Source organism: Trachypithecus francoisi, unplaced genomic scaffold, assembly GCF_009764315.1.
Source record: "Trachypithecus francoisi isolate TF-2019V2 unplaced genomic scaffold, Tfra_2.0 Lachesis_group0, whole genome shotgun sequence".
NCBI lineage: Eukaryota > Metazoa > Chordata > Mammalia > Primates > Cercopithecidae > Trachypithecus > Trachypithecus francoisi.
This window is the reverse complement of record NW_022681453.1, coordinates 136454596-136741272: the sequence shown is the minus strand read 5'-3', so window position 1 is coordinate 136741272 and position 286677 is coordinate 136454596. Positions and strand designations below refer to the sequence as shown.

General features: G+C 45.1%; 7 protein-coding genes, 1 long non-coding RNA gene and 1 pseudogene across 24 annotated transcripts; 6 read left to right on the top strand and 3 right to left on the bottom strand.

The window, feature by feature from the left end:
• The first annotated feature begins 32319 nt into the window (after positions 1-32319).
• On the top strand, positions 32320-48713 carry CX3CR1 (C-X3-C motif chemokine receptor 1). Of its 2 annotated transcripts, none has more exons than XM_033212102.1 (2): positions 32320-32481; positions 46584-48713. In XM_033212102.1, exon 2 carries the CDS (start codon positions 46593-46595, stop codon positions 47658-47660), a length of 1068 nt encoding a protein of 355 aa, XP_033067993.1. In that variant the 5' UTR covers positions 32320-32481; positions 46584-46592; the 3' UTR covers positions 47661-48713. The 2 variants fall into 2 exon arrangements, with proteins under 2 accessions (XP_033067993.1, XP_033067992.1); XM_033212101.1 differs by lacking the exon at positions 32320-32481 and adding an exon at positions 45177-45322.
• Positions 48714-58652: 9939 nt separating this feature from the next.
• LOC117083908 (keratin, type II cytoskeletal 7-like) lies at positions 58653-60269 on the top strand. The gene has a single exon (XM_033212100.1). It carries the CDS (start codon positions 58704-58706, stop codon positions 60111-60113), a length of 1410 nt encoding a protein of 469 aa, XP_033067991.1. The 5' UTR covers positions 58653-58703; the 3' UTR covers positions 60114-60269.
• A 38102-nt stretch (positions 60270-98371) lies between these two features.
• On the bottom strand, positions 98372-99006 carry LOC117083907 (annotated as a pseudogene).
• Positions 99007-100138: 1132 nt separating this feature from the next.
• Positions 100139-108587, top strand: LOC117077361. The gene is made up of 3 exons (XR_004434743.1): positions 100139-100645; positions 101250-101379; positions 107863-108587. It is a non-coding gene; the product is annotated as an uncharacterized LOC117077361 (long non-coding RNA).
• A 12327-nt stretch (positions 108588-120914) lies between these two features.
• XIRP1 (xin actin binding repeat containing 1) lies at positions 120915-130290 on the top strand. 7 transcript variants are annotated; one of them, XM_033212095.1, is made up of 3 exons: positions 120915-121090; positions 124048-127411; positions 127839-130290. In XM_033212095.1, exons 2-3 carry the CDS (start codon positions 124052-124054, stop codon positions 127845-127847), a joined length of 3369 nt encoding a protein of 1122 aa, XP_033067986.1. In that variant the 5' UTR covers positions 120915-121090; positions 124048-124051; the 3' UTR covers positions 127848-130290. The 7 variants fall into 7 exon arrangements, with proteins under 7 accessions (XP_033067986.1, XP_033067988.1, XP_033067985.1 ...); XM_033212097.1 differs by having other exon boundaries at positions 123972-127411; XM_033212094.1 differs by having other exon boundaries at positions 120917-121090; positions 123972-130290.
• Positions 130291-159115: 28825 nt separating this feature from the next.
• Positions 159116-171839, top strand: CSRNP1 (cysteine and serine rich nuclear protein 1). Of its 3 annotated transcripts, none has more exons than XM_033212087.1 (5): positions 159116-159255; positions 166957-167213; positions 168432-168691; positions 169241-169555; positions 169652-171839. In XM_033212087.1, exons 2-5 carry the CDS (start codon positions 166997-166999, stop codon positions 170639-170641), a joined length of 1782 nt encoding a protein of 593 aa, XP_033067978.1. In that variant the 5' UTR covers positions 159116-159255; positions 166957-166996; the 3' UTR covers positions 170642-171839. The 3 variants fall into 3 exon arrangements, with proteins under 3 accessions (XP_033067978.1, XP_033067976.1, XP_033067977.1); XM_033212085.1 differs by lacking the exon at positions 159116-159255 and adding an exon at positions 160151-160298; XM_033212086.1 differs by lacking the exon at positions 159116-159255 and adding an exon at positions 160166-160298 and having other exon boundaries at positions 166972-167213.
• Positions 171840-174807: 2968 nt separating this feature from the next.
• On the bottom strand, positions 174808-206183 carry TTC21A (tetratricopeptide repeat domain 21A). Of its 3 annotated transcripts, XM_033212078.1 has the most exons (29): positions 206000-206183; positions 204655-204784; positions 203720-203830; positions 202850-203016; positions 201286-201408; positions 199152-199309; positions 195416-195500; positions 193568-193666; positions 192386-192578; positions 188423-188520; positions 188052-188252; positions 187197-187326; positions 185182-185339; positions 184738-184953; positions 184360-184598; positions 183500-183572; positions 183293-183403; positions 182806-182944; positions 182550-182653; positions 180423-180611; positions 179339-179449; positions 178488-178569; positions 177179-177329; positions 176626-176787; positions 176299-176491; positions 175975-176199; positions 175316-175436; positions 175080-175147; positions 174808-174996 (listed from the first exon to the last, which is right to left on the bottom strand). In XM_033212078.1, the coding sequence occupies exons 1-29, from the start codon at positions 206024-206026 to the stop codon at positions 174919-174921; spliced, it is 3942 nt and encodes a 1313-aa protein (XP_033067969.1). In that variant the 5' UTR covers positions 206027-206183; the 3' UTR covers positions 174808-174918. The 3 variants fall into 3 exon arrangements, with proteins under 3 accessions (XP_033067969.1, XP_033067970.1, XP_033067971.1); XM_033212079.1 differs by lacking the exon at positions 176626-176787; XM_033212080.1 differs by lacking the exons at positions 202850-203016; positions 203720-203830; positions 204655-204784; positions 206000-206183 and having other exon boundaries at positions 201219-201329.
• A 16-nt stretch (positions 206184-206199) lies between these two features.
• GORASP1 (golgi reassembly stacking protein 1) lies at positions 206200-216934 on the top strand. 4 transcript variants are annotated; one of them, XM_033212089.1, is made up of 9 exons: positions 206200-206384; positions 209746-209826; positions 210409-210612; positions 212195-212281; positions 212420-212550; positions 212794-212992; positions 213781-213931; positions 214467-214541; positions 214793-216934. In XM_033212089.1, exons 1-9 carry the CDS (start codon positions 206301-206303, stop codon positions 215044-215046), a joined length of 1266 nt encoding a protein of 421 aa, XP_033067980.1. In that variant the 5' UTR covers positions 206200-206300; the 3' UTR covers positions 215047-216934. The 4 variants fall into 4 exon arrangements, with proteins under 4 accessions (XP_033067980.1, XP_033067979.1, XP_033067981.1 ...); XM_033212088.1 differs by having other exon boundaries at positions 214389-214541; XM_033212090.1 differs by lacking the exon at positions 214467-214541.
• Positions 216925-263985, bottom strand: WDR48 (WD repeat domain 48). 3 transcript variants are annotated; one of them, XM_033212081.1, is made up of 19 exons: positions 263887-263984; positions 251098-251238; positions 248433-248511; positions 247697-247779; positions 247452-247581; positions 245434-245522; positions 244556-244657; positions 238241-238465; positions 236009-236083; positions 234989-235091; positions 233727-233824; positions 228972-229079; positions 228486-228582; positions 227922-228017; positions 225315-225420; positions 224227-224314; positions 221878-221954; positions 219532-219724; positions 216925-218947 (listed from the first exon to the last, which is right to left on the bottom strand). In XM_033212081.1, the coding sequence occupies exons 1-19, from the start codon at positions 263932-263934 to the stop codon at positions 218852-218854; spliced, it is 2034 nt and encodes a 677-aa protein (XP_033067972.1). In that variant the 5' UTR covers positions 263935-263984; the 3' UTR covers positions 216925-218851. The 3 variants fall into 3 exon arrangements, with proteins under 3 accessions (XP_033067972.1, XP_033067974.1, XP_033067975.1); XM_033212083.1 differs by lacking the exon at positions 251098-251238 and having other exon boundaries at positions 263887-263949; XM_033212084.1 differs by lacking the exons at positions 216925-218947; positions 219532-219724; positions 221878-221954 and adding an exon at positions 223336-223590 and having other exon boundaries at positions 263887-263985.
• Positions 263986-286677: the final 22692 nt, after the last annotated feature.

Here is a 286677-nt window from a genome sequence, read left to right as displayed (position 1 = left end):
TTGAGGCAATAATTAATAGCCTACCAACCAAAAAAAGTCCAGGACCAGATGGATTCTCAGCCAAATTCTACCAGAGCTATAAAGAGGAACTGGTACCATTCCTTCTGAAACTATTCCAATCAATAGAAAAAGAGCGAACCTCCCTAACTCATTTTATGAGGCCAGCATCATCCTGATACCAAAACCTGGCAGAGACACAACAACAAAAAAAAGAGATTTTTAGATGAATATCCTTGATGAACATTGATGCAAAAATCCTCAATAAAATACTGGCAAACTGAATCCAGCAGCACATCAAAAAGCTTATCCACCACGATCAAGTTGGCTTCTTCCCTGGGATGCAAGGCTGGTTCAACATATGCAAATTAATAAACGTAATCCATCATATAAACAGAACCAAAGACAAAAACCACATGATTATCTCAATAGATGCAGAAAAGGCCTTTGACAAAATTCAACAGCCCTTCTTGCTAAAAACTCTCAATAAACTAGGTATTGATGGGACATATCTCAAAATAATAAGAGCTATTTATGACAAACCCACAGCCAATATCATACTGAATGGGCAGAAATTGGAAACATTCCTTTTGAGAACTGGCACAAGACAGTAATGCCCTCTCTCACCACTCCTATTCAACATAGTGTTGGAAGTTCTGGCCAGGGCAATCAGGCAGGAGAAAGAAATAAAGGGTATTCAATTAGGAAAAGAGGAAGTCAAATTGTCCCTGTTTGCAGATGATGTGATTGTATATTTAGAAAATCCCATCATCTCAGCCCAAAATCTCCTTAAGCTGATAAGCAACTTCAGCAAAGTCTCAGGATACAAAATCAATGTGAAAAAATCACAAGCATTCCCATACACCAATAACAGACAAACAGAGAGCCAAATCATGAGTGAACTCCCATTCACAATTGCTTCAAAGAGAATAAAATACCTAGGGATCCAACTTACAAAGGATGTGAAGGACCTCTTCAAGGAGAACTACAAACCACTGCTCAACGAAATTTTTATATGTTTAATAGGGACGGGGTTTCACTGTGTTGGCCAGTCTGGTCTCGAACTCCTGACCTCAGGTGATCCTTCTGCCTTGACATCCCAAAGTGCTGGGATTACAGGCGTGAACCACCACGCCTGGCCTCTGAAAGCAATTTGATAGGGCATATCAAATATCTTAGAAACACATACTTACTTTGATCCATTAAATTATTTTACAACCAGGAATTTCAAGAAATTGTTGAAACATATTCAAAAATACATATTCAACTGTATTTTTGCAATATTATTTACAATGCAAAAAAATTAAAATCAACCCAAATTCCAAAATAAGGAAGCAGTTCAATAAATTTAGAGACTTCTGTATGATAAGCTATCATGCATTAAAATGGCATGTATGAGAAAATTTCCAATGACATAAAAAATTCATAATGCAAAGTTAAGTTTTAAAATATCCTTAGCTATTTTTTAGAAGTCTAGATACAATATGTTGTGAACTTTGATTTAAAAATATGCACAGAAATGTGTTTAAGTTCTTTGCAGATTCTGGATATTAACCCTCTGTCAGATGGATAGATTGCAAAACTTTTCTCCCATTCTGTAGGTTGGCTGCTCACTCGGATGAACGTTTCTTTTATTGTGAAAAGCTCTTTAGTTTAATTAGATCCCATCTGTCAGTTTTGGCTTTTGTTGCCATTGCTTTTGGTGTTTTAGTCATGAAGTCTTTTTTTTTTTTTTTTTTTTTTTTGAGACGGAGTCTCGCTCTGTCGCCCAGGCTGGAGTGCTGTGGCCGGATCTCAGCTCACTGCAAGCTCCGCCTCCCGGTTTAGGCCATTCTCCTGCCTCAGCCTCCCGAGTAGCTGGGACTACAGGCGCCCGCCACCTCACCCGGCTAATTTTTTGTATTTTTAGTAGAGACGGGGTTTCACCGTGTTAGCCAGGATGGTCTCGATCTCCTGACCTCGTGATCCGCCCGTCTCGGCCTCCCAAAGTGCTGGGATTACAGGCTTGAGCCACCGCGCCCGGCCTAGTCATGAAGTCTTTACCCACGCCTATGTCCTGAATGGTATTGCCTAGGTTTTCTTCTAGAGTTTTTATGGTTTTAGATCTTACGTTTAAGTCTTTAATCCATCTTGAGTTAATTTTTGTATAAGGTGTAAGGAATATGTTCAGTTTCAGTTTCATGCATATGGCTAGCCAGTTTTCCCAACACCATTTATTAAATAGGGAATCCTTTCCCCATTGCTTGTTTTTGTCAAGTTTGTCAAAGATCAGATGGTTGTAGATGTGTGGTGTTATTTCTGAGGCCTCTGTTCTGTTCCATTGGTCTATATATCTGTTTTGGTGCCAGTACTGTACCGTTTTGGTTACTGTAGCCTTGTAGTATAGTTTGAGGTCAGGTTGTATGATGCCTCCAGCTTTGTTCTTTTTGCTTAGGATTGTCTTGGCTATATGGGCTCTTTTTTGGTTCCATATGAGATTTAAAGTAGTTTTTTCTAATTCTGTGATGAAAGTCAATGGTAACTTGATGGGAATAGCATTGAATCTATAAATTACTTTGGGCAGTATGGCCATTTTCGTGATATTGATTCTTCCTATCCATGAGCATGGAATGTTTTCCATTTGTTTGTATCCTCTCTTACTTCCTTGAGCAATGGTTTTTAGTTCTCCTTGAAGAGGTCCTTCACATCACTCGTAAGTTGTATTCTTAGGTATTTTATTCTCTTTGTAGCAATTGTGAATGGGAGTTCACTCATGATTTGACTCTGTTTAATATTGATGTGTAGGAATGCTTGTGATTTTTGCACATTGATTTTGTATTCTGAGACTTTGCTGAAGTTGCTTATCAGCTTAAGGAGATTTAGGGCTGAGATGATGGGGTTTTCTAAATATACAATCATGTCATCTGCAAACAGAGACAATTTGACTTCCTTTCTTCCTATTCACATACCCTTTATTTCTTTCTCCTGCCTGATTTCCCTTACCAGAACTTCCAATACTATTTGAATAGGAGTGATCAGAAAGAGCATCCTTGTCTTGTGCCAGTTTTCAAAGGAAATGCTTCCAGCTTTTGCTCATTCAGTATAATATTGGCTGTGGGTTTGTCATAAATAACTCTTATTATTTTGAGATAAGTTCCATCAAAATCTAGTTTATTGAAAGTTTTTAGCATGAACGAGTGTTGAATTTTATCAAAGGCCTTTTCTGCATCTATTGAGATAATCATGTGGTTTTTTTCATTGGTTCTGTTTATGTGATGGATTATGTTTATTGATTTGTGTGTGTTGAACAAGCCTTGCATCCCAGGGATGAAGCCAACTTGATTGTGGTGGATAAGCTTTTTGATGTGCTGCTGGATTCAGTTTGCCAGTATTTTATTGAGGATTTTCGCATCAATGTTTTTCAGGGATATTGGCCCGGAATTTTCTTTTTTTGTTTTGTCTCTGTCAGTTTGGGATCAGGATGATGCTGGCCTCATAAAATGAGTTAGGGAGGATTCCCTTTTTTTCTACTGATTGGAATCGTTTCAGAAGGAATAGTACCAGTTCCTCTTTGTAGCTCTGGTAGAATTTGGCTGAGAATCCATCTGGTCCTGGACTTTTTTTGGTTGGTAGGCTATTAATTACTGCCTCAATTTTAGAACTTGTTATTGATCTATTCAGGGATTTGACTTTTCCTGGTTTAGTATTGGGAGGGTGTATATGTCTACGAATTTTGCCATTTCTTCTAGCTTTTCTAGTTTATTTACGTAGAGGTGTTTATAGTATTCTCTGATGGTAGTATGTATTTCTGTTCTATCACTAGTGATCTCCCCTTAATCATTTTTTATTGTGTCTATTTGATTCTTCTTTCTTTTCTTCTTTATTAATCTGGCTAGCAGTCTATCTATTTTATTAATCTTTTCAAAAAAACAGCTCCAGGATTCATTGATTTTTTTGAAGGGTTTTTCACATCTCTATCTCCTTCAGTTCTGCTCTGATCTTAGTTACTTAGTCTTCTGCTAGCTTTTGAATTTGTTTGCTCTTGCTCCTCTAGTTCTTTTAATTGTGATGTTAGGATGTCAATTTTAGATCTTTCCTGCTTTCTCCTATGGGCATTTAGTGTTCTAAATTTCCCTCTAAACAGTGCTTTAGCTATGTCCCAGAGATTCTGGTATATTGTGTCTTTGTTCTCATTGGTTTCAAAGAACTTATTTATTTCTGCCTTATTATTTACCCAGTAATCATTCAGGAGCAGGTTGTTCAGTTTCCATGTGTGGTTTTGAGTGAATGTCTTAATCCTGAGTTCTAATTTGGTTGCACTGTGGTCTGAGAGACTGTTTGTCATGATTTCCTTTCTTTTGCATTTGCTGAGGTGTGTTTTACTTCCAATTATGTGGTCAATTTTAGAATAAGTGCAATGTGGTACTGAGAAGAATGTATATTCTATTGATTTGAGTTGGAGAGTTCTGTAGATATCTATTACATCTGCTTGGTCTAGAGCTCAGTTCAAGTCCTGAATATCCCTGTAAATTTTCTGTCTCATTGATCTGTCTAATATTGACAGTGGAGTGTTAAAGTCTCCCACTATTATTGTATGGGAGTCTAAGTCTCTTGTAGGTCTCTAACAACTTGCTTTATTAAACTGGATGCTCCTGTATTGGGTGCATATATATTTAGAATAGTTAGCTCTTCTTGTTGCATTGATCCCTTTATCATTGTGTAATGTCCTTTTTTGTCTTTTTTGATTTTTGTTCATTGAAAGTCTGTTTTATCAGAAACTAGAATTGCCACCCCTGCTTTTTTTTTTTTTTTTTTCTTGGTAAATCTTCCTCCAGCCCTTTATTTTGAGCCTATGTATGTCTTTGCACATGAGATGGGTCTCCTGAATACAGCATACCAATGGGTCTTTACTCTGTATCCAATTTGCCAGTCTGTGTCTTTTAATAGGGGTACTAACTCATTTACATTTATGATTAATATTGTTATGTGTGAATTCGATCCTGTCATTATGATGCTAGCTGATTATTTTGCCCTTTAGTTGATGCAGTTTCTTCACAGTGTCAATCGTCTTTACAATTTGGTATGTTTTTGCAGTGGCTGGTACTGATTTTTCCTTTCCATATTTAGTACTTCCTTCAGGAGCTCTTGTAAGGAAGGCCTGGTGGTGACAAAATCTCTCAGCATTTTCTTGTCTGTAAAGGTTTTTATTTCTCCTTCACTTATGAAGCTTAGTTTGGCTGGATATAAAATTCTTGGTTGAAAATTATTTTCTTTAAGAATGTTGAATATTGGCTCCCACTCTCTTCTGGCTTATAGGGTTTCTGCAGAGAGATTTGCTGTTAGTCTGATGGGCTTCCCTTTGTGGGTATCCCGACCTTTCTCTCTGGCTGCCTTTAACATTTTTTCCTTCATTTCAACCTTGGTGAATCTGACGATTGTGTGTCTTGGGGTTGCTTTTCTCAAGGAATATATTTGGATGTTCTCTATATTTCCTGAATTTGGATGTTGGCCTGTCTTGCTGGGTTGGGGAAGTTTTCCTGGATAATATCCCGAAGTGTGTTTTCCAACTTGCTTCCATTCTCCCTTTCACTTTGACGTACACCAATCAAACTTAGGTTTGGTCTTTTCACATAGTCCCATATTTCTTAGAGGCTTTGTTTGTTCCTTTTTCATTCTTTTTTCTCTAATACTGTCTTCACGCTTTATATCCTTTCTTCTGCTTGATTGATTTGGCTATGGATACTTGTGTATGCTTCATGAAGTTCTCCTGCTGTGTTTTTCAGCTCCATCAGGTCATTTATGGTCTTTTCTAAACTGATTATTCTATTTAGCAATTCCTCTAACCTTTTATCAAGGTTCTTAGCTTCCTTGCATTGAGTTAGAACATGCTCCTTTCGCTCGGAGGAGTTTGTTATTACCCACCTTCTGAAGCCTGCTTCTGTCAATTCATCAGACTCATTCTCTGTTCAGTTTTCTCCCTTGCTGGTGAGGAGTTGTGATCCTTTGGTGGAGAAGAGGCATTCTGGTTTTTGGAATTTTCAGTCTTTTTTGTGCTGATTTTTCCTCATCTTTGTGGATGTGTCTACCTTTGGTCTTTGATGTTAGTGACTTTTGGATGGGGTTGCTGTGTGGATATCCTTTTTGTTGATGTTAATGCTATTCTATTTTGTTTGTTAGTTTTCTCTCTACCAGTCAGGCCCCTCTGCTGCAGGTCTGCTGGAGTTTGCTGGAGGTTTGCCCCAGACTCTGCCTGGGTATCACCAGTGGAGATTGCAGTACAGCAAAGATTCCTGCCTGCTCCCTCCTCCAGAAGCTTCATCCCTGGGGGGCATCTGCCAGATGCCAGCCAGAGCTCTCCTGTATGAGGTGTCTGTTGACCCCAGCTGGGAGGTGTCTCCCAGTCAGGAGGTACGGGGGTCAGGGACCCACATGAGGAGCCAGTTTGTCCCTTAGCAGAGCTCGTGCACTGTGCTGGGAGATCCGCTGCTCTCTTCAAAACTGGCAGGCAGGAATGTTTATGTCTGCTGAAGCTTCACCCATAGTCACCACTTCCCCTAGATGCTCTGTCCCACAGAGATGGGAGTTTTGTCTATAAGCCCCTGACTGGGACTGCTGCCTTTCTTTCAGAGTTACCCTGTCCAGCGAGGAGGAATCTAGAGAGGCAGTCTGGCTGCAGAAGCTTTGCAGAGCTGCAGTGGGTTCTACCCACTCCAAACTTCCTGGAGGCTTTGTTTACACTGTGAGGGGAAAACCACCTACACAAACCTCAGTAATGGCGGACACCCCTCCCCAAAAGAAGTTGAAGTGGCCCAGGTTGACTTCAGACTGCTGTGCTGGCAGTGAGAATTTCAAGCCAGTGGATCTTAGCTTGCTGGGCTCCATGGGGGTGGAATCCACTGAGCTAGACCACTTGGCTCTCTGGCTTCAGCCCCCTTTCCAGGGGAGTGAAAAGTTCCGTCTTTCTGGCATTCCAGGCACCCCTGGGGTATGAAAAAAATCTCCTGCAGCTAGCTCAGTGTCTGTCCAAATGGCCGCCCAGTTTTGTGCTTGAAACCCAGGGCCCTGGTGGCGTAGGCATCTGAAGGAATCTCCTGGTCTGCAGGTTGAGAAGACCATGGGAAAAGTGTAGTATCTGGGCCAGAGTGCACTGTTCCTGAGGGCACAGTCCCTCACAGCTTCCCTTGGCTAGGGGAGGGAGTTCCCTGACCCCTTGCACTTACTGAGAGAGGTAACGCCGCACCCTGCTGTGGCTTGCCCTCCATGTGCTACACCCACTGTCTAACTAGTCCCAGTGAGATAAGCCGGGTACCTCAGTTGGAAATGCAGAAATCACCCACCTTCTGCATTGATCTTGATGGGAGCTGCAGACCATAGCTGTTCCTATTCAGCCCTCTTGCCAGCCACCTCCTTCCTACTTTTTTGATGTAAGTGTTTATTGCTGTAACCTTTCCTCTTAGCACTGCATTTGCTGTATCTAATAGGTTTTGGTATGTTGTGTTTTGATTTTCATTTGTTTCTTGAATTATTTTTTATTTCCTCCTTAATTTGTTTCTTGACCTAATGGTAATTCAAGATCACATTCTTTAATTTCCATATATTTGTACGGTTTCCAAAATTCCTCTTGTTATTGATTTCCAGTTTTATTCTGTTGTGGTCTGAGAAGATACTTGATGTGATTACAAGTTTTTAAAACTTTTTGAGTTTTGAGTGTATGTGTGTGTGTGTGTGTGTGTGTACTAACATATGGCCGATCCTGGAGAATGTTCCATGTGCTGTTGAGGAGACATATATTCTGTAGCTGTTGGGTGAAATGTTCTATAAACATCTGTTAGGTCCCTTTAGTCTAAAGTGTAGTTTAAATACAACATTTATTTGTTAATTTTCTATGTAGATAATCTGTCTAATGCTGAGAGTGGGATGTTGAATTTCCCCAACTATTATTGTATTGGGGTCTGTACCCTTTAGATACCCCTTTAGATCTAATAATATTTGCATTATATATCTGGGTTCTCCAGAGTGGGTGCATATATGTTTAGAATTATTATATCCTCTTGCTGAATTATTCCCTTTGTCATTATATAGTAACCGTCTTTTGTCCCTTTTTCCTGTTTTTGACTTAAAGTGTTGGTTTTTTTGTTTTGTTTTGTTTTGTTTTTTGAGACAGAGTCTTGATCTGTCACCTAGGCTGGAGTGCAGTGGTGCCATCTCGGCTCACTGCAAGCTCCACCTCCTGGGTTAATACCATTCTCCTGCCTCAGCCTCCCCAGTAACTGGGACTACAGGCACCCGCCACCATGCCCTGCTAATTTTTTGTATTTTTAGTAGAGACGGGGTTTCACCATGTTAGCCAAGATGGTCTCGATCTCCTGACCTCGTGATCCACCCACCTCAGCCTCCCAAAGTGCTGGGATTACAGGCGTGAGCCACCTTGCCCAGCCGACTTAAATTCCGTTTTATCTGTTGTAAGTATAGCTACTCTTGCTTGCTCTTGGTTTCTGTTCACATGGAATATCTTTTTTCCTCTCTTTACTTTCCATCCATACATGTCTTTACAGATGAGATTAGTTTGTTTTAGGCAGCACATAGTTTTATCTTTTTTTATCCATTCAGCCAATCTATTTTTTAATATATGTATATGTTTATTTGTAGAGACAGGGAATTGCTATGTTCTCAGGCTGGTCTTGAACTCTTGACCTGAAATGATGCTCCCACCTTAGCCTCCCAAAGTGCTGAGATTACAGTTGTGATCCACCACACCTGGCCAAGTCTCTATCTTTTAAGTGGAAAGCTTAATCCATTTACATCCAAGGTTTATTATTATTGATATGTGAAGGCTTATTTCTGTCATTTTATTAATCTATTTCTGGTTGTTTTGTACATCCTTTGTTCATGTCTTTCTCTCTGCTTATCATTGTAGTTTGCTAGTTTTCTGTAGTGGTAACATTTGCATTTTCTCTTCCTTATTTGCTTGTTTTCTCTAGCAGTATTTTATATTTTCATGGGTTTTCATCTTGGTAGATATCATCTTTTCTCTTCCCAGTATAGGATTCTGTTAAGTATTTCTCTTATTGGACCCATCTAGTGATCTAGTGGTGATAAATTTCCTCAGCTTTTTCTGGTCTGGGACTTTATTTCTCCTTCACTTATGAAGGATAACTTTCCTGAGTATAATATCCTTGGTTTTATTTATTTTTTCTTTTAGCTCTTTGAATATATCATCCCATTCTCTCCTGGCCTGTAAGGTTTCTGCTGAGAAATCCACAGTTAGTCTGATGGGGGTTCCCTAATAAGTGACCAGACACTTTTCTCTTGCATGTGTTTTCAGAATTCTCTCTTTGTCTTTGACTTTTGACAGTTTGACTATAATGTGCTCTGGAAAAGACCTTTTTGATTTGTTTCTATTTAGGAGACTGTATCTGGATGTTTGAATGTTTCTATTTGGGAAATTATCTGGGTGTCTAAATTTCTTGCTGGGTTTGAGTAGTGTTCAGCTATTAATTGATTAAATAAGTTTTCTACCCCTTTTATTTTCTCTTTGCCTTCTGGGACACCAAACATTTAAATATTTGGTTGCTTTATGGTGTCCCATATGTCATGTAGGTTTTGTTCATTCTTTTTTATTTTGATCTGACTGGATTATTTCAAAAAACCTGTCTTTAAATTCTGAAAGTCTTTTTAAAATTTGTTATTTTTTTTTTGACAGGGTCTTGCTCTTTCACCCAGGCTGGAGTGCAATGGCGCAATCTCAGCTTACTGCAACCTCTGCCTCTGGGCTCAAGAGATCCTCATGCCTCAGCCTTCCAAATAGCTGAGATTACAGGCATGCACCACCATGCTTGGCTAGTTTTTGTGTTTTTTTGTAGAGACAATGTTTCTCCATGCTTCCCAGGCTGGTCTTGAACTCCTGGGCTTAGTTGATCTGCCCACCTTGGCCTCCCAAAATGCTGGGATTGCAGGCATAAGTCATTGTGCCCAACCCAAAATTTTGTTTTTTAATTTCTGTGGGAACATAGTAGGCATATCTATGGGGGTACATGAGATATTTTGATGGAGGCTTGCAATGCATAATAATATTATGGAAAATAGGGTATCCATCTCCTCAAGCATTTATCCTTTGTGTTACAAACAATCCAATTATGCTCTTTTAGTTATTTTAAAATGTACAATTAATTTTGACTATAGCCACTCTATCAAATACCATGTATTATTCATTCTTTCTATTTTTTTGTGTGTACTCATTAACCATCCCCACCTTCCTCCACCCCCCGACACCCTTCCCACCCTCTGTTAACCATCCTCCTACTCTTTATCTCCATGAATTCAATTGTTTTGATTTTTAGATCACACAAATAAGTGAGAACAGGTGATGTTTTTCTTTCTGTGCCTGGCTTATTTCACTTAACATAATGACCTTCAGTTCCATCCATGTTTCTGCAAATGATAGGATCTCATTCTGTTTTATGGCTGAATAGTTCTCCACTGTGTATATGCATCACATTTTCCTTATTCATTCACCCATTAATGGACACTTAGGTTGCTTCCAAATCTTGGCTATTGTGAACAGTGCCACAATATGGGAGTGCAGATATCTCTTCTATATGCTGATTTCCTTTCTTTTGGGTATATACCCAGAAGTGGGATTACTGGATCATTTGGTAGCTCTATTTTCAGCTTTTTGAGGACTCTCCCAACTGTTCCCCATAGTAGTTATACTAATTTACATTCCAACCAAGAGTATACAAGAGTTCCCTTTTCCCTACATCCTCTTCAGCACTTATTGTTACCTGTTTTTTGAATAAAAGCCATTTCAACTGGGGTGAGATGACATCTCATTGTAGTTTTGATTTGCATTTCTCTGATAATCAGTGATGTTGAGTGCCTTTTCATGTATCTGTTTACCATTTTTTGTCTTATTTTAAGAAATGTGTATTCAAATCTTTTGCCCTTTTTTTTTTCTTTTTTTTTTGAGATGGAGTCTTGCTCTGTCACCCAGGCTGGAGTGCAGTGGTGCTATCTCAGCTCACTGCAAGCTCCGTCTCCCGGGTTTATGCCATTCTCCTGCCTCAGCCTCCTGAGTAGCTGGGACTACAGGCACCCGCCACCACGCCCGGCTAATTTTTTGTATTTTTAGTAGAGACAGGGTTTCACCGTGGTCTCGATCTCCTGACCTTGTGATCCGCCCGCCTCGGCCTCCCAAAGTGCTGGGATTACAGGCGTGAGCCACCGCGCCCAGCCCTTTTGCCCATTTTTAATTGGATTGTTAGATTTTTTTCCCATAGAGTTTTTTGAGTTTCTTACACATTTGTGTTATTAATCCCTTGTCAGATGGGTAGTTTGCAGATATTTTCTCCCATTTTGTAGGTTGTGTCTTCACTTTGTGGATTGTTTCCTTTGCTGTGCAGAAACTTTTTAACTTGATGTTGTTTTTTTTTTTTTTTTTTTTTTTTTTGCTCATTTGCCCATTTTTGCTTTGGTTGCATATGCTTGTGCGGTAGTATTACTCAAGAAATTTTTTGTCCAGGCCAATGCTCTGGAGAGTTTCTCCAATGTTTTCTTATAGTAGTTTCATAGTTTGAGGTATTAGACTTGGTCTTTAATCCATTTTGATTTGATTTTTGTATATGGTGAGAGATAGGGGTCTAGTTTTATTCCTTTGTATCTGTTTATCTAGTTTTCTCAGTACCATTTATTGAAGAGACTTTTCCCCAGTGTCTGTTCCTGGCATCTTTGTCAAAAACAAGTTCACTGTAGGTATGTGGATTTGTTTCTGGGTTCTCTATTCTGTTCCATTGGTCTATGTATCTGTTTTTATTCCAGTATCATGTTGTTTTGGTTTTCATTGCTCTGTAGTATAATCTGAAGTCAGATAATATGATTCCTCCAGTTTTGTTATTTTTGCTCAGGATACCTTTGGCTTTTCTAGGTCTTTTGTGGTTCCATATAAATGTCAGGATTCTCTTTTCTATTTCTGTGAAGCATGTCATTGGTATTTTGATAGGGATTGCATTGAATCTATAGATTGTTTGGGGTAGCATGGACATTTTAACAATATTGATTCTTCTAGTTTATGAACATGGAATATCTTTCCATTTTTTGGTGCCCTCTTCATTTTCTTTCATCGTGTTTTATAGTTTTTATTGTAGAGACTTTTCACTTCTTTGGCTGAGTTAATTCCCAGGTGTTTAATTTTATTTGTGATGTTGTAAATGGGATTTAAAAAATTTCTTTCTCAAGTTGTTTGCTGTTGGCATATAGAAATGCAGCTGATTTTTAATGTGGATTTTGTATCCTGCAACTTTACTGAATTTGTTTATTAGTTCTAATAGTTTTTTGGTGGAGTTTTTAGGTTTTTCCAAATATAAGATCATATCATCTGCAAATAAGGATAATTTGACTTCTTCCTTTCCAATCTAAATGCCCTTTATTATTTTCTCTTGCCTAATTGCTCTAGCTAGGTGAAATTCTTTCTTCTGCTTGATCTAGTGTACTGGTGAAGCTTTTGAATGTACTTTTTCATTCAATGAATTCTTTAGTTTCAGAATTTACATTTGGTTCTTTTTTATGTCATCTATCTTTTTGTCAAATTTCTCATTCATATTCTGAATTGTTTTCCTGATATCTTTGTATTGTTTATCTGTGTTCTCTTGCATCTCACTGAGTTTCTTTGATATTATCATTTTGAATTGTTTTCTGTGATTTCATAAATTTCTTTTACATTGGAATGTGTTGCCGAAGTATTGTGTTCCTTTGGAGGTGTCTTTTTTCCTTGCTTTTTCATGTTCCTTGTGTCCTTACATTGTTATTGATGCATGTGGTGTAGGAGTCACTTTCCTTAATTTTTTGAATTTCCTTTCATAGGGGAGAAATTTTTCCTGAAAATGTACCTATTGTGTTGGTTGGGTAAAGCACTTTGGCTTTGATTCTGAGTATGTGCAGTAGTGTAGTCACCTATGATTTCTTCAGCTGTAAACATCATCCGCGATGTCTGTGATTTCCTCAGTGGCTTAGGGTGCAGTTATTAGTGGAGGCTGTGGTGAAGTTTTCTTGGAGTTGGAGACACCAGGCGGGCCCTCAGGCCCTGGTGGGGGCAGTAGCAGGCTGAGTGTGCCTATCCTTGGGCCTCAGGGTGACATATACCAGCACTGTTTTTAGTGCGTCCAGGTGGGCTGATTCTTGGACTCCAGGTGGCTTGCTTAGGAGCCAGTAGCTGCAGTGGCAGGCTGGGCAGGTTGGCAGGTCTTCAGGCTCCTTGGCAGCAAGCATACTATAGGCCATTGCAGTAGCAGTGGTAGGACAACCCTCAGGCTCCCAAGCAATTTGCACTGGTGGTGGTGGTGGCCGAGATGGGTTGTCAGGAAAGTGTCCAGGCCAACAGGTGGTACGTGGGGTGGTATCAGCTGTGGTGATGATAGCAAGTTGGGATGGCCTGCCTTCTGCCTCCCAGGAGGCATGCTCAGGTGCCAGTGATGGTGGATGGTGCTGGATGATACCCAGACCCCCAGACAGCATGTTTGGGCACTGCAGGCATATGGAGCTGGTCCAGGCCGGTGGGTTCTCAGGCTCCTGACGGTGTTTGCAGGCACTGGCTGTGGTAGGCAGGGATGGGGTGATTCCAGATCCCTGGAGAAATGCTCAGATTGGGGCAGCAGTGGCTGAACTGTGGCCCTGCTAATAGGATGGACAGGGTTGCTTTCAGTGGCAGCAGCCATAGTCAGGTGGCTGGAGACTGCATGTTTCACCTCCAAGTGACAGCTGCAGTCAGGGTAGCCTGTCCTCCAGGTACCTGTAAATGCATAGCAGCTCCACTGCTGGGGGCAGTAGGGTCACTACCAGTGGCTTACACTTGGGTCCTGGCAGCAGCACCCAGCAGTGCCCTTTTGTCCTTTTAAGTCTGAAGGTGGCAACAGATTGTTCTGCTACTACCAGTGGCACAGGAGTAACACAGTTACTACTGTGAGGTTTAGGTTATTGCACTAGTCCTTGTGGTTCCTCGACTTGCTCATATCTTTAAAAATCGCCCTTTATAAATAAACCATCCCTGAATTTTCCTCAGTATGTTATGTATTTTTGCTGACATCCATACTAGACATAGCTATTGTGCTTCCCCAGGACTGCTCAACCCTGCTCGCCTTCTGAACCTTGTTTGCTTGTTTCCAGACGCAGAATTCCCAGGTGGCTTATGAAATCTCCAGGATTGTCAAGTCTAGGGCTCCACCTTCTTTGTCTCATTTCCCCAGGGATGATGGCTGGGCTTTTGCACAGCCTCCATCATGCCCACAGCACTGGGAGACACAACAACTCTGGTTTCTAGGCCTGATCTGCCTGGACCCATGGGGGCTCTGATTTCCCCAGTGGCTAACTAGAGAGCCTAGGTGACACAACCTGAAAGTTCAAGGAAGTTAATGCTCCATACAGAAAATGTTGACCTGGCCTGGAGCAGTGGCTCACAACTGTAATCCCAGCACTTTGGGAGGCTGAGGCGGGTGGATCACCTGAGGTCAGGAGTTGGAGACCAGTCTGGCCAACACGGTGAAACCGCATCTCTACTAAAAATACAAAAATTAGCCTGGTGTGGTGGCAGATGCCTGTAATCCCAGGCAGGAGAATCACTTGAACCTGGGAGGCAGAGGTTGCAGTGAGCCGAGATTGTGCCATTGCACTCTAGCCTGGGGGACAAGGGTGAGATTTTGTCTAAAAAAAAAAGAAGAAGAAGAAGAAGAAGAAGAAGAAGAAGAAGAAGAAGAAGAAAATGTTGACCAAAGAGACATAACAGAAGAGAAAGGGGCGAGGAATAAATTGTTGTCCTTTGTTTTCACAGCCAACAGTTCCAAGAAGCAGTGGTTCCATGGGCTTTTTAAGCTTCTTAGAGACAGGGTCTCACTCTGTCACCCAGGCTGGAGTACAATGGCACGATAATTGCTAACTGCAGCCTCGAACTCTTGGGCTCAAGTGATCCTCCCACCTCAGCCTCCTGAGTAGCTGGGGCTCCAGGTATGTGCCACCATACCCGGCTAATTTTTTAAATTTTTTGTAGAGATGGAGTCTCACTATGTTGTCTAGGCTGGTCTCAAACTCTTGATGTCAATTGATCCTCCCACCTCAGCCTCCCAAAGCACTGGGATTACAAGTGTGAGTTACTGCACTGGGCCATTCCATTCCTTTTGCAGAGAGCCTGCATAATCAGCTATGTTTCCTGCCGTAGCTATGGCCAGCTCAGGAATGCACCACTCTGTGTTTGCTTTCCCTCTTTCCCTGCCTCACTTCACTTCTTCCTTCACTTTGTTCCCGTTGAATTGCACATTCCAATATGGCATCACCATGCAGGCTTTGCCTGAGCCTCTGTTGCCTAGGGAAGGAACCAAGCAATCCCTGATGGAAATGGTGCTATTCCTTGAGGACCAGTTGTAAAGCACATTTCTCCAGAGGGGACTTGAGTTTACTTCACCCAGTGTTCTGGGATACTTCCAACCTGGGACCTCTGTGTTTGATTGGCTTTTTGGCCACGCAAGAAGTGTGAAATTCAGCCCCAATACGCATGAACACAGGTTTGTGGCTGAGAGTTCTGGAGATGACTTTTCTTTTTTTCTACTCACTGGGGCCAAAGCCAATACAGGCATCGTCATATAATTTCCCCTCTGTGTGGGAGTGAGACTGGGGTGGGGCTTTTACTTCACTTACAAAGGGAGCTCCCCTTTGGGGATACAGTTTTGTGTGGGCTTCAGATAGAATCTCACCCTTCCTAGCCCAGAACTTGTCTTTGTCTTCCACGTTGCAGGCACATGGCCCATGAAGACCAGGCTCCCGGCCTTAAGGGGCCGCAGAGGGCCCAGGGCGAATGTGAGCTCCAGCTTTTCCTTCTCCCACCAGATTTGCATTCTGGCATCTGAGGATTTTCTTTAGCTTTTTTCCAGATCAACCATTTATTTAAAAAGGTATTTTTGAGTAATTATCCAGCATCCTAGGTAATCTATACCAGGAGGGGGACCTCTAGACATTCTTGCACCTCTGTTTTCTGGAAATTGCTTATTTTCTCCTTTATTTCCCCTCTCTCCCTCTTTCTTTTCCACAGGCCTCAGTCTTCCATCCCTCCCAGGATATGACATTGGTGTGTCTCAGAGGCTTCCAGACTGACTCTCTGAATTCAAAGTTCTGCATCCCACCCTCAGCCTAGCTCTATACTTCATGCAGCACATCTATAAAAGAATGCCCTAAGTCTCCTAGAACTGGGTGATCTGGCAAACAGAGGGCATGCACACCAGCGATGTTGAGCTGGAGAGGTTCTAAGGGAGAACATGGTCACTTCCTCTTATTTTACACAGCAGGAAACTGAGGCACGGCATGTTAGGGCTCAGCACTGCAGTCAGCCAGAACTTGCTTTTCACATACAGCTATGAGAAGGGTTAAAACAATTACGAAAAAGCAGTTTTAAAAATAACTGTCAATTTCTACTCCCAGTCAATCCGTGCACAGCTCTTATTCACCATGAAGAGAAAACATATACAATGTACTATTCACTCAAAGTGAAACTCCAGATGAAGTCATACATTAAACCCCAGTATTGCCCATTGTTAGGAATCAATGACCCTGGGCAAATGGAGTTTCATTAAACCTCTGTGTGCCAGCTGTCCATGGGAGGGGCTTTCTGAAGGCCTTTCTGGCCGGTCCTGAAGCCTAGGTGTCACCTGAGTGGTATGCCTTTGTGGCCTGGTCACTTACAGTGCGGGATCTCCAAAGCCTACCAGCGGGACAGGAGTTTTATGTGCAAAGCTGAATTCAAGGAACCCTCAAGATGGTTCACGCAGTTTTTCCCTCTGGCCCTCCAGTGATAACTCCAGACAGCACAGGGTCAGGTGTTGCCCCCTGTGTCTGGCTGCCTTACCCCTTGCCCAGAACATAAGTAAGGCCCACAGACATTTCCCAGGACACTGAGGAGCCTGTCATGTGGACCTCCTGGCTTCATCCTTCCCCCGGCCAGGGCCTCTGACCTCTCCACTCCTGTGTCCTCCAGGAGAATCTCTGGCCCCCTCAGTATCTGGCAGATCCCTTATTATTCTTGTGCTTTTAGAACTTGTGCTGTTTTTGGACAACTTGAATCAACATTACTGTCTCCTCGAGCGTTTCTGTGCCAGGCAGGGGACTAGGAAAGCAAGACTGCAGGGCCTGCTCATTGGGTTCTAAGATGTGCGTGAATTCGGAGTGGGGCTGTGTAGGTCTCCCACTGAGAGGAGGGCAGGAGCCCCTTGTGAAGTGGTTAGCTCTTCTTGTCAGTAGGTCCTCAGAGCATCCCTTTCAGTCTCTTCTCAAAGAAGCCTTTTCAAGCCAGGCCCTTGCTCTTCTGCGATTGAGATGCTTGACTTTTTCTACTGTTGCTCACATCTGGCCTGTCAAGGTTGTTTTCTGCCAGCCTGGTCATCCATGCACCCCATACTCTTCTCATGGACTCATTCCCGTGAGGAATTGGAAGGTAAGGGCAAGCACCTCAGCACACTGTGTGGGGCCCCTAGGGTTGCACCTGGGAGGAGCAAGGCCACACAGACCTGCTGTCAGCTCCTACACTCCCATCTGGCTGGAACCAACCCCAAACTTGGGGTTCAGTGCCCCAGCCCATGCACTCAGTGTCTACACCCATCACCCACCTGGCCTCCTGGTCTTCTGACCCTGGGATCTCCCAAAAAACAGAGCAGAGCCAAGGCTGGCCAGGATAAGCGCAGTCTCTCTGAGATGGGACCTGAAAATGGGGACACCCTTGGCAAGAAGGGAAGCACACAGAGTGGGAAGCAGCCAGGCCTGGCGTTGAGTCCTGCCTGGGCACTACCCCACAAGGAGACTGTGGGCAAGTGGCTTCCCTTCCCAAGCCGCTGGGCTGCTCCACAGCAGGAGTGTGGCAGTGGCGTGCCCCTGAAGGTTGCCGTGGGGAGTGAGGATAAGGCAGGCAGAGTGCCTGGCTCAGACTGGACAACGATGACGGCCAGTGGCAACTTCTTTCCTAATTGTGCAAGCAAGCGGTCATGGACAAATCCTTGTGAGAGTGACTGTGTGAACACCAAGACACAGCTGCAGACACCATCCCTACCCTCATGATGCTCCAGTTTAGAGGGGGAGACAGACATTAAACACATCCACACACAAGAGAGTGGTGATGAAGTGTCATCAGTTTCACAAAGAAGAAATAATAGACTGAGAGAACTGACAGAGTGGGGGACCTAATATAGCTTAGGGGGTCACAGGAGGTCTCTATAGAACAGACTTGCTGCCTAAGGAGCTACGTAAGTAGTGAGGATGGAGGGGAAGGGGTCAAGGCCGGAGGAAGCTTAGGGCGTTTGAGAACTGAAATGAGTTCATAGTGGTTACATATGCCCGGCCCATGTAGGTAGTTTAAAATTTCCTAGTAGGGATTGGAAAAGCAAAGGGAAATAGGTAAAGTTAATTTTAATAAGATATTTTATTAAATGTAAGGCATATTATATAGTTTCATCATGTCATTAACATGAAAATTATTAATGAGATATTTTACATTTATTTTTAAACACTGAGTCTTTAAGAATCTGGCAAATATTTTACATTTATATCACATTTCAACTGAGACTAGCCATATCTCAAGGGCTCAATAGCCACATGTGGCCAGTGACTATCATATTGGACAGCACAGCTCTGGACATCATAATATTGCAACCACTACTCCCAGGAAAGATTGGTTCACTGGCACAGGCTTCAGACACCTGCCCGAGGTGCTTTAGAACAATATTCCAAGAAGCAGCTAGCATACACAGCAGCTTTATGTGAATTACAGCCAGGTTAGGTCATAGGCTTGGCCTAGAGCTTGACCTAGACCTTAGTTCACTCTCATAGTACAGCAAGTGCACACTGCCTCTTGGGGGCCCTGAGTCTGTCTGCCCTCATTAGTCCTTCCAACATTTTTACCCCAAAGAACTGACTGTAACTGGTCTTTTGTTTTGTTTTGTTTCTAGCTATATCATTACCTCCAGATATTGAAAGAGGACACCTGAATCTGTGTGATGTGATAGAAAGAAGATTGTCTAGGGAGTCAAAGCAGACAGATGCCAGTTTGTGCCCATCCTTTACCAGACTGGTGCCTAGAGTGAGTCACACTTGTAAGTACGGTGTGGTAAGTAAGAGTCCAGATTCCAGAGTCAGACTGCAGCTCCAGTTCCTGAACTGTGTAATTTGGGAAAGACACTCACCTTTTCTGAGCCTCCTTATCCTCATCTGTAAAATGAGGACAGTACTAGCATTGTTGGAGGATTAAACAAGATAATAAATAGAAGGCAGTTAGCACAGAGCCTGGCACATGGTAAGTATTTAATAAAGAGTGTCTAGTACTATGTTTTACCTGTTATTATCGCTGTGCCTCTGTTTTCTTGGTTTTCAAGTGGAAATAATCATCCTTAAAAAACCCTGCTTTACAGGATTCTGTGTGGCTTATGAGAGATGAGGAGTATGAAAACACCTTGTAGAACCGGGAGGCCCTTTACAAAGTCAGAAGCAGCTCCTCAGTGCTACAGTCTAGTTGAGGGTCTGACTTTAGGAAGTCACAAGGAACTTAGAAATGGGAAGGGGCTTCCGCCTGACAACAGCAGCTCTGCCACCGGACCGGGTCTACCAGCCTAGCTCCACCACTCTTTTCACGGGTAAACTCTGCCTTCATCTCTATTTTCTCATCTCTCACATAGGCTGAGAACACCTAGCTCTCAGGCTGGCAGGCTGAGGGTCAAGTGAGTCCCTGACCATCACGTGCACAGGCCCTGACCCAAGGCAGGTGCTCAATCCCTGGCACTTGCTCTTGTTGCCTTAGAGGGGACCTTGCTGCTCACACCTGTCTCAGCCCAGACCTGGAGCAGCAGTTCATGTGATTACCACAAGGGAGCGCCCCCAAGCTTTCCATTCATTGGAACCATTTCATTGGACCATTCAGCCTTCCCTTCCACACCCCTGTTGCTATCCTAGGGCCAGGAGGAAGCCCTTTGGAAAGGAGCTCTGCAGATCCTGAAGGCATCTGCTCTAGGTTCAGTGACTCTTAGAGAAACATCCCTGGTTTCCAAGGCCTTTAGCACTGCATGTAGGTAAATTTGTGACCTGCGGTGGCCCTCCCACCAAGCTATCAGCTGAGTGTCTTCAAGTTACTTCTCTAACTTTCTTGGGCCTCAGTTTCCTCACCTGAAAGGAAGAGTTGGAAATAATCACTCCTGGTGCCTGTGGGAGTGCTTTGTAAACCACGGCGTGAGCTGCACATGTGTTTCATACCTGTCCTTTTCGTTGTTCCTGTAAACCAAAGAGTATCTGAGACAGGTCTCAATAAATTTAGAGATTTATTTTGCCAAGGTTAAGGACGTGCCTCCCATAAAAGGAACACAAAATCCCAAGAACAACCTGTGATCTGTGCTTTTTTTCCAAAGAGGATTTTGAGGGCTTCAATATTTGAAGAGGACAAGTAGGCGGGAGGGGAAAGAGGAAGCGTATGGTCACATGTGTGGTCACACAACTGAATCCACATGTTGCACGTGAAAAAGGGGGAAATATCAAAATAGTCAATTATGGGCTGGGCACAGTGGCTTACAGCTGTAATCCCAGCACTTTGGGAGGCGGAGGCTGGTGGATCACTTGAGGTCAGGAGTTCGAGACCAGCCCAGCCAACATGATGAAACCCTATCTCTACTAAAAATACAAAAACTAGCCAGACGTGGTGGTGGGCCCCTGTAATCCCAGCTACTTGGGAGGCTGAGGCAGGGGAATCACTTGAACCCGGGAGGCAGAGGTTCCAGTGAGCTGAAATTGCCCCATTGCACTCCAGCCTGGGCAACAACAGTGAAACTTTGTCTCAAAAAATAGAAAAGAAAAGTCAATTATTTATTTGTCTGGCACTCAGCAAATGTTTACATAAGATAAAGAAAGCATGGGGCAGCTACCTGTGGAGACACCTGGCCTTCTCTCTGACCGTTTTTTTTGTTTGTTTATTTGTTTGTTTGAGTCAGAGTCTCGCAATGTCCCCCCAGGCTGGAGTGCAATGGCAGGATCTCAGCTCACTGCAACCTCCGCCTCCCAGGTTCAAGCAATTCTCCTGCCTCAGCCTCCTGAGTAGCTGGGATTACAGGTGCCCGCCACCATGCCCGGCTAATTTTTTGTATTTTTACTAGAGACGAGGTTTCACTATGTTGACCAGGCTGGTCTCAAACTCCTGACCTCGTGATCCGCCCACCTCAGCCTCCCAAAGTGCTGGGATTACAGGTATGAGCCATGGCGCCCGGCCCTATCTGACCTTTTATCTGTAGCTATCTGCTTAGGAACAAAAGAAAGGCAATTTCTTGTGTGACTCAGCTTCCAGCTTAATCTCTCCCTTTGGCATAGTGAATGAAGGTCCCGAAATTTTATTTTCGTTTTACATTCACATTTAGCAGAGTGTACCACGTGGGATTCCCTAATATGAAAAAAGAAAGTGAAAACTTGCCAGACTGTGATATTCCCACACACTGTGACCATGTTTGGAAAAGGCTCAAACAAGACCACTCCACAACCACAAAACTAAACATCCCCACCTCTGATCGGCATGAGGGATTACTGCTTCTTGTTATTATTATTTTTTTTTTTTTGAGACGGAGTCTGGCTCTGTCACCCAGGCTGGAGTGCAGTGGCCAGATCTCAGCTCACTGCAAGCTCTGCCTCCCAGGTTTACGCCATTCTCCTGCCTCAGCCTCCCCAGTAGCTGGGACTACAGGCGCCCGCCACCTCGCCAGGCTAGTTTTTTGTATTTTTTAAGTAGAGACAGGGTTTCACCATGTTAGCCAGGATGGTCTCCATCTCCTGACCTTGTGATCAGCCCGTCTCGGCCTCCCAAAGTGCTGGGATTACAGGCTTGAGCCACCGCGCCCGGCCGGATTGCTGCTTCTTTAGCAATGGTGACTCCAGCCCACTTCAATCCCCCCAGATAAAATCCACTAAGACACCCAGTCACTGAACTGCCCCTGCTTTTTGACAGTGCCTGGTCCAGAACCACCCCTGCTTCCTGAACCCTCCCTTAGATGTGTCCAGCACAAGCCCCAGCTCCCCATTAAGGACATGCTCCCTGGTTCCTTTGACATGTGTCTTCCCTTGCCGCAGTAAGCTAAACAAACCTAACTTTTAAGCTCTAGATGTTCCTCATAGTCTTCAGCCCACAAACTATGAGAAATAATTTCAGGCCGGGCGCGGTGGCTCAAGCCTGTAATCCCAGCACTTTGGGAGGCCGAGGCAGGCGGATCACGAGGTCAGGAGATCGAGACCCTCCTGGCTAACACGGTGAAACCCCGTCTCCACTAAAAATACAAAAAAAAAAACTAGCCGGGCGCGGTGGCGGGCGCCTGTAGTCCCAGCTACTCCGAGGCTGAGGCGGGAGAATGGCGGGAACCCGGGAGGCGGAGCTTGCAGTGAGCCGAGATCGCGCCACTGCACTCCAGCCTGGGCGACGCAGCGAGACTCCGTCTCAAAAAAAAAAAAAAAAAAAAAAAAAAAACGAGAGAGAAATAATTTCACCCTGATTAATTGACATTAAAGTTGGGGGTCAGCCTGGTTGGATTTTCATAACAAAATACCACAGACTGGGTGGCTTAAACAATAGAAATTTATTTCTCAGCTGGAAGTCTAAGATCAAGGTGTCAGCAGGCTTGGTTTCTCCTGAGGCCTTGCTCCTTGGCTTGCAAATGCCGCCTCTCACTGCGTCCTTTCTCTGTGCATGCACATCCCTGGTGTCTCTCTCTTCTGGTAAGGACACCAGTCCTATTGGATTAGGGTCCCACTCTTATAACCTCACTTAACCTTAATGACCTCCTTAGAGGCCTTATCCCCAAATATAGTCATATTGTGGGTTAGGGCTTCAAAATATGAATGGGACATAATTCAGTCCATATACTTGGATTTTAATTTTTTTCTAAGGATAGTAAAAAGGCATTCAGGAGAGGAGAGGGACAAGATTGCCCACCAGGTTCAAGTAGAAAAGGGAGCTGTCACTCAGAAATTCTTGCCAAGCAAGTGGAGTAAGAGGGAACCTGGACCAGAGACAGTGCAATGAGTTCTGAGGGGACAGCTGCACTTCAGCAAAGCAGCAGAGAGCCCAGAAGGAGGCTACTCTGAGCAGCTCCACTAATGAGTGAGGCTCTTTTACCCTCTTGGCCCTTTGTACAACTTGGTCCCTCTCCTGGCACGTCCTGCCCAGGTGAATGCATCCACCAAGATTCTTAGGAAGAGATTGCTCCTTCTTCTGTGTATCCCCGGAACACAGATTTCTATTACCCTCATTACCCTACTTGGAGCACCATATGAAGTGCTTTACATGTGTCATCATTAATCCTCATGCCAACTTTGCCATATAAGTTTACCCTGATTTTTTTTTTTTAGACCAAGTCTCACTCTTCTTGCCCAGGTTGGAGTGCAGTGGCGCGATCTCGGCTCACTGCAACCTCCACCTCTCGGATTCAAGCAATTCTCCTGCCTCAGCCTTCTGAGTAGCTGGGATTACAGGCGCATGCCACTATGCCCAACTAATTTTTGTACTTTTAGTAGAGATGTGTTGACCAGGCTGGTCTCAGGTGATCCGCCTGCCTCGTCCTCCCGAAGTGCTGGGATTACAGGCCTGAGCCACCGTGCCCGGCCTACTCTGACTTTAACAGTAAGGAAATTCAGGCTTAGAGAAATAGCTTGCCCTAAGCCACACAGCTTTAGAGTAGCAGGGTCAGGATTTGAACTGGGAGAGTGGGACTCCAGGTAATTGTGGGCGGGCTGGCTCATCACAAAACTGTAACTCAAAGGCTTGCCAGATTTGCCTGCACACACCACTTCCTCCGGGGAAATGCAGCTACCACAGATGTCTGTCAGCAAAGCCAAGTGCTTTGAGTAAAACCAATGAACCAGAGGGGAGCTCTGAAGCCAAAGGGCTGCCCACCAGGTGCGGCCATCTCTGCTGATTGGCTGCTCCGCCTGCTGCTCCTGGACCTCAGGGTTGCTGCTGAGAGCCAGAGATACCAGGAGGGGGAGACAGAGCTCAGGGGATAGAGGCCAGGCCGCTCACTCCTGTATCTTTCTAATTATAGATTACCTTAAGTTTCCTGAGCTACCTAGAAGAGTGGAAGCCAAAGAAAGACCATTAAGGAAAGACCTTGCCCTGTTCATCTTTGTATCCTCAACAAACAGCCCTGAGAAGAAGGTAGGCAGGCAACATGTGCTTTCTAAATACCTGGCAAGTGAGTGAGCAAGAGTCAGGCTGGTGATGCATGGCTTGTGTATGAAAGTGTGACACATAATAGTAGCAATTACCAATAACTATTAGACAGTTAATGGCGCACGTGATGGCTTGTTTCGGAATAAAGAGGCACTTTTGTTTTAGTCTGCAATGAGCCTTTTAGGACTTCTGCCTCAACATACTGAGGTTTAACAATAATTCAACCCAAGCTAGATTCCCAGAGAATGACAGACACATTTTCACATATGAATCACAGGTGGATTTCACTTACTTTAAAACACACACACACACATATTAAATCATCTCTCTCACACACACACACATACGTGAGCTTTTGAATATGACAACTGTTGCTTAATTCACGTCCTAAGTTGCTTCCTTTGGTGAAATGTCACCACCCAGGAATTATAGCCATGTTACTGAATGTGTGATTTCAGCAAACATCAGCTTCTTCCTGGAACCCAGACATACACTTAAGCTATAGAATATGTACTGGCTTCAAGGAAATATACCTCTCAGCCTCTTTTGCATGTGAAATTGCATTAACTCGAAATTGTAGATTTACAAAATCTTGATCATTGATCTAAAACACTTTTGAAAGGAGAATACGTGAACTGTCCATTTAACCCCTTCAAATTATTGAAATATATGCCTCTTTGTGCCCAATTCAGTTTCAAGGATATTCCAATTTTGTCAAAAATAAATGTACTGAAGACATTAAAATAATCTGAAGTCTGTTACCAAGCAGAGTGTCAGAAACTTTGGAGTGAGCATGGTATCTCCATGTGGCTCTTTCTAAACTGAAACGTTACTGCAGGTTTCATCACCAAGTGTATTGACTGAGTGAAATGACTCAGCACTGCTTGCTGGACACCAAGCACTCCCTCCTGGCCAAACAGTCACTTGAGGACCTATCACCTGCTCTACCAACTACATCTGCACGACAGTAAACAGCCAAATAAATACCTTCTACAGCCACATACAGACTTAGGTCTGCATTACCTTAAATATGGATAAAATGTGAGTGTGATTTACATAGAAAAGAGTCTTTTGGCAGCTACATCAAGCAGAAATAAATATTGATATTTTGTTCTAGAGTCGAGTAGATTAGAAGCTGGCTCTGAATAAAATACAGATTGTTTTACTTAGCACAGCCATTTGTTGTTGTTGTTGTTGTTGTTATAAAAGAATAGAGATCTATAAAAGTACCTAAGAAAGGGCTTCTTGCTATAACCACAGGCTGACTGCTGTCTAACACTCTCCAGTTCAGCTTCCCTGTATTTACTTGTAGCCACAGTTACAATTTCATACTGTTCAAGTTTTCATTGACAACAGCAGCCAAATATCTGCTTATTTCAAATATTCTGAATGCTAAGAAAGTAGATGGTCAAGTGTTTCTTTCACAGCCTTTGCTATGTTTGCATCTTGTAATGTACTTTTGAAAGAAGTTTCAGTTCAGGTAAAGGATTACTTAATCCTCTAAAGGATGAAAAAGTGTAGCTGAGGAGTCTAAAATTCTTGGTTCAAGTTTGTCCAACGGGGAGAGTTTATGAGGAGCCAATTTGGCTCACACTGGACCCAGAATGCCACCCCCCAACTTCATTTGTGGTCCAATTATAGTCTTATATTAAACAGTATCCACTACAGCTCCCAAATCCCCATAAGATCACCTGTTATTAGTCTCTTCGTGTCAGTGAACCTGCTGCATTTGTGTCAGCAAGTGCAAGGCTGCCTCTGGACCCGTTCCTCACCTCTGCACTATACTATAAGCCCCTTGGCTTTTGTTGTTGGAATGATCCTTTGAAATAAGTAAAATCCTGAAAGCAACAGTTTAGGAAATCTACCTGTCACTTCTGTAGTCACACGATGACACATGTAAGGTTATCTTGTAGGTGAACTTATACCCTGGCCAGCTGGCTAATCTGATAGCTTATTTTTCAATATCTGGCCAATGATTCAGACTCATGAGTTCTGATACTTTATTGTGCTAGTTATTTAACATGATATTATCTGTACAGTGAGGACAGAAAAAGCTGTTTTAAAGATGTTTGTGAGAGACAACTATTATTTTCCTTATTTTTTAAAGCAGACCCTCCAGAATATCAGCAAACAATATAAAGACATTTTAGCAATTAATTTGAATTACCTGTATATTTCAAAGAGCTAAGTTGGGCATATTTTAAAATTCAAGATTATAGTTCATTTATTCATTTTTCATTATTCTTCCATTGGTAAGTTCCACTCTAATGGAAACACATGCCATACTTGGTGAGAGAGCAGATTTTTTTAATTTTTAAATTTAAAAAAATGACATATACTGTCTGCAGACAGATATTTTTAAGTATTGCAAAGCAAAAGTTGAAGGATGCCTAAAACAAATTTATCCTAATTACTCCTGGAGTTCCTTGCCAGATCCTGTTTGCTATGGTTCCAAAGAGGAAGTGCTTTTAATCACCGTTAAGCAGAATCTATGAAACAAACCTGAAAATTGCAACAGATGATATTAAATGTAAACATTAGGACAGAGGAGGTAGTAAATAGCACTTACTTTGTCTAGATTTACTCCTCTCCAACTTTCCATTTTTCTTTTCTTTTCTTTTAAGAGTTGGAGTCATTCTTTCACCCAGGTTGGAGTACAGTGGCAGGATCACTGCTCACTGCACCCTTGAATCCCGGGCTCAAGCAATCCTCCCATCTCAGCCTCCCATAGCTGGGACTACAGGTCGGCACCACCATGCCCAGCTTTTTTTTTTTTTTTTTTCTGTACCAATGAGGTCTCCTTATGTTGCCCAGGCTGGTCTCGAACTCCTGGACTCATGTGATCTTTTTACTTTGGCCTCCCATGGTGCTAAAATTACAGGCATGAGCCACCTCCAATTTTCTATTGGCCTCCAATTTCTGAGTCTGATCTTTTCTCCTCTTAGAGGGAGAAGATCTTTTGTCCTCTTAGGGGAGAAGAGGAAAGAGATTTTTGGGTTTTTGTTTTGTGTTTGTTTGTTTGTTTTGAGACAGATTCTCACTCTGTTGCCCAGGCTGGAGTGCAGTGGCACGATCTCAGCTCACTGAAAGCTCTACCGGCCGGGTTCATGCCATTCTCCTGCGTCAGCCTCCCGAGTAGCTGGGACTACCGGTGCCCGCCACCTCGCCTGGCTAATGTTTTGTATTTTTAGTAGAGATGGGGTTTCACCGTGTTCGCCAGGATAGTCTCGATCTCCTGACCTCGTGATCCGCCCGTCTTGGCCTTCCAAAGTGCTGGGATTACAGACGTGAGCCACCGTGCCTGGCCCGGAAAGGGACTTTTTTTCTGCTTCTGAAATCTCCCAGCATACGGCTTTTGACTTGTCAATGGCAACACAGCCTCTGGATTCTCACTTGACCCTCAGCATGTCTGGTCCTTTACAATTCTATGCATTTTCCTTTAGTGAGATCCCTTCTCTGTCTTCCACCACCCACTGCTTTGGCTCCCCTCTTGCTGTTCCCTGCCTGAATTTGGGCAGGAAGTTCAAATCCTGACTTGACCCTTTTTCAGCTGTGTGGCCTAGGACTCATTGCTCTTTTCTCCCCATTTCATCATCTGAAAATGGAAAAAATAATACCTGACTAGAAGGTGAAAGTCCAAAAGAGATATAATAGACAATGTGCTTCGCACAGGGCCTGGCATGGAGAAGTCCTTGATGTACGTCTTTCCCTTCCTTCCCTTTTATCCAGCAGTTTCCCTCACACCCACCCATTGATTGATTTTTCTGAAGAGACTACTTTTGTCATGTTACCCTGTAATCCCCAGACTTTAAACTGGGAGGTAGCAGAGTGGTCTGATTAAGACCTTAGACAAGGGTTTCTTGTCCGGGTGCCGTGGCTCACGCCTGTAATCCCAGCACTTTGGGAGGCCAAGACAGGCGGATCACTTGAGGTCAGGAGTTGGCGACCAGCCTGGCCAACATGGTGAAACCCCACCTCCACTAAAAATACAAAAATTAGCCAGGTGTGGTGGCAGGCGCCTGTAATTCCAGCTACTTGGGAGGCTGAGGTGGAAGAATCACTTGAACCCAGGAGGCGGACCTCTGTACTTCTGCCTGGGTGATGGGAGTGAAATCCTGTCTCAAAAAAAAAAAAAAAAGTTGTAGACAATGGTTTCTCAGCTTTTTTTCTTTATCACTCTCCAACAAGTCCTTTTAGATATTATATTCTTCTCTGTGTGGCAGGGTACATAGCATGTGTATATGTTTGTGGGTTACATGAAATGTTTTGATACAAGCATGCAACTCGTAATAATCACATCAGGGGAAATGGGGTCTGCATCACCTCAAGCATTTATCCTTTCTGTTACAAACAATCCAATTATACTCTTTTTGTTATTTTTAAATGTAAATTAAAATTTTTTTGCTATAGTGCCCCTGTTGTGCTTACAAATGCTAGGTCTTATTTATTCTAAGTATTTTTTGTACCCATTAACGACATTATATTCTTTTTTTTTTTTTTTTTTTGATGGAGTTTTGCTCTTTCACCCAGGCTGGAGTGCAGTGATGCTATCTCGGCTCACTGCAACTTCCGCCTTCTGGTTTCAAGAGATTCTCCTGCCTCAGTGTCCCAAGTAATTGGGATTACAGGCACCGCCACCACGCCTGGCTAATTTTTGTATTTTTAGTAGAGACAGGGTTTCATCATTTTTGCCAGGCTGGTCTCAAACCCCTGACCTCATGATCCGCCCGCCTTGGCCTCCCAAAGTGCTGGAATTACAGGTGTGAGCCACCGTGCCTGGCCCACATTACATTCTTATTCACCTCCTCTTACCATGGAATTTTATTCCACAGATATGCTATTGGTTTAGCTACTATATGTATATCTGTATTTTATACATAAAGTACAAGAACCTTCCAGAACCAATTTTTGCTGCCTTGGAAGTAATACCACCTCCACTGAGAATGTACAGCATAGACCTTACAACCTCAATGCTAAGTTCAAATCTTGGCCCTACCGCACATGAGCTGTGTGGTCTTGTGCAAGTTACATAACTTCTCCTCCTTGTCTCAGACTCCTCACACGTAAGATGAGAATAGTAATAGTACCTGCAGCCAGACACAGTGGCTCACGCCTGTAATCCCAGCACTTTGGGAGGCTGGGGCAGAAGGATCACTCAAACTCAGGAGTTCAAGAGCAGCCTGGGTACATGGCGAAACTCTGTCTCTACCAAAAATACAAAAATTAGCTGGGTATGGTGACGTGTGCCTGTAGTTCCAGCTACTTAGGAGGCTGAGGTGAGAGGATTGTTCGAGTCCAGAAGGTCAAGGCTGTAGTGAGCTATGATCATGTGGCTGCACTCTAGCCTGAAAAACAGAGCCAGACCCTGTCTGAAAGAAAAAAGAAAAAAAAAATTAGCATCTGCATCATGGGGTCACTGGGGGCACTACATGAGTTCATGTACATGAAGGACTTAGGACATTGCCTCAGGCAGACCCAGTGCTGCACAATTGCTTATGTGATTATTCCCAAAGTTCTCCAGGGCCCACAGAAGAACATGGCAGTATCTTGGCTTGGCAGTTAAGGCCAATCACACTCTCACGCTCCTTTTCCTCATCTCTACCCCACATTCCCACAAAGCTTTACTCACACCAAGTCTCTGGTCCTTGCCTGCGTTGTGTGAGCCCATCACTGTCCAGGGTGTCCCCCGCCATCCTCACAGCCTCTCTGTCTGGCCTCCTGTCTTTGAGCCAGCCCACCATACTCTCATTTCTCTGCCCAGTAGAAATCAAACCGTCCTCTGCATTTACTGTCTCAACTGGAAGAGAAATGGAGAATGACAAAGAACTCGTGAACAAGGGTCAGCTCCAACAGAGAGTTAAGCCAAAGGGTCTGGGCAGAGAGAGGAAGACGGGGGTCTAAGGAATAAGGCTGCACCAGGGTGGGAGCATGGGGGAGGCGGTGAACAAGAGTTCAGGAAGGAGAGAGTTCCCAGCGCAGAGCCAGAGACTGCTTTACAGAGGTCCAAGGAGGCGTGGAGGGAGGGGGAAGGCTGCCACAGCTCTTTCCATATCCATGAGTGTGTCAAGAATGCAAAGCGCTAATGCTCTTCACTTGGTCCATTTTGCGGGGTTGAGTTTGCAGTGAGCAACCTTGAGGGGTGAGCTGACATCTCGCTCAGGGCCAAATAACCGACTTGCTTACTGCTTGCTATAAAATGGTACGTTCCCCAAGCTCAGAGTTCCCTTCTTATAACTTCCCCATCCCTCACACATGCACAGGTATCTATCTAAGCCATGGCATCGCTCTGTGGGGCTTGGGGGCAAGGCAACTGACACTGGACGCTGGTGCCCATGCTTGCCAAGCATGAAGCCCTGTGCTGCTAGCAGCTGTGGAACATATCTATTAGCTTTAAAAGCGGGTAAAGTCGCGTCCTGGACAGGATAGCCAGGTGAGTTGGGAAGGGAAGACAGCCCGCCATGGGCACAAGCGTGTTGGGGGAAGTGGAAGTGGTGAGAACACAGTAGGACGTGAGAAGGGGCAGGCAGTGCTTACCAGGCTGTAGACTTAAACTAGGAATGAGAGAACCCCTGGAGGCGTTTAAATTGGCAGACTTGGATTTCAGGAAGAGCTCTCTGGCTTCCGGGTGGAGAATGGCCAGTGGGGTAAATGGTGAGAGGAAAGACAGAGAACAGAGAAGGGTGGATGGGCTTGAGAAATTATCCAGGCCCCGGATGGAGGTAGAGATGTGGGCTCATGAACACAGAGGGGATTACTGATGTGGGGTGGATGAGACTGTCCTCAAGAGTGTGGGACCGGAAGAGAGGGAGAGTCTTGGCCAGGTCCAAGAAAGGAGCCCTCAGAAGAGGCGGGGAGTCAGAGGCAGGGAAGGGGCTGAGGCAGCCGGCCCTGCTGAGTGGACCCCAGGAGATGTATCATGCAGTGGGGTGGGGTGGGGAGAGGCCAGTGTCAGAAAGTGGGCGGGGAGCGGCCTGACTCTGCTTTTGTCCTTCGGCCTTCTGGCCAAAGGTAGGGAAAGGTGGCCAAACACTGAGATCAGGAACAAAGAAAGAAAACTGCTGGTGAACTTCCTCCACCATGAGAGGGCCACCAAGCCCGCAGCACTGCACTGCAGCCCCCAGCTCTGTCCTGGGGTTGGGGGAGGTGAGGAGGGGCAAGGTGGGGAGCGCACAGAGCACTCCCTGTCCTCAGAATACCACAGTGACTAGAGCTGAGGGAGCACCGGGTGCGACTGGGATGTGGGCAGCAAGGGGCCAGAGGGGCCTCGAAGGAGTCAAGGACCATTTAATGAAGGTGTATTGAAGGCCTACCGCGGGGCCAGACCCTGGCTAGGGATGGATTGGAATTATATAGTATGTGCCAGGAGTCAGGCAGGTAATGAAGTGATGGGAAGGTGGTGAGGCAGTAGCGGTTGAGATTCACGTTGTAGTCACCCCAAGCTGGCCAGGCCAGGGAGCAGAAGCACGACTGGATGCTGGAGCCCACCAGGTTCCCCACAGCAGGGCAGGAGTGGCAGGGGGAGAGACTGTGAAAGGAGCCTAGGCCAGGTCCTGGGTGAAAGCTGTGTCCTGAGGCTTGACTGATGGGTATAGGGAGCCACTAAATGCCTTGGGGCAGAGAGGTGAGGAAAAAAATATTTATTGAGCATCTACCAGTGCAAGGTACTCACTAGATGCCTTCTATACCAGAGCTTCTCAAACTCAGTGTGCGTATCAATCTTCTAAGAATTTCACTAAAATGCAGATTCTAATTCAGCAGATATAGGGCAGGGCTTAAGGTGCTGTCTTTAATAACCTCCCAGCACCTGGGACCACACTTTGAGGAGAAGAGCTGTGTGTGCCCCAATGTGGTCCAGTGAGTACTCTGGGGTCCCTCTCATGGGCAGGGAAGCTGAGGGCCCCATGAGCTCTCCCAGCTTCCTGAAGGCACCCCATTGATGAGAGCTGACTGTGCTGTGCTTTGCTGACCGCAGGGCCTGCTCCTTGCCCCCTATCTCCAGGTTGGGGTAAGTGGCACCTCTCTCCCTCCAGCTCCACAGTCTTCCCCGAGGTTTAGGTCTTCCAGGTTTAGAAAGTCAGGCCCTCCTGTCGGCAGCTGGCCTCCACCCTGGAGTGTCTGAGCTTGCCTGTTGCAGCATCTAAAGATAGTCTCCCTCACAGGAAACAAGATACTATTGGCTAACTCTGCAAATAAAATGCTCTTAGAGGGAAGGAAAGGGAAATACTCGTCTCTGGTAGAGTCTGCGCAGCACAGGGTGGCTGATTGGCAGATCCAGAGGTTCCCTTGGCAGTCCACGCCAGGTAGGTGCAGAGGACTAGTTGGGTACCTGTGGGTGGGGTGGAGCAGTGGACAGCTAACAGGTTAATAATGTTTGTTTGCCTTACATGCACACAATGGAAACCATTTTCCTGGGATGTTGTAGCCTAAATATGTCCAAGGGGATGGAAGAGTGGGGGAGACAAGGAGTGATCAGATCATTTATAATTACACTCAACCTGGTGGAATAAGATTAGAAACGTTAGTAATTATACTTTAGAGACGTAGAGAAAAGCTCATGATTTTATACTAACTGAAAAAAGCATGAAAAATTGCATCTGGATGCTGTTGAGGAATTATTGCTAATTTTTTGAGATGAGAAATTGCATTAAAGTCTTCTTTAAAAAAGAGTCCTTATCTTTTAGAGATGCACACAAGTGTTTATGGGTGAAATTAAATAATTCAGGAGAGACATTAAGTGGGGAATAGAGGAATATTGACCATGGGGTGCTAATTGTTGAAGCCAGGTGATGGGTACAAGGAGGTTCTCGCTGCTTTTTTTGAAAAGTTACTTTTTATTTGAAAATTTAATAATAAAGAGTTTTTAAAATGTTATCTGCATTTTAATATAAATATAAATGCACTTAATATAAATATAAAATACGTATAAAATGTAGATAGAGAAAAGCTAAAAGATTGCTGTAGTTGATTCTAGGAAACTGCATTACAGATACATTCATGGTTTTTTTTTTTCCTTTTTCTTCCACTTTTTGTGCCATCTACAGGTTTTTGGTTTTTTGTTTTTTTGGGTTTTGTTTGTTTGTTTTTTGTTTTTTGAGACGGAGTTTCGCTCTTGTTGCCTAAGCTGCAGTGCAATGGCACAATCTCGGCTCACTGCAACCTCTGCCTCCTGGGTTTAAGTGATTCTCCTGCCTCAGCCTCCCAAGTAGCTGGGATCACAGGCATGCACCACCACCCGGCTAACTTTGTATTTTTATTAGAGGTGGGGTTTCTCCATGTTGGTCAGGCTGGTCTCCAACTCCCGACCTTAGACGATCCGCTGGCCTCGGCCTCCCAAAGTGCTGGGATTACATGTGTGAACCACCGCGCCTGGCCCATATACAGTTTTTTAGAAAAGCTATTTTAATTAATAAATTCCTGGCACAAATTTAGTGTTCAATTTTGATATATGCTGTTACAAGCATTGTGAGGACACTCAGGCTCAGGTTTGTGTGGGTGGAAAACATGGTCTTCAGAAAGAAATTATGAGTGCAAAACAGGAGGAAATCCATCAGAGACCCCAGGTGAGGAATGGCCACGACTTGTTATTTCTCTTGCCTTGCCTCTGGCAATCACAGCCTCACAGAGCCTGCAATCCTTGCTTTGTGAGTTTATTGCTCAGTCCAGAGAAAGGCTAAGCAATTTTAGGATTCTTTCAATACCCCCCTCCCCCCTCCACACACACACAAAATTAATTTTTGAAATACTTGAGGTAGAAAACTTGAGGCAGAAAAAAACTGAGCCCAATAAAAGGAAAATTGAACCATGTGAAAGCAGGCAAGAAAGCGTGCATTGCTCGGGGCACAGTTCATCCCAGGCCCCGAGGGCGCTTTGGAGGGACCTGGGTTTCCTGAGAGGAGGCAGGGTGGGCAACAGACCTGTGCTGCAGAGCCGTGAGGACCGCTGTGGGTTGGGAATGGGGGCAGTGGATTGGGGTTCAAAACCCCTGAGAATGAGAAATGGGCTCAGGAAGGTTAGGGTGGATTCTTTCATCTTCCTCTTCACTTGGCTTTATTTTCACAAAGGAAGGCAGGGCAGGAAATAGTCTCAGCCCAAACTCAGTGTGGTTCTTCTTAGTGCTCAGGCTGACCTGGCACTTGCCACACCTTTGGGAAAGGAGCACCTACTATCCATCAGCCACGTGCCAGTCTCCACAAAGTCTGCCCCTGAGCCCTGCTCCTCAGCTGACCCCTCTTCACAGATGGGGACATAGGCAGCTTGGCTTTGGAATGAAGTCCTGGCTCTGCACTTGGTGACTGTGCACAGCGCTTGCTAAGTCTGTTGCCTGCTTTTAAAATGGAGATTGTCCATCAGCCTTTGAAGCCACATAATGGGTATGTGTCGACTTTCTACAAGGATTAAAGGCATGATATAGAAAGTCCCAAACACACTGCCAGACCCGTCTTTGGTGCTCAAGAAACAATATACGTTGTTGTCATGCGGAAACCGAGTCTCAGAAAGTTTGGATACCTGAAAAACACTGACTACTATTGAATGAGGTTGTGAAGAATCCAGAGCTGTAGGGGTAGGAGAACAAAGAACGTGTTAGAGCTGACCCAGTCCACCCCAGCCCAGGAGGAACACTACCCGGCCCCGGGCAGCTATGGCACAGTGGCAATGTCAGGTATGGTTCTCCCTAGCCAGAGACCCTAGCCTCAAAAAACCTCCTGCTTGGGATCCAGGCATCCAACTGCTCCTCCCCAGCCCCAGCCTCTGACCCAGTGTCCTGAGTCCAGAGACATTTGGAACCAGCACCTGTATTGGAGGAGATGAACAAGGAGGGGAACTTCTGCTGCTCCATAGCAGGTCGTGGTCGTAGGAGGGAGTGGAACCTGAATGGCAGAATCCAGATCTTGGCTGCCTTTCCCGAGGACATGTTCTGATTCCTAGCAGCGCAGCCCAGGCATTCTGAGAGGTCGGGCTTTCTGGCATCACTCACTCTGCCCAGAAGAGCCCGGGGAAAGTTGGGGCTTCTAGCTGAACCTTGATCCCACCTGCCCTCTTGAGGGGTTTAGAATCTGCTGGCTGCTACACAGGTGGGATTCTCACGGCACGCTGGCCACAGCTGATGCTTCAGCCCTCTCATCTTGTTTGGCCAAAGTGCAGCATTTTAGCTTGTGAGTAGGGAAGAAAAGCTGTATTATATGTCTTTAAACATCTTCCTAGACCACCTTTGTTTTCCCCTTAAAGTGTACTTAAGGAGAAAACGAAGTCTCCTTTCAGTGTGTTGTATTTTGTTTATTGCAAAATGCAACACACTGAAAGAACACTGTCTGGGTTAGCAAAGTATTAGATTTAATTTCCCACATTACCACCATCCAGGCTGAGAGAGAGAACCCCAGAAGCCTCTCTCATGTCCCTTCCTGACCACAGCCTCTTCCTCTCCCACAAAGAACCATAAGTCTGACGTTTATGGTGATTACTTCCTTGCTTTTCCCTATAGTTTGACTGAATCTAAATATCATCCCTAAACAATATAGTTTAGCTTTGCCTATTTCTGATCTTCATGTTTGGATTCATACTTTTTGGTTTGGCTCAAGACTAAACTTTTAAAATGCATCCATGTTGTAGGAGATGTACATGCACAAAAATTTTCATGGCAACATTGTCCAAACTAGCAACAAACTGAAAGCCACCTACGTGTGCATTAGCAGCAGAAACAGCAATAAATCACAGACTATTCATACAGTGGAATCCTATGCAGCAATGAGAATTAGCAGTCTACAGCCACACCAACAGCACGGGTGAGATGCTTTCAGAAATACTGAGATGAATTTAGAGATAAAGGTACAATTGGTCCATATCCACAGGGCACTTCATCCAGTGCATCTCCACCAGACACAATTTGTATTTCCATGAACAAGAGTCATTTGCACTGCTATCTGCTATAACCTACGGTGCTGTAAAATTAGCTCAGGCAGTAAAAAGGGGAGGTAGCCCCAAAGAGTATGCTAGAAAGGACTCCCAGTCCTTTCATCATTCAGTGTGTGTCTATTTTCAAAGTCTTTCATCATTTTTCCTTGTAGTTACTTAGTATGGAATTTGAGACCCCTCTCTTTGTCCCTCTTCTCCCTTTTTGGCCTTGGCTTTCTGTGCATCCTTCCCCGAAGCCCTGCACTCAGCCTAAACTGACTTTCCTGAATACTCCGGGAGCATGTGGGTCCCTCCCAGCTCCACCATCTTCACTGCCTTCTGTTTCTATTTCCCTCTGCCTGGCCTTGGCCCTGGGAAACCATCCTATGCTCAGACCCTCTGTGACTTTGTCTTCAAAGCCCACCCCCTATTCACTGCCACCTCCATCTTGGTCAACCTGGAAGACTTTCCCCATCCTGAAAACAGCTCAAATGGCAGCATTTTTTTTTTTTTTTGTAATATCCTCCTGATCACTCTCCCTCAGTTTTTTTTTTTTTTTTTTTGAGACGGAGTCTCGCTCTGCCGCCCAGGCTGGAGTGCAGTGGCCGGGTCTCAGCTCACTGCAAGCTCCGCCTCCTGGGTTTACGCCATTCTCCTGCCTCAGCCTCCCAAGCAGCTGGGACTACAGGCGCCCGCCATGTCACCCGGCTAGTTTTTTGTATTTTTTAGTAGAGACGGGGTTTCACCATGTTAGCCAGGATGGTCTCGATCTCCTGACCTCGTGATCCGCCCGTCTCGGCCTCCCAAAGTGCTGGGATTACAGGCTTGAGCCACCGCGCCCTGCCGGCTCTCCCTCAGTTTTTAAGGAGACAGATATAGAGGTTCAATCCTTGGGCTTCCCATAACTTTTCTTATATTCTGTTACTAAGCAATAATAAACACTTCTAGGAACTGTATCTTAAACACTTCTGCCTCTACAGAATTTAGTACAGTGCTTAGTATTGGTGAAATAGAATTAACAAAGTCTTCTTTCAACACAGAGATTCTCTCCACAAAAGGAGTAGAGAAAGAACCGTTTTATTATGGAATAAGCAGTAAACCAAAATGTGCAGAGCATTATAGGCCTTCTACTAAGAGATTGCAAGAACAGAAAGAAATCTCCCCCTTTTGTATAGCCAAATGGATACAATCTGTTACACCCATGTTATCAAGACAAACAATAACGTTCCTCAAGTAAAAGGTCTTGCCAGCACCGTTTGCCATACATGGTTCACTCTAAATTTACCTGGTAATTAGGCTAACCACTTGTGTTAGCTAACTGGCTCTACCCAGAGGAAAATCAAATTTATCTTTAAGACAAGGGATAATTTTGCAGCACAGAGCAAGGTTCTTCAGTTAGGCTCCTACCTTCACACAGAAACTAGGAGATAGAAGCACTATCTCCCTTAGGCTTGTTTACATTTCAAAGAGATGACGCCCAGGTCCTTGGGAAAGACTAGCCTAGCTCATAAAGCTGACAAAAAGCCTATCTACTTTCAAAAGGATTTACATACATTCAAAGAGAGGAGAAAATACATACAATTTTCCAGGCGGGCACAGTGGCTCATGCCTGTATTCCTAGCAATTTGAGAGCCTGTGGCGGGTGGATCACCTGAGTTCAGGAATTTGAGATCAGCCTGGCCAACATGGCTCTACTAAAAATATAAAAATTAGCTGGGCGTTGTGATGGGTGCCTGTAATCCCAGCTACTCAGGAGCCTGAGGCAGGAGCATCACTTGAATCCAGGAGGTGGAGGTTACAGTGATCGCACCATTGCACTCCAGCCTGGGCAACAAGAGTGAAACTCCGTGTCAAAAAAAAAAAAAAAAAAAAAGTTTTCTAAAGTCAATGCTCTGAGAAAAAAAGGAGGTGAGGAGATCTCTGTCCTCATTTTTAACCAGAAGAATTAAAGGTTTTTATTTTTAATTTTTACTTATCCTTAGACTAAAATATGGTACAGATGCTCAAAAATATTGAGTTAATTAATAATTAAACAATTAACAAGTCCATCTTTCTCAATTATTAAAAAAATTATGAAGTATTTGCCTTCAAAATTTTGCAGTTTACTTTGACATAAATAAATAAATACCATAAAGTATTCGAAAGAGGAAAGGGAAGGGTGGGGCTTCAAACACAAAATAATGGCAGGTTTTGTAAAGGGGCAATTCACCAAACCCAATAAGAATCTCCTGTTGCTGTTTTTTTTTTTTTTTTGGTTGTGGCTGGAGGGGGTGGTTGGGTGTGCATTTGGCCTGTGTGAAACCCTGGCGGGTAGACAATGCCATGCTGTTCTAGGTGGGCTTGTTGCTATGGGAATAGATAGTCACTGAATTTACTTGCATAGGGGATGGGGTTTAAAATGTTTCCTCATGGCTCCTTAACGTGGAACTCAGCACTCCTCTCCCCATCAGCCTTTGCTTTCTCTGCATCCCAAGGGATGTGTGTTATAAAAATAGCTGCCATCATAAATGAGAAAACCATCAGGACCTGGTAAAACTTGGCTTCCCAAACAGTCAGGGAATGGCATGGGCATGGCAGCCAACTGAGAACCTTTCTGTCTAGTGCAAGGTAAACAAGATTTGCCAAGACTTGACCAACTGATCCAGCTCCCTGTCTCCAAACAGAACCTCATCTGAATGCTCAGAGGCTTTGCCCCAGAAGTGTCATGTTCCCTGTGCAGGCTGCTGGGCAGCCTCTCTGTTGACAATAGACCACACTTTTGCTGACCTAGGACTCATGTTGCTCTTTAAGACTGCTTCCTTGGCCAGGCATAATGGTTCACACCTGCAATCCTGGCACTTTGAGAGGCCCAGACAGGAGGATCTCGAGGCCAGATGTTCAAAACCAGCCTGGTCAACATAGTAAGACCCCATATCTACCAAAAATAGCTGGGCATGGTGGTGCACACTTATACTCCCAGCTACTTGGGAGGCTGAGGTGGGAGGACTGCTAGATCCCAGGAGTTCAAGGCTGTAGTGAGCTATGATCACACTACTGCTCTCCAGCCTGGGGAACAGAGAGAGATCCTATCTCAAACAAATAAACAAACAAGCAGTTTCCTTCTGTTTGATTCTTGCTGAAAAATTGAGCATGCCAGAGCTAGCAAGGCTCTTTGAGGTGGTCTGGTCCAATGCTTTAATTTCATACATCAACAAACTGAAGCAGAGTGGAGTGACCTGCCCAGGGTCTCTCAGCCATTCATCTTTGGAAATGTGTGGGCTCCTGTGAAACACGTGGCTCTTAAAAGCACTATCATATATTTGAAGGCAGAAAATAGGCTAACCCTTCAGCCTTCAGACTTTTCCTCTCCAGAGAAAATGACCCCAGTTTCCTCACCATCGTTGATGGGAGCTAGATTCCTGGGGCTCTGGCAGTGTGGACAACCTAGTGGTGGCTAGAGGAGCAAATAATACCCCACTTTCCATTTTCCACTCACCAATCCCTGAGGGTCGGCCTGCTGGGTTATGAGCCTAGAGGGGAAAACCCCAATCAATTCAGAGATGCATCATGGACCAGTTTCTCTTAAGGGGCCTGGGTCTGCTATTTTCAGTTCTACTTTGAGAGAAGTGGCCTGCAATATCCTGCAGATTTCCCCTCCAGGGAGAAAAGCATTTGTGCAGTGCAAGGAGCACAGGCTTTGTGGAAAGAGGCATCTGGGGTTGAGATCCTGGCTCCTTTGCTTCCTTGAAAACAAGTTAACCAAATATCTGGGCCTCAGCTGGTTAATTTATACCGTGGGGATCATCACTTCTCAAGTGGGATTGTGAAGAGAATATGGTGGGATCTTGTATGTGGAGCATGACACTTAGCAGGCACCCAGGAATGGCAGCCTCCTATCCTTCTAAACTCGGACTTTCTGAGGGTAACTTCAGATTCTGCAACACCAACAGCACAATGACATCCTCATAAGGAAAGTTTGGGTTGGGGCTCCTCGAGCAATTCTCTACTCTCATTTGGTACTAAGAAAAAATTTAAGCCTCACAATTTTCTTGGCACCAGACTGAACCTCAAACCTAGTCTTCGCTTTTACTAAAAAGCCATAAACAGAGACCAGGAGAGTAAAAACTACCAGAAGATACACTGGATCTAGAAAACAGTAAGCTGGATGTGAAGCCAAAAGAGAAGGGGAAAGCAACATAAAAGGATGTCAGATAGAAGAAGAAATGGATTTGGGCCATCTAAAGAAGAAGGGAAGTATAGAAAAGGGAAGCTGATTGGAAACAATGGGTAATGATGAGCGTCCCTCCCCTAAAAAGTTAAAAAATAAATAAGCAGGCATGAGAAAAGGAAGTAGGCCAGAGGAAGTAGACCAGGATCAGCCACGGATGTGAGTGGGGAATTTTACAAATTTCTACTTGGGTGTGAAACGTGTACACTCAAAGCTCTGTCTAGGTTCACCGAAACTCTCAGCTCAAGGCCATTTAGTAAAACCTTGGCTTAACTGAATAGTGGGTAAGGAAGCCTGAGGATGGCCCAAAGAAGGTTTAAATTCTTACTGGCTACTGCACTAAGTTGTAAAGTGCAGCCTTAGTTGATGGTTCTTTTATTAGTGCAACATCCCAGGATGCATGTGTCTTATAACCCTTGTGGATATGAAACCCAGCTGGGTAGACATTGCAAAGTCTTACCTCATTTGATTCTTCCATTTGGTTTCTATTGTCCCTCAGGGACAAAGGAAAGCCATGGTCCAGCCTAAGATGAAAGCTATTTAGACCTCTGGCAGGCCTTTGACCACCCTGCGGGCCACCCCCAAGGCATGGCCACACTCCCATCTGCTGCCAGGAGGCCCTATCTTTAGGCTCAGCTCCCAAACCTTGAACATCTTGGAGAATCCACAAATAGGAGGTGCACTCAGCTCAGGCTCAGTATTCCTTAAAAAGCACCTTGCTAAAGCTATCAAGTTCACTGGAATAATTCTGTGAAGGACACATCTTCACTGATGTCAGCTTTCTGATGTAAATGGTGCCTTCACATGCTCTGGGGCATTTGGCTACCAAGGGTGGGTTTGAACTAGCTCCAGCACACAGAGTACAAGTCCCTTCAGAACCAGGCAAAACCCTATGTTGCCCCATGACTCATGCTGTTTCTTGAGATTTGCATAGAAAACAGAGCTGCTGTTACCCATGCTGATGTCTATTTTGTGACCACATATGTTCAAAAGCCACATGTGAGAGGTATGGTTGAAATGAGAGGTTGTGTTTTCCAAGTTGTTTTCTGACTGTGGAGCGCTGGTGAGCCTCTGCTCACCTCCTGGGGCTCTACATTATAGAGCTGACGAATCTCTTTTCTTGCTGCTTGAAGTCTTTCATTCACTTCTTTATTCATTCATTTAACACATCAGGCACCTACTAACTTCTCAGAGTTCAAGGCTTCCTAGCCTATGATCAGAAAGGACACCTGTGTGCTCATGAGCACCCCTGAGATCAGGGTGACTGATAGGGTGCTATCATCACTACTAGATGAAACTCTTCGGAACAAAGATCTAGGATATAATATTTATCCTTCTGCAAATGTTCATATGGCATTCACTGTGTACCAGGCCTTCTGTTGAACATTGGCCTACAGAGCTGAAGAGGACATAGGTCTTCTCTTAGGGACTCCTAGTCTTGGGAAAGAGGAATGGGGAAGGGGTGTAATGTGAAGTTAAAAAAAAGTGCTGAGGCTGAACACATCTGGGCCCTCACTGCAGCCCTATTGCACACACACTGCATCACCTTCAATAAGTTATTCACCCTCTCTGAGTTCATCTACTCGCCCATAAAATAGAGATGATTCTTTAATATGTTGGCACCACTTGTTAAGTATGTGCAGCATGATTGTTATTGTACTAAGTTACTTATTTTTCGTTTTTCATATAACTCATATTTTTGTTTATTTTTATTTTAAAATTCCAAATGAATTAATTAAACTATTTTCCAAAATAGGTAATATGTGTACATGGTAAAAAACATTTCCAAAAGTTTACCATAAAAACTGTCTCCTTTCCCACATCTTCAGTCCTTCAGAATCCCTCTCCAGGGATAATTACTATTACCAGCACCAGTGTATTCCTTCAGAGATATTTAAACCTTGTGCAAAATACGCACACATCACTATTTTCCACAAATGACAGAATACTATGTACATGGTACCTCACCTAGCTTTTTTCATTTACCAGTATATCTTAGAGATTGTTCCATAACAGAACATATAGATTTGCCTGTTTTTGTTGTTTTTCCCAAGTTTCCAAGAGCTAGAAACTGTGTTTTTAAGCAGTTGCTTGGTATTCCATTAATTGGACTTATCGTACTTTGATCTGTCCCTAGTGATGGACATTGGGGTTGTTTCCCTTCATTTATATTTGAAGCTTGCTGCGGTGACAGTGTACACACTTGCTTGAGCATCTGTGTGTCTATGAGACATCCCAATAAGCAATTTAAAGTAATTTAATTCTTACACTCTCAACAAACCTAAGAGGTTATTTTTTAGAGGAGAAAGCTAAGGCTGTTGTTTTGATGCCTTTTTACCACTGGATTTGGGACTCAACTGTTTGGTAGTCATTGTGTCCTTGACTCTTCTCCCCTGCCAGGATTTGAACCCTAAGCCCAGGGCCCGAGTCTCCTCCATCTTCAAGGGAGAGTGGGAAGAGCACAGGTCTTGGCCTCAGTCCCGCTCCCCGTGCTTCCAGCTGTGCCTCCTGTGAGGCATGATGTGTGCAAAATGGAAATGTGAACATGAAGGTCAACCATGTCCCTCAATGACCAGTACTGATCCTCAGAATCATGTGGGAACTCATAGAAAGCGGTATCTGTACCACTCTTTCCTCTGTAGCATGGTCCAGATGACTCGTAGCAGGGACCACAGTATGCTGGGTGAGCACCCACTGCATGCACTCACTGTGCCAGCACCAAGAGACTCCTGTGGGAGCCATGGCAATTCTAGGGTCTTCACTGGGGACTCTGAGACAGCAGGGAGCTAGGATGAGGGCTGCAGAGTATTCTTCTGCCTGCACTGAGCAGACCCTTTGGATGGCAGGGAGCAGTCCCAAGCCAAATGGGTGCCCATAACCAGCCATTTAGCTCTCAATACATAATACCACCACGTGTCAGGCAAAACCATCCTGCCCAGAGCATTACCTGAATTTGCATACCATCTTCAGAGGATACATTGACCCACTTCTTCCATTCTGCCTTAATCAAAGTTTTTATGTGAATTTTCCCCATTGAGAAGACAAGCTCCTTTCTGGCTTAGACTGTGCTTGACTGATCTTTTCATGAGCTTCCTGCCAAGCCAGGACCACCCAAGGCTTATACGGAGCCTTGGTGCAAATTAGAGATGTCCCTGTGCACCTGGCAGCCCTGAGCCCAGGCACCCAGTAAGGCAAAGGGCCTGATTGGGGGCCCCTCTGCCACTCAACCAGAAAGTCAGTTGCTTATTTCTTTTTTTTTTTTTTTTTGAGACGGAGTCTCGCTCTGTCGCCCAGGCTGAAGTGCAGTGGCCGGATCTCAGCTCACTGCAAGCTCCGCCTCCCGGGTTTACGCCATTCTCCTGCCTCAGCTTCCCGAGTAGCTGGGACTACAGGCGCCTGCCACCTCGCCGGCTAGATTTTTGTATTTTTTAGTAGAGACGGGGTTTCACCGGGTTAGCCAGGATGGTTTCCATCTCCTGACCTCGTGATCCGCCCGTCTCGGCCTCCCAAAGTGCTGGGATTACAGGCTTGAGCCACCGCGCCCGGCCCAGTTGCTTATTTCTAACTTCCCTGCCTCTCCACATTTGTCCCATTCCTTCCTCTCATCATGAATATCCCCAGAGCCATTCAGCAGGGCAGTGAATTAAACATAGAACTTTTTTTTTTCAGAATTGCAGAAAGGATTAGATTGATAATGATCCAAGTAGAGCAATAAGTCTGACAGTTTAGTAAAAGCTCAATAAAGGCGCTTACTTCCCCTCCCACAAAATAATCTGAAAAGAAAACATGTCTTATTTCAGGGGGGAAAAAAAATAAAGTGACCTTTAAAGATCAAATTCCCAGGATACCCAGGGTAGAGGTGGAACCTGGGAGTCCACAGGCAGCCTTGATGATTCCAAAGATCCAAAGGGCTTCTGCTTCCTCACATAATGCAGGAAACAAATTGAACGTGTATTAAGTTCTTGCTGTATGCGACACACATACACACACACTGTGCCAGGTGCTCCCCCTAAAACAGTTCTGTGTGCAGGCATGAGAATGAATCCTGATCTTACAGACAAAGAATGTTAGGCTCAGAAGTTTCAAGCTCACCCATCACTCAGCCAGAGAGGACAGATGCAGGATCCAATCTCGGGAGTGCCCGAGTCCACAGAAGTTCCTGGGCTAAAGGACCGACCACAGGCACGTGAAGAGATGCAGGACAATTTTTATTGGATTTGAGGTCAGCTTTGCCAGCTCTTCTCACTGGGGGAAGGGGAGGGAGGGGAAGGGGAGGGAGAAAGTAGCTAGCTCCAGGGTCCCTAACATAGAACCACCAAGGACTTGACTATTTTTACTCATGCAGCAGCGTGTCTGGGAAGATCATGCTCTGTGACAAGCTACAGGCACTAAGTAGCAATTTCTGTTTCCCCACATATAGCTTGAGTCATATGAAACTGACATGGATGTGGCTCAAAAATAGCTGCATGTCAGCCATTTTATACCATTCGACTTAAATATTATTAATTAATGTCACAACCAGAGATTATTCTCTGAGAAAAGGCCATTGCAGCCTGAAGCAGAGAAAGCATACACGTTCCCTGGGGTTGAGAACTCATCACAGCCTGAGACAGCTTGGGTCGTAAAGCCCCGGCCTACTTATCCCAGGAGATTCTGGGTGAGATGCAGGCCTCAAAGAAGAGGCTGGGAAGGGAGAAGTGACACCCTGGCTAGGTGGGCCTCATCTTGGTGAGACACCGCCTGGGTAAAACCATCGTGGAAAGGGTATAGTGGGGCGTGGAAACTCCCTCGGTTAAAGCGTGAGCTTTGCTGTAAGTTGTGGTAAAGAGGGAGGTGGTGACAACCAGGAGGCCTGTTTTGAGGGTTTCTGAGGGACCTATCTGCATCTGTGGTATCACGAGGAAGGGAGGAGGAGACACCCAGAGGAGCAGTATGAAGGGGCTGCCTCCCAGCCAGCTCTGGAGTGAATGACCAAGTCCTGGCTGCGAAAAGAAGGGGAGTGCAGCCTACAGAAGTGTCTTCTTTTTTCAATTCCTGCTCAGAAGGTAACAGGAGATAAGAATAGTGGGGAAGACCAGACCAAAGTGAAGTATAGGGCTGGTAATGGTAAGGGGAGCCTAGGCCAGTAGACATCGGAGCCCCATCCTCCATCTTGGATCAGCCAGCCCCTCTATGACTGCAGAGCCTTAAATGATGGCAACACCTCCTCTTCACTTAGGGTTGTAGGATGACCAACAGTCCTGATTTGCCTGGGAGTAGGGGGTTCCCAATAGGTGGGACTTTCAGGGCTAAAAACAGGAAAGTCCTGGGCAACCCAAAACAAGGTAGTCACTCTAGAGCGTATGACTGTCTGATACCTGCTAAGAAAGAGAAGGACTTGTTGGTTATAAGGAGAAGAGAAAGTGAAATGGTTCTCAAAAAACAAAGATGAGGGCTTCCCAGTGCTGTTCTGCCCAAGGCTCTGGGTCTGAAGCTTCTCTCTCCAGGCCTAGCTTCGTGGAAAAGTAAGGGGCCAGAGAGTGGAAAAGGTGGAAATAAAGGAAGAGGATGGAGAATTGCTTTGGGGAAGTTTGGACTGGAAGTGTGAATTACAGCTGCACCCCCAATTCACCCCATCTCACCCCTGCCTCCTGCTCATGGCTCTCCCTTTCTCATTCACACATTGGTCAAACTAGCTAGCTTTTGGAGAGACTTTGGACAGTCAAAGAAAAACAGATCTGTCTCAAGCTTCAAAAAGCCTAGAGCCGGCCAGGCGCTGTGGCTCACACCTGTAATCCTAGCATTTTGGGAGGCTGAGGCAGGTGAATCATCTGAGGTCAGGAGTTCGAGACCAGCCTGGCTAACATGATGAAACCCCATCTCTACTAAAAATAGAAAAATTAGCCAGGCATGGTAGTGCACGCCTGTAATCCCAGCTATTTGGGAGGCTGAGGCAGAAGAATTGCTTGAACCCCAGGGGGCAGAGGTTTCTGTGAGCTGAGATCGCACCACTGAGCTCCAGCCTGGGTGACACAGCGAGACTACATCTTTAAAAAAAGCCTAGAGCCAAATGCTCACAGAGCCATTTACTGCATGGCTCTGGGCAAGTCAAAGGAGTCTGCCTATCCTGTCAAAAGAGTCTGTTGCAGTCTTCATCACAAGACTGTTGTGGGGATTAAACAACACAGCAAATGGGAAGCTGGGAAATGTAGTGTGCACCCAACCAATATTTGTTTCTTCCTGCCTGCCTACATATGAGGCCACACAGAATTCCAACTTTGTTTTTCTGAGAACTAACGCAGTTACTTGTTTTTGTTTCTGATCCAGGCTGTCCCCATGGAGCCGTTCCCTGAATCAGTTACAGAAAACTTTGAGTACGATGATTCGGCTGAAGTCTGTTATATTGGAGACATCGTGGCCTTTGGGACTGTGTTCCTGTCCATATTCTACTCCGTTGTCTTTGCCATTGGCCTGGTGGGAAATTTGTTGGTAGTGTTTGCCCTCACCAACAGCAAGAAGCCCAAGAGTGTCACCGACATTTACCTCCTGAACCTGGCCTTGTCTGATCTGCTATTTGTAGCCACCTTGCCCTTCTGGACTCACTATGTGATAAATGAAGAGGGCCTCCAAAACGCCGTGTGCAAATTCACTACCGCCTTCTTCTTCATCGGCTTTTTTGGAAGCATATTCTTCATCACCATCATCAGCATTGATAGGTACCTGGCCATCGTCCTGGCCGCCAACTCCATGAACAACCGGACCGTGCAGCATGGCGTCACCATCAGCCTAGGCGTCTGGGCAGCAGCCATTTTGGTGGCAGCACCCCAGTTCATGTTCACAAAACAGAAAGAAAACGAATGCCTTGGTGACTACCCCGAGGTCCTGCAGGAAATCTGGCCTGTGCTCCGCAATGTGGAAGCAAATTTTCTTGGCTTCCTACTTCCCCTGCTCATTATGAGTTACTGCTACTTCAGAATCATCCAGACGCTGTTTTCCTGCAAGAACCACAAAAAAGCCAAAGCCATCAAACTGATCCTTCTGGTGGTCGTCGTGTTTTTCCTCTTCTGGACACCCTACAACGTTATGATTTTCCTGGAGACGCTTAAGCTCTACGACTTCTTTCCCAGTTGTGACATGAGGAGGGATCTGAGGCTGGCCCTCAGTGTGACCGAGACAGTTGCATTTAGCCATTGTTGCCTGAATCCTCTCATCTATGCATTTGCTGGGGAGAAGTTCAGAAGATACCTTTACCACTTGTACGGGAAATGCCTGGCTGTCCTGTGTGGGCGCTCAGTCCATGTTAATTTCTCCCCATCTGAATCACAAAGGAGCAGGCAGGGAAGTGTTCTAAGTAGCAATTTTACTTACCACACGAGTGATGGAGATGCGTCCCTCCTTCTCTGAAGGGACTCCCAAAGCCTGTGTCTACAGAGAACCTGGAGTTCCTGAACCTGATGCTGAATAGTGAGGAAAGATTTTTGTTGTTGTTTCTTACAGGCACAACGTGGTGGACCCAATGCACACAAAACCACCCCAGAGTGTTGTTGAGAATTGTGCTCAAAATTTGAACAATGAACAAATTGAACTCTTTGATTGACAAAGAGTAGACATTTCTCTTACTGTAAATGTCATCAGAAATTTTTGGTTTGCAGATGACAAAAATTCAACTCAGCTTAATTTAGTTAAAAGGGGGTGGTGAATATTGTTCATATTGTGGCAGAACAAAAGGGTGTCTGAGCCCTCAAAGTGAGGGGAAACCAGGGCCTGAGCCTAGCTAGAATTCCCTCTCTCTGACACTCAAATCTTTTAGTTATTATAGATCTCCCAGACTTACATGACACAGCTTTATCACCAGAGAGGGGCGGACACCCATGCTTCTCTGGTCCCAAGGGCAAAATTCCCAGGGAAGTGCTCTGATAGGCCAAGTTTGTATCAGGTGCCCATCGCTGGAAGGCGCTGTTATCCATGGGGAAGGGGTATGTAAGATGGAAGCTTCCAGTCCAATCTCACTGATAGATAAGCAGAAGTACATATTTCCAAGAAGTTGAATTTGTACTGTTCTGATTACACAGAACAAATGCCCCACACCACCCTTACCATGTGCCTGACCCAGCCTCTCCCCTGATTACACCAGCCTCATTTTCATTAAGCCCTCCTCCATCACATCCTCAAACCTATAAGGGCTCCCCACTGCCTACTGCATTGAGTCAAAACTCAAATGCTTGGCTTCTCATCATGGGATCCTACCAACAGATTCCCCGTTGCCTCCTCCTTCCCAAAGGGCTCCACCCATCCTATCAGCCTGTCTCTTCCATATGACCTAATGCATCTCCACCTGCTCCCAGGCCAGTAGGGGAAACAGAAAAACCCTGCCCCAAAATAAGAAGGGATGGATTCCAACCCCAATTCTGGTAGCTTGGGACTAATCAAGCTTCAGTTTCCTTGTCTATAGAAGAGGGATAAGCCAAGGCCGGGCGCGGTGGCTCAAGCCTGTAATCCCAGCACTTTGGGAGGCCGAGACGGGCGGATCACAAGGTCAGGAGATCGAGACCATCCTGGCTAACACGGTGAAACCCCGTCTCTACTAAAAATACAAAAACTAGCCGGGCGAGATGGCGGGCGCCTGTAGTCCCAGCTACTCGGGAGGCTGAGGCAGGAGAATGGCGTAAACCCGGGAGGCGGAGCTTGCAGTGAGCTGAGATCTGGCCACTGCACTCCAGCCCGGGCGACAGAGCGAGACTCCGTCTCAAAAAAAAAAAAAAAAAAAAAAAAGAAGAAGAGGGATAAGCCTTTCATATAGAGATCATCCTTTCCAGCAGAAGGAACTAGCCTCCAACTCTTGCAGGTCTCAACCCTTTTGTCTGCTTCCTAGACTTCTGCTTCCCCCACACCTGGCACTGCTGTGCTATGCTCAAGTTGTGGTGCTGACAAAACTTAGAGAAGACTGCAGGTGCTGCTGCGTGGCATAGCACAGACACAGAAGAGGCTGGTTCTTACGATGACACCCAGTGAGCACTCCCAAGTCTACAGAGTGATAGCCTTCCCTAACCCGACTCTCCTGGACTGACTTGAATATCCCCTCCCAATCATCTTGTGGCAAGCCCCTGCCCATCTGGAAAAATACCCTGTCATTCATGCCACTGCCAACCTGGGGAGCCAGGGTCATGGGAGTAGCTTTTTTTCCCCCCTAGAAACGTTTGAAGCAATCTAAAGCTTTAAAGCTTGAAAACCAATTGTAATAATGCTAAAGAAAATGTCATCCAATCTAACCACATCAATATTGTCATTCCTGTATTCACCCATCCAGACTTTGTTCACACTCTCACATGTTTAGAGTTGCAGTCGTCATGTACAGATGGTTTTATAATCTGATTTGTTTTCTTCTTCACATTACACCACAAATAGTGCTCGCTTTCTATGTAGTTTGGTAATTATCATTTTAGAAGACTCTACCAGACTGTGTATTCATTGAAGGCAGATGTGGTATCTGATAAATTGCTGTGTATCTGATAGTTCTTTGGCAGTGTTCATGTTTGTATAATGAATGAGAGAATAAGTCATGTTCCTTCAAGATCATGTACCCCAATTTACTTGCCATTACTCTATTGATAAACATTTAACTTGTTTCCAATGTTTAGCAAATACATATTTTATAGAACTTCCATCTGTATAACTTTCTTTTTCCCATTCAATTATTTCCTGTGGTTAAATTCATTGCCATGGGGAAAACTGAGTCAAAGGGCATGGGAACATGTTAGCTTTGGATACACACATATGAAAGTCAATATTACACAACCTTTACTGAGTTGTATTATATACAAAATGTGAATGCAGATCCAGAGCTATTCCAAAAACGATGAGACCAGGCCTCTTCCCTCAATAATTTAACATTTAAATGCAGAAGAGAAGTAGAGGAATAATCACACTTTGCATTAGGTGGTAGCACAGGAGTACTATGTGACTTCTGACCTGAGTCTTTAAGGGAAAGGGGTTCTCCAGGTAAAGAAAGAGGTGGCATTCAAGGCTGAGGAAACGGCATGTATAAAGGAAGTGTGTGAGAGCATGAGGATCTCACAATGTGAGAAAACTCTGTGTGAATATTAAAAGGTGGTGGAAGTGGAGTGGGTGGTAGGAACCTTCTGAGCTGAGCTGTTAGCTGTGGGCTGAGCTAAAATAACCAATGGAGGGGGTGCTGGTTCTCCTCGGGGTGTTCACGGAGTTTCTTCATTATTACCTGATCCTCATTCCAATTGTTGAACCATAAGACTTTTAATTAAAGTTTAAACTATTTCTGGACTTCCAAGAAGGAGGAAATAATTACTTTGGCTTGAGAAATAAAAGAAGAGAAACAAACACTTTCATTTCTAGAAGAAAATTAAATTTGTATCATTAGGAACCTATATTTATTCATTCATTCATTTTTCTTTTTTTTTTTTTGAGACGGAGTCTCGCTCTGTCGCCCAGGCTGGAGTGCGGTGGCCGGATCTCAGCTCACTGCAAGCTCCGCCTCCCGAGTTTACGCCATTCTTCTGCCTCAGCCTCCCCAGTAGCTGGGACTACAGGCGCCCGCCACCTCGCCCGGCTAGTTTTTTGTATTTTTTTATTAGAGACGGGGTTTCACCGTGTTAGCCAGGATGGTCTCCATCTCCTGACCTCGTGATCCACCCATCTTGGCCTCCCAAAGTGCTGAGGTTACAGGCTTGAGCCACCGTGCCCGGCCCATTCATTCATTTTTCTGAATAGAACAGAATAGGAAAAAAATAAGGAAGCTCATTGAAAAATCCAAAATAGCAAGGATGTTGGTGTCTAAATAAAGGAAGGCATTTTTGGAAAGGACAGTTGGCCCTCAGAGCACACCTGAATCAGACCCACTCCTGCTTCTGACCTCTGGGCTTCCCAAGAGCAGAGGGATCTGTCTGTGATGAATCCCAACATATTAACTCTCTGCTTTGGCAGGTTATTTAACATCTCTGAGGCTCAGTCTTCTCATCAGAAAAATAAAGGTAAAAGTAGTTCCCACCTGGTAGGGTTGGAGCAGAGGATTCAGTAAGATTACCCCTGCAAAGATCACAGTGCAGACCTGGCAAAGCAAGCTTGAATGAGTGGTGGTAATTATTTTTATACTTATTATTTTTATTATTAGACTGAGCTTTTCCCAGCAACTAAACACACGCTGTCTTGTCCTTTCCTTTTGCTTTTCTTAGTAGCAGAATCGCAGACTCTTGGGTGGTTGGAGATAACTGGGTCCAAATCCACATTTCGTGGGTAAGAAAACAGAGGCTCAGAGAAGGCCAGCAGGTGGCCCAAGGTAGCACAGTGAATTACTGGGAGAGGTAGATTCAGTCTACCATCTCCTTCCTCATCTTGATAAAAATACAGATCAATCTGGCCTCTAAGAGGAGAGAACACAGAAGGAAGGTCTGCAGGCAGATAATGAGGCAGGGAAGAGAAGCCCACAAGGTAGCTGCAGAGTTTAACAGAATCAATCTGCACGTGGACAGGTGTGTGCTGTGTGGCACAGCCTTTGGCAATTGCCGTTTGGAGACATCTGTATCTGCAATGACAGATGGTGTCAACTGAGACTCATCAGCAAAGGCTGCAGAATTCCCAGAGGCAAATGCTATCAGTGGCTTCTAAGAGGATCTGGGTGGGTGGGCCAAGCATTAGACAGACTGGCCATGGTGGAGGGACAGCCATACCCAGGGGCTGCCCAGTGCTTGCGTAAAATGCTGAATCCCTTCCACATAATTCCACTCACTTCATGCTTATTCTATGGTCACTTAATGACATTCTAAGAGAGTGTCTCCTTCCCAGGGACCGTGCCATCAAGAAAGATGGAGCATATTTGCTTTCATTACTAAGAAGAGCTATCAACCCTTGTAATCCATTGTACCTAGAGTGTGTACAGGGTCTCATGGTTTTTCCATTCATCTCTCTCTGAGATGCTGTCCCTGAGCATCCAGGGAGAGAGTTCACCTCTGGCCTCAAAGGTCAACAACTACACCTGGGAGCATAAGAGCCTGACTGAGAGGTCCACCTTGGGTAGTACTTGGGCCCAAGATGATGCCCATTTGTGCCTTCAAAATTGGAGCAGTTCGTCCTAACTCAGCAGCTAATTTTTTCTCCACTTGCACGGTACTCACTGGCCCATGGGGACCACTTCAGTTTCAACATGACTTGTAATATTGTTTGCTTAGCTTGCTGAGTTGGCAACAAAATTTTTGGCTACTCAAGAGTAGTGTGATCTGAGAACAAGTGAGAAAAGTGAATTTTAGCAAATTTAGAAATATCCGGTTTCTCTTCAATATACTCTCCATCCACAGGAGGGCCAAGGGCCAAGTCATTTTCTGAGGGATGTGAGGCATCATGTTTCTATTTCTGTTACATTACAGCAGTTGTTAGGCAACAGGGAGAGTTCCTCCAGACACACCCGGGGCGGCGGAGCAGCGCTAGCAACCGCAAAACATGCTTAGCAGGAAGATTACTCTTTTACTCCATATTTCCTTATTTACTGAGATAGAAACAAAAATAACATTTTAATTTGCATTTCTTTGAATACTAGGTAAGGTTGTTCATTTTTCAAGGCATTTGTTTTAAATTATTTGTATATTTTTCTGATTCTAAAAGAAAGATACTCGTTATAGAAAACATGAAAAATACACTTTTTAAAATTAAAAATGTTTTAATTACACAATATTCAACCTCCCAGAGACAACTGTGGTTTAACACTGAAGTTATTTTCTGCCATGAGCATACTTTTTTAAAAAAAATACATAAGAGTAGACATTTCTCAAAAGAAGACATACGAATGGCCAACAGGTAAGTGGAAAAATGTTCAACATTTCTAGTTATTAGGAAAATGCAAGTTAAAATCATAATGAGATACATCTCAGATTTGCCAGAATGGCTTTTATCAAAAAGACAAAGATAATAAATGTCAGCAAGAACGTGGCAAAAAGGGAATCATTGTGCACTATTGGTAGAAGTATGAATTAGTACAACCATTATGGACAACATTTTAGAGGTGTCTCCAAAACTAAAAATAGAATTACTATATGATCCAGCAATACCACTTCTGAGTATTTACCCAAAAGATGTGAAATCAGTTTGTTAAAGAGATGCCTGCATCCCCATGTTCATTGCAGCATTATTCATAATAGCCAAGTTACAGAATGTCCATCAACAGAGGAGTGAATAAGGGAAATGTGGCATATATACACAATAGAATACTATTCAGCGTTTAAGAAGAAGAAAACTCTGTTATCTGTGACAACATTGATGGAATTGGAGAACATGATGCTAAGTGAAATAAGACAGGCACAGAAAGACAAATACTGCATATTCTCACATATATGTGGAATCTAAAACAATCAAACTTGTAGAAGCAGAGAGTAGAATGGTGGTTACAGATGCTAGGGGGTGGGGAGAAAGGAGAGAGCTAATGGTTAGAGGGAACAAAATTTCAGTTAGATAGGAGGAATATGTTGCTTTTTTCTTTTTCGGAGTTTTATTACACAGTATGGTGAATCTATAGAGTATTGCACATTTCAAAATTGCTAAGAGAGTAAATGTCAAATGAACTCACCACAAAATATGTTAATTATTTGAGATGATGAGTATGTTAACTAGCTTGATTTAATTATTTCACATTGTATTCATAAATCATATCAGTGCTTTTTACCTCATAGTTCTATATAATTATAAATTGTCCATTTACAATTTTAAAAACTGAACAAAACCTAAAAGCACTTAAATTTCATCAATAAGAAAATGGTTCAATAAATTTCAATTCAGCCATACAATAAAATATTGTATAATTTAAAAGAATGACATAAAAAAGGATGAGTTCGTGTCCTTTGTAGGGACATGGATGGAGCTGGAAACCATCATTCTCAGTAAACTATCGCAAGAACAGAAAAGCAAATACCGCATGTTCTCACTCATAGGTGGGAATTGAACAATGAGATCACTTGGACACAGGAAGGGGAACATCACACACCGGGTCCTATTGTGGGGAAGGAGGAGGGGGTAATGATAGCATTAGGAGATATACCTAATGTAAATGATGAGTTAATGGGTGCAGCACACCAACATGGCACACGTATACATATGTAACAAACCTGCATATTGTGTACATGTACCCTAGAACTTAAAGTATAATAAAAAAAAATTTTAAAGAATGAGTCAATTCTGTAAATATGATCCTAAAAGGATGTCCATAATATAGCCTTAAGTTAAAAAGACAAATTTCAGAGTTAAACAGATTTTTATTTTTAAATATAAACATATATATATGTTTATATATATAAAAAACACATTTTTATTTTTAAAAAATTTGAGATCAGAACATATATACAGTTTTATATCTTCTTTTTTCAAGTAGCATTATAGTATGATCATTTTCTCATCTATTATAATCAAACATGATTTTGAATGATTGCATAGGACTCAATAATAGACTTTGTCCATCCACGCCCTACTGACAGGCATGGGTGCTACTCCCATGTTTTTCACTACCAGGAATGACACTATGATGAACATAAATCTTTGCACAGATCTTTGATTGTATGAAAGGAATTAGTAGACTAATAGATTTCAGCATTTATAAATCTCTTGCTAGCTACTGGAAATTTACTTTTCAGAGAGATGACAATGTGTTGCTTGCTCTCTAAGACTCCCAATCCCTGACCTTAGTACCACCTGCCTTTCTAGTCTTTGAGGTCAGGATATTGTGGACTTTTGTTATTGGGTAACAAACCAGCTACTGACTTTAAGAGGCAGAAAGAAAAGACTTCTGTTCTTAAAAGGAGATGGTAAGGCTGCCCTTCAGCAGAGAGAAAAGAAGAGGAATGAGGGGATTTTTAAAAAGGGACCAATAACATCACAAAACAGTTATTTTAAGGGAACAGAGGCCACTTAACACCTGGGCTAAGGGGACACAGGAGAGGCCATCAGAGCCATACAGCATCAGGCAAGAGCAGGAGGTGGAGAGACTTGTTCTAGGAATAGAGGGGTTTCCTAGCAGGAGAAGAAGAAATAGAGGTGAGCAGAGCAACCCTAAAGATGTTGTGCAGTTTGAATGTTTAAAACATCCACTTCTATACAAAACATAAACAACCTGCAAAAGGCAACAGAGAATTGATTCAAGATTTAGCACAGTTGATTGGACTTTCAATGTATCTACGGTCATTTTGGATACACTTGTACATAGCCATCTCAGCATAACGTAGAGCTCACACCTGCAAAATAAAAGAAAGAACGAAATCAAACATTAGCAACTTTATTTAAATATTTTGTAAATTATCTCTGGGTTCACAAATTATCTATACTTTATATGGAAGTAAAATTTATTAAAAGTTCAAACCATAGTGACTTTATGGATACTCTATACCTTGGGCTTTACTGGCAGCAGTGATGCTCCAATCAGCCAGGGAAGTCTATGAGTCCCAGCTGTAAGAACCCCTTGGCATATCCAGGTACTCTTGCTTTGGGGAGGAGGATGTCCAGCTGCCAGACTGGGAAGCCTAATAGCAAAAGGCTCATTTACACTTCCAGAACTACTATATGCCTTTCCCTTTGAAAGCACATTATTTTACTGAGGAAATAGAACCAGAAAAGAACTTCCACAGCCTTCCCCAACCACATCTTCCCATCTCCCTGCAGCTGTGCCAGTGCACTCTGCTGCCCCTCCTCGTATCATGGAAGAATCGTCCCTGTGCTTATCTAAAGCCAAACCTGCCACCTGAACGTTACATCCCAGCCCCTTCTACCTTCCGCTCCTGCATTTATCCCCTCTCTCCTGCATTATCTGTCTCTCCCCTCTGCTGGATAATTCTTACTTGGTATGCAAGCAGGCCAGAATACTTCTCATTTTTAGGAGCCTCCTCTTGACGCCACATCTCCCCCAGCTCCTGTCCAGGCAGAGGCACTCAAAAGAGTTCTCTCCAGACAGCTCCCTGTCTCCCATTCTCAAATTTTCTTCTCACCCCTCCCCCAGACACACTTTTGTCGAAGTCACCAGTGTTCTCTACGTTGCTAAATCCGATGGTCCACAATCAGGCCTCCCCTTACTTGACCCATTAGCAGAATTAGGCAAAGGTGGTTGCTCCTTCTTTCTTGAAGCACCTTTTCCTTTCAGCTTTGGAGATGCCACTCTGTGTTCTCCAACCACCTCACTGAGTGCTCCTCTGCAGTCTCCTTCCCTAGTTCCTTCTTGCCTCCCTAACCTCTACGTATCAAAGGCTTCAGGCTCAGTCTACAGACTTATCCGCTCCTCTTCCCTTCCAGCCTCCCTCTTCTTCTCCCCTCCCTTCTCTTCTGTCCTCTCTCAGCCAGTCTCTCCACACTGACAAGGTCCAAGCCTTTTCTCTAGTCCAGACTTCTCTGAGGTCCAGATGTGTATATTCAATTCCCTAACAACTTCCCTTGGATATAGAATCAGGGTCTCCTGGCACTCATGGCAAAACCCGCTCCCCTGCAGTCTGTGCTGTCTCAGTAAATGATAATTTTATTCTTCCAGTTGCTCTGGTCAAAAACCTCGGAGTCACCCTAGATGCTCCACTTTCACTGGCACTCCATGTAGGGCAAAACCCACAGTGGTTTCTTTTTTAAAATAGCTGTACCATGTAGAATGCAGATTCCTCCCCAATTCTCATAAGGTTGTTTCAGTCTTAGTCTGCGGCATTATTGAGCCTTTTCATCTTTTCCTATGTATTAATTAGCATTTCGATAAAATATTGGAAAGAGCTGCCCAGAAGCTGTTACCAGATGCCATTTAAACCTGAAAGTCAAGAAAATGACTTTTATTTACAACATAATTTATCATGGTCGTTAATGTAAACTGATCAGAGGCAGCAGAGACGACATCGCATTAATTCATCAGTACTCCAAGTGCAGGCAGATAGATATAGGCTGGAGAAAATAATAAGCAATTGATGCCCATGCCAACTCCTTGCAGTACTGACCGCACTCCATTTGGCTACTTCATAAGGGCATCCGGGTATTTTTACCTGTGGTGGCACGAACCGCTAAGACAGTACCAAAACCTTATACCAGGAAGCAGTTTTTTTAACGCTCAGTCTAGGGATGGTGTAATTGCAGCAATTAAGAGTTGAGAGTATCTCTGAAATCTCCTGCACATTTACTGGCAAAAAAAGAATTGAAAACACTATGTGTAAATCCTAAATACAGTGTCAGGGCAACCTTGAGAGAAGTAAGGAGCCCAGGTTATCAACCTTTAGCCTGGTCACTTTTGGCCGCTCCCAGGCTAAGGGAACCCCTGCCCCAGACTACTCTTTTCCTCCTACTATTACAGGTGCCATCTGTGGAGTCCAGCCTCTCCGACTGCACCGCCTTCGTGAGACCAACAGGGCCCCGAGGCCATTTTGCTACTTCCTTGCCTACCAGGATCCGCCCTGGCCCCTGCTCAGACCCTGTCTCTGAAGCTGATGAGCCTGAACTTGAAGATCAGACATGCACGCTCTGAGGGTGTTGCTCTTTGGAAATTATTTAACTGCCTTGTTACTCAGAAAAACGGGGTGGCAAGGCCTATATTCAGGCTTGAGGAGAAAATGAGAGAGTGCAGTGAAAGCATCTAGCGCAGTGTATCGCCCACAGCAGAGGCGTTGAATAGGCTCACTTCCCTTTTCTTCTGTTTTTTGCCCCAAAGGACACAGCCAGCTTCCCCAAAGTTAAGGGGCCCTTCCCGAGGCCCTACTGCTCCCTCTACCAGAGTCAACTGGACCAGCTTGTTTACATTCTTTCCTGATACACCACAAAGTCAACTTTGCTCTTGGTGATTTTACAGGAAGCTTTCCTTGCCCCATTTTTAACCCTTCTATAGCCTGCAACCCAATGTCCCTGGCCTGTCTTACCTTGAGGTGAGCTCATGCTCCTCCAGCCTTTGTCTCCCGTCTTTTGCACATGAAACAGCATGGTGGCCTTAACTGTAGTGTCTAGAAGCCTTCCCATGGACTCCTCACTTCTCTTCCCTCTTCAGGAGTAGAATGAGATGAAGATTTGTAGCCTGAGACCTCATGCACACAGGTATCCCCAGATATGCAGCCTAAGCTGCATGTGCAGATTTAAACCTGTCTTGGGGCTGAAGTAGGACCTAAAGTTATATGTACTTTTTCATAAACACAGTTTTGCACAGGAGCAGAATATGAAGGATGCAGAGTTGAGGAGGCAAGAGGTGTCATTCTGCTCTGTGATGAACCTGAGTGGTCCCTTCGAAATACATGACTCTGGCTTTAGTGGCATGTGCTGGGTAAATTCAGCTGCTGCTATTCAGATGGCACAAAATATTACTAAAGTACTAAAGGCTTGTTGGGGTGAAATTAATGCAGCAAGAAAAATAGTGATTAAGTTTTCACTGGTAAAATCTTGACATTGAGCGAGCGCGCGCTCCTCCTAGCCCGCTGCTAGGTCCATCCCGGCCCAGCCACCATGTCCATTCACTTCAGCTCCCCGGTATTCACCTCGCGCTCAGCCGCCTTTTCGGGCTGCGGCGCCCAGGTGCGCCTGAGCTCCGCGCGCCCCGGCGGCCTTGGCAGCAGCAGCCTCTACGGCTTGGGCGCCTCGCGGCCGCGCGTGGCCGTGCGCTCCGCCTATGGGGGCCCGGTGGGCGCCGGCATCCCCGAGGTCACCATCAACCAGAGCCTGCTGGCCCCGCTGCGGCTGGACGCCGACCCCTCCCTCCAGCGGGTGCGCCAGGAGGATCGCGAGCAGATCAAGACCCTCAACAACAAGTTTGCCTCCTTCATCGACAAGGTGCGGTTTCTGGAGCAGCAGAACAAGCTGCTGGAGACCAAGTGGACGCTGCTGCAGGAGCAGAAGTCGGCCAAGAGCAGCCGCCTCCCAGACGTCTTTGAGGCCCAGATCGCTGGCCTTAGGGGGCAGCTCGAGGCGCTGCAGGTGGATGGGGGCCGCCTGGAGGCGGAGCTGCGGAGCATGCAGGATGTGGTGGAGGACTTCAAGAATAAGTATGAAGATGAAGTTAACCGCCGCGCAGCTGCTGAGAATGAGTTTGTGGTGCTGAAGAAGGATGTGGATGCTGCCTACATGAGCAAGGTGGAGCTGGAGGCCAAGGTGGATGCCCTGAATGATGAGATCAACTTCCTCAGGACCCTCAATGAGATGGAGTTGACGGAGCTGCAGTCCCAGATCTCCGACACATCTGTGGTGCTGTCCATGGACAACAGTCCCTCTCTGGACCTGGACAGCATCATTGCTGAGGTCAAGGCGCAGTATGAGGAGATGGCCAAAGGCAGCCGGGCTGAGGCTGAGGCCTGGTACCAGACCAAGTTTGAGACCCTCCAGGCCCAAGCTGGGAAGCATGGGGACGACCCCCGGAATACCCGGAACGAGATTTCAGAGATGAACCGGGCCATCCAGAGGCTGCAGGCTGAGATCGACAACATCAAGAACCAGCGTGCCAAGTTGGAGGCCGCCATTGCCGAGGCTGAGGAGCGTGGGGAGCTGGCACTCAAGGATGCTCGTGCCAAGCAGGAGGAGCTGGAAGCCGCCCTGCAGCGGGCCAAGCAGGATATGGTGCGGCAGCTGCGTGAGTACCAGGAACTCATGAGCGTGAAGCTGGCCCTGGACATCGAGATCGCCACCTACCGCAAGCTGCTGGAGGGCGAGGAGAGCCGGTTGGCCGGAGATGGAGTGGGAGCCGTGAATATCTCTGTGGTGAATTCCACTGGTGGCAGTAGCAATGGTGGTGGCATCGGGCTGACCCTCGGGGGAACCATGGGCAGTAATGCCCTGAGCTTCTCCAGCAGTGCGGGTCCTGGGCCCCTGAAGGCTTACTCAATCCGGACCACATCCACCAGTCGAAGGAGTGCCCACAACTGAGCTGCCTCGCACCACTCCATTCCTCCAGCTACCGCCCACAGTCACAAGAAGATTCCCGTCCCTGCCTCCCATGCCCGGTCCCAAGACCATGAGACAGTCTGGAAAGTGATGTCAGAATAGCTTCCAATAAAGCACCCTCATTCTGAAAAAAAAAAATCGTGACATTTGGCTGAGTAGGAGATAACCTGAAGTTGTAGGAGTAGCTATAGTTAGCAGTGCACTGATATTTGTGGACTATATTTAAACACGTATAAAAAAGGATGCACTTCTTTGGTATTTATGACTCATCTTTATAGGATGAATCATTTGCATGAATTAAATTTATCTCTTAAATCTAAAACCACAATTTGCTATTTTTTTCCTAATAAAAGAATAGTTTCTTAGACCATTTGTGCTGCTATAACAGAACACCATAGACTGAAATATTTAAAAAGAGCAAAAATTTATTTCTCACAGTTCTGGAGGCTGAGAAGTCCAAGATCAAGGCACAAACGTTTGGTCTGATGAGGGCCTTCTTACCATGTCCTCACATGGCAGATGACAGAAAGACAAGCCACCAAGCTAGCCAAATGCTTTATGAAGCCTCCTAAGAGACTTAATCCCATTTACAAGGGAGAAGCCCTTATGGCATAATTACCCCTTAAAGACCCCCCACATCTTCATACCATCACATTGATAAGACCTGGATTTTAGAGTGGACACATTCAAACCATAGCAAATGGTAAAGAAAACAGGCCTAAGGTGCCTGGGTACCAGGTGGCAGTGTTATGGTGCTGCAACCGCTTTGGGCTGTCCACTCAGGACTTCCCAGCACAAGAGTCACAAAGCCTCCCACTTGTTCATACCACCTTCTATTGAGTTTTCTGCTCCTTGCAACCCCCTGCAATAAGCTGGTAACTACTCTTCCCTGAATCCCCTGCTTGCCACGCAGGTGTTCACCAGACATACACCTTCCCACCTATACCGCAGCCATTGAGCCACATAGGTGGTCCCCTGTTCCCGTCTGCCTTGGCCCTCAGGTCCAGCTACGGTGCCCACTTTCCCATGCCACACTGCAGGCCAGAGTCACTGCTGCACCCATGCCACACCACATCGTGGGCCTCTCCAAAACATTGGTTATGGCCATCTGCCTAGACCTATTCTCTCTCTAGGGTCTGCTCCTTCCCAAGACTCTGCCTAGGGAGCAGGGCACAGGCCCTGTTGCCACTGGATCTTACAGATGATCATGGGTGCTGCAGCGACTGCAGGGCTTTGCCCAAGAGGCAGAGAAGGGCTTGTTCTCTGTGACTCACCTGAGTCTATACATTCGTAGCTGCCCCGCCCACCCCCTGCCTCCTCCTGCCCAGGAAATCTGTTTACAGTCTAGAAAGAGAGGAAAGGGGAAATCTTCCTCTTTACCATTGCCTAAGGAATTTAGATCTTTAAAAGGTAGAACCAGAAAAAAATAGGTTAAAATTATCTGTGAATTGTCCTGCTCTACAGGGCATGGTAAAGAGTAGGTGTCAGATAAATGTGAATGAATTGGAAAGAAGGGATAAAAGAGATGGCCAGTGTGCCACAGGGCATGGCAGAGCCTCTGAACATTGGAGGTCAAAGAGGAAGGTTTCAGGTGGAAGAATTAGGTGATGCAGGTGCTGTGGTTGGAGCCTTAGAGACCAGGCAAGACTGGAAGAATCCCACAGATGCACTGTGCTAACTGGGGACGGGGCATGAAAGAAGAAATCACAGAGGCACAGGAAGCAGCAGGCAAAAGTAGCCCCCAAGTCCTCTTCAAACTCCACTTCACATAGTCAACCCTCAGAGTCAACCCCTCCCTGTTGTCCTTCAGCCAGACCCTCTGTCAATAGCCTCTCCCTGCCCTCACTCTGCACACTACTATCACCACTAACTCCACCGCCAGCACCAAGGCCGGTCTCCCCAGCACTGCCGGCACACCTGAGTCTCCTGCCCCAGCTTCTCACCATGCATCCTCCCAGTCATTCCTCCCCAGGCCTTCCACGTCCAAGGCCACAGCATGAGAGGAAATGGGATCACCTTTGCTGGAACTCCTTCCTATCTTGTCACCTCCTTAAAAGACTGTCAGCACTGGCTGGGGGTCTTCACCCCTCCATCACCATTGTGGCTCATCAGTCCTCCTGTGCTGGGGGCTGGCCAGCAGTCCATGGGCCTGGCTAGAAGAGTCCCTAGGTCTGTGTGCATGCACACACACACACACACACCCCTGCACACGCACATGTGCACACCTTCCTAGAAGCAAGAGAAGGGCCAGGTTTCATGGAGGGTGTGGCAGTTGGGCTTAACGATGTGGAAATGTTGAGAATAAGAAGGAAGCCCTGTGAGAACCCAGGAAGCTTTTGGAAGAAGCCTCAAGTCACTGGGTGGGTGAGACCAGGCTAAGAAGGTTGGTGACTGCTTCAAAGAGCAGTGATCCCAGGGATTTGGAAAGGTCCTGCTGACATGTGGGCAAAGCCCCCAGCTCTCAGACAGACCCTTCCCCAAACAGCCCTCACACAGCCAGACAAGTCGAATGCCCTCCTGGCCCATGGTCACCCACAGAACCATTTGTGAGGGGAGCCTGATGTTCCCAGAGATGCCCCCTCTCTCCGGTCTCCTTATCTCTCCTCGTGAAAGAGCATCACTGTCCCCACCTCCATTCATCACTTTGTGTCCTAACTCTGTGACTTCCCTCTCTTTCAGGTTTTTCCTCCTCTGCTATAAGGAAGAGCAGGGCCGTTACACACACAGGCAGACCCAGGCTTCAATCTCTGTCCAACACTTCCCAGCTGTGCAGTGTTTCATCTGAGCCCTCCTGAATCCAGGCAGCTGTCCCCTGGTTAGCAGAATGTAGTCTTCTTTTTTTTTTTTTTTTTTTTTTTTTTTTTTGAGACGGAGTCTCGCAGTCGCCCAGGCTGGAGTGCAGTGGCCGGATCTCAGCTCACTGCAAGCTCCGCCTCCCGGGTTTACGCCATTCTCCTGCCTCAGCCTCCCGAGTAGCTGGGACTACAGGCGCCCGCCAACTCGCCCGGCTAGTTTTTTCTATTTTTTAGTAGAGACGGGGTTTCGCCGTGTTAGCCAGGATGGTCTCGATCTCCTGACCTCGCGATCCACCCGTCTCGGCCTCCCAAAGTGCTGGGATTACAGGCTTGAGCCACCGCGCCCGGCCTTTTTTTTTTTTTTTTTGAGACGGAGTCTCGCTGTGTCGCCCAGGCTGGAGTGCAGTGGCCGGATCTCAGCTCACTGCAAGCTCTGCCTCCCAGGTTCACGCCATTCTCCTGCCTCAGCCTCCCGAGTAGCTGGGACTACAGGCGCCCGCCAACTTGCCCGGCTAGTTTTTTTTTGTTTTTTTTTTTTTTTTTTTTTTTTTTTTTTTTGTATTTTTTAGTGGAGACGGGGTTTCGCCGTGTTAGCCAGGGTGGTCTCGATCTCCTGACCTCGCGATCCACCCGTCTCGGCCTCCCAAAGTGCTGGGATTACAGGCTTGAGCCACCGCGCCCGGCCTGTAGTCTTCTTGGGGGCAACGGGAATGTAGCTAAGGAAGCCACTTCTGTGCAAAGGTATCTGGGATCAGCGATGTGAAAAGTGTGGAGAAAAAGAAGCAGCAGGTATTTGGCCCCAAACCTGCCCCAGAACTTTTCAGACCCTCTGAGAATTCCCTGGAACTGAGTGAAAGCCAACAAGGCTATGGCAATTTTGGAGTCTCAGGAACTCTGCAGTCACTGGAGTGTACCACAGACAGTTCTGCTGCGAGCCAGGAGGAGATGTGATAGCAGACAGGAGATGCTTGATGCCTGGCAGATGTGTAGGATGCCACTGGAGGGCCTGGACTTGTCCCTGAACACCTGTGAGCTGCCCTCTCACTCCAGAAAGGTGTGAGGAGATGCAGTCCTTACTCGGGAGACTGGATACTCAAGATGATGGAGGCTTGATGCTCATTGGGCCCCATCAGTATCCTGGGGCATTTGAGCCACAATAGCCTAGGGACAGTGCGTTTATTTCTGAACTTGTCTCAGCTTCTCCATGTGAAAAATGGTAGTAAGAGCAGCATGAGGCTTAAGCAGATGGGTTCAACTCCCAGCTCCACTATATATGTACTGACTACAAAACTTGAGGCAATTCATTTAATGTCTCTGTGCCTTGATTTTCCCTTCTGTAAAATAAACATAACAATGATGCCCAGTGTTGAGTTGTCTGCTGTTTTGGCTTCTCCAAGAAGCAGATGCTAAGATGGGAAGGAATTGCACGTATGAGAGGTGTTAGGGAGAACACCTGTAAGGGAAAAAGGGAGGCTGTGAGGGGCCGAGAAGCCTTCAGACCGCGACACAGATCTGCCCCCTGTGTTGAAGAGATGGAAGGAAAGTTTGGCAAGGCCACTGGGATGTCATGGAGCCCAGGTGATGTCTCCTGGGATTGGACCTGCCATACTGAGTCCCTCGATGGGGAGCAACTGCAGAGCACAGTGGTCAAGTTCTCTTCCGACAGTCAGAGCTCTGAGGGCACCTTCTTATGTCTGCCATTGGGCTGTCACAAAACTTAAGGATTTGCCTAATTCTGATAGAAGTGCCGAGAATAGAGCTAGTCTTATCTGTGTTGAGCCCCCATCATGTTCCTCCCAACATCCAGCCTGCTGGAACCATCTGTCTGCCCTCCACTCTCCCCTGCTCCTCCCTCCTTCAATAAGCCTCCTGTTTTTATTCTTTTACCCTCGTCTTCTTCCTGTTTTCTTTCTTTCTAGGTCTCCTCTCAGATCTGCCCTCCAGCCATAGTCCCCTTCCAGGAAGGGGAAAGGCCACAGAGGGGTAGGTGGGGGGAGAAATGGCACTGGGCAGGGGGTGTGGGTGATGGGTGGGGTGGGGCACGGTGTGCAGCCCTAAACATGAGTGAGGGAAGGCCCAAGACCGACGCCTTCTTATGCCTGTGCCTCCCCACACTGAACCTTCAGGAAGTGTGGGCCAAGCAGGAGTCTCCCTCAGAATCACAGCCACGCCCCCTACTTAGAGGACCTGTGTCTGAGCCTCCACCCTGGCTTACTTCCCACGGGAGGCTAGGAAGCCCTTGCTAATCAGCATCCAGCTTTCACCTGTCTGCTCCTAAAGGGAGAAGAGAGCTGAGAAGAGAGCAGCACTGGGAGCTTCCAACATTCATTCCTCCTGCCTGGCGCAACAAAGATCTATTTTAATTCCCTCTGCCGGCTAGTCACTAGAAGAGTGGAATGACGTTAATCTCCTTTGTCAGGGGGAAGCTGAGGAAGTCAATACTTCTCCTTTGAGGTTTGAGTTGCAAAACTCTTCCTCAATCTCCAGCATTATAAATCCTGTTTTTACTTTCACAGCTATGTGCAAAATCCAAATAGCACCTTTCTAAAAGTGAATAAAATAAGCTATGACTTATCCTGAAATTAAGTTTCCAAGGCTCTAAGAGGAGAGAACTAAGAGGGGTTATTCCAGTAGGGACACTGCTATCCTTGATGGGACACAAGAGGAGTCATGTACCCTGAAGAATGACCTGACTCCCTCCCTTCAATTTCTAATTCAAGGAACATGGCCCAGGGTGAGACAGTCTAGGAAATTATGCATACCAAAGAGAGTGGCATCGTCTGGGGAAATGTCAGCATCCCAGCACAAACTGACTCAAAGAAAGGAACTACCATCTGCGTGTGTCTGCTGAATACAGGCATTGTGCTAAAGTAAACTTAGCAAGTTGGTCTGCAGCCCTTTATGGCTTTTGGTGATAGGTACTCAACCACAGGGCAGTCCTGAAAGTCTGAGAAATTAGTCACAGCATCATTCGAGTCACACCATTGTGGTGGCTGTTACCTGAAAGAGGGAAACAAAGGTTACAGGGTATACTCGCAGGGTATGACTTCAGATTGACCAAGTCAAGTGCATGATCTTTCCTGAGTTCATTCCTGGAGAGTGTCTATGTGACTGGTTCCTGCCTCAGCCCTCCTGGCAGAGAGCCTGTCTGGCTGAGCTGTCCTGGTATCCACTCCGGGTGCTGTCTTCCTGCTCTCAGTGGAGGAGGGTGGCAGTTCATAACTGAGGTGTGAGTGAGCCTCAGATGTTTACTAGGAGGAGTTTCAGGCACATATACTCAAAGAATAGGGCTGGTCTTTTGGAACTTGCTAGCTGACCCACTTGCCACCCAGAACTAAATTCAATGAAACTTTATTTCATCCCTTATAAAGGATCTCTCATTTTGTGGATTGGGATTGATTTCTTCAAAAGTTGCCCTTACAGATACCATATCTGGAATGGTCCAATCATAAGGGTGACCACTCTTGGTAAACTATGTACATGCTCTGCTTGGGGGCATTAAAGATCAACATGTCCATGGACCGGCCTCTCCTCAAAACCCAACCACCAGCCAGTTGCCTTTACCATAACTCTTATCCTTAAAAGCCACATCTGATGGCATGGCCATGATGGCTAAGTTGGGTGCGTGATGAATCCAGACAGAAATTTAATAGTAGACCGAAGTTATGAGATTCCAGTTCTGGAAGGTCAGGCTACATCCATCTGAAAGAGCCTGTGGTGTAGTGGGGACAAGTGGGAGCTCCCAAGGACACTGCCTGGTGCAAATCCCAGTCATTCCACCTGCCAGCTGTGAGACATTGGGCAAGCTCTTCACACTTTTTGGTCTCAGTTTCTTCCTCTGCAGAATGAGAGTGATGATAATGGCTAACTTCACAGTGTAAGAATTAAATGAATTAGTATTTGAGAAGTTCTTAGACCTGGACCTGGCACATGGGCCAAATTCCGTGAACACTGTGGTAGTAGTGACGGTGATCATTATTCCATACATCCTAGCAGTAGAAAGTGGTCCAGCTTGGATTTGAACATAGTACCACATTACTACCCAGCCACACTCTTTCCATGAAGATGTTTTTAATTTGGAAATGTCCATTCCTGAAGATTCAAAACTAAAAATTAGGAACTGAAAGGTAGAGAATTCATCTTCACTGGGTATTACTGGGTGTTTTTACATCACGGCAGGCTTTCCTTTCAGCCTGTTGGGTGTTGCTGATGCCTCACATAGGCTGAAAGCACCCAGCACTCTTCCTCTTGAACAAGAACTATTGTTCTATCTATGGGAATAGAAGGATTGACTTTCAGATTTGGAAAAAATTAAACAAACCACTTTAAATAGCCTGAAAACTGACTGCTGGAATATTTAACTAGATTAAGAATTAAATTAGGAAAGTTTCTTTTACCGTTTTCCCCAACTGTTTATTTAAAAAAATGGTAAAGCTAAGAAGTTAAATGAGCACTACAACAAACACCATATAACCTTTATCTGGATTCTGCAACTTTAACATTCTACCACCTGTGTTTGATCTCTCTGTGTGAGAAGAGAAGGAGAAAGAAAGAGCAAGAAAAAGAGACAGAAAGAGATTTTTCTTTGACTAAACTATCAGAGAGTAAGTGACAGATATGATATTACTCCTAATTACATTAGCATATGTGTCCTAAGAACAATGACTCCTGCCACATAACCACAATATTATAATCACACCCAAGAAATGTTAACATTGATTCAGTAATATCACTTAATGTACAATCCAATTATACCCAAATTTTCCCCTATTGCTTTTTTAAAAAAATCTAGGATCCAATCAAGATTCAGCATTGCATTGACAATTGATCATCCTGTCTCTTTAGTCATCTCCAAGGCAGAAGTCAGGCAAAATTTTCTATGAAGAGTTAGATAGGCCTGTCTCTACTACTCAACTCTGCCATTGCAGTGTGAAAGCAGCCATAGACAATAAGTAAATGAAAGGATCTAGCTGTGTTCCAATAAAATTTTATTTACAAAAGTAGGTGGAGGGCCAGATTTGGCCCATAGACTATAGTTTGTCAACCCATGAACATTCATGGATTGACAATAAACGTAAGTCATTCCCCCAAGTCTTTTTTTGTCTTTAAGACATTTACATTTTTGATAAATCCAGGCCACACTATTTTGCAGAATATCCCATATATGTACTAGGTTTGTCTGATTGTTTTCTCCTTATTAGATCAGGTTAAAATATTAGGCAAAAATGAAAAATGAAGCATATATCAGGAGGTATATGAAGTTAGTTTGTCACATTATTGATAAGGTTAAGTTTCATCTCTTGGTTAAGATGGTATCTGTCAGATCTCTCCATTGTAAAGGCACTTTTCCCCTTTGTAATTAAAAAGTAACTAAAGTAATGAAACAGTGAGGAGATTGTACAGCATAGTGACTATACTTAGTAATAATGTATTAGATACTTGAAAATTACTAAAAGAGTAGATCTTAAATGTTCTCACAGCCAGATAATAAGTATGTGAAATGATGAATATGTTAATTCACTTGCTTTAACTATTTCACAATGTATACATACATATCGGAACATCACATTGCAAACCATAAATATACACAATTATTTGTCCACTGCACCTTATTAAAATAAATAATAAATAAAATTGAGGACTAATTTTGAGACCATATGAATACTTTGTTCCCATGAAACCTTTCACTTAATGATCTTAGCATCATTGGTGGTCCTTGCTTGAATCCATTATTAGGCTGGAATTGGAAAAATTGTGTTTTTCTAATTCTATCATTCCTTCTATGTGTATTATCTGGCATTGTAGTAGATGCTGTGGTTGCTTTCCCTATTCTTCTTCAGACCAGGGCACTCACTCCCCAGCTGCTCAGAGTGTTGTCTGCTGAGGGCTCTCAGCCAAGGCTGTCCCCAGGAATTATCCTCCATGGGAAGGAGCTGCCTTCTCCAATGATTACAGGCATCATGCATCATGCTAGACAATATGGAGGAGTGGGTAGGAAATAAAAAGACGTGGGTCCCTCACTCCAACTTGGAACAACTTTAATGGGCCATCCCAACTGACAATGGCTGGAGGCCATTATCCCTAGCAAACCAACGCAAGAACAGAAAAACCAAATACTGCATGTTCTCGCTTATAAGTGGGAGCTAAACATTGAGCACACATGGACACAAAAAGAGGAACAACAGACACTGGGGCTTACTTGAGGGTGGAGGTTGGGAGGAGGGTGAAGATAGAAAAGCTACCTATTAGGTACTATGCTCACTACCTAGGTGATGAAATCATTTGTACACCAAACCCCAGTGACACACAATTTACCCATGTAACAAACCAACATGTGTATCCTCTGAACCTAAAATAAAGTTGGAAGCAAAAAAGAACACTAACATCTGGAATAAGTGTCCTGCATGTTACTGGATGTCATTATTTCTTATCTCTTTCTATGGACAGAGTTAGGATACACACACACCGTTACACATTTATCTTTCTTTTTTTAAATTATGAGTCCATATTGATACTGATTTTAATCCAACAATAGAATGGAAATACCCCATTCTGTGTTTGTAGCTCTCTTCTCTCATAGTAAAAAAAATTTTTAATGCTGAATAAAATATCAAACTCTCGGCCAGGCATGGTGGCTCACACCGGTAATCTCAGGATTTTGGAAGGCTGAGGTGGGTGGATCACTTGAGGTCAGAAGTTCGAGACCAGCCCAGCCAACATGGTGAAGCCCCGTCTGTACCAAAAATACAAAAAATTAGCTGGGTGTGGGGGCGTGCACCTGTAAACCCAGCTACTCAGGAGGCTGAGGCAGGAGAATCACTTGAGCCCAGGAAGCGGAGGTTGCAGTGAACTGAGATCATGCCACTGCACTGCATCCTGGGCGACAGAGCGAGACTCTATCTCAAATAAATAAATAAATATATAAATAAAAATACAAAACCCACCTTCTTGAAAGCACATTTAATATGGGAAAATAGGAATGTTCCAGCAGGGACTAATTTAGTGTGTGTAAGCAGAACTCTGAAGCCAGCTTTAACCTTAACAGCATTTTTAAAACTTTGTGAAATTGAGTATGACTTTTTCTACTTCAAGGAGCCAAAGAGACAGAAAAAACTCATGGCTTGCTCAAGGCAGAGAGTCTAAGAGGATAATGCTCCAAACCTGGAACCCCAAAGGACTGCATCCATACTGTAACAATGAACTAAACAATGAACTCACCCTTCTCCTACCCACCACCCTCAAGTAGGCCCCAGTGTCTGTTGTTCCCTTCTTTGTGTCCATGTGTGCTCAATGTTTAGCTCCCACTTATAAGTGAGAACATGTGGAATATGGTTTTCTGTTCCTGTGTTAGTTTGCTAAGGATAACAATGAACTGCCTACATCCTAACCCAGGGAAGTAAAGGTCTTGATCCTTTGTGCTAAACAGAAGCAGGAAATATCTCCCCTGGCAATTGTAACCATGAGCCATTCCCTCACATATATTTGAAGCCTCAATTCACTCTTTCCCAGTGGTCAGAAAAGCTCACCTAATAAGTTAAGGTGGTCCTGGAATAGATAGCAACCCTAGTACCGGATAAAGGTAAATTCAAATCTCTGGAGGAAACTCCCCTATCCCAATTCTGAAAGAATATCCACAAATTTCAAAGGTAATGAAAGTTAAAAATAAATAAATAAAACATACAAGGAGAAAAAGCACCATGAGTAAAGGCTAGCAGGGAAAAAAACTGACAGAATTAGTCCTAAATAAATTCAGATATTGGAAATTAAAGAAATAGAAGATAATACAATATTTAATTTGTTCCAACAAGTAACAGAGAAGCTTGAAAATATTAGTTAAAGAGAAGCAGCTTCAGGAAAAACAAATATAACTCCTAGAAATAAAAATTATGATAGAACTAAAAGCTCAAAAGACAGACTTAGTAGTAGAATAAATACAGCTAAATAGAGAATTAGAAAACGGGGAAGACAGAATTTAAGACAGGCCAAAAGACACAAATGCCCACGGTTGGAGCCAGGATCAGTGGGGGAGGTTACTGGGAGTCAATTCTCCAACTGACATTAGGGAGAACTTGCCTTCTTCTGCACAGTGTTTGTTACATAAATAATAAAGGCTTGTTGAAGAAAATTTGGAACATTATGGAAAGCTATTTGAAAATTAGCTTTATCTCACTTCCCAGAGATAAATATTCTACATAGATTTCTCAATTATTATATTTCCTTTGTTATTTCACTTATTTATTCAACAAATATTTATTGAACACACTCTGTGTGTGAAGGAGTAGGGGAAGACACCAGAAAAACAGCATTGAACAAAATAAACTCATTTCTGTCATCACAGAGCTGACAAGGGAGAGGGGCAGAAAGAGGACACATGAGAATACAGAGACCCTTCACCTAGCCTTAGAGTAGAGAGAGGTCAGGATAGTCTTTCCAGGGGAAGACACACTTAACCCAGGAATTAAGAGTTAAGGAGAAACTAGTTTAGGGGAAGATGTAGCAGAAGAGGGTTACTGGCAAAAGAAAGAGTATGTATAAAGTTCTGGAAGAAAGAGAAAAGAAAGAAGAAAAGAAGATTAGTATGCCTGGATGGTAGGAGGTGGGAAAGGTCAGGGCAAAAGGGATGAACCTAGAGAGACTGGAAAGAAAAGTCTTGGTTCTTAACAGCCAGTTCTTGGAGGACTTTGTAAGTCATAGTGAAGGATTTGGACTTCGTCGTGCATCTAGAGTGGGACCATTAAAAGATATAAAGCATGTTTTCACTTAAGAATGAAAGCTAAATGATGAGAACACATGAATACATAGAGGATAGCAATACATGCTGGGGCCTGTCAGAGGATGGAGGGTGGGAAGAGGAAGAGGATCAGAAAAAATGACTAATGGGTACTAGGCTTAATACCTGGGTGATGAAATAACCTGTACAGCAAACCCCCATGATGCAAGTTTACCTGTGTAACAAACTGCACATGAACCCCTGAACTTAAAAGTTAAATTTAAAAATATATTAAGCAAGAGTTATGCAAGATTTAGAAAACTCTCTGACTGCAATGCAGAAGGATGGGGAACATGCAAGAAGAGGCATTTTTGGAAACAACAGTGATATCATGGACTCTGTTACTATTTCCCCAGCAATGATTCTTCCCCCGTCTCATCTTATAGTAGCCATGAAGTTTGGTAGGTTTGACCCCTCCCAGCTCATAGGGTAGATTCTGACAGACTCAGAGGAAACAAAATAATTTCTCTTTACAAAGAGACTAGTTAAAGAACGAGGTCTAAGCCAATCAGCTTATGGCATTTTTCTGTCTATGTGTGGCTTCAAGGATAACCCAAGCAATGTAAAGTGTATTGATTGGAATCTGGGGACACACATTCTGGACGGTGTGGTGTTGAGTCCATGAAATCTGAAGTTGCTGTAGTCTCTTCATCTCCATGAGAGCAGTCAGCCTCAGGAGGAGGTTGAATGTGGGGAGAAAGGAAGAAAGGAAATTTCAGAGAAATTGAACTAGAATTCTGATCAAACTATATCTGAGTCAGATTTTCTGTTACTTACTTCTGAGAGAATTCTACCTGATATAAATAAGGGGGTCTACCTTGCAAGCTGATTTTGAAGTACCTATGGGATATATAAGTGGTGCTGCCAATTGTTCATTTTCTTTTCTTTTTAAACTTTTATTTTAGGTTATGGGGTACATTGCAGGCTTGTTACATAGGTAAAAGTGTGTCATGGGGATTTGTTGTACAAATTGTATCACCTAGGTATTAAGCCCAGTATCCATTTGTTGTTTTTCCTGATCCTTTTCCTCCTCCCACCCTCCATCCTCCAATAGGCCCCAGTGTGTGTTGTTCCCCTCTATGTATCCACGTGTTCTCATCATTTAGCTCCCACTTATAAGTGAGAACACATGATATTTGGTTTTCTGTTCCTGTGTTAGTTTGCTGAGGATAATGGCCTCCAGCTCTATCCATGTCCCTGCATAGGACATGATCTCACTCATTTTTATGACTGCATAGTATTTCATGTTGTCTGGGTACCACATTTTCTTTATCCAGTCTATCATTGGTGGGCATTTAGGTTGACTTCGTGACTTTGCTATTGTGAATAGTGCTGCAATGAACATACACATGCATGAGCATTTTTCTAAGTCATAGATAGAGTCAGTATTTTTTAAATGAAGGTGTGTGCCATTTTTATATAAAGACTATTATAAAACTACTGTCCAATTTTCTGGTTTCTCTTTCGTATTGTTTATGATGGATGTTGACATACAAATGCTCTTAATTTTCAGTTAGACAAATCTACTAACTGCTTCCTTTATGAATTCTTTTATGTTAAAATCAGGGACTTTGATATGCTCTAAGCTGGCCAGAGCTTGAATGGATCCCAGTAGGGAGCCTATCATATTCCACACTTCTGACCACAGAGATTGGTCATGGTTAAGCACATGTACTGAGATGACCCAAAGAGAGTCAATTTCAACTTCAGGACATTTGTGGGAACTGTTGGGAAGCAGTCTCTCTCTCTCTCTCTCTCTCTCTCTCTGTCTACTGGAGTTCCTCAACTGGTGAGATAAAAATAAAATCTCATAAATATCTTGCTACCATTAGAGACAAAAGTAGAACCAAAAGATGGTGAAAGAGAAGCAATCCCAATGACCTAGCTCAAGGACCTGGATCCCAACACACCCAGGCTGTGGCCTGTTCATTATGCAAGCCAGTGAAGTCCCTTTTTTACTTACTTCAATTTGATCTGAGTTTTTATCACTTGCAACCTAAAGTGTTGGGCAATGAAGAACATGGAAGAGAATCTCACCCTGAGATAATTATTTTAGAGACTAGGACTTCCCTAAACATCTCTTACTGGAAGTAACTTTGTCTAAATTGCACACCCCCCCACCCACTAGAGAGGCTTTGCCTTTTCCTGCCTGAGACATTCTCATACCTACTTCATTTTGGCTCCCTGAAGGTCTCTGGTGACTGTCACTTGAAGGGGGATCAAGAAAAATAGCCAGACAGAGGAGAATAGAAAGACCCGAAAGAGTTGAAGAAGCCCATTTTTCCTATTCACACCTTGGTCTTATTTCATCTTCTGACTCAATGTGCTGACTCTCCATCCAGATACACCTGCCTTTAGGTATCTGTTTTTCTCACCTGAGAAATCTCTTAATATCTCTCTCAGTCCCTTTAGCACTCTCAAAAGCAAATGCACAGCAGAGCCAACAATAACTACTTCTGAAAGAATATTGTGAGCATTAAATAAGGTAAATTATGTTATGTAAAAACATACTTTAGCTTAGAACCTACGTTAGTCAGAGTTCTCCAAGATCCAATAGGACATATACTCTACTGGTGGTGGTAGTGGTGATGGTGGTGGTGGTGGTGGTGGTGGTGGTGTGTCTGTGTATAAGAGAGAGACAGAGAGACTTTAAGGAGTTGGCTCATGAGATTATGGGAAATGGCAAGTTCAAAATCTGCAGAGAGGCTGGCAGGCTGACGATCCAAGGAAGAGTTGACATTGCAGTCTTGAATTATAAGATGGCAGCAGCAGCACATCTCTGGGACACTGGCTTTCGGAGGCTCAGGACCTGTGTTTTAGAATCTCTTAACTTCTGAAAATAGGAATGTCAAAAGTGAAATCTCCTGATATTAATTGGCAACCAGTTCAAGGTGTTACTTAAAATACTCTGAGGGCTAATCTAATACCCAGCATCTATAAGTAAAAAACAAATTTAAAAGAAGAAAACAAACAACCCCATTAAAAAGTGGGCAAAGGACATGAATGGACACTTTTCAAAAGAAGATATACATGTGGCCCACAAATGTATGAAAAAAACCTCAATATCACTGATCATTAGAGAAATGCAAATCAAAACCACAATGAGATACCATCTCACACCAGTCAGAATGGCTATTCTATAAAGTCAAAAAAAATGGATGCTGGCAAGGTTGTACAGAAAAAGGAAGGCTTATATACTGTTGGTGGGAATATAAGTTAGTTCAACCATTGTGAAAAGCAATGTGGCGAGTCCTTGGAGCTAAAAATAGAAATGCCATTTGACCCAGCAATCCCATTACTGGGTATATACCCAAAGGAATATAAATCATTCTACCATGAAGACACATGCATGCGTATGTTCATTGTAGCACTATTCACAATAGCAAAGACATAGAATGAACCTAAATGTCTATCGAAGGTAGACTGGATAAAGAAAATGTGGCGCGTATATGCCATGGAATACTATGCAACTATAAAGAAAGCATGTCCTTTGCAGGAACATGGATGGAGCTGGAGACCGTTATCCCTAGCAAACCAACGCAGGAACAGAAAACCAAATACCACACATTCTCACTTATAAGTGGCAGCGAAATGATGAGAACGCATGGATACATAGAGGGGAACCACACACACTGGGGCCACCTGAGGATGAAGGGTGGGAGGAGGGCGTGGATCAGGAAAAATAGCTGATGGATACTGGGCTTAAAACCTGGGTGATGAAATAATCTGTACAACAAACCCCCATGACACATGTACCCCTGAACTTATACAACAAACCTGCACACATACCTCTGAACTTAAAATAAAAGTTAAATAAAAATAAATAAGTAAAGAAATAAAATATTATGAGAGCTAAAGAAAACCCACACATTTTCACATAATCCTGCCCAATGTTTGAGAGAAAATAAAACCTGCTTTCCATGATTAGCTTGACACATAGATGATCAATCCAACCAAAAATCAGGGAAACAAGAATTGCTACATTTGCCTATTCCTTGAGTACAAGATATGAGGATGATCATCTCTGGAAAACTCAGAGGCAGAAAAAATAGGGACCTGCTCACCGTCCCCATTAGATCTCCTGCTCTTCTACCCCAAACCACTCTGGGAACCCCTCACACCCCACCTGCCCTCATCCCTTGACTCATAAAAGCTCCTAGCAGCTGGGCAGTTAAGAGAGAGCTGAGAACTGGAGGACATACCATAGGACTCCAGCTATCTCTGCTCTCCATTTAAAACTTCAGCAGCTTATGTGAGCAGTTCCTTTGTTGAGATATCTATTCCTAGCAAACCAAGGAAAATAAATAAATAAACTCTCAAAGTAATATCAGAATCCCACACACTGGGGCCTATAGGAGGGAGAAAGGTAGGAAGAGGGAGAGAATCAAGAAAAATAACTAATGGGTACTAGGCTTAATACCCGGGTGATGAAATAATCTGTATAACAAACCCCCGTGACACACATCCTTTGCCAGAATAAGGCCCAGAGAGGTTAAGGGACTCACCCAAAGTCACACACAAGGTCTTCCTATAACCATCCCCAACCCCTAAAGATAGTGATGGAATGTTCCAGAAACAGTCCCTCAACTCTCCCCTTTCTAATGGGATATATGAGCTGACACCTAATGATATGATTTAACAAGCAAAATATAGGTTAATATTTTGAGATATTAATGTAGGCTTCTTCCTTCCTGTATTTTCTCCTTCTTCTCTCCCCATATGAGCAGGTAGCATGGACAGGAGAGAAAAGAAATATCCTAGAAGGCTGGCTGCTATAATAATATTCATAAATACTACTATTATTAGTCTATAGTCTAAGTCCTTAGGCGAAATGACTTGCAGCATCTTGACAAATGCAGGCAAAGAAAATGCTTTCATTGCCTCTAAGGAGACTTCCCAGGGTTGGACCTGATCTGACACATCTGCATGTGTTTCCATCTCCCCATCTGACTCTGAGCTCCATGAGACGACAGACTTGGTCTTTTCTGTCCACTGCTCTGCACCCAGAATAGTGCCTGATGCAAAACTGATAATAAATATTTGTTGAATGAATTAATATATGAGGGGGAGGCAAGAGAGAGGAAGGAGATTGAGAAAGGAGAGACTTCGGAGCCTTGGAGAAGGAGCCAAGAAGCTGTCATCCGGGATGAGCTGGTGGGTGAGTCTGACAAATGGCCACAGGAATGCTATTGGGGTGCTCAGTCACCTTCTGTGACTCTCGGGGTTCCATTGGGGGAAGGTCCTACTATCACCAACACCAGGGACTGCCAGCTGTTTCCTCCACCAGCCTTCACAAGGACTTCATTAGTGTCTGCCCCTTACAGATCACCCAACAGCATTGATGCCCAGCAAAGCCCCAGGGCTTCACTCAGTCCTGGTCTAAATTCACCACATGGACATTCCACACCACAGCACCTCAGGACAGCCCTAAACCCAAGAACAGAGGAGTAGGGCCCTGGAAAATGTCTTATCAAGCTCCTTAGGAGCAGAAGCTGAGACAGGGTTCAGGTGCAGGTGATTTGGGATCAGGGATGTTCTCAGGAGAAACTCCGGAGGGAGGGAGGGAAGCAGGATGGGGCAGGGGAAGAAGTTAAGCAAGGATGTGGGGCCAGCTGATGTCAAGGCTCAGCTGGATGCCTTGGAGAGCTCTGGGCTATAAAGAGCACTCAGTCTGTCTTCCTCCAGGCCAGAGGGCCAGAATGTCATTGGTTATGGGCACAGGGGACACACCTCCCAGGCACCAGTGGGGCAGTGCTCTATCCTCCAGAAAGCAAGCCTTCAGAGAAGGTCCCTGGTAGGAGCCTTTGGCAGCAGCTCTAGCTGCTAAAACGGAGATCAGGGGTCAGGGCAGGGTAGCCCCTGCTGCAGGAAGGAACCCTCCTTCAGGTACTGAGAGACGAGCACGGGAGTGGCTTTTGAGACCACCTTTATTGGTTTCTTACAGCTGCCATGACACAGTACCACAAACTGTAGGCTTAACACAACAGAACTTTACTCTCTCACAGTCCCGGAGGCTGGAAATCTGAAATCAAGATAACTGCAGGATTGGTTCCTTCTTGGAGCTCTGAGGGAGAGAGGATCTGTTCCACAACTCTCTCCTAGCATCTGGTGGATGCCGGCAACCCTTGGCATTTCTTTGCTGGCAGACACGTCACTCCAGTCTCTGCCTGCATTGTCACATGGTGTCGTCGCTCTGTGCCTGTGTTTCTGTGTCTTCACATGTGTCTTTATAAGGACATCAGTCATCAGATGCAGTGCCATGCTAATCCAGTGTGACCTCATTTAACTTAATTATATCTGGAAAGACTCTATTTCTACAGTCACATTCACAGGTACCAGGAGCTAGGACTTGAATATATTTTTGGGGGGGAGTGCAATTTAACCCTCAACACTCCTGAGCTGGGAGAGCCCTGAACAGAGCCAGTGGGTAGTGATGTGAAGTATGGCAGAGGCGGCCGATGGCCTCACACTTCTGAGTGTCATGCAGCAGGATCTCTCTGGGCTTCCCAACATTTCCACCATTCCCTCCAAGGCAGAAACCACCACAATGGTGCCTGCAGAAGGAAGGTATTCTGTTTACTGCAGGACTTAATCTCAGGTTGTGCCAGCCACCTCAGAGAGTCATGGTGGAGTCATAAAAGGTTCTTTTTCTGGATGAAGAAGACAAAAAATAAAAAAGTGACACACTTACTGAGCACCAACTATCTGCTCAAATGTTCACACATAGAATCTATGGCCAGACGACCAAGAAACTGGTTTCAGAGGGTACGTCTGGCAAGAGCACAGGGTGGCTGGGGACAGGGAGGGGAGGAGGATTAATTTTCAGCCTGGATTCTTTTTGTAGTTTTGGAATTTTTAATTATGAATATGTATTTTCTTTTCAATAAAGAAACAAATTAAGAAAACCATCTATTTATTTGAAATGGGGTTTAAAAATTTTCTATAACAGTAAGACTCTAAGTGTTAAACTTTCTTCTAGACTGAATATTATTATAATTATTTATTGGTGAACATTGAATCAAAATAACATATTTTGATAAATAGCAAACATGAAAAATAAAATTCCAATGAATGTGCATCTCATTGAGATGAAACTTGTGGTTTTTCCTAATTAGTTCGTGTTTCCATAGGTGAATGTAACTTATTGACAGCACAAGACAGAATTTGGCATCAATTCTATTTCTGTCTTTTTAACTATACAAATAAATAGATAGGAACAGAAGGATTTTCTTTTTTGTGTGTGATGGGGTCTCACTCTGTTGCCCAGGCTGGAGTGCAAATGGCACCATCACAGCTCACTGCAGCCTCAACCTCCCAGGCTCAAACAATTCTCCCGCTTCAGCTTCCCCAGTAGCTGGGACTATAGGTGTGTGCCACGACACTCAGTTGATTTTTTAAAATTTCTCTTTTTTTAAGAGACACGGTCTCCCTATGTTGCCCAGGTTGGTCTCGAACTCCTAGGTGAGGGAAATTCTCCTGCCTTGGCCTACCAAAGTGCTGGGATTATGGGTGTGAGCAACTGTATCCAGCTTGGTTATCTTTTAATAGCAATGACACTCAATTTTTTGAACCCTTTCCAAGGGAAATGCTAAAAACCATTTGGAAAATTTGCCATCATCACAGTGTATTTTATTTTATTTTATTTTATTTTTTTTTTTTTTGAGGCGGAGTCTCGCTCTGTCGCCCGGACTGGAGTGCAGTGGCCGGATCTCAGCTCACTGCAAGCTCCACCTCCTGGGTTTACGCCATTCTCCTGCCTCAGCCTCCCGAGTAGCTGGGACTACAGGCGCCCGCCACCTCGCCCGGCTAGTTTTTGTATTTTTAGTAGAGACGGGGTTTCACCGTGTTAGCCAGGATGGTCTCGATCTCCTGACCTCGTGATCCGCCCGTCTCGGCCTCCCAAAGTGCTGGGATTACAGGCTTGAGCCACCGCGCCCGGCCCACAGTGTATTTTAATTAATTATGTGTCAGTTGTAACTCTATTATCTTCCTTCATGTTTGCTGAAAACACAAACACACAAAAACACACTTCTGTTGAAAACACACAAAAGTTGATTCCCCTCTAAAGAGGGGAACAATTATATAAAATCTCTTTATACTCTTTCTTTTTTAAAAATGTGTTTTCTTTTTTAAAAAAATTATTAATAGAGATGAGGTCTCACTATGTTGCCCAGGCTGGTCTCGAACTCCTGGGCTCAAGCGATCTGTCCCCTTGGCCTCCCAAAGTGCTGGGATCACAGGCATTAGCCACCGCTCCTGGCCTCATACTCTTGCTTAACCCTTGAAGATAATTTTAGATTTTCTGTAAACATTTCCTTATCTTTCCTCCCAGGATCTATGACCATTTCAGCCACTTCCTCACCGTTCTAAGGTCTGCCCCACTTTCCCTATTGACAGCCACATGCTAATAGCAAGCTCATTAATTACATCACCATTTGGTGTTCACTATGACCCCGGCTCTCTCTTCTCGCCAGTTCTTAACTTCTTCCCTGGGGTAAGTGATGTTTTTAATGCTCCAAATTTAATGCCCTGAAGTCATCTATGGAGCTAATCCTTAAATGTCGACTTTCTCTAATTTATCAGTTACAATTAAAGCCTTTTCTCCTAGGTCATTTTTTCTAGACTTCCAGCTAGGAGTCTTTGCATCCAGAAGCAAGGACGCCTCACCCAGGTCGCCACACTAATGCAGGAGGGGAGGGGCAAACAGCAGCTCTCTGGGTGTGATCTTCTCACCTCTAAGCTGAAGGAGACACCCACTTGCTGCTGGGGTCTCAGCAGATCTGCTGCCGTTAGCAGGAAATAGAACCACTCCCTTTCTCAGCTCCTTTTCAAAGAAATGCAAACCTAGACACTTCGAGACAGAGGGCATTGCCATGTAGTACCATTGAGTTCTCTCTCAGTACCCCCTAAAGGTTGACAGTTTTTCTATTTATTTTTGCTCATTTTCTCCTGCATGAGAAGAGACTAGCAGGTATAGCAGCAAAGAGAAAATTATATTGGCTTGTGCACACGGGAGCTGGCACTAAGAAAGGTAAAGGAATAGGCTGCTCCCCAAGGGCAACATGTGGGTTAGTGTTACAGGGTCTTTCTATAGGGAAGGTTTACGTCAGGGCACATATAGGAGGGGTTTTTCTAGTGCTTGCACCGTGGCTCAACATGCTTCTTTGTACATCGTATGTAGCACTAGCATTTTAAATCTCCACCCCTGGGCATGATTTTTAGCATTAAAATGAGGAAGGGTAACTATAGGTTGGAGTTTAAGTCTAACTGCACACATGGGGCTCTGAGGAAGCAGCCAGCCCCCTGAAATAGAAACATGACACCTAACAGCTTCTTGAGTCTTCTGTTACTAATTGGTTAAACGTTAGATAAGCTAGAGCTTAAGCGAAGGGCTTTTATTCTTCGTCCCCACTGAAACCATCTTAAAATAGGGAACCAACCAGGTTGCCTGTCTCAGTAACACATGAAGGTCTGACGAGTGGGACCAGGAGAAATTAAATGAAGAGCACAATTCCCACTTTGTATGGTTTCCATTCCATCTCTGGAAATCCAAAATAAAAAATGCACAATGCTGTGCTTATTCTTTTGGCAGAAGCAGGAAAGCAGCCCATCCAAACACACCTCGCCATTCCTTGGCTCAAGCCTGCCGTCCAACATGAAGTCCACGTCTTTGCCCTCCAAGTCCATGCTCTTTCCACTGTACCTGCTCTAGCATCTTCTAGAGGTGAGCAACTTTTTTCTGTGGTAATCCATTGAAAGACAGTTTTAAAACACCTCCTCTGTGTCAGGCATGGTGCAAAGTGCTAAAGTTACCAAGATAAAACAGGTGTAGTCCCTGTCCTCAGAAGGCTTAATGGGAGAGACATTAGAAAGCTGGAAGAAGTTGATTGCAATACAGACAGAATCACCAGTGTAAATAATAGAGGTAAGCCAAATGGTCCACCTAGGAAGGTTGGCTAGGTAGGGGGAGGGGCAGAGTGGTCTAGCAGAGCTGCACAGAAGAGGAGGTCCTCTTTCTGTTTCTGGAACATGATAAACCCATTTCCAATTGACAGTCCCACCACATATTTACCTAGTTTACTCCTTGCTTCATACAGGTTTGTGATCAAAGATTATCTGCTCAGAGAAACCATCTGTGTAAAATAACTTCTATCACATTCTTTATTCTCTTTTCTTCTTTCATTTTTCTTCACTGAACTCAATTAATTGCATTCTCTGCCTTCACACACATTACTAGATGAATTGTCCATTCTTCTCCTTATAGCTAACAGTGTGCTTAATGTCACCCCTCTTGCCTCTTCCTCAAGGACATCTTACCAGCATTGCTCTCCTCCTTCCCTACATTATTATTTTTCCTACTGTTCCCATGAGCATGCAAACTTTATCTTTGCATTATCTTTATATAAATACTGGACATATAAAACAAGCATAAGAAGCTCTGGAAGTTGGAGAGAATAAGGCAGACTGGCTAGGAATCTCAGGACCCAAGGCAGGACATGGCAGTGAGTCCTCTGGCTTTTTCATTTTGCTTCATATATCCTGGCTCAGAGCGGAAAAAGCTGAAAATCCAAAAACACCAATGGGCACAGACAAAACAAAATTTTTTAAAGCCCAATAAAAGACTTTTGTCTCCAGCCAAAGGAACAGTAAAGAGGCGGCCTAGCAAGACAGAAAACTTTTAGACAACTGCTCTACTCCAGCCAAACACCACAGAAAACACAGAGATCTCACCCCAACTCATGCCAGCAAATGCAGAGTGGGGACTCCACACTTTGACCTTCCTGCAGCTGTAACAAGCCCTCCCCTCCAACTCCCACCCTGTATGGTGTTAGTAGAGACTCCTTGAGGCCCTGAACTTTCACTCATGCCAGGCAATAATGAGACACCCCTCCAACTCTCCACTGCGGTAACATCAGAGGAGGCCTGCTGAAGAGTCAGGACTTTTACCACTGCTTAGTGATAATGAAAGCCACATGGAGAGTAGTAACAAAGCACCCCTACCCCTTTCAGCCAAGGAGGTATCAGTGGAGGCCTAGTGGACAAGAACCCCCATTCCCAACCAACAGTAGTAAAGAGTTTCCCTCCTCAGATGTAAACAAAGGCCAAGTGGAGAACCTGGACTTCTACCTTCACCTGCAGTAATGAGGCAGCAGCACCCCTTCCTCTACTGGACTGGTGTCAAAAAAAGCCAGCTAAAACAGCAAGTTGAAATAAGACCAGAGTCTCATAATATAGCAGCCAAAATATACAGATTTCAATAGAAAATCATTCATTATACCAAGAACCAGGAAAATCTCAAACTGAATTTTAAAAGACTATCAACAGATGATAGCACTGAGATGTCAAAAATGTTAGAATTATCTGACAAAGATTTCAGAACAACCATCACAAAGATGTTTCAACAGCAATTACAAACATGCTCAAAACAAATGAAAAAATGGAAGGTCTTAGTAAGAAAATACAAAGTCTCATCAGATAGATAATAGATATTAAAAAGAATTAAAGGGAAATTTTAGAACTAAAAAATGTAATAACCAAAATTTTAAAACTCAGTGGATGGGCTCAACAGCAGAATGGAGGGGACAAAGGAAAGAATCAGTGAACTTGAAGATAGAATAACAGAGAGAAAATAGACTAGAAAAAAATCATAAACAGAATCTCAAGGATATCAGGATTATGATTAGAGAACCCGCATTAATGTCATTGGCACCCTGGAAGGAAAGAAGAAAAAAGGCAAGCCTGAAAAAGTACTCAAAGAAATAATGGTTGAAAACTTCTCAAATTTTGCAAAAGACATAAATCTACAGATTCAAGAAGCTGAGTAAAGCCGAAATCTAAAATTTCAGCAAAATTTACACCTGAATATATAACAGTAAAACTTCTGAAAACTAAAACGAAGAGAAAATCTCAAAAGCAGCAAAAGAGAAATCACAATATACATGCAAGGGAAAAATAATCCAAATAACAGTGGATTTCTCATCATAAACCAGAAAGGCCTGAAGGAAGTTCTTTCAGCATTTTTCAAGTGCTTTTTTCAGTTCTTTCAAGTGCAAAGAAAAACAGAAACTCTCATATCTAGAATCCTATATCCATTGAAAGTATCCTTCAGAAATGAAGGGGAAATCAAGACATTCTCAAATAAGGGTAACCTAAGGGAATATATTGCCTACAGACTTGCCTTGAAGAATGACTAAAGGAAGTTCTCTAAACAGAAAAGAAACAATAAAAGAAGGAATTTTGGAATGTCAGGATGGAAGAAAGAATATAGTGGGAAAAATATGGGTGAAAATAATACATTTTCCTTATCCTCTCAAGTTTTTAAAACTATGTTTGATAATTGAAATGAAATTATGACACTGTCTCATGTGATTCCACATGTATATAAAATATATATTTAAGAAAATTAAATTATAAATGAGGGAAGGCAAAAAGATGTAAAGGGAGCAAGTTCTCTATATTTCATTCAAACTCATAAAATGTCAACATCAGTAGATTGTGATGGTAGATATATTTAAGGTAACACCTACAGCAATCACTGAAAAATGCTATACAAAAAATAAGCTCAAAAACATTATGAATAAATCAAAACTGCTTTCTAAAAAATGTTCAAGTAACCCATAGGAGACAGCAAAAGAAAACAGATAAAGAAGAAAAGAAAAACAAAAGATAAAATAGCAGACTTAAGCCCTAATATATGTATAATTGCCTCAAATGTGATGGTCTAAATACATGAATTAAAATATGAAGCTTGGCAGAAGACATTTGAAAACATAACCAAATTATAAGCTCTCTACAAAAACCTCACTTTAAATATAACCTAAATCTCACACCTTACACAAACTTAAAATGATCACAAACCTAATTGTAAAATGTAAAACTATAAAACTTCTGGGGGAAAAAAAACATAAAAATAAATAAATAAATAAATAAGAGGAAAAAAGCCTAGTAAAATATCTTCATGACTAGAACTAGGCAAAGAGACTTGACATCAAAATTACAAACCATAAAATTAAAAAATTGATAAATTTGACATTACCAAAGTTAAAATGTTTTCCACGCAAAAGACTCTTTTAGGAGGATAAAAAGACAAGCTACAGAGTGAGAAAATATTTGCAAACCATGTATCCAACAAAAGAGTAATATCAAGAATATATTTCTTAAAACTCTCAAAACTAAACAGTTAAAAAAGCAAACAATCCAATTAGAAAATGGGTAAAAGACATGAAGAAATATTTAACCGAAGAGATGTATAGAAGGCAAATAAACACATGAAAAAATATTCGACATCGTTAGCCATTAGGAACATGCAGATTAAAACCATAGTGAGGTACCACAATAACTAAAAAGCTATAACCAAAACTATCTAAACTATAAACTAAAAAACTATCAATAACTTAAAAAAAATAGTGACATCACCAATGCTGGCGAGGATGTAGAGAAACTAGGTCATTGATACGTTACTGATGCTGCAGACACTCTGGAAAACAGTTTGCAGGTTCTTTAAAACTGAACCTGCAACTACCATATGGTTCAGTAAAATTGTACTTCAGGAAATTTGTCCCAGAAATGAAAGCTTATGTTCACACAAGAAAACCTGTACACAAATACTTACAGCAGCTTTATTTATAATAACCCAAAACTAAAAATGACTCAGATATTCTTCAACAAATGAATGGTCAAACTGCGGTATGTCAGCACCATGGAATACTGTTCATAAATAAAAAGAAATGAACTATTGATACATGGAGCAACCTGGATGAATCTCCAGAGAATTATGTTGAGTTTTTGTTTTTGTTTTTGTTTTGTTTTGTTTTGTTTTGTTTTTTGAAATGGAGTCTCGCTCTGTCACCCAGGCTGGAGTGTAGTGGCCGGATCTCGGCTCACTGCAAGCTCCGCCTCCCGGGTTTATGCCATTCTCCTGCCTCAGCCTCCCGAGTAGCTACAGGCGCCGGCCACCTCACCAGGCTAGTTTTTTGTGTTTTTTAGTAGAGACAGGGTTTCACCGTGTTAGCCAGGATGGTCTCCATCTCCTGACCCAGTGATTGGCCCGTCTCGGCCTCCCAAAGTGCTGGGATTACAGGCTTGAGCCACCGCGCCCGGCCTATGCTGAGTTTTCTTAAAGCCATCCCAAATGGTACATATTGTATGATTCTATTTATATAATATTCTTGAAATGACAAGATCATAGACATGAGTAAGAGGTTAGCAGTTGTTGGGGATTAGGGAGGGGGGTGTGTCTCTTAAAGGGCAATGTGAGAGATCCTTGCAGTGGTGAAAATATTTTGTATTTTGACACTGTCAATGTCAATATCCTGGTTGTGGTATTGTACCATGGTTTACAAGGTGTTACCATTTGGGGAAACAGGGTAAAAGGAACATGGAATGTCTTTGTGTTATTTCTCACAGTTGAATGTGAATCCACTATTACCTCCAAGTAAAAACTTTAATCCAAATAAAAACTTTAATTAAAAATAATAAAAAAGAAAACTTACACAAAAAATTATAAAGAATTAACTTTTAAAATGCCTCTCAACACCACTTCCCCTTTTATACCACAGCTCAATTTCTCTGTTCTCCTTCACAGAGCAAGTCTTTAAAAAATAAGTTTTCTCTGCTTACTGACTCCAATTCCTCTCCTTCCAGTCTTTCTTAAATGTGCTCCAATCAAACTTTTGTCCACTTCGTTTCACCATAATAGCTCTGGCCAAAGTCAGCTCTGGCCAAGGTCATTTATAACATTGCTAACTCATATAGTCAATCCTATTTCTCATCTTTCTTGAGTTATAAATAGCATTTTACACATTTGGCACAATTAGTCAATTCCCTCTTCCTCCTCTTTTGGTTTTCCTCTTACTTTGCTGGATCTCTTTCTCAGTCTTCCTTTCTGGTTCATCTCCCCACCTCTTAATGTTTTAGCATCAAGACTAACTTCTTTTTTTTTTTTTTTTTGAGACGGAGTCTCGCTCTGTCGCCCAGGCTGGAGTGCAGTGGTCAGATCTCAGCTCACTGCAAGCTCCGCCTCCCGGGTTCACGCCATTCTCCTGCCTCAGCCTCCCGAGTAGCTGGGACTGTAGGCGCCCGCCACCTCGCCCAGCTGGTTTTTTGTATTTTTTTTTTTTTTTTAGTAGAGACGGGGTTTCACCGTGTTAGCCAGGATGGTCTCGATCTCCTGACCTCGTGATCGGCCCGTCTCGGCCTCCCAAAGTGCTGGGATTACAGGCTTGAGCCACCGCGCCCGGCCATAAGACTCACTTCTTTATCCTTCCATTGTTCTGTCTATATTTGCTCCCTACATGCTCAGCCAGGCTCATGGATTTAAATAAAATCCATTTCTGATGACCCTGAAATTTATATTTCCCACCTGGGCACCTTCCCGAACTATAGATTGTACATCAAGTGGTTTCCCTAACATCTTCCTCTAGTTGTGTGTTAATAAATGTCTTAAAGTTACATAAGTCTGACCTACTGACTTCTACCCAAAACATCTCCTTCTCAGTGTTCCCTCTTGGATTATGGCATTTTGATATATTTAGTTGCCCAGATGTGTAATCTTGGATCATCCTGGACTCCTCTCCAACTCCTTACATTTAATCCATCAGCAAATCTTGCCCACTCTACCATCGAAATATGTCAAGAATCCAATACTATATCATGACCCTTAGCCAAGAGTAATTGAAAGCCTCAAAGGATTTGGTGTGAACCCAGTGGGCCTCCTTCCTCCTTGTGGGTAACTGGACTTCCATCCTCCTGGACATGGGTCTGTCTGAATCACAGGCAGATTCTCTTCTGGATTGCCTGTCATTCAACCTGGGCCAACTATGCAGCAAAGGGTCCTGTCTTCCCAAAGAAATGTACTCAGCTGCTAGAACTAAATCTAGAGCTGCCTGTGATTTTTTTGCTACAACTTGGGGAGATCTGGTCTGTGAATGAAGGTGATTTAGAAGAAAGCAGGGCAAAGGAATGAAGAGATAATTTTCTGATGACAGTGTTGGAATTTCTGGATCCAGCTGCATCTGAAGCCAGATAAAACCCTGAACTTTTCAGTTATGTGAGCCATTAACTCCTTCCTGTCCTTACAGTATGAATTTAGTTTCTGTATCTTGCAACCAAGAATCCTGACTAATCCACTCCCTCCCCACCTCTATGCCCAGGAACTTAGTCCTCTTCTTATTTGTATGGCATTTTCAGTAACTGATAAAACCAGGGTGCTTGTCTTGGGCCGTCAACACACAGACCTTCTCAACATGTGTGGCAGCTGGAAAATCTTAACATCAAAGGTCCAGGTTGTATAGATTTGGTGTCTATTTCCAAAATCCACATGCTGTTATCTCTTAAACTCAACAAATGTTTTTTAAAGCCTGCTATGTGCTTCTCTTGGGGCTGGGAATATAACTGTAAACAAAATAGACAAAGCTCCTGCATTTGTGGCACTTATGTCCTAATAGGGGAAGCTGATAATAAGCATAACAAGAAACTTATGTAATATAATACAAGTAGATCAGATGTTTATCAGGTGCTAGTCTGCCAGTCTAGTGGAAATATTTCTGTACCTCTGCCCTAAGGCCTTAGTGCCCCCTAGCTTCCTTGCCCCTTTCCAGGAACACCACCACCCTGATCTCTTTATGATCCAGTAACTACAGGGTTCATGCTCAGCCCAGCAGGGGTCTCTAGAATCCCTACCTTGTTTCGTACCCTATAGTTCTCTACCCTATTGGATGAACTGTTAAGTATTTTGACTATCACACCTGCTGAGATGATAAGTGCTATGGAAAAGAAAAATGGATCAAGGCAGTAGGGTCAGAACTACAATTTTAAATAGAATGGTCAGAGTCAATTAGTCGAGAAAGTGACATTTGAATAAAGAGTTGGAAGAAGGAAAGGTATGAGCCATGCAGTTATAAGGGAGGAAAGCAGTCCAGTTAGAGGGATAGCAAAGAGAAAGAGTGCAGGAATAGATGAGACCAGGAGGTAGTGATGAGGGTTCTGGATCCTGTGGGGCCTTGTAGGACATTAGGAGGACTTGGAAATTGCTCTTCTAAAGGAAAGGAGAGCTCTTGAAGGATGCTCAGGAGAGGCAAGATATGATCCAATTTGTATAGATACAGACAACTTTAATGAGATAGAATTTATATTCCATACAATACACTCATTTACAAAGTATAATATCATGCTTAATTGTACATTCGCAGAATTGTGCCACCATCACAACAGTGATTTTTTCTTTATTATTTTACTTTAGGTTCTGGGATATATGTGCAGAACGTGTAGGTTTGTTACATAGGTATACATGTGCCATGGTGGTTTGCTGCACCTATCAACCTGTCATCTAGGTTTTAAGCCCTGCTTGCATTAGGTATTTGTCCTAATACTCCTCCTCCCCTTGCTCCTCATCCCCCCCCCCGACAGGCCCCAGTGTGTGATGTTTCCCTCCCTGTTCCATGTGTTCTCATTGTTCAGCTCCCACTTATAAGTGGGAATATGCGGTGTTTCGTTTTCTGTTCCTGCGTTAGTTTGCTGATAATGATGTTTTCCAGCTTCATCCATGTCCCTGCAAAGGACATGAACTCATTCTTTTTTATGGTTGCATAGTATTCCATGGTGTATATGTGTCACATTTTCTTTATCCAGTCTATCGTTGATGGGCATTTGGGTTGGTTCCAAGTCTTTGCTATTGTGAATAGTGCTGCAGTAAACATACGTGAGCATGTGTCTTTATAGTAGAACGATTTATAATCCTTTGGGTATATACCCAGTAATGCGATTGCTGGGTCAAATGGTATTTCTGGTTCTAGATCCTTGAGGAATCGCCACACTGTCTTCCACAATGGTTGAACTAATTTACACTCCCACCAATAGTGTAAAAGCGTTCCTATTTCTCCACAGCCTTGGCCTCATCATCACAGTGAATTTTTAAATATTTTCGTCACCTCAAAAAGAAACACCCTACCCCTTAGCCAGCACCTCACAGTATTCTCATTAACCCCTTCCCCCTGCTAGGTCTAAGTAACTAGGAGTCTACTTTCTGTTTGTTTCTACATATTTGCCTATTCTTGACATTTCCTACAGGTGGAGTCATATCATATGTGGTCTTTTGCGACTGTCTGCTTTCACTTGGAATAATGTTTTCAAGGTTTATCCGTGTTGTAGCATGTATTAGTACTTCATTCCTTTTTATGGCCAAATAACATTTCATTGTATGAATATACTACATCTATCTATGTATCAGTTAATGGACTTTTGGGCTTTTATGAATGCTGTTATGATCATTTATGTAAAAATCTTTGAGTGGAAGCACGTTTTCATTTCTCTTGTGTATACACATAGGAGTGAATTGGTGGATCAAACAGTAACTATGTGTAAATTTTGCTGAACTGTCACTGTTTTCCAAAGTGGCTAAACCATTTTACACTTCTACCAGCAGTACTTGAAGGTTCTCTCTCCACATCCTTGCTAACACTTATCTGATTATTTTTACTGTAGTCCTCATGGTGGGTGTGAAGTATTATCTCACAGTGGTTTTGGTTTACATTTTCCTGATGACTACTGATGCTGAGCATCTTTTTATGTGCTTACGGGTCACTTGCGTGTCTTAGGAGAAATGGCTATTCAGATCCTTTGCCCAATAATTGGGTTGTGTATCCTTTTAAAATTGAGTTGTGTGTGGTCTTTATATCTTCTAGATTTACAAATCTTTTCTCCCATTCTATCAGTTGTCTTTTTGCTTTCTTGGTCGTATCCTTGGAAACACAAAAGTTTTTAATTTTTATGAACTCCAATTTTTTTTTCTTTTATTGCTTGTGCCTTTGGTGTCATATCTAAGAATCCATTGCCAAATTCAAGGTTATGAAAACTTATACCAGTATTTTCTTTTAAGAGTTTATAATTCTGGCTCTTACATTTTGGTTTTTGATGCACTTTGGTTTAATCTTTATACACAATGTAAGAGTCCAATTTCATCCTTTTGTATGAGGCTATACAGTTATCCCAACACCATTTGTTGAAAAGACTCATTTTTCCCCATCGAATAGTCTTGACTTCCTTGTCAAAATTCACCTAACTATAGATAAATGGGGTTATTTCTGAACTATGAATTCTGTTTTATTAATCTGTGTGTCTATCCTTAAGTAAATACCACATTGTCTTGATTATTGTTTTGCAATTAGGAAGTATGAGTCCTAATATTTTCTTCTTTTTTATGATTGTTTTTGGCTTTTCTGGTTCCTTGAGTTTCCATATAATTTTTAGGATCAGCTTGTCAGTTTCTATTAAAAATCCAGCTGGGATAGTGATAAGAACTGTATTGAATCTATAGATCAATTTGGGGAATATTGCTATTTCAATGCTTAATATTTATTAACTATTTGAGACAATATTTATTTTCTTCTGATTATGAACATGGGATGCCTTCCCATTTATTTAGTTTAATTTCTCTCAATACTGTTTTGTAGTTTTTAGAGTATGAGTTTTGCACTTCTTTTAACCTTATTCCTAAGTGTTTTATTCTAGTTGATGCTACTATAAATATTGCTTCCTTAATTTCATTTCTGGATTGTTCATTGCAAAGGTATAGAAATTGATTGTTACATATTGACTGCATATCCTACAACCTTGTTAAACTCATTAATTAATTCTGATAGTTTCTCAGTGGATTTAGTGGATACACATCATCATATAATCTGTGAATAGAGGTAGTTTTACTTCTTCCTTTCCAATATGAAAGCCTTTTATTTCATTTCCATTTTCTTGCCTAATCTGTACATTAGCAAACAGCTGCCTTGTTGAGCATACACCAAATCCGGGTGAGAGTGCAGCGGGAATCCAAGTGAGAACGGATTGCGCCTTGCACCAGGGCAGCAGCAGAAAAAGGGTCACAAAATGGTTCGGATGTTTCTCTTTTGTTCTTCTCTCCTTTATTATTTTTGACTATCTTGATGGTTTTTTGTTGTTGTTGTTGTTTTGTTTTGTTTTTAACCTCAACCAACAACAAAGCCAACATTTACTTTCTTAAAATCCTCCTGTGGTTAAATTCTTAGTAAGCAGTTCCACATGAAGGAAGCAGACACCAGACTGGAGGCTAGAAAAGCACAAACCCTACACATCCTGTCTATGTAACAACAGATCTAACAAGGCAGGTCTGGCTGGAGGGAAGGTCTATTTTTACGAGACGGGGAAAAAGAGAAGTGTCCATCACCAGGGCTGAGAAATGCTGCAACTCTCAGCAATCAGCTAAAGATAACCCAGGCCAGGAACTCTGCACCCAGACTGAAGGGGCCTCAGTGCTCTGTGCATGCAGGATAATTCAAGCTTCTCCAGTGAACAGCCATCCCAAGCTACTGGATCCTTCACTTTGGGGACACTAGCTTAACCAGCGTTCCTCAAGAACTTCCTTCTCCCTGAAGGTGGCAACACAGGAAAACTCCCCATCAGTCCCTCTTACCCATATACTTCAAGCCAGATGTGATATCTCTCCCTCCTGGCAAGCAGGACCCTAGAGTTCTAATCTGGGCTGGGCCTAGGGTGAGTCAAGGGAAGCTCCTAGGGCACTTGCATGACCCTGAGGGTGAGGGCTTCCTTATATTTTGCATCTTAGATGTTTCTCTTGCCTCACTGGATGGCCAGCCCTGGTTTTAATCCCAGATCTGCTGTTGACAGGCCATGTACATGAGGACAAGTCTCTTGTTCTCTCTGGGCCTCAGTTTACTTATCTGAGAAATTGAAGTGCTGGAGTTAGATCAGTGTTTCCCAGTAACTGATCCACGAACCCAAAATTATCCTTAATGTTCAGATTCACAGAACCTTTACCAAATGTCCTCACTTCTGAAAATCTAAAAACTTCTCTATAAGAACCTAATGTACGACTATAGAATGTGGCAAATGGAGTCAGGGTCCTCCACAGGACTCATTCCTCCCTAGAGAAACTGCACCATCTTCTCTACAGCCCAGTCAGGGCTGTCCCAGCCACTATTGTAACATCACTAACTGCCCTGACCAAAAGTGATTAGACTAGAGGTAGAACCCAAACCCAAGATTAACCAATCTATAGACTGGACAGAGACAAGCAGGTTATTGCTCTCACAGTTTGGGCATTTCAGACTCCATAGCCGATAATGGTGGGCAGTTCAGCGGTCAGGTCAGACTCAAGGCGGATGGGCACAGAGACCCACCTGCAGGCAAAGAAGCTGATTAAAAGAAGGAAGATGCAGACAGACGCAGTGATGAGTAAGTCTTGTGGCCTATGAAAGTTGAGAAATTACTTTGCTCTTGAGAGAGGGAGAGTGTCCCCAGCTCCTGACTTTCCCATCCTATGCCAACATGAGGCAGGAAGTCCCAGAAGCAATAAGCAACCAAGTACCTAGATTACAGTCTCCAAATATCATTCTCAACTTTAGCACTTTTGCAGAAATAAGTAATTCCAAGGCCCAGGCAGGGAAATTGCAAGATGAACCTGAAACATTTTCTTGTGCCAGCAAGTAAAGAATTACTCAAAGAACAATGGGGACATGTCTATAGCTCATGGGTACAAATGTCAAAGGTTATCATCTAGCCAAATCTGGAATAATTTGATATTAAAATAAATACTGATGATAATGGATTAAATCTGCTGAATAAAATAGGAATCCCTGAGCCTACATCAATAAAAATAAGTAGAGGATTGACTATGAGTAATTTTTTTTTAAAAGGAAAAAAGTAAGTGGAGGAAAAGGGAAATGTCTTCCTTATATATATATCAGCTGCTATATATATATAGCAGCTAATATATATCGTAGGAATGATGATAATAGATAAACCACCATTTACAACCGCCCTAACAGTGGTTAATTCAGGCAAAAGTAATCAATAGCTACTAAATCGAGTTAGTGGAGATTTAATGGGATACAGGATATTGGCATAGTTTGAGAATATCTTCCCACAAAATGTTCATCAATTACAAATAGAAAAATGATGAGTTCATGTGGAGAAACCTGACACAAATTGACCAGGTGCTAAAGATGGCCATCCCCAGTGTGGGGACGAGCCCACATTGTATGCCCCCTCGTGTGATGCAGTGAGAAGATGACAGCCTCCCTTCCACATAGCACTCCCAGAACATACATGTGAACCAGGAAACACTGGTGGAACCAGGCTGAGCTTCGGCACTCCCAGAACACAAGTGTGAATCCAGTCCTGAGGAAACATTGGTGGAACCAGGCTGAGCTTCGTCCTACAGACTGAAAGGTCTGCACTCTTTCAAACTATTGAGATCATGAAAAACAGGGAGAGACCAAGGAATTATTCCAGATTGAAAGAGACTAAAGAGACTTGAGTATGAAGTGCAAAGTGTGATCCTAGCCTGGACAGGAAAGAGACATTGTTAGGACAGCTGGCGAAATATGAATACATTCTTTGGATTAGATGTTAGTGTTAGAGCTGATTTCTTATTTCCTGACTGGAAGAGTTGTATGCTGGTTATGTAGAAGAGTGTCCTTGGTTTGGAAAGGTGCACACTGAAGATTTTGGGAATTTGGTGTATCATGTTGCAAATGTATTTTTTAATGTATGTATATATATGTCTTTATTTTATATATTTTTATCTTATATAATATATAACTATATCATATGCATATTACTTATGAATATATCATTAGTATCACAAGACAGAGCTTCTATAATTTTGTCTTTCAGGCCTACCATTGACTTTTTTCATTTTAACAAATATTTCTAATTTCCTAGAATTCTTTCTTGCAAGTTTTTCCATAGTAATCTATTTTTGTTTTACAAACAGAATATATTCTCGATACTCCATTCAATTTTGGACCTTGCCAGTTGAACATTCCACAGTACTGCAATATCAGCCTGATCAAAACTGAACTTCCCTTCTTTTCCTACAAGCCTGTGGATCCTATAGTCTTGTGGGCCACTGAAAGCAATAGCTTTATTTCTAAGTTGGGTAGGGAGCCATTGAAGGGTTTTGAACAGAGAAGTGACATAATAAAATTTGCATTTTAAAAGAATCACCCTAGCTGTATTGAAAATGGACTGTAAGAGGCAACAGAAGAAGAGAAGTTTCCAGTTATAAGTAGGATGGCAAATAATCCTGGTTTGTGCGGGGCTGAGGGATTTCCTGAGACTGGACTTTCAGTGCAAAAACTGTGAAAGTGCCGGGCAAACTGAGACAAGCTGGCTACTCTAGTTAGGAGACTATTTCAGAAGGTTCTGGTGTGAAATGATGATAGGTTGGACCTGTTAAATGGAGATAATCATAATCATTTATGATTATGATTATGTCTCATAATCATGAGATGTCAGATTCTGGATATATAATGTGTATGTTTTATATAATACATAATGCATGGGATGTGTCATGTGAGGAAAAGAGAAGATTCCTGTGTTCTCAGATTGAGTACTAGGAGACCTGAATTAGCATTTACTGAGGGATGAGGGGGACTGTGGAAGAAGCCATGTTGGAGGTGAGGGGTAGGTCAAAAGCTCAATTTTGGACTTTCTAAGCATGAGATGCCTATGATCCAAAAGGAGATGTTACAAGGCAGTGAAATACATGAGCCTTGAGATCAGAGGAAATAAGTCAGGATTGTAAATATTATACATAGATGGACTTTAAAAAGAAATTCGTAAAGTGTAGATAAAGAAGAGAAGAGGTTAAGAACTGAGTCCTGGAGATCCCCATATTAGAAGGGCGGACAATAGAGGGAGAACCACCAATAGAGAGTGAGAAGGAGCTGCCAGTGAGCTCAGAGGCAAACCAGGAGAGTGCAGGGGTCCTGGAAGCCAAGTAAAGACAGGTGCTTCAAGGTAGGTGGCATGATTCCCTGCATCCAGTGGAATCTGGGGCCTGCAAATTGACCTTTGGGTTTAGTTATAGGGAAATCATTGTTGAACTTGACAAGATTTGTTTGGGTAGAGTGGTGGGGACAAAATCTTGATTAAGGGAGAATGGAGGTGGGCGCTATGGCTCATGTGTGTAATCTCAGCACTCTAGGAGGCCAAGGCGGGCAGATCACTTGAGGTCAGGAGTTCAAGACCAGCCTGGCCAACATGGCGAAACTCTGTCTCTACTAAAAATACAAAAATTAACTGAGCATGGTGGCACATGCCTGTAGTCCCAACTACTTAGGAGGCTGAGGGAAGAGAATCGCTTGAACCCGGGGGGCAGAGATTACAGTGAGCCAAGGTCGCACCACTGCACTCCGGCCTGGGTGACAGTGGGTGACAGAGTGAGACTCGGTCTCAAAAAAAAAAAAAAAGAGAGAGAGAGAGAATGGAAGATGAAAGGCAGTAGCTGGAGTGGGAAGTGGAAATGCTCTTTGTTGTTTTTAAGATGTGAAAAATAACAGCATGTTTGCAGATGGGAATAATACAGTAGAGAGGGGAGAAATGGTGATTCAGGAGAGAAGGCAGAGAATGGTGAAGTCATGTCCTTAAGAAGCAGAGAGAGGGCCGGGCGCGGTGGCTCAAGCCTGTAATCCCAGCACTTTGGGAGGCCGAGACGGGTGGATCACGAGGTCAGGAGATCGAGACCATCCTGGCTACACGGTGAAACCCCGTCTCTACTAAAAATACAAAAACTAGCTGGGGAGGTGGCGGGCGCCTGTAGTCCCAGCTACTCGGGAGGCTGAGGCAGGAGATGGGGTAAAGGGAGGCGGAGCTGCAGTGAGCTGAGATCCGGCCACTGCACTCCAGTCCGGGAGACAGAGCGAGACTCCGCCTCAAAAAAAAAAAAAAAAAAAGAAGCAGAGAGAGGATAGGATCTAAGGCTTCAGGGAAGGAGACAGCCTACCTAAGAGTAGAGACAATTACTGCACACTAATAGGAAGGAAGACAAGGCATGTGAGTACTGTATCAGGAGACTGGGTGGATCTGGCAATGGGAGCTCATGAAAATTCTCTTCTGACACTTCTAATTCTCAAGAAAGTAAGGAGCAAGGTAATCAGCTGAGGTGGGATGGGGAGGCTGCACTGGAGGTCTGAAAGAGGTAAGCTATAAAGTCATCACCTAGGGAAGCGGATGGAATGGGGAAAAGAAGGACAGTTGCTGAGCAGCACTCTGAGCTACTTGAGGTTTCAGTGGTCATGGATTCAGAGAGAGAGACCAGTCAGCACTTTACAACTTTCAGTTCCCTGAATGCTATCTGGGTTTCTTTTTTTTTTTTCCTGTTTGTTCATCTTAGTCCTTCTCAATTTTACTGTTGGTTTTGCAGAAATGTCTGGTGGTCCATGGTGGCCCATTTATATTTGAAGTAAAGGGCTAGGTTAATTCATGTAGGTGACTGAAGACACTCAAAGTTCCCCTCCCCAGTTACTAAATAGGCTGAATGAAAAAAAGACCTACAACTAGACACATCATTGTCAAGTTTCAGAACACCAGAAATGAAGAGGCAATCTTAAAGTCTTCAGGTACACACACAAAAATGATAACAGCAGTAAAATTGTCACCTGCAAAAATAAAAATAATAAGGTATCAGAATGCCATCAGCAATCCTAGGGGCTAGAAGACAAAAAGCAAGCCTTCAAAGTTCTAGAATTCTAGACCTAGCTCAATCACCAATACAGCAAAATGGTAGAATAAACATACCTTTCATCGTACTTATGATGTGTTCCAACAAAATAAGGAAATCAAAGAAAGACAAGGGCAGGAAAGAGTGAATCCATCTCAGAAGAGCAATGAAGGGAAAGCCCAGGATGAAGGTTTACCTTTCATCACTCTTAGTTGCACGCCTTTCCTCAGGTTCAAATGTCTTTACGTTGTGCATCTATCACTTTCACAACTGTTTATTTTGAAATAGAGTCTTGCTCTGTCACCCAGGCTGGAGTGCAGTGATGGAATCTCTGCTCACTGCAAACTCTACCTCCCGCATTCAAGTGATTCTCATCCCTCAGCCACCTGAGTAGCTGGTATTATATGTACCACCATGTCTGGCTAATTTTTGTGTTTTCAGTAGAGGCGAGGTTTCGCCACGTTGGCCAGGGTGGTCTCGAACTCCTGATCTCAAGTGATCCTCCCACCTCAACCTCCCAAAGTGCTGGGATTACAGGCGTGAGCCACTGCGCCCAGCCTAACAACTATTTTTGTTTAAATAACTCTTCACTTTTTACCTCTCAGATCGTCAAAACTCTGGACACTGTAACTTCTCCCCTCATATGACTCAAAGTGTTGGAAAAATACATAAGCTTAATTCCTTACTAATTTTTCACATCAAACCTCTTTCTTTTTCATATTATCAGAAATATTTAGATTTAATTATTTATAACTGATTTCACTGTTATCAATAGTTACATAAAATGCCTCTTCACATAAAAATGCCTCTTTATTACAGAAGCTGTCTTCATTTTAATTTATTTTTAATTTATTTTATTTGAATTTAGTTTTCTTTTGGCTGAATCCTTTCAGCCATATTACCCTTTTCAGAAAAAGTTCCTGGGCAATATACTTTCCAAAATGTCTTTCTGTGACTTGTACACACTGATAATACACAAATGGGCATAATTTCTACGGTTACACATTTACTCCACAAACTCTAAGACAATGCTCAATTGGCTTCTATTATTTAATTAAAAGAGGGTATGTATCCTTGGCTGTTTAGTAGAATCCTGTTTAGCAAATGCACACACCAGGAAGTAAACATGATGCCCAGTACTGAATTCCATGAGCTACACATTCTATCTGAGCACTACTCTTGTTTTCTCTTCTTTAAAAACATATGGTTGCTTTATTTATTTAGCAAGTGGATAACATTAAACATGAAAGCTTTCCATTTGTGGCACTGAATGATGGCCTACACAGAGGATCCTTCAAAAGCTGCAATCAAGTACCCACCCATCTAACTTTTCAGCAGTACAAACCCAATTGAGCTCTTCTGGTTCATTTGCTTGAAATTTCTTTTTGATTCCATCCTTAGAGTTTGTGTAGATCATTTTACTTTTCAGAGGTGGTAGTTCTGGTGCCCACAAAAATAAACAAACAAACAAACAATACTCTTCTGAATTTCTTTGTTTCAAAGCTTGCATCCTATAAAGCATAGCAGCAATCATTTTCAGGAAGCATTCCCACGAAGTGCTTGAAAGGACCAGTTATGGTTACACCAGTATCTCCAGCCGAGATCTCTTTGCCCTCTTCTACAATGATGCACTTTTTGTCTGCACTGAGACAAAAAATGACAGTCTTCTTTGTTTTCTTGATTTCTTCTGGTGTGGAGCATTTATGAACTTTCATGTCATGAAAAATGTGACATACTTCATCAGCCACTTGCGCTCCTGAGTCCATCTTTGCTGCTGCGGTCACAGGGACACAGGGGAGGCCGCCGGCAGGCACAAGTCTGTGGAGTGTTCTTTTCACAGCTGCAGACCAACAGACCGCACTGCTCTTAACTAGAAACGTCTGAACACTGAGTATTAAACAATAAAGCCTAAACCCTGGCCACATCCCGACTCTAATCCTAGACCAAACAAAATACTAAAACTCACCTTAATCTTCAGCCCCTTGCCCTAACCTCAATGTTAACCTAAACCTTAATCCTGATGCTACAATTTTAAAGCATGAGCATTTGGTCTATGCATAAAGTGGTTTATCTAAGGCAGTGAGTAAAGAAGGCATCTCCTTCCACTCCCCTTTGCTCACTCTGCCCCAGGCCACAGCCCCTGGCCAGTCCCCTCATTTTCTTCTGGTCTTGACTCACACACCACCTTCTGCAAAGAGTTTAAGCCAATTGTGCAGTTAGAGAGAACAGTCCCCACAAGAGACCACCCTCGCTTCTGACACCAAATGCAATTTAGGGTGCACAACCACCTAAAACCACCCTCAGATTACATAACTTGCTAGCAGGGCTCACAGAACTCACAGAAAGCTGTTGTATTCATAGTTGTGTTTTATTACAGGGAAGCCATACAGATTAAAATCTGCCAAGGGGAGGGATGAGATCAGCCAAGGCAGAGTCCAGGAGAGTCTGTCTAAATATAACACTTCCATTTGTTCTCTGTGACATCATGGGCACCGCTTATCACCAGCGGGCATAAAATCCACTTTACCTATTTGTGTATTGTCTCTTTCTCCCATAGGAATGTGAGCTTTATGACGGCAGGGAATTTGGTCAGCTTTACTCACTGCTGTGTTACTTCTAGAACTGCACCATCCAATATTGTAGCTACTAGCCACGTGTGGGTAGTGAGCACTTGAAAAATGGCTGTCCCACCTCAAGATACACCATAAGTGTAAAATATACACGGGATTTTAAGGGTTTAGTATTAAAAGAAAAATGTAAAATAACTCACTGATAATTTATTGTACTGGTTATATGTTAAAATATTTGGTAGATATTGGGTTATATAAAATATATTATTAAAATGTATTTCTCTTTTTTATAAACTTAAATTGTAATCTGCAATGTGTGTGTGTGTCTGTGTGTATCAGGCAGCACTGATCTAAAAGAAATGTCAGTAAACTTTTTCTGTAAAAGATCAAGTAGTAAATATCTTAGGCTTTGGGGCTGTATGGCCTCTACTCAACTCTGTTGTTGTAACACAAAAGCAGCCATAGAAAAGACTTAAACAGATCGGTGTTGCTGTGTTCCAATAAAACTTTATTTACAAAAGCAGTCCCACAATTTAGCTTATGGTCCACAGTTCTAGCCCCAATCTAGAACATTGATCCATAGTCAATATTCAAAAAATACTTGTTGAGCAAATGGCAAGAGAGAAGGCTAATATAGCTGCAGCACATAAGCCAGGAGAAGAATGGTAAGATACTTCTGAAGTTAATCAGTGGCCAGAGTGTGTAGCATCTGTTACCCACGGATTTCATTTTAAGCCACTGGAGGAAGTTAAGGAGGATAGTGGTAAAATCTAATGTAACTTCTATCAAAGTTCACTGTGATAGATGCTACAGTTTGGCACTCAGACATGCTGCTCTCCCACCCCTTTTAGAACTCATCCTGAAGGTTGGCGGCCAAAAGCTCTCAGGTGAGTCCCTCTCCAAGGGTTGCTCATGGTTGAAGAGCACTGCCTTGTTCAAAGTAGCACTCCTGGTGAGGTGTGGTGGCTCACGCCTATAATCCCAGCACTTTGGGAGGCCAAGGTGGGTGGATCACCTGAGGTCAAAAGTTGGAGACCAGCCTGGCCAATATGGAGAAACCCCATCTCTACTAAATATACAAAAAATTAGCCAGGCACGGTGGTGTGCACCTGTAATCCCAGCTACATGGGAGGCTGAGGCAGGAGAATTGATTGAACCCGGGAGGCGGAGGTTGCATTGAATGGAGATTACACCACTGCACTCCAACCTGGGTGACAGAGCAAGACTCTGTCTCAAGAAAAAAACAACAACAAACAAACACAAAAAAAGTAGCATTCCTTTCTTGAAATTAACCCACATTCAATGACTCACTAATGTATGGCATAAAAGTCTGACCTTCTTGCACCCTGTGCAGACAGTTCCAAAGCACTCCTCCAGCTCCAGAGCTCCCTCTGGGATTGCGAGCAGTGCCCTTGGTTGTGGCTGCATGGCATTTCCACAGTCCACCTCACTCCCCACGGGAGTTCATCTGCTTCCATCCCTCTTCCACAGATGTTGATCTCATGAGCACTCCCCAAAAACCTGCCTGCATGCAAATCTGCATCTCAGAGTCAGAATCCAGAGAACCTGGCCTGCAACAGCTTATACCAGCAGTGGTCCAAGAAAGCAATGCTGATTGTAGGTAAAGTACAAGTAGCCCCAGCAAACTGAGTAGTGCAATTGTCAAAGCTGTCGCACATGGTGAACTAGGATGGCATATGGAGGGAAGGAATGCCCTGGTGAGTGGAATGTACCAGGCCTGTGTGAACTATCAAGTAGTCATCATAAAGACAATGGAATTGGATGGCCATTGCCTGGGAGCTACTGAAGCATTGGAGAAAGTGTCAGGTGTGAAAGCCAGAGGGCCTCCTAGGCAGCATATCGAGAGACTCAAATACTGCATCCAGGGAGCAGAAAAGGCTGGGTGGTCAGGGTAAACAAGGAGACCTGTATGCAGGCCATTGCAACAGCCTAGGCAAGGAATATAACTGGCTTGGCCCCAATGCTAACAGCAGCACTGGGGAAAAGTGGTCGGATCCTGGCTACATTTTGAAGATGAAGCCAATATAATTTGCTATGGCATTTGTATTGGTTTCCATTGCTGTCGTAACACATGATGCAAAGTTACTGGTTTAAAACAACATAAATTTATTCCTTTACCATTTTGGAGGTAGGAAATCTGAATAGTCTTATGGGGCTAAAAGCGAGCAGCAGGACTAGTTCCTTCTCGAGGCTCTGAGGGGAGAATTCCCCCAACTGTTCTAGCTTCTAGAGGCCACCTGCATTCCTTAGCATGTGCCCACTTTCTCCATTTTCAAAGTACATCTCTCCAACCCTGCTTCGATCCTCACATCTCCTTTTTCTGACTATCATGCTTCTGCCTCCCTGTGGTACAATTGGTCTGCCTGGATAATCCAGCCCTATCTCAAAATCCTTAATTTAACCATATCTGCAAAGTCCCTTTTGCTGTGTAAGATAACAAACATATTCACAGGTTTCAGGGCTTGGATGTAGACAGCTTTGGGGAGACATTATTTAGCCCATACATGGTTGGAGATGGGGGTGCAAGAAAGGGAGGAGCCAAGAATGACCTGAATGCTTCGGGGTCTGAGCAATTGGGGAATGTGTGGCCACTAACCTAGATGGGGGAGACACAGGGCTCAGAGATTCAGTCCGTTCTTCTTTGGAAGCCAAGTCCTGCCACTTCCCCCCAAAGGCTTTCCTGTGTTAAATGATAATTTTCAGAAAAAGGTAAAATCATGACTCTCATACAGATGTAAAAATTAGCACATGTTGAAGAATTTACTTCACTTATATGATCTAAGAAAAGCAGGCAGGTGTTACAATCAGTTTAAAGGAAAGCTCAAAACAGCACAAATTTATATGGAGTAAAGGAATGTTAAGATAAATTGCAAATGAGGTCAAAACTGAGTTTTCCACAGTGAGGAGAAAGTCATTTAAAATCACTACCAGACAGCACAGCATTTATATACCAGTTATAACTTACAAAGAGTTTCAAAATAGCTCAATGTACAGACCTAGAATCTTATAACGCAGGAAGGTGTGCTATAGATGGTGCATTGTTTTCTATTGAAATACAAAGATTTTTTCCTACGCTTGATTTTTCTGACAGAAGTACTCCATGTTTAAGTCCTGGCAAGGGCAGATTGAGTTTCTGGAAGGCAAGGAACAAGAAGGAGGGTTTGATGTCTCCAGGCAAGATCTAACAAAAGACTGGCAGAAAAACAACAACAACAACACATATTAACATGAACATTTGGTATTGTATTCATTACAATACTTTTTAACTAGTCTTTATTTATAGAGAAGGTGTTATGGACTCATAGTTTGTGACCGCCCAAAACTCATATGTTGAAACCCGAATGCCACCCTCCCCCCAGCCCCTCCAAGTGATGGTATTAGGAGGTAGAGCCCTTGGGAACTAATTAGGTTTAGATGAGGTCATGAAGGGTGGGGCCCCATGATGGGATTAGTGTCCTCATAAGAAGAGGAAGAGAGACCACAGCTCACTCTCTGCATGCACATAAAGACGAGGTTCTGTGAGCCCACAGTGAGATGGTGGTCACTGTTACCAGGACTAAATCTGTCAGCACCTTGATCTTGCACTTCCCAGCCTCTAGAACTGTGAGAACTAAATGTCTGCTGTTTTAGCCACCCAGTCTATGGGATTTTGTTATGACAACTCTAGCAGACTAATGCAGAAGCTATTAATCTGTTTTTGGTCCAATCAACGTATAATCAGCCACTTGGTGACATTTAACATTCTACTTAAGTGCGATTAAACCAGACTAAATGTAAACCAGCATAACTTATCTACCCTTCTGGCCATTATCACTTTGAAAACAAAAAAAGCATTCCTTTTGTTCAGCCATTCTACAGCATACACCAGCCCTTCGTTGTCTGTGGCTAAATTGGAAGTACAATGATTTATATAAATAAGGTAGGGGACAAAAAATAATTTTCCCTCTACCCTTCTTTTTCTTTTTTCTTTTCTTTTCTTTTTGAGATGGAGTCTTGCTCTGTCGCCCAGGCTGGAGTGAGTGAAGGGGGGTGATCTTGGCTCACTGCAACCTCCACCTCCCACGTTCAAACAATTCTCCTGCCTCAACCTCCTGAGTAGCTGCGATTACAGGCTCCCGCCACCACACCTGGCTAGTTTTTGTATTTTTAGTAGAGACAGGGTTTCACCATGTTGGTCAGGCTGGTCTCGAACTCTTGACCTCAGGTGATCCACCTGCCTCAGCCTCCCAAAGTGCTGGGATTACAGTCATGAGTTACCGTGCCTGACCCCCTCTAACCTTCCTAGTTGGTGTGGGACCCTCTGTAACAACAGACAGATTAACAAGAGAAAAACAAAGAGAAATGTATTAACATGTATATTTTATATATATATGGAAAATACTCAGGGAAAGATTAATTCTCAAACAAGTGGCTTAGAATTTCAATTATGTAGCATCTTCAACAAGGAACAATACATTCTTAGAGAAGTGTCAAGACAGAAGAAAAAGACCTTGAGTCTCCAGGTGGAGAAAATTGTGGGAAAGCAAACATATGGGAAATTTGTGGTAGATAAGGGCTAGTCAGTGAAGTCTGTTATGTCTACTCCTCTGGTGCCACCTTCAGGCTGATGAGGGCCTAAAGTTGTCGTCGGTCTTTGTTCTTCCTGATAGAGGAGGAAGAACTCCTTTGTAAAGTTATATCCTGTTTTTAGGCAAATGGGGAGGGCAAAGAACTTTTCTTGTGTCTGCCTTTTCTCAATTACCTTCAGTTTAAAACAATCCTTATGCCAGTGTAGCATATTTTAGGGTGGAGTATTCTGCTACCCTTTAGTAGTACATTTGGCAGTGCAGTCTCCTATATGGTCTCTTTCCCTCCATCTCTTCTAATCCAATTAACATGCATGAGAGACAGAAAGAGACAATAAGTAAACCCTCTGCTATTCAGCAACTTTGGCAGGGCAGGAAGATAAAATCCAGTACCAGATAGAAAATCTTTGCCAGTCTCCCGTACTCTTGTTGGCAAAAGGAAAGTGTGTTGGGAGAAAACACTTTTTCTTTACCTATTTATGTTCAAAGTCTACAGATTAACCAACCACAGACAGATTAAGGGAAAAAAGACGAAGTTTATTTATTCAAAGGAGTCTTCAGATAAATATGGCTGTCTAAACAGCCCAAAATAGGAGTTTATATACCCACTTAACAAGGAGAAAGGGAGGTGGAGAGAGGACTTTCATGGAAGAACAAATGGAAGGTAAGAAGTTTCAGATAACATTCGTTTAAGCAATTACTCATTATGGTGACAATGATTAGTGCCTTCCCTGGCTGTAAACTTCCTAGAGAGGGGATTTATGGCAGCAGTGTTTAGGAGGTCCTGCTTAAGTCAGCAAAGTTTAGGCACTTTTTGTTTATTTGTTTCTGCAGCTGCTGTTTGTTCAGATGTTTTTAGCTTAAAATAATCTTTATGCCACTGAAGTGCATTTTGGATCCCTGCAGGTGCAGAATAATTCTTCATGTAACGTGACTTTTCAGGGTCTCTTCCTGTCTCAGAGATTTTGGTCTAAGCTCCAGAAGTAAGAAAGATGCATTCAAGTGCCACACACTCTGAAATGAAGTGGCAATTGTAGAAAAATGGTGACTGAATTGGTTCTCACTTTTTAGTTCACCACCTGCCACCAGGCTATATTTGGGGAAGCTGGCATGGGCCCAGAGGCAGCCTGAGGTGGCTGATGGTCCATGATACCATCTCCAGAAGCCCTGCCCTAGCTCAGGTCATCACTTCTTATGTCTCACTATGACATCAATACCCCAACTCTTCCTCAAGCGTCTACTCTTTGTGTCTTCCCCCCAACACCCCCACCACCAAGTCGCAAAGCAGCAAAAGAGGTCTGTCTAAAATGCAGTCTGTTTACACTATTAACCTGTTTAAACCACTCCAAGACTTCCTACTACTCTGGGATAAGATCGAAGTATTTGCCGAGGCTCACAGAGCTCTGTGTGATGCACCTACCCCACCGGTCCACCTCCATCCCCTACTGAGACTGATAGCACTCTCTCCTTCCCTCCCTTTCCTGTCCCCAGAATGCACAATGTTCTCTCTCACTTCAGGGTCTTAGCACCTGCTGTTTCCTCTGCTGGGCTGCTGGGGACCTCTTAGCCTCCTCTCCTATCTCACCTATCTGTAACATTTACAGACAGAGGCAAGAGAATAAATGGATCCCTGGCCTCATCCCTCTTTTCCTCTCGTCCCTGGTTCAGTTCCGCACCATGAAGTGCATATATGTGAACATCCCAGACTGCAGATCCAAGGTACGTCCATAAACTCCCCTCTCTTTGGCCACCCTCCCAGGCCTAAAAGTGTATGGTTTAGCATAATAGTCTGCCCTCAGTGGATGAACCTAGAAAAGAGGACCACACAGGCCCTGGAAGTGAGGTGGAATGTTTGAGTTGAGAATACTTGGTCCCAGGTACGTTGAGATGGAGAGAGATGTCTTAAAAGGATTTGCTCATGGGCTGCCTGGAGGGCCAATAGGAGCCCAACTGATTTGCATAGATGTTCTCCTAGGACCAGGGGTTGAATGGGAGTTGTCACGAGAAGGCTGGAAAGTACATCACCTGTATCAGTAACTGCAGGGGGTATGGGGCATGGACATCCCCAAGGAACCTTCAAAACACCCATGATAGAAAGAGCCACCTGCTGACCAGGCACGGTGGCTCATGCCTGTAATCCCAGCACTTTGGGAGGCCGAGGCAGGTGGATCACAAGGTCAGGAGATCAAGACCATCCTGACTAACATGGTGAAACCCCGTCTCTACTAAAAATATAAAAAATTAACTGGGCGTGGTGGCGGTCGCCTGTAGTCCCTGCTACTCGGGAGACTGAGGCAGGAGAATGCCGTGAACCCGGGAGGTAGAGCGTGCAGTGAGCCAAGATTGCACCACTGCACTCCAGCCTGGGCGACAGAGCAAGACTCCACCTCAAAAAATAATAATAATAATAAAAAGAGCCACCTGCCAACTCCAGGAGCAATGTGTTAGGGAAGTCCCAGGCATTCAATCTCTTTCCTGCCCTTTACCTGTCTCCCTGCCCCATCCCTTGAGTTTTGACCTGGAGAGGTCAAAAAAGCTGGAGTACAAGCTGGGCAGGCTGGGGAGATGGACAAGGTGGGTACATGGAAGGCTACCCTGGCTCAGCTTGGAAACCTGGTGAGGAAAGGAAGTGTAGCTGGCTTCCTCACTATTTCTTCCCTTACTCCTCATTCCTCTTTACCTACTCATGATGCCACTCCTGACTCATCTAGAGTTGGGTAAGGAGAAAGAGGAGAGATAGAGTGGCAGAAAAGTGTTGCTGATGCCCTCTGGGTGGGTCAGATGTCCAAATGCTGGCTCTTTCTCTTGTGGGGTGCTCTGGTGGGTGCACTGGAGACACCATCCCACAGGTGCACCATTCCCTGATAAGAACACAACCTCCAGCCAATTGCTTATGATGGCTTCCCCACCCACACAGGTCCTTGCCCTGCCAGCATCCTCTCGAGTGGGTTCACAGGAGATCTTGGCAGTTCTCTTCACTCTTGCACCCCAGTCAGCTCAAGGGACTCAGGCCAAGCTCTGCCAATGGCTCTCTTGAAGACCCCTATCAGACTTGAGGGGAGGGGAAGAACAACGCTTTCCTTTAAGAAATCCTCTGTCTATCTTCACCCTTAGTCCCATGCTTCTCTTTGTGTGGTCTTAATAGCTATTATCCCATTGGAGAATCACAATGACTCTGAGGAAAGGGAGGGTATTTGTATATGCAACATATTGGAGATAACGTCAAAAAGGACAAGGGCCTGGAGCCTGGGAACCTTGTCACAGCCTCAAGTTTAGGTTAGCCAGCAAATTAGTTTACTTTGATGGCAATCCATTTTCCCACCCAGGCAGTAAATTCCATAATAGCACAGACTGTCTGTCCTGTTTACCATATATCCCCAGCTCTTAGCAAAGAGCCCAGCATAGAGTGGGCACTCATAAATGTTAATTAATGAATTATCTCTATCTATTGCAGCATAACAAACCACTCTAAAACTTAAATGGCTTAAAATAATGAAAATCATTTCTTTTGCTTACAGTTGGACGAACAGGAACAGCTCATTTCTGCTCAATGTGGTATCAGCTGGGACAATTCATCTTGAGACTGGAATATCTGCTTCCAAGAATATCCACAAGTTGATGCTGGCTGTTGGCTGGGAGCTCAGCCAATGCTGTGGCCTGGGGGCCTTGGTTCCCTTCCACATAATCTCTCCACAGGACACTTAGGCTTCCTCATAGCATGGTGGCTGGGTTCCAATGTCATCAGAGATGGAGGCCGTATTGACTTCTATGACCCAGCCTCAGAAGTCACAAAGTGTCCTGCCACTGAAGTGATAAGTCAGCCTGGATTCAAGGGGATGGCACAAAGACCTCTTTCTCTCAATTAAAAGAGTATCAAAGTCACATTATGCGCATAACATATGAGGTAGGAGATATTGCAGTGACCGTCTTCGGAAAATTCATCTAATCTGTCCCATGGATAGGCAAACACGATCACTTCCTGGTGGACCCAGTATTTGAACTCAAGTTCTGCTCAGTACATTTTGTTCTAGGAGCAGGGGATATATGTCACACATTCTAGAAGGACTTCTCTCTAACCTGGAGAAGATAAAGCCTTGGAGTTTGGAGAGTTAGTTGACAGTTATGAAGATAATTCACTTATTTGTGCTAACTGCCTCTTCAACTAAAATGTAGGCTTCCTAAGAAAGTTTTGTTATGTTATATAATTTTATACATATTTTATATTAATATATTAGATTTTCTATTAGGTATGTACATATACAATAATCTCCAGTGCTTAGCCCAGAGTCTAACACATAGCAGCTGTACAAAGAGTACAAAGAAATCTTGTAGAATAAATTAAATACCTGCTTAGTCCCGCTAGATGAAGTGTGGCTTGATGAGGTGCTGCCACCTTCTGGGAACTGAGGTATTGCTAGCCATTTCAAAGGCACCATGTCTTTGCAACTAACTATGCACTCCTTGCCCCAAGCCACTCTCAGTTTACAAGGCACTCTCCCAGTGGCTGATTTTTAATGTATGTATGTATTTATTTATTTAATTTGAAACAGGGTCTCGCTCTGTTGCCCAGGGTGCAGTGCAGTAGTGCAATCTCAGCTCACTGCAGCCTTGACCTCCCGGGCTCAAGCTATCCTCACGCTTCAGCCTCCAGAGTAGCTGGGACCACAGGCATGTGACACCAGGCCCAGCTAATTTTATTTATTTTGTAGAAATGGGGGTGTCGCTTTGTTGCCCAGGCTGGTCTCGAACTCCTGGGCTCAAGTGATCTTCAGTCTCCCAAAGCGCTGGGATTACGTGGGTGAGCCACCTTGCCCGGATCCCTAATGGCGGATTGATTTTTTTCTTTTTAACAGGAATTCCGACCCCTGTGTTGATTCCTATTTGACCAATGAGAGCTCTGAGGACCAGAGCTGCTGAACAGAAGCCTCCCTCCTGGTATCTCTACGGCCTCACCTGGCTATCCTCAGCCCCGCCGCCTGGCTGTGCCTCCTCACTGTCACTGCTCTGCCAAAGTGCTCAGGGGAGGCCTTGCTGAACCAGCAGCCCATCCTGCCTGCTTATCTTACCACAATTCTGTGTAGCCCCAGACAGTGGTGCTGTCCTCCCCACTCAAATATGGTCTTCCCTTAACCTCCTCCATGATCAACTCTTCTCCAGGTTTTCTCCCTCCCTCTCTGGCTGCTGCTTCTCTAAAGTCCGCCTTCTCCCACATCTGACCCTAAGCCCACTTCTCTTCACAGACCCCTGCGAATGCTGCTCCCGTCACAGCCTCAATCCCCATCTGCACACAAACACCTGCCAGCCCAGTCTTCTCTCTTGAGCTCCACATCTGATTGCCTGGTCCCCAGAAAGCTAGCTCTGACTGGGACAGCCTGACATTTAATGTGTACCTTGTCTAAAGTCAGCCTGTGGTCGCCCACACCCCCAACCACCCTGCCCCTTCTCCCACTCCCACTGCCCCCACTTATGCGTCCCCCCACTCACTTATCCAGACAACCAGGTATCAGCCCAGAGTTTTCCCTTCCTCACCTCCAGGGTCACTAAATGGTTTTCAGAAGTAACATCAAACAGTACACCAAGCAGTTTGGCATATTTTAGCTTTTAGGTTCTGTCGACTCTGACTCCTGGGCAGCCCTCAAATAGTCCCTCCTCTCCCTCATCGGCCACCATCAGATCCTCATCACATGGAACCTGGACTGCTGGGACAGATTCCGTGCCCTGTCTCCTCCCCTGTGGCCTGACTCTAACCAACTCTACACTCCAACTTGCCCCTGATTAAAACCCTTCAGGATGGGACCCAAACTCCATGCCTGCCATTCAGTTTTCACAACTTGGCTCCATGCTGTCCAAGACCATGCTCCACCTCTGCCCACACATCCTGCCTTCAAGGCACACTGCACATGTCACACCATCCAAGCCTCTGTGCCTTTGCCCACTCTCTTCCCTTTGCCCAGAACCTCCTTCCCTCATCTTCTCATGTCCAAAGTGTCTCATCCCCACTGTACAGACAAAGAAACAAATTCATTTTATTATTTTTATTTTTTTGAGACAGAGTCTTGCTCTTTCACCCAGGCTGGAGTGCACTGGTATGATCTCAGCTCACTGAAACCTCCACCTCCCCGGCTCAAGCAATTCTCCTGCCTTAGCCTCCCAAGTAGCTGGGATTACAGGTGCCTGCCACCATGCCCAGCTAATTTTTGTATTTTTCATAGAGATGGGGTTTCACCATGTTGACCAGGCTAGTCTCAAACTCCTGACCTCAGGTGATCCGCCCGCCTCTGCCTCTCAAAGTGCTGGGATTATAGGCATGAGCCACTGCACCTGGCCAGAAACACCTGGCCAGAAACATCTGGCCAGAAACAGGCTCAGAGAACTGACACAGTTGCCCAAGGTTGTACAGCTTGGGAAGTAGTGGAGCTGGGGTCCCAAAGGAAGACTGCCTGAAACCAGCTCTTTTCAATGCTCTGCAGGGTCCAGACTTTATTCCAAGCCTTGGCTTCCCCATGTGTAAAAGGGGGAAATAAAAAAACAAAGGGGTCTTCCTGTTCCCACTTTGCCTGATCAGGATTTCTTCATTCTGAGATGCTCTGAAGTTCCCTGGTGACCTGGGGGCACCGAGCACAGCTGCCTCAGGCCCCTAGCCAGCCACTGAGTGGACAGTGCTCAGGTCAGACCCTCCTTAGGGACCGCCTGCGTGACCTGTGAGTGCTTTCCACTAAGAACACTATGACCAGTGGGCGGCGTGGCCTTCTGCCTGCCCTCAAGTTTTCCAGTTTCCAGTCTGTGTTCCTTATCTATTGCTGTGTAGCAAAATATCACAAAATTATCAGTTTAAAAGGATGTTTCCACTCGCAGTTCTGAAGCTCAGAGGTCCTATAGACATGGCTGGGTTCTCTGCTCAAGGTTTCCAAGGCTGAACCTGGGCTGAGTTCTCATCTGGAAACTGAAGAGAAGTCTTCCAGGCTCATTCATGTTGGGGAAAGGATTCAATTCCCCGAGTTTCCAGGACTGAGGTTCCTGCTTTCTTGAGGCTGTTAGCCTTTCCTGGCTCCTTGCAGCCACCCACAGTCCTTCTCATGTGATCCCTACAAGTTCAAGTCAGCAAGGGTGCAGCAAATTCCCCTCATGCTTCAAATCTCTCTTCGCATTTCTCTTCTGCCATCAACTTGGGAAAACTTTTGAGGGGCCATCTTTAGAAGTCTGACTAGACCCTCATTCATCAGGCATTTGCTATCTGCTCCACACCTAACCTGTACTCAGCAGTGCTGGGGGGCAGAAATGAACAAAATTTGACTGCATGGCCTCTGGGACTCCTGTCTCAATACCCCTCTATTCATCCTGTGCTTAACCAGATTTTCCACCTACCTGTCCATACTTAGGCCATACCTGTTACCTAAATGCTGTTTCCCACTGTATTCATTGGCCAAAGCTGCTGTAACAAAATACCACAGACCGGATAGCTTTTAAACAGACATTTCTGTTCTCACAGTTCTGGAGGCTGAAAGTCCAAGATCAAGGTGTCAGCAGGGTTGGTTTCTGGTGAGGTCTCTCTCCCTGGCCTGCAGACAGCAGCCTTCTCACTGTGTTCCCACATTGCCCTCACTTTGTGCATGTACATCCCTGGTGTTTCTTCCTCTTCTTATAAGGACACCGATAGGGCAACAGTCACACTTTTATGACTTCATTTAATCTTAATTACCTCTTTAAAGGGTCTATCTCCAAATAAAGTCACATTTCAAGGTAGTGGGGCTTCCACATATGAATTGGGGGAGGGGAAGAGAATTTAGTCCACAATACCTACCATCTCCAGCCATCAAGTATCTCATCTGAGGGGCTCAGTTCGCAGGCTGCCTCTTGCATAGATGGAGTTTGTGTCTCACTGGGCTCCCCAACACCCAGTTCGTACTTCTGTTCCCACCATGTCAGTTTCCCACTATACTGGGAGGTTCTAGGGAAGGCTCCACAGCTGACAAGCTGGTGTGTCCTGGGAATCCTCCAGCAGAGGCCTGCTCCCAGTAGGGCATCAATAAGTGTTGGGGAGGAACAGAAGAGCAGGGGATGCTAACAAGATCAAGCAACAGGGCCTCCAACTCCAGGAGAACTGACGAAGGCTGCCAACCACACATCTTCCTCGCGAAAAGTGTTCTGGGTCCCCAAGACTGTGCGCTGCATGGCTGATGACAGTTCTGCAAGCCCAAGGACTAGGGGGCAGCCATCTCTCAGCCTTCTGCAGCCCCACCCAGGCAGAGTTGGACCAGGTCCTTAGAGAGACTTAGGCCTGTCTCATCCCCCATTACATCCCTCCTCACAACGTATCCCTGGGTGCTATAGAAGTATACGTGCCATCCTGATCAAGGGCTCGGGAAACCTGAGTTCTAGTCCTTGATGTGCCTCTCGCTTATTGTGTCACTTTAACATTTCAACGTAACTTCTCTGAGCCTTTGTTTCCTCACCTGTAAAATGGGCACACAAATAATTTTCTCATAGGGCTTCTGTGAGGATTGCATGAGGTCAAGCACATACAAAAGGAGCTCAGAACACTGGCTCAGAACACTAGAACTGGATATTAAAGGAGTGGGGGATTTGAACATTCGCAGTTCTGGAAAAGGTGTTCCAGAGGAGCCAAGGAAAGTGAACTAAATGTTAGTACTTTTACCTTCCCTGTGGCTGTTAACCATAAATAAATCCCTTTCCTTTGCTGGGCCTTAGGTTTTTCAATTGGAAAATAGGAATTTGGATTCAATCTTTCCCTGTCACTGAGATTTTTGACCTGGAGAGGACTTTGACTGTTAACTTATACATTTCACAGATGGGGAAAATCAAGAGGGGCTGTCAGGGCAGTAGTGGGGCTACGAGTGAGGACTTCTGACTTCCAGGCCAGCGCTTGCCCCAGCACCTTTCAGCCTCTCCCAGTGTGCAGAGCCAGCCAGACCTGATACAAGCTGACTACCTGCCTTGAACACCTTACTGGGATTAATCCTCTACATCTGTGCTGTCCAATATAGTCGCCACTCACCACATGTGGCTACTGAGCACTTGAATTATAACAAGGGTAACAAAATGCAACATGCACAAATGGCTTCTTTAGTTTTATTTAATTCACTCAAATTTTAAAACTGATAATTAAGTTACTAGAAAATTTTAAGTGTGCTTGAACAACTTGAGAATCTACTTTTCAGCAATACATTTTATTAAATATAGATCATGTGGTTTTTCTCATTGTTGTTATTGTTGTTTGAGACAGGGTCTCACTGTCACCCAGACTGGAGTACAGTGGTGCCATCTCGGCTCACTACAGCCTTGACCTCCCAGGCTCAAGTGATCCTCCCACCTCAGCCTCCCAAGGAGCTGGGATTACAAGTGTGTGCCACCACTCCTGGCTAATTTTTGTAGAGACAGATTTTGCCACATTGTCCAGGCTCGTCTCAAACTCTGTGCTCAAGAGATCCACCAACCTAGGCCTCACAAAGTGCTAGGATTACAAGCATGTACCACCATGCCTGGCCAGATAAAGTGTTTCTGATGAAAATTTAGTTTCTGAATTAAGATATACTACTATAAATGTAAAATATACACTGGATTTCAAAGATAATTCAAAATATCTTATTAATAATTTTATATTAATTTATGTGCAAATGATAATTTGGAAATCTAGGTCAAATAAAATATTAAAATTCATTTCATCTCTTTTTTTTTACTATTTTAAATGTGGTGACTAGAAGATTTTAAATGACTTATATGGCTCTCTCTCACACTATTTGGCTTATGTTATTTAGACAAATTGCATTATTTTTCTACCCAATAGCACTGGCCCAAATCTTCAAAGCAACTCCATGACATGGGTCTGTTATTATCACCCTCATCTCACAGACAGGGGTCCCTAACATAGCATATGCTGCCCATGCCCCATACTACCTTGCCCCACTTGGGGTCACCTGTAACTTCCATAGATAGTTCCTATAAGAGTTTCCTACTTCAAATACTTGCATCTTCTCTCTGCCTGAGGAGCAAGCAAGAAGTACAGGGGAAGAGAAAATAGATAGCACTTCCTGAAACAGCACCCAGTCAATGGGAGGTGAGGGTTGGTAGAAAATAACCGACTGTCTTAGTCCATTTTCTGTTGCTTATAACAGAATAACTGAAACTGGGTCATTTATGGAAAAAAGAAATTCATTTCTGGCCGGGCACGGTGGCTCACGCCTTTGGGAGGCCAAGATGGGAGGATCACAAGGTCAGGAGATCGAGACCATCTTGGCTAACACAGTGAAACCCCATCTCTACTGAAAATACAAAAAATTAGCCAGGCGTGGTGGCGAGTGCCTGTAGTCCCAGCTACTTGGGAGGCTGAGGCAGGAGAATGCTGTGAACCCAGGAGGCGGAGCTTGCAGTGAGCCAAGATTGCACCACTGCACTCCATTCAGCCTGAGCAATAGAGCGAGACTCTGTCTCAAACAAAAAAAAGAAGAAGAAAAAGAAAAAAAAATGCACTTCCTATAGTTATGGAAGCCGAGCAGTCAAAGGTTGAAGGATGGCATTTGGTGAGGACCTTCTTGCTGGTGGGGACTCTCTGCAGAATCCCAAGGCAGCTCAGGGCATCATGTGGCCAGCGAAGGCAACTCAGGGCATCATGTGGCCAGCGGGCTGAGAGTGCTTGCTTAGGCGTCTCTTGCCCTTCTCTTCTAATAAAGCCATCAGTCCCACTCCCATGATAACCCATTACTCCATTAATCTATTAATATAATCTATGAATCCATGAATGGCAGAACCCTTATGACCCAATCATCTCTTAAAGGCTGCCATGTGTCAGTACTGCCACATTAGGGCTTAAATTTCAACTTGAATTTTAGAGAGGACAAATATTCAAACCATAGCACTCACTTTCCTCACCCCAAGTGAGGCATGCACTATCCCCCATCTCTCAGAGGGTCTCCAGTGAGATTAAACTCAGTTTCATGACGAAGTGGAATCTATCCCTAGGATACAAGAATGGTTCAACACACAAAAATCAATTAATATTATATGCCACTTTAACATAATAAACGATAAAATCACATGATCATCTCATTTGACTTAGAAAATGCATTTGACAGCTGAGCCTGGTGGCTCACCCCTGTAATCCCAGTACTTTGGGAGGGGGAGGCTGGTGGATCACTTGAAGCCAGGAGTTTGAGACCAGCCTGGCCAGCATGGTAAAACCCCATCTCTACTGAAAAAAATAGAAAACTTAGCCAGGCATGATGGAGTGCACCTGTAATCCCAGCTACTTGGGAGGCTGAGGCAGGAGAATTGCTTGAACCTGGGAGGTGGAGGCTCAGAGGCTGCAGTGAGCCAAGATCATGCCACTGCACTCCAGCCGGGGTGACAGAGTGAGACTCGATAAAAGAAAACAAGAAAAGAAAAGAGGAAGAAAAGAAAAGGCATTTGACAAAATTTGACTGCTTAAGCTGTCAATAAACTAGGAATAGAAGGAAGGTACATCCTAACTAGGAATAGAAGGAAGGAACATCAACATACTAATAGCTGTATATGAAAAGCCCACAACTAACTTCATACTCATAAGTGAAAAACTGAAAACTTTTCCTCTAAATTCAGTAACAAGGCAGGTACGCTCCCTCTCACCACTTCTATATTGAGTAAACATAGTACCGAAGTCCTAGCCAGAACAATTAGGCAAGAAAAAGAATACAAGTTAATCAAATCAGAAAAGTAAAACTGTCCCTATTTGCAGATTCTTATATATAGAAAACTCTTAAAGACTCCATTTTAAAAACTGTTAGAACTAATGACAAAAACTCAGTAAAGTCGCGGGATACAAAATCAACATATGAAAATCAGTTGTGTTTCTATACTCTAATGATGAACTACCTGAAAAGGAAATTAGGAGATTAAGCCCCACTTGTTTACAGAGGCAACCCGCTTTCATCCCTTCCCTTACTCACTTCTCTACCCTCACTACATTCCTGGGATCCTCTCCCAGTTAAATCACTTGCACTCAAATGCTTGTCTCAGATTCCGCTCTTGGAAGAACCTAAATACAGACATTAAGGTACAGAGAGCTGAAAGACTCTCAGAGGTCAAATAAATACTAAGAGACAGACTGGCAATTTGATCTGAGGCCATCTGACACCAGCTCCCACTCTCTCAAACACCATGCTCTGTTTCCTCTCACACGGTAGCCATGATATTGCCATGGCAGGAGGGTGGAGACTCTTCCCTCAACTCTGCTGACCCCAGAGCAAAAAAATCCCTTCTCTAACTTCAGATGATTCTTCTCTGGTATCAAGAGGCTGAGCAGACCCCTCCCCTGTAGGCTTGGAATAGAGCCAGCCTGGCTGCCCAAGCTGTCCCCCTGGCACCAATGCCTGCTTCCAGCCAGCAGGAAGCCAGGACTGCCAGCCACTGCCAGCCACTGCCAGGGTAGCCAGGAGTTGCACAGCTATTAAGTGTCATGGGTAGGCTTCAGCCTCAAGCAGTCTGGCTCCTATCATTCTTGAATCCCATCTCTCCTGAAACTTGAAGTGAGTCAACTGCCAGCTACTTATCAGCTCCTTCATGATTTATGTGTGAATTTCTGCCCAAACCCAACTTCGATGGACCCCACTTGGAGGGAGGGGCTGGTAGGAGGTGATGCCTTGGACCCTAAGAACCAGTAGGCTCCGAAAGAGAGGACTGCGATAGCTGGAAGGGAACCACCCTTCCCTCACACACGCTCCGCGAGCACCTCTCTGCCTGTTGACAAAGATCAGCTGTTCAACCTCAGTATATTTATTTATTTCCAGCCTCATTCCCAAAATGATTTGAGAGAGCTTAAAGAAATAGAGGCACAGCATCTCCACTGTTAAAGTAAGTTAAAACGGAGCTCAGACCTGAAGTATCCCTGAGCAGGCAAAACAAGTTAGGTCTCGTAAGGGACCTTAACCTTGCTTGATTTGCAGACATAACGCAAAACTGGAGCCCTTCGTTCCTTCCTTCCTGCCTGCCTGCCTTCTTTCCTTCCTTCCTTCCTTCTTTTCTTTTCTTTTTTTTGGAGACAGGATCTCACTTTGCCACCTAGCCTGGAATGCAGTGGCACAATCACGGCTCACTGCAGCCTCCACCTCTCTGGCTTAAGCGATTCTCCCACTTCAGCCTCCCAAGTAACTGGGACAACAAGTGCACGCCACCACGCTCAGCTAATATTTTCTTTTACTTTTTGTAGAGCCGAGGTCTTGCTATGTTGCCCAAGCTGGTCTCCAGCTCCTGGGCTCAAGTGATCCTCCCACCTCAGCCTCCCAAAGTGCTCAGATAACAGGTGTGAGTCACCATGCCAGCCCTTGAGCTATTTCTTGTAAATGCGTCTATTAAAGAAAAATAAAACTGAAGTGCAACTAATGAGAAGCAGCTAGCACAAATAATTATATAACCAGGGACTTTCCAATGGGATAGACCAAATAAGACAACTGTATAACTGTAACCAATCAAATATTATCTTTGCTTTATTTCTGTATCTGTCTTATAAAAACCTCCCGTTTGTGTTCCCTCAGTAGAACTCCCAAGCCACTTTTGGTTTGGGACTGCCTGGTTCAAAAATTGTTGTTTGCACACATAAACTCTTAAAAAATGTATTATGCCTCAGTTTACCTTCTTAATCCCACTAAAGATACTCCAGTAAATAATGCCTAGTTTACTACCTTGACAGCCTCATAATTAATACCATGATGATGTGATATCATTAGATCATTACACATACAGTGACTAGCTTGTCCTGGCTTTGTTAGAACTCTTCCAGTTTTAAAACTGAAAGTTCCTTGTCTTGCAAAACTCCTCAGAGACAGACAACAAAAAGTTGATCACCCTCATTACACAGAATTTGGACCATAAAATCTACTTGCTAGTTTAAAAATTTAGCTCTGAGTTTCCTAGCAGCCAAGGCAAAGAGAAACACCATATGTTATAAAAATTGTTTATTTTATTGACAATTCTCCTTCCAGAAAAAATTATTTTCTTATTTATTTTAACATCTATAACAGCACTATCCGGTAGAACTTTCTGCAATAATGGAAACATTCTGCACTATTCAATATAATAGTTTCAGGTCGGGCACGGTGGCTCATGCCTGTAATCCCAGCACTTTGGGAGGCCAAGGCAGGCGAAACAGCTGAGGTCAGGAGTTTGAGACCAGCATGGGCAACATGATGAAACCCCATCTCTACTAAAAATACAAAAATTAGCTGGGCACAGTGGCACACACCTGTAATCCCAGCTACTCGGGTGGCTAAGGCAGGAGAATCACTTGAACCCGGGAGGCAGAGGGTGCAGTGAGCCGAGATCATACCACTGCACTCCAGCCTGGGTGACAGAGCGAAACTCCATCTCAAAAACAAACAAACAAAATCAATATAATAGTTGCTAGCCACTTGTCTCTATGGAGCACTTCAAATATGGCTAGTGTAGTGAAATAACTGAGTTTTTATTTTATTTCATTTTAATGTACTTAAATTTAAATAGCCTCATTTGGCTAGTGGCGACTGTATTGGACAGCACAGCTGTACTAGATACAAAGAAACCAAGTGGTCAGGAAGAGCCTCTTTCTTAATACTGAGGCCTGAGGAATTTCTCCCATGATTATCACAGGAGGTGAATACAAAAGTTAGTTCCACCTAGCGGCTTTTCTTTTTTGTATTATATACAGTATAATAGCTGGCTCTTCTAAAACATAGGCTATGTGCTAAGTGCTCTCAGGCACTTTTTTTTTTTTTTTTTTTTTGGAGACAGAGTCTCGCTCTATCACCCAGGCTGGAGTACAGGGGTGCAATCCCAGCTCACTGCATCTTCTGCCTCCCAGGTTCAATTTTCCTGCCTCAGCCTCCCAAGTAGTTGGGACTACAGGCGTGTGCCACCATGCCCAGCTAATTTTTTATATTTTTAGTGGAGACAGGGTTTCACCATGTTGGTCAGGCTGGTCTCGAACTCCTGACCTCAAGTGATCCACCAGCCTCAGCCTGCCAAACTGCGCTGAGATTACAGGTGTGAGCCACCGTGCCTGGCTGGAGGCACTCTTTTCATATAATAATTCCTTCAATTCTCAAAACTAACCTAGAAAGTAGGAACTTTCAGCATCCACAGGGAGAAAGCTCCTCCTGGGAGAAAACCTGAGAGACCTAAGGCTGCCCCTTCCCTGAAACACTGGTTCATTGGTCTCCCTGCCCTTCCTAGAGAGAGCCAGGAGCCTGGGGGACAGACAGAGGGCTAGAAAAGAGCAGGGGAAGAGACAAGAGGGAGGGAGACCAGGAAGAGGGGTTCCCAGATGTCCTCACCCCCATCCCAGCTGCCACTGCAGGACTGATGTTGACTACATGGAAAAAGTGAGCAATGTCTGGCATCATCCCCGATACCAGAGGGCATTTGGGGAGTCAGAAGGGAGACCTCATGTGCCAGGCCACAGAATGCACCTGCATACCCACAGGCATGGAGCCTGCCTGGGCCAGGCCCACCTAGGACAAAACACCTCTTTCAAGCTTTCTGTGGATGGTCCCCTGATATCCTTCACCACACTGGTCTGACTGCCAGGATCTCTTGGGCCTGCTGGGCCCCTCAGACCCTGGTAAGCAAAGGAGGAGGCAGGTGTGACCCCCCTCCCTGCTGCCACTCCATCTGTGACTGGGAAGCTGATGACTCCAGGATCAGAAATAACCCCACGGTCAGCTCCCTGCATGCCGCCCTTCTCCTCCCCTCCGTTCCCAGAAAGCCTGGGCCCTGAGTCAGAGGGAAGAGTCAAGAAGATAGAAAGGACTCAGATAATCTGGGATGAAAACCACGGAGTCCTGCTGTGGAATTCATTCATTGGGAGGCCGAGGCAGGCAGATCACCTGAGATCGGGAGTTCAAGACCAGCCTGGCCAACATGGTGAAACCCCATCTCTACTAAAAATACAAAAATTAACCGGGTGTGGTGTCGCAAAGGAGGAGCTGGACCTGGCCAACCTTGGCCCAGTGAAGAGCTGTGCCTCGTCATTCAGATGTCTTCCCCCAAATCCAGCTTTATCAGGGCCGTGTTGACCTGTGCTGTGGGGCACGGGGAGGAATGGATAAGAAAGAAGGAACTCTTTAGTGCAGAAGGGAATGGGGAAGAAAAAGAGCTAAGCCTCACACTCAGAGGTATTCAGGCTCAGAACAGAGGAGGAGGGGCCCAGCCTGCCCTCAGGAGACCTCCAGTCTCCTGGCACGGTGGGTGGAGACACGTCAGGAAGAGTCAGAGGCAAGACCAGAGTAGAGTGATGGGGGCTCACAAGACGGGGGCAAGCTGTCCAAGGTGTCAGATGCCCCTTCTTATTCACTCTCTCAAAATAGTCTGGGACACCCCCAACCCCACAACCCAGCTGAGTCACTGACCCCAATCCCCAGATCAGACTTTGGATGAAGGAAGCTTCTCCCCCTCTGTTTCCCCTCCCCAGCCCAAAGGACATGTAACTGATTCCCCAGGATGGAAGAGTGACTTCCACAAGACCTAAAAATAACCAAACCACTTAATACTCTGAACATAGCCTCTCCCGCCCGCCCCCACCACAGCCCACCCACTAGCCAGCAAGATAAAGGCAGCTGCTGGGGCTGGCAGGGGACACAGACCCGGAGCCAGGGCAGCAAGAAGGTGTCTGTTGGAGCCAGCAGAACAGAACCAATTTGAACAAGAACCCGGAGAGGAACGACGAACCCTGAGACCACAGCTGCTACAGACCCCAAACACCCCATCAGCCAAGAGAGACCCTCGGTGAGTAACTTACCTCTCTGTCCTTCCACGGCAGGGCTGGCGTTCACAGCTGGGATCCCCTGCCCTTCTGAAATGGATGTATTAGGGGTGGCTCTGAGTGGGGGAAGGAGATTGAGGGGCATGCATGGGAGGAGGTGAGTGGAAGTCTCAGATATAAAGAACCCACAAAAGAGGTAAAGACAGTGTGAGCCCCATGGGAGCTCTCAGAGTGGCTGCCACAGGCCTGAAGCTAGCAGAAAGGACAGGCTCCTGCCAGGCTGGCATGATCCAGAAAGCCCTGGAGTTGTGATTTTTAAAATACAGGTATGGAATGCCTCAGGCTTCAGGGCTTCCCTGGGAGGAAGGCCCAGGGTCTGGAGGAAGGAGGAACAGAAGAGAGGCGGGAGCAGGGGGCTGTAGGAAGGCCTGAGTGTGCATTGCTAGAACAAGCCCCATGCCTAGTTGCTGTGGATGACACTCTTGGCATATCTGGCCCAGGGATAGCTCCCAGGGGCTGGCCGGAGCCCAGCTCCCTACGTATCATAGCCTAAAACCTGGGGTGGAATTTGGACTCTGCCCATGGTCTTGCCCAGTGGGAAAGCCCCCAGGGCAGATCTGGGGCGCTCAGGGGAGGGAGACCGGATCTGAATTTGCCCAGATGTAAAGACATATGGAGCCAGCTGGGCCAAGGAGGAGGTAACCTGAGGACAGTAGTGGGACCATCCTGAGAGGTTGGCCCAGCCCTAGGAGACCAAGCTTTAGGACAATTCTTGGGGTCACCCCACCTAAGTCTGGTCCCGGTTATGAATTCTGTCCTGACTCGACACTTGCCTCAGGAGTCTCAAGCCAGGCAAGGATGGTGGTGGGAAGGCCAGGAGTCAGGAGGCATGCTTCAGGCTTTGCTACTGCCTTGCAGAGCCTCCTTGGACAGCTCCTTTCCCCTCTTTGGCCCTCTGTTTCCCTATTTGAACAATAAGGGGTTTAGATTGAGTGACCTCTGAGGGTCCTTAGGCCTGACATCCCTGGACTCCATAATAATAACTGTATGTGGCCTTAGCAGAGATTCTGGAAATTCCTGGGGGTGGGGGTGGGGTGAAGCTGATGGTCTGCCCATGCCATCTGTTCAGGTCACCCTGCTGGTGACAGGATGGAGTGGAGGTGGAGACAGGCACAGGTTTGCCTTGGGCAGGGGATGCTTGTTGGAGCTCAGAAATGAAAGAAAACCACCCAGAGCTTTGATGAAACTCAGGTTACAAGTTTCAGAGCTCACACTCCCCAAAGGTTCTGATGTCTTTGGTGGACATGCCAGGGTGGGCATGGGGTCAGCAGGTCTCGGTTTCCTCTCTCCTCCTTCTGAGGTAGCCATAGGGAGGAAGTCCTGCCCCACTTGCTGCCAGTACTTCCCTCCAGCATAGACTCCTTTGGCCAGGGAAGGTGTCCAGGTTCTAGCACCTGGTTGGACTGCAGCCCAGGGGCCTGACACCAGCCCAGGAGGCAGGATAGGTGAGCCCAGGGTAACGAAGGAGATGAGGTGAGCCAAGGGCACTGAGGATCCCCACTGGCTGGGCCTCAGCCTCCCTCTGAGTCCAGGGCCGCTGTTCTGAGGCCAGAACCTCAGCTATATTTAGCACCCTGTGTGGTGCAGAGCAGTGGGTCAGGGGCAGCGGGAGGGGGCACATGCTTCCCATTCTTTCCCTACTGGCCTCTGGAACTGTTAGTACACCTGTCACAAGACAGATAAGACATACATGGACAGAGACCAGAGAAGGGCTTGAGGGGTGGGAGGCCATTGAGGGGCGGGGGTGGAGCCGGGGAGAGGCTGAGCTGGGGTGGCCATGAGGCCTGCAGGGGCAAGGCTTAGCCTGAAGCCCCCCTGAGTCTGAGCCCCTGAAGCTGTGCTTGCTTGCTTAGAGAGCGGTCTCCAGGAGCAAGGGGCAGAGCTGTCTCTGCAGAAAGGACCCTGGTCCCATGGTCCTCTCCCTGGTAGGTGTCACCCTCATATCCTCCGAGGGGTGTCTGCTGGGGAATAGACTGGTCCTATGGCCAATAAGAAAGCTTTATACCTCCTACCCTCTTATTTCTTGGGCCCATGCCCTAAATGGAGTCTAGGGACTTCCACTTATTCACCAAGATCTGACTCTGGGCCTAAGTTCCCTTGTCTTTATTTATAAATGGTTGTGCTAAAAGACCTTTGAGATCCCCCTAGCTCAGACATTCTCAGTCTTGGAGTATAGTGCAGAAAACCCTGACCAGAGATTCAGAATTTGGATCTGGCCTAACCACGAGATATCTGACGAGCAGCTTCCCAGCCCTGATCCTCAACTGCTTTCGCTCTAGCATGGGCTGTTGGCCTCTGCTTGCCTCCTTGGGCCTGGGAAAAGTTGGAGTGCGTTGACAGCCAAGAGATAAAAGTTAGGTAGCACTCCAGGTCAACATGGCAAGTCTGCCCTCTGGTGTTCTGCAAAGGAATCTCGTCTCCATGGGAAATCAGTCACCAGGTTAGAGACCTGTCCCTCCAAGGCTGGGACTCCAAAAGTCAGGATTCCCCCAGTCCACTCTCCTGGGAGTCTTCTAGGGCAACATTGATTTTTAACAAAGGAAGGCGAGGATGGGGCATGTCCAGTTTGCCCACTGGAGGTTTAGGCATCCCTTACGGAGCTAAAGGAAAGAGTCTCATGTCCAGTTGTCCCATGGTTGCTCCCTAGCAACCCAGGAGATGTAGGGAAAGCAGGAACCCACTGTGATTAATGGGTCCATATGTCCTAAGTTCAAGACCTGTTGCCCACAACAGGCAGCAAAGTGAAACCCAGGCCAGGCACATAAAGAGAGGCAAGGAGTCTCTAAGTGTAAGTCACCCAGAGCTACTCTGACCCTGAGCCCTGTTTACTGCCATTTCTCCCAGCATCCAGCCTCTACCCTGCTGAACATCTAGATCTAAGGCCCCCCATCCCATCCTTATCTCTGCCCCTTCTTCTCAGAAGGATGGCCGACGCCCAGACACAGGTGGCCCCCACACCAACCATGAGGATGGCAACTGCAGAGGACCTGCCCCTCCCTCCACCCCCAGCCCCAGACGACCTGCCACTGCCACCACCCAAGGAGTCCTTCTCCAAGTTCCACCAGCAGCGGCAAGCTAGTGAACTCCGCCGCCTCTACAGGCACATCCACCCTGAGCTCCGCAAGAATCTAGCCGAGGCTGTGGCCGAGGATCTGGCCGAGGTCCTGTGCTCTGAGGAACCCACTGAGGGTGACGTTCAGTGCATGCGATGGATCTTTGAGAACTGGCGACTGGATGCCATTGGAGATCACGAGAGGCCAGCTGCCAAGGAGCCTGTGCCGGGTGGTGACGTCCAGGCCACTTCCCGCAAGTTTGAGGAAGGTTCCTTTGCCAACAGCACAGACCAGGAGCCAACCAGGCCCCAGCCAAGTGGAGGAGACGTTCGTGCAGCCCGCTGGCTATTTGAGACAAAGCCACTGGACGAGCTGACAGGGCAGGCCAAGGACCTGGAGGCCACTGTGAGGGAGCCTGCAGCCAGCGGAGATGTGCAGGGTACCAGGATGCTCTTTGAGACGCGGCCGCTGGACCGCCTGGGCTCCCGCCCCTCCCTGCAGGAGCAGAGCCCCTTGGAACTGCGCTCAGAGATCCAGGAGCTGAAGGGTGATGTGAAAAAGACAGTGAAGCTCTTCCAAACGGAGCCCCTGTGTGCCATCCAGGATGCAGAGGGTGCCATCCATGAGGTCAAGGCGGCATGCCGGGAGGAGATCCAAAGCAACGCAGTGAGGTCTGCCCGCTGGCTCTTTGAGACCCGGCCTCTGGACGCCATCAACCAGGACCCCAGCCAGGTGCGGGTGATCCGGGGTATTTCCCTGGAGGAGGGGTCCCGGCCTGACGTCAGTGCAACTCGCTGGATCTTTGAGACACAGCCCCTGGATGCCATCCGGGAGATCTTAGTAGATGAGAAGGACTTCCAGCCATCCCCAGACCTTATCCCACCTGGTCCAGATGTTCAGCAGCAGCGGCATCTGTTTGAGACCCGAGCGCTGGACACTCTGAAGGGGGATGAGGAGGCTGGAGCAGAGGCCCCACCCAAGGAGGAAGTGGTCCCTGGTGATGTCCGCTCCACCCTGTGGCTATTTGAAACAAAGCCCCTGGATGCTTTCAGAGACAAGGTCCAAGTGGGTCACCTACAGCGAGTGGATCCCCAGGACGGTGAGGGGCATCTATCCAGTGACAACTCCTCAGCACTGCCCTTCTCTCAGAGTGCCCCCCAGAGGGATGGGCTAAAGGGGGACGTGAAGACTTTTAAGAACCTTTTTGAGACCCTTCCCTTGGACAGCATTGGACAGGGTGAGGTTCTGGCCCATGGGAGTCCAAGCAGAGAAGAAGGAACTGATACTGCTGGGCAGGCCCAGGGCATAGGGTCCCCAGTGTATGCCATGCAGGACAGCAAGGGCCGCCTCCATGCCCTGACCTCTGTTAGCAGAGAGCAGATAGTCGGAGGTGATGTCCAAGGCTACAGGTGGATGTTTGAGACACAGCCCCTAGCCCAGCTCGGCCGAAGCCCCAGCACCATCGACGTGGTGCGGGGCATCACCCGGCAGGAAGTGGTGGCTGGAGATGTTGGCACTGCTCGGTGGCTTTTTGAGACCCAGCCCCTGGAGATGATCCACCAGCGGGAGCAGCAGGAACGACAGAAAGAAGAGGGGAAGAGTCAGGGAGACCCCCAGCCTGTGGCACCCTCCAAAGGTGATGTGCAGACCATCCGGTGGTTGTTCGAGACTTGCCCAATGAGTGAGTTGGCCGAAAAGCAGGGGTCAGAGGTCACAGATCCCACAGCCAAGGCTGAGGCACAGTCCTGCACCTGGATGTTCAAGCCCCAACCCGTGGACAGGCCAGTGGGCTCCAGGGAGCAGCACCTGCAGGTTAGCCAGGTCCCGGCTGGGGAAAGACAGACAGACAGACATGTCTTTGAGACCGAGCCTCTTCAGGCCTCAGGTCGTCCCTGCGGAAGAGGGCCTGTGAGATACTGCAGCCGTGTGGAGATCCCTTCAGGGCAGGTGTCTCGTCAGAAGGAGGTTTTCCAGGCCCTGGAGGCAGGCAAGAAGGAAGAACAGCAGCCCCGGGTAATCGCTGGGTCCATCCCCATGGGTTCTGTCCACAAGTTCACTTGGCTTTTTGAGAATTGCCCCATGGGCTCCCTGGCAGCTGAGAGCATCCGAGGGGGCAACCTCCTGGAAGAGCAGCCCATGAGCCCCTCAGGCAACAGGATGCAAGAGAGCCAGGAGACTGCCGCTGAGGGGACCCTGCGGACTCTGCATGCCACACCTGGCATCCTGCACCATGGAGGCATCCTCACGGAGGCCCGAGGGCCAGGGGAGCTCTGTCTTGCCAAGTATGTGCTCTCAGACACAGGGCAGGGACACCCCTATATACAAAAGGAGGAGCTGGTGTCAGGTGAACTTCCCAGGATCATCTGCCAAGTCCTGCGCCGGCCAGATGTGGACCAGCAGGGGCTGCTGGTGCAGGAAGACCCAACAGGCCAGCTCCAACTCAAGCCGCTGAGGCTGCCAACTCCAGGCAGCAGTGGGAGTATTGAAGACATGGACCCCGAGCTCCAGCAGCTGCTGGCTTGTGGTCTCAGGGCCTCCGAGGCAAGAACTGGGCTGGTGATGCAGGAGACAGAGCAGGGCCTGGTCGCACTGACTGCCTACTCTCTGCAGCCTCGGCTAACTAGCAAGGCCTCCGAGAGGAGCAGCGTGCAGCTGTTGGCCAGCTGCATAGACAAAGGAGACCTGAGTGGCCTGCACAGTCTGCGGTGGGAGCCCCCGGCTGACCCGAGTCCAGTGCCAGCCAGCGAGGGGGCCCAGAGCCTGCCCCCAACTGACAGCATCATCCATGTTCCCCCACTGGACCCCAGCATGGGGATGGGGCATCTGAGTGCTTCAGGGCAAGCTATCCCTTGCCCTCCTCAGTCCATTGGAAAGGCAGTCCCTCTGGCTGGGGAAGCTGCAGCACCAGCCCGATTGCAAAACACAGAAAAGCAGGAAGACAGTCACTCTGGACAGAAAGGGATGGCAGTCTTGGGAAAGTCAGAAGGAGCCACTACTACCTCTCCGGGGCCTGGGGCCCCAGACCTCCTGGCCGCCATGCAGAGTCTGCGTATGGCAACAGCTGAAGCCCAGAGCCTGCACCAGCAAGTTCTGAACAAGCACAAGCAGGGCCCCACCCCCGCAGCCACTTCCAACCCTATCCAGGACCGTCTTCGGAAAGCTGGGGCTACCCAAAGCAACATCAGGCCTGGGGGTGGAATTGATCCCCGGATCCCAGCAGCCCCCAGAAAGGTCAGTGGGGAAGAGCAAGCACTACCCGGAGGGCTGCCTGGGGGGTGGGTGACAATTCAGGACGGCATCTACACCGCTCATCCCGTGAGGACCTTTGACCCACCAGGGGGTGTCCAGCCTTCTGAGAGGGAACCCCAGTCAAGGCGCAGGGAGACTGCCCTCTCAGTCCAGGCTCCCCGCCCACTCCAGGGAGGCCCAAGTCAGAGTACTGGGCCAGGGCGGGAGGAGCCTGGGGGCCGCATACAGATGGCCTGGGGGCCTCCAGGGAAGTTGATGGCAGAAGTCTGCCCAGGGGACCTCCAAGCTGCAGAGACCACCCTGAAGACTGCCCCTCTAGGCCGCCACAATCTGGCCTCTGGGCCCCAAGCCGCATGTGCCAGCCCGCACCCCCATAATGCCTTTGTTCCTCCTCCTCCTACTCTCCCAGCTGCTGTGACAGGACCTGACTTTCCAGCCAGAGCCCGCCGTGACGAGGACTCCATCCAGCAGGCCTCTGAGCCCCTGAAGGACCCCCTTCTTCACCCCCACAGCAGCCCTGCTGGCCAGAAAACCCCTGGAGGGTCACAGACAAAGACCTCAAAACTGGAGCCCACCATGCCCCCAAAGAAGAAGCCGCAGGTGCCCCCTAAACCTGCACACCTAACCCAGAGCCACCCTCCTCAGAGGCTGCCCAAGCCCTTGCCTGTATCTCCCAGCTTTTCCTCAGAGGTGGGGCAAGGAGAACACCAACGAGGTGAGACAGATGCAGCCATCCCTCAGCCAGTCAAGGTTCCCACCACTGTAGGCCAGGGCCACATACCTCTGGCCAGATGCCCCAGTGGACATAGCCAGCCCAGTCCCCAACATGGTTTCAGCACCACGGCACCCAGGCCCACCAACAATCAAGCTACAGGCAGCAATGCCCAGAGCTCTGAGCCCCCTGAGCTCAATGCCCTCAACCGTGATCCCACCTCACCGCAGTGGGGCCCCAGCACCTCAGGAGAGCAGCCCATGGAAGGTTCCCACCAAGGGGCCCCTGAGAGCCCTGAGAGTCTGCAAAGAAACCAGAAAGAGCTCCAGGGCCTCCTGAACCAGGTGCAAGCCCTTGAGAAGGAAGCCGCAAGCAGTGTGGATGTGCAGGCCCTGAGGAGGCTGTTTGAGGCTGTGCCCCAGCTGGGAGGGGCTGCTCCTCAGGCTCCTGCTGCCCACCAAAAACCTGAGGCCTCAGTGGAGCAGGCATTTGGGGAACTGACACGGGTCAGCACGGAGGTCGCTCGACTGAAGGAACAGACCTTGGCAAGGCTGCTGGACATTGAAGAGGCTGTGCACAAGGCACTCAGCTCCATGTCTAGCCTCCAGCCTGAGGCCAGCGCCAGAGGCCATTTCCAGGGACCTCCAAAAGACCACAGTGCCCACAAGATCAGTGTCACAGTCAGCAGTAGTGCCAGGCCCAGTGGCTCAGGCCAGGAGGTCGGAGGTCAAACTGCAGTCAAGAACCAAACCAAGGTTGGATGCCACACTGAGGCCCAGAGTCAAGTCAAGATCAGAAATCACACAGAGGCCAGAGGTCACACAGCCTCAACTGCCCCTTCCACCAGGAGTCAGGAGACATCAAGAGAAAATGTGTGCCTCCCTCGGGTCTTACCTTCCAGTCGAGATTCGCCCTCCTCCCCAACATTTATCTCCATCCAGTCAGCCACAAGGAAGCCGCTAGAGACTTCTAGCTTTAAGGGTAACCCTGATGTCTCAGTGAAAAGCACACAAGCGGCTCAGGACATAGGCCAGGCCCTGCTCCACCAGAAAGGTGTCCAAGACAAGGCTGGGAAGAAGGGCATCACCCAGTGCTCTGTGCAACCTGAGCCTGCCCCTCCCTCAGCAAGTCCCCTGCCCAGAGGGCGGCAAAAGAGTGTTCTGGAGCTACAGACTGGGCCAGGGAGCTCACAGCACTATGGAGCCATGAGAACCGTGACTGAGCAGTATGAGGAGGTGGACCAGTTTGGGAACACAGTCCTCATGTCTTCCACCACAGTCACCGAGCAGGCAGAACCACCCAGGAGCCCAGGCTCCCACCTCGGGCTCCACGCCTCCCCCTTGCTGAGGCAGTTCCTGCACAGCCCAGCTGGGTTCAGCAGTGACCTGACAGAAGCTGAGATGGTGCAGGTGTCCTGCAGCTACTCCCAGCCAGCTACCCAGTGAGGCCCACCGCCTCCCACCACACCTGCCACCTGTTCCTGGCCTCCACTGCCCCAGGACTGAGGTGGGTGCCTGCCTCCTGCACACTGGAGCAAGGACCAAGAGGAAAGGGCATCTTCAGAGGATTACTGTGGGCCATTTCCCTTTCATCAGTTCTTTCAATAGGCCCAGTTCTTCCAAACGGAAAAATAAAGGTCTGGAAGAGGCCCACTGAGTAGCACAGGCGTGAGGGTAGAACGGGGGCTCCCAGCTACATCACTGTGGAGGATGTAATATGTACAGACACACACCTGTTTCTCACACAGGCCTGGCCCATGCATGGACATGTGTGAATCTGCACACCACTGCCTGAGTTGGAGTCCCCCAGAGTGTCCCTCTACCCAGAGTTTTAATTTTTTTTGTTAGTCTGAATGCTCCCAGCCATCTGCTCTTTAATCTCTGGAGAGGAACAGAGCCAAGTGGACACAGCGTTGGTCTCTGTTTGGAATCACTGTGAGGTCTCCAGAAGGACCTGGCCGCCAGCCCCTTCATCACCATCTCCATCATTCAGCTGGTCATCTGGTGGCCCAAGGGTCACACAAAGAGTCAACAATCAGCATATCCCTAGAAGCCAAATGCACTGCCTTTCTCTGTCCCCACAACTGTCCCCCACTCTGCACCCCAAATGGGAAGCATACGGTCTGAATAAATCCAAGTTTTATTCTCTATTCTGTGCATGTCTGACTGTGTGTACATCTGTTCCAGTCTGTGTTCCCACTGCAGGGGGAGAAAACAGCCACAACCTCCAGGTGCCTCGTCTTCCTAGCAACAGTCGTGTGGGAAGGCTCTAAAAGCCACCCCTTCTCCTCCATCTTGGCTGGCAACCAGAAATGCCCTGCCCACACTTCTAGTCTCCTTGCCCCTATTCTCATTACACACACACACACACACACACACAGCACTGCCCTCTCTATCTCGACCTCTCCTCTTGGATGTTCTTGAACACCATCCTGGAGGGGTTCTTAGAATCCTGCCCCAGAGTTGGAGAGCAGCCCATTCAGGCCTGGGAAGTGGGAGGAACTCATGCCAGGAGAATTCCTCTGCCCAAGACGTCTAGGTCACTTCTGCCTGTTCAGCCCAGGTGTTGTGTGCCAAGCAGGGGTTCCTGGGAAATGGAGTGCACAGATCCTGGCCTAGAGAGTCAGGATGTTTTGGTGAACGGCCCTTTTCAAGCTATCTTTCAAAAATCACTAAGCATCTTCTATATTCCAGGCCTGTTCTGGGCAATGGGGATACAGAGGTGAGGTCCAATGGGGTCCCGCTTTCAGGGAACTTTTTAGAATGAGGAGACAGAGACAATAAATATGAAAAATTAGATCAGGAATAGGGTGATCTGACTAGGCCACTCTCCCACTTTGGGATAAGAGTCTTAAAATATGGTCATGCAACAATGGCAGGTGATCACCTTAGACAGCGGCGTGGCCAAGGCAGGGCTCTCTAAGGAAAAAACACCTCAGCTGAGATCTAAATGACAAAGAGCAACTATGTGCAAATCAGGGGAGGAAGCATGCTAGGTAGAGGGAACAGCACTTGCAAAGACCCCAAGGTGGAATAAATTTAGTTCCTGGGTTTCCTGGATACCCAGGCGTTTGAAACTAGGTTTGCCTCACACCAAGTTTATGTGGAAAGTTACCCACACTTTGCTTCAATGGAAGAGACGGGCCCTATCCTACCCCTAGCCCAGGGCCTAACCCTCCACAACCCTCACAGGCCCCTCATTGCCTGCTCAGCCAATATGCGTAGGGTTCCCCTGGGACAACACAGCTCTGATGTGGAAGGAGCCTGTGCCCTGTGGGAGACTGTGCTGTGTCGAGAATAATCAGGGTACCAAATCCACCTGCTTGGGCCTGGTACACAAATCTTGTTGATCCCCTGCCTTCTGCAGGATCTCACTTGATTACAGGGCCCAGCAGCCTATATAGCATGACTGTTATCCTCAATGTTCTCATCTCTAAAGTGGGCACAGTTATAATATCTACTATTGTGAAGATTAAGTGAATTAACCCATATATGCCTGAGGTCGCAATTTTTTGAATTTTTGTAATCAGACTTTGGCAATGACCTTGAGCAATCGGATAAATAACTCCCACATGCTTAGCGTTCCAATAATGGAACACTAGAAAGTATAAAGAGCTTGAAGCTATGCCTGGCATCTGGAACTCAAAGACATTCACTTTTAGTATTATCGTAATTTTTAAAAAATATATATCTTCTTTCTTAGCTCCAGGAGTGTCCCTGTCTCGTTCATCTTGGTACCTCTTTACCACAAGTGCCTAGAAGGCACTCCATAAATGTCAAATAAATGAATGCATAAATGAATGAAATGATTGAGTAAATCTGCCCATTCATCCAAGTAACTTTTATTGAGCACCTCATTCATGCCAGGCTCTGTTCAGGGTGCTGAGAACAGAAATGAACAAGGCAGAATTTCTGCCTCAGCTTATGAAACCTTGGTTTCAAGAGGGAAGACATAGGTAGAAGCAGACAAGATCATTTTAGAGGGGAGAAATACTGTGAAGGAAATAAAAAAGTCCAAAAGGGAAAGGTTGGCAGTTCCTTCAACTTGGGTGGTCAGGGAAGGCGTCTCAGCGGCGGTGACCCGAATGACAGAAGACTCAGTCCAATTGGTTGGAGATGGCGGCCTGAGGGGAAGAGTGGGGAGAGGTGGCTGGGCCGGTGGTGCGCGCCGGCGGCGGCGTGCACAGAGAGAAGCGGCTTTTCGCCAAGGCCGCTCCGGGTGCCCTGCACACCTGCGGCCACGCGTGCCGCCGAGGAAGGGAGGGGGCGGGCGGGGCTGAAGGCGCACCCCGCGGGAGGCGGAGCGCGTGGCGCCCAGACCCCGCCCCCGGAGCCTGCAGGGCGTGTTCCCACCGGCCGTCGCCGAGGCGACGATGAGAGTTAAGGGGCCGCCGAGTTCAGGCGGCGGCGGCTGTTGCTGGGAGACGTCCGGCAGGAGCGAAGCCAGGGACTGGCTCTGCACTGCAGACGACGGACGCCAGGACGCGCCATCCTGGCCAGCCCTCTCGCTGCGGCTCCCTTCGGACTCCAGACGGATAGCGGGTTCCCGTCCTCACCCATGTCTAGATCCTGCTCGGGACCTGCAGGACCGGGCGCCTCCTCCCTCCCTGGTACTCTCTGTCATTGCCTCTGTGTCCGGAACTCGTCCACCAGTCCCCATCTTCACCGCCATCACCATGTCTCAAGCCACCGTGCATCCTCCCTTCCCTGGGGGATGAGGCACTGCCGTAGCCTCCCCAATGATCCTCCTCCCTTTGCCCTGTGTGTCCTTACGCTCTGTCCTCCACCAGGCAGCCGGAACTCTTATTAATAAGAGTTTACCAGATCCAGACACTCCTGCATAATACCCTCCACCGGCTCCCCAGCTCACTCAGTTTTAAATCCAAACTCCTCTCAGTGACCTGTAGGACCAGAATGACTTGCCTCTCTGCCTTCCTCTCCAACTTCGTAGGCCCTACTCTCCTCCTCACCCACATCACCCTAGTCACACTGTCTTTCTTGCCCTTCTCAGAACATACCAAGCTGATTCCTGCCTCCGGACCTCTGTACTTAATGAACCCTCTGGCTGAAAGTCTCTTCTCCCAGATGGTTAGTGGTTGAGCTCCTTCTCACTCAGGTCTCAGTTCCAATGTCTCTCCAGAGAGGCCTTTCCTGATCAGTCCTCCCCGCTTCCCCCATCTAAAGAGGCCCTTGTTTTCATGCTGCTTTATGTTTTCCCATATTTTCCTCTCACAATATGAAATTATCTTGCTCACTTATTCCCTTGTTTCTTAGTGTTCTAGATATTATTTCTGCATAGCAAACCACCCCAAACAGGAATTTGGGACAGAGCACAGTTGGCATGGCTTGTTTCTGTGCCACAATGTTTGGGATGTCAGCAGGGATGTCAGCCAGAACACACACGTGTGGCCTCTCCATGTGGCCTGGGCATCCCCACAACATGGCAATCTCTGGGTTGTCGAACTTCCTAAGTTGTAGTTCAGGGCTCCAAAGACATGTCCCATCTAACAAGGCAGAAGCTGTATCGCCTCTTATGACCTAGTCTCAGAAGTCATGAAAAATCACATCTGTACATCCCGTTGGTTACAAGTGAGTCACAAGTCTGCCCAGATTGAAAGGAAGGGGGTATTAGACATCACCTTTTGGTAGGCGAGAGGCAAAATTCTAGAATATGCATACATCTTTGGAAAGTGACATCTCCACAGTCAGTCTTCCCCCCAACTGAAGTAGCATTTCCATGAGGAACCATGTCTCATTTGATTTTTATTGCATCCCCAGTGCTAGAATGGTGCCAGTACACATAGTAAGTGCTAAATTCATGTTTTAGAGTGAATACATGAAGGATTATCTTTCAAGGAGTCATTCAAGCCCAGCTCTTCTCCCTGCAAGTGTATTTCCTGTCCCAGCCCTTGATTTTGGCCTGATCTGCTCTGGAGAAAGCCCAGTGTTCGTACTTGAGGGTGGGAGTCAAGACTATTATGGGGGTGGGGATGTGCACATAAAAACAGTTACTGGGGATTAAGAAGTAGGTAGCCAATGAGTTTCTGGGACAGTTTTCTACTGAAAGGGTATTGAAAACTTAGTCTGCTTTTCCCCATTCTTTATCCTGGAAATGTCCAAGTGAGGTGGTTTTGTCCTCCAGGCCATAGGGAGCAGGAAAGTGGCCCAACAAGAATGGAGCTTTGGGGAGGCAGCTCAGGCAGCATGGGTGGGGTTAGAATGCATGTTAAGAACAATCGCAGGATTTGGGCAAGAGGTGGCCCTGAAGCTGCCCACAAGCCTGTGAAGTTACTTGAAGTCTTCTTGCTTTGTTATTTGTGAAAGACCTTCCATTTGATCTTCCCGAAGTCCTGGAGCACATACAGGTTCTCCTCCTGTCTTCCTATTTTCCAAGAGGGGTAGCAGCATCTGCCAGTCACCGAAGCCAGAGAAGATAGCCCAGGCTTCTCCCTGCATTACCGCCTCATATCAGTGGGCTTTGGCTTCCCAAGTATGTCTTCCCCTTGCCCCCTGCTTCATTTCTACGTTGATCTGTGAGCTCCAACATCCAACTGTACCGCAGCAACAGCCTCCTCATTTCTCTCCCCACCACCAGAGCCACCCCCAAACCATCAGTCCTCCAATCCAGCCTTGCAGCAGTTTCTTCTCACCACCTCTGTCACCTTAAAATCCATGCTTCTTAGGTCATTCAAGGCCCTTCCTGTGCAGCTGTTACTGTGTTTATGGCCTCCTCCGGGAGGGGAGAATTCTATCTTCTAGATCCTTTCATGTTCTTTCCAGGCTGTGTCACATCGCCCTGATTTTACCCAGGGCCAACTCACCCATCCAGCACAGGGGGCAACAGTGCCTAGGGTCCACAATACTTTTAGAAACTCATGAAAATGTTTTAACTTATTTTACTATCAGAAGGGAAAAACAAACTCTCAGGCCAAAGACATTGTTTGAATATATAACATTAACATATTGGACTTTATACCACCACAGTCGTAAAATATACTTTAAAAATTTTTTTTTATGGAAAAGGAGCCCATTAAGGCAAAAGTACTTAGGGTCCACAAAAATCATAATGGGGCTCTGGTTTTGGTTATGCTGTCCCTCCCCGCAACCTGTGGCAGAGCTGCCTAGTTAGATGCCCAGCTAACTTCCGAAGAAAACTCTAGCAGAGGCTCTGCTTGGGAACCCTCAGGAACCACTCCCCTGGTTCCAAATCAGGCGCTATGAGGACTGAGGTCCGCGCCCCAACCCCCACCTGCGTCCCGGAAGGCAGGCGCGCGGGTGCCCTGCTGCGGGCCAAGGGGGCGGTACTCGGGTATCGCTGGCTGCAGCTGGCCCGCCCGCCTGCCAGCTCCACCCGACCTAATCGGAAGAAGGAAACAGGCCCTGAGCTGTTCTCTCCCTTCTTCCTCAAAAGCTCCGCCCACCACCCCCTCCCCCCCGCCGCCTCCCCCCCGCCCCCCGCCCCCTCGCGTTACGTTTCTTACGAAAAAGTGCTGCTGAGAATTCCCAGAAAGTCCCGGATATGAAGTCACCCGCGTGAGGTCACCAAGCCTGGTTCCAAGAATTAGAAGCTTGTGGGGGAGAAAGGAAAGCGCAGAAAAACAAGGAGCAGCGCTCGGAGTCGTGACTGCGGCCGGGGTTGGGGGGATGGCTAGCTCAGCAGGGTCCCAGGCATCTCCAATCAGGCCTTGGCCGGTGTGACCCCTGGAAAAGTTCCAAAGGAAACTAGGCTTCACTACCATATTAGAGAAATGCCGACTGAACACAGAAATACCGATCCCTATTGACCAAGATCAAAAAGTCTGATACTGCATGATGTTGGAGCAGATGGGGAAACAGCAGTGTTTATCCACTGTTGTCAGGGAGAGAGAACTGGCTGGGTCTGCCAGTTTGGAGAACAACTTGGAAATATGATCAGAATTTTAAATGAGCGTACCTTTGACCTAACAATCACACATCTAGGGACTTATCCTACTGAGAAATACAAGGATAAATGCTTGTGCTATGTTAGCAGCACATCGTTTCAGCTGCATTGTCTGAAATACTGAAGGTCAGAACCCACCTAGATGTCCATCATAGGAAATTAATCTAAAAAACGCCGTGGAATACTATGTGCTGTGAACAAGAATGAGGCAGCTGTTTATGAGCCAGCTCTGTGTTCCCCATTATGGGGGGTGTGTGTGTGTGTGTGTGTGTGTGTCTTGTTCTGTCGCCTGGGCAGGAGTGCAGTGGTGCAATCATAGCTCACTGCACCCTTGACCTCCTGGGCTTAAGTGATCCTCCCACCTCAACCCTCAAGGTAGCTGGGACCACAGGTGCACGCCACCATGCCTAGATAATATTTTTCAATTTTTTGTAGAGATGGGGGGGTCTCACTATGTTGCCCAAGCAGGTCTTGAACTCCTGGGCTCAAGAGATCCACCCTCCTCAGCCTCCCAAAGTGCTGGGATTACAGGCGTGAGTCACCACACCTGGCCTGGTCATTTCTTAAAGGTATATATTCATTCAACAGACATGTATTGAGCACCTACAAAGTGCATGGCACATTGCAGATACTGGAAATAAAACAGAGAACAAAACAGCTTATGGGGATGGGGAAAAACAAAAAAAATGCATCAAGTGGTGATAAGTGCTATGGAGGAGACTCAGTCAGAGCAAGGGGTACAGAAAATGTCGGGGTTGTGCTATGTTAGAGTGGGTGGTCAGGGAAGGCCTCTGGGACAAGTTGATTTCGGAGCAGAGACCAGAATGATGGGAGAGAACGTCACCTATCCGCCCGGTGTAGGGCCTAGCCTGTGCACAAGATTTTACTTGGACACGAAGACCAGCCAGGAGGCCAGCGAAGCTGAAGAGGAGCGAGCAGGGTCACAGTGGTGGGAGGAATGGTCTTGAAGGAGGGGAGGAGGAAGATCAGGTAGGACTTCCTAGGCTTTTGTGAGGATTTTGGCTTTCATAGCCATTGGAGGTTCTTGCACAAAGAGGTGACGTGACTCGACTTAGGTTTTAAAGGATCCGTCTGGCTGCTGAGGGGAGACTACTACAGAGGGGCAAGGGTAGAATCTGGGAGCCCAGGAAGGAGGCTGCTGCAACCATGGGAGATACAGCGGGGCTGGACCGGGGTGGTAGGAGATGTCACCCAATGATCTGCTTCTGGGTGAATTCTGATAGTAGAGCTGATAGGATTTGCTGATAGCCCCAGATCTAAGTATGAGAGAAAGAGGTGTGTGTAACTCTAAGTATGGAGTTATCTTTCATCAGGAGAGGGAAGCTGGTGGGAGGAGCAAGATTTTGGGGAACCGGGGTGAAGAATCAGTCTGAACTGTTCACATGGATTGGGAATTCTGGAGTGATGGAAACATGAGAGTTGTTTCGAATTTGTAGCAGAGAGGGTCCCAGGGAGAGACAGCTGCCACCCTGGAATTGAGAAATTTGAGGAGGGTTTAATAAAAGGAGCCTTTAGAAAAGAGTAGCAGGATGTAGAGAAACCAGGAGGGTGGTGTAGGCCCCCAGGGCTAGTAAGAGTGGGTCCTTAACTATCCATAGTTCTGAAGGAGTGAGAAGAGGGAGTTGCTGGAACCTGGGGACAAAGATAACTGAAAGATAGCTGAGTGGAGAAGACAACATCCAAATTCATGTGATTTCATCCAAAGAAGGGAATTTATCTTTTTTTTTTTTTGAGATGGAGTCTTGCTCTGTCGCCCAGGCTGGGGTGTGGTGGCACAATCTCGGCTCACTGCAACCTCTGCCTCCCAGGTTCAAGCGATTCTCCTGCCTCAGCCTCCCGAGTAGCTGGGATTACAGGTGTGCACCACCACACCTGGCTAATTTTTGTATTTTTAGTAGAGACAGCATTTTACCATGTTGGCCAGGCCAGTCTTGAACTCCTGACCTCAGGTGATCCACCCGCCTTGGCCTCCCAAAGTGCTGGGATTACAGGTGTGAACCACCACACCAGCCTGGGATTTATCTTTTAGTAGACAAGTTTGTATGTTGCCAACTGACAGGCGCTGAGGCCTTTGGTGGAAAAATGCAGCCACTCCATGGCAACCCTACAGGGAGAACAAATATCCTGACCTCACTCTCCACCCCACCTCCAAAGGCCGTGGGAAGCCAGAGGGCAAAGAAGCCCATGGATGCAGCACATACGGGTCAGTCCCCAACCCAGAGCAGGGAGTAAAAGGATTGCAAGTGGATCTGGAGTGGCGCATGGAGGCCAGGGACGCAGTAGCCAGCAGTGAAGGTGATCCGTAAAGCCATAAGGCTGGAGAAGGGATCTCTTAGGAAGTGAAGCAGCTAGAAAAGTGGACCCAGGTCACTGTGCTGGGACCCTCCAATATTTAGAGATTGAGAGATAAAATAGAGCCAGGAAAGGACCCTCCAAAGGAGCAGTCAGTAAGACAGGAGAACAGAGAGCCATGCCTGAAGCCAAAGGAAACAAGTGTGTCTAGGAGGGGGAAGGGAGGGAGGGCTGAGATAAAGACTCCAGAGAGGTCTAGTAGGATGAGGGTGTGTGTGTGTGTGTGTAAATAATGTACATAGCATATTTCTGGAAAGTAACAAAAACTATTAATGGTGGCTCTAGCGGAGACACCTAAGGGTAAACAGAAGAAAGGAGACCTAACTTTTCATTTTCTTCCATTTTTGATGTTTTCAATCATGTATCTGTATGAATTTTATCAAAGGAAAGAAAATAGGACTTTTTAAAAAGGCTCTCCCACTGCAAGAAAGATATAATTTTATAGAAAAAGCAGATCCAGGCTGGGCACAGTGGCTCATGCCTGTAATCCCAGCACTTTGGGAGGCCAAGGTGGGTGGATCACCTGAGGTCAGGAGTTCAAGACCAGCCTGACCAACATGGTGAAACCCCGTCTGTAAAAAAAAATACAAAAATTAGCCCAGCATGGTGGCAGGCACCTGTAATCCCAGCTACTCAGGAGGCTGAGGCAGGAGAATCCCTTGAACCCGGGAGGCGGAAGTTGCAGTGAGCTGAGATCGCACCATTGCACTCCAGCCTGGGTGACAGAGCAAGACTCCATCTCAAAAAATAAAAAAATAAAATTAAAAGTAAAATAAGAAAGCAGATCCACAGTTTTTTTAAATCAGTTGAAAGACAGGCTTGGAAGAAAACAAACAACCCCATCAAAAAGTGGGCAAAGGACATGAATAGGCACTTTTCAAAAGAAGACAAACATGTGGCCAACAAGTATATTTTAAAGAAAACCTCAATAGCACTGATCATTAAAGAAATACAAATCAAAACCACAATGAGATACCATTTCACACCAGTCAGAATGGTGATTATTAAAAGATAAAAAAAATAACAGATGCTGGTGAGGTTGCGGAGAAAAGGGAATGCTTAACACTGTTGGTGACAGTGTAAATTACTTCAGCCATTGTGGAAAGCAGTGTGCCAATTCCTCAAAGACATAAAAACAGAGGTACCGGCCGGGCACGGTGGCTCAAGCCTGTAATCCCAGCACTTTGGGAGGCCGAGACGGGCGGATCACAAGGTCAGGAGATCGAGACCATCCTGGCTAACACGGTGAAACCCCGTCTCTACTAAAAAATACAAAAAACTAGCCAGGCGAGGTGGTGGGCGCCTGTAGTCCCAGCTACTCGGGAGGCTGAGGCAGGAGAATGGCGTGAACCCGGGAGGTGGAGCTTGCAGTGAGCTGAGATCCGGCCACTGCACTCTAGCCTGGGTGACAGAGCGAGACTCCGTCTCAAAAAAAAAAAAAAAAAAAAAAAAAAAAAAAAACAGAGGTACCATTAAACCCAGCAATCCCATTACTGAGTATATACCCAAAAGAATATGAATCATTCTATCATAAAGACATATGCATGCCTCTGTTCACTGCAGCACTGTTCACAATAGCAAAAACATGGAATCAACCTAAATGCCCATCAATGACAGAAAATGCCCATCAATGACAGATAGCATAAAGAAAATGTGGTACATATGCATGATGGAATACTATGCAGCCATAAAAAAGAATGAGATCATGCCTTTTGCCGGAACATGGATCAAGTTGGAGGCTATTATCCTTAGCAAACTAATGCAAGAACAGAAAACCAAATACCACATGATCTCAGGAGTTCAAGACCAGCTAAATGATGGACATGGACACGCAGAGGAGAACAGACACTGGGGCCTACTTGAGGGTGAAGGGTGGGAGGAAGGAGAGAATCAGGAAAAATAACTAGTGGATACTAAGCTTAGTACGTGGATGATGAAATAATCTGTACAACAAACCCTTGTGACACAAATTTATCTATATAACAAACCTGCAAATGTACCCCTGACCCTAAAATAAAAGTTAAAAAAAAAAAAAGAAAGAAAGGCAGGCTTGGGGGTAACCCTGGAATTTGAGAAAGAGAGTTGATAGAGTCTGGGACAGGCAGGGCTGAGAAGAGAATGGCTGGAAGCATCTTCTCCACGTGTCAGTCCAGCCAATGGCTTTAGGAGCAGTGACCTCTGACATCTGGTTTAAATTGTGTCCTGCTATGTGCTTCATGACCTGCCCCTCACTCCACTTCTTCCAACTCAAGACTTCAAGAAAGCTTAATTCGTCGTGTCTTAGTATCTTTTAAATAATTTTACATGTCATGCTTTAAGTATTTTCAGTCTTGTATATCAAAAATAAATCCCCCTCCTTAGATGAAATCACACAAGCTTGGCTGATGTCCTCTTGGAAGGCAGATTCCTCCTAGTTCTCTTTCTGAAGAAGCTAACCCTTAGACAAGGTATTTCTTTCTTGCAGAGCACAGAATCCTTTGGATAGAAAGCTATCTTTCTTTTTTTTTTTTAGTTAAGAATCAGTTCCAAATTTGTGGGAATTATTTGAGGATTGTGCTCTGATTCTTATCTCTATTGCAGGTCCCAAGGAGGATGGGGTCCTCGTTAAAGACTCTGGTGGAACCAGTCCCTCAGGAGCCTCAGGCCAACTTTAGGAGGCTTCTCACCAATAGATGGAGGGATGAGATTGGGGGAGGGAAGCGGTAAGAGGTAGCTTTGGGAAATTGCATCCTCTCCTTTCCTAGGGCTGCTTCCTTGGGTTGGGAGTCAGGGACTCCCAATCTAACAGACTTGAGACTTTTCTGACATAAGAGTTCTCCCAAAAGGGAAGGACCAACAGAGGAAAGGGAGCCATCAGCACAGGTCATCTCCCTTCTTGGAGCCTGACTGTGGCTGGCTAAGTTCAGTCAGAGCTCCACTTTCTTCTCCATTGCTCAAACTTCTCAGTATAGCCTGTGCCTTTGAGTCTCCCTACCTCTGTCCTGATAAAAAGAAAACTCCATGAGAGCAAGGAGTTTGTGTGTATCATTTTCTGCTAATGATCAATGACTAGAATACTGTCTGGCACTCAGTTGAGTACACAGGATGAATGAATGCCCAAAATGCCTTTTCTGCAGCTCAGACTACATTTCAAGAGAAACTCCCTAGACCAGCTTCTCCATCACCCCCTCAGAAATCTTCCAACCATCCATTTTTATAACCCCATATACATAGGTCCTGCGGTTGGCAGCCTCTACTCAGTGGTGTACCATAGCCTCAGAGAGGTGATTGTGCACGTCTCTACCCAATTTCACTTTCTGTGCCAGTAGCTTGAAATCAGCCATCATAGAATAATTTATACCACAGAAATTAGAAAAGCTATAGATCATGATTTCCTTCCTCCCCCAACCCCTGCCCCAACCCAGAGAATTGGTTGCTAATCATTTACCAGTACACTACTGCCTCCAGTCCTGTTTTGTCACTTACAAGCTCTGTGATTCTGTCAAGTCACTTACTTGATCTGAGCTCCAGTTCTCTGTAAGGTAGACACCCCATAATATCTACCTATAGAATTGTTGGGAGGATTAAATGTGATTATAACCCTGTAATGTGTTTAGCACACTGGCTTGTAGTAGATACTCAATACACTTTAGTATGGTTCCAGTTATCTATTGCTGAATAACCAATTCACAAATATAGTGACTTAATACATTTATTTTGCTAATAAATCTGTAATTTGGGCAGAACTTGATGAGAATAACTCATAACTGGAAGGACATGAAGGCTAGAGATGAGAATCATCTGAAACTATGTTCACTTACAAATCTGGCAGTTGATGCTGGCTGTCAGCTGGGGCCATTGGCCAGGACACCTACATGTGAGGTGTGTGCCAGGTAGCCCAGGCTTCCTCACAATATGGTGGCTGAGTTTCAAAAGCGAGTATTCAAGAAAAAGCTAGGTAGAAGCTATATCACCATTTCTAACTTAGCCTTAGAAATCACACACTATCACTTCTTTCACGTTCTATTTATTAGAAGCAAATCACAAAGTCTGGCCTATTTTCTTTCTTTTTATTGGATGGAGTCTTACTCTGTCGCCCAGGCTGGAGTGCGATGGCACAATCTTGGTTCACTGCAACCTCTGCCTCCTGGGTTCAAGTTATTCTCCCGCCTCAGCCTCCCAAGTGGCTGGGATTACAGGCACCTGCCACCACGCCTGGCTAATTTTTGTATTTTTAGTAGAGATCCTGTTGGTCAAACTGGTCTCGAACTCCTGACCTTGTGGTCCGCCCGCCTCAGCCTCCCAAAGTGCTGGGATTACAGGTGTGAGCCACTGTGCCCAGCTGCCTGGCCCATTTTCAAGGACAGGTATGTTAGATTTCCATTTTGATAAGAGGAACATGCGGCCAGGCGCAGTGGCTCATGCCTATAATCTCAGCACTTTGGAAGGCCAAGGCGGTTGGATCACTTGAGGTCAGGAGTTCAAAACCAGCCTGGGCACCATGGTGACCATCTCCACTAAAAACACAAAATTTGTTGGGCATGGTGATACACACCTGTAATCTCAGCTACTTGGGAGACTGAGGCAGGAGAATCACTTCAACCCGGGAGGTGGAGGTTGCAGTGAGGCAAGATTGTGCAACCGCACTCCAGCCTGGCAAAAAAAAAAGACTCCATCGCAAAAAAAGAGCATGAAAGAATGTGTAGGCATGTTTTTAAACCATCACAGCCATTATTATTGTTGTTGCCTTTAGTATACTCTAGCCTGTAGTATGGGAATTATCCCACTTCTTAGCCTATGCACTCTCCGCGGGAGGGCAGGAATGCATTAGATTCTTTAAGGTTCATCTCCTGAACCCTCCATCATTCTGCATGTGAGCCTAGGGCCCTGCAGGATTCAGTAACTGTTATATAAATGAATTTCCTCTTTCAAGAGTTGGCCCTGGACATTTATGCTCCAGTTCCTTAGGATGACATCCCATTTGGCCCCATAAGAACTAAAGTGAGGGCCAGGTGTGGTGGCTCATGCCTGTAATCCCAGCACTTTGAGAAGCCAAGACAGGTGGATCATCTGAGGTCAGGAGTTCGAGACCAGCCTAGCCAACATGATGAAACCCTGTCTCTACTAAAAATACAAAAATTAGCCAGGCATGGTGGTGGGCGCCTGTAGTCCCAGCTACTCGGGAGGTTGAGGCAGGAGAATCGCTTGAACCCGGGAAGCAGAGGTTGCAGTGAGCTGAGATTGTGCCATTGCACTTCAGCCTGGGTGACAGGGTGAGACTCTGTCTTAAAAAACAAACAAACAAACAAAACCAAAACCTGAGGTGAGGGATCTGGATAGGACACAGCTAGGAGAGCAGTTGATTTTACCAGCAGGGCCATGATTCTAACAAACCCTACTTACCTTGGGGTAGTGGATGATTGAGAGGGTAAGCTTATGGTTTAAACTCCCTCCAAAGCTTCTTCTGAAGTTGGAATGGCAAGATCGTTGTCTGGGAGTCAGGTAATGGGTTCATGATATAACCTCTTTCTTGACCTTAGTCTGTCAACTGGAAATAAGAAAAAGTCCATAGGTTAGACATTTCTAATAGATTATTTAGAAAACTAGGTTAGAAGCCAATTTCTTCTTCCGGAAATGGTTGACAGGGTCACAAGCTTCTCTCATAAGAAATAGGAAAAGACGAAGCACAGAGAAAAATGACTTGTTCTGTGGGACATGAATCCATCTCAGTTTCTTTTTCTTTCTTTCTTTTTTTTTCAGACAGAATTTTGCTCCTGTTGTCCAGGCTGGAGTGCAGTGGTGCAATCTTGGCTCACTACAACCTCTGCCTCCCGGGTCCAAGCAATTCTCCTGCCTCAGCCTCCCGAGTAGCTGGGATTACAGGCATGCCCCACCACGCCCGGCTAATTTTTATATTTTTAATAGAGACGGGGTTTCACCATGTTGGCCAGGCTGGTCTTGAACTCCTGACCTCAGTTGATTCACCCTCCTTGGCCTCCCAAAGTGCTGGGATTATAGGTGTGAGCCACCATGCCCAACCCCCTCTCAGTTCCTTTGAGGTACACAGAGCCAGGATCTAATCCCAGAGAGAAGCATGAGTGTGTACACAGATGATCTCCTATTTACTATGGTTCCACTTACAATTTTTCTACTTCACTATGGTGTGAAAGCTATACACGTTTAGTAGAAACCATACTTCAAGTACCCATACAACTATTCTATTTTTCACTTTCAGTATTCAATAAATTACATGACATATGCAACACTTTATCGTAAAATAGTCTTAAAAGTGTTAGATGATTTTGCCCAGCTGTAGGCTAGTATAAATGTTCTGAACACATTTAAAATAGGAGAGGCTAAGCTATGTTGTTTAGTAGGTTAGGTGTATTAAATGCATTTTTGACTTAGGATATTTTCAACTTATGATGGGTTTATCAGGACTTAACTCCATCATAAGTCGAAGAGATCTCTATGTGGGATGTTTGTGTGGGGACTTCTTTAGGAAAGATCCAGGAAGGAAGGGCCCAGAAAACCCTTCATTTCAATGGTGAGGGCAGGAGTAGAAGCAGAAAAACACAAGAGCTGGGAAAGCGAGGTGAAAGGGGCTCAGGGGAGACAGGAGGTAAAGAGTGGTCAGGCCCAGCCCTCCACTGGCTGGAGACCCCTTCCAGCCTTGGTTTCCTCTTCTCTTATTCCCCTCCTGCCCCAGCTTATGCCAGGAGCTCCCTGTCTTCAGTGGGTCTTCCAGGTAAGTCTAAGAAGGGCTGAGGCCCCTGTGTGTCATGCCTGGTTGGGGGAGTTCAGGTCATACCTCCAAGGCAGTCCCCAAGGGCATCAGGATGTCAGTCTAAGCTGGTTCCATCACAGGGAACACCAGGGCCACTGGGTCTGTCCCTCACCATAGAGTAACCCTAGGCACTTCAGGGCCCTGACTCTGGGCCACAATCTGCTCATTGATGAAATAAGCAGAGTTGTCTAGAATAGTTTTTCCTAAGGTGTGTTTCATGTATCTCAGAGCCGGCAGGGATATTTCAAAGAAAAAACTGCCTCGAGCTCATTTCCCTCAGAAGCAAACCCAGAGACAAAGATTTGAGTGTTTCACTTGGATCCCAGGAAGCACTCACAGAAAGAAAGGAAGGTGGGCAGGGAAGGGAAGGAAACCAAAACAGGGTGTGTTGATGAGTAAATTACCGGGGTGGGCAACTGCGGCTCAATCTCCCTGGGACCTCTGGGATGCTGTCTGGAACACCCCTCAGTGTCTACCCTAACCCATTGTCAGCTAAGGGCTGTATTCAGGGTGCACTTCCAGCCTGCCCTGTGTGCCTATGGAGCATGGTCCTGTGACCAGAAACATCACTCAGGCAGAGAGTCACCTGTGTTTGCAGTGGGAAACCATCAGGAGGTGTGAGAACTATGAGGGCCAAGGGGATAAAAGCAGGGCATGGCAGAGGTTGCTACACAGACAAGAAATTTTGTTCACATACATTTCATAAATGTGAGATCAACGATAATTTCCATAGAAATCTCATTACCTTTGTAATAATTATCACGGTCTTGTAGCATGCACCTGTGCCATCAGAGCTGCATTAAGCAGTTTAGCTCAGCTCGTATTTAGTAAAGAGAATACCATTAGCTGTAGTCTAACTTGCTAAAACATTTTCATACTGTTTTCATGGTATTGTTTATATTTGTTATATTTCCATTTTATTGTTACTATTATTGTTATTATATTATGTCATATAATAATGGCAGTATGGCCCCAAATCATAAAGATAGATCCATCATTCAAAAAAGGTTCATTAAATAATAAAAGTATTATTGAAAATAGTAACAAAAATACTGCAATATAAAGAGTGATTATGTATATTTGGGCAGATGAGTGGCTGAATCAGATTATTTTATACGAGTAGGAAAAATAAAGTATGAATCAGAAATAAGGGTATGGAAATGAATATCCAAAAATAGGATTTTGTTAGCTGGTAACGCATTTCCTCTTGAGGCATCGTCTATTGTGAAACTTGTCAGATAGTGGCATGATGCCCAGTGAGGCCTCTGCATCATATTTGTTTGCATCAGACCCTGTAAACTAGTTAGAAGACCAATCAAGCTTTTCCTGAATATGAGTAAAATAAAGTCTAGTGTGATAGGGATGCATTTTCTCATTGAAGACAGAGAAAAGATTGAAACCACAGAAGCATCATTAAACTTGTCCAATTTATAGTGAAAATCAACACAATTCACACCATGGCTTTTAAATTGAGTCATAGGCTACCAGGGAATATGATGATTAGAGAAAAAGCAGAGCAAGCTCTTGATGAAATTACCGGATCAAACAACACTTTTGGATGTCACAGAAAATCAATGGCACACAGTGTGAAAGAGCTGTCCTGAGTGAGTACTAGCAGACAATTGGCTTCAGTGTTGAATAAAACCACTTGTGGTAAGCCTCATTCATTGTTAAGAATTCATCCCATTCCTTCCTTCTTGATGACAAATCCCTGATTTCGATCCATGCACCAAAGTCTCCAGTCTCAAGCAATAATTAAAATGGTCTAAATCAGTCATGATCAACCCATTTCCCACTTTTCCAGTCTTCCTTGCTACTGTAGGAGACCATGAAACCCCGTTCTGATCAATAAAATATGATGGAAAATCTGCTGAGGGTACTTCTTGAAAATTTTTCTCTCCCTCCTTCTTCCTAAGTTGACCATGCCTGGGGCTGGGCAGCCATCTTGCAAGTATGAAGCAACCAGTACAAGGTAAAGGCTGAAATAATTTTAAGCACATTAGCACTGCCATTACTGAGCCACTGAATGTCAGTGGTTGCCTACTTCAAGACTTCCTGCTATAGTATAGAAGTCAACCCCTCTACGTTTAAAGCCACTGTAACTTGTTTTCCATCACTGATAGTTGCAAATTTTGCTAATGGGTACACCACTGGTGTGTGGAGTATGAGTCAGCTCTTCACATGTTTTCAAGACACATGAAGGAAATGTACTTGTTAACTTTTTATGCTGTTTATCACCGAATTCCTTTGCAAGATTAGATGAATGAGCTTCTGGCTCCCAGTTGGGTTCGGCAATGACAATCCCCAGCAGGAAATGGAGAAGGAAGAGAGTGAGATCAGGGCACTTAATCCCCTGGTTTCCTGCCTGTGAGTCAACATGGGTTGGATGCATCCTTCAATAGGAGGCCACTGGTCCTCCCAAGACAGCCCACTCTATCGGTTCTCTCCCTTCTAATGACAACTTCCACGTATTTTTTCTTCAGGCCTGTTGGTGGTAACAGTTTTGCTACTGCTTCTCCAGTTTATTGTACCATCTCTTGGCATACGTCTAAATCTGCAGGACTGTAAATAGTCCCCTTGTAAACAAGCCTTCCTAAAATCAGGCTTCCTAAAACAAGTCTTTTTTTTTTTTAAGTGAAAACAAGTGTATTAAGAAAGTAAAGGAATAAAAGAATGGCTACTCCATAGGCAGAGCAGCCTCATCCTGGCTTTAAGTGTGTTACTATCTTTCGGTTTACTGACTGACCAACCAGCATCAATTCACAGATTAAAAAACAAAAACAAAAACAAAAACAAAAACAAAAAACCTTGCAGCTGAATATCCACCATACACCACTGTATTCACAAAGACCAGCTGTCAGGCAACAATCTGGCTCCTAATCTCGATATATATAGAAACAAATAGCAAGAAGAGTCAATGCTTTCAATTCATGGCCTCTCCTATTATGTCTTCTCAGAATACTGTGTAGAGAAATGGACAGTAAGTCAAAGACACTGTTGAACAAAGTATGCTGGCTGCTGAAGGAAAGATATTCACATGAGGTTTTGAAAGAAGAGAGGAGATACAGCATCCCTTTGTGGTACTGATAGCTCTTTGATGTAGGTGGCTAGTTCAAGCAGCATCTCAGTGGCACATTCAGTATCTTGATTACCCTGAACTTCTGGCTTCTGGGAAAGACTATCAACCTCTTTCATACTGAGAAATAGACATAAAGATGTTGAAGACAGAACTGTGGTGCCAAAGCTTAGCCTTTGAGAATATAACTCTCTTCCTACATCCAAATGTTTTCTTCTCTTGGCAGAGAAATAAATAAATATAAAAGCAACCACTAGAAATATTAAAAACAGACTTATAAACCTTCAAATAATCAGAGAAAATACAAACATATGTGCACACACACGTGCATACCAAAGAAGACAAAAATACACATAGTAAAACACAGAAAACATAAGCAGTATTAAAATAGAAAACAAGACAAGAAGACACAATTAAGGCGAATATGTCAGTTACATCAGCACATGTAAATGGGATAAAACTACTCATGATAGAAAAATGATTCTCACAATGAATGATAAAAGTGTCTTAAAAAGTGCATGATGTGTGCAAGAGGTGCATCTTTGCCAAAATAGCTCAGAAAGGTTAAAAATAAAATACAAACCGAGGTATACCAGAAAATACTAAGTTGAGGCTGCAATGTTACCATTAGCCAAAGTTAAATTAAATATAAAAATGTGAAACGTGACCAAAAAAAAAAAAGTTAAACAGGAGCAACAGCGGTATCGACCTGAAGAATCTAATTTAGGCAGGGTGCGGTGGCTCATGCCTGTAATCCCAGCAGTTTGGGATCGCTTGCATCTAGGAGTTCAAGACCAGCCTGGACAACATAGGGAGACCCCCTGTCTCTACAAAAATTCAAAAATTTGTGGGGCATGGTGGCATGTGCCTGTAGTTCCAGCTAGTCAGGAAGCTGAGGTGGGAGGATCACTTGAGCCAGGGAGGTCAAGGCTGCAGTAAGCCGTGATTATGTCACCATATTCCTGCCTGGGTGACAGAGTGAGACCCTGTCTCAAAAAATAATAATAACAATGAATAAATAAAACCACAGTAAGACACCACCTTACCCTAGCCAGAACGGCCATTATTAAAAAGCTAAAAAAGGACAGATGATGGTGTGGATGTGGTGAGATGGGAATGCTTATACACTGTTGGTGGGAATGTAAATTAGTACAACGTCTATGGAAAACAGTATGGAGATTTCTTAAAGAACTAAATCTACCATTTGATCCGACAGTCCCATTACTGGGTATCCACACAAAGGCAGAGAAGTCATTATATGAAAAAGACACCTGCACATGCATGTTTATAGCAGCACAATTCACAATTGCAAAGATATGGAACCAACCTAAATGTCCATCAACTAATGAGTGGATAGAGAAAATGTGGCATATATACCATAGAATACTACTCAGCTATAAAAAAGAATGAAATAATGTCTTTTGCAGCAACTTGGATGAAGCTGGAGGCCATTATTCTAAGTGAAGTAACTCAGGAATGGAAAACCAAATACTACATATTCTTACTTATAAGTGAGAGCTAAGCTGTGGGTACATGAAGGCATACAGCATGGTGTAATAAACTTTGGAGACTCAGAAGTGGGGGCTGGAAAAGGGGTGAGAGACATTGGGTACAATATACACTACTTGGGTGAGAGATGCACTAAAATCTCAGACTTCCCCGCTATACAATTCATCCGTGAAACCAAAACCCCCTGGTACCCCACAAGCTATTGAAATAAAAAATTGTATATATAAAGAGAACAAAAAGGCCTGACATTGTGGGCACATCCTATACCCAGTTAAGAGAAGGATCAGACAAAGAGCTGTAAGGTGACAGATTAGCTAAAAGGCTCCAGAGGAGAGCTGACTGCACTAACAAACGTTGTTTTCAAACATGTTTCAAGTGCATGTCAGGTCATTCGGATGGGACAACAGTTTATACCATAGTAGCCAAATGTAAAAAGAAAAAAGTCATTTCAGGAAAAAGCACCAGGTTGAAGGTGGCACCTCCAAATATAATGTCCTCCTGGAAACTGTGAATGAATGAAAGGAGTTTTGTGGGTATAATTCTGTTAACAATCTTGATGGCATCATCATGGATTGAGGTGGGCCCTAAATCCAATGATAAGTGTCTTCAGAAGAGAAGAGGATAAAATGTCCACAGAGGAGAAGGCAACATGAAGACAGAGCAGAGCCCAGAGGGACGCGGCCACAAGCCAAGGAATGCTGAGGATGGCCGGCAGCCACCAGAAACTGCAAAAGAGGCAGGGAACGTTTCTCCCTCGGAGTGTCCAGAAGGAAAGAGCAGTGCCAACGCCTTGACTTCGGATTTCTGGCCTCCAGAACTGTGAGAGAATAAATTTCTATTGTTTTAAGCCAAAAAATAAAAAATAAAAAGCAAGGTGAAAGCAGCCATCATGATCATTATCATTTAACATGGCTGTAGCAGTTCAAGCCAGTGTAATTAGACAAAAAAGAGAAATGTGATGTAAATACTGGAAAGAGGAAGCAAATTTATATGTAGATGATGTGATTGGAAAATGCACAACTATTAGAGAGACAGTAATTCAGGATGCCTTGGGCACAGTGGCTCACGCCTGTAATCCCAGCACTTTGGGAAGTTGAGGCAGGTGGATTTCTTGAGCCCAAAAGTTCAAAACCAGCCTGGAAACATGGCAAAACTCTGTCTCTTCAAAAAACACAAAAATTAGCTAGGCATGATGGTGAGCACCTGTGGTGCCAGGTACTAGGGATGCTGAGGTGGGAGGATCACTTGAGCCCAGGAGGCAGAGGTTGCAGTGAGCCGAGATTGTGCCACTGGGCAACAGAGCAAGGCCCCATCTCAAAAAAAAAAAAAAAAAATCAAGATGATGGCAGTTTCCAAGGTTCATATACAAAACCCAGTAGCTCTCCTTTACTTTATATATATATATAAAATATAGATGTATATATATAATCTATCAGAAATATATAATAGAAATTACAGTTACAATGGCAATCAAAAAGATAAAATATTTAGAAAAGTATTTAAAAGACATATAAGGGCCTTTACAAAGATAATATTAAAATTATACAGCAGGCTGGACAAAGTGCTCCCAGAACTTTGGGAGGCCAAAGCGGGAGGATGGCTTGAGCTCAGGAATTCAAGACCAGCCTGGGCAACATAGTGAGGCCTCACCACTGCTAAAAATAAACAAAATTAGCCAAATGTGATGGTGCACGCCAGTAGTCCCAGCTACTTGGGAAGCTAAAGTAAGAGGATTGCTTGAGCCCAGGAGTTTGAGTCTGTAGTAAGCTATGACCCGCCACTGCACTCCAGCCTGGGCAACAAAGTGAGATCCCGTCTCTAAAAATAAAAATAAATAAAATAATACAGAGAATATTCTATTCTGGGCTTTTGTTTTTTGTTTCATTTTATTTTGTTTTGTTTCATTTTGTTTTGTTTTGAGACAGGGTCTCACTCTGTCTCCCAGGCCGGAGTGCAGTGGCATGATAACGGCTCACTGCAGCCTCAACCTTCTGGACTCAAGCGATCCTCCCACCTCAGCCTCCTGAGTAGCCTCCCGAGTAGCTGGAACTACAGGCACATGCCACTACACCCCAAAAAGTTTGGAATTTTAATAGAGACAGGTTCTCCCTATGTTGTCTAGGCTGGTCTCAAACTCCTGGATGAATGTGATCCTCCTACCTTGGCCTCCCAAAGTGCTGGGATTATAGGTGTGAGCCACTGTACCCAGACTATTCTGTGCTTCTTTTTTTTTTTTTTTCTTTTGAGATAGAGTCTTCCTCTTGTCACCCAGGCTGGAGTGCAGTGGTGTGATTTCAGTTCACTGCAACCTCTGCCTCCGAGGTTCAAGCAGTTCTCCTGCCTCAGCCTCCCAAGTAGCTGGGATTACAGGCACCCACCACCATGCCTGGCTAATTTTTTTTTTTTTTTTTAGATGGAATCTCACTCTTGTCCCCCAGGCTGGAGTGCAATGGCGCAATCTTGGCTCACTGCAACCTCTGCCCCCGGGTTCAAGCGATTCTCCTGCCTCAGCCTCCTGAGTAGCTGGGATTACAGGGGCCTGCCACCATACCCAGCTAATTTTTGTATTTTTAGTAGAGACAGGGTTTCACCATGTTGGCCAGGCTGGTCTCAAACTCCTGACCTCAGGCGATCCGCCTGCCTCAGCCTCCCAAAGTGCTGGGATTACAGGTATGAGCCACTGTGCCCAGCCTATTCTGTGCTTTTGAATAGAAAGACTCAATATTATAAAAATGTCAGTGCTGGCTGGGCACAGTGGGTTATTCCTGTAATCCCAGAATTTAGGGAGGATCACTTGAGGACAGGAATTCGAGACCAGCCTGAGCAACATAGTGAGACCTCAACTCCATATTTTAAAAATTTAAAAATAAAAAATGTCGGTGCTTTCTCAATTAATCCATTTATTTACTGTGACTCTAATCAAAATACCCATCAGATTTGTTCATTAGGTGAGGAACTTGTCAAAAATTATACGACAACCAAATGAGGAAATAAATAAGAGCCAGGAAAGCCCTGAAAAAGAAAAGCAACGAGATGAGGCTAGACCTATCAGATGATAAAAAATATTATGAAAATATAATTTGTAAAGAAATTTGGTACCCAAAGGTGAAACAGACAACTCAGTAAACCAGAATAGAAAATCAGAAATAGATCCCAACACATATCAGAATTCAGTTTATGTTTAAGGTGACATTAATTAGTAGAGAAAGGTGGTAGTAAAATTTACTACCCATTTGGGGGAAAATATAATGGGAACACTATTCCCTAAATCAAAATAAATTACAGATGGATAAAGGATATATATTAAAAATAAAACCATAAGACCATAGAGAAAAAATAAGTAAATGTATTTATAACATTATGATAGAGAATTCAGCAAATAAAATCCAGGATCCCTAAAGTAAACATTTGTGAAATGTGGCTATATAAAAATTTAGGCTCATGCATGTAATACTGACACTTTGAGAGGCTGAGGTGGGAAGATTGCTTGAGCCAAGGAGTTCAAGACCAGCCTAGGCAATATAGCAAGACCTGGTCTCTACAAGTAATTAAAAAAAAAAAAAAAATGAGTTGAGAGTGGTAGTATGCATCTGTGGTCCCAGCTACCTGGGAGGCTGAGGTGGGAGGATTGCTTGAACCCTTGAGGTTGAGGATGCAGTGAGCTGAGATTATGCCACTGTATTCCAGCCAGCCTGGGTGACAGAGCAAGACTCCGTCTCAAAAAAAAAAAAAGACTTCTTTACGGTAAAGCGTTCTATAAAGCAAGGTGAAAGACAAACCAATAGTAAGTGCTACTGTGTGACAGACAGACAAGCTCACCTCCTTCATCCTCAAAGACATAAAGCAACTCAATACAAAATGAGTAAGGAATATAAACCAGCAGTTTACAGAGAAATAGCAATGGTTTTTAAAAGCCTCAACTTCACTCGTAAAAAGAAAAATGCCAATTGAAATAGTAAGATTTATTTCTCCTATCACATTGGCAGAAATTCACAGTTTGATAGCACCCAGTGCCAGGGAGGGTGTTGGGAAACAGTCACCCTCAGACATTATTGGTTGAGAGTGAAATTGGTGCAATTTTTGGGATGGTGATTTGGCAATGTCTTTCAAACTCCTTTGACCCAGAACTCAACCGCTTGGATTTTTAACATACAGATCTATGCACAGAAGTCTTCCAATTTAGATAAATAAGAATGTTCAAGAAATGTGCTTTAAGACAGTCTCCTTTCCTCATTTTTGCTTTCCAATGCAATGCTCAGTGGGCCTCAAAATTTGATGTGCATAAGAATCAATTGGAGGGTTTGTTAAAACCCAGGTTGCTGGGCCCCACTTGCAGAATTTCTGATTCAGTAGGTCTAGGAAAGACCCAAGAATCTGCATTTCTAACAGCTTCTCCAGTGATGCTGATGCTGATGATCAGGGGTTAGAACTTGAGAACAATTGCCTTAGCCTGTTGAGAGGGCCAGGGTGGGTCTCCAACCAAGAAGAAAGCCTAAAGAGGGGAGTTCCTTTGAGGAGGAGGAAGAGTAAAAGGCAAGGTGGAGAGGAGCAGAATTCCCCTCAGGACTATGGAGAGGAGGAGGTAGTTGGGGTGGGGTTGTCCAGAGAGGAATGTTTGAGCCCCCTAAGGAGCCAGGACCTTAGTTCCTATTTGCAGCCTCATCAAAGAGTCTTCCCTTCCTTCTTCCCACAAGGATGGCTCAGAAACAGCAGGACCCATCGTCTATGCTCAGCGGATCCACGGGCTTGGAGGAGAATATTAGCCACAAGCAGACAGTATGGACTGAAAATCAGACAGCTAGGTCATCCTAGACAGGTGAAGGCATCCCCATTCTTCACATTGACCTCAGAGGGGTGGGGTTGGGATGGCACACAGGAGAGTGTCTCTGCTGACTGAAGGGGAAGCTCCCCTTGAGACTCAGCTGCTCGGATTTGATTGCGGAGGGCAGATTTCTTTTTAACAAATCATGTTGGAAAAACTAGATATTCATATGCAAAATAATGAAGTTGGACCCTTACCTTATTATCATACAAAATTTATAAATGGATTAAAGACCTAAACATAAGAGCTAAAACTATGAAACTCTTAGATGAAAAATAACTTGAAGCTCCTTGCACTTGAGAGTCATGAATGGAATAAAATTCTTACCCATCTGCGACAAAATAAGAAATGTATTTGGTCTTCATCCCTACTTTCTTGCTCAGAGTTCCTTTGGAATTTCCCTTGGAGTTTCCTGAGTGATAGGATTTATCCTTCAGGAGCCCCTTACAATCACACCTGAGTCTATGCTATTATAATAAAGTGATTAAGGGTGGGGCCCTTAGCCTCAGAATGAGGTTGGTCACCAGAAAGACCAAGGGATTAGAAGGCTAGAACTTTCGGCTCTACCCATCAACCTCCAGGAGGGGGAAGGGGTCTAGAGATTAAGCTCTACAGAAACTCCTGAATGATAAGACGGAATGAGCTTCCATGCTGGTGAACACGTCCACATACCAAGAGGGAAGCACACCCCAGGGCTCCAGACACTTCTGAACCTTACCATCTATTTCTGGTCGTCTGGCTCTTCGTTTGTATTCTTTATAATAAACGGGTAAGTAAAGCACCTCCCTGAGTTCTGTGAGCCATTCCAGCAAATTACTGAACCTTAGGAGGGGCCTGTGGGAACTCCAGCTTTATAGCTGGTTGGTCAGAAGTACAATAGGCTTGGACCTTGTGACTGGGGTCTGAGAGGAATGGTTAGTCTTGTGGGACTGAGCCCTCAAGCTGTGGGGTCTGCACTAATGCTGGGAAGTTAGTGTTCAAGTTGAATTGTTGAACACCCAGCTGGTGTCTGGAGAATCAGATAACTGGCTGTAGGTGTTGGAAAACTCTCCAGACCATCACGCTAATTTAGATGAAGAGAAACCAAACAGTTGAACCTGACCTGTGGACTCCAGATATACCTCACTGGTCTAGAGATAGATTATTGGTGAAAGGCTGAAAACACTGGCTCCTTTTTCACAGTAATGGCACTATGATTGTCATTAACTTCTCTCCTCTTTAAAAAAAAAAAAAAAATCAGGGTAAAACTTAAAGTGAACAAATCTTCAGTAAGGAACTTGAATCTTTACATATGTATATACCTGTCCAACTGCTACACAGATCAAGATACAGAACATCTCTATCACCCCAGAAGGCTCTTGTGCCCCTTCCCAGTCAATATCCCCAAGGCAACATTATCTATCACTGTGTTTTAATTCACCTGTTTTAACATTTAATATAAATAAGTGGAATTATAGTTATTCCTCTTTTAAAGGTCGCACCTCCCAATACTGACACAATGGCAATTAAATTTCAATCTGAGTTTTCGCGGGGACATTCAAACCATAGTATTGTATGAAGCAATAGCTTGTTATTTTTCATTGTTGTGTAATATCCCATTATATGATAACAATTAATTTTCACTTACCTATTAGTGGAATTTGCATTGTTTTCAGTTATGGGCTGAAAACATACATAAAACTTATATAACATTCTTTTAAATGTCTCTTGGTGTGTATAAGTGCCTTGTTTCTCCTGGGTATATACTTAATAGTGGAATTATTTCCAACAGTGGAAATATTTCCAACTGTTTCCAATTATAACCCTCATTAACTCAAGTGCCCAAACCTGCCCAGTTCCCTGATTGTGTCAATTCACCCCTCATCAACAATGTACGATGGACCAGGTGTGGTGGCTCATGCCTGAAATCCCACCACTTTGGGAGGGCAAGGCGGGCAGATCACTTGAAGTTAGCAATTCGAAACCAGCCTGGCCAACATGGTGAAACCCCGTCTCTACTAAAACTACAAAAATTAGCTGGGTGTGATGGCATGTGTCTGTAGTCCCAGCTACTCGGGAGGCTGAGGCAGGAAAATTGCTTGAACCCGGGAGGCAGAGGTTGCAGTGACCTGAGTCACACCACTACACTCCAGCCTGAACAATTTACAACGGATCTGGTCAATTCTCAATTTTGTCATATTTAATATTGTTAGTTCCTTTGATATTAGCTTTACTAATGGGAATAAAGCATTAATTTTTAATTTTAAAAAATTTTGTTTAAAACTTGTGATAATTTTTATTTACCTAAAATTGGTGGTTCATGGATGCTGAATGTTGGAGAAACTGTTAGGACTCTTCCAAGTATTCAGAAATTCCTTGAGGATGTGTGAGTGTGTTTCTGCCTATATATATGCCATAGCCACAGATGGTTGCTGCTCCAGACCCCACCCTTATTGCTTTGGAACAGAGCTTTCTTTTCCCCATGAATAAGAAGAGTTTACTTGGGATCCCAGAGGGAGATGTTTCCCATCATCAGCAACATCTGGGGAACATCTGGCGAGTCCATCCCAGGACAGGGAGATGCTTTTCTGGAGAACACACAGCACTTATTTGATTCTTTTTATTCTCCTGTATTTTCCCTTGTTCTCTTTTTCTCTTCCATTGGGCTCCCCACTCTAAGCACCACTCCAGCCCTCACCAGCCAACTCCCTAGCCTGATTTCTATCTTGTCTGGTTTCCCCAATATACAACCCAACAGAATGCAAACATAGGCAGCATGAGAGACCCTCATTAATTCTAGTGCCCAACCCTGCCCAGTTCCCTGATAAGCAGGCAGTATCTTCTAGAAACTGAGTCAAGGAATGTTGAAGCTGGTGAGGGTTCTCTTGTCCAATGCCTCCCTTTTACAGATTGAAAAGCTAAAGGCCAGAGAGAGAGGGGAAGGGAGAGTCAGGGACAGAAACCAAACTAGAACATCACTTCTGGGTATCATAGAAACCCGTCTTCTGCTGGAAACTTGGCCTGGAGATTACAAGCAGGCAGGAAGGCAGGCAGTGGAACTTGGGATCAGCAACGTCTGCAGCCGGCAGCCACAGTGAAAGCACAGCTGAGGTCTGAGGTGGTTGGTGGAGGATGGGTGGCCTGGGGGGTTACCCCTCAAAGCCCTGAGAGTGGAGTCACCTCTAGCAACAGACACCCAGCTTTGTAGCCTTTAAGCTCCTTCCTGAGCATTCTCAGCTACACCATAGCTTCAGTGTGCTAGCTGTGTATCCATCCACTGCCACCTCCAGCCCTGCCCTCTCCTTGAGCCCTAGCAACTTTACCCATTTACTAGGCACGTTTAGTTTACTCAACAAGTTCTTATCAAGCATTGGAGATAGAGCAGTGATCAAGTCCAACATTGCTCCCGCCCTCCCACTGCTCACAGACAACGCAAAAGGAAATGCACAAGGAAACCACAAAACTAAGTGGGTGCAAGGCAGGTGCGAGGTGGGATCAGCATCCTTGAAAGTTTAAAACAGGACATACTCTGAGAACTGACCACTGGCCAACAGGGCTGGAGAGCAGTCATCAGGGGTGTGAGGTGGAAATGTACAGGTGAGGCTGGGACAGAATCATACCTCATGTGTAAAATAAAACCGAATGCAGAAGGACTAATGTTACAAGCACATGAATTGGCCAGGCGCGGTGGCTCACACCTGTAATTCCAGCACTTTGGGAGGCTGACGAGGGCGGATCACCTGAGGTCAAGAGTTCCAGACCAGCCTTGCCAACGTGGTGAAACCCCATCTCTACTAAAAATACAAAAAAACTAGCCGGAGGTGGTGCCACATGCCTGTAATCCCAGCTACTTGGGAGGCTGAGGCAGGAGAATCGCTTGAACCCAGGAGGCGGAGGTTGCAGTGAACCAAGATGGAGCCACTGCACTCCTGCCTGGGCAACAGAGTGAGACTCCATCTCGAGGGGGGAAAAAAAAAAGTACATGAACCAACAAAACGACACATTCACACATTAATGGCATTGAAATGGTCGCGGGGGAGGGAGTGGGAAATGAAGGTATGAAGAGAGGTTGGACTGCGAAAGTGAGAAAGGGCCAGATTATTCCGGCTTTGTAGGTCCCAAGGAGTTGAGACTTCATCAGGAGGGTACTGAGAAGCCACTGGAAGCTTGACTCCAGCTGCCCAGACACCTTCTCCTGCAGGCCCCCAGGTACACACTCAACGCATCCGGAAGGACAGGGGCCTTTATCTTCCCCCAGCCTGCTTTCCTCCTATTGTTCTTCCAGGAAAGGTAAAGTGGAGCAGACCCCTGCCATTCTACATACACATCTGAGGCTGAAGAGGGGCTCTCACCATCGTCTCCACCCCAGATACCATTCAAACAGGCCAGGAGGTCACCCCCACCCCCAACCTGGAGGAAGGTAGAATGGAATCCTGAGGGCTGGGCTAGTGGCTGACAGCATTCATCTAGGACAGTCAGAAGAACCCAGAATGCAGCGGGAGCAGGACTGGGAGGGGGAGGGTCAGGCTCCCACGAAGGCTCCCTGGAGGAGGCAGTGCAAGCTGAGCCCTTAAAGGCGTTGGGATTCTGGTAAGCAGAAAGAGGGCAGGAGAGCATTCCAGTCGAGAAGACCGGCTGCAGCAAAAGCGTGAGGGTGGAAACGCTCGAGGTGTGGGTAGACCCGTACCTGCAGTTGGGAAGTGGGGCTGAGGGTGGGCTCCCAGGCCAGGACTTGGTTGCCGGGGCAAGTCGTACCGGGAGGGTTGGCCCCGAGTCAGGAAAGGCCTTGGCGGGAGCAGAGAAGGCAGTGGGCCATTTTAAGTGGCCAAGATCTGGCCCGGAAGAAACCAGACTTTTTATTTTTTTAAGGGAAGGTTGAGGTGGGAGTGGGGAAGCTAGTTCCAAGAACCCCTAGTTCGGAACTTCTGCAGGGAAGGGTCTCTTGGCCCATGGGCAGCGGTGAAGTTCAGGCCCACTGATTACATCCATCCTTCCCGCTCCCCGCCTCCTCGCTCCCCACACACCCCAGATTCCTCTCCAGCCACAGTTTACTTTTCCGATGGATCTGGGGGTGGGTGGTAGGTTGGGGGCGGAGGAGGGAACGTTTAGATTGGAATATAATAAACTCCCTCTAGAGGGGTGGGGGTGGAGAGCGTACGGGAGACGTCGGCTATGCCACTGTCTCGCCCCTGGCCTTGCTCCCGCCCTCAATCTACCCATCTGTAAACTGGGGCGGTGGGGCGAGGGGGGGATCTCTACTCCCGGCTCTGCCGGTTTGAGTCGTCCGAGCCTTTAGGGACGGTGCTGGAAGCGGGGCGGGGAGGGCGCTGGCGGGAGAGGGCTGGGGGCGGAGAGCGGCGGAGGCGCAGTCGCCGGGTCAGAGTCCGCAGGGAGGCCCCCAGGCCACTGCGCCAGGCTCCAGGCGGGGGAGGAGGCGGCGCCTCCGGGGCGGGGCTGCCGGGCGGCCTGGCTAGAGGCCCGGCGTGCGTCAGCGCAGTGAGCCCCGGAGTTTTCCACTGACGAGGAGGGCGGAGCGGCGGGCGGGGCTGGGCGCAGCCAGTCTCCCGCCGCCGCCGCCGCTGCCGGACGCGCAGAGCTAGGGGCGGCTGGACCGACGGCTGCCGGGCCGAGCGCACAGAGTCGCGGCGCTGGGGGCGTCCCCCGCCGGGACGCGGGTCGCGTCGTTGTCCTCCGCGAGCGTCCGGATTGCAGGTGAGCGCCGAGGGGCCTTGGGTCCAGCAGGACGGGACTTTGGGGAGGGGGCGTTCAGCGCGAGTGGCACCGCCGCTCCTGCCTCCTGTCGTTCTCTCCTCGGCACCCTGAGCGGGCGCGGGGGCGGGAGCTGCCCGGCTCTGACGGCGTGCCGCGGCTGGAGTTGGGGGCCGGGGGTCCGGCCGGCGGGAGTCGCAGGTTTTCTGCTCCCCTCCCCCGCCCGCCGCGGTAACCCCGAGAGAAGTCACGGCTCCCCGAGCTCTGCGCGAGTGGGGACAGAGCCGGGCTTGCGCGCGAGCGGCGAGTTGACGGGGGCGTGCGTCCGCGGGCGAGTTTCCTTTTGACCCAGTTGCCTGAGAACTTTTCAGAAGTTCCTCGCGTGGCCAGAGCAGGTGACATTTGTCGCCTTCCTCCTCGGGCTCCCCCCTCGGGGAGGCTGCGGGAGCTGCGGCGTGTGCCGGGCGCCCCCGGCCGGCGGGGGTCAGGGAGGGAGTGGAGGGATGAGCGAACAGGGAGGCGCGGTGAGTCACGGACCCCGGGAGGGAGGGAGGGAGGGAGGGATTGTGTCGTAGGCTCACCTGTTTGTCAGTCGCCGTCACTCTCAGAGGCCACTGCTGTGAGTCACGGGCGCAGCTACACTGGCCACCCGCAGGCACACGTAGACTCTCTCCCACGCACTTCTCCTCCTTCCGCAGCACGTACTTCCTCCCCTTCCTCAGTTTCTCCTCCCCGGGGCTCATTCACAGGCACGCACTGTGGAGATGCCCACACCACAGCCATAGTCACACACTTAGTCACTCCCGCTCCTGGCACAATCACACACAGCCGTAGCCCACACTCCTGACACCAGAGAGTCCCTCCCCGTCTCCTGCTGCCCACCCAGCACCTCCACCCAGAAGTCTCAATCCTTTTGGAGAGTAACTCATCACCTCCCCCTACCCAAATCCTTGACAGCCGTGCCCTCTTCTTTCTCCACATCCCGGTATCTGCCTTTCTCCTATGCCCTTGACCTGTCCTCTCACCTGGCCCTGGCAGCACCTCCAACCGGTCACACCCCCTCCACTCCCGGTGCTGAGCCAGGTTTTTAAAATGCAAATCTGGCATTGTCACTCCCTAGTTAAGCCCTCTGTGGCTTGCCGTGCCCTCGAGCTAAAGCCTGCCCTGGAGCCCAGAATCAGCCTCGCGGGCTGCCCCTCCTCGGATCACACTCTCCTGGTCCTTCCTCCTGTTCCTTACCCATGGGGAGCCCCTAACTGGAACTCTGCCTACTTTCCTTCCTTAAAGAGACCTACTTTCACCCCAGCTGTACCCTGTCCCACCCTTCAGACCCTCCATCCCAGCACCCCACTCTGTCCTCCCTGCTCAACTCAGAGCTTCAAGAGGGCAGCAGTTGTGTAAGTCTTGCTCCCTGCATGCGCGAGTGCCTGCCACAGTGCTTGGCACGTATGTGAGCTTGGTGCGTATTTGTTGAATGAATGAATGAGAGAGGGAAGAAGGACCCTCTTAGGTGGAGGAAGCAGTCATTGTCAGGTGCAATGTCCCTTCTACAGGAACAAGTGCCTCATGTAGCCAGCATACATTTGGCACCTATCCAGTGCCAGGTCCTGAAGGCCAAAGCCGAGGAGCCATCCCCTCCCCCAGCTCTCCTTCAGAGGGATGCTTGGGGAGGAGGTGCCAAGGCTTTCGGTCTGTCCTCTCTGGGCCACCCAGGCTCGTTTTTCAGTGGGGACTAGAGGTGCTGGGAGGTGCCCTCCCCTTCTCCCAGGAAGCTGTTCCTGAGGGACAGGGGTCATGTGACCCCAAGTGTTTTGGGGGGACTGGCCAAGGCCTGGGGCTCAGGTTAAAGGACACATTCTTCAGATTCCTGAAGGGGGATGGAGGCAGCTAAAGGTGCCCCCTCCCTAAGACTGGCTTGGGCTGAGGCCTGGGGCACTGGTGGGACTGCCGAGGTGGACAGAGGAGTTGCTGTGACTTTTTCAAGCCCCGCCCCCACTTCTCGAAAACAGCCCTTGATTGCTTGGTGCCCGGGGTGAGGTGGCCTTTCCTGGATTCGCATAGTGTGACCTGAGTGTGTAGATAACTGTGGCCAGTTGAGTGGGGGGTTGTCAGTGCCTGTGTGTGGTGGCAGGAGGGCTGCCCGATTGTCAGGGCTCAGATCCCAGAAGAAGCCTGGCTCTCTGATTCAGGGCCTGTCTCTGGGGTTCCTCGGCGGTGTGGTATTTCTGTCTGAGCCAGCTCCTGGGAACTGCTTTTCCTTCCTCCAGGACCCTAGGGAGGGGCCTGTGCTCACCCTGGGAACACTGCCATGGTCAGAATCTTGATTCCTGGGTAGCTGCTGAGGGCCCCTCCCCCTACCTCTGACTCACTGTCTGACACTTTTCTTAGATTCTCACTATCTTTCATTCCCTCTTGGCCTCTCCTTGTATCTGGCTCAGTCTTTTTGTCTCATCTCCTGCCTCTGCCTCTTAGCCTCTGGATTCCCACGTGGAACAGAGGAACACGAGAACCAAGGGCACTTCCCCCGCCTCTCCAGAGGAGTATCAGGGAGGAGGTAATTTCTCATTTCATTCCCGTGCTGCAGATTTGGAAGGGATTGTTCATCACTAGAACCTGCAGCATGACTGTAGCTTCCCTGTGTCTCTGTTTCCCTGTCTGTAGGCTTGGAGGTCGTAACCTCCTCACCTTAAGTTCTCTTTCTGTGGACATCCCTTAGGCAGAGCCGCAGTGTGTGGCTGAGCCTGCTTTCCTGACATCTCTCTCCGTTTCCTCTTGGGGAACTGGGGAGCCTCCTGGGATTGCGTACATTGGCACCTGCCTGTAGCCTGAGCTTCCCGCTCCTGCCCTCAGAGCCACCCCTTTTGAGCACCATTCTTGCTTGTACCCTCTGGCACAGCTGGGGGATAGACATGTGATTCTCCTCCTGCCCCTCTTAAATTAACTGTGACAGGAGCAGGAGAAGGTCACACTGACCAGTCGCCCTCAGCAACCTCATGTGTGTAAGATTGCCTGTGCAATTGGGTCTATACCCGATATGCAGGGCTAGTCTGCTTACCTCTGGTATTATCAGGTGCCCTCTCTATGCCAGACTCTGTCCTAGACATGGGCACAGGGGCAGCCAGACAGAGATGCCCTCAGCATGAGGCAGATGAGCAATGAGGCCCCTGCAGTCTGATCAGATAACGTCTGTGATGGGGAAATACCAGGGTTTTTGTGAACTGTCTTACTTTGGGCTGCTGTAATAGAAAGTCCACAGACTGGGTGGCTTAAACAAAAGATTTATTTTTCACACCTTGGGAGGTTGCAAAATCCAAGATCAAGGCTCCAGTCAGCCTGATGAAGTCCCTCTTCTTGGCTTGCAGATGCACACCTTCTTGCTGGGTCTGAGCTCACATGTTGGAGAGAGAGACCATCTCTTTTGTGTCACTTCTTATAAAGGTGCTAATAAGGTGTCATTCATGGCCTGATTACCCCCCAAAGGCCCACCTCCAAATCCCGTCACACTGGGGATTCAGTCTCAACATAAGAATTTTGATAGGATACAAATGCTCAGCCCCTAGCAGGAGCGCAGAGAGGCAGGAGGAAGGAGTAGGGGATTCGGGAGGCCCCTTGAAAGATGACTTTCTGAAAGGGAATGAGGCTGGGTTGTTCCAGCTTTGCAGAGGCCAGGAGGTGAGCGGGGACATGGCCATGATGGGAACTGCAAGTGCAGCTGGAGTATAGAGAGCAAGGTGGGGAGAGGGAAGCAGTGGCCAGGTCAGCTTCAGCTTCTTGAATTCTGGACTTGATCCTAATGTCAGGCTTCCCCAAGGGGAGCTGTAGAGGCTATAGAGTGGTTCTAGGTGTGGCAGTGGCAGGTAAATGTGTGGTTTAAGAGGGTCATTCTGGCTGTAGGATCAAGAATGGCTGGGGAAAGAGGGCAGGAGCAGAGGGACATGGGGTAGCCACTGTGGGGACAGAGACATGTTAAGGTTAGTGAACGTTTTAAATTGATAGTAACCTAAATAAAATGTGTAAGTATATAAATCTTATGTGTCCATAAGATGAATATTTACAATTTTAGAGTTCCATGTGCATACCACTATGCAGATGAACATAGAACTTTTACAGGTCCCCCAGCCCTTCCTACCCCCGACCCCAGAAAATTTCCCTCATGACTCTCTCCAGGGTGTCCTTCTCCCTCCCCTGGGGAACCACTGCTCTGACTTATATCATCACGGAGTAGTTCTGCCCTTTTTTTGAACATTTGCATATATCTTGTGTCTGGCTTCTTTCACTCAGCATGATGTCTGTGAGATGCATCTGTGTCGTGTGCATCCAGGAGCTGGAGCTTTTTTTTTTTTTTTTCAGTGTGGAATAACACATTCACTGAGGACTTATCACTAATCTAAGAACATGTGACATGTATTGATTGTTCTAAACCTCCCAACCCTATGAGGTCTTAAGACAAAGAATTGGAGATACAGAGAGGTTAAGGAACTTGCCCAGGATTACCCAGTCAATTAATAGTGGAGCCAGAGTTCAAAAGCAGGTAGTCTGGTTCTGGAGCCGAAGTTCTTAACACTATGCCACGTGGCCTCCATTATACCTACTGGGTCTGTCCCTGGCTTTGTGTGGATTAAATGGATTTACGTGAACTCCCAGGCATGGGGTGCCTGGATGTAGATGGAGGGAGAGAGAGGAAGGAGTTGAGGATGACTGCAGGTTTCTGGCTTGAGTGACTGGGTGGGTGGTGGGGCTGTTACTAAGATAGGGAACACAGGAAGAGGAACAGATGGCCTGGGGGGTGGGGAACAGAGACAAGGGGTTCGATTTGGGGCCTGCAGAATTTTATGTTTCTAGGGGATGTCTGGGCGGAGACACCAAGTGGGCAGTGGGTCCTGGGGGATCTCAGGCTGGATGTGTGGTGAAGGAGGTATTCAGGGCCCTGTAGATGGCATCTGGAACCTGGGAAAGGATGGGGTCTCTTGGCAGGATGCAGTGGGGACAGGATGTGTGGGTGTTGTCTGTCCATATGTGTGTTTCCGTGTGGTCTGTGCATGTGTGTACATGTGTGTATGCCTGCCTCTGGGTCATGAATCCCCCACCTCCTGGGAGAGCCTGCAGGTCAGCTGGGAGCTGGGTTGTTTTTGTTTGTGGTTTGACCCTGCGAGGGGGGTGCCAAGCCTGAGAAACTACCCAGGGAGAAGCCCCCGGAAACATCTGTGAGGCTTCTTCCCCCAGGCCCAGGGTGGGGGATTGGCCAGGGAGGGAGATTTTCTTGCTTCTCTCACGCTTGCCTAGGGGAGGCTGTCCCTGGGGTAAACATTATCCAATTAGTAAGGTTGACAGCAAACCCTACAGGATTCGGGGACTTTGTAGGTGGCTGGGAAGAGGGGAAAGGAGTGCTTGGAAAGGACACCTGAGTAGAGGAGACCAAGACAGCCTTCTGGTTGGTTTTTCCTGTTCTCTCTCATTTCCTGTGATGGCAGTGGGGGAAGGGTTCCCCAGCACTGGGGCCTCGGCCTCAGCTTCAACTTCCTTTCCCTTTCCCCCTGGTGACCTCCCCGAAGGCCCAGCTGGAGCAACAGACACAAGGTAGCTGTACTCAGCGTTTGGGATTGAGTCTTCTGGGGCTTGCCAAACCTTGGGAAGGGCCATTATTCGCTGAAGCCTTCCAGGGAAGGAGCCCCAAGTCTCTTCTACTTGGATAAGGCCAGCCAGCTGTGGGAGTCTCTGGTTATACTTCTGCTGAAGGCTGAGACTCTCACATGGGAGACAGTGTTGTGTTGTGGGGTGCTCCATGTCACGAAGCCACAGACAGGAGAAACTTTGGACATTAGGATCAAATGAGATGTTAAAGAGACAGCCTGAGTGGCTGTGGTCACATAGGCCTGGAGGCAGGAGACTTCTTGACAGTGGAGCGGGGCTTTCTAAGGGAAAGTCTGAGAAGCTCCCACACCGGGAGGGGAAGGGCTCAGAAACTACTCCGTCTAGGAGTGGAGGCCAACGTCAAAGCCAGCCTGTTCCCCAGAATGCCTGGCTAGCCTGGAGCAAGGGCCCGCAGCCCTGCCTATGTGCAGGGTGGCGTGCCTGTGTGGGTGTGCTGGAGGAGAAGGAGGAGGAGGAAGCAGAGCCACCGTACCATGGCCATGCGGGCTGTGCGGGCTGTAGGGCGTACACACACACGCATACACACACACAGGCACACAGATGCGAGCTGTGTGAATCACCCAGCCTGTGAGTCAGCCCCCAGGATTCCTGTCGGGGAATGAGTGAGACCAGGCTGAGGTCTGTCAGTCCATCTGTTGGTCTGTCTGCCTCCTTCCCCTGTTGGTGTGGATGCGTGTGTGTGTGTGTGTGTGTGTGTGTGTGTGTGTGTGTGTGTTGTAGGAGGTGGTGGGGAAGGTACCTAGTGCTTGGGAAGGCTTTGGGCAGAGGTGGGAGTTTGAAGCATCAGGCCGTGGATTTGAACATTAGTTTGGAGGGAGGGAGGTGCTGTGTCTTGTGCAGAGATCCTCCTGGAGACTGCCCTCCCCCACACAGAGCTCAGGCAGGGCTGGAGGGCAGAGGCCAGTTTCTGGGATGCCTTGGAGGGTCAGTGGGAGGGATGATGACCCTAGCTGGAAGCCCACCTGCTGTTTCCTGCCTGCCACTTAGAGCTTTCTCATTCTCACTCCAGGCTGTCTGTCCCCAGACCCCAGAGTACCTCCGGCACCACCATGACTGGGCTGTTGAAGAGGAAATTTGACCAGCTGGATGAGGACAACTCCTTGGTCTCCTCCTCCTCCTCTTCCTCTTCCTCTGGGTGCCAGTCTCGCTCCTGCTCCCCAAGCTCAAGCTCTTCTGTCTCCCGTGCCTGGGACTCAGAGGAGGAAGGCCCCTGGGATCAGAAGCCCCTGCCTGACCGTGACTTCTGTGGCCCCAGAAGTTTCACCCGTGAGTCCTCCCTCCCCTGGGAACTCCATCACCTGCCTTCCTTCCTGAAAGATGAAATTTAGAGGTCCTTGACAAAATGCCTTTGGCCTCTAGAGGTCATGTCCCCATGAAGGTAGCTCTCACGAGCTGTGATATAGTGGTTACTCAGTGCCCACTGTCCAGGGGCACCTGAGCCCAGCTAATTCACCTTTGACCTTGGGAGTAATGACATCCAGGATGCAGCTCTGCAGAGTGCCCTCAGGGCCTTCCCCGTCTGGCCCCTCCCTTCTGTTCCAGTTTCGTTTCTCCAATGAGCACCCTACCCTCCTACAAAGGGAACTGCTGGAGTTCCCCGCCCGCCCCATGCTTCTCTGCCATGGGGCCTGTCAAGCCGGTCCCTCTCCTGTCAAAATGCTGTCCATTTTGCCTGAACATAGTGAAAAGGGGTTTTTCCTGGTTATTTTCAAGCTTGTATAATTGTGATTCCAGACTGACGAACATGGCCCTAGAGCAGTGTTTCTGGACCTTATTTTTCATTATTGTTCCCCAGGAAGCCTATTAAGACATTTTCTCCTTAATTTTCCCCCCCACCATGAAATTTTAATACAATAGATGTGCTGTTTACCTTTTTATGTACTGTGTATATATCTGTGCATTACACATAAAAAGAATATAATTTTTAGCACATGGAATCTAACAGTATAAACAGAAAACCTTTTAGAAGGGAATTCCCTCTGGTAGCTGGGTGTAAAATTAATACAGTAAGTTGAAATATATGGAATTTCCAATATTTCACCATTACATGGTAATTTATTACAGTTCAACCTAATGAAAATACCAGTACGTAGCTTACTAATCAATAAACATTAACTTGTAAAGGGAAAGCCTTTTAAGCCTGTTGCAGAACACAGAAATCCTACAAATCAATAAAAAACAATAGAAAACTGTACAAAGGACCTGTACATGGCTAATAAACACAGGAAAGATGTTTAATTTTACAAATACTGTCATTTAAACTGGAAAATAACGATAAGCCAGTGCTGACATGGGTGTGGTGTTCAGTTTCAGCTGCTCCAGTCCCAGCCACACAGGCTCCTAAATTCACATTTCTTTTTTCAAAGTGGGCGGAGAGGGAGGAGGGGGAAGGTGGGAGGCAAGAGGGCAGTCTGGCATGATCTTCCTGGAGGTATGTTGTGCCTCACTGAAAACTAATTCCTAGCATCTTTGCCTGCTTTCCAGCCCTGTCTATCCTGAAGCGGGCTCGCCGGGAGCGCCCAGGCCGTGTAGCCTTTGATGGGATCACTGTCTTCTACTTCCCCCGTTGCCAGGGCTTCACCAGTGTGCCCAGCCGTGGTGGCTGTACTCTGGGTATGGCCCCTCGCCACAGTGCCTGCCGCCGCTTCTCTTTGGCTGAGTTTGCACAGGAGCAAGCCCGTGCACGGCTCGAGAAGCTCCGCCAGCGCTTGAAAGAGGAGAAGTTGGAGATGCTGCAGTGGAAGGTAGAGAGAGCCCTCTCGTGGCCCACCTCCTAAGGCAGTTCCTGGAGTCCTAACCTTGAGGGGTGGGTGTACCAGGGGTGGGTGCTGACTTGCTCATTATGTATATGGGGAAACAGGCCTGTGGGCCTAGTGATTGGCTTGATTGGAGTCTGTTGCCTGGGTCGTCTGCAAACAGGAGGCACAGAGGAGGGCTTGTGTCTGTTTGCTGCAGGGGCTGGGGGCATGATACCTGAATCTGAACTTGAACTTTTTGGAGAGGGGGATGTGAAGCTGATATGAATTAGGGGGGTGCGTATCTGTCTGGTTAGGAAAGGGAGTCTGTCCATGATCTAGGGAATGCCATGAGTAGGATATCTCTGTCTTTTTTTTCCAAATGCCCTGAGGACCGTATTCTTGGCTGTCCTGTTCACTGTCATACACACAGTGCCCGTCACAGATTAAGCACGAGTAGTGGGAGGGTAAGCACATGGGAGGGTTTGTCTAGTGACAGTAGGGCTAAGCCCATGTCCATGTCTGTGCCTCTCACATACCTCTTTCCTGTGGATGCAGCTTTCGGCAGCCGGGGTACCCAAGGCAGAGGCAGGGCTACCACCTGCGGTGGATGCTATTGATGACGCCTCTGTGGAGGAGGACTTGGCAGTCGCTGTGGCAGGTGGCCGGTTGGAAGAAGTGAGCTTCCTACAGCCCTACCCAGCCCGGCGACGTCGAGCTCTGCTGAGGGCTTCGGGCGTGCGAAGGATCGATCGGGAGGAGAAGCGGGAGCTGCAGGCACTGCGCCAATCCCGGGAGGATTGTGGCTGTCACTGCGATAGGATCTGCGACCCTGAGACCTGCAGCTGCAGCCTGGCAGGCATCAAGTGTCAGGTGTGGTGGCTGGACTGGGCTGGGATGTGGAACCTGATGTGGGGACTTCTTTGCACTCCACAGTAATCCTCACTTGTACCTCTACTTTCTCTGCAGATGGACCACACAGCATTCCCCTGTGGCTGCTGCAGGGAGGGCTGTGAGAACCCCATGGGCCGTGTGGAATTTAATCAGGCGAGAGTTCAGACCCATTTCATCCACACACTCACCCGCCTGCAGTTGGAACAGGAGGCTGAGAGCTTTAGGGAGCTAGAGGCCCCTGCCCAGGGCAGCCCACCCAGCTCTGGTGAGCAGGCCCTGGTCCCTACTTTCCCACTGGCCAAGCCCCTGATGAACAATGAGCTGGGAGACAACAGCTGCAGCAGCGACATGACTGATTCTTCCACAGCATCTTCCTCAGCATCGGGCAGTAGTGAGGCTCCTGACGGCCCCACCCACCCAGGCCTGCCTGGCCCTGGCTTCCAGCCTGGCGTTGATGATGACAGCCTGGCACGGATCCTGAGTTTCAGTGACTCTGACCTCGGCGGGGAGGAGGAGGAAGAGGAGGAAGGGAGTGTGGGGAACCTGGACAACCTCAGCTGCTTCCATCCAGCTGACATCTTTGGTACTAGTGACCCTGGTGGCCTGGCCAGCTGGACCCATAGCTATTCTGGCTGTAGCTTCACATCGGGCATCCTGGATGAAAATGCCAACCTCGATGCCAGCTGCTTCCTAAATGGTGGCCTTGAAGGGTCAAGAGAAGGCAGCCTTCCTGGCAACTTAGTGCCACCCAGCATGGACGCTGGCCAGAGCAGCTCAGTGGATCTCAGCTTGTCTTCTTGTGACTCCTTTGAGTTACTCCAGGCTCTGCCAGATTATAGTCTGGGGCCTCACTACACATCACAGAAGGTGTCTGACAGCCTGGACCACATTGAGGCACCTCACTTCCCCCTGCCTGGCCTCTCTCCACCCGGGGATGCCAGCAATTGCTTCCTGGAGTCCCTCATGGGCTTCTCCGAGCCAGTCGCCGAAGGCCTAGATCCCTTTATCGACAGCCAGTTTGAGGACACTGTCCCAGCATCTCTAATGGAGCCTGTGCTGGTGTGAGGACCAGGATGCCTTTTCCCAGCCCCAGGGGACCTGTTGCTGCTTTCTTGTAATTGTGGGGCTCCCCAGAGTCTCTGTGTAACAGTCTCCCACTGGCTGGCTCACTCACAGGTGCCATGCGCACACTCCTGGTTTTCATACAGTTCTCTGGATTTATTTATTTGTTTTAACTTTTCTGTGCTGAAGAGAGGACTGGGGGGAGGGGCTTCCCGTTTCAGCTGCCTGGACCCCAGCACCCACAGTTTGCTTTTCCATCTCCACAATGTGAGCCTGGAAGAGGAGAAAATGTGGCTCCTCTGGAGCTTGGCAGACCACTTTTCGGTCTTTGCATGATGTTCCTTAGCCCAAAGATGGTGAGACGGCTGAAATCAGGTGGCTTCTGCCATGCTGAGCCCTAGACCCATGGGTAGCTAAATCCTCTGGACTGTGAAGACTATAATTTATTTCCATAATTTATTTGGAGATTGAGGCTTTGGTTGCACCTCTCTGGCTGGTGGGTAGTGCCAGGGGTGGGGTGGGCACAGGCCCTCAAGGAGCCCCTTTTGCCTTGTAGTCCTACACCTTGCCCTGCCTGGGCTTTGGTGCAGACTGGGTGTGGATTTGAGCTCTATGATCTATGTCTGCTGCCTGGCTCCTGGATGGCTATGCAGGCAGGTGCTGGCCAAAGACATCATCTAGGCAGGGGGAGAGGCTGGGCTAACCAGCTGTGACCAAAACTCCATTCTGCCCCACCCTGCCCCCTCCACTTCCTGCCCTTTGTTCCATCTTCCCCTTCCCCAAAGGCTGTAGCCTTTATTCCAGGCCCAGGGATGTAGGAGGGGGAAGGAGGAAACTGGAGGCCCAGAGAAGGCAAAGGGCCTACCTCGGGCACAAACCACGCCCCAGACTATTATCTCAGGGCTTTCTGGGCACTGCACTTTGGCCTGGCCCACCTGCCCATGCCCTGAGGCCAGTTGGTGAGGGGTGGCTCCTGAGGGCTTTTATACCCTTTGTTTGCTAATGTTTAATTTTGCATCCTAATTTCTACATTGTCCCTGAGTGTCAAAACTATAATTTATTCCATTTCTCTCTGTGTCTGTGCCAAGAAACGCAGGCTCTGGGCCTGCCCCCTTGCCCAGGAGGCCTTGCCAGCCTGTGTGCTTATGGGAACACCTTGTGCCTGAGCTTACAGGTACCAATAAAGAGGCTTTATTTTTAACAATGTGGTCTGTATTTCTGGGTTGGGAAGCAGGGGTACACCCTCAGGGGAATTAGGGATGGGGGACAAACCCTGCAGAGGGCAGTATGGACACAGGCTGTGTTGGCTGGTAGGAGTAGGCACACCCAGCATATTGGGCCTCTTTCCAGGCAAGCCAGTCAAGTTGGAGGCAGGAAGCCAGCTGAGGCTGACCAGGCAGATAGAGCACTTTTTCCTTTGGATTAACCTGTTCCTCTACAGTGGTGACCTGGGGTGGTGGGGAGGAGCAGCAGCAGGGTCTTCTGACATGGGCTATCTGCTGGGGATGGGTGAGGGCACCCTCCTTCCTACACACCCACACTGAGCTCAGGCCTTGTCCTGAGGGTGAATTCACCAACTGGATGGAGGCAGGGCAAGGGGATGTGCCTGGTCAAGGCCTGGTGATGGCCTTACATATAGCAGCTGTGGTCCGCGAGGACTTGAGCCAGGGGGGCAGCGGGAAGGGCGGGGGGAAGCTGCAGAACCTCATCCATCTGCACCAGCCAGACCTGTCTGACCTGTCCCTGGCAGCTCAGCTGGGCTGCAGGCCAGAGGAGTAGGCCACACCCTGCTCTGGGGAGCCCCAGTCCGGGGGCCTGAGAAAGGTTGACTTCCCCCTTAGGAATGATAGTGATTTGTACAAGAGCTGGAAGGAGGAACTGCCAGAGGAGAATTGATTTGGGTTTCCTTGCTCTAATTCCCTGCCTTGGTCTGTACTGGGCTCACTCATCTCTTTGGCTTGACTGGTAAGAGCACAGAGCCAGAATGCTGGGCTTGAATCTTGGATTTTCTACTACCTAGTGAGGTGATTTATGTGAATTACTCCCTCTGTGCCTGGGTGTCCTCGATACTGCATGCAAATAGTAACACTACTCACCTCATAAGCTTGTTTAGTTCATATTTACAAAGCCCTTAAAGAGTGCCTGGAACATGCAAGTCCTGTGTACGTTTGCAACTTGCATCAATTTTCATGTTTCTGCCATTCTTTCTCTGTGTTTAATCCTTTCTTTTTTGCCTGTCCTGTCACCCTTTAGGTATCTGTCTCTTGCCTCTGGACATGCATGGACATGACCACATGGCCATATCAGTGCCATTAGAGGACTCATGCTTTGGAATCTGGCTTGTGGTGGGGCAGTATGTCCCTGTAACCAGCTTAGCTAGGAATAGCTAGGCCTTTGTCTTCTCAGGGTAAAGTGCCCCGGTACACTGAGTTGTCCTGTCTCTTCTTCACTGGTGCCTGGAGACCCTTTTGTAGAGATTACTTCAGCATGCACAATCCAAAACCTGGGTTCTTCCAAGGGCTCTCAGGGTCACTCTGACTGGCCTGGTGGTCTGGGTGGCAGCCCTCAGCTCCAGTACTCTGGCAGGAAGCCCCAACAGGCTTCCGCCCCATGGACTCAGCCCATGGCTGGACTGAGGCCTGCCTAGTCCCATCTAGGGCCACAGGGTTCTTAGTTTTTGTTTCTTTGTTTTTAGATAAATGAAGACAATCTAGGTTTTACAGCAAAAACATGATTAATACACAATCCCTTTACAGGATCATTCTCCATATAGATAGACCTGTCAACAAAACTGTCCCAACAAAACTGGGTTGTAAAGGAGATCACAGAAAGGGGACTGGGTTTTCCCATAGGAAAGATGGTAGTAACCTGGGGAAAGCATTCCAGATCCCCAGCTTATATCAACAAACCATATATGTGATCAGCAGTGTGTTATAAAAATGAGGCTCAGCAGCCATCCGAGTTACACGGTTCCAAAGGGACCCTTATCTGTCCACTGTTCCCAAACCTTAGTCACTGGACAACTGCTCTTGAAAACTCTGCCCATATCTGCATTCTACTTACTCTTAAATAATTTTTCTTTAAATCAATTATATCAGTATGCTTAAAAGTTAAACCCATCCCATGGAACAGCACCCGTAAATTCCTGACTTTGCTGTGCTACTTGGTTTTCTATGTAAAAATGATGTGTAAGCACACAGTTATTAAACTTTAAAATGTTTGCTGTATATCACTGGTAGAGAGTTGTGCCATGATTTGGGAGACATCTAATTTCCTGCCACAAATGGGGACACTAAGACCCAGAGAGGGGAAGGGACCCGGGAAGTCCACATTCAGAGATCCTAGGCTTCCTGACTGTCCCGAGGCCAGACTGTCCCATTATTGGCATCCTTAATGACATCAAGGAAGAGTGGTATTGGGAGCACAGCAAAGGTGCCCTCTGTCACCCTCTTGCCAGTTGCAGTTAACATTATTCATCTAAATAGGAACCACTGCATTTGCCCCCGTAGACATTAAAAGGGTTTCTATAGGATGTTAGATGGCCAGTGTCTTTTGCAAAAGCTGAAGTGGGAACTATTTTTTCTTGGAATGTATTTCCTTGTGCCAGGCGAGGGTAGTCAGGTTTGTCCCAAACTGGTAAGGACCAGAAGAAGCCAGCTGGACTTGGTGGGGAGTGCGGGGGAGGTGGCAGGGGAAAGGGAAACAATGCATGGACAGGGTGGGACAATGGCCCTTGCACCCTGCAGGCCCTCTCACACAGGACCTTTTGCAGCTGATCCTCCTGTCTGGGCCCACTGCCCACAGCATCCTGGGCCCACCGCCAGGCAGACTCAGAGGGTAGCATGGAAAGGAAGAGTAATTGCTTCTCTAGCTCCAGGATCCTGGAGACCAGACAGGAGAAGGGCAACAACCATTGAAAAATAGCTGAAGGGGATCCTTTTCGACCACCATTCCACTAGAAGCCCCCTCTTTGCTCCCCTCTGCCCCCTCAAAGAGTCTGGGATAAAAGCGAGGTCTGTTAGAAAGCACCCAACGAGCCCAACAAAAGTTAAGCCAGTTGATGTCTTTCTTCCCAGAGCAAAATTTCTTGTGCCTCGAAAACATAAAGCTTTGGGGTGACCCTTAGGTCAGATGAAACATGATTCAAAATAAACCACATACACTATAGAAATGGGGAAGAATGTGTCATTTTCTGAATCCCTTCTCCACTGACCCACTTTTCATCCCTCCACACAACTTCAGTAGGTTGATGGCTTCTACTGCAGGCCCCTTGACCCCAGCTAGGGCCTCAGGGACCTTTGGGCCTTTTCCAAAATTTCCTCCCTGATCTTGGGGTAGTTGGGGTGCTCCCTGAGGACCTGGAACAGAGAATGGGTATGCAGTATCAGGCAGGGTTCCCTACCACTACACCAGGCCCTCCCCGCCAAGGCTGCTGGCTTACATCGTGGCAGATTTCGATGGCCTCCACAAATTTCTTGTCCTTCAGGTAGTTGAAAGCAAGTCTGAAGCCTACCAGGGGCATGGAGAGCATAGATGGTGGCACCCTGGTGACCTGAGAACCCCTATGGTTCTCATAACAGCCAGGGTACAGGCCTTGAGTTCTGGGGTCATGGTGGGGATCCTCCTGCCCACCTCCCTTCCATGTCCATTCATGTGCACCCTGGCTGGTTGCCTTACCAATGGCAGGGTTGGCGTGATGACTGTACTTCCAGGCCAGTTTGTAGTTGGTGACTGCATCCTTGTAGGACTGCTCCTTCTCCATGATGAAGCCCATGTACTCATAGGCCTTGTAGCAGGACTGCAGGGAAAGCCAGTTAGAGCCTCTGCTGGTTCCCTGGGCCAGGGTGGGACTAGGACCAGAACCAGAAGCAGGCAAGGGACAGAAGTGAGCTGCCATAAACCAAACTGCCAAGGGACCTCAGGGGTACCCCAACCTTTGCAAGAAGCCAACTGTGTGCCCTCTTCTCAGCTACCCCAGACACTGGTGTAACCCCTTTCCCTGCAGCCCTCCTGTTCCGCCACTCCCATTCCTGGCCTGCTCTGACCTGCAAAAGTCCCTCCAGGTTGGAACCCTTGAAACTTTCCCATCTTTTTCTGTCATTTAGTGTTCCCTCCTCTGGACATGACACGACCCTGTGTACCTCCTCTTACCTGGTCCATCGCCCTTGATCCTCATTCCTATTCTGGTCTGTTGCCCATGTGCCCCTCTCAGCCTGCCTCTTCCCGACTAGTTGTTATTCCATATGACCTCTGCCTGCAAAGCCTGCTTCACCTTCCTGGAATGCCTGGAACCCTTTCTGCCACCCTGCAGCCCCAATGTGTGTGTGGCCCCTTGCCTTGTTGTACTGCACACAGCGCCGCAGCAGTTCTAAGGCGAGGTCAAACTTGCTGCCCTGGCAGTAAATGTCGGCCAGCAGGAGCCAGCTCTTCTCCAGGTCCTCAGCCTCACTCAGTACCCAAGGGGCCTTGGCCAGGCGCTTCAACTGCATACGCGCCTTGGGGATCTGCTTCAGGAACACGTAGGCTTGTGCCAAGGCCAGCAAGGCAGGGACACTGTCCTTCTACACATCGGGTGGGAAATGGACGTCAGCACGCCTTGGCCGCCTAGTCATGCTCGGCCCTGCCACCTGCCCATGCCCTCCAGTCCCCACCAGCCGCACCTCAGCCTGCGCTATCTGGATGAAGCTGCCCAGCGCAGCCTCCATGTTAGCCTTCTCCTTGGTGGCCAGCCGGCAGAGGCCCTGCAGCAGCCGCAGCTGGGTCTGGCTGGAGGCTGAATTCGGGTAAAACTCACGCAGCAGTTTCTCGGCAGTGCTCACGCCCTGCTGTTCCACCTCCTTCTTCTCTGTGTAGCTGCAGGTGTTAGACCTGGGTGTCAGACACAGGCAGGTGGCCTGCCCGTGTGGCCCTCACCTGGCTTCAACCCAGAGGCTGCAGGCTCTCTCTAACTTCCCCAGGGTTCTGCCTCTGCCTTCACGGGCCCTTACTTGCTCTCGGCCCCCTGGTTCTCAAAAGCCTCTCCGCCCACAACCTCATTGTCTGGATTCAGACAGATCTGCACCATGTGGTAGATGGCGCTCTGGCCCCAAGTGCTGTCCTTGCGTGCCTTGTTCAGGAACTTTAAGGCTTCGCTGGGCTGCCCTATGTGCCTGTAGTGGAGAAAACACCAAGAATCAGTGAGGGAAACTGAGGCTCAGACAGGGCAGAGATATACAAGGGCCACTTTGTGAGTCTGCACAAAGCAGAGGCTGGATAGCTGGTTTCCCAGTTCCTCTGGAGGAGACGCAGGCGTTGGACCCGGGTGTTGGATGCAGGCCAGTGGCCTGCCCAAGTGGTCCTCACCTGGCCTCCATCCAGAGGCTGCAGGCTCTCCCCGACTTCTGAAGGGTTCCACCCCTGCCCCTGTGGGCCCTCACTTGCTGGGCCTGGGTGTCCTGGAGGCAGAATTTCTGCTCCCTTTGTGCAGCACAAGGGCCTAGCCTATCTGCCAGTAGGGCTTCCTGCACACAGCTGCCCCTCAACACACCACACCCAACTCACCAGCAGTAGATACCTCTGCAGTAGTTGAACCCTGGTTCCAAAGGCACCCGGCTGGACACCTTCTTGGCCAATTCAAAAAAGGCAGGAATGTCTTCAAGTTTACCACTTCTTCTTAGCAGATCGATTAATTTATTCAATACCAAAAAATTGTCTAAAATAAGAGACAGAAATCTCCAGGCTGAGATGCCCAGTAGCTGTATCAGATGAGGGTGCTGGGCCCCTAGGAGGAGCCAAGAGATACTGCCCATCTGGGCTGAGCGGGGACATTCCAACAGTTCCAGGGTTGAGTAAAGAATAATACTAATGCTTAAAAATAGTAAAGAATAGCAGCTAACATTTATATAGCACTTATATTGTACCTGGTATTAAGTGCTTCACCTATACATTAACTGCAAGATTAAGTAGGTACCTAATCTTTTTTTTTTTTTGAGACGGAGTCTCGCCCTATTGCCCAGGCTGGTGTGCAGTGGCACGATCTTGGCTCACTGCAAGCTCCGCCTCCCGGGTTCATGCCATTCTCCTGCCTCAGCCCCTGGAGAAGCTGGGACTACAGGTGCCTGCCACAATGCCCGGCTAATTTTTTAATATTTTTAGTAGAGACAGAGTTTCACCGTGTTAGCCAGGATGGTCTCAATCCCCTGACCTCGTGATCCGCCCACCTCAGTCTCCCAAAGTGTTGGGATTACAGGCGTAAGCCACCACTCCCGGCCTAGGTAGGTACTCTTATTGTATCTGTTTTACAGATGAGGACACTGAGACATGGATAAATAATTTGCCGAAAGTTGCACAACCAGTAAGTGGTAGACCAGGACTCAGACCCAGGCAGCCTGGCCTCAGGACCCATACTCCTAACCATGGTGACCTCCTGGGCCTATGGGCACACTGCCATGGGCCTGCCAGGGCTCCAACCTGAGCCTCAGGTCTGGCCCCTTTCCCCAGCAAGAAGGGATGGTTTTATGCTGCAGTGAATGGGAATGAAGGTATACAACAGAGGAGAATTTCTAGTCTCTCCAAGTGGCTGTGACCTCAAAAGGGAACTGTGTCGAGCCCCACTGGCTGTGATTTGGGGACAGACATGCTGTCCTGGGTCCAGTGCCAAGTCCTTGAGACCAGGAACTGGCCCCTTGGACTCGGGAAGGGCCGGCACGTTCCATTGGGTCTTTATCAGTTTCCTGCTTCTCTGGAACAATCAGGGAGGAAGGGGCTTCCTCTGCCCAGTCAGGAAGGAGGGAGAGGTCCCACCCTTCTCTGGGAGAGTGGCTCTTGCTCAGTGGGAATTGGTGCAGGCAGTCTCCATGGGCAGAATTACCTGGCACTTTCTCCAAGACTTGGTGGTAAAGATTGATGGCCGCTTCATGTTTCTGTTTTCTAAACATCAGGTCAGCCATCAACTATCAGAAAACACAGAAGGCTCCAGATTTCCCAACAGTGGCAGCTTGCATGGGTATAAGGGTAGGCGGGGGGTATGGGGGTGATGGTGGTAAGAAGGGAAGGTAGAAAAGGACTTGCAAGGCAGCCGCCCCAGGCCTTGTGAGGAGCTGCCACAGGAGAAGCCTGAGGGTTTCTCAGGCCCCCACCCAGAAGGTGAGGACTTCCCAAGGTGGGGGGCAAGAAGAGCTGGGTTGAGGATGGACATGGGAAGGTAAGGCCAGTGGTAGAGACCAGTGGGGCTTTTTGATAGCCTACAGGGAAAGCCTCTCCACCCATTCTGAGAACTGCCAGGCAATAGAGGTAGGGATGAGGACCCCTCCTTGTTCTGCAAGGGCTCAGCTTCTGCTCCTGGGCCAGCCCTGGAGAAGGTCTGGATGATAGGGAGGAGAAAGGCAGAACTGGGGAGGGCTTTTCCTGAAGCCCCAGGAACCTATCCCACTTGCCTTCACCTACAGTGGATGCGCTTTCCTCTGGGGTGAATCAACCTCACCCCACCTTAGACTGGCCCAGGAGGCTGATGCTGCCCACTGCCAGCCAGCTCACCCCTTCCGGCTAAAGGGCAGAGTAGGTGCAGCACTGAGTCCTCTCTGCCTGACAGCTCCTCAGAGGTGTGTCAGTGAGGCATCTGAGGTTATGGGGCTAGGAAGCAGCCTGCATCTGGTCACAGGGACCCTGGGAAGGGAGGAAGGGAGGAAAGGAGGGAGGGAGTGGGTGCTGGGGGCTTCCTACCACAGAAGCAGTCTCATGGTTCTGCTCAGTCTGCAGGAGGATGGCACAGTGCTGCTCACACAGGTCCAGGTGCCCCTGGAGCAGGTAGAGCTGCGCCAGCTCCAGCATCACCTGGGACAAGGCCGGATATAATACACTAACTAGTAAACAACATGGGAAACCCCTGGGATCGTCTTTGACAGCTCTTCTCCTCACACCCCACTTCTATCAGCTCTGCTTTCAAAATATGTCTCAGATTCCCCAAGTGAACATCTCTGGCCTTCCCCTTCTCCCACTCAGTTCTCCAGTCATACCCTGTGTCTTACTAACCTCTGAAAGTTGGGCCAAGCTAACACATACTCATCCTTCAGCTTCAACTCTGGCCTCACTGCTCTGAGAGTCCTCTGTGCCCCAGATTCTGGGGCAGGTACCATTCCTCCAAGTGGTGCCCTGAACCCCCATGCAGGCATGTATTGCCTGGCATTGGTGCTGCCTGTGCTCTCATCTACATGCCCTTACCCAAGGGTAATCTGTGGGCAGTGACCAAGCCTTGCCCCACTGTGTCTCCAGAGCCGGGCACAGTTCTTGGCACATATTAGATTAGGTATCTGTTAAATGAGTATTACATGAATGAATGGATCTGTCACTAAGCTCTTCATCTACTGTGTTAGCATGAACTCCAACTATGGTTCCCTTATCTGGAGCCACACCTCCCTCACAACTCTAGGCCCTCTTGGAAGCTCAGCCTGCACTTCACGCCCAAAGTGCCCTGGCAGCTACAACCCTCATCATCTCCCCACCTCCAAGGGGCACTTGAAAATGTCAGACTAATGTGACTTTCAGCAATGTCTTTCCCACTATACCCTTCTCATTTGGCTATCCAAGGTGAGCCTTGCTCCAAGGGCTGCAGCAGGTGAGGTCCCAGGTCAGCAGGAGCAGGCACCTTACCCCAGAGGCCACTGTTAGCTGGCCTCCCATACCCATCGTATCTGTGACTCCTCAGGGAAGAACGGAGAAGGAACTGGCCCCTGCACCTGGTCAGAGAGCTCAGCAAGGCATTGTGCCCTGAGGGAGAAAGCAGCCTCTTGCTTTGAGGGTCACTCACCTTATTGTCAGTGGGCAAGTAGGAGAAGACATCCTTATAAGACCGTACGGCCTTGTCATACTCTTTCTCTGCCAGGTAGTGCTCTGCAAACTGGATGCAGATAGAGGCTGCCAGTTGCTTCTGGGAGGGGATCATTTCTGGTTGCTCCAGTGGAACTCGCTTCAGTATCCGAGACTGGAGGTCCAAGGCCTTGGGAAACCAATCAAGCCAGGATCAGAAACTCAGAGCCTGACATACCAGTTCACAGAAAGTACCAAGCTCTTAATTCAGATCCAGAAGTATGAAAAATGACATCTTCAGTACCCTTGGGCAAATTTGGGTCACTCTGAATAGGCAAAGCCACTGGCTGAGTACACATGAGGCAAGCTAGCACTGCCTCTGGGGGCAGGAGCAGAAGCAAAGGCACTCAAACAAAACATGCTTTTGTACTTTGCCTGTTTACCTGCTTCCATCACACCTTGAGGCTCTGTGTCTAATTTGCTTTGCTACACTACAGGCTAGAACTAGCACACAGTAGGTGCTCAAGGCACACAGTAGACTGTTCTGTTCTGTATGCCGCCCTGCTGGGAATTTGAGGAAGCAGCCACAAACATTTACCACACAAATGATTAGGTGAGTAAGCAGAGAACATCAGTGCAAGAGGAAATGATGATGCCAGGGTTAAGCTGTAGGACGTGGGTAGGAATCAGCACTTGGCTCCCCGAGGGCCAAAAAGAGGAATGGGAATCCAGTGGTAAACAAGAGGATAAATCATCTCTAACAGTCAGAGTGTGGGCTCTCCCTCTAGAACCATAGAGCATACTCCAGAAACAAGTTTGAGGCCACACCCCTGGGGGAAAAAAGTGAGGAAGATGTGACAGGAATGGCTGGGGGCTCTTGGATCAGGGGCAGCCCAGTGTGCAAAGAACATAGGTTGGGACAGGCCAGACCTGGCTCAGATCTCAGCTCCACCACTTGCTGGTACAGTCACATGCTGCATAACATTTCAGTCAATGACAGACCACATATATGATGCTGGTCCCTGAAGATTATAATACTGTATTTTTACTGTACATTTTCTATGTTTAGCTATGTTTAAATACACAAATACTTACCATGATGCTACAATTGCCTAGAGAATTCAGTAGAGTAACATGCTGTGCAGGTTTATAGACTCAGAGCAATAGGCTACACCAGATAGCCTAGGTGTGAAGTCAGCTATACCATCTGAGTCTGATATTCACACAACAAAATCTTATTCCTGCTGATAAGCAACATATGACGTTGCTGTGGTTTGAATGTGCCCCCCAAACGTCATGTGCTTTCCTGGAAACTTAATCCCCAATGTGGCAGTATTGAAAGTTAGGGCCTTTGAGAGATGATTGGATCATGAGGGATCTGCCCTCATAAATGGATTAAACCACTCGTGGATGAATGGATTAATGGGTTATCATGGGAGTGGAACTGGTGGCTTCCTAAGAAGAGGATGAGAGACCGGAGCAAGCATGTTAGCACAGTCGGTGCCCCCCGCCCACCATGTGATACCCTGCACTGCACTCTTTGGAGAGTTCCCCTTCTCCTGAGCAGAAAGATCTCACCAGATGTGGCTCTTCCACCTTGAACTTCTCAGCCTCTAGAACTGTAGGAAAAGTATGGATTACCCAGTTTCAAGTATTCTGGCATATACCAACAGAATACAGACTAACACAACTGAACCCAACTTTGGGCACATTTCTCAACCTCCTAGAGACTTATCTGTTACATGGGAATGTCACAATGCTTATTACAAAGGGCTACTGTGATCATTCATTAAGAAAGCAAAAACCCTACAGAACCTAGCACAGAGCTTTTCCTGCAGGGGAGCCATTGTCATTGCCTCATTATTATCTCTACTATCACCCTTGAGGACTAAGGCACTCTCTTACTTCCTGCCTTCCCCAGCCCACCCTAGCTCAGAGCACATTAGTGTACCCTCACTGAATGAACCAGAATGGGAAAATAAGTGAAGGTGGATGTCAGAGGTGTAACCTAGGTCCTTTTTTGAGGAAGAGGTCTGGGGCTTTACAGACCTGGAGTTCTTTCCTTTCTCCTTCTTCAGCCCCCATCAGCAGATGGCAGATAAAGAGCTTAAGTCCACTTGTCAATTACCTTGTTCAAAGTTTCTATCACAGCTTCTTTTTTATGGCTCTCATAAACCTTTGCCAGCAAAAGCAAGCACTTAACATCATTCATCATGGATGGGATGTCTTGGACTGTTAAACAGAAACTCAAATTAGTGTTAGTTTGCTGGTTCCTGGGAAGCTGGGTTGGTGGGGAGGGCTGGGTTCAGGACTTCAGCTAATGGGGAATGGGGTTGGAGTATGTCTGCTCCAAATGCTAGAAATAGGTTAGAATGCTGCCTCACCAATGTCATGTTCCAGTGCCTGCTTCAAAACTTTTTCTGCTTTATTGATCTTCTTTAACTTTAGGAGCAGTTCGGCCAGATCGCAGCACAGAAAGTCCTGTCCATTAATCTTCTGGGCAGCCTCATAATACTCAATTGCCTTAGTGCAAACAATAAATATTAGTCTCTGGCCTGGTTCTGCACTTCAGTGCCAGACACCATGTTCCCCTCAGCAGCCATCACACCAGTGTGCCCCTCCAGAACATAGAAGCCTAAGGTAAAAAAGCACTCCTCCCACCTGGCACACGGTGTAAGCCTCAGCTTGAGCAGGTGTGGTCAGCAGCAAAGAGTTGCTCAGTTCTCCCCTTGGCACCCCATTCAGCAAGGAACTGAGTGAAAACTCAGCCACTCTCCTCCCATCCAGAGCTCCCCAGTCATGTACCGTCGTCCTCCACCTTCCCTGCTAGGCTGGGCCTCCCTGCCCCTTCACACCCCAGCCCAGCCTGACCTCAGTATACTGGTTGGCCTTCACATAAGCTTGCCCAATTCTGCTGGCCAGGGAGGCATCATGCGGGTTCTGTCTATAGGCCTCATCATAGACCTCCAGGGCCTTCTCGGGCTGGTGGGGAAAGTGTCTTTGGGTCTTCCTCTTCTCTCCCACTGGAGAAGGGAGACTGGGGGGCCACTTGGCAAGGCTGTGAGGCCTCTCACTTACCTCCAGAATGCTCATTAAAGCATCGCCCAGTAGCAGGCTGGTGTGGGGGCCAGGCAGATGTTCACAGAGCTCACTGCAAGCAAGAGTAACCAAAAGCTTATCTCAGGCTCACACACACCTCATGTTCCTGAAATTATCTCCTTCACTTCCTTCCCACTGATTCTGGCTGACATTCATTCATTCATCAATCAATACTTATAGAAAGTCCACTGTGCACGAGGCAGTGTGCTAGCTACCTGAGTCAGGCTCTCCACATCCATCTCTGTAGTTAGGCCATGGCCAGGCCCTCTACCTGTTCCTCTCACTCTACCCGCTATCCCTTCAGATCCCTCTCTATGAGGCAGCCATGTCACTCTTTCTAAAACTCCAATCTGGCCATGCCTCCATATTGTTCACTGGTTTCCCACTGCTGGATAGCCTTCCCTACTCCCTCAGCAACCACACCTCCCACTTTAAATTGCTTAGATGAAGCTCTGCCAGAAGAAAGGGATGAGGAAGGCGCCTTGGAGGTCCCAATGCCAAATCATACAGAGACAGCAGCTTGGAGCTTCAGTGTGTCTGCTCTGAGAACCAGGCCTACAGTCTCCTACCAGTATGTGCAAGCAGGTAAGCGGGGGGGGGGGCGGTCTGCAAGCAGGGCTCAGGGCCAATTCAACTCTGTATCCTCAGAACTCATCCACGAACAGGGCTTACTGACCTTTCATGCTCTAATTGTAACCCATGGACAATTCCATACATTCATCAACTACACTCCAAGGACACATTCTGGAGACCCAGGTTGAAGAAATAACATCTGAAGGAAACATTCCCTAAGATACCATCAAAGAAGAAGCTGTCATTGTGCTACCTGTGGGGCTTACCGGTAACATCTGATGTAGAGGCGCCTGTCTCTGAGGGTCTGCAGGTAGACACTGGCCATCTTCTCTCTGGCTTCCATGTAGCAGGACTGCTTGGGCGAGATGTTCCTTAGCATGTTCAGTGCCACGTCCACATTACCCTTGCTCAGGACCAAGTCCACGTTGGCAATGGTGATGCGGTTCTCTTCTGGTGTGCCGCCAAACTCATTGATGGTGTCCTGCATGACCTTGGTGGCCTCATGCTAAAACATGGGAATCAAACAGACCCTCCACTTGGTGCACAAGGGAACAGTGGGTGGAACCAAAGAACCTGGTTCCTGGGCCTACCCTGAGCCTGCAGTGTGCCCCAGTCCCCAGGGAGGAGAGCATGGCATTTCTTACTAGCTCCCCATTCAGCCGGAGGGCCTCCACCAGTTCCAATAAGATGGATGCCCGCTGGCTGGTCTGCAGAGAGGGCCCAAGGAACTTCCTGCCTTCTTCTTTCTTCAGAGCTGGCAATTTGATGACCATTTTCAGTGTCTTTATGGCTTCTGGATAGTCTCCAGCCTTGTTGAGAGCCCTGGCCTTGATGAGGTGGTAGAGGGGGTGATCTCGGACCTAGGAGGAGCACAGCAGAGTGTGGGGCTCCAGTTCACTGCTGCTACTGCTGCTGCTCACAGCAGCCAGGTCAGAGAAGGCCGCAGGAGCCCACTGAGCCTACCCCTGCCTTTGGACCAGCAGAAAGATCTGTGGGACACAGCTAGCCCCTGGGGCCACTCTCAGAAGGCAAACAGGGGCCGCAGCTAGCTGGGTGTTAGGATGCTGAGAGGATGACAGGGCACCCACCTGGAAGTTGTGGCTGACACCCAGCTCTAAGCAGTGGAAACACATGCCAAAGTTGCCCTGAGCCAAGTAGGTCTGACACATGAGGAGATGGGCATCCACGGAGGCGGGGTCCAGCTCCAGGCAATGCTGCAAGATGCTCTGGGCATTCTCTAGCTCTCCTAGAAATAGTACACAAACCTCTACATGCAGGGTTCCCAAGGGGCTCCTAGGACCTGATATGCAAGGGCAGAATGAATTTTACATGTCCTGTTCTCCAGAAATATACAAAGTTGGGTATTTTAGCCAGTTTTGTTCTGCTTCACTCAGGGGTCCATTTCTAAAATTAAGACTACACAGTTGTTTCCTTGACTCAGACAAAAGCCAGGAAACTCAAACCTCAGTGTAACACCCTTCTTGTCTTTGTAACCCTAAGGGAGATAGCTAAGTTACTTCACTGCTCCATCCAGAAGCTCAGGGGAACATATTAAGCCTCAATTCCCACACATAAGAGCAAACAAAACCTAGTAGTAACAGCAACTGCAATAGTTACAATTTATGAAGCTCCTGCTCTGTTTCAACACTTGCAAAGCACTTTAGAAAGTCTGATTTATTACTTGCCCAGCCCTGCAAGGTTGGTGCTATTGTTCTTGTTTTTTCAGATGTGGAACCTGGGGCTCCAGTGATGTAAGCCACTCAGCTTGGAAGGGGCAAATTTGGCATTTATGTCCAGACCTATTGGGTTCCTGGGCTTCAGCTCTGAAGCCCCTGGCACTTGAGGACTCAGGGGCCTCCCTGCAGACAGGCTGGCACTTACAGGGTGGTAGCAGCAGCCTAGGGGTTGGGTGTAGTGAGTTGGTAGGGGCACTCTCTTCCCTTGCAGTCAGGTCTCTCAACAACCCCTACTTGGGATCCATAACTTGGTGGGTAGGGAGCCCCTGCTTCTGGGTCCCAAGCTCCCTGCTCCTTCTTACGTGCTGTGGAAATGTGAAGAGGACACCATGGCAACCTACGCAGCTGGAGACCTTGCTTTGGGCCCAAATCTGCTGGCAGATGCCAGCACCCAGGGTAAGTTCTCTCACCCTGGCCTTGTATCCAGGATACTTTGAAGCTGTGGGGAAACCTGGCATCCAAATGAACATAGGGAGGACCAAGGATGAAGACAGGAAAGCTCTCAGCAGGAGTGCAACCCACACGATGCAATGCCAGAAGACAGACAAATGGCCACAGTATTCTGATCCCTTTGGACACTCCCAGAACACCAGAGATCAGCCTGGTTTCCAGACAGGCAGGATGGGGTAAGAGGCCACAGGGAGATAGTACTTCAGGGGAGGACTCTGCATCACAGAGGACAATAGAGCACCCATGGAAGGTTTTCCCTCTCCTTCCCTTTCTCTCCAGGGTCTGGGCCTTGAGAAGGGAGAAGGTGAAAGGGCCCCTGGAGGCTCTGAAGACCTCATGGTACAGGGTTCTCACTTCTCCATGAGGCTTTTTTGGATAGCTTTTCGAAACTGCAACCCTGACACCCCTGCATCACTTCCCTGCTGCAGCTTCTTCTATAGCATTACCATGTTCTAACAAAAAAATACGATGTGCTCCCTCGTGGAGCTTGCATTGAGTTGTCAATTTCCCCTTACTAGATGCAAGCTCCATGAGGGAATTTTTGCCTATTTTTGGTACTACTGTATCTCAGAAGAAGTTCAATAACTATTACCAGCACAGATCAAGTGAGTAAATCCACAAAGGCCTAGGTGGGAGAGACCCCTGCTGGTGAGAGGTCAGGGAGCTTACTAGGGTTACTAGGGGATAGAGGCTGGGAGTGGGCAGGCCTGTAGGGGCATGTGCCTGTGTGTGTACGTGCGTGCATGTGAGTGTCTGTGTGTGTGTGTAGTACCCCAAGCAAGGAGAGTGTGTGTGTGTGTGTGTGTGTGTGTGTGTGTGTGTGTTTGCAGTATCCCAGGCAAGGAGCCTGTGGACACAAAGCTCCATCAGGTGTTTGCAAGGCCCCACCTGGCTGCCAGGACCCCACCCCCACTCACCTGAGTAATACCTGACCTGAGCCATCAAATACAGGGGGTCGATCAGAGCTGGTGCTGCTTTGACTACAGGATTCAAGATCACGGCGACTTGTTTAAGAAGTGGAGACACGATCTGGCCTGGTAACCTGGGCTGTGGGAACACGGTGGTGGAGGTGGGAGTAGGTTTGCCCTATTCTAAGAGAGACTCCTGGAGCTCTCAGAAAATGCTCTCAGTGAAGGAATTTTGCTTCATTCCACACTTATTTATTATCCTCTGTATCATCTAGTGCTTAGAGCATGAGCTCCAGACTATGGAACTTGGTTTTGTTCACTGTGGTGTCCCCAGTACAGAGAATGGTATCTGGCACTCAATAAATATTTGCTGAATGACTCATTACAAGGCACTGGGAGGATATTAAGGTATATAAAAATATGATCCTTGGTCACAAAGAATCCTGACTGGCTGGAAGAGCAGGACAAACAAGTAAAGACTAACATACTTCTTAGGGGGCTTCTGCGGAAAAGGAAGCCAAGCTCTTGTCTTGGATAAAAGCAGGGCCATGGGCTGGTGCCCTGTTCTTCCAAATGTGGTCCCTAGACAAGCAGCATTCATATCACTTGGGAACTTGTTAGAGAGGCAGGATTTTAGACCCCCCTTTAGAGTCAGAATCTGTACTGGAACAACCTCCCAGGTGACCTGTGTGCTGTATGTTCAAGTTTGAAGAGCCCTGGGCTCCCCAACTGCCCAAGGTTCACCCCATCCTTACTTGTGACTGGCCAAGTAAGGTCACAAGTAAGGATGCCTCTGTCCTTCAGGTGGGCACTATCCAAACCTGTACTCCAGACCCCCACCATGAAGAGAGGCCTTCCCCTAACCTGTTTGGGGCAGAAGAGCAAGTACTCCTTAGCAATGCAGACCAGGAAGTAGGGGTCCAGCTTTTCAAAGTACTCAGAGCCAAGAGGGAGGCCTTGCATGCCGGAGAAGTGAAGCTCCACTGCCTCCTTCAGGAGCGCTGTGGTCTCTTGCTCCCCCTTGTGCTTCTTGGATGTCAGGAGGGCTTGGAGGAAAATTAGCACCTGTGGAAAACAGGACCGAGTCTCAGTGCCAATGCCAGCCTGGGCAGAGTTGGTAGGCAAGGGCAAAGTGAAGGTCCAGGTAACCTTGGCTGCTTTCTATTGGAAATCGGGGTGGGAGGACAGCAAAGGACATGGTCCTGGAGCAACCCATGGCCCCAGGGAGCTCTGACCTCAGACTTCCCAAGGGACTTCTGCACCTCCTTCAGGAATTCCAGCTGGTGCTCAGCTTCCTCCAGGTGGCCTTCTAAGATATGACACAAGATGATCCCTGTAAATGGGACAAAACAATGATGAGTAGCTAGCCCTGAAGCACAGTCAGCAGCCCATCAGGTCAAGGAGCATGAATAAGACAGTGGAAGGAAGGTATCTCAGCATAGGGAATCTTTTCCAACATTTCTACAAACTTAAAGAGAAATACGTGCTCATGCTCAAGAATTCAAACCCTAAGGCAATACAGAAAAACATCCCTAGCTCATGTTCTGGCTTTAACAATATCTCTCTCTAGAGATAATCACTAGGAAACATGTGAGGTATAATATGTTACTACTATATAGACACCTCAGACATATATATTTATATGTACGCACAAGCATACCAATGGGTTTAAAAACACACACATCCACAAAGGGAATCAAATTTCACATACACCATTCTACAATCTGCTTTTTTTTGAGACGGAGTTTCACTCTTTTTCCCAGGCTGGAGTGAAGTGGCATGATCTTGGTTCACTGCAACCTCCGCCCCTCAGGTTCAAGCAATTCTCCTGCTTCAGCCTCCTGAGTAGCTGGGATTACAGGCATGGCCACCATGCCTGCCTAATTTTTGTATTTTTAGTAGAAACAGGGTTTCGCCATGTTGGCCAGGCTGTTCTCGAACTCCTGACCTCAGGTGATCCAATTGCCTCAGCATCCCAAAGTGCTAGGATTACAGGCATGAGCCACTGCGCCCGGCCACAATCTGTTTTTTTAACTTTGTATATGATATCATATTTTCCCATCTCTTCATACAAATCTACCCCATTCTCTTTGATGACAACATAATATTTTACTGTGGATGTAACCATTTATTTAACTATTGCCCTACTGAAGGACATCTAATTTCACATTTACTTTGTTTTCAGTATTTAAATACTACAATGCTACGATGAACATTTACATATGTTCAAATTCCTGAGGGAGAGCTGATGAGTCACAAAGCACATATATTTAAAATGCTGACAGATAAGACCAACTTGCCCTCAAAGATATCTGAATTTATATTACTATCAAGAATTTAAAATATCCTTTCTTCATAACCTCAAACATGCTGTAATTCTTGCCAGTCTGAAACATGAAAAGTAACTAGTTTTCATTCACCACCTTTTTTTTTAACTATTAGGGAGAATGAACATCTGTTCATATTTCCAATATAGCCTTTTCCTTTCTACTGTGAATTTTCTGTTCACAGCCCGCCTGGTTTTTTTGGAGGGGGTGATTTTTTTTTCTCTTTATGTTTTCTTAACCCTTTGTTGCAAGTGTTTTCTATTAGTTTGCCATTTATCCTTTAACTATTTTTACAGTATCTTGTCAGGTAGTAATTTTAAGCTTTTATGTAGTCAAATAGGTAAAATATTTTCCTTTGAGGCTTCTATTTTTTTTTTACATGTAGAGCCACAAAGCCAAACTTTGCAGCTTCTAAATTTGGAGTTAGGATTAGAATCCCCAGGGAAACTCATGTTTCATTTAATTTTTATGTTTAATACTTAATTCACCTGAAATTTAAGTATGGTGTAAGATGAGAACTTACCTTTATTTCTTTTTCATAATGGATAGCAGGGTATCCAACTAGGAGTTACTGAACAACCTATCAGTTTGAAATGCGGCCTGTTACATCCCATTTATCTATTTGCTTATCCCAGTCAGTGCTGGCCTCAAAGGGACTTAATTACTGTGGTTTTGTGGTATGTTTTGATGTTGGGAGGACAAATCTCATCTGTTTGAAGCAAGCTATTCTACTTGTACAGGTATTTCTTTGCTACTTTGGCATATTTATTCTTGACTATCTTCCTAATCACCATCTTAGTTTTCAGTTATATCCATCCCACTATTTGACCCACCTATACAATTTTTTACCTTACAACAATATTTTTGATTTTTGGCAACTCTTTTTTGTTCCTGTACCTTTTTCATAGTAGCATGTTCTTTACTTATAGACATAATAGCCTCTCCAAACATTGAAGGGGTTTTGGGAGGAAAAGTCTTTTCTGTACTAGCCTTAACTCTGCTCCTCAGAGGGCTACTGCTTTATATGTTCCACTTGGCCGATCTTTCAGACTGCTAGCAGATTTATAAAGGAAGGACAGCAAGTAGGCACATTTCACACACTGTTAACGTCACTGATTCTGCCAGACTGGACAGAAAATATGGTGACTCCAGGACATAAGAGTGGGCTCGGCTTGGACTGGGAGAGAGGACAGACATCCTGACCAGTGGACTTTCCTCTGGCTAACCACTGGGGCTCTCCCCCTTGAATGAGGAAGTAGGGAAGGACTCAGCCTGGTGGAGGAACATTCTAGGGAATTTTGCTTTTGTGCTGAGCAGCCAAGTCCTTTTGTCCTTCATGTCCCTGGTTATGGTGGGAAATCATCCAGAGCACTGCTCCTCTCCCTCCTGCCCCAACACCCAATACACACCTCCTGGATTCTAGTCTCTGACCGGGGCACGGTTCCAGTAATCCTCCTATAATCGCTCTCACTGCCCTGTGGCATGCTTTCACACTCAGCCTCTGGTGACCCTGAGCTCGTGTTTCTTAGTTTTTGTTTTTCCTGGAACTCTTTGGGGAAAGCTGGTCTACTAAATTCTTTAGCTAACCCATCTCTGCCTATGTTGGTTTATGGGTTTCTAGATCTGCTTGGAATTCCCATGTATTTGACACCATTTGCCTTCCATCTTCTAGAAATGTGAAATTCTTCAAAGTTTCTGGTCCATGGAAGGTATTTTTCTGTTTCTAAGGCTGCAATGTATTCCTTTTTTCTTTTTTTGAGGTGGAGTCTCACTCTGTGGCCCAGGCTGAAGTGCAGTGGCACCATCTCGGCTCATATCAACCTCTGCCTCCCGGGTTCAAGTGATTCTCTGGCCTCAGCATCCCGAATAGCTGGGATTACAGATGTCCTCCACCACACCTGGCTACTTTTGTGTTTTTAGTAGAGATGGGGTTTCACCATGTTGGCCGAGCTGGTCTCGAATTCCTGACCTCAAATGATCTGCCCACCTCAGCCTCCCAAAGTGTTGGGATTACAGGCATGAGCCACCACGCCCGGCTAATTACCTTTTAAAGATATCTTTCATTATTTTCATGGGATCTGGGGACAGAGGGCAAGCATGGATTTGAGGGGGTCAGCCTGACATGTTGAACCAGAAGTCAAGATAAACTACTCTGATAACTGTGCTATGCAGATGAGGAGCCTGGAGTTTAGAAAGGAGAAGTGACTTGGCCCCAAACACACAGCCCCTCAGGGCCAGGGCAAGAGCCAGCCTGCCTTGAGCACTGGATCACACAACTTCCTCAACCCAAACCAAACACTGCCATTTCAGAATTCACCACAGACCATGGAGTAGGGGGCTTTAAAAAATGTGTTAAATGGAAATGGCGTTGTAGAAAGTTCATTTGACATTTATAGAAAGGATTTTTAAAATCACCTGGACAGACAGGGAAATATATAATTCTCAGAGCTACTCTTTTTGGTGGTTTTTCAGCTCAGAGCCCTGGAGGAGGGTCTGCAGAGGTGAATCTAGAGGCTCTGCATGTGCGGATTGGTGGTGAGTAGTTCTCCAACTCCGGCCTGGGCAGCCTGAGAAGAGGCAGGGCCCACTGAGTGTAAGGTTCAGCCTGTCAGTCTTCTGGGGCAATCAGTGTAGACAGGCGTTGGAGGTCTGGTGGAGATCAGAGTGACTCTGATCACACCTCCGAGCATTCCTGTGCCTCCTACATCCATACTTGTGGATTCCCAGAAAGATACCCCATCATACATCGTACCCCAAAATTCACATACCCCCCAAGGAAAATGCTTTCCAGCACCTCTCTTCTGGACCCATGAAAGCTGACCATTTTGGCTCCCGACACCCACCCCTGAACCCTGCCCTGCCTGCATATACCTGTCAAACCAGCCATGCCGTCCTTGTCCAGTTTCATGGCTTCTGTGTACCACAGCAAGGCCTCTTTCACTTGGTTCTTCAGGATGAAGAAATAGCCCAGTTCTGTGGCCACATGGATGTAGGAGGGGGTGGCCATGAAGGTGCGCTCGATGAAACTACACACTAGTCCTAGAATCACCTGGTGACTCCCACACTGCAAGAAACAGGAAGGTGGGAATTGGGACCAGTCAGTCCAGCCTGTATCAGCAAGGTCATGTCAGAAATGGGGGACACTTTGGTAGGCAGGGCTGGGTAGGCCCAGGAGAGCCCAAGAGGTACCCTGTGTCTAGGCAGCTGGGTCTGTGCTGCTGTCTGGCTCCCAAGGAGCCTCTCACTGGCCACATCTGTGGAACCTGCCTCTAGCCACAGGGTCCTCTGAGGGACCTATCCCCTGTCTGGCCACAGTAATTGGTCTAAGGAGTCACCAAGAAGTTTTTCAAAAATTGAAGCTGAATGAAAGAACTTCTTTGTGTTCAGTAATAAGAAGGGGCCCCAAAGGCTGCCATCAGCCGTGTTCCCTGCCATGTGTGGAGAACAAGGCAGAGAGAATCAGATACACAGACGGAGAGATGGTGTCTATGCAACTTCACAGTTCTGGTTCCTGAGGTCCCAGAGTTGCCTTCATTCTTATAGCAACTAATTCTAGTAAATCTTGCTTTGGGGCTGAAGAGTCTAAAAGAGACACAGATTTGTTGGCAACCTGGTCTACTTGGACCTTCCCTGATGTTTGAGAGGCCTCGGCAGGCCAGCCTTCTTGGGCCACTTCCACAAAAAAGAATATAGGAGCCGGGCACCCAGGCACTGGAGGCCAGAGCTGGGTGTGGCTCTGCTGCATAACAGCGGCGATACCACCCACTTTCCCCAAATAAGGCACAGCCCACTCCAAAAGTATTTTCAGACCCCGTCTCCCTGATCTTCATGGCATCTCTGAGGGGGCACCTAGGCTAAGGACGTAGAACCCACATGTCACAGTTATCAGCCAGAGGCAAGTAGGCACAACAGGCTATGAGCCACTACCCCGAAAGGACAAGTTTGAGCCAGAAGGGAGGGGCAAGGCACTCAAGGAGTTTCCTGGGGGAGCACAGGTCTGCTCTAAGGAAAGCAGGGAGAAGCACCATTTCAGAACCAGGAAAACCTTCTTACCAGTCGGCTAACCACAAGAATTTTTTTAAGATGGAGGCTTGGATTTTCGGGCTCCCTTGTCTCTAGTGCCTTAATCAGATTTCTAACATGATTGGTAGCCTGCAGGGACAAAACAGAATGTCAACATGCAAGGTACAAGGTCAGAGTTGGGCCATGGTTCTCAACCCTGGCTGCATAGTAGCATCAGCTGGGAGATTTAAAAAATGCCCATGCCCAGGCACAACCCCCCAGAAATTCAGATTTAAGTGAATTGGAGTGGCCCAGGCATCAGCATTACTTCAAAGGCCCATAGGTGGAGCTCCTGGGGACATTATTCACCCAGAGCTGGCACTGCCCCTCTGTTACTGAATTTTTTTTTCTTTGACTGCTCCTTATGGAGCAGGGCTAACCCATAGCGTAGCCCTGTTCCCAAGTTTGTGAAGAGAAGCTGCCTTTTCAGACCCACCCAGGCAGAGCCAGTAGCTAGCCCTCACTGTGTCCATAGTGCAGCCTGCCAGGCCAGCAGCAAATTAACTGTGCTGGCCCAGAAGCCTCTGCTCCATTTTGACATGAGTCAAATGTAAGTCAGTATAACGATCCGAACTTTCCAAACTTTCCTGTCCAACACATGAAAGGTCAGAAAGGTTAGGCAATTGGTCTGAGGTCACCCAGTCACCTAGGTCACTGACAGATTCCAAAGCTTAGGTTCTTTCCACTCCCCACCCAGGAGTAAGGAATTCTTAGTTCCCAGCTGCAGAGAAGTGCCAAAAGCGAAATCCAGGATGGTATGGGTCCACTCTGTTCAGTAAGCATGAACAAAATTAGAACCGGGTAGCCAGCTCAGAGTCGGAGGTAGGCCCCGAGGTTTGAAGTAGGAGTAAAAGAGGGGCTAATGCTAAATCCCAGTTAGCTAAATGCTAAGTCTGCCCCTGGGATTAACTTTCAGGCCAGGCCCCAGGAAGGTATGCTTAGGGATCTTGGATCACAGGGAGCTGAGGATAGGTCTATTCTCTTATTCCTACCCAGAGACGAAAAGGGCTGGGGCCCTTTTTGTAGGCTCCTCCCAAACACGGACTCTCCCCTCTACCTCACCCCATCCCACAAAATCCACAATCTCAGAGCTGTGCAGAAGGAACCAGAAGCTTCCCCTTCCCACCATGACCCCTTAGAGACTCTTGGTTTGCCATGCTCTCCACAGAGGCAATATATTTCACTGATCTAAAAGGCAATGCTTTGGCTAAAAACACAACCTCTTTTTGAAAATGAGAACCTGTCTGGCTATTGAGGTTTCACTAAGAATTCTAGGTGTTTCTGACTGCATTTGAGGGCTATTTTTGGTTTCTTTGGAAAACTACAAGACTTACGAACATGTTTGGGGCCCGGTATTACCTGGCCAATGCCTGAGCAGTTCCAACTATCCCCTAAAAAAATGGCATTTCCTGAATTCAGAAATACTACCACGACTTCTACTATCAGTTAACATTGATGAAATTACTGTAGTGTAAAAGGGACTGTTCCAAACTCTCCCACTTCTTATCATATTTAGTCCTGTGTGGAATTCTGTCTATTTTACAAACAGGAAGCCTGAGGCTTATCCAGGTGGGGACACCTGCCAAGGCTTCCACAGAGAGCACAGGGCAGAGCCTAGCATCAACCTCACTGCCTGATGCTGCCTGACTCCCAAGCTACACAACCCAAAGAGTCAAACCAGAGCAGGCCTCCTTGGCAGCGAGTATAGGGGTGGGTAGGAAAGAGGAAGCTGAGATCCAGGGGCTCTGTACAAAGGCTTTGGGTCAGGTGCACAGGTTATGAAGGGTTCCTCCTTGACTCTGTTACAAGGCTCACCTTCTGAGTCTTCAGAGAACTTACTGTGGTCATGTTTCCTTCTCTTGCAAGCTCATGCACAGCTAGAATTTGGCAGGCATCAATATTGCTTTCATCTTTTTCTAGGATTCTGAAGGAAGAAGAGGAGGCACATGAATTGAGAGTATGGATAGGCAAGGCTGGGATGGTGAATTGGCAACTTCTGATTGTCTTTGAATATCCATTCTCCCCTCTTCTTTTAATAATAGAACTCCCAAATTAGCCAGACATAAGCTGCTCAGAATAAAGATGACATTTCCCAGCCTCTCTTTGCAGCTTACATTTGGCCATGTGACAAAGGTCTGACCTACAGGATAGAAGTGCAAGTGAGGGGTGTGCGGTCCAGTTGTGCCCCACCAGCAGGCCTTCCCTCCTGTCTACTGTCTGGAATGTGGACCATGTGAGCATTATCCTAGGAATAGCAGAGCAACAAGACAGAGGGGCTTGGGACTCCCCAGAGTTAAGCTGTCATCCCAGCCCTGAGTCACCAACAACTTTACCTGGAGGAAGAATAACCTTTTATGTTATTTAAGTTGTGTATCTGAGGGTCTTTGCCACAGAAACTTATTCATAACCCAACTAACCCGACATGACCATGGTGCCAGAGTCTGGAGGTGGCCAGAAAGGTACTTGGGGGGCAGTCACTTTAAGATGGAAAAGGAACCTGGGTTTCAATTTTGTCCCATTGTGAAGCTATAGCTTCTGACCATACTATGAGGCTTTCGATATTCTATTTCTTTATAGAAAGATTCTTTCCCATTTTTCAGCCTGTCAGGGAATGACTTTCTGCTTAATAGCAGGTTCGTCTAATTCACGCACTAAATTCCAACATGATTAGGCACAATCAGCACTGAAAAAGTTCTAACCATTTCTGATGCTTCTGAGAGCACTGTAAACCTCATACATTTGAGAATTAACAAAAACTGCAACATACTTTGAAAAACTTATAGACCAAAGAAGAATCTGAATAGATATTAGAAAATTCTTGGAGCCAAATGATATAGAAAAATATTACATATCCAAATGGGTAGACTCTGCAAAAATGGTACCTTGAGGGACACCCACAGACTTCAATGCTTATATTCTAAAGTAAAATTGAGAATAGTTGAGACAGGCATCCAACTTAAGAGTCAGAAAACAGGCCAGGCACGGTAGCTTATACCTGTAATCCTAGCATTTTGGGATGCTGGGGTGGGAGGATTGCTTAAGGCCAGGTGTTCAAGACCAGCCTGGCAACACAGTGAGATCCCATCTCTACAAATTAAAAAATAAAACTGAAAACTAAAATAAAAAAAAAAGAGTTAGAATACAATAGCAGAATACCTCGGAAGAAAGTAGTTGGTAGGAAATAATAAAGTTAAGAACAGAAATTAGGCTGGGTGTGGTGACTCACACCCATAACCCCAGGATTTTTGGAAGCAGAGGCAAGAAGATCGTTTGGGCCCAGGAGTTTGACAGCTGCTTGGGCAACATAAAAAAAAAAACAAAAACTTATAAAAAAAAAATAGCTGGGTATGGTGGTGCTTGCCTGTAGTCCTAGCTTCTCAAGAGGCTGAGATGGGAGGATCACTTGAGCCCAGAGGTTCGAGGCAGAAGTGAACTATGATTATGCCACTGCACTCAAGCCTAGGCAACAGAGCAAGACATTCCCCGCCCCCCAAAAAAAAGGGGAGGCAGAAATTAATAAATTAGAATACACAAAGAATATAATATAGAACTTATAAAATTTCTATTTTATTAGAATATAATAGAAAGGAGCTACAAAACTCAAAGCTGGTTCTTTAAAAAGGCTAATAAGAGAGGCAAACTTTTAATATTAATGAAGAAAAATAAGAAAGAAAAAATATATTAGGGATGAAAACAGAAACACACCTTTATAGAGCAGAGTTTTAAAAATCTGAGGGGCCGGGTGCGGTGGCTCACACCTGTAATCCCAGCACTTTGGGAGGCCAAGGCGGGTGGATCACGAGGTCAGGAGATTGAGACCATCCTGGCTAACATGGTGAAACCCCATCTATACTAAAAAATACAAAAAAATTAGCCGGGCGAGGTGGCGGGCGCCTGTAGTCCCAGCTACTCAGGAGGCTGAGGCAGGAGAATGGTGTGAACCCGGAGGTGGAGCTTGCAGTGAGCCTAGATTGCACCACTGCACTCCAGCCTGGGCGACAGAGCGAGACTCCATCTCAAAAAAAAAAAAAAAAAATCTGAGGGAATTCTATGAATCCCACTAATTGGGAAAGCTTCCATGAGGGAACACGCTGGGGCACTGGATTCAATCTGTTGGCCCAAACACTGTCTCCCTGCACATGGGCACAGTAGGGCCAGGGCCAGGGAGGCCACAAACACCCACATATGGCTTCAGCCAGGTGTTTCCAGGTGAGCTGCTGGTCTGAGGCCTAGCCTCCAAAGCAAGCTCCTACCAAGGCCAGGTCTACACTGGGAGAAAGGGAAGCTGAGGTCCACACAGGCATTACCAGCTTGTGTGTGGCGCCTGTGGGCTGGGCAAGATAGAGACATGTTTGATTTGCTACCAGCACCTCTCTATAAGATTCAAGTTCCAGCTATCCGCGGAGGAATTAGGATTCTTCCCAAGGGAAGAAAGAAGTTTGATTATACGCTTTTTTCTTTTAGACCTGTGCTATATATTTCCCTATAATTCAGTTACAAGTCATAGTGATAACTCATGGGCCATTAACTCCTACTGGGAAAAAAATGAAGATGATACATTTTAGAATGATTGTGATAAAAATAAAGTGTTAGAGTTTATTTTTATTTTATTTATTATTATTATTTTTTGAGACAGGGTCTTATTCTGTCACCCAGGCTGGAGTGCAGTGACACAATCACAGCTCACTGCAGCTTCAACCTTCCTGGGCTCAAGTGATTCTCCCACCTCAGCCTCCCTAGTAGCTGGGACTTCAGGTGCACACCACAATGCCCAGCTGATTTTATTTTTTTATTTTCTGTAGAGACAAGATCTCACTATGTTGTCCAGGCTGGTCTTGAACTTCTGGGCTCAAGCAATCCTTCTGCCACAGCCTCCCAAAGTGTTGGGATAACAGGCATGAGCCACTGTGCGCATTAGAGTTTAAAGAGACAATTTTTTTTTTTTTGGCTTGCCAAAAGCCTTGCATCAAATATCCTCCCAAAAGCCGTTTTCATTTTTCTTCACAATGCTTCCAGATCACTCTACACTTGGTGTCTGGTTTCTACATGCCCAATAATTCCTGAAATCTGCTCTCTGGTTTATGTACCCAGCCTGCTGCTAAAACACTTCTCTCAAAGTCACCAGTGACATTTTTCCCCTAAAGTTTTTATTAAGGTATACCATACTCATAGTTTAAAAAAAAACTTAATAATGAAATATATTCTAGTCTCATTCTCCTGCAGTCTTCACAGCCACTGCTTTCTACCCTGGAACTCTTGCTTTAGTTCTTTTGATGGGTCCTTCCCTGTCTCTTCTAAACAATAAGCCTTTACCCTCTATTTCTTGATTTAGCCATCATAGGCCACAGCTCCTAGCCTCATGTTATGATGTGTATTTCGTTTGCTTGTGGTGTACACCCGTCCCCCCTCTCCTCCTCATCCCAATTTGGCCATAGCACAATTCCCAGTTCCTCTATGGGCGATATTTACCTTTCCGTCTTGTTTTCCTGTCTTACCATCTTATAAGATGGTAACATACGTGTTAGCACCCTTGTCTTGGAAAGAAAGGAAGCTGCACAGTTGGGCAGTAACTCACCTATGTCCCATTTCTACTGTCTGCTCCCAGTCCTGCCGAGCTAAGAACAGCTGCATCTTCAGGACGAGGGCTGGCAGGAAGCTCCCTGAAGTCACAGTGATCTGGTTCACCATCTCCAGGGCCTCTGAGTAGTTCTGCTGCATCATGAAGTACATTGCCTGTTGGGAGCCAGACAGAAGAGCCTTCGTGAAGGGAGTGCCCATGAAGGGAGTTTGTTGGAGGGGGGTTGTCTCAGTGTCTCCATGAAAACAGGAACAGAACCTGACACATGGGCACTGTGGGTCCTCTCAGCTGGGCCAGTAGCCCCTCAAAGTCCCCGGGAGAAAGAGTGACATATCAAGGTTTACAACAGTCTTGGGTTCTCGGACAGGATGAACAGGGGCTTTAGGGACATAGCTAAGCCCCAAGCTTGGGAAACTTAGCAGGCCTGGGATAGGGCAAGCCCATGTGAGGTTACCCTGAAGGCGAGAGGTGAGGTCACTGGGCACTTTCCAGTTCCATAAATTTTCCATTCATTTCCCATTCACTTTTCTGTATTTCATCACTGAAATTGCTTGCCAATGCCCAGTTTAGCAATTCTGAGTCGGTTAGGGTTTTCTGGCAACTACTTCTATCGCAATTGTGGAGTTTTTTTTTTGTTGTTCTGTCAAGGCCTACTGGGCTGCGGTCATGGCCTCTGCAGGCAAACACCAGCCACCAGGTTCTCCTCAAACAGTCATGACACAGGTGCCCTAAGGTCCAGGGGGCAATGCTTCTAAAAGACTTGAAATTGGACTCTGAAAGGAGGGCTTCCCTCAGACCTACAGTAACCCCCATTAAGAGACTTGTCATTAAAAACAAGAGGATTATTCTGTATAATGAAGATTTTTGTATAAATGTGTTCACTGAAAAACTTTAAGTGCATAACCAGAAACAATCCCAATATCCAAATAATAGGGGACCAGGTTGGTAAATCACATTATGCCCATACAATAGAAGACTGGCTTTACATCCATGTTCAAACTGACATTTTGAATACTACACAAAGAAAATATTACATGAAGAAAAACAAAGTAAATGACAATATGTCCTAGGGTGAAAACTACATTATATACCAACACTGTGACCCAACCCCTACCATAGGAGCAGGAGAGTTGGTGACTGATGGCTCTCAATGGAGTCTCCCTCCAGGGATCACCCATGGTTGAAGGGAGCTGCTTTGTCCCAGGTCACACCTGTCCCTGGGGCAGCCCACCTCCAGTGTCAAGGCACTGATGGGGAGCTCACTGAAGGGGCTTCCCGGCTCCAGAGTTCCTCAGAGTTGGCTGCGGCCTTTGCTGTGACTGTTCACAGCCAGCCTTCTCTTTCCACAGGTGCTGGCCCCAGGGGTGCTCTGTGATAAGCTGGCTCACAATAATCTCCATTGCTTTCTGCCACCCAGAAAGCCAACTTAATACACACCCTGGACCCAAGTATAGAAAGAAGACTAGAAGCCGTTGCCCTAAAATACTAACACTTGTCTTGGAGCCGTAAGACTAAGCCTGCCATTTTAATTCATCTGTTGATGTTTTTTAGGCTTCTGTTTTCTTAAATAAGTACATATTCTTTTATAATAAAAAATATACAAACAGAAGAAAATACGAGGACATTTTTTCTCTCAAAAATTAATTCCACGAGGCTCACAAGAGAAAAAAGAAACTTAAGATCAGAAAATACAGAACATATAAAATATATGCCTCTCTTCTCTTATGGCACACTAAATGAATTTAACAGGTAGAAAGAGGTGAAATGGGAAGGTCAAAATAAAAGAAGAAAGGGAGAAGGGCACTGAGTGAAACTAACACAGAGGCAGAGAGAAAGCCTGAGAGGGTCAAGGAAGGACAGACCTTCAGATAGTGACCCTGAGAGTCTCCTGGGGGTCTCCCATGCAAATGAGACAGAAGCTCAGATCAACCAGGAAGAATTTGAGAAGTAAAGTGGACCTTGGACTGCTGTGTAACCCTGGGTTGGTTGCTGAACCTCTCTGGGCCTCTGTTCTTCATCTACCAGATGAGGCATCTGGAGACTGAGCTTTTGGCCTGGGGGTACCTGGTGGGTCTCTGGTTCCAGTGGCCTGGCCAGGAATACTTCCACCTCTCCCTTTTCCACTGCCCACCTTTCCCATCAGCCCCAGCACATCTTTGGAGTCCTGAATTCCTTGTTCCAGGTACTCAATGGCTTTCTTCGCAGTATGGGGCTTGTCTGAGGTGAGGTCCACCCAGCCTCTGAGCACATAGGCCTGGATGAGAACAAGATGAAAGATGAAGTCCTTGGTCCTGCACAGCCTCAACCCAGCCTGCACATGATCCACCCTTTGCCACCCAACACCCTGAGGCCCCGCCAAGCACAGCCCCATGCAGATCCCAGGGCAGCCGGCTCTCTCTCACGGCCAGGTCTCCCATTGTTGCTTTGTCTGGAAATGCCCTGGACAGCACCCCCTCCCACTCCCAACCAAACCCCTGCACCTGATGTCCATTACCACTCCTTACAACTCAGCCTCAGAGGCCCCTGCTTAGGAGACCTCCCTCCCTGTACCCTTACAGCTCTCCATAACCCTTACTGAGGCACACTCACCTATCCTGTCATTGTCTGTTTACACTGGGGTCAGTAGCCAACATGGGGGCCTACTCAGGGCCACTCTTGATCTCTCCACTCCTTAGGCCAGCACAAGGCCTGGCCCTGCACAGGAAGCCCAGGAATGCCCTCTGAGTGGGTGAGCAGGAGCCATTCTGAGCTCGTGGACCTCGCTGGTTCCCTGTTAGCCTTTACCTAGCCTCTCCTGGCAGATGGGGAGGGCCAGGCCTGGGAAGCAGACTTGGAAGAGCCCAGACCTAAAGCACCCCTCATGATGGCCTAGATCAGTATTTCTCTATTATATTTCCATTTCTCTTTTTCTATTATCTATCCGAAGGAGTCTCTTTAGATACTGTTTCCTAATTAATCCCTTCCCCTGCAAGAAATGTTAATGCCTCAGATATACCATATCTGTGTATTGTGTACTGTATATATATATGTGTATTTTATACATAAAGAATAAGATTTTTTTCATCCTCTCCCCCAGGGACCATGTCTACACCCTTGAAAACTGATATCAGCCCTGCTGATAAGGCATTGTCTAGACTGAGGCTTCAAATTCCATATTAGTGCAGATATACAGTATATGAGCTGTACTGCATGAGCCATCATTCAGTTCCAGCGGAGCACTACAGGGAGGGAATGGCCCAGTGTGACCAGCTCATCTGGGTCCTCAAAAGAACCAGTAAGTCTGGACCAGCCTGGGCAACATGGCAAGACCCAGTCTCTACAAAAAATGTAAAAACTAGCTGGATGAGCTGGCACACACTTATGGTCCCAGCTACTGGGAGGCTGAGGTGGGAGGATTGCTTGTGCCTGGGAGGCTGAGGCTGCAGTGAGGTCTCAAAAAAAAATTTCTTAAGAATATGGTGCAAGCCATAGAAAATCTATCTAGAAATCAGACTCTATGGACAAACGCCAATGAGTAACCTCTGCTAAGCCCAGAGACAACATACTTGGGGCAGCTGTGAGACCCGGTGTTTTGTCAGTGCCTGGGTGTGGCTCTCCCCCAGTTTCAGGGCCCTTTGTGGGAGTAAGGGCCACTCTGCTATTACGTGTTTGGACGCTGCTTTCTTCGCCTGTTGCCCCCATGGTGTGGTGAGTACCTCTCTGAAGCCTCTAGAGATCTTCAGCATGCGGTCAATGTACTCTTTGGCCTTGTCATGGTGGCCTATGAGCCAGAGGAAGACACCAGCATAGTACAGGGCAGTCCCACTGACTGTCTTGCGTATTTCCTTCAGGCTATACTCAAGCTCCTGAATTGCTTCTCGGTCTGTAAATCCAAGAGCGAAGGAAGAGGGAGAGTTAGGATGCGGAAGTCTGCCTGGTTCTGCAGGGGCCCCCGAGAGCCCAGGGAACTACCTCTGGGTCTCTCTCACACACTGTGGACCTCCTTCAACATATGCAGCACACCGTGTGCAGTCCAAGGCCTAGAAACCAGCACTACCTGCCCTTGAGATGCCGCAGGGGCTGCCCCGGCCTGGACTCAGGTGTGCTCTCTGAGATTATCTTCTCTTCTCTGTGCCCAGCAGTGTGCTGAGCAGGCAGACCAAACCAAAATCCTTAGCCTCAGGAACACAACTTATTATGAGTGGGGAAATAGTAGTCTGTAGTCTCTCTTGGACCCTCTCCCTGAGGGGTGGAGATTAGGGGTAGAATTATATATATTAGCTTGGTTTTTCTGACAAGATCTTGGCAAAGAAGAAGGGTGTTTTCCCAACTCTTGGGATCTGGAGCATGGACCCCTTCCACTGTCATGGGCTCTGCCTGCTTCCACCCAGTTGGATCCAGGCATGGTGTCTTCTCCCAGACCTCCAAGGGGAGAGGAGCAGCACTCACTTCTCACTGGTTAACAGCATCTGCACAGCCACCAGGGCACACACCTCCTTTGGCAGCCCTTGAGGGACTGTGTATCTCTGGGGCAGGGCTTTCTTTCCCCTGGTGGGTCAGGCCTAGCTGAGCATGGTGGCACTCACCAATGATTTCACATCTTTTGTGAGCATAAATGAGGGCCATGGTGGAGCACAAGGACACGTCTGGGTGATGCCTGATGCTTTCCAGGTCACTGATGGCATCCTGGATGTGCTCTGCAAAGACAGTCCACATAGTTATACTCTCAAGCTCCAGGATTAGAGGACATGAGACTCTGTAGCTGACCCAATGGTTCAGCACTACCTGCCTTTGCCCAGAGTCAGAGGACTAACTGGTCTGAAAGGTCCCCAGTGACCCAAGCTTCCTGAAGACTGGGGCTCTGGGAAAGAGTTGCTGGTAACACGGTCCAGGCTGTTGGAGGTTGGAAATCTTGGACTTGAAAGGTGTACCTGTGAGTACTTGTGGGGATATGTGTGAGGCTGCAATTATTAGCTGCGTCAGTTCTGAAGAAGGACTACAGGCAGGGCTTTCCCAGCTAGTGCTCAAGAGCCACTGATTACATTTATCCCTCCATGTCCTCAGATATTGGCCATGGGCCATTCGGCCAGTCCTCAGCCCAGGACTACCTTCTGAATGTCAGCGCATCTGCACCTGCATGGGTCCCACTCCTCTCCCTGTACTGTACCATACCCACCCATCCTCACACCTACCTCTTCCTCCTCCTTTGCCTGCATTACCAGTTCTCAGCTTCCAGGCCTGGAATTACTTCAAGAATCATGCAGCTATCTCTCCAATCACTCATTTTACAGAGAGGGAACCCGAGGTGCAGAGCAGGGATAGTAAGCACTCTGAGGTCTCAAAAGTCAACTAGCTATGGATTATGTAGGCTTCTGTGGATTCCGGTGGCAATCCAGCCGCTGAGTATGAAACTGTTTTTATGGGACCATAACTAGGATACAAGGAGGCATCCAGGTGGAGCCAGAGTGTTAGGGCCGGGCTAGTGCCTGGGGTCACAAGACCAACACTGCCAAGTCCTTACCTTCTTTGAGGACTCCATAGGCTTTAAAGAACTTCAACACAGGGTCATTGCTGAATTTTTCCAGGCCCACAGCTGCAGTCTGCTGCACATGGTGGAAGTACTTTTCCTGGCTATAGTAAATGATCCCAGCCTGTATGAAGGAAGACATAGCTGCATTAGCCCAGTCCCTTCTCTGTCTCTGTTCTGTCCCAGATGGGATGAGACCTGCTCCCTTCCCTATCCCCTGCTCCTCCTCAGTTCTGCAAAGGGAAGAGAAAGAGGAAACATTCAGGCCTCATCCTGTCCTCTAACAGCCCTGGGAGCAGCTCCATGTAGTTTTCCCAGGAAAAAGTTTGGAGGTGTTTGTTTGGGAGATTACCAACAGATTCTGGTTCAACTGTGATGGGGAATTCAACCCAGGCTTTGTCTTAGGAAGGGAATAAGGGGGAAAAATGAGGACACATAATAAGAAAAATTATACCAATTGTAGTTACAAGTTATTGTGGGCTTCATATCCACTATCCTGTACATGGCCCTCTCAGTATCTTTCACAGCTAAGGATGCTTAAGCCCATGGAAACTATAGCTTGACAAAGGGGCTGAGATTTTAAAGTTAAGTTTCACTTCCCCTAAGGTTTGTGGGTGCTAGGTTGGGAACAGATGTGGTTGGACTGTAAACAGCCTCATGGGCCATACGAAAGAGCCCAGACACCATCCTAAGGGTAACAGAAAGCAGAATGGTTTTAAGGCGAGGGATGTTTTCAGATGTACATTTTTGCAACAACCACTCTGGCTGCTTCTGCGTGTGGGGAGTGTGTGCTGTGGTGGCAGCAGGGACTACTGCTGCTGAAGAGAGCCAGAGTAGAGAAACCAGATGGGAAGGAGGCTGTTGCAGGCGCTCACGGGGAGAGATGGTGCCAGTTCTGGGCTAGAAGATAAACAGATAAAAAGAAAACTCAGGAGACATTGAGGAGCTGGCATTTCTTGAAGACAGGATTAGATGAGTATAAGGAAGAGGTATGAGTTAAGGCTAGGAGATTAAATAGTGATGCCATCAACTGGGGTGGGAGGCGCAGGCGAGAGTGAGCTGGGTGGAAGAAGGGATGATGACAAGAAAGGATAATGATAGTGATGAGATGCGCTGGTTTGGGGTAGCTCAAGAACCGGGGATGCTAATTTGGGGCTCAGGGAGCGCAGAAGCCACCGGAGAAGATGTGCTTGCCAGGAAGAATGGGGCAAGAAAGGGCAGGACCGCCTGATATAACTGAGGACGGCGAAGGGTGGCAAGAGAGTAGCAAGGCACGAGGTCGCTGTGTCAGAGGCGGGGAGTCACGAGGGAGCGGTCGGACAGCGCCCAGGCCACGCACCATAAGGGAGGAGTCATTGCTGTTCATGTCGGGCCGCTAGCGGCTCCGAGTCCGGGTCTGGTGGGGCGGTGCGGAGCGGGATTCCCAAGGCAGGGTCGTGGGCACTCTATCACGGCGGGCGGTTGAAGGCGTTACAGTCCTTGGAAACGGAGCTGCTAGCCGGTTGCTAGGAGCGTCAGTGTCTGGAGTGGGAGGAACAAAGCGCTTCACGTCACAAGGCGCAGGAATCGAGCGCCGAGAGAGCGAGTCCGTGCTAGTGGCGCCGGGTCGGCCTGGGTAGGCGCAGCCAGAGTGGACCTGGATGCCGAGCGGAGCCGCTGCCATGGGCCTGGGCGTCAGCGCTGAGCAGCCCGCGGGCGGCGCCGAGGGCTTCCACTTGCACGGGGTGAGTCGCCGCCGCGGCGCCGGTGACCTTGGCAGGGCGCCCGCAACCCCGCGCCCGGGCCTGCGGTCGCCGGCTGGCTGGCGACTGCGGCGGGGTCCCGGCCCGAGTGTTTTCGCCTGGGTGGCGGGCGGTGCCCCCTGCCCGGTGGGAGCCGCCTGGGAGAGGCGGCCTCGCGGGACTCCCGGACCCTGGCCACTCTGCGGCCGCGGTCGGGCCCAGCGCCCGCACCAAGTGCCAGCAGTGCCGGAAGCGGAGCGTTTTCCCGGTCCGGCCGTCGGGAATGGCGCTCCTCCCGGGTGAAGAATGCACCACTGCCAGTCAGGACGCACTCTTGCACTAAGCACATATTTACGCTCGCCTGCCGCGTCCGCGCTCCGTGCTGGGCCTGGGAAGAGAGTCAGCCATGGAGAGGACAGTCCCGGGGGCCGGGGTAACCTAGTGGACGCAGCTGCAGGGGAGCCCGTCGGCGCGCATCCCGCCAGTCGTAGGGTCGTAAGGGCTTGCACCGAGTGTAGAGAACCGGTGCAAACCAGCCACGGGATAGTGGGGAAGGGGAGGGCCAGGAGAGTGCTGCAGAATCCTCGAGGAGAGCGTTTGCAACTGGGGAGGGTCCCAGCCTTTAGATGCCTCTACAAGGAGGTCTGGGCGAGCAGGCTTCCGGAAAGTGGAGACGGAATGGGGTTCCTAGAACGGAGTGGGCTGTGAAGGTGAGGAGAGGGGCCGCAGCCGCTGTGAAGGTGAGGAGAGGGGCGGCAGCCGGATGGAGATTTGTGCCTGCGGAGAGGGAAGGGCTATAATGTAGGTGAGAGGGGCTGGGGGTCTCTCACCCCGGAGCGCTGCGGGGAAGAGGCGTCCCTGCACCCCTCTTTCCCTAGTGAAAGGCAGCTGGATGCAGAGATGAGTGGAGACAGGCAAGTTTGTCGGTTTGTGTATTTTGAAGGTAAGGTCTGTTGCCAGCTAGCCACATGAGAGGGCTAAAGGAAGAGCTTCTTAACGTGAAAACCGGGCTGGCTTGGAGAACCCAGAGTTGACAGGATTTGTGCTTGGTAATGGGCTTTCTTACAGTGAGGCTCCAAACAGCAAGTGTTGACAGTGGAATGCATCCAGCCAGGAGCGTCTTCCAACAGGTTTGATTAAAGGCAAAGGAACTCAGGATATTGGCAAGAGGAGGGGTAGGGCGATGATGGGAGCTTCGAAGATGGGAGGGACCTGCCTGATGGAGAGGGACCAGGGATCAGAGGTTGTCAGTCACAAAAACATAGTTTTGAGCTCCTACTCTGGCAGGCAGAATTCTAAGGCTCTAGAGATAAAGCAGTGAACAGAACAAACATGGTCCCTGTTCTCCTGGAACTGACATTTGGAATGCTGGTAGGGAAAGAAGGGAAATGAAAAAAATACATGGTAGGTGGTAATTACTAGTGATAAAAATAAAGCAGGTTAAGGGGATACAGAATGGTGAGTGGGTGCTATTATTGATAGAGTGGCCAGGAACGGCCTCTTCTCGTCACATTAGAACAGATGCTTCTGAAGGAAGTGAAGAGTGGACAATACAGATATTTAGGGGAATAGTAGTATTCCAGGCAGAAGGACCAGCTTGTGCAGAGTCCCCGAGGTATGTTGTGCTTGTGTGTTTGAGGAAATGCCAGGTGATGCTGGTGTGCTTGGGTGGTGTGACCAGTGTGAGGAGGAGACCAGAGCAGACCATGTAGGACCTTGCCTGTTGTCCTGAAGATTTAAGATTGTATTCTGAGATGTAGAACCATCAGGAGGTTTTAAGTGGAGGAGTGACATGACCTACTTACATTTAACAACATTGAAGAACAGCTGTGCTGCATTCTAGAAATATTGGCACCTCGCTGTGTGCCTAACACTTTGGAGAAGTCGCTGCCCTCAGTGAGCTTATAGTAGTGGCAGATTCACCAGGAAACAGCTGTTAGGCGAGGGCAGTGGTTGGGGGAGGGCTCTGGGTTGGATTTCCTGGGGTCAAATTACTGAATTACTGAGTACTTGGTCTCATCTGTCATTTGAGGTTATTAAAAAGGTTAAATGATACATAAAGCAGGTGAGGTGGTGCTCCTGGGAGCAGCTTGCCTACTGGGCCAGGCCAAGGAGGGCCAGATCTGATTTCTGGGCCGCACTCACTCCCTTTGGAAGCCATGGCAGCTTCTGGAGGTGATAAGGAGGGGCCCAGTTGGTGATGCTGCCAGAAGGGAGTCCTAATTTCAGGAGCAAACTGGCCTTAATCTCAGCGATTTGTTCTCAGCCTAGTCTTCATGAGCTGTCCTTCAGGTTGGGGAATCCAAAACTGGAGGGGCTGGTGTGTAGCAGGAGCCATAGGGCCTTTCCCATGAGGAGGCAGCAAGAGCCTAAGTCCTGCGCCCTCTGGGCTGGGTCTGGCTGGTGTCTACACCAACAGGTCATCAAATGCCCATAGCCAAAGGCCTGAGGGTGTGGGTCCATCTTCGGGTCTAGGGCCTTGGGACAAAGCCTGCATTGTTTAAGCCAGGCTCTGTAAATGGGGCTTTTGGGATGGATTTCTGCTGCAGCCTGCAAGGCCTTGTGGTTGTGCTTTTGGAGACAGCAGTGAGCTGGGGAGTTCAGGGAGGGGCAGGGAGCACCCTGGGACTGGGAATGCTTCCTGGAGGAGGTGTCCTGCACAGGCATGGAGGCTACACTATGAGGCTGGTAGGGTAGCTGAGCCAGTGGGAGGCTCCTCAGTCCAGAGCCAGGGTGTGGGGATTGGCACTGCCCACTCACTGGGCTCCCTGGCTCAGGCCCAGTTCTACCCCTCGGGTCTGCTCCTCTGCCAGTGGCTTTCATTACCTGCTGAACTGAGCCTGGGTCTCCCAACCCAGAGGCTGGGGACCCCTGGGATCTGGCTGCAAGCTGCCTTTCCCACTCCTCTTTCTGGGCACAGCCCTGGGTATATCCCTCCTGAGGCCTGCCCACTTCCACTGCACGTCAGGACCCTCCCTTGTCCAGTCTAAACCTTTCTGGTAAACCCTTTTGGCTTTCCAGCCAACCCTAGCCCAGCCCTCTAGAGCAGCATACCCACAGGCCTGGGCCAGCCTGTCTCCATATTGCCTCCTGGGAGCCCCTAACGATGTCCTGGGCTATGAGCCATTTCTGAAAGCATCTGTGGATCATAATCAGGAAGGAGCCATTTTCCTAAGAGGAAAATTTTTGCTCAGGAAGGTAGCAAGAGACCATGGAGTGAATCTTCAGAATGCCCAGAACAGTTCACGCCAGGCATGTGTTCTGGCTGGCACACGGGAGTGCTGATGGTTCCTGAAATGGGGGAGAGGGCTACTTGGAGAGTCCCAGGGTTGGCGCGGTGACTGTGGTCTTTGCTGTGGGACAGGTGCAGGAGAACTCCCCAGCCCAACAGGCGGGCCTGGAGCCCTATTTTGACTTCATCATCACCATTGGGCACTCGAGGCTGGTGAGGTTCCCCAACCCTGCCTCTGCTTTGCTTGCTTGTGTGTGTTTGTGTGTCTCCATCTGTCCCACAGGCCCCAGTCTACCCTTCCCTCCCTTTTTTTCTAAAAGGAGTCCCAGCCCTGTCTCCCCTTCTGCCAGGGTTGTACTTAGAGCCTGACTGGGGCCCTGCCCAGTGCTCAGCTTCTGAGCTCTTGGGGTGGACAGAGGACAGATGGCCTCTTGGAGGTGGCCACAGGCCCAAGGGGCCTGCCTCCTGGGCGTGAGGGATATGAGGGCCCTGGCCAAGGGGCAGCTCAGAGTGGGGCAGCACTGGAATGCTGTGGATCCCAGAGGCTTTTTGCTTGCTTTTTCTGGCAGGCTGAGGAAGATTTGACAGTGCTTGGGGGAGGTGGGGGTCCCAGTGGCTACAGGCTTAACCCTGGTCTGTGAACCTGGCCCATCCACTACCTTGGCCCATCCCCACAGTGACCCTGCCGGGGGCTGCTGCCCACTAAGGCCCTTGCCCCATCTCAGGCCCAGACTTGTCTGAGGGTCCTAGCCTGGGCATGGGGTGGCCTTGGAGTCAGCCCCACTGCCCCCACAGAACAAGGAGAATGACACACTGAAGGCACTACTGAAAGCCAATGTGGAGAAGCCCGTGAAGCTGGAGGTGTTCAATATGAAGACCATGAGGGTGCGCGAGGTGGAGGTGGTGCCCAGCAACATGTGGGGCGGCCAGGGCCTACTGGGTGCCAGCGTGCGCTTCTGCAGCTTCCGCAGGGCCAGTGAGCAGGTCTGGCATGTGCTGGTGAGTGTGGGGTATGGTAGGGCAGGGTGTGTCGGAAGGATGAGTTTACTGGGGCAGGTCTGGATGTGGGCGGGGTGTGAGGGTGGGACATGCAGGAGTGGGGCGGGAGCCTTGGAGCAGTGGTCAGGGAAGACAGAGGGCAGGATGTGGTCTCATTCCAGTGTCCCAGAGAGGGCAGCTCATTACTACCTGAACAATGTACCTTGCTTCCAGTTAGCCATGACTCTGAGCACTTTCTTACCTTCTATACCTAGGTTACTTAATTTGAAAGGCAGAAATACCATCTACTGGCATGGTGGTTGGACTGCTGGAGTGCTGCTGCTTTTATTATTTTGTGTCCCTCTGTGTGTGTGTGCGCGGCCATGTGTTGCATGACGACGTTTCAGTCAACCACGGACTGCATATACAATATTGATTCCATAAGATTATAATATCATATTTTTACTGTACCTGTTCTATGCCTGAATGTTTAGCCACACAGATACTTGTGTTACAGCTGTCTACAGTACTCAGTACAATAACATGCTGTGCAGGTTTGTAGCCTAGGAGCAATAGGCCACACCATATACTCTAGGTGTGTAATAGGCTATGTGTAGGTTAAGTTCACTGTATTATATTTGCACAACAATGAAATCAACAATGCATTTCTCAGAATGTATCTCTGTCAATAAGCAACGTGACTGTAAATATACTGTTTTTTTCTGGTATATTGTTACATGATTAATCGATATCTTAACGAACCTCAGTGACCAAGCTGTCGTAGATGTTAGTCTGTCCACAGACACACGTGCACCCCCAACACCTGTGCTCATTGATGGTATCTAAGTTCTTGAATGCTCAGTCCTGTAGCCTGGTGGGAGGAGATGCTCTGAACTAGAAGCTGGCTGGTTTGTTTTCTAGCCACTTATTTTTCTCACTGACTTCTTGGGAGAGCCTGGCCAAGTTTCTCAACCTTTGCAGCCTTCTTTAATCTGCCCATGAGGGAAAGGGGACTGATGATGCAAATTCCTTTGCATTTCCCAGGGAGATTGGGAGTGGTGAAACTTTCCAAGGGAGAAAGGAATCCTTATTTGTACCCAGTTTTGCTCATTGTCCTCACCTCCAACCCCTAGGGGTCTTTAGGCACATGCTTGCAGCAGAAGCAGCAATGTAGTGGGGTACCTCCTGTAGCCAAGGTGTGCTTTTCTTCTTTTCATATATTTCTTTATTTTTCTCAGTAACCCTATCGTTAGGTACTGTGTATCTTGCTTTTAATTGTGGGGAAACTGAGGCTAGGAGAGGTTCAATAATGTGTTTTCAGTCATATAGCTGGGCAGCTGGAGCCAGAAGTTGAGCCCAGCGTCAGCTTCCAGAGCCTGGTGCTGAGCCTTATCATGGTACTGCCCTCTGCTGGACAGGCTGTAGACCTGGGGGAGGTAGGGGAATGGAGGGGTGAAATGAGGGAGTATGGGCTTGAAGCCCTGCTTAGGGACAGAGGACAAGTGTCCCACTCACTACCTGAAAAGGCAGTTCCCCCTGCCCTTTCCCATCCCCCAACCACACCTCTAGTAGCATGGCCAGTGGCTTGCGGTTCTTTCCCCAGGATGTGGAACCATCTTCACCTGCTGCCCTTGCCGGCCTGCGCCCCTACACAGACTATGTGGTTGGTTCGGACCAGATCCTCCAGGAGGTGAGGAACCCGTAGCTTGTCCCTCCCTAGACCCTCTGGATGTGGTGTGAAGAGAAGGGTGCTGTCCATGAGAAGTGTCTGGTTTTGTTGAGGCTTTAGCCCTGGAAGCAGGCCTCAGGTGCTATGCGTTTCTCACAGTCAGAGGACTTCTTTACGCTCATCGAGTCTCATGAGGGGAAGCCCTTGAAGCTGATGGTGTATAACTCCGAGTCAGACTCCTGCCGGGAGGTGACTGTAACTCCCAATGCAGCCTGGGGTGGAGAGGGCAGGTACTTCATGGGGTTGGAGGGCTGCAGGGCCAGGTGGGTGGGGCCTGACCATTGGGCATGGACCTCAGAGTTCTATGGTAGAGATGGAGGAGGGTTGGGCCCTTGTCCCAGGGATCCTGAGGCTGACCAGTGTTTCAGAAGTACCCTTTTCAGTCCCCTTGTTGCTGGTAGTAGGTGGGGATAGCAAAGGTAGGGAGGGCCATGGGACAAGCCACTGAATTGAATGTTTCTGGCCTTTGGCAGTCTGGGATGTGGCATTGGCTATGGGTATCTACACCGGATCCCAACTCAGCCCCCCAGCTACCACAAGAAGCCACCTGGCACCCCACCTCCTTGTGCTCCACCACCTGATGCCCCACTGCATGATGCCCTACCACCTGGACCCACCCTCGAGGACTCTCCTTCCCTGGAGACAGGTTCCAGGCAGAGTGACTACATGGAGGTATGTGGGGAGAATCTATCGACTGGGAAGAGAGAAGACTCTAGAGGCTACCCTTGGGGAGCCATCAGCAACCCTCCCGGGGCCTGTGGGGCCTTTGTGATCTGAGAGGCCTATCTACTTCTGGGACCCAGTGGGGGCAGGCAAACCATGCCTGGAGCAGTGAAACTCACTATTGGCTTTCCTGCCCCTTGGGTCTAGAAGTGAGGGTGGAGGTGAAGCACAAGTTGTCATCTTCATTTCATGAGCGGGAAACTGAGGCTCAGAGATGGGTACTTGCTGTGCGAGTTGTGGCAAAACTGGACAAAGGGGTGGGCCTCCAGAGCCACAGTTGGGATGGCTGTCTGGCCAAGTCTGCAGGGAAGTGCTGGCCCTGCCTTCACAGCTGATGAGTGGGTCCTCTGAGAGCACCTTGGGGCACTGGGCTGGTGCCTGGGGTCTGGGCCAGGGAGTATTCAAGGATGTTCTCCAGGTATGCCTGAATTCAAGGAAGGCCCTGTCTTCTTGTGAGTCATTGATGGGGCAAAGGGAATGTGTCGGGGCCAGGTAGGCACCTGGGATTCCTCATCTGAGTGGAAAGAGTGCTCCCTCTCAGTGCCAACACTGCAGGGGAGGCCAGGCCAGGCCCCTCAGGCCTGACTTCCTATCACCAATATAAGAAGGGGTGGCTTATTAAGGCCACTTCCTTCCTTCAGGCAGAGCAGTGCTCCTGGGACAAGATTGGACTGCAAAATTTTTCACCTTGAGGCACTGTCCTGATTGTCCCCTACCCATTTCTTCTTCTTCCCTAGGCCCTGCTGCAGGCACCTGGCTCCTCCATGGAGGATCCCCTTCCTGGGCCTGGGAGTCCCAGCCAGAGTGCTCCAGACCCTGATGGACTTCCCCATTTCATGGAGACTCCTCTTCAGCCCCCACCTCCAGTGCAGCGAGTCATGGACCCAGGTAGTGGGCAGACCCTGGAGAGGAGTGGGCCCCAGGCCTGGGGTGGACTTTGGCAGGAATGTCAAAACTTTCCCCAGGCCCTGCCAACCCCTCATATCTCATGTACACCAAGATATTAATAGTTGCATACCATCCAATCTAGTGTACAGACGGGGAGTCTGTAGTCCAGAGAAGAGAGGTGGCCTTCTTCAGGTCACACAGCAAATTGGAGACAGAGCAGAGTCTAGGCCCACTGCCACTGTGCTATTCCCATGATGACCAACTCCAGGTCCCTTTCTTTCCTCAGAAACAGGCAGTGTGGGAACTTCTTTGAGGTTGGGTGAGGGGTATCACCAGGGTCTGAGGAGATTACAGTCTCACAGGCTGGGCCAGATGTCCTAGGCAAGTTGAGCCCAGGGTGTTGCTTTCCAGCAGTCAGGGTTTGATGCTGGCAAAGAACTGCACCACCCTCCCCTAGGCTTCCTGGACGTGTCAGGAATTTCCCTCTTGGACAGCAGCAATGCCAGTGTGTGGCCCAGTCTGCCCTCTTCCACAGAACTGACCTCCACAGCTGTCTCAACCTCAGGGCCAGAGGACATCTGCTCCAGCAGCAGTTCTCATGAGCGGGGTGGTGAGTGGCCATCACCTTCTGAAGTCCTCTGGGAAGGACCCCCGGTTGTTGGGAAGGCTGCCCTCAATTCTTCAGCTGGGCAGAAGCAGGCCATTGGGTTGACACAGTCACACCAAGGCATTTGTATACTCCATCTCCAATCCCCCATCAAACCTGGAGTGGCAGTGGGGGGTGGTCAGTGGGGTTACTGGCCCTAACACCATGGCCCTAGGTTCTTGCAGGCCTCCTCAGCCTGATCTTCTGTGTTGCAGGCGAGGCTACATGGTCTGGGTCAGAGTTTGAGGTCCCCTTCCTGGACAGCCCAGGTGCCCAAGCCCAGGCGGACCACCTGCCTCAGCTGACTCTTCCTGACAGTCTCACCTCTGCAGCCTCACCAGAAGATGGGCTGTCCGCCGAGCTGCTTGAAGCTCAGGCTGAAGAGGAACCAGCAAGCGCAGAGGGCCTAGATGTTGGGACAGAGGCTGAGGGGCTAGCCAGCCAGGCCCAGATCTCTACCGCAGAATAACACCCTGGGCTGTGACAAGGCCCCTGGTGACATTTCATGAGGCCCAGATGTGGGCAGGCAGCCCGGGCTGCACTGTGCGGTCAGCTCCAAGCTGATCCTAGCCCTGTGCCTGATCCCAGCCCTATGTGTTCAGCTTTCTAGGCTGTAGCTCCAAGTGATGTGCAGGGACTTCTGCTGGCAGGGGGCTTCTGTGTCCACTCAGACTCTACTTCTAGTGTCCAAGAGGTAACCTCCCAGCATTTATCCTGCCTGATAGTCCTGGCTTTGGGGGTTTCAAACAAGTCTTTCTGGGGTAGTAGAGGGCTGGGAGCAGCACCCTAAATTGTTTTATAGGAGCTGAGGTAGGAGAGCAAGGATTCTTTGCTGCTTGGGTGGGGCATAAGGCCTCAGTGGGTGGTGAGAGGGGGCCATGGGCCTTGTGGGAGGACATCTTTTGGCCATGTACCCTCAGGTCCAGTGCTTGGTCCTGCTCTGGTCACTGGGGCTGCCCAGGAGGCAGCAGGGTCTGGTCATAACCCAATGTGAAGATGAGGTGAGGAAGGACGGGGTTGCTGTCCAGTGTTGGCCTTGTTGCTTTGATTCTTCCTGCACAGCTCAGCCCACCCCATCTGTACTGGAAGGGACCCTGAAGCCCTGGGACCACCCCCTTTCAAGTCCCAATCACTGAGCCCTCTGTCATGTGTCCTTGTCCCTAGGCTATACTGCCACACTTGGCTGAGGCTGGCCACCATGCTAGTCACAGGAGGGAGAGAGAGGCAGTGTACTTGCCCCCTCTCCTGGAGGGAGGTGGGTTGGAAATTCTAGGCCCTTCAGCAGAGACCCATTTGTGCCCAGACCACCGTATTTCTTCTTCCTCAGGGCCTACATACCACAGACCTGAATCCCCAGTGGCAACTCCTGTTAGCTCCCAAACTTAAATAGTGATCTCTTCTAAATAGACAAGGCATCTACCCAGCCTCAATAGTGAATAAAAGTCACAAATTTAAGTTCAATACCCTAAGCAATTTCTCAAAGCCAGTCTACTCACTAGGTCTGTTCACACACAGTTTCCAACCCCAAGGGGGAATTAAAGGAATAGATTGAGTAGGTAAAGACCCTTCTGTTCTTTCCTGTTGTAGGGGAGGAAGCTGTTCTCCCCACCCCAGGTGCCTTTGCAGGTTAAGGCTAGGTTAGGCCCTGCACTCCATCCGGGGACGGCCCCTCATCACCTGAAGTCCTCTGCTGTGTTGACTGGACCCTCACTTCCCACACTGCTAATTATTATGAACGCTGCCTCTGGTCTTGTCTTCTAGCCTGTGCCTAGTTGAAAGTCTCACCTTTACAGGATCATGTGTAATGCTGGTGTACATGCAGGGAACTCACAAGCTCTGTCAGCTGTGCAGGACAAGGAATGCCTGCTCTGGGGGGCACAGACCAACTATATGGAGGGAGGGCCCCAAATCAGCAAACCCTAAGTTTGCAGCAAACCCTTAGTTTGCAGCAAACCCTTCATTTAAAGCAAACCCTTGTCAAGCCTACCAGAGCAGCTGATACGTGTGCAGAACAGTGAGGCATTGTGTCCTGGATTGTCTGGGAGCCCAATGTCAAGTCTGCAGGAATGCAGGAAGTAGAACAGAATCACCACAGGACTGTTCTGGGGCCAGCTTCCCTTAACTCTGTAGCCTGGCAGTCTGACCCAAAGTTGCCCTCACCCAAATGTTCTGGCTCTTCCCTCCCTCACTTTTACTTTCCCTTCCCCCAGAAGTTGGAGGATAAAATGGGTATCAATGCTAATATTTCCAGGGAGAACGTGAAACCAGAGGTTTCTTTCTCTGTAATCTGCTATGAAAGAAAATGACAAATGAAAAGAAAAGAAAATAAATGTGTACTACACTTTGAAATATTTTAACTAAAGCCTTTATTCTATACAACTGTGAAATACAGATTTTTACCCTTTTGGCATTGCAGGACTGTCAAATTTTCTGGAAACTGTATTACGGTTTGACTGGAGGGGAAAGAAATACAATCATGCTGGGGTTCAGATGTATGACAGGAGGGGAATGCAGCCACCCAAGGCTTAGCACACAGGGCACAATGACCCAGCAAAACCCATTTCTTTGCTCAAAGGCCCCTCGTGCAAACACAACTGAGGGCTGGTAAATAAGTTTGGGTTTTTTTTTTGTTTTGTTTTTGCCATTAATTCACAACTATTGCTAAAAAATGTGCACCAAAAGCGCACTGTTGTATCCAACAGATAGAAAGGACTTCTAAAAAAAAAAAGCTGGTTGCTCTCTGAGGAAGGGAGAAAGACCATTTCAGCTTATTGGAAATGTGGCCACGTCTTTGCTCACTTCTTCAAAGTGCAGGTGGCAATGGCCTGTCCAGTTTCCAAAGGAAGCTGACTAGCAGTGAGTCTCTGCAGTTGTGCGATCAGAATATCTTAAATAGTAAGGTATGGACTTAGGCCCATCAGCTGCCCCCAGCCGAACCTGTGAAGATGTAGAAAAGAAAAAACCTTCCCTGCCTCCCTCCCTAGTCCCTGCTATGCTGGAGGCAGGCCACACACAAGCTAGGGAGGCAACTGGACTGGAATCAACTGCCCTCTGAAGGCACTTGTGCTTCTGGCTTCATACAGGAGGCTTGTCTTAACAGTTTCATGGGGTGGACCATTGATTCACTCTGAATACAAATGACCTTGGGGAGAATCCAAAGTATTTTCTGCCAAAAGTTGAAGTGTTTATCCCCAATAAGTTACATTCTATACAAGATCCAAATGATTCTATGAAAGTGTTAGATTGTTAGAACAGTGAAAAGAAGATCTAGATACAGGTACAACAAAAACCTGCATATAAAACTTTGGAAAAACAAATATGTATACTTCCAGGATATGAATATCAAATTAACTCACTATGATCTCCCTTTACTCTGACACCATAAATTTTAGGTAACATTTGAATGAAACTGAAATTTCATCATGGTCTTAAGTTTTAATGGTGTCATGCTGCTCATCCAGAGCAAGAACCCATGGTCTCAGCTCGCTTTGTGTAAATAAAACTGCACACAGTGGAGGAAGGAGTGAAACGGCTGCACCTCCCTGGGGTTGCCACAAAGCCAGGACATCATGGGAGGGTGCAGCATCACTAGGCACAGGCTGCGCAAACTCTGGCCCAGCAGTCCAAGTGCGTGATCCAGCACCTGGAATTTCAACAGATCTTCCTACAAGAACACATCTGAGATGCAATATTAAAAACAAGCCCAACATTAATCTTTTATTATGAAATGGGCTGGTTCTCAAATTGTGCAACAGCAAATTCCCATTAAAAATAACTGTCTTAAATGGTGGAAACAATTTGTTTTTTTAATATGACAAACTTGGAAAAAGCCTTCATATCTATTGCATGAATGGAATGTACTCTTTTAGAAAAGCTACAGAGTGTGTGGGTTTGAAGTTGAAACAGAGACAGTTGTGGCCCGATCGAGGTGTCTCTAACAAGTGCTAACAGACAGATAAGGTCCTTTGAAACAAGGAGGAAGCAAAGTCTGCACTGGCCTGCTGTCAGTCTTCTGTACATCTCGAAAGGCATAGTCTGCTTGGGGCTCTTCTGCTCTTGCATTCTGCTTCCCTGGGGACAGCTTAATCTACACATAGAGACTGGTTTCTATATTACATCTCGATTAGTCACTTCAATTGAAAGATAATCTCGGTCCATACCAAGTCGGCCATTAGAAGTCTTGCTCCGGTTGGGGCTCAGTGGGCTTCCTAGGACTACTCTTGGGGCCATAGAGGAAGGTCGTAAATGAATACCCAGGAGCATTAGCCCACCCTTCACGTGGACTTCTGACGGTAATGGAGGGTTAGGTCTCCACCGCTCTTCCATATGAAGTGTTTCACTGTTCGAAGGTCCATATTTGGATCCAAAACCTGAATAGCCAAAATTAAGTTTAAAAATTTCAAAGTCTCTAATATCTAAAACCTTTATCATTAACTCAGGGACTCTCATCAGGTGATCCAGCTTGCTCACTCCTCCCCTATGCCTGGTATCCAATTCTTGCTGTCACGGCTTCCACGCATGTGGGAATGAAATTGAGCTTAGTGAGATGTACATCTTTTGTGATTATGCCAGAAACACCAGGCCATCTTTCGGCCATTCGTCTAAGGATACGTTTTGAGTGCATCTTGATTTAAAAAACCGTTCTGCCATTTCTCCGCACACCTTCACTCTAAATCATAAACTAACATGGCACATGCTGCTTTGCAAATCAAGAAGACCATGTCTTTTCCTTGTCAGAAAAAAAAGCTACCAGCACATCCACATTTGTCTATGTATCCCTTCTCTGAAAATCTCCCCAGCAGTAAAGAGGAGCTTTAGGGTGGGCTTTAGGTGGGAGAGGCCCAGGGCTCCTTAGAGCCCCTCTAAAAGTAGAAGCCCCCTGCCCAAAGGCATGTAACTCTTGATGAGCACCAGCACTGGAAAAAATGGGGCTGTAGTCCTCAAGTCCACTTACCTGGTCCTGGCACAAAAGTTCAATTTTCTCCTCTGCCAACACAGCAATATCCTCTTCTTTTTCCTGTTCTCCTGGTTTTTCATTATTAGAAGAGCTAGTGGTTTGAGACTCATTATCCAAGTTGATAATTTTTTCATAAACATGTTCCATAACTTTTCGGACTTGGAGCATGTCACTAGCAGAGAGTCTGTCTCTGTAAAGAAGCAGTGGCATATTGTGACATCAGGGAAATCACTAGATATTATTTATTCCATATTATTTTTCTTTGATGCAAACATTTTATAAAGATGAAAAACCAATAAATGTTTTTGGTCATTACCTTAATCCATTTTTAGAGCTGCCGAAAGATTTTCTACAGTGTCCTTCTAAGACACAGTTTATGTACAACTAAATGAGATTAATACATGTTCTTAAAACTTACATATACAGGCCAGGCGTGGTGGCTCATGCCTATAATCCCAGCACTTTGGGAGGCCAAGGCAGGTGAATCACTTCAGATCAGGAGTTCAAGACCAGCCTGGCTAACCAACATGGTGAAACCCTGTCTCTACTAAAATACAAAAAATTAGCTGGGCATGGTGCACGCCTGTAATTCCAGCTACTCAGGAGGCAGAGGCTGCAGTGAGCCAAGATCACGCCACTGCACTCTAGCCTGGGCAACAGAGTGAGACTCCATCTCAGAAAAACAAACAAACAAAAACACTTACATATATATACACAGTAGCCTTCTGGGTTTTATTCCCTTGAATACTTCCCCAGAGCCTGGACAAACTAAATAATTCTGGAAAGGCAGACAGCTCCCAATGCTTACCAGGGTCCGACACTGCTCAGTTTTCCCTGGGCTTTCCTCCCCACTGCCATGCCTTCAACTAGCACCTGTGGGTAGACAATGCCTGAGTCTAGACTTTGAGTCTCAAACTTCTGTTCTAAACCACAAACCCAACAGCTGGTTGGGTATCTTCAGTTGGATGTCCTACAGGCACTTCAAACTCTCTATGTCCCAAACTAGACTCATCAACACCCTACTTCTGTATCTCTGATAACAGTCAATAACTATTACACCAAAAAACGAAGGCTTACGCTCTGAAAACCATTTGAACTGCAGTTGTTAAATCTATCTGAAGTGATGTCTAAGACTCACTTTAAAGTAATTGTGTGTGTGTGTGTGTGTGTGTGGAGGGAGGTGGGTGGGAGGGCAGGCAGAGGTATAGGTGAAGCAAAATGTTTAGCAAGGTATTGATAATTACTGAAGCTATCTGACTGGACAATGGGGGCTCACTAGCTTCTTTCTATATAAGTTTGGAAATCTCTGTAACAAAGAGGCTTACAAATTTTTTTGATTTTATTTGCTACAATATACATATTGTTCATAGTTTACCATCCCATTACTACACTACTAAAGTTCTTCTCTTGGGTCTCCCTGGACCATATCCCACATTGGCTCAAAAGTTTCTGGTGTTTAGTCACTGCATGCTCTATGGCTTGGCATTCAAATCCAACATCAACAAAACCTTTAACAGCCTTTCCAATTTACTTCCTAATATCTTCCTGCTGTGCCTCCATCCCATGCTGCAGATGCATGGCTCCTCACACTACCTTCCACTATCTTATGCATGCTCCCACTTCTACATCCCTGATCACACTGTGTCTTGGACTTGGAATATCTATCTTTTGAAGTTCTACCAATCATTACATGTCCAACTCAAATTCCATGTCCTTCAAGAAGCCTTTCTGGGAAGCTCCAGCCACAAGCTCATTTTTTTCTCCCACTCTCATTATTCCTTAAGTATCCATAAAAGCAACTATTATATACAGGTTGGGTCCTAAACTGTGAATTAAGGCAACAGACAAAATGCATGTTTTATTTATCATTTTTTTCTTAGAGACAAGGTCTCTCTCTGTTGCCCAAGCTGGAGTGCAGTAGCATGATCTTAGCTCACTGCAGCCTCAAACTTCTGACGATCCTCCTGCCTTAGCTTCCTGGCTAGCTTGGACTACAAGTGTATGCTACCATGCCCAGCTAATTTTTTTACTTAAATCTTTTGTAGTGAGGGGGGTCTCACTATGTTGCTCAGACTGGTCTCAAACTCCTGGCCTCAATTAATCCTCCCACCTTACCCTCCCAAAGTGCTGGGATTATGGGTATCAGCCACTGTGCCTGGCCTTATTTATTTTTGAACACCTGTAGTCAGCCAAAGTTGGTATCTGGTAAGTGGTTTAACTGTATAAACTATGAATATTATAAAATCAGCCTTAGATCTGGTATCTGCTTCCTTTGCTATAAAAGGAAGGAAAAGGAATTCTCTCCAGTAGTTAATTAGATCAATGAACCATATATTTACTTACTTTTTTAAGGTTTTTGCTCCTGAAGATGCATGAGGTTGGAGGTAGAAAGGAATTTTGTTGAATTTGGGCATATTTTTCTGAAACAGTAAAAGTTAAAAAGGTATAATAGTTTCTATTAGTTGATAAATGAAAATAATGTTAATAGGAAAACATGACTTGCAAGTAATAATTATCTTACAATTAAAAGTGATTTTCTATGAAATGTATAGTGAGCTATCAAATTACCGAAGTCAGCCTTCGAGAAAATTCATCAGAAAAATATATGTAACATTAGTGGCAATATGAAATTGTAGCATGGCTCTTCTTAGATAACAGTACAAGGTATTAAAGAGAAACAAACTTTATTTTAATTTTTTAAGCCATACAAACCAAAATCTCAATTCTACATTTAAATATTGGGGCTGATACCTAAAGGCCCAAACAAAAACTTAAGTGTCTTGAGAGATACCCACAGCATTCACCTTTGAGCAAAGCCACATATTCTGTGCCGGTGAGGCCCATCATCCAACTGAAAAGGCCAATCAAAATCCTCCCATTTTCTTTCCCTCTGACATCAGAGTGAGGTCTGAGGTGTTAAGAAAGAATGGAAACTTCAGCCAAGAACCCAGATGTCTACCATGAAGTAAACCACATTCTTAGATGAAAGATAAAATTACGTGGTCATCTTTTCTCAGGGTATTAATCCCCTCCGAGCCTCCACGTCACATCCTGTCTGGATGTCTCCTCTCAGAATAAGCCACAGGCCTAAAGTCAGCAATGTGTCCCAGGTGAGTTTCACACTCAAAGAAATTAGTGGCTTCTGGGGTGCTCGGGCATAGAGAAGACCATGGAATATCCATCAGGTGTCACATTGGCTTTAAGTCTTGGGGTATATCCGGGACAGAAAATAAAGTTTCTGAAGGTTCTAAAGATTAAATTCCTTTTCATACGGCTTTAGAAAGACATGAAATACATCCACAGTACATAAGACAGTCTAGAAACAGACCCATGTGTATACAGAAATTTAGTACATGATAAACACAGCATTCCAGATTAGCAGAAAAAGGACAGATTTTCAATAAATTGTGCTAGCACACTAGCTGTCCATTTGGAAAAAATCAGAATCCTACTTCACACCAAACAGAAGAATAAATTCTAATAGATTAGAGAGCTAGACATAAGTATCATAAAACAACTAGAAGAGAATATAGGAGAATATCTGTGTTACTTTGGAGTAGGAAATACCTAAACAAGACATGAAACTGAGAGCCATCAAGGATCAATTTGATTATATAAAAAGTAAAACTTTTCACCTGGCAAAAGACAGCAGGAACGAAGTGAAAATTTAATTGAGAGACACAGATAATAGTTAAAGGGTAAATATTCAATATAAAGAACCACCCCACAAATCAGTAAGAAAAATGACCCAATAGAAAAATAGATAAAGAATACAAACAGGTAATTCACAGAAGAAAAACAAATGGCCAATATGAAAAGATGCTTAACCTCACTATTAATTTGTTTTTAATCCACATAAAAATAATAAGATACTGTTTGCCTATTTTTTAGCAAAGATTATCCAGTGTTGGTGCAGGTGTGGGGAAATGGGCACTCATACACTGTTGGTGAGAATGTAAACTAGTACAGCCTTTGTGAGGGCAATTTGGCAGTATCTATCAAAATTTAAAATGTGCATACCCTTGGATCCAGCAATTCCACTTCTAGGAATTTATCCTAAAAAGTACACAAAGATATATGTACAAGGATGTTCACTGCAGCACTGTTTGTAATAGAAAACATTGGAAACAACCTAAATGTCCATTAATAGGGGACTGATTAAATAAATTATGGTACATTTATACAGTAGAATCTTAACACAGTCATTAAAAAGGAATGATTCGCATGTACAGACATGAAAAGATGTCCAGGATACATTTTTTTAGGTGAAAAAAAGTTGCAGAACAGTATGTATAAGAGATTTTGTGCAAAACAAAATGAACTGTAGACACATCTATGTACACAAATATATGCTTGTATAGAAAGAAAAAAGTACTGAAGGCTATGCATTAATTTATTATGCATGGGAGGAAGGATAGGGAGTGAATGGGCAAGAATGAATGCTTGGGGAAGAGATGAGGGCTTCATTCATTTATTATTTTATTGAATAAGCATATATATAAAAACCAACAAAGCTAGATATATAAATAATTATCAGTACTACTTCTCCAACTTTGGAACTGCAAGGAAGCAGATGGGGATTCCACTTGGGAGTCTAGTTTTTAGTAAGGTTTAAGATTATACTGTCTAAAGCAGTTAATTTCATGAATTGCAAAAAAATAAAATAGCCAAGTGGGAGTGGAGGATACTTACATCCACAGTGATGTCAATTACCCATTGTGGCACTGTCTCATTAAGAAGCATCGACTCAGTCTCACCCCCAGAATCTCGGCAGAGCAGCCTAAACACAAGCCATCAAGTAGTAAGTAACCCAACAAGCACAGATGTCAAAATCACTGTCAACAAATATTAGAGGAAGGAACCCTCATGGTTTTCATGTAGGCTAACCCCCCCACTTGACAGCTGAGGAAATAAAGTACAGCCTGGAAGAATGACTCACTCAGCTAAAAAGGACAGCAGGCCCTAAAACTCAGGCCCCCAGATTCCAAGGCCAGGCATACACTATAGCTGCTATAGCATCACCAAGGAGTCCTTGGGTGATGATAGGAAACCTGGGTGCAAGCAAAGCACTCAGTAAATGTCCCCAGCTAGTGCCACAGTGCATGGCAGAGACTTTCACATGCAGTAGAAGTTAGAATATTTCTGATAACCACTCAGGAAACTATCAGAAAGAAAGATAATCCTGCATTCAAGAATAAGACAAGCATGTCTTATTCTTTCTTTCTTCTGGCAACTATAGACTAGTAAGCTCTCCCCCTGGCTCTACCAGGACCTTGCTGGCAACCTGGAGGTGAACCAGTCCAGCCCTTCCGTGAAGGGCCCCACACGTAACTGGCACCCCAGGCAATGTCAGTGTCAGCCTCAACAGTTCCCAGGAGCAGCCCAGCTCATCTTGGCTAGACCAGCCTAAGGAAAGTAATGTACTCTGAAGCTCTTCTGTGGGCAGGGAATTCTAGTGGTATCATCTGTTGCTTGACCCTTGCAGTCACACGGGCAAAGTGAAGAAAAGTGAAAATTTCTTACAGAAACCAATAGAGAAGCTGCTTTGAGGCAAAGTATTCTACCTCATTCTAACAGTAGAGGTTCTCCTCCCAATTAGAATGTGGTCTAACAGCAGCAGACATTTCACTATCTCATGGACATGGGATGCTTCCAATCCTTGGCATCCCTAGAATTTAATAATAAACTATTTCTAGTATCAAAATATTGAGTTTGAGTCGACACTTCTTAGCAAATGGGATACCTTTTCAGGCAGAACCTCTAGTCTTTCTTATCCATACCTGAACAGTGTGCGACCTCCAGCTTCACCAAAGATCACAGGTGTGTGGGGGGGCACTTGAAAATATCCATTTCCCTTCTGCACGCGGTTCTCCTGCTCCCCATTTACTAGGAAAAGATGCAGGTGATGGTAATATCAGAGTTAGTGCTAAAAACAGATTCTAAACATTTTACTCCCATAAGCTTCAAACATTGCAAGATCAAATGTCCTCTAAGTCCACCAGAGTTAGAAATAAAGGTTAAAAACAAAAGTTAAATTTCTGAAAATAAGAAACACAGCCACTTGTGGTATATTTCATGGAAAAAATGACTGTATTTTCAAGGATTTTAATAAAAGAGGAGATTAATGTTTGAGATTCAGAACAAAAACATAACCAGCTACTTCAGCCACAAGGAAGTCTAGGACAGCCTGTATATAAATGATGATCTAGGGTTTTTTTTTTTTTTTGTAGAACACCAAGCTCAGAAAAATTTCTTGAGGAAAAAAAATTACATTTAATGGCAGCCATGACTAATGACAGAAGCATTTGTGAAAAAATCCTCAAGGAGTCCACAATTTTGCTTTTATTGTTCTCTGCAGATTTCCTTTCCATTGTTGTTTTTTCTTTGAGACAGGGTCTCATTCTGTTGCCCAGGCTGGAGTGCAGTGGCGTGATCACAGCTAATTGCAGCCTCAACCTCTCCTGGCTCAAGTGATCCTCCCACCTCAGCCTCCTGAGTAGCTGGAACTATAGGAACACACCACCACAGCCGGCTAATTGTTTACATTTCTTGTAGGGACAGGGTCTTGCTATATTGCCCAGCATGGTTTCAAACTCCTGGGTTCAAGGCTGCTTGGCAGAGCAGCCTAAACATAAGCCATCAAGTAGCAAGTAACCCAACAAGCACAGATGTCAAAATCACTGTCAACAAATATTAGAGGCCTCCCAAAGCACTGGGATTACAGGTGTGAGGCCACCACGCCTAGCTACATCTGCTTTCTTTATAAACTTTTGACCCAGCACAGGTGACACCAACTCAAGTGGCCAATTCATTCATGACACTTTCCTCATTAAACTGGAAGCATCTGACCCCCTGAAATCCTACTGCATTTGTGGAACCTCTCTCCTAGCACCCAACTCTTCTATCTCAGAGTGCTTTCCATAAGTAACTCTGCCATACCAGAACATCAGCTCCTGAAGGACAGGGACCATACCCATGTGTCTTTAGTATCCCCACCTGAAACTTGGTAAGAGCTTCTGAACAGTAGAGCTGCTCACCATCTGAACAACTCCAGAGTGTCCACCGAGTATATGCTGCAGGTGCTGTGGTCTGAGCTCTGGATAAGGAGGTAGCCATGCCCTGCCCTGCCTTCCCCGTGCAGTCTGATGTTAAGGATGACATGGTTTCTGGTGATGTCTTCCTTATACTCCTCACCCAAAGCCTAGATCCAAAGGGTGCATGACTATACCACTGTTTTGATAACTTAATCCTTATTGCTTATTTGGGTCGCTGAAAGTATCCCATCTAACTGGAAATGATCTGCCCACAGCAGATCACTTAACACAGCTGTTAAGCTGCAGAGCCCACCCCAGAACCTGGCTTTCTTGACCCTCTGTGGAAAGATTTTTCCATCAGTTTCTCTGACTCAAGGTCCACGGTACAATTCCGACAGGGATCAAAGTGTGTTAGGTGATGTAAAAGAAAAGCTACCATGGGTGGGACAACAGCACCCTCTCTCTGACAGGAACATCAGAAGACTGGTTTTCAAGGAAGCATGTCATCCTCATGTGAGAGATTTAAATTCCACATATCATTATGGGTGAATGTGACAGCCAGAACAAAGTCCCTGGCAGGAGGTACTCGCCATTGTTGCTCACTCCTGGTGGCCAGCAGAGAATCTTCAGAGGAGTAAGCCTCAGTTGATGGGACTCAATGATTCCTCAACCAGCCGTAGGTTTCACATGAGGATGTGAAATTCTAAGTTCTTGTTTCCCCTTCCTTTGATCAAACTGAGTCAAATGCATATATTCCAAACATGTTCTCCTCTGCTGCTCAGAGGACTTTACTGCCACTGCCTATGGCACACACACCTTTCAGATGTCCTCAATGACATTAATTCTTTACACATGCTTGAGCATATGCCCCGTCACTTCTGAGATGGAATTTGACTTTTTTTTGAAACAGAGTCAAAATCAGATAGGCCATGAGACTAGCAAATACCAACATTTCAGCCCAACATGAAGAGTGACTATGCAATGACAAACCTGGCTTTCTGATGCAGCTACCTACCTAGCTTTGGAGGTTAATCCAAAAGATCACAGGTATCTTGAAGAATATTTTGGAAATAAGTCTGTTAAGGTGCCTCATTTTAAGACAAAAGTCATCTGAATATGAATATAGGGTATTTTATTTATCTTGAGCAGTCTCACTAAAAGCCACATCATAAGGTGGTCTGCTCTTTTGGAATCTCAGTCAGTTAAGACTGGATGGATGTTCCTGCTTTGAGATGTGGAAGGGCGGACAATAAATTGAGCACACCACAAATATTTTAGCAAACAGTTTAAGTAAGTACCTTTTAAGTAAGTACCTCTAACTTTTTATGCAACTATCTGAATATAAAAACTAACCATGGTTTACTTCATTTTCCTCTTCATCCATTGGATTCACATGTGTTCTAGGCCAATATTCCAGGAGTGCTTGGAGTAAAAGTCCTCCTAAATTCACTGCCAAGAAGTTAATTAAAAAGAGATAAAATGGAAAAGAGAGTTAAATGGCTTTAACCTAAAAAGAGAATAAAAATTCTAAGTTTGTACATATTCTGATGTTAAATTCTTAACCCAATGCCAATGATGTCTAAAATCAAGACTGTAGTGATTTTGCCAATTCTGCTAAAATTTTATCTTAGAACGTTTAAAGCAATGATCATATGGAGCAAAGAGATATTCTACATGGTTGCTCAGATATAGCTATTATTTAAAAACAAAAATGAGAATCAGATTCTTTAAAGGGCTATTTCCATATGAAGTTACTAAAATGATTTGTATACATCAGGTATTTGTACATACCACATTTTTAGGACATAGTCAACAAAATATAGAGAACTTTTACAAAGATAAGTACTTAGCAAAAAACAGCTCATATTCGTCTTCTCTTTAGAAGGGAGGAAAAAAATGAAGGACACTTAAACTCACATTTTGGATCTGACCCATCAGGGCTGCTGAAACCAGCATCTTTTGCAGAAACCCAGGCAGCAAAACAGTCACTTTCATCCAAAGTAATAGTTAACATCTATCAAAAGAAAAAACTTAGTGGCATTCTATTTGAATATATTCTCCAAATAAGTCTCTAAACCTTCGTTTGTTTGTACTATTTGATTAAAGTGCTAAGTCATAAATTCAGGAACCAAAATGTGTTTTATGTGATTCAATGCAACTACACAATTTAGTTTCCTGGGATACCAAAGGCATTCTGTAACTTTTTAATTTTTTTTAAATTTTTTTTTGTTTTTTTAAAATTTTGTTTCCTTTTTTATTCTGTTTTGCATTTTGTAAGTTTTAACACAGATTTTTTTTTCTTTCACGCTTAAAAACACAGGACTCTGTAACTAATAATAATTATGAGCTATAATGAAAATCTTCAATTATCCCAAATTATACAAGTATCAACTGCTAACTTACCCCTGTTTTTAAGTCTACTGAGAACCAATTTGGCACATACACCATTTTAAATCTTTTCTTAATTTCATCTTCAAAATCCACTTTGCCCAGATCTTCAACTTTACATGCCTATACATCAAAAGAAAGTATAATTATCAATATTAAGTGGTGAATTCACTTGATTCTGACTTTGCTATTCAAAATTTTACACATTTTCACGTCTTAATAGTCTAAAATACATTTCAAAAAGAATGTGGTCCTTTTTTTAAATAACAATCTGCTGCTATAAAAATTTTAAATTAAAAAAGCACAAAATATTATTTGGGAAGAAACTGTAATTTAATTGTGCTGATACTGATATAATATACCACCTCATCTTAACAGCAACATGGCTCTTTTGAGGGTCCCAGTTGTCGGCCATCTTCTCAAAGGCGGACTGTTTATTTTCCCACATCCCATTGTTCCTTGATGCTACATGGAGACCATTACTCCATCATCTCCATGTAAAAACTTACTTCTCTGAGGCCCATGTCATTTAGCAGCAGTAAACTGTACACCTTTCCTTCACTGCCATCTAGCAACCTGCCACTCTCCCCTCATTTACTGGAGACTTGAGCCCTGGGCTCACTGTCTCACAGTCCCATCTCAATTAAATCTCTCTTCTACCTTTCACCTTGCCACCTTCTCCATTACCCTCAGCACGTGATTCTGACTTCTTTTTCTTAAAACAAAGAAAAGCCTTGACAGAATCCCCTTACCTTTCTCTATCATTCTCCCTGGTGCAAGGAAAACGGTATCCCTTCTGACTGTGCTCCAGTCCCCCTCACCTCTTGCTTCTTGGGATGACCTTGTATTGTCATCTACCCATGAATGTCTCTACTGGCTTCTCCCCAGGAGCAATGAAATATACTCAAATTTCTTACATCTGAAAAATACCCAAATACCCAAACAAAACCAAACAAAATCAAAAGCTTCCTTTGGCCCTCTGACTCCTACCTCTTCTCCAGCTTCTGCCTCTTCCTGCCTACCCCTCCAATCAAATTTCTTCAAAGATTATCCAGTCAAATTTTCTGTTTCTTCACCTTCAAATCACTACTCAACGCACTCTATCTGGCTTTTGCCCTTAAGACTCTAACCAGAGGCCACCCTCTTTATTTAAATCCATGTGCATGTTACAGTCACATCTTAAATCAACTCACAGCAGGTTAATGCCACTAACCACAAGCTCCTTCCTGAAATACTCAATTTGTTCTTGAGCTGCCATTGGCTTTTGGTTTTCTTACTCCCCCACAACTTTTTAAAATCATATACTATTGTGGCTTCCTCTTTTCCCAACATTCCTGAAAAACTGATGACTTAGTTTCTTCTCAGTCTACATATGTCCCTTGGAAACTCTGACATTTCCTATGACATCAACTGTAATCCACAAGCTGATGACTGCTGAGCCTTTTACTCCAGCTCAGTTCTTTAACTGTGCTTGAGACTGTACAGCTGTCTGCCCAACATACATCTCTATTCTGATATCCCACAGAAACTCAAATTCAACATCTTTCTCAGCATATCCTTTTCTCCTGATAACCCGTTTTTCATCTTACATTCCCTACATCACTTCTATTCAACAAACTGTCCAATCAAGAAACCTGGGACTCATTCTTGCTTCTTCCTTTCCTCATACTCCTTTCATTAAAGTATCACTCCTGTGGCCAGGCACGGTGGCTCACACCTGTAATCTCAGCACTTTGGGAGGCCAAGGCGGGTGGATCAGGAGGTCAGGAGATTGAGACCATCCTGGCCAACATGGTGAAACCCTATCTCTACTAAAAATACAAAAATTAGCCTGATGTGGTGGTGCATGCCTGTAGTCCCAGCTACTCAGGAGGCTGAGGCAGGAGAATTGCTCCAACCAGGGAGTTGGAGGTTGCAGTGAGCCAAGATCGCACCACTGCACTCCAGCCTGGGCAACAGAGTGAGACTCCGTATCAAAAAAAAAAAAAAAAAAAGTTATCACTCTTGTTCACAGGCCTAAATATTTTCCTATTCTATTTTTTCCATCTCCCTTGTTCCCACCCTAGTCTAGACAAATATCACCTTTCACCTGTATTAGTGCAACAGCCTCCTATTATGTACCAGACACTGTGCTTCTCAACATCACCAATAATAGGCACCCTCGACATTTTAGGAATGAAGAAACCATTTTAGAGATGTTCCCTAGCATATTCCCTAGGTCACTTGGTGAGTACTTGGCAGAGCCAAGGTTAGAATGCAGTTCTGTCCAACCCACAAGCCAATGTTCCTAAAAAACTCCTGACTGTCCCACACTGTTCAGCCATGTCTATTACACCAGATCATTTGATATCAAAACTTCAAGGTCTGGATATGGGAAGCTGCTAGGTACACAGAAATGCCTATCATGATGTGTGCTAGCCCCATCTAAGTAGAAGGACCTCCCATTCAGACAGCAGGACTCAACTCAGGCCTCAGTTAACCAGACCAAGAGTGGGAAACACACCCATATACAGAAAACCTGATAGGTCAACTCTCAAAAGAGTAGCTGGCCTGATCACATTCTCTTGGGTATTCTGGAGATAATTACGTCCTGGGCAGCATGAGGTGAAGTCTAGCCACAGGACAGAGTTAGGGACACATTTGTGGTAGAGTATCAAAGTGAAGAATCAAGAATTCCTGCTGCTCAGTTCCTCAGGGCTGTTCTGGATCCTCCCAGTCCCCCAAGGGAACTCTCTCTGAAATCAACATGAGTTTCTACCCTGACCCCCAACAGGCATCTCTCTTTTGTAAAGAAAAAGTAATCAGATTTTTGAAGTTTGCTGCAACTAAACTTTCTACTCAAAGAACTAAAGCCTCTCATTCTGAAGCAATGCTCACCAAATAACTGTTTCATAACGGACTTCCCACATAGATGTCCCACCGGGAGGAAAACCAGTAGTCAAGTCAAGGTTTCTGTTCAGAGACAGTCCTTTTTCCTAACAAGAAACTTGCCTGTCTTATTCTTTAGATCATTAAGTAAGTGAATCTCTTTTCGTTATAACCAGGAGCTTAACCAAAATACCAGCTCTTTTCAATTCTTCCTTTATAATATGCTCAACATCTGTCTCGCCCTTTATTTTTATTTATTTATTTATTTAACCTTTCCTATGGTGCTCATGTCTCTTCCTTTAGATCTCTAATCATGATGTCTTCCAGCTTTTAGTCTCCCATTACATACACTAACAACTACCACTGCTCTCAACATGAGATTTTCTTGCTCTAAAATTATCTAAGGTTCTTCTGGGAGTACAAAAGAAAGGCCAACTTTGGATCCTGCAGCTTAAGACTCTTTGGGAAATAACCTATATGTCATTTTTCAACCTTACACCCCCTATTACTTCCTTATATTTATTCTGGTCTCCAAATAAACAAAACTGCTCACCTTGCCCCAAATAAGCACATACCACCCTTCTTCTGTGCCTCTGCCATTCATTTCCTTTTCCTGAAATGCTCTTCCTCCTACCCCCATTATCCATCTACTAGAAACCTTTAAGTCCTTGTTCAAGTGATTTCTCCACCACAAAGCTCTCCTGACTTCCCTCATCCATAAGCTATCCTGAAATCTGTTCCTTATCTATAAGGTTTTCCCATTCCACTTGTCCCTCCTACCAAAGGGGATCAAAGTAAAGACTTTTTCATCATTTATGACCCTTAAGCATGGTTCTTTGCACATGACAGTCATTCAATCTAAGAAATATCTGTTGAACAAATGAACAAGTATACCAACAACACTAAGAAACTGGTCAGAATGATAAAAATAGACTAACTGGCCGGGCGCGGTGGCTCAAGCCTGTAATCCCAGCACTTTGGGAGGCCGAGACGGGCGGATCACGAGGTCAGGAGATCGAGACCATCCTGGCTAATACGCTGAAACCCCGTCTCTACTAAAAATACAAAAACTAGCCGGGCGAGGTGGCTGGCGCCTGTAGTCCCAGCTACTCGGGAGGCTGAGGCAGGAGAATGGCGTAAACCCAGGAGGCAGAGCTTGCAGTGAGCTGAGATCTGGCCACTGCACTCCAGTCCGGGCGACAGAGCGAGACTCCGTCTTAAAAAAAAAAAAAAAAAATAGACTAACTTTTTAATCTGCCTACAAACACTTCAGTGCTATCTGGAATGTGATTGAATAGCTTCATGCATTTCAACCGTCCCACAGGGAGTTATTGTAACACGACCCAGAGTTGTAACTAATGCTCGGAGTGATGTCTATAAATCCTAAGAAACAGCCAACCTTATTTTGTGCACTCCAGTGTGTCTCGTCTAGGGTGATTTTACACCATTCTTCCTCCCTCCAAACATCTGGCAACATGTGGAGACACCTGTGGTTGCCACACCTCGGGGGAGGGAGGGGTATTACTGGCAACTAGTGGGTAGAGGCTAGAGAGGTTCTAAACATCCTACAATGCATGGAATAGCCCCCTACCTGCCCCCTCCCCCCACCAAATAATTATCTGGCTTAAGATGTCAATAGTGACAAGGATGAGACTTTTAAGGTAAGGCAGCATATAAGATTGTCTGCAATACACTAACCAGAGAAAATGATTCCATTTAAACAGTTTATTTACTTAAAAAGATGAACTATGACCTTATCTGATATTCACATAAGAAAGTATACCCCACCCCATAAAGTATTACTGCAATTACATCTTATATTATCTTATCACATACAAAAAATAAAAAATAAAGGGAGTACACAATCTAACAACCTATATTTAACCCAAAAAAGATACTCACCTTCAATACGTCCCAATATGCCACATTATTATTGGTATCTTTGGTTAATATATGTCTCTTATCATTAAGAATGTGGCACTGAATAATACTAGCACCTCCTAATGGGAAAAAAAAAAAAAACCACACAATTGGTAAAACAATCCTCCTACATTTAAATTCACAGTGTGGTAACAATTGTTAACTAGTATGTAACAGGAACACAAACTGTACTAGCTACCAGAAAGGAAAAGGCAAACCAAAAGACTATATGATTATATCTAAAGCAATTCAAGGGCCATAAATTATTTATGTCCATTTATAAACATTCAAAGAAAAACTGTCTGATTTTAATAATACATTATGGATTAAAGGATTCTTCATGTCAAGGGGGGTACTAGTGGAAAATTGTTGAGAGACAACAGCTTTATCCACTGGGAAAAGTCAAAATGATGACAGGAAGTCTCTGCATTAGTCTCATTTTGCAATAACTTTTGCTTCCCATCTTTTGCTTCCTGAATGAATATTCTAAAGGTTTAACAGCATGAACAAATGAATGTGCCACACAAAATTCTAATCCCAAACTCTGACATTAAACATACGCTGCTTTTTTGCCATAATCAGCTGCAGCATGTAGAATTTGAGGATCATATCTGTCCTTTTCTGCCTCATACCTAAGTACAATATTAAATCCTATATATTTTACAAAGTGGCTACTGGTTTTATCATGACTATTCTCATGTTAGGCAAATAAACTGACTCAAGAAAGTCCACTTTAAAAGTCACTAACAGCATTTTTTAAAATAACTTTTTCTGGCTGGGCGTGGTGGCTCATGCCCATAATCCCAATACTTTGGGAGGCTCAGGCAGGCAGATCATTTGAGGTCAGGAGTTCGAGACCAGCCTGGCCAACAAGATGAAACCCCATCTCTACTAAAAATATACAAAGTAGCTGGGCATGGTGGCTCACACCTGTAATCGCAACTGCTTGGGAGGATGAGGCAAGATAATGGCTTGAAACCAGGAGGCAGGGGTTGTAGTGAGCCAAGATCCCGTCACTGCAGTCCAGCCTGGGCGACAGAGCAAGACTCCATCTCAAAAAAAAAAAAAAAAACAAAAAAAAACAAAAAAAACCCTCTTTTTCTTATATTAAAAATAAACCAATGTATTATCTTTTGTTTACATCAGAATTATATTTAAAGCAAGGTCACTGTCTTCATTTTTGTCAATCTCTAAGTAACCACTGCTAACTTCAATAAAGGGTACAGTACCTTCCATTTTCTTACCTTTAATAACCTGGTCAGGTTGTGTACAAAGAGGTGTTATAGGATTTGTACAGTCATTGTCATAATCTCCAGAGGCTCTAAAATTATGAATTCCCTTCAAAGTCTAAAATAACAAAATGTATTATTGGATCATTTTACGCTCTACAAGCTTTGCCAGTCTGTTTAAAGTGGCAAGAAAAATAAAGTCAAAAAACAAATAAGAAAACCCCAACAACCACTACATCAACCGAAAAATATCTGATCACAATACAATTATCTATCATCGTTTAAAAAGCAACAAATATTAAGAAGGGAATATTGCCTTTGGAAGAGAAAACTATGCACGAAAGGAGGAGTACTCTTTCAGGTAAAATTATGTTGGTCATAAATTGGTATGATGACATTAACACAAGATAAACATTTAAAAATAAGTACACAGAAAGAACACTTGACCTGCATGTCAACAGGAATAAATGCAAACACTTTCTCTTTCGTTACCTACAGATAGTGTGGTAAGCAAGAAAACTTAAGTCTTTTAATTAAGATTTACAAATTAACAGTGAGCTTTGGATGACTTCTGTTTATCCTCTATTTCTATCCCTGTTCTTCATGCTATGAGGAAAAAGAAAACTAATTTGAAAGCACAATTTTCTGCTTTCTCTTATGTTTAAACAAATTTGAATCCTGGTGAGTTTCCCTGCCTTGTTGGTACTTGGGCTGCCTATCTTCAAATGTAGCTTCATGAGGTCAGAGGATGTACTAAGACTTACTGGTTTTATCAGGGAACTGTGTCTATTCTAAGGACATGGAACAAGTATCTTGGCTCTGGACAAAGAAGTCAGAATAGTCATTTTGATTATTATCTTAATTTTAGTATGATCTTTAGGATTCTACCTGCATTCAGAGGGCTTTCAGGTTTTTGCCCCTGCCCAAAAGCATGCTAGAGTTAGGGCCACACTGAGCATTTGCAACTGGTGTCTACAGGTCTGTGATGACAAAATACATGTTTATAAACCTTTGCCAGCTTAATGGCTCACTTACCCATTTATTTACTGTAGACTTAGTTGTTGCAACCCAAATTGCAGGAGGAGGATCAGCTGATCTATCAAGCTCCATCTGAAAACAAAGCACAAAAATATTGCTTTGTGGAATGTCAACTCTTCTGAACCGCCAGGACTAGATACGTTATTAATATCAACTCCTTCATTCAACAACTGTGTGTGACTATACCTGGACATGTGTGAAAAACTAAGGATGTACAGAAAAATGAGTCTTTTTTTTTGCTAAATAAATTCACAGCCCTATAAAAGTGTAATGGGTAATTTCTCACCTAAAACAGTGGCTAATAATTTTAAGTGGGGTCAATTTGAGGGACTTGAATGGATACAGTCAAAAGGATGACTTTCCATAATTTTTTCTTTTTGTTACTCCAGTTTTTATGTTCTTTTTTTAATAACAAGGAAATAAATTTCTTTTTACTTTGAAAATGTCTGAAGTAAAAAACATCCTAACAACATAGTAAAAGTGAAAATAACCCTTGCCTAAGGACGGGACGCCTGGGAATAGCTTACTGTCTATTCTTCTGTATGTAAAATACGGCACATATAAGAATGTGTTTATGTGCATGTATATATTACACAAGTGGAATCACTCTACATTCATCCACTATTCTTCCCACATCAGGAAACTGCAGGTTTGCAGTGGTGGGGACAGGGCAGGACTCCTAGCTAGCAACAATCCTCCTCAGTTAAGATGATATTCCTCGTAACATACAATTATGTTTGTGCCAAATTCTTTCAGTCTTTTCCCCACAGCCAAGATCCTGGCAAGAGATCCAGGCAGCCATAGAACTCATAATGCAGAGTGTTTCTCCTCCAAGCTTGTCTCCCCATCAGCCTACTACCTGCACACGTTGTATATGTATGATTATTAATTCAGCTCTCTTTGCTTCTCTAAAGAATTACTGGTTTGGTCTATTAGGATATGCCATCTATTTTAAAGAACTGTACTTGGCCAGTTTTGTCTGAGCTCTTAGACTGCAGACATCCTCCCAACCTTCACATTTGACCTCCATTCCTCTTTTCAGCCCTTCCTCCTACACAGCGGTCTGAGGTTTCAGATGTCACTTAGTTTCGCAGAGAATGGGTATCTGCAGTTCTGTTTCTCATTTTCCTTTTAGGTGATTTCTGAGAAAAGGGAGTAGTAGTATTTTTCTGCCTTCATTTTAAAATTTGGAAACTTCCAGCTGCGTGTGGTGGCTCATGCCTGTAATCCCAGCACTTTGGGAGGCCAAGGCGGGCGGATCATGAGGTCAGGAGATGGAGACCATCCTGGCTAACATAGTGAAACCCCGCCTCTACTGAAAAAAAACAAAAACAAAAACAAAAACAAAAAACAAAAAAAATTAGCTGGGCGTGGTGGCGGGCGCCTGGCAGGAGAATGGCCTGAACCCAGGAGGCAGAGCCTGCAGTGAGCCCAGATTGTGCCACTGTACTCCAGCCTGGGTGACAGAGCAAGGCTCTGTCTCAAAAAAAAAAAAAAAAAAAAAAAATTGGAAACTTCCTCACAGTTTTTTAATGTGAAATTCTGGGACTATCGGTGAGGTTGAACATGTCGACCGGCCATTTTTCAGTCTAGGCTTCACTTTCAGCAGGTGTCCATATGGATGGCCTCCAAAGACTTCCTCAAGAACCCTTTGACCCACATGACAGATCCTGATGGTCAGGGCTGCTCTGAGGCAGTGGTGGTTTGGAGTATGAAGCAGCCTGCTCCCTCTTCTCTTTGAGGAGAGTACTCTTTCACTTCCTTACTCCTAAGACCATGGACACATTTCCTGACCTTCCTCTGCTTTGTCATCTGCTCACAGATAACCTTAACTCCTCATATTTCTCCTCCTAAGGACTGCTCAGGAAAGCCAGGCAAGCTCAGGAGCAAGTATGAGACAATTTCACTACAATCCATCAGTGGGAGAGTCATGCATCACTGATGCACCAAGAAGTCACACTTTCTTCTACAGGTGACTTACAAAACTGTTTAAAAAAAAAAAAAAAGCAGAACACAAAACTGCCCCAGAGTATCTCATACCGACACTCTTCCATCCAGACAGATGCCTACTCTTCCTTGTCCTGTCAAGTTCTGCTCATGATGGAGTATCTTTTTTACAAACCACCCCCCACCGGCAGTTGAATCATGTTTTAATATAGCTTTTGCTCTATTTGACTAACACATGTAACAACCTTAATTATAAAACTAAAATATTAATATATGACATACCTTAAGAACTGGTGCTTTTTCTTCACAAATTAGCACCCGAATGTCAGGGTTTCTTAGGTCTGTACAATAAATCTTCCTGTCCCTTCCACCAGAATACACATGTGTGAAGGCATCATTGACTTGCAGCGCCCAAACACCTTCATCATGGACTCGGTATGTTGCTATACATCTCTGTTGGCCAAGGGACCAAAGGCGAATTGTCCCATCAGAACTGCCAGAAAGGCACTACAAACAAAGAAAGGAAAAGTTAGAACTTGCCACAAAGTTCCTGCTTTCTTGTGCTTTGCACCTGACTTCTCCCGAGTCCACATTGTCAAACACACAACTCTAATAACCTGTGTTTCTGCCTCGGATAAAGGCTTGACAACCATGCACCACAGGCTAAAGTGACCTAATTCACTTAATTTGGGGAAAATTACTTATTTTTCCCAAATATGTAATTAGGGTAGTTTTGTTGATCAATTCACTAATCTGTAAGTAAAAGTTTCTTTTCTCCTCATCTCTTTTTCCTAAATAAGTAGTTATGGTTGTTTTGTTGATCAATTCACTCATGTAAATATGCCACGTTGTTGGTGGTAATTTTACATTTAGTCTATAGTTGCCAATAGGGAAAATGGATGGAAGAGAAACTAGATGAATGATACCTATAAATTATGCTTAGAGATACTCCAGCAGGAGAAATCACTGAGCAAGAACTGCCTTTGTCCTCTCTTCCTGGCCACTTGTTGATTTCTGGTCAATCCTGTAAACAAGCCCTATTTGCATAATCTACTAATAAGAGACACAGAGTCTGAAAGCAGTGGAAACGAAGGTAGTAGTCTACACTAGGCCCATGGGTCTCAAAGTGTGGTCCCAGCAGCATCAGAGTCCCCTGGGAACTTGTTAAAATATAAATTATTGGGTCTCATTCAGAGCTAACAAGGCAGAAACTGTTGGAACCCAGCAATTGGTGCTTTAACAGGCTCTCCAAGTGATTCTGATGTTCACTATGTTTGACAAACACTGCACTAGGCCAGCAAGCTTTTTGAAGCCCTGGGTTACACCGCTGTCTCATGGCTCTGGACTCCTGATGAGGCCAGGTCTCTTGGATTCTACTGACAGGAGTCAGAAACAAAATCTTGTCTCAGGCTTACCATTCACTCTTTGTGCTGGACAATTTCCATATGAGGAGCCTCAGGTGAGTTAACAATGGCAATTCTGACAATTTCTGATGGCTCAAGAGAGTCAACTACATAGAAGCTGCTGGTATACAAATGAGGGCTGAGTACACTGTGAGTGTGGCGGAAGACAACTGAATTAGACACCCTGCATCCACACTCAGCAGGTTACTGTGGTGACTTGCAGAAGAGGATAAATACTTGATTTCCTCGGGAAAAAGAACGGCCTGGAGGAAAAAGCAATTGCTGCTGCTGGAGTATGAAGTTAAGTAAGCAAAGAGCTTCAAAGAAGGAAAGACAGTTGTGGTCTTAGAGATTTGGAAGGTGCCCAAATACATGAGGCCTTCAGGAATAAAAATTTACTGGCCTGCCCCATGACTTTAAGGGCCCCTGAGAACTCCAAGCATGTTTAATTAAATGAACACATATTAGGAAACTCCCCCACAAGATGCCAGGAGCATCAGTAGTTTAATAACCTATTCCAGCTAGTTTACAAGGGAACCAAGAAACTAACCAATTAAGAAACTGTCAGCAGTAAGGTTAAAGCAAATCTGCAACATGTGTGAGAGAGCAATGTGGCAATCTGATGGCGTAGGGGCCAAGGAGGGGCTCCCCATTCCAGGAAAAGGTGTTATTCTGAGGTGGCAAATTTTCAGTAAAGCTTTGATCCCTCAGATCCTAGACTATGCATCTACAGAGTAAGGTCTGACAACTTAAAGAGGATAAGGAAAGTAAGATATGATGGGTTAGAAATCCTCGTGGCCTGGGGCAACTTGTAACAGGAAAGGATAAGTCCCAACTAAGGGTGCACAGTTGGAAGCAGATAAGGAAACACAGTTGTATCAATGCTGATATAGAACGCAAAGTAATCTCTGATGGTAGTTAGTATTCTAAGACTACAGAAAAGCAGACCCCCCAACAAAACAACCACTTTAATCAATATTGTGAAAATGGCCATACTGCCCAAGGTAATTTATAGATTCAATGCCATCCCCATTAAGCTACTAATGCCTTTCTTCACAGAATTGGAAAAAACTGCTTTAAAGTTCATATGGAACCAAAAAAGACCCCACATTGCCAAGACAATCCTAAGCCGAAAGAACAAAGCTGGAGGCATCACACTACCTGACTTCAACCTACACTACAAAGCTACAGTAACCAAAACAGCATGGTTCTGGTACCAAAACAGAGATATAGACCAATGGAACAGAACAGAGCCCTCAGAAATAATACCACACATCTATAACCACCTGATCTTTGACAAACCTGACAAAAACAAGAAATGGGGAAAGGATTCCCTATTTAATAAATGGTGCTGGGAAAATTGGCTAGCCATATGTAGAAAGCTGAAACTGGATCCCTTCCTTACACCTTATACAAAAATTAATTCAAGATGGATTAGAGACTTAAATGTTGGACCTAAAATCATAAAAACCCTAGAAGAAAACCTAGGTAATACCATTCAGGCCATAGGCATGGCCAAGGACTTCATGTCTAAAACACCAAAAGCAATGGCAACAAAAGCCAAAATTGACAAATGGGATCTAATTAAACTAAAGAGCTTCTGCACAGCAAAAGAAACTACCATCAGAGTGAACAGCCAACCTACAGAATGGGAGAAAATTTTTGCAATCTACTCATCTGACAAAGGGCTAATATCCAGAACCTATAAAGAACTCAATCAAATTTACAAGAAACAAACAACCCCATCAAAAAGTGGGCAAAGGATATGAACAGACATTTCTCAAAAGAAGACATTCATACATCATCACTCGCCATCAGAGAAATGCAAATCAAAACCACAATGAGATACCATCTCACAAAAGTTAGAATGGCAATCATTCAAAAATCAGGAAACAACAGGTGCTGGAGAGGATGTGGAGAAATAGGAACACATTTACACTGTTAGTGGGACTGTAAACTAGTTCAATCATTGTGGAAAACAGTGTGGCGATTCCTCAAGGATCTAGAACTAGCAATACCATTTGACCCATCCATCCCATTACTGGGGATATACCCAAAGGATTATAAGTCATGCTGCTATAAAGACACATGCACACATATGTTTATTATGGCACTATTCATAATAGCAAAGACTTGGAATCAACTCAAATGTCCATCAGTGACAGACTGGATTAAGAAAATGTGGCACATATACACCATGGAATACTATGCAGCCATAAAAAAGGATAAGTTCGTGTCCTTTGTAGGGACATGGAAGCAGCTGGAAACCATCATTCCCAGCAAACTATCACAAGAACAGAAAACCAAATACCGCATGTTCTCACTCATAGGTGAGAACTGAACAATGAGATCACTTGGACACAGGAAGGGGATCATCACACACCGGGTCCTATTGTGGGGACGCGGGGAGTGGGGAGGGATAGCATTATGAGATATACCTAATGTAGATGATGAGTTGATGGGTGCAGCACACCAACATGGTACATGTATACATATGTAACAAACCTGCATGTTGTGAACATGTACCCTAGAACTTAAATTAAAAAAAAAAAAAAAAAGTACAAAAATAGAAAAAAAAAAAAGTATTACGTTGGCCAACTTCTTTGCAGTATTTGGTAGTATGATTAAAGAATGTCCTGTTTTATAGGAATTCTAGTGCCTGAGATCTTGTAGGAGTTGGAGGAGTCATCAAAACATTTCCACTGCCTCCATCCTTCACTAGATAAACATAGATAAACATGAAGATGTTCATTATGAGGTAACTCCTAGGACAAGGACAGAATGTCCTTCAATGATTCTGCTAAATCAGATTTAGTGGAATAGGGTCTGTAGCCCTAATCAGGTGCTCTTTGTTTCTGTCAATGAAGACAGGAAGTACTGAGGCCAAGTTGCTGCCGACCAACAGGAGTGTTCCTGGGATGGTCACTAACACACAATCTCAAGTGCCAGCAGAGATCAGCCAAGTAGACGAGGTAAGTTGAGGCAATAAGTGGCCTGATGCTCTGAGACCCTCAGACCCATAAGCTAGGATCAGCAGACTTGTATTACCAAAAGAACCCTGTGAGTGACATACAAGGACATGACTGACTCGAATCAAGATGGCAGGCTGTCCCCAGCTCCTCAAGCAATTAACTGCCTGAGTAAAAGGAATAAAAAGATAGGTGGCTCTGCCCAATAATGTTAGCACCAATCAAAGCAACTGCAATGCTGACCTCTTTACAGGCAGAACTCCCTTAGGGAGAACCTCAAATAAATTTGGTAAATAAGAATCTTACTCTACAACAAAAGAATGAGGCAACAGGCAGATGTTCATGGGATTCATTGGCCTATAACATATATATCTTACTGCCAGTTCCTGACTCAACAAAGTCACCAGATACCCTATATTATAAGCTCACAGGGCAATTTAGCAGGATGCAATATAAACTTTGGCCCAGTAACTGATAACCACCTCTTCCATATTACAAGAATTCAAGAATCTGTAAGTAGAAGTTTCTTTTTTCCGCACCTCATTTTTCCAAATAAGTAATTATAGTTTTTTGCTGGTCAATTCATTAATCAGTAAGAGTTTCTTTTTTCCTCACCTCTTTTTCCCAAATAAGCAGTTATTACGGTTTGTTGATCAATTCACTAACGTAAATATGCTAGGTTGTTGGTAATTTTACACTTAGTCCATAGTTGCCAATAAGGAAAATGGATAGAAGAGAAACTAGATGAAGAATGATACCTATCAAGTATATACTCTGAGACTAACAGGCAGTTTTTAAAGTAGAACCACAATATTGCCTCTGCTTACAATAAATGTAGCTGACTTCAGATGAAGTACATTTCTAACTGTACATGTGATACTTAAATCATCTTTTATAAAAGCACATTCATAATTGCATAGATAGGAAACAAGAGATGGAATAGACAGGTAGAGCTTTAGAAGGTCTGCCAGCCCCCTTCTGGAAACCATGGAGATGATATGATCCAGCCCAATCCTGGCAAAGCTAACTAAAGACACATGGACAACCATCTCAATCGCAGCCTTGCAGCTACACTGCAAAACAGTGAGGAGCTGACTGCACTGGGCTTCTTACACTCACATGAAAATGAGGTCACAAAGGAACTTGAGAGCTCTAGAAAATGCCCTGGCTTACAGTCAAGAAAGTACTTACTATTAACACATGTATATACACACAAACACTCTCACCAACTATGTATTATGATCCTCACTTTGCAGATAAGCAAATTAAGGACTAAAGTGAAATCTTATCCTCAAGGTCACACAGTACATCAAGATTCTTCACATTTCCAAAGACCTCCACAGGTATCTTTAAGTCTTTCTTTTCCTGGTTCTGAAAAATGATTTCCTACCTTAGACTAGTTTCCAAACCTTCTGTTCATTTCTGGAGGCAACGGTTTCTCTGATTAATCTCTAAAGCAATTTCTGTCTTAACTTCCACAGGAAAAGAAACTGATGGTGTTTCTCACCTCATCATCTTTCTACTAGCCCTTTTCTAACCCTATCACAATCAATTCCAGTTATCTCTCACTTATCACTGCACTCTGAAAAAAAATGGCTGAGGAAGCCAAGGGTACATGGTAGATGTATGTCATACCCACAAGATGATGGCTTTTGTTTTTTATTATCTACATTGATGAAATAGTATTTTCCACTGCTACAGAACAGAATTGTGATTATAATTCACAAATTACATGGCCAACAGAGCTAATGTATAACATTACCAAAATGCTTTTCTTTGAAATGTTCACCCTGAGCATTATCTTAGAAAACTAAATTTATCAACTGTATCTACATAGTCAACTGACAAAATGTGCCCCAAAGTCAGATCCACTGAGAAAATTTTCCACTTAATACACTGGCAAAAAGCATTTGATATCAAAGCTTCCTTTTGCTTTACACAGGTAACATTTTTAGTTATTTTAGCCTCTATGCACCATAAATGCATATACTCATTTGCATTAGAATTATTCTAAGGAAATTCTTTGTTTGGTTTTTAAAAGTGATGCAAATAGAATAGTTTTTAAACGTAGCTTATATGTACAATTTAGTATTTTAAAATTTTTTAATTAGACCACAATTGATAGTAAGTGTGGCTTTTGGTTCAAATCAACCTATGCAATAGTATATAAAGTGCAGAAATTTCCAACAAGGCTATTAGATAAACACCCAAATGAAACTGCATACTTGCGTGCCATCTCTGTTTAACAGCAATGCTTTCACATTATCCGTGTGCCCTTTAAGCTTCATTAGTTTTGCACATGTTCTTGGATCCCATACCCTTAACACCTGTGAATTTTAATAGAATATTACACAAACTAAATATCAGTATCAAATTTAAATAACAGACAACTCTCATCAGGCAAATGATAACCATTAAGTTCTGAGAAGGCAATACTGCTTCTGCCAATGGACACTGTCTAAGCCTCCCAACCTCAGGGAATTGGGTCTTTCAAACATCAAAAATGCACAGCCTCTTTATCTTGTCACTATACACACAACAGTTATAGTTTTACCTATTCAAATAAAACCTTTTGTTTAGCACCCACTAGGCAAAACCACTGTCTATATATTTAATAATTACACAGATTAAATTATTTTTGTTTCTTTATTTTCTAATATTCAAAACACCCTTTAAGCTCCCCCTGATCCAGGCACAGGGGCTCTCACGCCTGTAATCTCAGCACTCTGGAAGGCTGAGGCAGGTGAATTGCTTGCATTAAGGAATTGGAGACCAGCCTGGGCAACATGGCGAAACCCTGTCTCTACCAAAAATATAAAAAATTAGCCATATGGGGCAAGGTGTGGCCTGATGAGCGTGATGGTGTGTGCCTGGGGTCCCAGCTACTCAGGAGGTTGAGGTGGAAGGATCGCTAAAGCCTCAGAAGTCCAGGATCATGATGCCACTGCACTCCAGCCTGGGTGACAGAGTGAGACCGAGTCTCTAAATAAATAAATATAAAGAAGCTAATCGTAAAATACCTGCTTAAATAATAGGAGACAAGGTATGTGAAAAATAATTAAAAAAAAAAAAAAAAAAAAAGAAGAAATAAGCTCCTCCTTACCTTTTCAGTGGACCCTGATACAATGATTGTTCCCAGTTGATTCATGGCCAGGCTATAAATGGAATCTTTGTTTCCACTTAAAGAAGAAGCTATTGAGGATAAATGGAACTAAATGTTAACAAGATCATCAGCCATTTAGTAACTAGTCAGCAAAAACTTCAAGTTTAATTATTCAATTTAGAAAATCTTACATTTATAAGTACTCTAAGTAAAAGAAATCTACCTATAATGGAGATAATTCTAAACAGTATTATTATCAAAATTTACATATTTTCTGGATTTGAATATACACAAATGCTCAATAAATATCTGATAAATTGCAGTGCCACTGAAAAGATATCCACTTAAATGACATATGTTTAAAGCAAAAAATGTGCCATAAATACGAAAAAAAGTTCAATTTCAGTTTTTTTCAAACACAAATCAAACCAAAAATACTGTTTCATACACCAAGACAAAAAACAAGGTAATACTTGATTCTAAAAAGAAAACAGTACAATGGAACTCTCATACATTACTTATGTGAAGTATGTGGTACAACCTTTCAGGAAGGAATTCAGACAATACATAGCAAAAATTATGTTCATGCTCTCAGTATCACTGAAGTGAAAAAAACTGCATGTGAAACTGTCTATATAGTATGATTCCAATTTTACAAACAAATATATTAAAAAGTTGGAGTAAATAAGTTAATACATGTAGTGTTTAGAAAAATGTCTACTTGTAGCAAATACTCAATACATGTTAGCCATTATTAGTGTTATTTTTATTATTACATATTAAAAAAAAGTGTGATATCCTCTCTAAACAACTCTAAGCAAGATGTATCTATAGCAGAATCTGTACCCACTAAGCCTGGGCCCTGACCTCGTGACAATCTGCTTCTTTTTTTTGCTTTGTTCCCACCCATTAGTGTCTCTTTGAGGCAGGCCTTACAGCCAGACTTAAAATCTAATGATGTATCATGACAGCCCCTAACAGGGACCAGCTGATGAATCAGAGATAATGTACAGGTGAAAAATCAAGAACAAGGGAAATAGAATGTTGAGACCTTCACATATTTCCTGGGAAACAAGGCAAAACAACAATCAAGAGATTATAAACACCAGTCTCCCAACTTGCCCTTCTTGGCACATACTATGCTATATTAGTAAAAGTGTATTGTCTATGTCAATGTGAACACTCCACAGAGTCATTATAAAATGGATCTATAATGTAGGGATCCAGAGAGTGCAGGCCCATGTCTTCAATGTAGACTTTCCAGGTCAGGCCTCGCCAAAAATGTGCTCCTAATAGTCCCTTCTGAAACTTGGCCTGGAGGACTCTAGTAGGTTGGGCCAAGCATGAAGCTCAATTTCAAATCCAGACTTGTATGAGCCTGACTTGGTAGTCTGAGATCTCTTAGCTGATGAAGTATCCATGCTGTGAACATCTCTGGATTGCCTCTAGAAGCACTCTACCCTTCTGGCTCCTCTGGAATTGGCTCGATTTCTCAGGGCTGCTCTAAAAGGCAGAAAATTGGATAAACTGGCACTGGAAAACTTTTCTTTCTTTCTCTTGGGTACTTTTCATCTTGGCTATTAACTCAAAAGCTGTTAATATATATTAACACTTTAAAAGGTCAGAAAGCCGCCTACTTTGTCAGATAATCACCACCTCCTTCAATAATACCTGCTGAGTGTATGGATTTGGACCAGAGAATGCTGTGGGAGACACAAAGTAGTAAGACAGTCTTCTCTACCCTGTAGCGACTTACATTTTAGCTAGGGAGCTAAGGCATGCACATGTACAAAAAATAACCAGGTTATACCTGGAGAAGTTACCATTTTCAGACTGCAGTGAGGAACTAGCTCCTTGTTGTTCAATCATACTCTTGGGGGCTAGAACGCTGTAGGTAGAAGCACTCTCAAAATATGAACCACTGTCTTGATGCAAACCTATCAAAAATGTTTTATAAACCATTCTTTATTTATGTTAACTTGGATCACTTTCAAAGAAGTTTCTTTTAAACACCTTACTTGTGACAGTGTTATTTGAGGCAGTCAGTGCTGTTAGAGTATTCACATCCCAAAGGAATATTTGTCTGTCCAACCCAGCGGATGCTACTAGTTCTTTATCCTTGGCATATGCTAAGGCCTTTACGTAATCCTGTAAATAGAACAGACATACTATGATCTTTCTGTAGATCAGTAATAAAATAAGCCACACAAAGTACTGAGATCCCAATATTACAGTAAAGACACGGAGAACTGTACTGTTTTACCTTATGTGTCCTTAATGTTGACATGCAAAATCCCTTATGTGCATTCCATACTTTTACTGTCGTGTCAGAAGAAGCAGATATCACTAGAAGAAGCAAAGAATTAACAAACTCCTTAGTAGTATGACTTACAACTTTGAAAACTTATCTTACAACAATGTAACATTATTTCAAACTAACCTGTTCTCTCTCTCACACACACAAACACACCTAAAAGCTCTTTCTAGAACCTACTGTTTACTGCTTCAATTTTTTAAAATCTCAAGACACATGTTTAAAGAAAAAAATATATTTTTAAAACAAGCAGTGCAAACATTTTTAATCTTCCAGTTGAAGGCTCAACTAATGTGATTGAGAAAAATTCCTGTAGCTCAGACTGCAAAACCAAGGCATGGATCTCACCAAAACAAGAGCAAAAAGAGGTATTAATAAAGCTAAAAGAAGAATACATGAGTCTATATACAGTTCAAATCAAGGCAAAACTACCCTTTGGTGTTCAGAAGACAGAAGAGCAGTTACCTTCGGGCAAGGGGGAACAACTGAAAGGGTGGCAACGGGTGGCACAAGGAGGCTTCTAGTAATATTCTGTTTCTTGATTTGGGTATTCACTTTCTAAAAGTGTGTTGAACTGCAATCTCGAACTGTGTGTACTTTTCTGTATGTATATTTCAATAAAAAAGCTTATATAAAAAATGAAAAATATATCAGAAGCCCAATAATAATCCGAAGAAATACTTACATGTTTTCCCATTACAACAGAGTACAATGTCATTTACCCAATCCGTATGGTGTTCCATAGATGCTATATATGGATCTTGCTGAAATTAAAAGAAAAATCATAAGAGTTTATATGAGAGAATGAAATATATTACAAATGATAAATATGGTTAAATTCTTCAATTAATGTGACACACTGCTCTAGGCATTAAAACTAACACCTGAATTCTGAGTAGAATCTCACCAAATAGGTGATGCCTCCAGATAACAGATGTAAACAGTTTTGTTTCAGGATAGTTTTACTCTTACTGAAAGCTTAGGTTTCCAGGATAAATACTTCCTTTTTTTTTTTTTTTTGCCTTGTGAAAGTGAAGGCAACAAGCTCTGGACTAAGCACTGTGTGTGACATAAAATCCTCTAAAAAGGGTTCACTAGAAAGGACAGGGCTTGCAGGAATCTGTAGGCTGTGGGGATTTGAATGAGTGGTGGTGAAGGTTCAACAGCAGATAGCAGGGGCGGCAATGAGTCTGATGAGTGTGGTAAGGAGCCTGGTCTGAATGCAGAGGGAGATAAACACTTCTGCTTTCAGCTTCCTGCTGTTGGGTTCACCTTCTGAATTAAATGTTTTCCTCATGGTACCTATAGTCCTTCAGAGACAAAATGAAACCCAATGGCTGAGAAAGGACAACCCATGTCACCATTTCAATTAGGTAATTCAAGATTCTACTTCTCTTACCTGGCTTAATAATCGGCAGAGGACTTTTAAAGAACAGTATTTAGTTACATCCTACACCTAAAACAGGCAAGTTTGAGACACTTTATGGGCAAACAGAACAGCTCTGTACAAGTCTGTTTGACAAATAATGCAATTCAATCTTGTCATAAAAGGAAGACCAGAAAAAAGATGTTTGGGGCAGGACAGGCAGATTTCCAGATTCTTCAGGTTAGTTCTTATGGGTATTTTTCTTAATTTGTTTGAAATACTGTGAATTCTCAGAAAGGAGACATCCCAATTCAAATATAAGTACCAAAAAGCATTTCAAAACCAAACATAGTTTTCTTACTTTTCATGCTTTTGACATTTGGCCACCACTGCTTCCATTGGCTAAAGAATTCAAAGCCTGCCAGACTGAAGTTCTACGCGCATAAAGTAGTGGTTCTTTTTCTGAACTGAGTATCAGATTTGTAAAACTTGCTAAAAAGACACAAACTTTTAAAAATACAAGGCCTAGCACTAGGGTTTTCAAGTTGGGTTGGGTGCTAATTCTCTGTCACTTACTAGCCACTGAACCATGGGTTCCTCTGAGCCCATTTTCCCACCTATGAAAATGGATCTGGCTGAGTGCAGTGGCTCACACCCACAATCCCAGCACCTTGGGAGACAGAGGCAGGTGGATCACCTGAGTCTAGGAGTTCAAGACCAGCCTGACCAATATGGTGAAACCCTGTTTCTACTAAAATTATAAAAAGCAGCCAGACGTGGTGGCATGTGCCTGTAGTTCCAGCTACTTGGGAGACTGAGGCAGGAAAATTGCTTGAACCCAGAAGGCAGAGGTTGCAGTGAGCCAAGATCGTGCCACTGCACTCCAGCCTGGGTGACAGACGAGACTCCGTCTCAAAAAAAATGGATCCTAATAGATACCTTGAGGGACACTGAAAATTAAACTCACTTTGGATATGAAAATGCAAAGAGCGTCTGGCACATACTTAGAAGATCAATAAAGGCTCTTCTTTTCTTCCCTCTTTCTTCTTTTCTAAGTCATTCACAATATAAGTGTTCTAACAAAATACTAAAAGGGCTCCTTCCCATTTGCCTGGGGATTTATCTTTATATATATTTAAATCCTGTTCCCTGCTTAAGAAAGGGAAACCTTTGAAGGGCAGCAAGTTGTCTTCATAGTTTTAACACCAATTTTATATTACCTTTATTTATTTGGGACAAGGTCTGTTGCCTAAGCTGGAATGCAGTGGTGTGATCGTGGCTCACTGCAGCCTCAACCTCCCATACTCAATCAAGTGATCCTCCCACCTCAGCTTCCCGAGCAGCTGGAACTACAGGTGTGTGCCACCATGCCCAGCTAATTTTTAAATTTTTTTTGGCAGAGATGGGGTATTGTCACATTGCCCAGGCTGGTCTTGAACTCCTGGACTCAAGGAATCCTTTCACCTTGGCCTCCCAAATTGTTGGGATTACAGGTGTGAGCCACCGTGCCCAGCCTAACCTTGTATTATCTAATTAGGCCCTGTGGGGTTTGTGAGGACCCTAATTACTTTTAAATGAGGAAAATAAAATATTTTTAAGATTAATTATAAATGTAAAAGAATATTCAATCTTTTTTTAGTAAGGTTACCAGGAGGTTTTTGGGGAACATATTTAAAGGAGAAAAATTAATTGTTGAAAGTAATCCCCCTACTAGCCAAATCACTTTGTTCCTTTGTGGCAAAGAACTCTTAAGGCAAACTTAGTTTAGGGAGTCCTTGTCTTAGCTAAAACACTTATGAAACTTTCCTAGGTATGGTTTTTCTCAGAGACTTACGGAATTCTGGTTGCGATGTATTTATAGAGTGTACCTAATAACTCAGTATTCAGAGAGATTAAATCTGAAACTGTGAAAGAGGTGTCGTATTACACAGTGAAAGCCATTTGCACAAAATTTGCTGGGTACAGATTTTAATCCCTGCATTACCTTGTGCTGATTGACACTCCATATTCTTATGATAGAGTCTCGACCGGCTGTGAAAAGTCTATTTAGTGCTGGATCCAGCTGCAGGGCATTGACTCCATTTCGGTTGTACTTCTCTACTTCATCTCGAATAACATAGGAAACCTGACAAATATGTCAACATATGCTTTTTATAAAGTTAGAAGCCATGCAGTAATAAAATATAGTCTACTAGTGGCCAATCTGAAACAGAAAATCCTATGTTTTCCAATATGTACTTTTTCAATCCAATACAAATTTAATTTTAATTTTATTCCTTAAAGACAAAAGGGCCGAAGAGAAGGATGCTATCAATGATAGCCTAGTCCAAGGTAAGTTGCTAAACTACTACAACTGCTTCCTAACTGGACTCTTTTCCCACTCTTTAAGACATTTTTCACAAAGCAGCTAGAGTAATTATTTAAAAATGTATCTTAACTCTGCTCAAAAACCTCCAGTTGCTGACTACTAGACTCATGATTGGGTGTAAATCCTTAACATGGTCTCAAGTGCCCTGTTTGTCTTTCTGACCACTCATCTGTGCTCCAGGTTCTGGTGCACATTGTGCCGCCAGACCATCACACACGCCAGTCCTCTCTGGAAGCTCTTCCTCCCACCTGTCTTGCTAACTCTTGTTGCAGCCTTCAGGTTTCCATTTAAACAATACTTCCTTTAGAAGGCCTTCCCCCAACTTGGCAAGCAAAAGGAGGTTTTGAGCTCCTATCACATACTAATAACCTTTTTCTTCAGGGCATTTTTCTCTACTTTGCTACTGTTGGTGACCTCTGCCTGTTCCTTGTGAAAACAGAGGATCAACTGAAAACAATTACCCCTAAGAAAAAGTCAATAAGCTGGCTGGCAGCCAGAAGTAAAACTTTCTAATGTAATGAAATCACCAGTTAAAAATTAACTCAAGATGGATTAAAGACTTAAACGTTAAGACTTAAAATCATAAAAACCCTAGAAGAAAACCTAGGCAATACCATTCAGGACACAGGCACGGGCAAGGACTTCATCACTAAAACACCAAAGTCAATCACAATAAAAGCCCAAATTGACAAACGGGATCTAATTAAACTAAAGAGCTTCTGCACAGCAAAAGAAACTACCATCAGAGTGAACAGGCAACCTACAGAATGGGAGAAAATTTTTGCAATCTACCCATCTGACAAAGGGCTAATATCCAGAATCTACAAAGAACTTAAACAAATGTACAAGAAAAAAAAAAAAAAACCACCAAAAAGTGGGCAAAGGATATGAACAGATACATCTCAAAAGAAGACATTTATGCAGCCAACAGACACATGAAAAAACACTCATCATCACTGGTCATCAGAGAAATGCAAATCAAAACCACAATAAGATACCATCTTATGACAGAGTGGCAATCATTAAAAAGTCAGGAAACAACAGATGCTGGAGAGGATGTGGAGAAATAGGAACGCTTTTACACTGTTGGTGGGAGTGTAAAGTAGTTCAACCACTGTGGAAGACAGTGTGGTGATTCCTCAAGGATCTAGAACCAGAAATACCATTTGACTCAGTGATCCCATTACTGGGTATATACCCAAAGGATTATAAATCATTCTACTATAAAGACACATGCATATATATGTTTACTGCAGCACTATTCACAATAGCAAAGACTTGGAACCAACCCAAATGTCCATCAATGATAGACTGAATTAAGAAAATGTGGCACATATACACCATGGAACACTATGCAGCCATAAAAAAGGAGGAGTTCATGTCCTTTGCAGGGACATGGATGAAGCTGGAAACCATCACTCTCAGCAAACTATCGCAAGGACAGAAAACCAAACACCACATCTTCTCACTCCTAAGTGGGAGCTGAACAATGAGAACACACGGACACACGGCAGGGAACATCACACACCGGGGCATGTCGGGGTGTGGGAAGGGTTGGGGGAGGGATAGCATTAGGAGAAATACCTAATGTAAATGACGAGTTGATGGGTGCAACAAACCAACATGGCACATGTATACCTATGTAACAAACCTGCATGTTGTGCACATGTACCCTAGAACTTAAAGTATAATAATAAAAAAATTATCTAAAGTAACTATAGTGATTCCTTTAGGAACAATTATATCCTTTCTCCACATCTTATACCAAAAATGAACTTTTCTATGAATTAAAGACTGAAATTTAATAACCATAAAAATAATTTTGTATTTATTTTTTGAGAGAATCTCACTCTGTCACCCAGGCTGGAGTGCAGTGGCCCGATCTTAGCTTACTACATCCTTTACCTCCCGGGTTCAAGCAATGCCTCAGCCTCCTGAGTAGCTGGGATTACAGGCATGTGCCACTGTGCCCAGCTGATTTTTACATTTTTAGTAGAGATAGCGGTTTCACCATGTTGGCCAGGCTGGTCTTGAACTCCTGGCCTCAAGTGGTTCACCTGCCTCAGCCTCCCAAAGTGCTGGGATTACAGGCGTGAGCCACTGCACCTGGCCAGCATAAAAATAATTTTTGAAAGACGGGTGAATAATTACATAGTCCCTTGGCAGAGAAAACTCTTCCAACATGCCAAGAAAGACGGTAATTTTTACGAAGGAAAAGAACAATGGTGATCTGGCCAAATGCAAGTCAAAACCTTTTCTGTGTACAAGAATGTTCACAGCATTGTGCCATTCACAATAATGCCACAAAAGTAAACAACCCAAATATCCATCAACTGACAAAACAAACAACCCAAATATCCATCAACTGACAAAACAAAACAAAACTGACAAAACAAACAAAATATATATACACATACATATACACAGATATATACAGATATACATATACACACACACATATATATACTGTACTGACACGTGCTATAACATGGATGAACTCTGAGAATATGCTAAGTGAAAGAAGCCACGTATTTTACAACAGGCCACATATTCTATAACTCTATTTATATATAATGTCTAGGATAGACAAATCCACAGAGAAAGTAGATTAGTAATTGTCAGGGGATTGAAGGAGGAAAAACTAAAAAATGGGGAGTGATTGCTAATGAACGTAGAGTAATTAAACATTCTGGAGTTAAGTGACCAATAAACAAGTTTCTGAATATATAAAAAAGTCACTGAATTGTACATTTTGAAAGGGTGCACTTTATGGTATGTGAATTTTATCACAATGTTATTTTCTTAAACCTGAATGTCAAAAAGTAACACGAGCAAGACTAAGAGAATAATGAAATAAACATGAAAGAAAGTTTACTCTTAACAAGATTCCTTATAAAATAAGAAAAAGTCAAATTTTCTAACAGAAAGAGGAACAAAGTTGCAAAAAGGAACTTTTAAAAAAAGAAATGGCCAAAAACCACATAAATAATCAAAGACATAATTAATATGAGATTACCTATAATACAGGAAAATTTTAAAAATAACTGCCATTTTTGTTTCCCCTGAGGATAAACACTTTCTGACAAAAGTTTTAAACTCTTTGAAATGGGCCGGGCGCGGTGGCTCAAGCCTGTAATCCCAGCACTTTGGGAGGCCGAGACGGGCGGATCACGAGGTCAGGAGATCGAGACCATCCTGGCTAACACGGTGAAACCCCGTCTCTACTAAAAAAATACAAAAAACTAGCCGGGCGAGGTGGCGGGCGCCTGTAGTCCCAGCTACTCGGGAGGCTGAGGCAGGAGAATGGCGTGCACCGGGAGGCGGAGCTTGCAGTGAGCTGAGATCCGGCCACTGCACTCCAGCCCTGGCGACAGAGCGAGACTCCGTCTCAAAAAAAAAAAAAAAAAAAACTCTTTGAAATGTTCTTTAAAATTCAATTTCCAGAAATTGTCCCTTAAAAAGGGCCAGGGCTGCAGACACAAATCGCTACAAGGATGTTGTTTTAACCCAGTCTTTTGGATGCAATTACCTGTAACTGAGATCTACTCAAATCAGCTTTGTTTGTTAGTTTGTATTTTAAAGAAGACTTCAACACAAGGATACAAGATATCTTAACAGAGCCCCAGGTCAGGAAATACAGTCATCATTTATAAGAGGCATTTAAAAAATCAAATCATGACACTTCTCTGCTGAAACTTTCCAACGGTTTTTCACAAAATTTAAAGTTCAAACTCCTCAAATGCTTAGTTCTAACCCCACATCCTCACACTCATTTCAAACTGACTGCCCCCAGCTTCTTTTATGACAGTCACTCCAAACTCCCTTCTGTTCCGTAAACACATCAAGCTCTTTCCCATTCCAGCACCTTCTCATTTACTGTTGCCAGTGTCATGAAGATTCACCACCCCTCGAATCCCTATAGCAATACTCTTTCTCCAGCTTTCATCTTGTCTAACTCACCCTTACTCTTCAGATCTTAGGAAAAAGGTCTCCTTGTAAAGGCCTTTCCTGATCTCATTCTCCTCAGGGTTATGACCCTATTACTTACCCTACTTATTTAATAGTTCTTACCACATTCTTTATTCTTTTTTTTTTTTATTTTTTATTTATTTATTTTTTTTGAGACGGAGTCTCACTGTATCACCCAGGCTGGAGTGCAGTGGTGCGATCCTGGCTCACTGCAACCTCTGCTGCCCAGATTCAAGCAATTCTCCTGACTCAGCCTCCCAAGTAGCTGAGATTATAGGCACCTGCTACGGCGCCCAGCTAATTTTTGTATTTTCTGTAGAGACAGGGTTTCGCCATCTTGGCCAGGCTGGTCTTGACCTCCTGACCTTGTGATCCACCCACACTGGCCTCCCAAAGTGCTGGGATTACAAGTGTGAGCTACCACGCCAGCCACCTTCATACTTTTTGGTGTATCTTCTCCATTAGAATAATAGCTCCAAGAAGGCAAGAGACGTGTCTGCCTTGTTTCTTCTACCACTGTGCCCCCATTATAGTGTCTGGCATATAAAAGACATAAGTATCACTGCATGAATTGGCTTTCCAAAGCCACTAGACACCAAGCTAGTTTCAATGTCAACTTCAGTCTCTCTCAATCTCTCTTTCTCTGGGGTCCCAGGGCTGCTTACCTAGCTCACATTTCCTTTAACTGAGACTGCAGCATATCTAAATCTTAATATCCAGACTTCTGGGAGATTATCTGACTGATTAAGGCAAGAGTGAAAGAAGAACCTGAATGTCAGAATTCTCATTCTAGGTGGAAAGTAATTACTGTCAAAACCAGTCTGGGCCAACCTCTTCAATGGTATTTCCTAAAGATGTGTGCTTTAAAATGTAAAAGAATTAGAAGTATCCTAGTTGGATAAATTCTAGCACGCACATCTGTAAAACACAATACTATTCAATCACTTAAAATGTTGATGTAGGCCAGCTGTGGTGGCTCATGCCCGTAATCTCTGTGCTTTAGGAGGCTGAAGTGGGAGGACTGCTTAAGCCCAGGTGCTTCAGGTTGCAGTGAGCTATGATGGCACCATTGTACTACAGCCTGGGCAACAGTATGAGACCCCTGTCTCTAAAGAATAAGAAAGAGTTGATGGAGGTCTAGACTAATAAACATGGGAGGAAAGCCATGATATATTTTTAGTGAAATATGTGTGGTCCAACACAGCAATGTACAATAGTCATTATTATAAAAATGTTTCAAAATATTAAATATTTCAGAATACACAAGTTTTGAAGACTATACATATATAAAAATAACCAGGGGCCAGGTGCAGTGGCTCACGCCTGTAATCCCAGCTTTGGGAGGCCAAGGCGGGCAGATCACAAGGTCAGGAGATTGAGACCATTCTGGCCAACATGGTGAAACCCTGTCTCTACTAAAAATACAAAAATTAGATGGGTGTGGTGGTGCGCACCTGTAGTCTCAGCTACTCAGGAGACTGAGGCAGAAGAATCGCTTGAACCCAGGAGGCAGAGGTTGCAGTGAGCCGAGATGGTGCCACTGCACTCCAGCCTGAAGACAGAGTGAGACAATGTCTCAAAAAATAAATAAATAAATAAAATAACCAGCAGTTATTTCTGAATGATGGGATTACGGTGATTTTCCACTCATTCACGTCTCTTTTATGAGGTCTGAATGTTTTACAAATAACATATATTACTTAGTTTTTAAAATTTGATCATTTGTTATCCAAGTAATTCTTGCCTGTATTTAGAAAATCAAATAGTAATGACTGTAATGAAAAACAGTCTCTCTACTGTCTGGATAAGACTCCCACAGCTAGTCTTCATCCCTAAAGGTAACTAATTGCAACTCAGTTGTTGCTACTGGATAGTTAACTGCATTTCTCTAAATATTGTGCTTATCTTATAACTTTTTGGCTCATCCATTTTAGACATTATCAATTTACTCATGCTACTGTAGATTAGGATGTAGCTCTGGAACTACCCTTAATATCTCCTCCCTCTACTCTTCTAATATAGATATGTCCCTATTTTTAATTGAACAATCAGTGCTATATTGTTGTGACTGTAAGGCTATCTACTAAGTACTATATTATGAATACATTTCCTTCCTCAAAGACCTTTTTGTTTTCCCTAGAGTTTTAATCTTTCCTTCTTCAATGGTTTTCTCCACTTTAATTTTCTTTAATTGTTGTGCCACAGAACTCACCCCCACCCCTTTATTTTCTCAGAAGGCTTCCCCCTCCAAACCCTCCTTCTTCTCACTACAATCTAGGCTGACTGCCCTCTAGATCTGCTGGCACAGCTGTCACCTTTGGTGTTTTCCTTTACTGCTTTTCTGGGTATTTGTTTCTTGAATTCTAATGCCTCCTTCTTTCTTTGTTCACTCCACAGTTTTGCTGAAGTACATCCCCAATACCTTAAGAAAGTAATATAAGAAAAGGCACACGGGTGGCAACTTAGTCCCTGCATGCCTGAAAATGTCTTTCCTCCACATTTACACTTGATTTAGCAATTCTCTCAGCTCTTCAAAGCATTGCTGTAAGTTCCTCTAGCATCCAATGTTGCCACTGATTTCAATGCCATTCTGTTTCATACAGCTTTAAAGGGATCCTATTTTCATTCTTTCCTCCATTCCCTCGTCATCTCCTTCCCTAAGCTTTTAGGATCTTTTCTTTTTCCTTGGTGTGACATTTCCTTGTTTGTTTTTTCTATCATGAGTTTTGCTGTGCATTTAGAAAGCCCTTTCAATCTAGAAATTTGTGGCACTTAAGCTCTGGGAAATTTTCTTGTATCCATTATTAATAATCATCTCTGTTTTCTTTGCTTTTTCTTGAACTCAAATGAGTCAGATACTGGAACTTTCAAACTGATCCCTCATCTTATGCATTCTGTATTATCTATCTTTGTCTTTTCGTTTATTTTTGCAACACTTCCTTTACTATTTTATAACTCTGGAGGTTTTTTCAAAGCAAATTATAGTATGGTGGAAAAAAATCAAAGCAATATCTTCAATAAGGAAATGGCTCAATTATGGTACATCCATTCTGTGTGGTCATCAAAGAATGAAAACTATATACACTGATACGTTTCAAGACATGTCACCTTAAAAACTTGTTACCGCATCCATTAAAGTACAGAGAAAAAAATTAAAATGTCTGGCTATAGAAAAATAGAAGAAAATGGATTTAATTCTTTCAACGAATATTGACTAGGCACCCACTTGTTGCCAGGCACTATTCTAAATGCTGAGGATGTGGTAGTCAGCACGAAAGTTCTCTGGGCATTTAGCTGGGGAAAGAGCGTAACTAGAAGTGACAGCAAGTTAAGTGAAGTATTTTTTTTTCCCCAAGATACAGGCAAGCTTTTTCAGGCAGAAGAGATGGGAGTAAAAGAAAGATAAAAGTAGAAGGTACTAGAGACAGAAGCAATAACTGAGTGTACAAAGTCATGGGAGAACTTCATTTAGACAGTCAAGAATATAAGCTAAGGCAGACAAGATGAAGATGCATATCCAAATATCTTGATTTGCTTTAAAAAATGGGAGCAGGGTATTATACGAGTTTTGCAAAGGAATGGGAAGTCTGGCCTTCAGTAGAAAATACGCATTTTGAAAGAGTCAATCAAAGGGACTCTAACAGGGAGAAAGATAACAGAATAGTTCCCAGTGCAAGTATCCAGTTGTTACAGTGGAACATTTGCAGCTGGCTCAGTAAGCATTGTTTAATTTCTCCAACCATTATCTGGGACCACAAACAAACAAAAAATAGTGAGGATAATCCACTGTACTTCATGTGATCTGTTTCTGCCTTTCACACTTAAATAATCCTAGAGTCATTGGTAGTGTGCCAGAGGGGAGACACAATCAAGAGATAAACATATCTTTCCTTGTTCATCATTTTATTTGAAAGTAATCACGTTGATTTTCTATTACCGACGTAACAAATTACCACAAATTTAGTGGCTTTTAAATAACCCCATTTATTATTTCAATTATGAAGGTCAGAAGTCCAAACGGCTGAAATGAGTCCCCTGCATAAGATCTCACAAGGCCAAAACTGACAAGGGTCAGCAGATCTGTGTTCCTTACTCGAGGCTCTAGAAAGTCTGCTTCCAGGCTCATTTAGGTTGCTGGTCAAATTCAGTTTCTTGCGGTTGTAGGCCCTGAAGTCTCTGTTTTGTTTCCTTGCTGACTGTCAGCCAAGGGCCCATCTTTGCTCCTAAAGGCTGCCTGCATTCCTTCTCATGCTTTCCAGTGGTCCTCTCCAGCAATAGAGGGTTGGGTCCTTCTTACAACTCAAATCTCTGTCACCACATCTCCCTGCTTCTGCCTCCAGCTAGAGAAAGCCCCCTGTTTTAAAGGGCTCATATGATTAGAATGATTAGAATGGGCCCACTAGGATAATCCCCTTATTTTCAAGTCTGTAACCCCATTACATTCACAAAATTCCCTTTATCATATGACATAATACATTTGCAAGGGATTAACATGTTACGTGATCATGTAACATAGCATGTAACATAGCATGTTACATGATCATGTAGCATATTTGCAAGGGATTAGAGCATGAACGTTTTGGGGAGAGCTCACTCTGTCTACCAGAGTAACTAAACCTTTCTAGCTTCTCCCCAAACACTATGAAGCAGTGAAGGAAGAGGCCATAACAGGAAGAAAAATGGAGGCAGAGAGAGCCAATCAATAGACTCAGGTTGTTGGAAAATCGTAACACTAAGGGACTGCCAAGGATGGAAAAGACTTGCTTTGATATCTTGGTTACCAGAGAAAATACTGCATCATGTATCTGAATTCACATATTTGATTATGTTTCTGAAGGTCACAAATCCATCCCTCTCCCCTCATATCTCCAGTTTTCTTAGAAGCTGAAGATGGTAGGACATGGACTCATTTAAAATTATGTCGATAATTAATATGCAGTATGTTTGGACCCATCTCCACCGATTTTCTTTAAGTAATCATTTTATTTTATTTTTGAGATGGAGCCTTGCTCTGTCCCCCAGGCTGGAGTACAGTGGTACGATCTCCGCCAACTGCAACCTCCGCCTCCTGGGTTCAAACGATTCTCCTGCCTCAGCCTCCCGAGTAGCTGGGATTACAGGTAAGCACCACCATGCCAGCTAATTTTTGTATTTTTAATAGAGACGGGATTTCACCATATTGGCCAGGCTGGTCTCGAACTCCTGACCTCAAGTGATCTGTCCACCTTGGCCTCCCAAAGTGCTGGGATTACAGGCGTGAGACACCACGCCCGGCCTCCACTGATTATTTAGCAATATTTTAAGTCTCAATGGTTTGTCTTGGCCTACAACTTGACAAGGAGCTCAGGGCTACTATCTCTTGGTCTGAGACAGTCAGGAGACAAAGTATATTTTCCAGCAAGTACCCATATATGCTTTTTCCAAAACGAGAAGTTTTCTTTTTGATGTATAAGAGCAAATACTGTGGTAAAAAGTTCAAAAATACAAAGTTGTGTATACTTCAAACTAAAAGATATCCCATGTTCTGTCTTATCTATAATCACACAATCTATTCCTAAAGGGATAATCACTGCTATTACCCTTACAGACTTTTAAAACATGTATTTCCTTTGTGGAAATGGGAATATGCCATGTGGACCTGCTTTTCTGACTCTCTCTCTCTCTCTCTCTCTCTCTCTCTCTCAGGCCTCCCTGGAAGACAAGCAGATCCCAGCACCATACTTCCTGTAAAGCCTGTAGAACTGTGAGCCAATTATGCCTCTTTTCTTTATAAATGAGCCAGTCTCAGGTATTTCTTTATAGCAATTCAAGAATGGCTTCACACAACACCCTTGCATAAGTAGGGACAGATATATGCATATGCAAATCTGTAGAATATATTTTTACATAAGGAATTCTGGGCTAACGGGAATGTTTATTTAAAAATTTGACAAAGCAAGACACAAAACAGTGAATACTATGGCTCCATTTATAGCAAAAAAAATCACATTAAGTCAGGTACACAAGCAGGAAGAGGTACAGAACAGTGGTTCTCAACCAGCAGCAATTTTGCCCTCGAGGGGACATTTGAAAACGTCTGGAGACATTTTTAGTTGTCACAACTGGGGAGATGCTACCACATTTAGTTGGCAGAAGCCAGGGATGATGCTAAAGAACCCTGTGATGCATAGGACAGCTCCCTCCCTCAGACACAGCCAAGAATTATCCAGACGAAAATTTCAAGAATGCTCAGGTTGATAAACTCTGGTCTAGGATTAAAACACGACATTGCCCACAGTAGCTTTCTCGGAAGCATGGAGGGCAACTCTAATCTATACTTTTGTTTGCTGGGCTTTTTACAATGAACACGCATTAGTTTAAATAACACCTCATAGACAATGATGGTTCAGATGAAATCAATCCCTGTGGCTTCTCAGGCTGCTTCTGTACCTTGGGGACAAATTCTGAAAGCTCCCTGAATCTTCTCTTCAGCAGGTTAATCTTAGACAGCTCTTTCAAAAGTTCTTCATAGGAAATAATGTCAAGTCAGTTCACCAATCTGATTGCTACCTATGAAGAACACGGTCCTAAGTGCTGAACAGCAAACTCTAATTTTTTATTCTGACCAGTGAAAAGTGGAATTATCCATCACCTGTCTCATTCTACATGCACTGGCTCACGTTCAGCCTATTAAAACATTGGTTTTCCAAACCTGCTGCAGTTAATTTACATTTTCTCCATCCCATACTAGTACAATTGCCTTGTAAGTCTTTTTAAAATATATATACTTTATTGCATGCATTTTGGGAGTGGGTAGGCCTGGGAAGGAAGCAAGTAGGGAACACACTGAGTAGGACGTTTAAGTCTTAATGCAATAAACTCAAAGGCCTGATTAACTACCCTTACTCCCCTGAGAAGTATACCACCATATAGTGTTACAGACTTACAACACAATCAGGTTACAATTTTGAGTTATATTTCCGTCCCGAGGAGACATTCTCACTACCTGCCCTGGATGCTGGTGATACTTAAATCCTATCACTAATGCACTGAAAAACTCACCTAAAAGAGTGAGTTTAGACTCATTAATTTCACTCATTTCAACAAACATACAGTGAGTGCTTAAGAAACTGTGCTGATCAATGAGATCAATAAAACCAAGATGTGAACTACTCAGAAGACTTTATAGCCTACCACTTTCTGCTGGGATTACCTTACTGAAGGACCCCTTTATCAAACTACCTTCATCTGACACTTGATTTCAACCTGCAGAACTCCATATAATGCTGTGTTTTATAAAGAAAGCCTAGATGTAAATTATTCCTACAACCTTTCAATCCCTTTTCCCCTCTGGGGGCCACTCTAAGTGCTAGGTAAATGTTTAAAGAATAAATGCACCAAACTGCCACTACCACATACAATACACCTGCAGGCAAACACCTGTAAGAGGGCTTTTATTCCCTGCATCACGGAAAATATTAAATGGCAATAACTTTTTATTATTATTATTATACTTTAAGTTCTAGGATATATGTGCACAACGTGCAGGTTTGTTACATAGGTATACATGTGCTATGCTATTTGCTGCACCCATCAACTCGTCATTTACATTAGGTATTTCTCCTAATGCTATCCCTCCCCCAGCCCCCCACACCCCCAGCCCCCCACAGGCCACGGTGTGTGATGTTCCCCGAAGTGGCAATAACTCTTAAGCGTAACCCCAAACAAAAGTGAATTCACAGAGGCATAAGGCACAAGACACACACGGTAAGATTAGACAACTCTTTACCACACGCACAATAAATTATACAAACAATAAAGAAAGATTCAGCGATTCACACTGAAGGTGAAGAAATGGTGAAGACGAACTTAAATTCCCAATTAAAATTATAATTTCCCCACGCACATTCTCGTGTCACTTCTACCTACCCAGGGTACAGCTCCAACATAAGAGAAGACTAGGGGCTCCCAAGTGCGGAATCCTCAGCAGAAACCCCGCAGGGCCGTTGGTGCTCCGCCGCCTCGCCACGCCCCCGCACAGGCCGCTCACTCCTCCTACGCCCACCCTCCCGGGAAACCCCTGGAGGCCTCCGCTCCGACACAGCGAGGGCAGAGCGCTTCGAAGAAAGGCAGGGGAAGAGGGAGGCAAGTGGGCGGGGAACTAGCCTATCCCGACCCCGCAAGTCCATTCCTACAGAAAAGCGGCGACCAGCAATCCCTGGCTCAGAACGCCGCCCGCGAGGGTCCCGGGCCTGGGCCCCAGGGGCCAAGCAGGCCGACCCCCGCCCCTTCCTCCAGCCGTTAGCGCCGCGGCCCCACCCCTCAAGGCCGGCCGCGCCCCGCCCTGTTCGCCCCATGCCGCTACCCCAGCCGGCCGTGGCCCCGGGCACCTTCTAGCTGGAGTGGGCCTGGAGCTGCCAGCCGCGTCCGGAAGGCCGAGGAACCGGGCTTCCATACCTGCACTTTCCTCCGCCCTGCTGTGTTCTGCCGGTGATGGGCCGCCATCTTGCATGTTGACACTCCGACGTCACTTCCGGAGGTGGCTCAGACCGGGCGGATGTTCCGCCCCTTTCCTTTTGGCCAAGGGTTAGTGGCGGGGCTGAAGGTAGACAGGGTCTGTGTTTCCTAGGTGGTGTTCATTGCTGTATGGCCTGTAGCCATGTGGTGAGGTAGATGCACCTAAAAAAAAAACTGTTGTGCAAGTATAATGCTGATGGTGAGAGAGCCACTTTTCAGGGCTGAGTGAGCAATCCAAGTCCACTTCTATGCGGCCCTAGACCCTGGCTTGCGCTCTTTTCCAGGCCCTCCCGGAGAGGTCCAAGCGAAACGAAAGCACTGAAAGAATTAACAGTGCAAGACATGGCGCTGGACAATCTCTTAACCCTTCCTAGGCAAGCAGGGGAACCAAGTGATTTACTATTAAGTACCTAAAAATGTAGAGAATTATATCTTGGCCTCAAAGGGGGAAGAATAGAAGTCCTTGCAAAGGAGGTTGCCTCCATCTTCAGGAAGAGCAAATAATCCATTTAAATTAAAAGGATAAAAAATGGGGCCATGAAAAGGAACGAGATCATGTCCTTTGCAGGGACATGATGGAACTGGAGGCCATTATCCTTAAGCAAACTAACAAAGGAACAGGAAACCAGATACCGCGTGTTCTCGTAAGTAGGAGCCAAATGATGAGAACGCATGGACACAAAGAGGGGGACAACACACACTAGGGCCTTTTGGAGGGTGGAGGGTGGGAGGAGGGTGAGGATCAGGAAAAATAACTAACGGGTACTAGGCTTAATAACCTGGGTGACAAAATAGCCTGTACAACAAACCCCCATGACACAAGTTCACCTATATAACAAACCTGCACTTATATCCCTGAACTTAAAAGTTCAAAAAAAAAAAAGACAAAAAGATGTTACAGGAAGGTGAAAATGGTGCATCAGCTAAAATTGTTCCCAGAGACAACTCAGTTCAAACCCTGAACTGAAAACCCAGTTCTAGTTTAAATCTTATACTAGAACAGTTAGGTCCTTCTGGGTGAAAGTGTGGTTTTCACTGACACTAATTATAGGAGCTGAGGGTGATCAGGCCCTCTCTAGTGAAAGTGAATCCTATAGAACTACACTGTGGGATATAGCATATGATGTTGTATCTGCTAGTCATCTGTGGCTCTTGAGCACTTGAAATATAGGTAGTTCCAGTTGAGATACGTAATGTAAACTACCCCCAAATTTCAAAGACTAGTTTGAAGAAAAGAATGTAAAATATCTCATTAATAATTTTTTGTATTGATTTCATGTTGAAATGATGTTTGGGGGTATATTAGGCTAAATAAAATTTATTATTAAATTTTGTCATGTGCATATTAGAATATTTAAAATTACATCTGTGGTCACAAATTTCTGTTGCATAGTGCTAGTATATAAGTAATGCTTAGAAAAGTTGTCTTGACAAATACTTGTCCTTAAATTAATAAAGAAATGTGAATTAGAGGAGTAAAAATTGTGATGGCAGAAAGCTTCTTAAGCGAAACTGGCAGTGATAACTTGTAAGTAAATTACTGCATCATTACAGGCTCACTCATTCACTGATTCATGTATTCATTCATTTAACAAAATATTATTTAGTACCTCATATATGCCAGGCACTATTATTAGGTGTTGGGGAATCAGTGGTGAGTGCACATAGTCATAGAACTTAGAGTCCCAGGATGAGACAGGAATTAATACAGAAGTAAGTACTCTGAAGAAAGATGATTGTAAGACAGGAAGTATCTTGAGTCAAGAGTTAACTAGGCAAGGAGAGGGAACAGTCTGAGCAAAGATCTTGTAGCAGGAGAGAGCATGGAACATTACAGGAACTGAGGGTCAAGGCTCATAGTACAGAGAAGTGAAAGGAGTATGCAGAGGCCATACCCATCAGGGTCTTTTAGACCAATAGGAAGCTGTTGAAATATAGCAAGGGAAAAAATGTGGTCTATGTTTTAAAAATTGTTTAAGTGTCCATTGAGCACCTATGATGTGCAAAGTACCATACAGGTATGTTGCTCTGGACAATATGCTGGTACTTGCCAAAAATTGATTGTTATGTTGTAGACCTGCTATGGACCTGAAGAATATTGAAGTAGTGAAGTTCTTTCAGTGGGCAGAATTTTCACCAGTATGTTTTGATGTTCACTTTGGCTGAAAGGAGAAATGGTCAATTCAGGGTCAGAGGATAATTTTTTGGTCACTTTGTCAAAGACATGGAAAGAGCAAGATTGGGGAACTAGTGACAGAGAAGACTCCGGAAGGGATATAGTGATGGACCTGTCAGAATAAACCTTAAGAATCATATGGATGAAATGAACTGCTTTGTGATGAAACTCAGCCTCACTGCCTGCTCAGTAGAATCATGAAATAAATGGCGATGACAATGGCAATGGCAGCAGGATTGGAGCTATGCATGGGATCACCAAGCCACTGCTGGGTGTTCAGGTCACTGAACACTGCTGAGTGTTCAGATCACCAAGCCACTGCTGGGTGTTCAGAAGCAGTGACCAATACCCCATGGTCTAAGAGGATCAGCCAGCCACATATAGGCAAGTCCATTCCATTGGCCATTGGCCCTCTCCCATCATTGAGGGAGTTCTTATTTGTTCTCTCTGAAATATATTTATTCTAGATTGAGATTTGCTTCCCCTGCTCACTGTACTTCCACTGACACCACCATCTAGGGAATTACTCGGTGCTTTAGACACTATCATTTTCTCTAACGCTATATTGCTTTTGACCAAGAAATTCACTCTACAATGAAAGAAGTAATGCAATGGGCTATTGCCCATAGAATTTATTGGCCTAATTGTGTACTCAATCACTGAGGAGTATCTTGTCTTATTGAAGACATATTGAAGACTTAGTTATGGTGCCTTCTGGGAGATAACCCTTTTTGATACTGTCCTGTAGGATGCAGTATATGCTCTGAACTACTGTCCAATATTCAGCACTCTTTTTTCCTGTTCCTTTTGTCTATTGCTGTTTAACCACCCGCAAAATGTAATGGTTTAAAACAGTTGCAACGCTTACTTTACTTCCAGATCTGTAATTTATGCAGAGCTTGGTGGGAACGGATTGTCTCTGTTCCACTGTCCACTTCACATCAGCAGGGGCAGCTAAAAGATTGAGGATGGAATCATCTGAAGACCCCTTTTCTTACATGTCTCATGACTGATACTGGTGTCGACCTAGTCCTTAACTGAAGCTGTGGCTAGAACACCTACTCATGATCTTTCCATAGCACTGTTTGGTTCCTCACAATGTGCTGAGTTCCAAGGATGAGCATCCCAAAGAAGAAAAATCTGGTTGGAAGCTATAATGCTTTTTCTAAACTCACAGTGGAAGTCATGCAGTGTCACTTTAAGCCACAGTCAATTCATTAGAACTTAGTTACTAAGGCCATCGGTGTTTTTTTTTTGTTTTGTTTTGTTTTTTGAGGTGGAGTCTCACTCTGTCGCCCGGGCTGGAGTGCAGTGGAGTGCAGTGACCAGATCTCAGCTCACTGCAAGCTCCGCCTCCCGGGTTTACACCATTCTCTTGCTTCAGCCTCCCCAGTAGCTGGGACTACAGGCGTCCGCCACCTTGCCCGGCTAGTTTTTTGTACTTTTTAATAGAGACAGGGTTTCACTGTGTTAGGCAGGATGGTCTCGATCTCCTGACCTCGTGATCCGCCCATCTCGGCCTCCCAAAGTGCTGGGATTACAGGCTTGAGCCACTGCACCTGGCCAGATGACTCCTTTTTTTTATGAAGCATCAATAAATTTGTGGATGTATTTTTTAATTGACACGTAATAATTGTATATATATGGGGTACAGTGTGATATTTTGATACCTGTATATAATCTGTAATAATTGCTTTGGGAAAATTCAATATCCACTCTTTTAGCTATTGGAAAATATAGAATAAGTTATTGTTAACCATAGTCACCCTACAGCAGTGACCAAAAATTATTCCTTTTGCCTACCTGTAATTGTATATATGTTAACCAACCTCTCTCTATATAATCATCTCCTTTACCCTTCTCAGCCACTAGTTACCACTATTCTGTTCTCTACTTCTCTGAGATCAACTTATTTATCTTTCACATATTGTTGAGAACATGCAGTATTTATCTTTCTGTGCCTGGCTTATTTCACTTAAGATAATGACCTCCAGTGCTGTCCATGTTGCTGCAAATGACAACATTTTATTCTTTTTTATGATTGAATAGTATTTCATTGTGTATATGTACTACATTTTCTTTATCCATTCTTCTTTTGATGGACACTTAGGTTGACTCCATATCTTGGGCACTGTGAATAGTGCTGCAGTAACTATGGGAGCACAGACATCTCTTTGACATACTGATTTCCTGTTCTTTGGGTAGTAGTGGGATTGCTGGATCATATGGTAGTTGTAGTTTTAGTTTTTTTAAGTATACACACTGTTTTCCATAATGGTTGAACTAATTTACATTCCTATCAATAGTGTATGAATTCCCTTTTCTCTGCACCCTCACCCTCTGCATTTGTTTTTGTCTTTTTCATAATAGCCATTCTAACTGGAGTGATTTGATATCTCGTCGTGGTTTTGATTTGTATTTCTCTGATGATTAGTGATGTTGAGCATTTTTTTCATGTATTTCTTGGCCATTTATATGTCTTCTTTTGAGAAATGTGTATTCAGATCATTTGCCCGTTTAAAAATTATTGGGGTTTTTTTGCTATTGAGTTGTTTGAGTTTTTTGTACTTCCTGGATATGAATTCCTGGTTGGATGAACACTGCAAATATTTTCTCTCATTCTGTAGGCTGTCTCATTCCTCTATTGATTGTTTCCTTTTCTGTGCAGAAGCTTTTTAGTTTGATATAATCCAATTTGCCTATATTTGGTTTTGTTGACTGTGCTTTTGAGGGCTTATCCATAAAATCTTTGCCCAGGCCAATGTCCTGAAGCATTTCTCCTATATTATCTTTTAGCAGTTTCATAGTTTTGGGTTTTATATTTAGGTTTTTAATCCATTTCACGTTGATTTTTGTATAAGGTGAGACATAGGAAGTCTAGTTTCTTTCCTTTTCATATGGGTAGTCAGTTTTCCCGGCACCATTTATTGAAGAGACTGTTCTTTTCCCAATATGTTACAGGGCCTTTGTTAAAAATCAGTTAATTGCCAGGCATGGTGGTACATGCCTGTAGTCTCAGCTACTTGGAAGGTTGATATAGGAGGATTGCTTAAGCCCAGGAGTTTGAGGCCTACAGTATACTATGATTGTGAGTAGTCACTGCACTCCAGCCTGGGAACACAGCAAGATCCAGTCTTAAAAAAAAAGAAGGGTTGGGGGGTGGTAGGGAACTGGGTGCAGTGGCTCACAACTATAATCCCAGAACTTTGGGAGGCTGACGTGGGTCGATTGCTTGAGCCCAGGAGTTCGAGACCAAACAGGGCAACATGGCAAAACCCAGTCTTTATCAAAAAATGCAAAAATTAAACGGGGATGGTGGTGCACACCTGTAGTCCTAGCTACTCGAGAGGCTAAAGTGGGAGGATTGCTTGAGCCTAGGAGGTTGAGACTGCAGTGAGCAGAGATCACATCATTGCACTTCAGTCTCGGTGACAGAGCAAGACCCTGTTTCAAAAAAACAATTAGTTTGCTATAAATACATGGATTTATTTCTGGGTTCTCTATTCTGTTCCATTGGTCAATGTGTCTTTTCTAATGCCAGTACTATGCTGTTTTGTTTACTATAGCTTTGTATAGTATATTTTGAGGTTAGTGTGATGCCTCCAACTTTGTTCTTTTTGCTCAGGATTGCTTTGGCTATTTGGGGTTGTTTGTAGTTCCATATGAATTTTAGGATTTTTTTTCTATTTCTATGAAGAATGTCATTGGTATTTTGATAGGGATTGCGTTTAATCTGTAGATCACTTCAGGTAGTTTGGTCATTTTAACAATATTAATTCAATATATGAACATTGATGTCTTTCTATTTTTGTGTATGTCCTCTTCAATTTATTTCATCAGAGTTTTATAATTTCCTTCCCTCCCTCCCTTCTTTCCTTCCTTCCTCCCTCCCTTTCTTTTTGAGACAGAGCCTCACTCTGTTGTCCAGGCCGGAGTACAGTGGCATGATCTCGGCTCATTGCAACCTCCACTTCCCGGATTCAAGTGATTCTTATGCCCCAGCTTCCTGAGTAGCTGAGATTACAGGCCCATGCCACCACGCCCAGCTAATTTTTGTATTTTTGGTACAGACAGGGTTTTGCCATGTTGACTAGGCTGATTTTGAACTCTTGGCCTCAAGTGTTCCTCCTGCTTAGGCCCCCCAAAGTGTTGGGATTACAGGAGTGAGCCACTGTGCCTGGCCTCTACTGATTTTTGTATATTGATTTTATATACTACAATTTTATGAATTTGTTCATTAGTTCTGAGAATTTTTTGATGAAGTCTTTAAGTTTTCGGTATATAAGATCATATTATCTGCAAATAGTGACAGTTTGACATTTTCTTTCCAGCTTGGATGCCCTTTATTCTTTAATCTTGCCTAAATGCTCTGGCTAGTATTCTCCATACTAAGTTGAATAAGAATGGTGAAAGTGGGTATCTTTGTCTTTTTCCGGTTTTTAGAGGAAAAGTTTTCAACTTTCTCCTGTTTAAGATGATATTAGCTGTGGGTTTGTCATATATGGCCTTTATTGTGTTGAGGTATGTTCTTTTTGTACTTACTTTTTTGAGAATTTTTATCATGAAAGGATGTTGAATTTTATCAAATGCCTTTTCTGCATTGATTAAGATGATCATTTGGTTTTTGTCCTTGATTCTGTTGATGTGATGTATCTTTTGTTTATTGATTTGCATATGTTGAATCATCCTTGCATTCCTGGAGTAAATCCCACTTGATCATCGTGTGTAATCCTTTTGATATGTTGTTGGATCTGGTTTGCTAATATTTTGTTGAGAATTTTTACATCTATGTTCATCAGGGATATTGGCCTGTAGCTTTCTTTTTTTTCTTGTGTTTTTGCCTGGTTTTGGCATTAGGGTAATGTTGGGGTTGTAGAATGAGTTTGGAAGAATTCCCTCCCCTTTAATTTTTTGGAATAATTTGAGAGGAATTGGTATTAGTTATTTAAATGCCTGGTGCAATTCAGCAGTGAAGCCGTTGGCCCTAGGCTTTTCTTGGTTGGGAGACTTTTTATTTCTCCCTCAATCTCATTACTTGCTATTGATTTGTTCAGGTTTTCTATTTCTTCCCAATTCAATTTTGGTAGATTGCATGTGTCCAGGAATTCATTTCCTCCAGGCTTTTCATCTTGTTGGCATATAGTTGTTTCATAATAGTCTCTAATGATCATTTGTATTCCTGTGGTAACAGTTGTTTTTTTCATTTCTGATTTTATTTATTTGGGTTGTTGCTCTCTTTTATTTAAATTAGTCTAGTTAGTGGTTTGTTGATTTTATCTTTTCAAAAAAACTTTTTGTTTTGTTGGTTTGTATTTTTTTGGTCTCAATTTCATTCTTTCTGCTCTCATCTTTATTATTTATTTCCTTATGCTAATTTTGAGTTTTGTTGGTTCTTGTTTCTGTAGTTCCCTGACGTGCATCATTAGTTTGTTTATTTTTAATCTTTCTGCTTTTTCGATGTAGGCATTTATTGTCATAAACATTCCTCTTAGTAATGCTTTTGATGTGTCCCATTGGTTTTGGTATGTTGTGTTTCTATTTTCATTTGTTTCAATAAATTTTTAAACGTCCTTCTTAATTTCTTCATTGATATATTTATCATTCAGGAACATGTTATTTACTTTCTATGTGTTTGCACAGTTTCCGAAGTTTCTGTTATTATTGATTTCTAGTTTTATTTCATTGTAGTCAGAAAATATATTTAATATGGTTTTGAATTTAAAAAATGTGTTGAGACTTGTTTTTAGGGCTAACATATGGTCTATCTTTTTTTTTTTTTTTTTTTTTTTGAGACGGAGTCTGGCTCTGTCACCCAGGCTGGAGTGCTGTGGCTGGATCTCAGCTCACTGCAAGCTCCGCCTCCCGGGTTCACGCCATTCTCCTGCCTCAGCCTCCCGAGTAGCTGGGACTACCAGCGCCGCCACCTCGCCCGGCTAGTTTTTTGTAGTTTTTTTTTAGTAGAGACGGGGTTTCACCGTGTTAGCCAGGATGGTCTCGATCTCCTGACCTCGTGATCCGCCCGTCTCGGCCTCCCAAAGTGCTGGGATTACAGGCTTGAGCCACCGCGCCCGGCCACATATGGTCTATCTTGGAGGATGTTCTATATGCTGATGAGAAGAATGTGTATTCTGCAGCTGTTAGATAAAATGTTCTGTAAATGTCTGTTAGGTCCATTTGGTCTATATCGCCGTTTAAATCTAATGTTTCTTTGTTGATTTTCTGTCTACATTATCTGGTCAAAGCTGAGAATGAGGTATTGAAATCCCCAACTTAATTGTGTTGGAGTCTGTCTTCCCTTTATATCTAATGATATTTGCTTTGTATATCTGAGTGTATATATATTTAAAATTGTTGTACCCTCTTACTGAATTGATCCCTTTATTATTATATAATGACATTCTTTTTCTCTTTTTACAGTTTTTGACTTAAAGTAAAAAGCTCTTGCTTGTTTTTGGTTTCTGTTTGCATTTACATTTGGCATTTAAAAATTATTTTTATTTTTAACTTTTGTAGGTACATAGTAGGTGTATTCATTTATGGGATATATGAGATCTTTTGGTACAGGCATGCAATGCATGGTAATCATATCATGAAAAATTGGGTATCCATCTCCTCAAGCAGTTATCCTTTTTGTTTTTTGCATTTATCCTTTTCATTACAAGCAATCTAATTATACTCTTTTAATTATTTTTAAATGTACAATTAAAGTATTATTAACTATAGCCCCCCTATTGTGCTATCAAATACTGACTGTCTTATTCATTCTTTCTAATTTTTTTTTGTACTTATTAGCCCTCTCTACCTCCCCTCACCCCCAACTACCCTTCCCGGTTTCTGGTAACCATTCTTCTATTCTCTATATCCAGGAGTTCGATTGCTTTGATTTTTAGATCCCACAAGTAAGTGGGAACATGTGATGTTTGTCTTTCTGTGCCTGGCTTGTTTCGCTTAATATCACGACCTCCAGTTCCACCTATGTTGTTGCAAATGACAGGATTCTGGGGGTTTTTTTTGTTTGTTTTTTTGTTTTTTGTTTTTGGGCTGTATAGTACTTCATTGTGTGTAAGTATCACATTTTCTTTATCCATTCATCTGTTGATGGACACTTAGGTTACTTCCAAATCTTGGCTATTGTGAACAGTGCTGCAACAAACATGGGAGTGCAAATGTCTCTTTGATATACTGATTTCTTTCCTTTTGGATATATACCCAGCAGTGGGATTGCTGGATCATATGGTAGCTCTATTTTTAGTTTTTTGAGATTGCTAAATGATTCTCCATAAGGGTTGTACAAATGTGCCTTCTTACCAACAGTGTACGAGGGTTCTCCCTTCTCTTCATCCTTGCTAGCATTTGTTATTGCCTGACTTTTGGATAAAAGCCATTTTAACTGGGGGTGAGATAATATCTCATTGTAGTTTTGATTTGCATTTCTCTGATAATTAATGATGTTGAGCACTTTTTCACATGCCTGTTTGCCATTTGTATGTCTTGTTTTGAGAAATGTCTAGTCAGACCTTTTGCTCATTTCTTTTTTTTTTCTGAGATGGAGTTTTGCTCTTGTTGCCCAGGATAGAGTGCAATGGCATGGTCTCAGCTCACCACAAACTCTGCCTTCCAGGTTCAAGTGATTCTTCTGCCTCAGCCTCCCGAGTAGTTGGGATTACAGGCATGTGCCACCAAGCCTAGTAGAGACAGGGTTTCTCCATGTTGGTCAGGCTGGTCTCGAACTTCTGACCTCAGGTGATCGTCCTGCCTCGGCCTCCCAAAGTGCTGGGATTACAGGCGTGAGCCACTGCACCTGGACCTTTTGCTCATTTCTTGATCAGATTATTAGATTTTTTTCCCTATAGAAGTGTTTGAGCTCCTTATATGTTCTGGTTATTAACTTCTTGTTATGTGGATAGTTTTCTAATATTTTCTCCCACTCTTTGTGTTGTCTCTTCACTTCGATGATTGTTTCCTTTGCTGTGCAGAAGCTTTTTAACTTGCTGTGATCCCATTTGTTCATTTTTGCTTTGGTTGCTTGTGCTTGTGACGTATTACTCAATAAATTTTTGCCCAGATTAATGTACTGGAGTGTTTACCCAATGTTTTCTTGCAGAAATTTCATTGAGATTTCTTTTCTATATTTTTTCACTTTCAGTCTATGTGTGTCTTTACAAGTAAAGTGAGTTTCTTATAGGCAGCATACAGTTGGCTCTTGGTTTGTTTGGGGTTTTCTTGGAGATGGAGTCTTGCTCTGTCTCTCAGGCTGGAGTGCAGTGGCACAATCTTGGCTCACTGCAACCTCTACCTGCTGGTTCAATTGATTTTCCTGCCTTGGCCTCCTGAGTACCTGGGACTACAGATGCCTACCACCACGCCCAGCTAATTTTTATATTTTTGGTAGGGACAGGTTTCACCATGTTGGCCAGGCTGGTCTCAAACTCCTGACTTTAAGTAATCCTCCCGCCTCAGCCTCCCAAAGTGCTGGGATTACAGGCATGAGCCACTGTGCCTGGCCTGGGTCTTGTTTTTTTAATCCATTCAGCCAGTCTGTATTATTTAATTGGGAAATTTAATCTATTTACATTCAAGGTTATTATTGAAATATGATATTTTTTCCTGTCATATTGTTAATTGTTTTCTAGTTGTTTTGAAATTCTTTGTTTTTTTCTTCCTCTAATCATTTGTCTTTGCAGTGATAAGGTTTGATTTATTTTTCTTTCTCATTTGTGTATCTTTTCAACCAGTTAATTTTGTACTTTTGTGTTTTCATGATGGTAGCTATCATCCTTTTGCTTCCAGGGGTAGGACTCCTTTAAGTATTTCTTGTAAGGATGGTCTAGTGGCAATGAATTTCCTCAGTTTTAGTTTGGGGAAAATTTTATTTCTTCTTCATTTCTGAAGGATAGTTTTGTTGGGTTTGATATTCTTACTTGGCAATTTTTTTCTTACAGCACTTTGAATATATCATCCCATTCTCTCCTGGCCTGTAAGATTTCTGCTGAGAAAAATGCTGTTAGTCTAATGGGGATTTTCATACATGTGACTTGACACTTTTTTCTTGCTGTTTTAAAAATTCTGTCCTTGTGTTTGACTTTTGACAGTTTGATTATAATGTGCTTCAGAGAGGACCTTTTTGAGATGACTGTATTTGAAGATTTTTTTAGTGTCCTGGATGTAAATGTCCATATTTCTCCAAAGTCTTAGAAAGGTTTCAGTGATTATTTCATCAAATAGGTTTTCTATTCCTTTTTCATCTCATTTCCTTCTTAAACAATGTGAATATTTGTTTGCTTAATGGTGTCCTGTAAGTACCATAGGCTTTCTTTATTCTTTTTGAATTATTTTTTCTTTTTTTAGTCTGACTGGGTTATTTCAAAGGACCTGTCTCCAAGTTCAGAAATTGTTTTCTTCTTTATCTAGTTTGTTGTTGAAGCTCTCTATTGTACTTTTTATTTCATTTGTGGAATTTTTTAGCTTCAATATTTCTGTTTGGTTCTTTAAAAAAATTAATATGTATTTCTTTGTTGAATTTCTCATTCAGAGTGTTAATGTTTACCTGATTTCATTTAATTGTCTGTATTTATCCTGTATCTTGCTGAGATTCCTTAGGCTCATTAGTTTCAGTTCCTTTTTAGGCATCTGATAGCTTTCATTTTGGGCAATGTGTTATTGGAGAATTATTGTGTTCCTTTGGTAGTGTTGTGTTTCCTTGTTTTCTTATGTTTCTTGTGTTCCTAGGTTGATATCTGTGCGTCTGATGAAACAGTCACCTCTCCCAATTTTATGGAGTAGCTTTCATTGGGAAAGACTTTTTTTCTGTACTTGTGACCTATACTGTTGATTGTGTAAGGTGCTTTGGCTTTGGTTCTGAGTGGGTGCAGTAGTATAGTCTCCACACTCGATCTTAGACAAAAGGCTGAGAAGCAATAACAGTTACGTAGTCTCTGTGTGATTTTTGACAGCATCAGCAGTATTTGAGTGCCACAGTGGCATAGACTGTGGACATTTGTGGAGGCAGTAGTGTAGTTTTGCTGGTGGTAAGTGTCTACTGGTGGTCAGTTCTCGGATTATGGGAGGGTGCTTACCTGGAACAACAGCTTTACTGATTACAGGAGTGCCATTGCCAGCTGTCGTGGGCACCAGGTGGGCACTAGTCCCTGAGGAACACAGCATGTGATGTCTCTACCTCTGGAGGGGGTGGGATTAGCAGAGGTGGTGTGTGCTAGGTAAACCAGTCCTCAGTCTTTGGGGGACACATACACATGCTATATCTCCACTACTGGATGGGGCAGGGTTGCTGGCAGCAGTGGGTGCTAAATGGGCAGGTCCTTGGTCCCTGGGGACTGTTTGAGGTACATGGTAGCTCTACTGCTGGAGGGGGCAGGGTCTTCAGTGGTGACAGCCTCTAGGTGGGCTGATCTTTGGTCTCTAGGGGTGCCCATGCATAAGGCAGCCTCATCACTGGAGGGGATAGGGTTACTGGCAGCAGTGGGTACCAGGTGGCTGGGCATACACATTGGCTTCCTCACTCCTGAATGTGATCTCCTTACTGTGCTGGACTATCTCCTTCTTGGATCACAGAGTGCTATGTGGGCTTTAGTGCTGGAGTCATGGCTCTACTGCTAGGTCTGGCTGGGATGCTGGCACTGAGTCTTCTGTATGGGCATGGTGGAATGACCACAGGGTCCCAGGGATATTGGAGATATAGGGGCCATTAGGTCCTGGGGCAGGATGTACTTCAGCAGTGGCTTCTTTCCCAAAATGGTACCATGCCATGACAGCTTAGGTCCCAGGGAGTGTGCGGGAGAGGGCTCATCGTGTGTTTGTGGATTGTTGCGGGAAGTCAGGGACCCTGAATGGAGGAACCGGCTGGAGCCACAGCAGAGGAACATACATTTTGAAGATTTCATTTTAGTATGGACATATATCAGTTCCCAAAATTCATACTCTTATAATTTCTTATGCCTGTCTTACTTTAATCTCTTAATCCTGTTATCTTCATAAGCTGAGGATGTACGTCACCTCAGGTCCACTGTGGTGATTGCATTAACTATACAAATTGATTGTAAAACAGGTGTGTTTGAACAATATGAAATCGATGCACCTTGGAAACGAACAGAATAAAAGTGATTTTCGGGAAACAAGAGAAGACAACCATAAGGTCTAACTGCCTGAGGGGTTGGGCAGAATACAGCCATATTTTTCTTCTTGCAGAGAGCCTATAAATGGACGTGCAAGTAGGGAAGATATCGCTGAGTTCTTTTTCCCAGCAAGGAATATTAATAATTAATACCCTGGAAAAGGAATGCATTCCTGGGGGGAGGTCTATAAACTGCAGCTCTGGGAGTATCTGTCTTACGCGGTTGAGATAAGGACTAAAATATGCCCTGGTCTCCTGTAGTACCCTCAGGCTTATTAGGGTAGGGAAGGAACCATACCCTGGTAAATTTGAGGTCAGACTGGTTCTCTGCTCTCGAATCTTGTTTTCTGTTGTTTAAGATGTCTATCAAGACAATACGTACACAGCTGAATGTAGACCCTTATCAGGAGTTTTTGATTTGCCTTTGCCTTGTGATCTTTGCTTTGCCCTTTGCCTTGTGATCTTTATTGGCCTTAGAAGCATGTCATCTTTGTTCTCCTTTTTGCCCTTTGAAGCATGCGACCTTTGTGACCTACTCCGTGTTCATACACCCCCTTCCCTTTTGAAGTCCTTAATAAAAACCTTTTGGTTTTGCAGCTCATGTGGGCATTACGGTCCTTCCGATATGTGATGTCACCCCCAGAGGCCCAGCTGTAAAATTCCTCTCTTTGTACTCTTTCTCTTTATTTCTCAGACTGGTCAACACTTAGAGAAAATAGAAAGAACCTACGTTGAAATATTGGGGGTGGGTTCCTCTGATAGTGGATGTATTTTAAAACCACCACACTGCCATAGGCAAAATAAGTAGATTTAGAAACAAAGGGATATTATACCTAATGACCCCCCACTTAAAACAAGTTTTTAGACTTCCATTCTCTGAAATTCTGGGCTTTGGTGGTTTAGAGATTTGTTTCTAAGGAAAGGAGTTCCTCCAGCAAGAACTAAACAATGATTCCCTTGATTTGGAGCTGAGACTGCCATCTGACCATTTTCCAAGTCATCTGTCATTGGATAAGCAAGAGAAGAGGAAAGTGAAAGAGAGGAAAAAAGTATGGTATTGTTTGATGTGATTAAACTTATCATCAGGCAAAAAAATAGTTTAGCTCGTATAATACCTTTAAACAGATAGATCTACCAAATGCTTGGATCCCTTAGAAATGAAGGTACTGGCTGAAAGGAAAAGGAGCATGGAATCGCTGGTAGAGAAAGGAAGTCATAAATGGAGGGAAGGCCTTATGATCAGGGGAAGAAATGAGAGCTGTCATCTTATTTATGTATTTTTTAATGTTTCATGTATTCTTTTATGTGTTTTCACTTTTCTTTCTTTAGCCTTTATACTTCACTATTGTATATAGGGTGTGATACTGTTGTAAACTTCATCATTTAGTCCATAAGTATCAGAATGTGGATGAGATATCAGTACAGAACCTGAGGAGGAATGGCCACCAACTAGACTTGGTGATGGATGGTTCTAGATTTGGAATTGGGTTGATGGATGTGGTAACTGATGACACATTGGATTGGCTTCCTTGGAGAGTGATAATGTGAGTGCATCTTTGATTGTATAAAGGAACATCGCAATATATTAAGTGGCAACACTTTTTTGAAATATAAACATTGGAAGCAATGGTTATATTGGTGTTGGGCAACAAAAGGGATGGCTTTGTGTTTGACATTTTTGTGGGTTTATTTTCTGCTGTCTATCATCTGAGCCCTCTTTCTATGTGTGTGGAATTCCTCACTGTATGTGTCTTGGTTGTGGTGAGCAATACTCCCACTATAGAAAATGAGGATAGTTACTCACTTTTGTAGTTAAAGTATGTGCATGTAACCTCAGCTTGACTAATCAGATAACATCTTGACTGCAATCTCATGAAACTCTGAGATACAACCAACCACCTAAACTGCTCCTGAATTCCTGAACTACAGAAACTGTGTGAAACAATAAATGTTTATTATTGTTTTAAGTGGCTAAGTTGTGGGATAATTTGCAATGCAACAATAGATAATGAATACACCTTCTCTTCTTTTTTTTTTTTATTATACTTTGAGTTCTAGGGTACATGTGCATAACGTGCAGGTTTGTTACATATGTATACTTGTGCCATGTTGGTGTGCTGCACCCATCAACTCGTCATTTACATCAGTTATAACTCCCAATGCAATCCCTCCCCCCTCCCCCCTCCCCATGATAGGCCCCGGTGTGTGATGTTCCCCTTCCCGAGTCCAAGTGATCTCATTGTTCAGTTCCCACCTATGAGTGAGAACATGCGGTGTTTGGTTTTCTGTTCTTGCGATAGTTTGCTGAGAATGATGGTTTCCAGCTGCATCCATGTCCCTACAAAGGACTCAAACTCATCCTTTTTTTATTTTATTTTATTTTATTTTATTTTTTTTTTTATTATACTTAAGTTCTAGGGTACATGTGCATAACGTGCAGGTTTGTTACATATGTATACTTATGCCATGTTGGTGTGCTGCACCCATCAACTCGTCAGCACCCATCAATTCATCATTTATATCATGTATACCTCCCCAATGCAATCCCTCCCTCCTCCCCCCTCCCCATGATAGGCCCCAGTGTGTGATGTTCCCCTTCCTGAGTCCAAGTGATCTCATTGTTCAGTTCCCACCTATGAGTGAGAACATGCGGTGTTGGTTTTCTCTTCTTGTGATAGTTTGCTAAGAATGATGGTTTCCAGCTGCATCCATGTCCCTACAAAGGACGCAAACTCATCCTTTTTTATGGCTGCATAGTATTCCATGGTGTATATGTGCCACATTTTCTTAATCCAGTCTGTCACTGATGGACATTTGGGTTGATTCCAAGTCTTTGCTATTGTGAATAGTGCTGCAATAAACATACGTGTGCATGTGTCTTTATAGCAGCATGATTTATAATCCTTTGGGTATATACCCAGTAGTGGGATGGCTGGGTCATATGGTACATCTAGTTCTAGATCCTTTAGGAATTGCCATACTGTTTTCCATAATGGTTGAACTAGTTTACAATCCCACCAACAGTGTAAAAGTGTTCCTATTTCTCCACATCCTCTCCAGCACCTGTTGTTTCCTGGCTTTTTAATGATTGCCATTCTAACTGGTGTGAGATGGTATCTCATTGTGGTTTTGATTTGCATTTCTCTGATGGTGAGTGATGATGAGTATGTTTTCATGTGTCTGTTGGCTGTATGAATGTCTTCTTTTGAGAAATGTCTGTTCATATCCTTTGCCCACTTTTTGATGGGGTTGTTTGTGTTTTTCTTGTAAATTTATTTGAGTTCTTTGTAGGTTCTGGATATTAGCCCTTTGTCAGATGAGTAGATTGCAAAAATTTTCTCCCATTCTGTAGGTTGCCTGTTCACTCTGATGGTAGTTTCTTTTGCTGTGCAGAAGCTCTTTAGTTTAATGAGATCCCATTTGTCAATTTTGGCTTTTGTTGCCGTTGCTTTTGGTGTTTTAGACATGAAGTCCTTGCCCATGCCTATGTCCTGAATGGTATTACCTAGGTTTTCTTCTAGGGTTTTTATGGTATTAGGTCTAACATTTAAGTCTCTAATCCATCTTGAATTAATTTTCGTATAAGGAGTAAGGAAAGGATCCAGTTTCAGCTTTCTACTTATGGCTAGCCAATTTTCCCAGCACCATTTATTAAATAGGGAATCCTTTCCCCATTTCTTGTTTTTCTCAGGTTTATCAAAGATCAGATGGCTGTAGATGTGTGGTATTTTTTCTGAGGACTCTGTTCTGTTCCATTGGTCTGTATCTCTGTTTTGGTACCAGTACCATGCTGTTTTGGTTACTGTAGCCTTGTAATATAGTTTGAAGTCAGGTATCGTGATGCCTCCAGCTTTGTTCTTTTGACTTAGGATTGTCTTGGAAATGCAGGCTCTTTTTTGGTTCCATATGAACTTTAAAGCAGTTTTTTCCAATTCAGTGAAGAAACTCATTGGGAGCTTGATGGGGATGGCATTGAATCTATAAATTACCTTGGGCAGTATGGCCATTTTCACAATATTGATTCTTCCTACACCTTCTCTTCTTCATGGGGAGTGGAAATGTCACAGCGCCTTCACAGCTCTCACAAAGATATTCTTACCATCACCCTCTTCAATCTACCATTTAATTCTTTGCCCTCTCTTGCAAAATTGCTAGGAGGCTTGTCCTGGCAGAATTCCTTCAACAATCTTTTTAAGCATTTTCTGTATGAAAAGATTGGTTTCTTTATTCAAAATGTAAGAAACCTTGACACCTATTGTATTGTTTTCAGCTTTTAAGACTTCTGCCAAAACTCCTAGATAATATGAAAAGTGTAACATCCTTCTTTATTTTTGACTCCCATTCTCATTTGTATCCCCCATTATAAGTACACTCATCCCTCAGTATCTATGGGGGATTTGTTCCAGGACCTCCTCTGATACCAAAATGTAAGTATGCTCAAGTCTCTGATATAAAATGGGATACTGTTTGCATATAACCTACGCACATCCTCCTGTACACTTTAATTTTTTTATTTTTAAATTTATGGGTACAGAGTAGGTGTATATATATTTATGAGGTACATGAGATACTTTGATAGAGGCATACAATGTGCAATAATCACATCAGTGTATATGGGGTATCTATTACCTGAAACATTCATATTTCTGTGTGTTACAAACATTCCAATTATACTCCTTCAGTTATTCTAAAACATACAACAAATTATAACTGACTGTAGTCACCTTCTTGTGCTATCAAATACTAGGTCTTATTCATTCTATCTAACTATATTTTTGTACCCGTTAATGACACCCACTTCCCCCACCCCCACCACTACCCTTCACAGCTTTTAGTAACCATCATTTTACTCTATCTCCATGAGTTCAATTGTTTTAATTTTTAGTTCCCACAAATTGGTAATAACATGCAAGGTTTGTTTTTCCATGCCTGGCTTATTTCACTTAACATAACATCCTCCAGTTCCATCCATGTTGTTGCAAATGACACTATCTCATTCCTTTTTGTAGTTGAATAGTACTCCATCATGTACACGTGCCACATTTACTTTATCCATTTGTCTGTTGATGAACACTTAGGTCCAAATCTTGGCTATTGTTGAGTAGAGCTGCAATAAACATGAGAGTACGGATATCTCTTCAATATACTGATTTCCTTTCTTTTGGGTATATACATAGCAGTGGGATTGCTAGATCATATAGTAGTTCTATTTTCAGTTTCTTGAGGGAACTTCTGTCCTCCAGAGTGGCTGTACTAATTCACATTCCCACCAACAGTATATGAGGGTTCCCTTTTCTCCACATTCCCACTAGCATTTGTTATTGCCTGTCTTTTGGATAAAAGCCATTTTAACTGGGGTGAGATAATATAGTTTTGATATGCATTTCTTTGATGATCAGTGATGTTGGGCACCTTTTCATATACCTGTTTGCCATTCATATGTCTTCTTTTGAGAAATATCTATTCAGATCTTTTGCCCATTTTTAATTGGATTATTAGATATTTTCTTACAGAGTTGTTTGTGCTTCTTATATATTCTGGTTATTAACCACTTGACAGATGGATAGTTTACAAATATTTTTTCCCATTCTATGTGTTGTCTCTTCACTTTGTTGATTATTTCCTTTGCTGTGCAGAAGCTTTTTAACTGATGATCCCACTTATCCATTTTCTTTGATTGTCTGTGCTTTTGGGGTATTACTCAAGAAATCTGCTTGGCCAGGCGCGGTAGGTCATGCCTGTAATCTCAGCACTTTGGGAGGCTGAGGCAGGCAGATCACTTGAGGCCAGGAGTTTAAGATCAGCCTGGCCAACATGGCAAAACCCCATCTCTTCTAAAAATACATAAATTAGCCAGGTGTGGTGGGGCATGCCTGTAATCCCAGCTACTTGGGGGGCCTGAGGCATGAGAATCTCTTGAACCTAGGAGGCAGAGGTTGCAGTGAGTTGATATTGTGCCATTGCACTCCAGCCTGGGCTACGGAGCGAGACGGTGTCTCTTTAAAAAAAAGGCCGGGCGCGGTGGCTCAAGCCTGTAATCCCAGCACTTTGGGAGGCCGAGACGGGCGGATCACGAGGTCAGGAGATCGAGACCATCCTGGCTAACACGATGAAACCCCGTCTCTACTAAAAAATACAAAAAACTAGCCGGGCGAGGTGGCGGGCGCCTGTAGTCCCAGCTACGCGGGAGGCTGAGGCAGGAGAATGGCGTAAACCCGGGAGGCGGAGCTTGCAGTGAGCTGAGATCCGGCCACTGCACTCCAGCCCGGCGACAGAGCGAGACTCCGCCTCAAAAAAAAAAAAAAAAAAAAGAAATCTGCTGAATTCAGAAAGCTGACGCAGGAGGATTGCTTAAGTCCAGGAGTTCTGGGCTATAATGCACAATGGCAATCAGGCATCTGCACTAAATTTGGCATCAATGTGGTGACCTCCCAGGAGCAGGGGACCAGACCACTTGGTTGCCTAAGGAGGAGTGGACTGGCCCAGGTCAGAAATGTAGCAAGCCAAAACTTCCATGTTGATCAGTACCAGGATCACACCTGTGAATAGCCACTGCACTTCAGCTGGAGCAACATAGTGAGATCCCATCTCTAAAAAAAGGAAAAAGAAAAAATTTTGCCCAGACTAATGTCCTGGAGAGTTTCCTCAGTGTTTTCCTTTAGTTGTTTCATAGTTTGAGGGCTTAGATTTAAGGCTTTAATCCATTTTGATTTGATTTTTATATACAGCAAGAGATAGGGGCCTAGTTTCATTCTTTTGCATATGGATATTCAGTTTTCCCAGCACCATTTACTGAAGAGACTGTCCTTTCCCCAGTGTATGTAATTGGCGCCTTTGTCAAAAGTGAGTTCATTGTAGATGTATGGATTTATTTCTGGGTTCTCTATTCTGTTCCCTTGGTTGGTGTGTCTGTTTTTGTGCCAGTACCATGCTATTTTGGTTACTATGGCTCTGTAATATAATTTGAAGTCAGGTAATGTGATTCCTTCAGTTTTGTTCTTTCTGCTTAGGATGGCTTTGGCTATTCTGGGCCTTTCATGGTTCCATATAAATTTTAGGATTTTTTTTTATTTCTGTGAAGAATATTATTATTATTTTGGTAGGGATTGCATTGAGTCTGTAGATTGCTTTGGGTGATATGGACATTTTAACAATATTAATTCTTCCAATCCATGAACATGGAATATCTTTCTTTTTTGTGTGTGTCCGCTTCAATTTCTTTTCAACATTTTATACTTTTTATTGTAGAGATCTTTTACTTTTTGATTAAGTTTATTCCTTGGTTTTTATTTGATTTGTTGTTATTGTAAATGGAATTACCTTCCTGATTTCGTTTTCAGATTGTTCACTATTGACATATAGGAATGCTACTGATTTTTTATATTGATTTTATATCCTGCAACTCTACTGACTTTGTTTATCAGTTCTAATAGTTTTTTTTATAGAATCTTTAAGTTTTTCCCAATATGAGATCATATTTGCAAACAAGGATAATTTGACTTATTCCTTTCCAATTTGTATGCCTTTTATTTATTTCTCTTACTGGGTTGCTCTAGCTAGGACACTGACTACTATTAAAATGTTCAGTAACTGATGAAAGTGGACATCTTTGTTGTGTTCCAGATCTTAGAGGAAAGACTTTCAGTTCCTCTGCATTAGTCTGATACTGCCATGGGTCTGTTGTATATGGCTTTTGTTGAAATATGTTCCTTCTATGCCCAGTTCTTTGAGGATTTTTTTTTTTTTCTGTGAAGAATATTATTATTATTTTGGTAGGGATTGCATTGAGTCTGTAGATTGCTTGGGTGATATGGACATTTTAACAATATTAATTCTTCCAATCCATGAACATGGAATATCTTTCTTTTTTGTGTGTGTCCGCTTCAATTTCTTTTCAACATTTTATACTTTTTATTGTAGAGATCTTTTACTTTTTGATTAAGTTTATTCCTTGGTTTTTATTTGATTTGTTGTTATTGTAAATGGAATTACCTTCCTGATTTCGTTTTCAGATTGTTCACTATTGACATATAGGAATGCTACTGATTTTTTATATTGATTTTATATCCTGCAACTCTACTGACTTTGTTTATCAGTTCTAATAGTTTTTTTTATAGAATCTTTAAGTTTTTCCCAATATGAGATCATATTTGCAAACAAGGATAATTTGACTTATTCCTTTCCAATTTGTATGCCTTTTATTTATTTCTCTTACTGGGTTGCTCTAGCTAGGACACTGACTACTATTAAAATGTTCAGTAACTGATGAAAGTGGACATCTTTGTTGTGTTCCAGATCTTAGAGGAAAGACTTTCAGTTCCTCTGCATTAGTCTGATACTGCCATGGGTCTGTTGTATATGGCTTTTGTTGAAATATGTTCCTTCTATGCCCAGTTCTTTGAGGATTTTTTTTTTTATCATGAAGGGATGTTGGATTTTATCAAATGCTTTCTCAGCATCAATTGAAATGATCATATGATTTTTGTCCTTTATTCTGTTAATATGTTGTAGCACTTAAATTAATTTGTATATATTGAACCGTCCTTGCATCTCTGGGCTGAATTCCACTTGGTCGTAATGCATGATCTTTTTAATGTGTTGATGAATTCTATTTGCTGGTATTTTGTTGCCTCCTGTATAGTTTTTTTTTGTTTTGTGTTTTGTTTGTTTGTTTTGTTTTGTTTTGTTTTTGAGATGGAATCTCGTTCTGTCACCCAGGCTTGAATGCACTGGTGCAATCTCAGCTCACTGCAACCTTCGCTTCCTGGGTTCAAGCAATTCTCCTGCTTCAGCCTCCCAAGTAGCTGGGATTGCAGGTGCACACCACCATGCCCGCTAATTTTTGTATTTTTAGTAGAAATGGTATTTCACTGTGTTGGCCAGGCTGATCTCAAACTCCTGACCTTGTGATCTGCCCACCTTGGCCTCCCAAAGTGCTGGGATTACAGGTGTGAGCCACCATGTCCGGCCTATATTTTTAATTATCTCTATATTACTTATACCCAATACAATGTAAATGCTATGTAAATAGTAGTTCTACTATATTGTTTAGGCAATAACAAGAAAAAACTCTACATGTTCAGTACAGATGCGATTTTTTTCAAATATTTTTTATTTGCAGTTGCTTGAATCCACAGATGTGGAACCCATGGATATTGAGGGCCAATTGTACTGTAATGTGTTCATATAATCTCTCAGATTCCCTGTGAATGCCTATGATAGCAATGTGCCATGGCCTAAGGAATATTCTCAAGTCAATCTTACACACCTGAAGTTATTCACATAATACGGGTCGAGTCCTAGGTCAACCTTTGCCATTTGAGAATTCACATTATTTCTCCAAGCCCCCAAGGTCTTAACTAATCTGTAAAATAGTAATAACAATGCTTTTCTCAGAAGGTACTTCTGAGGTATTTTGTAGTTC

Bases quoted from the DNA above. Each gene is read 5' to 3' on its own strand.
- CX3CR1 (XM_033212101.1), top strand. From the start codon at position 45,245: ATGACCAAGTCCTGGCTGCGAAAAGAAGGGGAGTGCAGCCTACAGAAG. The intron at 45,323-46,583 runs GTAACAGGAGAT...TTTCTGATCCAG, and splicing joins TTTCAATTCCTGCTCAGAAG to GCTGTCCCCATGGAGCCGTT.
- LOC117083908 (XM_033212100.1), top strand. From the start codon at position 58,704: ATGTCCATTCACTTCAGCTCCCCGGTATTCACCTCGCGCTCAGCCGCC.
- XIRP1 (XM_033212094.1), top strand. From the start codon at position 124,052: ATGGCCGACGCCCAGACACAGGTGGCCCCCACACCAACCATGAGGATG.
- CSRNP1 (XM_033212087.1), top strand. From the start codon at position 166,997: ATGACTGGGCTGTTGAAGAGGAAATTTGACCAGCTGGATGAGGACAAC. The intron at 167,214-168,431 runs GTGAGTCCTCCC...CCTGCTTTCCAG, and splicing joins TGGCCCCAGAAGTTTCACCC to CCCTGTCTATCCTGAAGCGG. The intron at 169,556-169,651 runs GTGTGGTGGCTG...CTTTCTCTGCAG, and splicing joins TGGCAGGCATCAAGTGTCAG to ATGGACCACACAGCATTCCC.
- TTC21A (XM_033212078.1), bottom strand. From the start codon at position 206,026: ATGAACAGCAATGACTCCTCCCTTATG. The intron at 204,785-205,999 runs GTGCGTGGCCTG...TCCTTCATACAG, and splicing joins GCAATGACTCCTCCCTTATG to GCTGGGATCATTTACTATAG. The intron at 183,404-183,499 runs GTAAGTGAGAGG...TTTCCCCACCAG, and splicing joins CTTTAATGAGCATTCTGGAG to CCCGAGAAGGCCCTGGAGGT.
- GORASP1 (XM_033212088.1), top strand. From the start codon at position 206,301: ATGCCGAGCGGAGCCGCTGCCATGGGCCTGGGCGTCAGCGCTGAGCAG. The intron at 206,385-209,745 runs GTGAGTCGCCGC...GCTGTGGGACAG, and splicing joins AGGGCTTCCACTTGCACGGG to GTGCAGGAGAACTCCCCAGC. The intron at 212,282-212,419 runs GTGAGGAACCCG...CGTTTCTCACAG, and splicing joins CGGACCAGATCCTCCAGGAG to TCAGAGGACTTCTTTACGCT.
- WDR48 (XM_033212081.1), bottom strand. From the start codon at position 263,934: ATGGCGGCCCATCACCGGCAGAACACAGCAGGGCGGAGGAAAGTGCAG. The intron at 219,725-221,877 runs GTAAGTAAATAT...GCTTCTTTACAG, and splicing joins GGAGCAAAAACCTTAAAAAA to AGACAGACTCTCTGCTAGTG. The intron at 218,948-219,531 runs GTAAGTGGACTT...TTGGCTATTCAG, and splicing joins AACTTTTGTGCCAGGACCAG to GTTTTGGATCCAAATATGGA.